The sequence below is a fragment of the Apteryx mantelli genome, chromosome 3 (genome assembly GCF_036417845.1).
Source record: "Apteryx mantelli isolate bAptMan1 chromosome 3, bAptMan1.hap1, whole genome shotgun sequence".
In the NCBI taxonomy this organism is placed as follows: Eukaryota; Metazoa; Chordata; class Aves; order Apterygiformes; family Apterygidae; genus Apteryx; species Apteryx mantelli.
This window is the reverse complement of record NC_089980.1, coordinates 122,249,305-122,478,773: the sequence shown is the minus strand read 5'-3', so window position 1 is coordinate 122,478,773 and position 229,469 is coordinate 122,249,305. Positions and strand designations below refer to the sequence as shown.

Genomic DNA, 229,469 nt, shown 5'->3' with positions numbered 1-229,469 from the left:
TTTTTGGTCCCCCGTCCCATCCTGTCCTCCCCCCCCCCCCCCCCCAACCTTGGCTTCAAATTAATGACTGCTGATCTTGTTATTGCTGAGCAGATGCTGGGTCTTTCAGAATTGTTGTAAATCTCTTGGAAACAATAAGAGGGGCTTGTTTTGGCCCTGTAAGAGAGGGAGAAAAGGGACGTTTGTTCCTATGCTGTAAATAGCTCTGTTTAAATGGCACCCTCCAAGGAGAACTCATGATGTGTTACAGCCAGAGAGGTATAAAGAATCCAGGGTTTGGTCTTGGCAGTGACAGCAGTAACAAATCTGAATACTGTAACATTCTTCACATAGCTCAGTCTTCCAGGAAGATTTCATACATGTATTAGAGATACTATAGCCTCTATGTGGGATGCAAAAATTAGCTCATTTAAGTTTAGATCAGGAAATACTTAAGTTTCTACTTGCAGAACAACTTATGCCAGTGGTGTTCTGAATGTATGAACTGGGAGACAATTAAATGCCTATGGGGAGTGGAATAATACCTATGTCAATACTGTTTAATAAAATGGCAGAATCAAGATCTTGCTATTCTGTCATCCCTTCTGGAAAATCTTGAGTGCAATAGAAACTATTTTTGTTCTATTAGTGTAGTTTCCATTGGTTTCAATGTATAGTTTAAGCAATCCGTTAAATTTATACAGCTAGTTTGATAAATTATATTCAGAATAACTGGTCTGAACCATAGATATTGCTGTCTATCTCAGGTTTCAGTAGTTGGTAAACTTTATTCATCACTTAACTCACCTTTAATGTTAGAGGGGAGAAGATACAGTTATGCATGGATATGCAGAGGCATGAAGGTTCTGCAGTCAAGGCTGAAAACATGTTTATAGCTATGTAATGGTGGCTTTTTTTTTTTTAAACAACAAGAGAATGCGTTTGCTGTTCTGTATCAGGAGGGCACAGTCACCTCTGGAGTTGTGGAACGTGATTCAAAAACAGGAAGCAGCTCTGGTAAATAACAAAAAATACAAATTTATGGAAATAATCATATAACTAGTTGCTATGGAAGAGAAAGCAAGTGTTCAGTGTGCCAGCCTAACCAAGTAGAGAATGTTGCCTCAAAGTGGGACAAAGTATGCCATGGTTTATATACTTAAAATGAGATTGGAGGAGACCCTCTGTATCATCACATCCCACTCAGTCCTATGACAGGCACTACGCAGCATGCTTATCAAGCCTTGTATTTAGATTCTTCTTTTCTTCCTTTACTGCTGGAAGCCTGTTCCAGATCCTCACTCTTCTGATAGCTAGAAATCCAAATAAAAATATATATTCTTGGTCCATTGCTTTTGTGTCAGTGCTGTCTGTTGGCTAAACTAGCTGTGCCTGGTAAGCATTCCCTTGTCAGGAGGGCTGCACGGAGAGAAATCTTGGTCTGAGAGGTTAAGAGTGCTCCAGGCACCTTCTACAGTGCTCAGGAATGATAGGAATTGCAGAGATTCAATATATCTAAGACAGTAATTGCTTTTCAAAGACAAGTCCTAATGCTGCACATCACTTTGCTCAAAGTTTTGTTGATTCTTAGTGGGGATTCTGTTTGTAGATGGTCTGTAACAGTTAGATTTGTATTTTGTCAATTTTTATTTGGCAGACAAGGAAGGTATTCTGTCTTGATGTGCGTATGTGCACAGAATCTCTATTTCAAAGACAAAAAGCAACAACTGAGGAAGGAGGAATCTTTGAATTCTCACTTTGGTTGCCTAATAGAATGCTCTTTAACAGTATGAGCATTTACCCTTTGAAAGAAATAGACATCACTATCTTTTTCCAAATTTGTCCTCTTTATTAAAGTGGCTTTCTTGCTATTTCATTGTCTTAAAAGGTAGAAGTTGTTAGTGGTTGGCAGGAAATTTTGAGGAAGTGTTGTTTATCTGTCTGTCTTGGTTAATGGGTCAACTGCAAAAAATACTATTTTTGCCCAACTAGAACCACAGAAAAAGATACCTCAATTTTTACTCAAGCCTTCTAAACATAATGTAGCTTCCCCCCTGCCCCCCCTTTCCTCCCTGGTATATACAAATGAGACTGATATCAGCATCCAGGAACTTCATATTTTCTTCCTTGACTCTCTAAATTTCCTTTGCAGAAACAACTAGGCAGGCATCATTACTGATTAATAAAGTAAGAGAGTTAATCAGTGCAATAGGAAAGAGAAGCTGACCATTCAATGGCTTTGTAATGCTGAAATGGCTTTTTTTTCCCTCTAAAAGTATGAAATTGTTGCACCCAAAGAAGCACTGTATGTTTTGTTAATAATCACATCTTGCCTCTTTAAGTGAATGCTAGAATCCTATTACTTCAAGAAAACCAATGAAAATGGTAATGTTAGTGTATCTAACTTATTTTTATTTCACTAAAGCTTCAAGACCAAGCTGTGGAGGGTATTACACATACAAGGATCTAGAAAAGTCCATATCCCAAATAATCGACACCTGAAATGCTAACCTTACATTCATGGTTGGTGACTTCCCTTGACAACCTTTGGTAACGAGCTGAGTATTTTAATAGCCACCTGAAAACATGGGGTAAAGCATATTTTAAATTAAAACAGGGTCAACATCCTTTACCTAATGGAATTAATCACAGAGTGCTTTCATAAACTTGAAAAGATCAAGTAGTACAGCAAGAACTCAGCAGTGACTTCTGGATCTTCTAGAAAAGATGAAATAACTTTGTCAGCTGTTTGGAATCTTGAGTCTAATTTGCTGGAGACAAAAGAAAAAGCTATATGAATTAATTAATTTATTAAGGCAACTAGAGAGGGTAACCTGTTTAATTCCTGAAGCCAGAAGCACCTGAGAACAGAAGCACTTCCTCTGTTGGAGAACTAGAAAAAGAGCTGTCTTTCAGCAAGAAAATCAACAATTCCTCTGGTGGGACTTAAAAAGCAACCACATGCACTTGTATTTGAGGTAGTGGTGGTTGTGGTCCTTTCAGAGATGTTCTAGCAAGGAAATTGCTCATTTTGCCATGATCTTGTTTCTGAACTGCTGGACTTCTGCTCAAGTTGCTAAATGCTCTTGGGTCCTCTCCAGTGAAAATGTTGCTGCAGGATACAGTGCAAACAAAATTCTCCAGTGAAGGATGCTGGTCTAAAAACATCAGTGCAAGAACTGATGTAGATAAACATGTGAAAAGCGGACAAGGCTGAGAATTTGGCAACAAAAGGGAATGCTATAGCAAAGCTGAGTAGGGTTTGGAGAATTTCTGCCTAACTTAAACTGAATCCTTAAACCAAGCTACACCGTGGCACATCTCAGTAAAACCAAGCAAACACATCATTTAGGAAAGGAGATAAACCTGTACGGAAACATTTGGACTATCACTCATTAATCCAAAACATTGCATCACTACATTCAAATAACTCCAATCAAGGGACTAAAAAATGGGGGTTAGTCTCATTTGTGGCTAGGATGGAAGTTAGTAATGCTAAAGCTGTCAGAAGGGAAGTAGTTTACCGTTTCCTTGTATATAAGTTCTGTCACTGTTTTTTCCCTTTTTGGTGGTTCATTTTTCCTTAATAAACCTGCTTTATACAGTCTGAGCTGCTTACAAACTGAGATGTTCTGCTGAAGGATAGGGATTCAAGCTTCTACAGAAATTTAACGAAGTAACCTGGAATACCTACAGCCACCTAGCAGAACTGTTGAATCTTCTGATTGGAGTCTGCTAAGGGCATCATGAGAGCTGGCTGCTTCCTAAGCTACTTACTGACCTATTTGCTTGATTCTTTAGCAGGAAACCTATTGTTTAATTTGTAGAATTAAGTCATAGAAACTATTTCCTGTCTGAATGAAAACAGTGTCCCTGATTTTTCCCAAATATTGCACAAAATTTTCTTTTAAAAAATTTTTACTAAATGAGAATCTTGCTGATACATTCTGAGATTTGCTTTTTTTCCCTTAATGTATTTAAAACTGTTAGCTCTGAGCCTCCAATTCTCATCAAACATCTTTGTCCAAATAATAAGACCTCAAAAGCTCTGGGAGTTATTGCATTTCCATCTTATGAAAGACAGTTGGAAAGATAACTGTGTGGGAAGTGATACACTGTAGGGAACAGTCATGCCCTGGCAGTGAGGATGGACCAGATGACCTAATTTGTCTTTTCCATTAGAGCTGTCTCTGATTCCGTAGCTAGTCATGCAAGCATATGACTGACAGTAAGGATTAAAAAAAAATATATGGAAAACTTATCTCCTGCTGTAACAAATAAAGCCTGCTGCACTTGAGTCCATCATTGTGCAAACTGATTAATTGAACACCATACAGTTTTCTATGCTTGTGTTGGTCTTTCAGATGAAACCTTTAAAACTGACTTGCCATCTGCTCTGCCTGGAATTCAGAATTGCTTTCTCAGCTGCGTGAGACATCTGCTTGATGCAGCTGATAGGTGAATATAAGCAAGACTTGAGAAGAAATAGCTTAAAGGAACAGTTTCAGGGATAATCTAGTCTATGCTCTGTTTTAACAATATCCCAGACAACTGATCTACAGCAATATCTTGAAAATGCAACACTGCACTGACTACTTCTATTTTATTATGCCTTGTATATGGGGCTTGCTGTGCAAACTCATGCTAAGGTGTGAAATCTCTACCTGCATAGTTGGTTAAACTCATGTTAAGGCCACTTTTTGCCATTGTTCATAAATTGGCCATGATCTGGCTATCATAATCTAAAGTTTTTTGTTTGCTTGGTTTTTTTTTTGGCAACAAAAATTCTCCCTGACCATTTGCCAGATTTTCCTTTCCTGTCGCTCTGCCCTTCTTGCTGACTAACTGCTCTCCCTCAGCCAGATAGCCTGTGGTCTTACCATGTCTTATCTTACTTGATATATTAAGAATTTTCAAATAAAACAGTCTAGATAATGTATATTATCATTGAACAACTCTTTGAAATGCATGCTATTAATATATCCTCACACCGCAGAGTTTGTACCTGAAATTCTATTCTCACCTCGTGCATCCCACTTCTATCACTTTCTGTTAACGTAATTCATATCATAGCTACAAACAAAGTCAACTTCCAAAGTCTAAAAAATCCTGAGTTTAGCATTAAAGTGAGAACGGATTACAAGAATGCACCTAGAAAGTCTTGCATCTCCATGAAGAGATGTGAGGGTGTACAAGATAAAGTACTTCTAAAAAGCAGAATACACTGACCAATAAAACAGCATTATTGTTTTGGTGGAAAACTATACAAAATCATCTGAAAGTGGATATTTACCCTTGAGACTTCTCACAACTCTGATCCATAAATACTAGATGGATGCTGATCTAGCCAGCTTAGACCCAGGAGGAATTTACCCCTCAGATCAATTTGGCAAGAACTGGCATAAGTTTTATTTCCTTTTCTGTTACCTGAAGCATAATGCTCCTTCCTGGAACTTTATTTAATATACTTTCTGCAGAAACCCAGGGTCTTGGCAATGCCCAATCTCTCATGACTCTTTTTTTGTGGCATTTTTTTTTTGTTGTGGCTTTCAGTCGTTTTTTGTGGACATTGTTTGTTATAAGATGTCAAAAATGTTTTGTAGCCAACATGCATGGAGTGTTTTGTGAAGCCTTTTGAAGTAGATGTCTACCACATGCTACTTGGGGTGGAGAAGATTAGGCTCGATGATCACCCCTGCGCTCCTTGAGAGATGGCAGTCACATGCTTTCTCCTCACATGGGCCAAAGGAAGAGCTCTCTCCAACCCACCACCTAGCAAGACAGAGACAAAGATAAAACATAGCAAAGTCCATTGGTTTTCATGCCCTGCATTTCTCTTCCTAAAGCATCTTGCTGTACCGTTCTATCCCTGTTTGTAACACACATACAATGAGAAAAAAACCCTTCAAGCTCTTAAGTGAAGAAATTAAAATTAATATACATGGGTTATAAAACCTTACTGGTTAATAAGAGAAGTACTCTAATGATGAAGAAAGTTGAACTGTAGAAATAAGGAATGTCTGTGGCTACTGAGGCCCCTTTGTGGAAGAAATGACCAAAAATTAAAATCCTACATTTAACAGCATATTTCCTGTCTGTTGCTACTTGTTTTTTCCTTTGACTTGTGAAGTTTTTCCATGTTTTCCTTTTCCAAATGGAACAGAGATTGTTGCTGTTCATGGAATTTGCCTCAGAGACCTAATTCACTGAGACAGAAGTAATAGTAGATGTAGTTCAACATATTTTTTTCTTACTTGTCAGTCAGCTTTCATATTCACTTGCATCCATCCATTCCCAAAACTCTTTATTTGCTATTAGTAATTTATTTGTTTTCTTATTTCAAAGACCTTTGTTCAGATCCTAAGCTTAGAAACACTAAGCATAGTTTTTAGAGAATGTTCCCTGAGCCTTACAAATTAGAGCAACCTGAAGGCTACTCTGATTTATACTTGCTGCCAGTGGTGTCTGAGGACTGTTTCATTAAGTGAGAATTGCTATGATAACACAGCTCCAGTGACAGTCTATTCTCCCTGACTATGCTTTCTCTGCTGACAACCATCCTCTGAGGCCATAGCTGTGTGGTCGATTTAATGCAACCTAAATCCCTACTGCCGCTGAAAGGGAAGGTTCTGCCTCCCTCAGGCTGACTTTAGACAGCCTGAATGCAAAACTGAATACTAACCGCATGACAAAAAACAGCCAGTGTTCAGTTATCATTTCCCTGATCTGTGTGGTCGCACAAAGGTTGGTTCTGGACCAAGAGAAATGTGTGGGAGGAGAGATAAAGAGGACTACCCCTTTCCGTGGCAATGCAAATTAGGCTGGACTGATGTGGCCATATAATGACAACCTGAGTATGAGAACCTTTTGAACACCCCTATCTGTCAGATTTAAGGCAGGTTTGTTTGTATGGTTTGCACTGGATTCTAGGACTGGTATTGTAATTTTTATGGTGATTTAAACTAAGTTATACCAGATTCATACTAATAGGGGCTGCACAATAAAAACATCTCTTTAGGAGTAATAATTTCTAGTAAGGAAAGTTCCTAAGATTCAAAAGTAAACTGCATAAAAAGAAGGATTGTATCTAAAAGATCAAAACAGTGATCTTCACCAAGTAAGGAGTCTGTCTTGGTGTCCTTAGCAGAACCATAAGTGACACCGAAACCATATGACACCCTAGGAGAACAGAGGCACAGTAAGCAAACAATTCTCCTCTTCTTATTCGTACAGTTCTCACATATTTTATACAATCCATATTTCTTCTTATATTTGCGTTTGGGTTTAGGGTTAAAAAACAATTTTAAATATCAAAAGACAAACCTCATCTTCAACTTTCCCATGCTTTATTGTGTGGGAGGCTGTAGTGTCCTAGAATGAAATGTCCTGGTACTGATACCCATAATCAAGGAAATGGGAAAATATGGGATTAATACAACAAACAAGCTGATCTGGTAATTATTCTACTGAAAATTAGTTAATTAAAAGAGTTTGACTATCTGAAATGAAATAGGGCAAGACTCCTACAAGCTTCAACTGGGAAGCCAAGAGTATGTGGAATCCTCGCCCTAAAACTGTAACCTAAAAGATGCGGCATATTTGTAGGAAGTAAAAGGCTGGGAAAACACTGAGTAATGTGCCAAATAGTTTCAGTTGTGCTGGTGTATATAGAATTATATACATATATATGTGTGTGTGTGTGTGTATGTATGTATGTTTGTTTGTATATGTATACATACACACATATACTTTTTATATATACTATATTACATGTTTTGGTATATATCATATAAAATATATAATAAATATCTATATGATATATATACAGTCTATTGTGTGTGTGTATATATTTTTTTTATGAGATGTGCTTGCAGAAGATTGACTCATTTCATTTTGGAAACCAGTTGTTGTCAGATGATAACAACTTTTGGTTACTAAGGACCTAGGCTGAATGCATGCCAGTAACCACACATCATCATCTGTGTGTTCAATCATCTGAGCCATTCAAGCCTTTGCATAACTCAGATTTTTGTTCTCAGTTTGAGAAAGAAAAATGTTAAAGTTTGAATTACACACCAAATGCATTACTTTGATGCTGATGTCTTAGATCAAGAATATTTAAAGCCCCTTTGACACAGTAATTACTGGTCATGTTGTCTGGAAAAAACAGAAATAAAAAAAAAATCTTAAAGACAGAGATGAACTCCTATTTACTATATGTTGCTGTAGACTGTTATGTAAGAACAGCCAGTGAAATAGTTCTTTAATTAAATTTAACTTTCCAAACAGCTCATATGAACATTATTAAAGACATTATAGGAAATATTAGAGGCTTGCATATTAAAAACAATAATGTAAAAGTCTGATAAACTCTTAAAACATAAGTGTAATAAACTGCTAAGGTTTACTTGGTATCATACATGCAATTTCTTTGCATTAATAGAAGTGAGATGAGTAACATTTAGAGAACTTACAAAACTGCCTCTTGAAACTAAGCTTTTTTCTCTACATCATATAACTTACACATGCATTTATAGACTGTACCCACTGTTTTTTTTTATACTTAACTGACTATACCCTTTCATAGTTTACATCACCCTTGCATTGTTCTTTAGCTTAACATCATACTCACATTGTTCTATCATTAGATAGGTTATGTTGTCAGCCACTAATGTTGCAAATATTCTAATGAAAGTAGCCTAGATTCACTAATACTTCAGAATCATAAAATCATTAAGGTTGGAAAGGAGCTCTGAAAGTCATCTGGTTCAAATCTCCTCTTAAAGCAGGTCCAACTTCAAAGTTACAGGTTGCTCACGGTTTTGTCTTTGAAACACACTTGAGGCTAAATAGTCTTACTACATTACATAGCATTTAAAGCATTAACACAGTCAGTTGTTCTTACTAATCCACTGACAGACACATTAGACATTTCCTGTATTAAAACTCAGCCACGATATTTATTTTATCTTATATAAACAGTATTTTAGCTGTTTTTCTCTCAAGATCTTAACTTTTATTTTTAGATTATCATATCTTATTTTAGACACTTTATTGCAAAGAGTTGTTAAGTACCAATATGTTTGTATAGTCAGTGTTGCTGTCTTTATTCCTGGTGACTATCATTGCATTCTGAAGGGCGGGGTTTGGCGAATCATACTTCAGATTGCTATTACTCAGATACTAATAAAAGCAAATAATCTTTATTCTTAAAGAGAAAAGACCTGGGTTTGTATCCACTGTGGTAAATGAGAAAGCATGTCTGATAACAACATACACACTTACATTAAACTGGTTTAATTTTATTGTAATCACTTTAGTGTTTGTAAAAGGTCTGTTTCAAAACCTGTGAAAAGTGACCTTCTCTTTAATTTCAGTATAATCACATTGAGAAAAGTAGCAACACATCCTTGCTTACGTTGGCTCCAGCAATGTTTCTCATCAAGAGACACAGAAGAACTCTCTTTTGGACCAAAGATATGGTTTAACTTTTATAGGACAAAGTCTGCTGATCTTATTAATTCCTACTGTGGAATGGCTACTACAGCAAGGCCTTATTTGCTGTAAGTACAGCTGGAAGACTCTGGCTCTATGTTCTTTCAGTCTCCAGTCACGCTGGAGATGCCCAGCAGGGATGACCATCATTATAAGGGTCTTGGGGCTTTGTGACACAGATGCTGCTGCACAAGAAGTTAAATCAGGATCATGAACTCCTATATAAAGGGCAAGTAAAGGGCCATGGTATTCTATCATAATGTTTTCACCTGTCTGATTTTTTGCAGTTACCAGTCTTTGGGGAGTCCTCCAGGTAACAAGTGCAGACCTTCTTGGTTCTGCATAATTATTTTCACCTTTCACTCTCCTCTCTGTTAGCTATACTTGTGAAGAACACAAGCAAATGATGAAAACAACCAATGAGGGACATACCCAATGGATGTACCTAAGAGTCCAACATAATTTAATCACAAGTACGGACAGGGACAAATCATACTCAGCACCATTTAACTGGTCAAACTGGCTTAGTTTTTGTGAAGCTCAAAGGGAAAGGGAAAGGCAGAGGAGAAGGAGGTATCAAGGTGACAACTGCAAGATCAAAAGCTCTGTAGACATTACAGGGCTTGATCTTTTTTCTTAAACTGTTTTTCTTGGTCACTTTATTGACCTCCTCATGTCTCAAGGCCTTTCATTATGTCCTGGTCCCACAGGGTCAGCTCTCCCTACTGCTCCAGAGAAAGCAGGAACAGTTACCCAATGCTGCTTTCAGAGTAAATTTGAATCAGCTGAAGTCAAGTATACAAGTAGCATAAGATCAGAATCAGGCTTTCTGTGTCTTAGAGATATGAAATGTATCCTTTGAACTGCATTCTTGATGATATTTGTCACACATTTCCTCAGCAACTTCAAAAGAGTGCGACTTCTTTGATTACAGTGCTGTTTACCTACTATCTTAACTAACAGGGGTTTGCTCAGAGCAGACATTCACTCAGATGTTACCTTTATTATTTTTCCCCTCCAGTGCAAAATACTTTCACTTACAAATAGCCATATGAACATCCCTGGCTAAGTATAAAGCAATATTCTTTCTGAGATCAAAAACTTTAAAGAGTGATAATAGCGTATGAGTTTCTGTCCTAGATTTGCAGTTAGCTCTGTGCTTGAGCTCCCTGCTTTAGGGACCTTAGAAACTTCCTACTACCAGTTCCCCACCATTAACAGGCTACAGTCACATGCAAGAAACAAGAGCTCTAGGTATTAATCTAACTTTTTGAAAGAAAATAGTCTTTTTATTGCAAAGACAATCGCTTACAAAATGGTTCTAGCACTGTGCTCATTTTCAGGATGTTTCCTAGTTCTTTGAAACTAGTGCTTTAGGTCAGCAGGTTTACAATAATTATGAATGTCTGACACTTACACAGCGTATTTAATATATATTATTATCTTCCTTCTACCATTGGAAAACTAAGTCACACACAGAAAGGTGAAGAGATGTAGCCAAAGGTCTCCCATTTTTGTAGAGGAGCCTTGAGTAGAATAACTATTTTGGATAGCCATCTCCTTACTTTGGCCCATGAGTCACTGGTATGGGGTCTACAGAACCATATAAAAAAGTGTTCCCAACACTGTTTTCACTTAGAAGTTTGACAACAGGCTATAATAAGTTTGCACAGTCCAGTGGTCCAACATATCTGGAAACTACTGATGTAGTTTGACATTTGTGGTTATAGAATCACCATAAACTTCTCCCAAATGCCTTACAATGGCATAGCTGCATTACCAGTGCAGCCTATGTTACAGCTCAATGAATAAGCTAGCTCAGTGACATATTTGCTGACCCAGAGGGCAGATCTCGAGATTTTTTACTACCACTGTGCAGACCATACTTCCAGCCAGACCTCCAGATGCACAGGCAGGTCAGGAGATGGGTGACAACCTGAGCAGGTGTAGCCCAGGAACGTGCCTTCTAGCAGCACACTTCAGAGACAGAAGTGTCACTTGGCAGCACACTTCTCTTCCTGCTGCATGACCTCCTATATCAGATCTAGCTGGTAAGCAAATCACAGATGAGTGTAATCACAGCAAATGGGTATCAGTTAATCAGATAAGGGCGAGGAGGGCCAATTGTATGAGTTACATTTTCAGCATATGGAACTGAAAGGCCTGCAGTGGGGATAGAAGTGAGGCACCATGAAAAAGAGAGATCAAAGGCATATATGAATATAAAGACATATAAATATAGTGGTTGAGATCCCAGCCAATAGACAGATGGCTCTTGAACTGCATGGACTTCTTAAGCAGCTCAAGTGCAGCTCCTATATCAAGTCTCCCTCATATGATGGGGAAGACGGCTGGGTTGGGTAATCTGAATCCCAGCTGTAAGATGCAGTGAGCCAGCTGGTGCTCCTGAGAGTTGTTGGATGGCCTGGAAGTCAAAGGTACACACAGGCCCATTTTGCAGTGGTGAACTGGTGTCCCTGATGCAGACTGCTCCCAGAGAGTTCCTTTTCTCTTTTGAAATAGATGGCACATAAGGATCCTGGTCACATGAAAATTTCCATATGGTGTTTGTAGACTCAAGGCATTTGATGACCTTTGCAAAGAACTGACTTAGAAATAAATCCTCTCAGTCTTGCTCACATGGCTTAGTCCACAAGTCAGCAGGACTGTTTTGTCCCAAAAGAACCATGAGGAGCTGGATCTAGATTTCCTGCTCAGTGCAGTCGCTTACACCCATTCAGAGGGAGAATGGAGCACTTCCCAGCCTGCAGCAGTAGTGCTTCATGCTTATGTTGCTCAGATACCAATGAACTGACAGAGTTAAAAATAAATAAGGAGAATCAACCCTCAGAACAGGTCAATCCCTGTACTGACACTAAGGAATGCACCAGCCCAGCAGAAAGCTGCCTGCATTCCTCCAGTTCTGGGGCAAATGGGCTCATTCACCCAGTGGTGCAAGTTAGGGTAATTCTGCCCTCCCTCTCCTGCAAAGACACCAGGCTGTTACAGGAAAGATCAGAATTTCTTCCTCCTCCTGTCCTGGTCTGCTCCCTCCATCAGGGCTTTTGAGATGGTAACCAGATGAGCATTAAGACAGCCATGCAACATCCCATTGTACATGAGGAGAAACACTGCAATGGCTGCTTATCCCACAGCAGCACAGCAGAATGTCTTTTCAAGAGCACCTGATTTTGCAGGAGGCTTTGGGCTCCTGCGTTCAGTGTGAAACCTGGCTGAGTTATGGCTGAGGCATTTGTCTCTTTTCAGGCAACTCTCTGATAACAGAGTAACAATTAAAGTCATGGCTTTTTGGCCCTCACTGTGAGCCAATCTTACTGTTTGCACACAGAGAACAAAATTGTGAGGAGGGAACACAATACTGTGTTCTCAGCAAGATTCTCCTTTGGCCAGACCTAAACCAGGAAGGAACTCTGGTCTCTCTTTTATCCATATAAACTTTCCATTTAAGATTATTTTGCACCTTTTCTTCCCAAGTTCTCTGCAATAAGCTGCAGTCATATGTCCCCTGTTATGCATTTTATTTGTGTTTTCTAAAAAAATACTACATAATTAAAAAAAAATCTACTCCAGTACAGTAGAATTTCAGTTAGGCAGAAAGACATCATAAAAACTGGAAAATAAAAGCTTATAAATTACTTAGAGAATTTCTCTTTAGCAATGCTACATTCACAAGCATGGTCTACTACAGCTCTAATGAGGAATACCAAAGTCTAATGCTATGTTCCATGTAGCCCATGAATTGCTCTCTCCTTGAGATCTTGCCAAAAGAAATATTTAGAGCTTCAACTTCCTTTTTTTTTTTTTCCCCCCCAAACAGGCACATTATGAAACTTCAACAATCTAGATGGCATTAATACATTCCAGCACAGCCTCTTTCTAGCCCAGTCCTTTTCTGTTTTTTGCAATGTAGTGCAAATGCAATGTAGATTGTATAGCATTCAATACATTAATTTTTCATAACATGTTTAAGTCTCCATTTACACTTAAATCCCATTTTGCCAGCGTAGCTTGTGGGAAAGAAAAAAATCAAGATTTCCACTTTGCAGTCCTCACTTGTGAGAATAAACACCACTTGTGAAGTCACTGAATACTCATTTCAGGTTTTGCCCCTGAGAGTTGCACTTCTCCCTTATAAAGCTTCCATTACAGTTCCAAGCTTCTACATTCTTACGTATATATAGATTTCAGATAATAGATATAGATACGTATGCACACACGTATATATGGTCAAAGCAGTCAGCGTACAGTAGATTCCTAGAGGTTCTTTCTATAACTTCATGTGTCCAAATATGGTCAGTTAAAATTTCTGCTTATTCTTTTTGCAGTTCAACAGATGTATGTTCAGCTGTCCAGCTGCCAGGTGTCACTTAGATTGCTGGAGTATACTGGCTATCAGTTAATTCCCTCTGTCCTTCATACATCAAAATAGTATAGCTGTAGTCTAGCCCATGTTTCTTTACTTTCCAAAAACTCCACATCATCAGTCTTCATATCAACAATATTTCCTGGAGATATATTAGCCTGACCAAAAGATAATGTCCATAAGAAGTACATTTTATCTTACCTAATACTTAGACTCTCCTTTCTTCCATTTTATTTCAAGTAAAAGTTACTTGCTTTCTTAGGAGAGAAAGGAGAACAAGTAAAAAAGTCTGATGACATCTGAAAGGCAGATTGGTGCCAAAGACCTAAACTTTTACCAGTGTCAGTGATGTCTGTTCTGTGGGTAAGAGAAATCATGAAGATATATTTTAAACCCAAAACATAACAAAACCTAACAAATTGAAATCAGCTGCATTTCTTTTTTCTTCCTTTTTTTTTTTGGAAAAAAATGTAGCCATACGAGTTACCAAACAGAATTGCACTGATGAAAACAAAAATTGGTGCCGAAAACAAAATCTAAAAAATGAGTCCTTTGAACTTAAAGGGGAGCATGTTGCTTTGCTAAATTTATACATATTTATAAATGTAAACCCAGTGATGACAGTAGATTAAAAAATATAAATAAAATATCACAGATTCAAAAAGATCAAGCAGAACAGAATGTGTCCCACCATTACACATTGCAAGGTCCTTTCATGCCAAACCTTGTGAGGCATGCACAGTGACATAGGTCACTGGGGCAGCAGGACCTGTTTACATCAGCGTTGACGCCAAGTGAATTGCCCGTTTCATACTGATTTAGGATAAGATTTAAACCCCCATCCTGCTTCTGGGTCCCGGTTCTTTGAAGAGGGCTGGGATACCTGTGAAAGCATGAACCACCTTACCAGGGTGCATCCAGAGATGTCTGTAAAGGTGTGAAAGGCAAGCATGGAAACTCCCAAGCAAATCGTAAAGATGAGTGTCATCACCCTGCCAGGGAACACTAGAAAACTCCAGAATGGCTTTGTCTTTGACATATGATGGATCTTAAATATATATGTCCAGCTCTAAAAGAACAGAAAGCTTTAAAAGGCTAAAAGGCTTTTTTTTTCTTTAAGATCCCTATTAGCACCAAAGTGCATCAGTCAGATGGCAGAGGTATCTTAGTTATTTATATATGTAATTGTAAACAAGCATGTGTCACCTTTCCTAACGATTGGAAAGGAACAGATGGAAGAATGGCAGCACCATCTCCTGGCTGATGTAAGAAATGGGGACCACTTTACGTCAAAAAATAGGGACAAGTAATTACTTTGTGGGTTTTCAAAAGACTGTAAGAGGAAATAACTTCACAAGAGTACACTCTCTCTCTGGGAAGATTAATTCTGATATGCTTTAAGGAGAAAAACATTATGTGTTATTATAATTATACAGTACATATCTATTTGAAAATTCAGGTTCTTTCTTCTTTTAAAACGTTCTGTCATGTTGGCCTCTCTGTTTTCCTTTACATATTGTAGTAACAGTAGATCTCAAAACTAGCACAGCAGGTGAGCTAGGCCTGTTGCAGGGTATTAGTGTAGACCTGGAAGACCAAAGAAGCTCTCTGCAGTCAGAAAATAATGGAATAGGTAGATTTCAGGAGTTGTAGCCAAGTTTTTGTCTTGCTGCATAGGTAGGGAAAATAGCGGGAAAAGACTATTAACACCATAAACTGCTGGATCATTAAAGTGGAATGCTATTATACTTATTTAGAAAGTGACAACAGGCTGAACAGCACTAAGGGAGGGTGAGGCCTTGCAAGTGATGAAAGGCTCAATGGGAAGAAAAACATCTATGAAGATAAAAGGAGAATAAGTCAGAGAACTTGGTGAAAGACATCTGTAGAAGAGAAGAGAAAACAAGAAAAAAAAATGTGAGGAAGAGAGAAATTCTAGAAACGTCTACATTTTTTTTTCAACAATACAGACCTGCTGCTGCTCTGGATTCCTGATTTCATTTATTGAAACCATCTCAATCAGTAAAAGGGGGAAACCTTAACCTCCACAATCAAGAGATGTGAGTCTACTGACCTTTCTGTCTGTTAACTCTTGTAGATCTGTTCTCAGTATTAGGTCTAAGTCTCCCTTGTATTAAAATCCTCCTTGTGTTACACAATCACAATGGTTTGTTGCTGTTTTGGGTTTTTTTTGTTTTGTTTTGTTTTTTGTTGTTGTTGTTTGGATGGTTATTTTTCTTTGAGAAACTCCCAAGTGCTTTTAAGGAAATTTTTTGCAAATTATCACAAAACTTATAATGGAAGAGACTTACAAACTCATTCATTGCATCATCGTCTCAAAGGAAGAACATACCTTATAAGACACCACACTTCCCAGGACTGCCCAACTTAGATTCAAAAGCCATAAGAAATAGGGGTTCCAGTAATTCCCATGGGAAAATAGGCAGCCTTATGCAGCCTGCAGTCTTGCACATGGGTGGGGTGGGGTTTTGCTTATCTCTCCAGATCGGAACCAAGATCAGGCCTTTTTCCTTGGGGCATCATTTACTATTCAAACATTCACAAAACAAAGGTAATCCTCAACCCTCCTCCAGGGCCTGCCACAAAATCTAGCTTCCTTTCTAAGCAAAGTTATTAAATTGTATATTTTAGGAATCACTCTGGTTAGTGTGATAACCTCTTTTACAAAATACTTTTTCTTAAAGGAGCTTTCCTTCTGAACTGAATTAGCTGTCTAGTCAGCTGTCTCCATAGTTCTCTAGCCTTTATTACTAGCACAGGAAAACACATTTTGCTTGCTATATATATTCAATTCTTTTGTTTCTTTTTCATTCTGTGTACTGGACTTGCGCCATTCCTCATCAGAACACACTAAATGGTGTTTCCCATTCATTTCTAATCAGATCCTTAAGCATTCATCATATCCGTGTTTCGGTCCTAATCATACTATTAGATGGCTCAAATTCCTTAATGGGGGAAGTGAAGAATGCATTCCTATGTATAGGGGTATCAAATACTCCCAAAGTGTTCTTATATTGGATATGTGTGTATAAATCTTAAAAAATCAGACCAGAACCCCAGACACGTGATCAAACTAACTAATTGATACAAAATAAATAATTGTTATTAACATGGAATAAAAATATTTTTAAATTAATTACACTTTTACTAATTACTATTTACTGTTTTACTATTACAGTGTTTAAATATCTTAATCTAGGACTCCAATGTGCTGAGCTCTGTCAAAACTCAAATCTCAGGCAGCCCACAACCCTAAAAACATTTACAAGCAAGCAACTTCTACTGTTAGGGTGTCCTTGCAAGATAAGAAGTAAACAGCAGAAAGAAACATTCAGTGGGAAAATTTAAGCGATAACAGAAAGGAACCTTTTACCTGGTTTTCTGTATCTGGCTTTGACAAGCTGCAAAATAGTAAGAGATAAGAAGGTCCACTCACAGATAAAAAAATGGGTGGGTGAAAGTAGAACCAAGAATAAATTTTGCAGTGGAGGGAAATTATCAGCAGGGTCCCCAAAGGATCTATACTGGGATCTTTGTTGTCCAATATATGTTCTGAAAATAGGGATAAGTAGTTTGCAGATAAAATAAAACCATTCAAAAAATCCCCACATAAAGTTGATTGTGAAGAGTTCCTGCAATATTAAATGACATCTGACAAAAGGGCAAATGTAAATCAATGTTGATTAATGCCAAGCTATAACCTTCACTCTATACTCATAATGATGAGCACTAGTTTAATCATAACTACTTTGGAAAGAGATCTTGAAATCACAGTGGCTAGCTCCCTAAAATCTCAACTCTGTTTAGTGGAGGTCAAAAAATAGGAATGTTACTAGAATTAAGATATGTACAGAGGAAAAGGATATACTATATACTTCAGAAAGTATATACTGTATCTAAAAAAGTACAGAGAGAGGCAATAGGTATGAGCACAAATATGAAATATCTTCCACACAAGGAAAGACTAAATGAAGAAAGACCTTTCATGTAGAAAAAAAAATCTCATAGGGTTACAATAGAAGTCATGAATGATATCTACGGAGAGTTATAGAAGGTATAGAACTCAACAATAAATCATTTTCAAGAGGATTTGAGATGATTTCAACAATCTTGGTCTACTGAGCACCAGAAGATTCTGTAACTCATTGACTGAACTAAGTATAAAAGCAACACTAAGAGATGATACAGCCATAGTGGAAAACGTGAAAGAACTTCTTGTGTTTGTATTCTTCTGCTAGCACCCATCATTATTGGATTCTCTTTGATCTGTTTCAAACTGAATGTTGGTTATAAAAAAGGCTTATGAATTAAGAGTAGACAAATGAACAGTAATAGGTTCTCAAGACTGGACGGTGTTCATCTGAAAACTCAAGGATCTAATGACTGAAATACCAACTGTGGTATAAATTCTTGCTTAAAATTTCTTGGCATCTAAGGAGTGGATTGTGTCAAATGTTGCATTATTTAAAAATATACTGTTTTTAGGGGAGTTCTGGAGAACTACTGACCACTAAAACTGGCATCTGTACTACACAGATTAGTAGCAACTAGAATTAGTGCATATTTGGACAAATATGATTGCCTAGGGAAAGGTCGACATGGCTTTGTCAACACTGTTTTTGTAAAGAGATGTCTTGCCTTACAAACTTGGTATGGAACTTTCTGAAGGTATCAGCAAGCATTTGGATAAGGGAGATTGAAGACAGAGAGTTTCCTTAGATTTCTGAAAGGCTTTCAACAGTTTCTTACCAAAGAATGCACAGATCCCTTAGGTGCAAAGTGACCCATGTGCAGAATGATGGTGCCTGAGCTGGCCATTACATCTCAGGAGTGAGATCTCAAAAATCTAATAGCTGTTTGTATGACAAAGCCAGCTCAGTAGCGACAAATAGCATATTGAATGTTAGAATTTTTTAGGAAAAATACTGAGAACAAAACAGACAATATTGTTATGCCACTTTATAAATCCACTGTATGCTCATATCTTGAGCATTATACACAGTTCCAGTCCCATCATCTCAAGCAGGATATAGTAGAACTGGAAAGGGTTCATAGTATAGCAATAACAATTTCTGTAGAAGCACAGAAAGAATGACTAAACTCAATTTGGACTTGTCAATCTGGAAAAGAAGCCTTGTGAGACTGAAAGGGGATCTAACGGTGGTCTATAAAATCATGACTGGCACAGAGGAAATGAAATTGTTCTTCCAAAACAAGAAGCAGGGGTCATCAAACAGTGTTGAGAAATGGCAGGTTCAAAGCAAAGAAAGTGATTCTTCATACATGTGGAACTCCTTGCACAGGATGTTGTGGATGCTACAAGTTTACATGGACTAAGGGACAACTGGACAAACTTATGGAAGAGAAACATTGAGGGCTGCTAAGCATGAAGGCACTACCTCTAATTTAGCTTCACTAGATGCAAATTGTTGGAAACCCAAGAGAGTATTCAGGGGAAGTTTCACCAACTGTTTGGCCTCTTGTGATCTCCCCATTGTTAGAGGCAAGACACTAGGAGAGACACATTCTTGGTTTAAAAAGTATGTCTGTCCTTATATTTTTTACAAAAAAAGTGAATAGGGAATAATTATTTGAGCTATTTAAGTGTTTCAGGTTAACCAATGAACACTGTGGCAAAAAGCAAGATGGGTGGTGGTGAGAGGTTTTCTTTATTTTTGCCTAGCACATCACTTGTAGTCATTACTGAGATGTCATAACATCTCAAAGCAGATACAAGCTCAAGCTGACTTCAGAAAACATTAACTGGCTCACCAGAACACATTCATAACCCAAGTAACACCTACATGTGTTTTTAATTGTAATAATGTGTGCCATTTGGGTACAGAGCTGATTGGCAGACCCACCATTAATTATTCTGTGCCACAAACAATCAATTGCGCTAGAAAAACTCCACAAAACCTAGTGAAGTCACTCCCCTGCATGCACCCCAGAGGAACAGCATCTTCTGCACGCTGCGAACACAACTGCATACGGAGACCCCCCCTGCACCTGTGAGGGTCCCCACACGGCAAGCCCAGAGCCTGAACTCGCGCCCTAGGGACGCACTGCCGAAATGCCGAGCCCGCTCCCTTCTCGGGGCAGGCAGGAGGCCTGAGGCCGCCTCAGGTCACCGTCAGCGGCCCCGTGGCAAGGACTCCCCAGCAAAGCGAGGGCCCTCGGCGGGGGAAGGGGACTGCCGCGCCCCGCGCCCTCCCACCACGGCCCCACCTGCCCTAGCGCGGCGGGCACGGCAACCGGGCCGCGGGGGCTGCCTCGCACAGCCGGAGCTGACGCTCCCGAGTAGCCGAGGCTAACACAGCCGCCCCCGCCGCCCGGCCGCGCTTCGCCTTCTCTCAGCGTCCTCTCCCCGCCCCCGGCCCCGCCGGCTAAGATGGCGGCCCCGCCCGCGCCCACAATGCTCCGCGGGCAGCCGCGCTTCCGGGTGCGGGCCCTGGAGGGCGGCGGGCCCGGCGCGGCGCGAGGGGGCCGCGGCGCAGGCGGGAGGGGAGCGGCGCGGCGCGGCGTCTCTCGGACCGGATGTGAGCGGCGGGCGAGCAGGAGGGAGCCGCGCTCGGACCATGAGGCTCCGACTGTGGCTGGTCTCTGCGCTGGTGTTGCTGTGGGGGCCGGGCGGGCTGGAGGCGCTCGGGCGCCCGCCGCTCCATCAGCGCTATGGTAAGGGCTAGGGCGAGACCATGCCAGCCGCGGGGGGAGGGGAGCGAGGGAGGGACCACTGTAGCGGGGCGGGGGTGGGAGGGGGGCGCGCTCGCCTCTGCGCGGGGGCAGCAACGGCTGATGGGGGCGAGACCACTGCGGGGGAGGGGGCGTCCCCGCCTCTGCCATGGCGGGGGTAGCAGCGGCTGGTGTGTGGGGCGGGAGAGGCCACTGCTGAGGGGCGGGGGGAGGGGATGGGGAGAGACCACTGCTGTGGGGGGCTGGGGCTGTGAGGGGAGGGCTGCTGGGGCAGGAGGAGGACGGGTGTGCTGGGGCAGGGGAAGGGCTGGGGATACCGGGGGGCAGGAGGGCCGCAGCCCCAGCGTGCGGGGAGAGCTGCCCCGGCTCGGGGACGCTGGGCCGGGGTCCGCTCGAGGCCCCCACGAGGTCCGTGTGAGACCATGGCATGGCGTCAGCCTGCCTTCGAGCTGGGTTTCTGCCCCTGGCCAGCGGGTACGGGCTTGGGAACGCCTGACCGGCGGGATACTGGCGCTGGAGACCACGTAGGCCCCATCCTATTCCCTTGTGGCAACGGTCCTGCTGGGCTTGAAGGCATTGCTGATGCCTAGTGCTGGGGGGACATTGCCCTCCGCAAGGAGGGCAAGGTAGGCGGCTTTATCTTCGCGCTCGAGATCTACTAAGGAATTTTCCTTGTGGCAGTTTGCATTATGTTAAGGCTGGATAATCATATAAATGACTTCCCTTCATAGCTCTGGTTGAAGAGTCACCGTTACAGAGAAAGCCTGAAGCTATTTGGTCTGAATATGACTTCTAGAAAGCTTAACCTGGAGGAAGGCTGTTGTTTTGCTTGACTTCCGTAAACTTAATTTTACATCTAAACATTTGCTTTGGAGTGGTGAAGTTGCAAACAAAACTACATTGTGTTAGTGTGAAAGAACTGAAAAGTGATGGGCTGAACTAGTCTCACTGTAAACTGAATGAAATGCACTGTATTAAATGTACAAAGCGCAAACATTAGTGTGGGCTTTTAAAGGTTATCACTGATCTGGCAGATGAGTTGTGAGAAGCAACGGCCATTTATTACCCAGTGCGACGTCTTGTCTCCAGTTGGTGCTGCCAGTGGAGGCTATTTCGAGTCCCCTGCCTTTGTGTAGGTCTCGGAGAGTTTTCCCAGCAGATAATCCAGTCTGCGCCTCTGTCTGCCTCTGCCGCGTGTCCGGTTAACTTTGTTCTGTGCAGGCCTCAGCAACTGGTGCCTGCGGGAAGCCAGTGAGGATAGGGTTCGGTAGTGGATCCTTTGGGAAGCATAACAGAAACAGAACAAATAAGGAACAATCTCTTTCCTGACACATTCTTTCTGCTTCAGCCGGGTTAGGGATTTCTTAAAACGGAGGTTGCATCTTGGTCTGTCATATTTTATACCTTTGGAAGGACCTACCTGCTATGAATTTGTGTGATCTTTGTCTAATGCCTTTTATACTCTTTGCCTTTATAACACCATGTCTGGACTGTGAGGTTTTTCAAGTAAATTAAGTACTGAGGGGAGGAAAAACTCCTTTCTTCTGTTTGTTTTTAAAATTGGATTATTTCTGTGGATGTTCTATCCTTTTTTTAATCAAAAATGATGGAACAATTATTCATTTTTATCACACCATCAGTGACTTACAGACCTCTATTTGTCTCTTCTGTCATCTCTGGTTTGAATTAAAAATATTAGTCTGTATAATAGTTCTTAGTATGGAAACAATTTCATGACTGTAATTATCTTTGTTACCTTTGTCTATACACTTTCTATTTGTACTGGACATTTTTTTGAGATGTATGACCAAGACTGCAGGCAATATTTGTGATATGAAGGTACCATGGATTTGTATAGGAGCATAGTGATGAATGCTTTTGGTTTTGTTTTCTGTTCTTCTTGAATAATTTTTTTGGTATTTTGTGTTGTTTAATAGTCCAATTTTTTTTTCTAGTGGTAATAACTGTGATGAAAACCTTTGCACATATATAGTGAGGCTTTTTTTCTTGTTATTTCACACTTAGCACAGAATTTCTTCAAACATTTTGTTGGTGTGGCATTCAGTAAACTAAATCTATAAAAGCATTTTCTGCGGGAGCTTGTCTAAATTTTTGAAAACCCAGGTATGCTCCATTAGCTGTGTTACATTTATTCATGCATTTGATCCTTTCAGAAAGCTGATAAATATTTGAGGCACTACTTCCTTGTGGAAGTAATGTAGATTGTTCCCTAGTATCTTATTTAGTCAGAGGTCTAATAATTAATACTTGATTATTATTGCTATTTATTTTACCAATTTGTTAGGTAGGAAAGTCGAGCATATTTGTTGACTGGTTCCCTAGGTCATACCTGGAGCGCTTCTGGAGATTGGTGCTGCACTTGCCGCCTTTTACTCCACTTGCAACGACACCAATTTCACGTATTTGCGTACCAGAACTAGTAGTTCACCAGTTTCATCTTCCAGTGCTTTATAACTCTTGGGTGGGTACGTTCAGACAAGACTGGTGACTTACTGCTCATTTTATTGGTTTCTTCTAAAGCCTCTTTTCTTGAGTCTTTAACTGGAGACAATTTTTGAGATTCATCCCATCAAGATAAGCTTTGCTGAGGGAACCTTAACCTCATCTGTAGTGAATGGTAATGTCAGTTATTCTTTTGCTTTTTGGTTTTGGCCTTTGACATCCTTGGATTCTTCTCTGCACCTTAGTTGTTTGACAAGACCCCTTGATTATTTAGCTGGGGTATTTTGATATGATAAAAACTATTTCAACCATTAGTTTTATGCCTTTCACAAGCTATCCTTCAAAATTATTTTGCCTACTTTACTGTGGTTTTATGTTGATCTTGCTGGAGTTCTGTGGTTTTTGTTTTGTTTTTTCCCCCCTCATTTTGCATGCAGCTTTGTTTTCTGAAATATCTTTTTTTCCAAAAGCTTCTTTTACTTTGTTGTTTGGAGAGTCCTGTTTAAGTCTGGAGCTTGAGTTCTGCAAACCCAAATAGTTCAGACTTCTGACAAGCAGTATCTTGAAACAGTAATCCTTGAATCTTCCTTAGTGATTTCTGTTAAAGACTTTCTTGCTCATCTCTTTTAAAGTGCATTTTCAGCAAGGGAAAAAAAAAAAAGATTATACAGTGAAAAATACGATTTGACAAAACATAGAATAAGTAAATGGAAAAACATGGATCACTTCCTAGGATTTTTCAGTTAGAGTAATCTTAGGGTGTGGTGCTTTAGGAGTTTAAACTGATCTAAATTGAGACTGCCATACACCTCTCTTCAGCTTTGTGAATCCCATCCCCGTTCTTGTGAGCACGTTCATGGAGCTAAATCACCTGAAAGTTATTACCCTTTTTTTTTTTTTTTTTTTTTGGTAGGGTGTAGGGTGTCTGTTTCTGTGTTTTGTTTTCTTTCTTTGTGTCAGCTTCTTCAGTTAGCACAGTGTGACTGTCCAAGTACCGGCCCTTCACAAGGGAGGAGGTAGGGAAGGTGCTCAAGGTGGGAGATGAAGGTAAGACAGTAGCAACCTCAGTTTGATTTGCCTTTAGCTGATCTGAAAGCAAGGTCTCTTTTATAAGATTAACAGCAAGAATTCACTTCTGGAAGAAATGTGACTGTACTAGTCATCATAATGATTGTTATTATAGTTTCACCTTTGAAAAATTAATGTCAACTTTCACTCTTAAAATTTTTCTCTCAGTTATCCTTTTCCTCTGAAGATAACCTTTTATAATTATTAAATATTAATGCTGTTTGTCTTGGAGCTTAGACATGCCTGAATGAAAACAGGACTTAATGTACTTGTAATGAATAGCAGTGCAAATACCGAGCTTCACTGTTGTTGAATATGACACTATATCTAAAGATACTTGCTTACTATACTTGAATCTGTTTTACAGCACAGTGATATTACTAGCGTGCTGCCACTAAGCAGCGTGTATCCAGAATTGTATTGCCCAGCATATAGTCTAGCTATATGTAAAATGTGTCTTATTCTAATACCACTTGCTTTGGAAGAGATCTCTTTATCACAAACCAGGTAGGGAACTGAAGGAAATAAATGACAGCTTTTCCTGTTCCTTGGGTAGCTGACATTCTTTGAATCACTTACTGGTAGTCATTCTCAACCTGCTGTGTTGCACCAATAAAATCTGAAGTAGACAACCTGGGCTTGAATTGTTTTTTCTCCAAACTGCTCATTTACCATGCACAACCCTGCATGAACTACATTGGCTAAAGAAAGGACCCACTATAAATGGTTCAGTACAAACCTATAATGCACATCAATAGACTAGAATTCACAAGTTGTTGGGTGAAAAAAATGGAAGTGGTGTTGATGAAGAAGCTGGGGGAGCTGAGTGAAACAGAAGGTAGCATGAAACAATTCACAGTCAGTTTTGAATTATGCTTCACACTTAATGTGACAAAACACAGGAAGTCTTTAAGGCCAAGAACTTAGCCAGCTGTAAAAGGGTTACGGGGTTGGAAGTTTATTTCAGTGTCAAGAGTGTGCAGTGAGGTAATTAGTAACAAAATCCTTATGGGAGATTAAACTTCATCCTTCTGGACTGAAGGATCTGTCTGAGACCAAGGCAGTACCTAGTTAAGAGGCAAATAATGCAAATAGTATTTCTTCCTGGATGTAGTTTTATCTGGATCTTTTTTGTACCTAATGACATTACAGACTGCATCTTTGATAGCCAATTTAGGCCTTATCTTCACAGGGAAGATTTAGTGTAACCAGTTTTCCTAGCATAGTCTGCCTTTTTTTGTTACTGTTTCTTGTCACTTTTTAATATCCTGTGAAGCACCGTGGCTGTTTCAGATTGTGCTAATTCTTCAGTTTGACTCCAAGTGCCAAAGTTTGGTCGTGTATCTCACAGTGCATCACATGGGGAAAATCCAAATCCAACAGTCTGATAGCAGAAAGTTGCACCATGTGCTGCCTGCCCAGGATGCTGGGCTGGGGGGGGGGGGCGCAGAATTGTTGCAAGGGTTTGCGGATGCAGTAATTTCCATAGAGAGTCTTACAAGCGAAGTGATAAAGACACACTCTTCTGTACTAGTTGTCTCCAGTGTAGCAAATGCTTCATGTAGACAAGGCCTTATTGAATGTAAATAAATTATCAATGTGTATTTTGTATTGTGCATGACCAATCTTTTCTACAGAGGTACTTTAATAAAGGTACTTTCTACAGAGGTATTAAAGTACCTTTCTCTGTTTTTTCTTTCTTATTCATGTGAATCTGTCAATAATGGGTCCAACTGAAAAAATAAGAAAATATGATAAAACTGAATTTCCTGATAGAAGTACTCAAAGTCAGCAAAATGCAGAGTGTCACCTGCCGCTACACTCAATTCCAATTATTAAGAATTACCTTTAGCTATTGCAAGATTTGTTTTAAATGAGAACATAATCATGTGCTTGATGTGAGTTTGTGTGTTGGCGCTACCACTCTGGTCTGACCTATAAGTAGCCGAAAAGTAAAATTCTTGTTTGCATTTGAGATTTGGTTGTGGAGGTGGTGTGAGTTTGGGAGTTTTTTTGGTTTTTTTTCTCCTCTCCTTCCCTCTCCCACGGTAAAAACTGACAGCTTCATTGCTGCTGTTCATCACTGATAGCAACAGTGATTCAACTCATTTTCACTGTTCTAATACTGTGAAATTTCCTCTGTGTGCAAAAACGCCAGCAGTGCCTTTCTGTTCTGTGGTTAGAAGGGCCGAGCAAGGAAGCGCAGAGAGCAAACTCTTTAGCCTAGAGTTCTCCTGACTGAATGCTAAAGTTACGCCAGGATTTAATTAGGCATTTATTAGTCAGTAGAGATTTATATTTGAGATAGAAGTTTATACTTAAGATCTGTTATAAATTGGTGGATTTTTTTTTCAGCTTTTTTATAAACTGCAGGAGTCTTGAGTCTGCCTATTTCCCAGATTGATCAAAAGTCCTTTGTTAAAAGGAGCATGGCGCTTGGTTAACCTTTTGCTTGAATGTAGTGTATCCTGCCGTTCTGTCCTACAAATCTCATACGCCGCTTTGCAGTATGCATGTTTGGGGCATTTCTTGCGGCCTTCTCAATACAAAGGTCTGGTCTTTCTCATGTCTTTCATCATCCCAGATGTATGTGACAATACTGCTTGTCAGCCCACAGCTTGTACAGTTTTTAGCCCATATTTAACTCTGTCACTCATGCCCTACATCTCTGTTTGCAGTATCCATTCTTGTCCTGTGCTGCTCTTACTGTGCATTAGTGGGGAGGGGAAGATGTATTATTATGCAGGGAGGCACCTATAGCTGCCACCCACCCATCAGCTGATGTGCTGAACAAGTGCTTGGTATCTGGGACATTGCCGAGTTTCCTTTCTCAGGTTGTTACTGAAATTGTAAAGTTCTGTCCCTCAGTACCTACAACGTTCCTTGAATTTTGGAAGGCCGCATCTGAACAAGTCCAAAATCATATCCAAAAGGGGAAGAAATGCAGTCAGATTTGGGGGGGGGGGGGGGGGGAGGGAGTTGTCTCACAAGTGTGGCCCAGTTAGTAATTAGTCTCTACCTACAATCTACTCCACTTAGACTTTTTTGTGAAACAGCACAATTTTGTGCTGTGGTATGTAAGCATAGTAGTCAGGCTGTCAGTTTTTTGGAAAGCCGGACAAATGACCTCTTCCAGAGAAGACTGCATCCTGTGACTTGGCTGTTCTTTTCTGCAGGATATGTGAAAGCATGTGATTTGTTTGTTTGTTTAATTATTTCTTTTTTTGGTTGATCATCAAGTCATATGATGCCATTCTAGGTTTTGATGAGACAGCTGTATTGCTCTGGTTTCACTTTGCATATGAGGTTGATAATTCATGTGGCTTCCCTTTTTTTTTTTTTTTTTAATTTCAATGTTTGAGCAACGTATTGCATTCTCTTTTTGAAAAGTACTGTCTACTTTCACTGATAAGGCCGAGACTGAGTTATTAAGCCAAGTAGATCAAACTGAATGAATGTTGTTTCTCTAATATCTGTTTAAGGCTGTATTTAGTGAAGGAGAAAATTTGCAAAGTTGTAAGTGTGTGAAGTAACGTATAAATAAGGAAGAGAAGCTATTGGGAATACTCAACCTAATTCAAAATAATCAAAAATAGCAGTTTAATGATCTGTACAGTCTCTGCTACATAGACTTTGCACACTTATGGACAGTATGAATATTTCCTTAAACAGGTGAGTGTTTTGCTATGTGGGATAACTTTGGAGTAGTGTAAGGGTATAGCTAGGCAAACAAGTTTTTCTGAGTTGAGTTAAAGGGCATTTTGTAGGTTATTAGCTTTTTCACGATATGCATCACTGGGCCCTTCTGAACCTGTGGTAAGTCTGAAGTAGCTTTTCTTGTGTCACCGTGCAGAAAGCGTGCGTGGTAGAGCAGCCGATATGTGGTAAATCGGCAGCTTACCTTACCTCCCAGGGAGATGGCTGTGTGCCTGTACCCTGAGGCTTCGTCTGCGCTGTGCTGGTGACTAACTGCATCCAGACACTTTGTTTTCTGATGGGGTTTAGCAAGTTTGCTGCTGTTGGGATCAATTCGGAAACATACTTTAAACATTCAGTAACGCCAATGTGGCTGGCCGATGTTACTAACAAGTTTGTCTAGAAATGTGTTTAAACAGAGTGTAAAACTTACTCTGTTATGTTTTATAAGCATCTGACGTATTGAGTCCTCGCTTTGAACCGGTTTCTCACACCAGTTCTTCTGTTCACATATGCTCGCTGAGCAAAACAGCATTAGACTCCTTGGTGGAAACACATACCCACAATGTATCCAGGCTGCTGGAAGCACGGGCTCTTGCGCGTGGGATAGGAGAGCTCCAGTTTGCTTTGTTTTCTGTCTTTGGCAATGGTTCAGTACCAGATGCACTGGAGGAAGATGTGGCAGCGCATGTAACAAACAGCTTTCCCCCAGATGGAGCTTCTCATCATGTCCTCTTCAGTAACAGTTTCCTAAAACCAGTGTAAACTGTTGAACAGAGGTATCCATAAACATTTGGGCCTGACTGCATCACCTCCTGACTTGCAAAGTCCTTTTGTATATCTGACTCAGGTGTGAATTGATTGGCCTTCACCGTTCCCGCGAGTGTTAATGGAGGAGATCTCAGTCAAATGATACTGCTATATTGCAAATAGTAACTTGCTGGTATCACAAACAAGTGCAGCTGTTTCATGTAGAATGATGGTGGCTTGCCTTAACTCTTATGATTAAGGTTAGATTCCAGTTTGTTTCCTGGTCTCAATTCTGACTTAAATTGTGAGTTGTATTTGAAGTGACTGTATTTGGACTTTTTTTAATTCAAACATTTTTATGTATGAAGAAGACTATCTTTTGAAACCTTAGTGAAGAATATGGAGCCCTTCAACCATTCAGTCACTCCCCAACTAAATTAGAATAAGTTGTTATTAATTAGCAGCTCACAAGTTTTTGATGTGTGTTTACTATCCATTGGAGATCAGCTGGAGATCAGTACCCAGGTTGTACTTGATGAGTGCTGCACAAAATGGGGACTAGAACCCCTTTTTCAGACTTGGAACACCAGTAGTGTTTGCTGTGCTTCTTCTTGGACTACTCTCTCCAGGCTTGTCATCCCAGGGCCTTTCCACACAAGACTTATTTCCATTTTTATTCTTTTCGGGATGGTGGGAGAAATAACCACAGTCATTCCTGCAAACTCCTCTGATACGCTTTTGGTCATTTTTAATTCCTGAAAGTAATATTTTTAAATATTATTAGATTTTTCTGGTTTTAAGTAGAGATGTTTTCTATCATCTGATAATCCTGAAGAGAGTTTAAAAAATGTTAGTTACATCTTCTGGGTTAAAATTTCATGCTTCTAGACAAGCTGAACCTTTATATAAGTAATGTAATTCAAAAGAATGTTGTTTATGAAATGGCTCACTTGCCACATCTTACTTGTTGCTTTCAGGACAATAGATAGGGTGTGAGACCATGGGAATTTATTGTTCTGCTTATGAAAGCTGAGGTGGTTGGAAAAAGATGCCGTTGGTATTTGAATTGGTAGCTGAATACTTGGAAAAGAACCTCCTCTATTAAAAATATGCAGTGGCCCCCAACTCTAGTGAACAGATCTGTTGCTCAGCACGTTCTTGAGTTCTTTGCTGATGGAGCAGTCTGACACAAAGCATGTTGGTGTGTAGCTTACTTAAAAGATACTTTCCTGTGCTAAAGTCAAATTGTGAAGTCTACTGACACTAAAAGTCTGGTTTCACTTTCAGCCTTGATAGGAGGTGAAAGAAAATGAGGAAGCAGTTGATGATCTCAGAGTTGTGAACAGATGAGAAGTCACTGCTGTGGGTCTGTTCTTGAGGACTTTGGAGTGTTGCCTTTGTCACCCATCTCCGTTCTCTGCTTCTCTTACAAACTTGAGTGTCTTGGTGAATATCTTGAAGTTTTGGGTCCCCCTCCCCCCCGGAAAAAAGATAAAATGAGGCAAAGACTGGCTATCATAGAAACAGGAACATATAATGAGGATAGTAGGATGAAACGAAGCTCTCCTTCTCCAAAAAGAGAAGAATGCAAAAATCTAGGAGGAGATGGAAGGGGAGGAGCCACAGGGAAGTGGTTTGGGAAGACCTGAATCAGCTCTGTGTTGTAGAAGCCCAGGGGAAATGACTCTTGGACCACAGTGAAGATAATGAAGAAGGTTATTAAATTTGAACAAAAAGTAGTATTTGATTCCTATGGCTTCCATCCATGCAGTGCTGTACTGTTGGGCTCTGTACAATTCTGTATTTTGTTTTAAAATAATGACTCTTCACCTTTTGTTTTGAAGAAACTATGAGCATGGGTTCATTTTCACAGTATGAATTTTTTACGGGAAAAAATTTGGCTTTAGTGTGTTACCAGTGTGGTTTTTTTCTACATCTGTCTGATACCTGGATTAGTTTACAGATTTGTGTCTAGTAGCAGCAAGTCTTAAAAGCTAATTATATGTCGCAAGTAAAATTAAAAACAAACAAATTTAGGAAGGGTAAGAGGAAATATTAGCAAGTGCATTCTTGTTTCAGTGTTACAGGAACTAGGAGTGTCCTGTGTTTCATTTGTTACTTTAGCAAAGTCCTCTTACTCATCTTCATCAACTCTGTAGGTCTTGTTATTATTTCCTGTGTCTCTATAAGGCAGTTCCAGAATGGTATTTGTGCGTGTTGAGGTGGGGTAGGACCTCTGAAGTTCTCTTTGCCTACCAAATAGCAAACTAATTTTGTTAGCAGACTTCTCGTGTCTCTTGCCATGAAACTGAGACACAAGTCATTTTGTCCTGCCATAGCGGCAGCTGCACCACGCTTTTTTAGCGTGGCTTCCCCCTGGTGCGGAGCTGCACTTTGCATATGGGGCTGGTGAGCGGCAGAAGTAGTATTTTTGCAGCTGGGGTTGTGCCCCTCGGGCAGACCTGGTGCTCAGCAAGTCCCCCGGCAGCATGGCCGTGGGACCGCACCTCTCTTGCTTCATGGCCCACATACCACACACCCGCGCCCTATCGTGAGCCAACACTTGGTATCCTGTATATCAGCATTCACACTAATTGAGGGTCTGCTTTAGCTGACTGTGTTGAAAGAATCTTGATTTAATTAAAAAAATGTAGGACTACACAGCTTAATGAGCTTTTGCATAACTCATTCTCCCTGCCTGTCCCTTCCTTCCCCCAAGTGGGTCTGGATAAGAGAAGATGCCATACCATAAGCAGTGAGTTATAATGGGCTTTTTTTTTTTTTTTTTTGAGGGGGGGTAGTTATTCTTTTAAGGTGTTTTTGCACCATGTGACTCCTGTGAACCAGCTCTGCAGTGTGCAGCAAGCTGATGCTCAAGGCACTGCCTGGAATGCAGCAATTTGCCACATCAGGGGGAAAACAGTGCGAGGAAGGTGGAGGAGGCTTGCTTTCTCATCTACCCTGAAATGCGCAGTGATCAATCGCAGGTGCTCTCAACCTGTGGGTTGTAAACAGAGATCAGGAAATTGCAACTGCACTGCCCTTCCTGTGTTGCTAAATGGCCGGGGAGGGGCAGCTTGCGAGGGAGCAGCCTGGGAACGGCTGCTTTGTGGCTTCTGGTGCAAGAAAGCGCACAGGTTTGGCACATTGGCTTTTGCACACGGTTGGTGCATTGATCAGGAAGCCGTCGGCTGGGGAGGATGCGGCGTTGCCAGTGTGCCAGCTGCAGCGCCGAGGCGTGCGAGGCGCTTGCTGCTTTGTTTCTTTGGCTTGCCCGCTTTCCGTGTGCACAAACACGTGTGTGCATGCACATGTGCACAGAGATAATTCTCCCCACCTGCCCCCATGCAAAAAAAAAAAAAAAAAAAGTCAGATGCTTGCCCTGCTCAGAATTATAGTGATACACTTCTTAAAGACTTTTGGGGGCCTAGAGACACCTATTTGGGGATAAGCAATGGTACTGAGTGTCAGGTTTCAAAATATATATTTAAAGTTATTTTGGGAGCTACCAATCTAGATTTCAGGTCAGCAATCCTGGCTTGTTGCACAAGAGCCAGTAAAACTCGGCTTACTCATGGTGGTGTTCATCCTGAAGCCCAGAAAAACGCGGGGGTTAGGTGGATGGGAGGTGGTGCTAGCTAGTGGTTTGGGGCCCTGAAGAGCTGCAGAAGGCCATCTTTATTAATAAAAGCCCCTTTCTGTAGCATGGTCACGTGTACTTTAGGTTGCTTGTGCCCTCAAAGCACAGCGAGGAGAGGAGGGAGCAGGCATCCCACGAAGGCGCTGAGCTGCGCGGCGGGGACTGGCCACCCCGGCACGCATGTCCCCGGCCGCGTGGCATGACGTGTGCGAGCTTGCTCGAGCTCTGGTTGCCGACAGCTTCTGCTTAAAGCTGTCCCTGTGATTAACCCTCTGAAAGGGAGGGGAAAAAATCTCTCTTCCTAAATAGCCAGCGCTCCTTGTTGCCACTCGCTGCTTGTAGAGGACTCGTCTGTACCGGAGGCCGTGGTTTCCCCTTGCCTTATCATACTTCTTGGCTGGCTTAACAATATAAAGGAAAGAAGACCGCCTATGCCTTACGCCAGGTTGCTTGTATATGGCTGGTAGGTCTGTTCCTGTCTGTTTATATAGCTCTCCCTCCCCCTGTTAGTACTTGGTGTGTTTTGTTGGACAACTTTTAATTCCTTGCATCTCTCCTTGGCGGAGAGCTGGAAATTGGCACTTGCAGTTGCAGCTGTCTTGTTGACAGGTTCATGGCTGATTAAGACAGTCATTAAAGCTAAATCCTTTCTGTTGTCCCTTGCTTAAGAGATGCATTGGAGGCTTTATCAGTGAGAGTGAAGGCAGGTTGGCAGAGGTGTTCGTGCAGTTGCTAACTGTGGCAGCATCTTCAAAATATTGACCCGAGTTTGTAATTTGTGTGCAACTCCCCCTAGGGTTTTCATGCTCCTGATCTCCCTCCTCTGAACAAGTTTTCATGTTCTGAGTAGGGAAATCAAGGGAGTTTTGTATGAAGGGAGGTACTGTCCCAGGAGATGGGGGCACTAGGACATGTCTCATATGAAGTGCCAGGCCAGTTATTTCTGATTGAGCCATGCAGCCATCTATTTTCTGGCTACTGTGGGATGGAAAGGTAATAAATTCAGTCTTGATCTGCACTGAATTTGGTAGAAGTTTCCAGAGTTTTTTTCACCCTCAGACTCGAATGAGAAACAGGTGAATAGGGAGAGTGATTTGTTCTGGAGAAATGGGAAATGTTCTCCCCTGTTTAGTTTCCAAGAGGTACCCAGGGAGGGTATATGCTCTGCACAGCTATAGCAATGGAAATGATGACTTGGTTGCTCTAAAATTGATACAGGGAGTGAACTAAATTGTTTGTTTTTCTCTCTCGGATCGTATGTTGTCTCATGCTGTGATTTTTTTTTTTTTTTTACTTGACTACATAAAATGCACCTTTACAGAAATGTACAATAGTTATTCTAAAATTAGAGCAAATTGTGATCTCCTTGCTATTGAAATGGCATGCTCTATTACTTTTGCTGTTTTGTGTGTACATTTGTGAGAGGCTTTTGAAACTATACAACTCTCCTTGCTGTTCTTTCAGATACAGTTGAATCCATGCTTTCAGACTATGACATCCTTTCTCAGTCTAGTATCCAGCAGCACTCACTGAAGAAGAGGGACCTCCAGCCTGAGACACATGTAGAGAGACTCTTAAGTTTTTCAGCCCTGAAAAGGTAATTAAATCATCAGCAAAAAAAATAACTTAATGTTTTCTTTCCTGTTGTGTGATGAATAATACACAGTTTCAAAAAACAGAAATAGTTATGCCTCTGCCATGACTGGCCAGTTCTTACAAGTTAGTGATTTGCATGTCTATATAACTTCAGAGAGGCTGGGGGGAGACAGAGCAGTATGTTGAGCCACATTTCTTTTTGTTGAAAAGGCAGTGATTTAAGATTTCTTTTGCTTTGTTCTTTCCTTTGTTTTCATGTAGAGTACTTCCACTAATTGGGTTGGATTTCACTTTTACTTCATCTTGGCTACATCATCTTACTTCTTGACTGCCCTCTGGTTCTTGCAAATCTGTACCTTCAGTTTGAGGAATGTGTGTTGTATTGTGTTGCCTGGGAGTTGTTTTCATGGAGGTTTAATCCTGTTCCCACTGAGTATAAACTTCCTATTTGACAAAACTTTTTTAACAAGAAGGGAATTATAAACACTGGTGGAAGGAGAAGGAGAGGTAGAAGAAAGCAGGCACAAATGTGCCAGGGATGCTACTCTGAGTGTCAGAAAAGTCCCTTACAGCTATTGTAGTGCTGAAATTGTGAACCTGAAATGGAGAGGGTGTGTGAAAATAACATTTGTCTTAAGAAGCGTAGGCTGATTTTTGTTCATCAGACATCTCGGTCTACTGTGTTCTCATGTGCCTTCCCTCATCTGCCCCCTCTGGAAATCTACAACTGTCATGCAAGTTGCTGTGCTTATTTTTTATGTCTATGTTTGGAGTTTTTTTTGTTTCGTTTTTAAGTAGCAAATATAAAAAGTTAATAGGATCAAATGTTGGCTGTCCCTGTCTTACACTGCTTTGTCTACGCTAGCTTCACAGTGAACTTGTGCTGCAACAAATAGTTTGCAATACTGCCAGCGATAACTACAGAGTAGTTGCTGGAGGGCACACCAAAATCTGACATGAAACCCACCCAGACCAAGAGTGCACATGGCTCCCTCCAGAGAAGATTCTATGCTTGCTTCTTGTGATAGCCTTTAGTTTTTGCGACACTCCATGTGCTGTGGATTTTTCTCTTTCATCAAATTCTACAGAGTTCAGATTTCTGTTTGGGGTCTTCTGGTTATTTTACTTCAGAAAATAAGAACTTTAAGATAACTTAACAAAATAGATTAACAAATTCCTTGGTTTGATTTTTTTTTTTTTTTGTTTTAAATCAGTGCATCATTAGCAGTAATTGTTTTTGCTTGAATGCATGTGGAAAAGGTGCGCCATGAGCAAATGTTGACTGTTGTGAATTTTGGTGTGGGGTTTTTTCTTTGTTTGTTTGTTTGTTTTTTATTAAACCTCGTTGGCACTTTACAAATGTTTTGTGGAGAACTAACAGTTTACAGTTATGAATTATATAGCATATATTCTTGTAGCCTGCTTATCAGACCTAATGCTTTCTACCTTTTCTGGGATCTTCAGTAAAATGGAGCCTGGATGTGTCTGATTCTCTTGTGTGTATAGTTTGCTTAAAAATAAATGGCAATAAATTCTTTTACAGGCACTTTAAATTATACTTAACTGCAACTGCTGAACACTTTTCAGAAAAATTTCAAGCATTAATTGTGGATGGCGAAGGCAAGGAGAAGGAGTATCGTGTTCAATGGCAAGACTTTTTTACTGGACATGTTGTTGGTTAGTATGGACTCTACCGTGTGTGTGTCAGTGCTGAGAAAGCACAGCTTTGCCCATGTCTCTTGGCCAATGGTATACCAAAATGGTATATTGCAGATATTTTCATCAAATACAGTTAGGATGAATAAGTAAACTTAATTCTTTTGCCCCTCTGATTTTGCGTTGTGTTTTGATTTTTGAGCTATTGCACCAAGGTTCAAAAATAGGACTCTTCCATTTAGTTTGGCTGAACATCAAGGTATAATTTACTCAAGCAACAGTTTGTGATCTTTTGAAACTGATGATGGTGGCTTTAATTCCAACTAGAATGTGAGATTTACCAATGTTTCTTGTCACAGGATGCAAAGCCCAGGTAGTGGTCATGCTGTGTTGCCCAGATGGTTTTATTAAAATGCTTCAACGCGAGTCTTTGTAGAGTACTTTGCTGGAAAAAAGGGTATCTTGCTCCATTTCTAGTCAAGCATGAATGCTTCCGCTAAGTTGTTTTGATTTTTATGTTGCCCATGTGATGCGGTAAAAGTCTGTTCCACTGGAATGCAGGCTGACGCCATGAAATTGCTGTCTGATAGTGGTAAGGTCCAAAGTGCTTTTGTTGGCAAAAAGTTCTGTGTCCTGTTACTAATCCCCAGAGGCATCACAACACCTTCTGCAAAAGTATCAGTTAAATAAATCAAAATCTTGATTCCTATGACAGTTGGGAGTTTAAGGCAGAGGGGATGGTTGTTGTTGGCTGCTTTTTTTTTTTTTTTTTTTTAAGTTGTCGGTATAGCGTTCTTTAGAGAGGAAAGGTTTTTGGCTTGAAGTTTAAATTGTTGGGAGGGGTGTTTTTGTTCTTTACACAAGCAATGTTTCTGTAGGAATGTGTGCAAATAGATATGAATTAAATAATTTAATTTTTTCTCACTTATGTTAAAGGAGAGCATAACTCCAAGGTCGTGGCACATATTGGGGATGAAGACTTTACTGTAAGAATCAATACTGATGGAGAAGAATACAATATAGAGGTATGCTTTTCTGTTGAAAGCAATGTTCTCTTTTCTCCGTGGGTGTTTTTCCTTCTAGCTAGTCAAATTGACACCTCTGTAGTTTAAAATAGACTTGGTGGTGGTGTTTGTTTTGGAGGAAGGAGGGAAATATGAAACTGATTGACTTTTGCAAGTATTAAATTTTATTAGTGAGTTTCATTCTGTGATTTTTGCATGTTTTGCATACAACTGGGATAAAATACATCTCAGACAGGAAAAGATTTTAGAAACTGAAATGAGTAACATTCGTAATTAGTGGCAATCGTGTCCTCTAGAACAACAAACTGTGCAGTCTTCTGAGCAGGGGGGAGGTTTGTTGAGCTTTTAAAGATTTTTAGCTTTGTTATATCTTGGAATTTTTTTCCATTTGTAGAACTTTGTTTGGAGATCTTCTTTCTCTGCTGTCTTGTTTCTGTTTTTCACTATTTTCATTGCTTGTGCTATTTTGAACTATTGGTTAAAAAAGAATATTCCACAAATATATAGTTAAACACTACCCTAAATGAGTTGTTCAGTGCAGTTATTCCCAGACGCAAACTGTGTTGGAATGGGTGAATAATAGTAACTATGGGTGAGTGTTATATGGATATTGTAATTGTATCGAACCCAAGGAAATTCAGAATTATGGGTAAACTTGAGAAATCCAAACACGTTAAAGTAGGAAAATATGTGATTAGCATACCCAAACCACTGTACTTGTCTTGCATTGAGAGCGTATAGTAGCTGCTTGATTATGACTAAGAACATTTGTGGTCCAAGAGTAATTTAAGCACATCTTTGTTCCCTCCCCCAGCACCGCCCCCCGGCTCTGTCTGTGCAGCTGGGTAGAGCTGGGCCATGGAGCTGAGGCTCTGGTTTGTCTACGCTGCCTCACGGTTTGCGTCCCCGGGCCAGCTTTGGCCCCTAGCCAGCCCTGTCTGAGATGGTGCATGTGCCAGAGAGAGTTCCCAGAGGGCTTTATGGCCAAAGGCTCTTGCCTGCCTTTTCTTTCATGGTTCTCCTACAGCATTCAGAAGGGTGGTGGACCTCCATGTGAACCCCCTCACCGTGCCCTCGCACGTGCAACAGGTGCCTTCAGTTTCATGCCGTGGACACATAGTTGCCAGGCTGGCGCAGCTGTCATGTTTCTGGACTATTTGGCTTTGAACCAAAACCACCACACACTAAAAAAATAAGTGTCTTTGTTATAGGTAAACGCGACAAATTGACAATCACTCGGGCCGGGTTGCATAAATTCCAATTTAATAGAATAATTGAGCAAGTCACAAGTAAGCAAAACAGCGCTGGGCGGCCGGGGAGTCTCCTGCTCCACCAACGGCGCGCGCGATCCCCCGCTCACAGTCCCCTTATATGCCTGTAACTTCTGTGGTTGCGCCGGCTGTTGCTGGGGGGGGTCGGGATGAAAGCTGGGGTCTTCCTCTGCGTTGTGCGTGGTGCCCTTCAGGTCGCGCGCATACATTTCACAATGCAATATCGCTCTGCTGGCTCAGTACAATCACTGTGGTGATAGCCCGTACTTAGCGCCTAGTTTCATGGTAAAATCACTTCACGAGTTGATCACCTATCACATCTTGAGTTCAGAAAGTCACTGCCTAAAGTCTGGAGGAAACAGAACCACGTGCTCTGTGGTGTGGACATGGACAATCTGTGTTGCTTGGCCTTGACCGGAGGACAGTTCCTGGCCCTGTTGTATTTGGTAGTGTAAAGCTGTAGCTGTTATGGCTGTAGTATAACAGGGATGTGTCAGTAAAAAATGATGATAAATATATATCTGCAAGGGCAATCAAGACTCCCTAGCTTGATATTGCTGTGGAGGGAACAGAGGAGCTTGAGATGCCTCCTCAGCTTGCACTTCTGGAGAGGAGGAAAAATTTTGTTTCTTCTACAGCCTTATCAGATGGTTGCTGCTGCTCTGTTGAGATAATCTTAGATCTTTTGATGCCTGCGTAGCGTGAAGGGTTGAATTCTACAAGCTTCTTTACAGAAGTAGTTTTGTCATTAGATTTATTTTTGTGGGTAAAATGATCAGTCCAGTGTATTTGTATGTATGTGTGTGCATACATAGAACTGTGGACATTTGACTATATATATGGCTTTTATTTATATAAACTTAGTGTTTGCATTCATGTGTTTCTAACCAGTTGCATTTCTGCCTTGCTTGTTGTGCTGTCAGCCACTCTGGAGATTTGTAGATAATGTGCAAGACGAAAGACTGCTTGTCTACAGATCTGAAGATATTAAAGATTTCTCACGACTGCAGTCCCCCAAAGTGTGTGGTTATTTAAAGCTGAATGAAGAAGAACTGTTGCCAAAAGGACTGGAAGATAGCAAGCAAAATGAAGGTGAGCGCCCGTACCCTGGGAGAGCAGAGCCTTGGAAATGAAAGCTGGAATTCTGTTTGTGTAGGCAAGTAAGATCAGAACCTGGGTGGTAATCTCTGCTGCTGCTTCTAGTTTAACTATTACCTCTTTGAAGTCATTGGTGGGGGGGGGGGGGAACAACAGTCCTTTTTACCCCCCCCCACCATCCCCCCAACAAAAAAAAAAGGCCCAACAACTGGTGAAAGGAAGAAACTGTCACTATTGGCAGCCTGTTCCTTCCGGTCTTGCTGAAAGGATGTTTGGCTCTACTAGTGTATAGACTAAATAGAGGAAGCTATTTGGTCAGGCCTAAGTAATGTGTGTCTGTGATGGCCAACAGCAGTACAAGTTTGCTTTTAAGGTGAAGATTAAAGCAACTTTGTCCTTCTATGCGCTGTGCAGCAGGACAGTGTTTGGCTTCTGTAGTCACTCAAAAAATCCATCTTGAGCTATGATAGATTGTGAAAACTATGTAGGTAAATCTATTTAATAACTCAGTTTCACCACTATACGTTCCTTATAACAGGTAAGGTAGAGGACTGTTATGAAGACAAAACTTTAGAAAGAGTTATTCTCTACCCTCCCTCCCCCTCCCCCCCAAAAAAGTTGTGTTCATGTCTCAAACAGGAATAATATGGACAACCCTGGACAGTTTTACTGATTGTTTTATTTAATTGTGTTTAAAACATTCACATTAGCAAGCATCCATCGGGAGAAAAGAGCCATTTCGGAGAGCTCAAAAAACACGTGCAAGATGTTGGTAGTAGCAGATCATCGCTTTTTCAAGTATATGGGCCGTGGGGAAGAGAGTACTACTATAAACTATTTGGTAAGTAAATATACTCTGTTATAATTTGCTAGAGTAAATGGGGAAATAAAAAAGTGATCCAGTAACTATAACACAACTTACAGCTTATGCTACTTCTCTAGAATATATATATATTTATTTCATGGCTGTGTGTGCTTTTTACTTGGGCAAGTGTTATATGATGCTTTTAAAAATGTTTTTATAATGGTGATAATGCTGTAGTTAAATGGTCTTCAAGTTTAGTTTATAAGCAGAACCCCTCATCTCACATGCTTTTTGTGGCTATGCTATTTTCTCCTAAAACTTACCTTTTAACAGGAAGAGTTTTAGAATCTCCTAATTCTTGGCATTTGGTGTAAACGATCCAAGCATGTTTAAAGTTGATAGGAGAGGCACAAGCAACTTGTATCATTCTTTTCAACTTCTTCCAGGATTCTCTGGCAGAACAATAGAATTAGAAGGGAGTGTGATTAGTTTGGTTGTAGGTGGGGTTGTTTTAGCTGCCTTTGCTGAAAGGCTGTTGCTAGGCGTTTCTCTGCCTCGTGAAAGTGGAGAGCGGGGGTTTTGGAACTAGAGACAAAGCCAAATAAAACCACCTTTGGAGGTCTGCTGTTTCTCAAGAGCCTCTTTCTGAGGCCGAATCTTTGAAATACTAATCGCTGTCTTTGCTGACTTCTCGACCTTTCTGTCCCCAGAAATGTTTACATTGGTGAGGTAGTGGAGCCTCAGTTCTTGGGTTTGCAGAGATGCTGTTATCTGAGCATCTGAGAGATGATTCTTTCAGGCTGACCTCCGGCTGTGTTTCCTGGGTAGATGTGTACTGTAAACAACACAGTGATTGGAAAACTAAAGTATAAGCTAGTATTGAATATTCCTCAATGTCACTTTTCATTCTGAGCAAGTTTGATGGTTCATATTTAGTAGAAGCTGATTTTTAAGATGAGAACAGCTTGAAAAAGGAGATAGTGATTGTGAGCATTGAAGAGAGGCTTTCTGGAACCTTACGCTCGAACATAATGAGGAAAATAATAGTTTATTGCCTGGGAGAGGGAAGCAGGCCTTAGAGTCAGTTAAACCGGTGAAGCATAGTGCTAAAACAGAACAGTAAAAACACCCCCCTCCTCTGCCCATCCCTTCAAAGAAACCTGGAAAACTAGTATATGAAAAAAAGCTTCCCAAGATGTCTTGTTCTTAATATTATCTCTCTTCTACTGCACAAATCAAAGTAATAAATGGCAAAGTTTGTACTGTTTTTATGATGGAAAATTTTCAGGGATACTTGATACTACACTTCTGAATCCAAGTACTGTTTTTGGAACAGTGAATAGTCTGTTATGTTTTATGAGATTCAGTTTTATTTTGAAATGAGTGTTTCTAGATAAGCATATTGCAGCTTCCCTGAGCATCTTGATCTTCATTACATGAGAACTTGAAACTAAATAAACTGTTTTTCTTTTCTACATAGATTGAATTGATAGACAGAGTAGATGACATCTACCGAAATACTTCCTGGGACAATGGGGCCTTCAATGGGTACGGCATACAGATAGAGCAGGTATTCACTGAACTGTGCAAGGGCTTTCAAATTTAAAGCACAAGAACATGTTTTAGATATTAGAGTTTCTGATTATTTTATCTGGATTAGAGCTAAAATAATCAAATCTTACATTATTAACTCCAGCCAGAAGTGCTCTGAACTAGTGTCTTACCGGAGGTGTTAATAATGATTTGACACAGCGTGCCCATTTTCAGCTCCTCGTAGCTTTGAGAGGGGAGTTTGCAGGGAGAGTCTTTCCATACTTGATCTCAATTCAGAGGTGCTTTCTTCCTGAATATGAAAAGTTATTGTTTTGGTCAAACATACTCTTATGCAAATATTTCATGTTTCTGTCTATGGCTGGTGCTAATCTTACAAAGCCTGAATGTGCTTCAGAGATAGAAGAAAAAGCACAAATCCCTGCCTGAGAAGCTTTAATGATTAATATTGACAGTAGACATCGTAATATGATAATAGGGTAGCAGGCTAGTACAGGATTGAAGATTGGCTCCTGGAAGTTTGTACACAGAAATCTGGAAAATGGCAATTAAATGATTAGGAATCTGTCTGCTCTGTGGAATGCAGAGTGTGTCATGGTACAAGGCTCTAGAGAAGTAATTTAATGAACACCTCCCTCTTGTTTGGTAGGAGAAAGGGTTAATTTGGGTTGGGGGAGTTGATTCTAGGCCACTGGGAAGATAGCAATCTTTAAAATTTGTTCTGGTTAAATAGAACCCCAAGTTTGGGGTTATTTGTACTAAATGTAAATCCCAATTGTATTTGCTTTTTGGTAGAGTAACATGCATCTCAAAGAAGAATGATACGGTGAAAACTGGTAATGTTACTCTATAATAAACAGCTGGTTTAGTCCCTTATGATGAGGTCAGCGTATCTTAGTTAGTAGCAGCTGAAAACTTACCATTGGGAGAATGCAGAGTCTGAGTTCTGCTTCTTGCAGATCTACTGAGGCATTTAGGATGACATTTTGAAGGGTGGAAACTTTTTTGTAGCTATAAAATTGATCAAAATTCCTCTATATTGTTGTTGCTGTTTTTTAAACATAGATTATCATCCACAATGAACCAAATCAGGTAAAACCTGGAGAAAAGCATTACAACATGGCAAAAAGTCATCCAGATGATAAGAAAGATGCCTGGGATGTGAAAATGCTGCTAGAGGTAGGCTGTAACCCTTGACAAATTGCGCCCTGTACAGAGAATTACTCACTTTACACAGCCATTCTTTAGTAACAGATGAAATTCTTGTACTTCCTGCGCATGATGTACACACGTTACACAAAGGAAAACTAGCTGACATGCACTGCAGCCCAAGGTAAGGGGCTTCACTGTAAGATTGTAGAGTACAAACCGACTAGCATTATTAATGTGTGGCTTATGTCAGAAAGACAGGCCTGTACAAGTGCAAGATCCACAAAGAGGTGAGTTTTGTCTGGCCCTGAGACTAATTGGCTTGTGACCTTCGTCAAATTATTGCACTTGGTTTCCTCTCCCTTTGAAAAGGGGAAATGAATAAACAGTTACATAAATGAATGTGTACAATGTACTTGAGTATCCATTTAATTTTCTGTAGCTTTGTAGGAGAGAAAAACAGCTGCTTGTTTACAGCTTAATCAGATCTAGAAAATGCCTGCCTCATTAGATAAATGTTCTTATCAATATATTTCTGATATGTACCATAAAATGTTTTACTAAGACTTGGGTTTTGTTTTTTTTCTTTCTTTAAAGCAATTTAGCTTTGATATTGCTGAAAAAGCAGCTCACGTGTGCCTTGCTCATCTCTTTACATATCAAGATTTTGATATGGGAACACTTGGATTGGCTTATGTTGGCTCTCCCAGGCCTAACAGCCATGGTGGCATTTGTCCAAAAGGCAAGACTTCTTCTTCTTTCTCCCCCCCCCCCCATCCCCCACATCGTGTGTTGAAAGCTAGTCTTTGTTATTTGTATTTAATCCTCTTATAACTTCCATGGGGCATGATATGTCACTTGCATAGTCTCTAGTGGTTGAGTTCAGGATAGAAGGGATGGCCTTTTTCTTGGCTGAAGTGAGGAGGAGGAGGCAGGGAAGGGTAAAAGTCATTAGGCTTTCCAAAGTGAACAAGCTGTGTGAAGGCCTGGCTAGACTGGGTGCCACTTTGCGTAGGTACATCTCGTAGCAGTTCTGAAATTGCAGATGCTGCTGTCTTGGATATTTCTTATATTCCCCTTTCCTGCAATATGTGAGCTGTTTATGCTGTGCTTGAAAGACTCCCTACTGAAAAAACTGGGAAAAGGCAGGGTCTCACTGTTGAGTCAGTGAGCATGGTAAAGCTGTTATTTTCCCAAACAAGGATTCCTCCTCTTTCCTTCCCCCCCCCCCCACCAAAAAAAGAAAAAAAACATTCCAAGAAGAATGTTTTAAAATTTGACTTGTTTCTCTCTCATTTCTATAGCTTATTTTAGTCAAATTGCCAAGAAGAACATCTATCTGAACAGTGGCTTAACCAGCACCAAGAACTATGGGAAAACTATCCTCACAAAGGTAGGAGATCACAATCTTCTGCAGAGGGTGAATGTGGGCATATGGGAAGTGTTTGGTGTACATACTTGCTTGTTGGTGCTGTGCTTTCTTGGAGCACGATAAATTTCCAGTATCTGTCTGAAACAAGCTGCTGGGTCTGAGTTTGAGTCAAATCCCCGGGGACAAGGATCCAGGTCACAAAACCCTCATCTTTGTTCTTGTCCCTGCTGCTGGGGGGAGTCAGGACTGAATGGAATTGAAGACTGAATACACTGGGGACCAGTAATGAGGAAATGTACCCAGTGTGTGATAGCAGCAGTCATCATCCAAATGTAAACAGGACTTTGAAATCTAACGATGAATTCAAATGTATGTTGCTTTGGGGCAAAGAGAAGAAAAACTTCAGAGTGAGCCATGTAATACAGCAAGTAGACTTGCAGTAAGAATAAAGTTAAGTCTTTCTTATTTCAGTCAGCAGACTATGTTTTTACTATTCTGTACATCTGCAACATGCAGATGGAAGATTGCTTGTGCCTGCTCTGTTTCCTACCTGCAAGGCAAAGTAGGAGGTTTAGTTCAGGTCTTTTAATAGAATTCCTCTATTTTTTCCTGAATAATAGAGAAGAGTGCTAACAAGCTCTGTCTCCTGGATTGTTCTGTTGTTAACCTTAATGTAAATTGATGCTGTCTAGAATTCTTTTTTTCGTAGTTGATGAGATAGTAAATACCTAAAGGCCCGAATGTGAATTTTTTCCCAACTTGTAAAGATACCAGAGCAGAGCCTGCCTTTGCAACTACCAGATCTTTGCAGTTGGACATATTTTTTCTTGTGCTGATTTCCCAGCTGTGCTTTGCTGTAGTCTGATTTTGAAAGGAATTCATAATTGATGTGTGGGCTAAAACTTGGCACAGAAGCTGTCAAGAAGCTAGAAAAAGACACTGAACCTTTGTGTTAGAGAGATGTTGACAAAGCGTTCTAGCTGTTGCCATGCCATTTGCGTTTGCTGTTCAACCTCCAAGCTGGAGTTCAGTCTTGGATTACAAAGGAAATTGAGTTTGACTTCTTCCTAGGAGCAGTCGCAAAAGCCCCAGAGAGCTTGGCATGACCGTTCACACAGCTCCGCTGTGCAGTGAGTCAGCGGGAACATTATGGATTACTTTCACAGGGAAAGTGTCACAGCGTCTGCTTGGGTTTCCAAAAAAACCTGCTTAAAATCCTTCCACAAAATGAATGCCACAAAGTACAGGAGTACACTCTCTGGGCAGCTCTCCTGTCCCTGGCTCATGTGTTATGTGCTCAGCGCTGGCTACCGCTGCTGCTTACTGCGGTGCTTAGTCCTTCCTGTGCCTGCCTGGCAGCAGGAGCGATGGTTGGCTTGTCCAACTTGCCGCACTCTCTCATGAGCCACTCGGTCTCCTTGTGGTTAACTTTTATTTCTGTGCTAGGTTTATTTGTGGTTGTTGCTTTGTGAGCCCGACACCATCTGCTGGTCAAGGCAACGCAGAGAGGTGCACAGTGCAACGAGGCAGAGCTGGTTTTGGATCCTCAGCAGAGGGAGTTCTGTCTTGCAAGACGATGTTGCAAATCCATCCCTGTTGGGCTGTTTGTAGATGGTTTTCCTAGCACTCGTGCAATAGGAGAGCTTATTCAGAGCTCTAAATGTCATCATCTGTTTAGGAGAAATAATTCCAGTGGCAAGATAAGTTAAACAAAAGATTGACTAATCATAGTTTGTTTGGATTTTTTTTGTTTGAACTTTTTTATGCCCTCCAGCTATTTAAAATCAAATTTTGACACTTTCAGTATCTGCACTTCATTGAAAACAAAATTGAGTTGGTATTCTAGGACAGTGTTTTGCCTCTAATAGTGGGTTTAGTATTCAAACCTAGTCCTGGAATTCACCTTTGGAAATGCACTGTAATTTTGCTTGTCTTTAGTTCCCTATTTTCAGTGGGTAAAATTGCTTTCTAACTAAGTGTATCTTGGAAATGCAAGTGACCTGGAAGTATTTGGGATCTCCTCTGCTGTCCTGCTCAGGCTAACTTTTTTTTAGCAGTTTTTTTTTTTTTTCCTTGCCTAAAATAGGAGGCAGACCTGGTTACAACTCATGAACTGGGACATAACTTTGGAGCAGAGCATGATCCTGACAGTCTGCCAGAATGTGCCCCGACTGAAGACCAGGGAGGAAAATACGTTATGTATCCAATTGCTGTCAGTGGAGATCATGAAAACAATAAGGTATCGTTGCATGGTTTGCTTTGAGGTATAAGTCTCTGCTACAGTCAGTGACCCGCTGCACTGAAAGTCTGTTTAGTTAATGATTTCTGTAGCTTAAAAAACAGTGAGAATTTAATGGACTCCCCATAAGAAGAAAACATGCTTGCATGCAGTTGTGTTCTCTGCAAGATAAGCTCCTCTTCAGTTTCTGAGCTCTGCTTGTAGCCTGCCCAGGTGCTGGTTTTGTTTTTAATTAGCTGTGACCACATGCTCTTACAGGTAAGTCAACAGCAAGGGTCAAATGTGGGACCTTCAGCACCAAGCAGAGACTTCTAAATATCGTTCGAGTGGTCTGTGGCTCTTCTGTCAGAGACCTGTCAGACAACGCAAACATGGTGCTTACCGATTTCAAACTTGCACGTGGCAATGTGGAGTTGGCATTGTGCCTGTTTTGCAGATGAGAAACCAGGATTATCAAGGCAATGATTAGTCCAACTGATTAGTCTAGTCTGACTTGCTGAGGTTTACACCTAACCCTGCTGCCAAGAGGCAGCACAGTCTCTCCCCATTGCAGCAACTTGGCAATTCCTCCTGGGGACTGTTGTGAGTACTCCCGAAGCAGTGGCAGAACTGGATTTGGCTCTGCAACCCAGAGCCAGACACTGCATGGGTGTTGTGCATTGGAATGCAGCAACATCCTTTGTAGACCCAGCCATTACTTTTCCGTCTTTAAATTCTCCCAAGTTATCAAGATGGCAATATAGAGAGAATAACCGTTTCCTAAGACACCAGAATTTGGAGGCCTGAGAAGGCTGACTCTGTCTGCCTTTGATGCAGCTTGTTAACAGAAAGGTGCATTCCTCCTCAGTGCTGCTCTTTCCCCTCATGACTCTCTAGATGTTCTCAAGCTGCAGCAAAAAATCCATCCATAGGACCATAGAGATCAAGGCCCAGGAGTGCTTCAAAGAGCGCAACAACAAAGTGTGTGGGAACTCCAGGGTGGATGAAGGGGAGGAATGCGATCCTGGCCTCTTGTACCAACAGGCTGATCCCTGCTGCTCCGCAGACTGCAAACTGAAAGGTGGTGCAAAGTGCAGGTAAGGGCAAAGAAGCTGCAATTGCTCATAGAGAGGGAAGAGAATGAATATGGGGCTGGGCTGAAAGCTCAGAAAGCCAACTACAGTATCACAGGCCTGTTTTCTCACTCTGAGGCTAAACAGATGAAGGCAATGAAGGATTCCAGGAAAGGGTGCTGTGTGCGTGTACTGCTCTTATACATTAATTTTTGGGGCATTCTGTTACTTTTCTGAGTAATGCCAGCAGCTGCATGTTTGGAAATTATTTCCTCTTTTTAAGATTGAACTCAAGTGTTCAAAAAAGCTAATATTAAAATTTCCTAGGCAGACTTCTGTTTCTTTTTGTGTGTGCATTGAAAGGCAGCTTTAAACTGGGATTGATTACTGTTACTTTCCCAAGACTGCTGCAAAATTTACTTGAGCAGGCAAAACAGTGAATGCACTGAATCAGCCCTCTTCCTGTTCTTCTTGTTCTTTCTCTGTGTTGTTATGGCTCTGTTGCAATGCAGTGTCGAGTCTGTTTTTTCAGAGTTCAGCTCTGCACTGTGTTACAGTGGAGAAAGCTCATGCAACTCCCGTTGTTTAGCAAGAAATTCTCTCAACTTTAATGAATGTGTTTCTTTAAGAACTTTCTTGCATTAGCTTGTAGGAAGAGCACAGAGTAAGGAGCAGTAAACCCTTCAGGGAAACAAAGTGTGGGGGGAAGAAAACAGTGAAGGATCTTGTCCTAAGTTGGATCAGTGGTCAGCAGGTCAGTGAGGGAGATGGGAAGAGGATCCAAGTGCCTTGAGTAAATATGAGGGTCCATATGTTGTGTTTTCTATGTGCTTACCTCCTCTGGTAAATGAAGAATGAGTGAGTGTGTAGAAGGTTGGTGGTGGGAGGACACAGAGAGGAGAAAGTTTTGAGTGAGTGAATCAGTCTCCAAGAAATAGCTTTGTTTCTAAACACTCTCTTTCCCTGGCTTTGTCATGCTCATACTCTTTTTGAAATGACTTAATATTTCTTCCTTTCATTTTGATCTTTCCACAGTGATCGAAACAGCCCCTGCTGCAAAGGCTGCCAATTTGAAAGTGCACGGAAAAAATGCCAAGAAGCCATAAATGCCACTTGTAAAGGAGAGTCTTTTTGTACTGGTAGGACATTGTTCTGTCTCCTTTACATCAGCCAGCCAAATGCTTCAGGCTCAGTGTCCTGTTCAGTCAGCTTTCAAACTAGTGCCCTTTATTCATCCGGTACATCTAATTTTAGAGACCAGTTAACCATCACTAAATTGCCCTATAACGAGTTTCATTGTAGTTCAGGAGCCATTTGGTGATTTACAGCCCAGGAGAACATGAAAAAAAATTTTTTTTTTATTTAAAAAAAAAAAAAGAAGGGGGAGGCTGGACATTGGGAGGGACAGGAATGAGCTGAATTTTGCTGTAGAAAGAGTGGAATTACTGTGACTCTGCTTCACTTCCCCACATGTTTGCTTCCTCCTTATAATCTTTACTGGAGGCGAGGAGTCAAGTCAGAGCTGCTTCTCCTTTACTGGTGGGTTGTCCAGTGCCTGTAACCTACTGCCTGGTCACTGCAGTGCCACAATGCCCAGGTTGCCAAAGCCTCCAGAGTTTCTGCTGCCTCTCAGAGGACTTGGCAGGCATCCTGCAGAGGAAAGCCAGAAACAAGCTATTGTGGTTCACCCCTGGGATGAGTCTGGATTTCGTTTTTCCTGTCCTGCACGCTTTAGGTGTTCTGCCCTTTCCTCTAACAGTCTTCCCACCCTCTTGACCCCCGTCTCTAGGGAACAGCAGCGAGTGCCCTCCTCCGGGGAATGCTCCGGATGATACAGTTTGTGTGGACATGGGGAAGTGCAAGGATGGGGAGTGTGTCCCTTTCTGCGAGAGGGAGAAGAACCTACGGTCATGTGCGTGTAATGGTGAGTGAAATGGGACTGACTATAAATGCCTTGTCTCAGCTCTGCTCCGCAGGGGCTCACCAGGGTTGCATGTTGAAGAGGGCTGAGTCTCTGGACCCCATCAGGTTTTTGAAAAAGTACAGAGTTTAAAGTGTTGGTCCTTCAGGGCTTGCTATAGTGTTTCCTGTTTGGAAAAGGGCTGTAAAAGCTCTCTGATGTCTGAATTGAAGACATCAAGACAAGACTGATGCTCTGGCACCCTAGTCAGAGAAGGTGAAAGGAGGGCAAGTGTCCTCTTTTTCTGCTGCAGGCAGGCGGGAGGGAAGTCTACCTGTTCTCTGGTGGCCTGGAGATCCCAAACAACCTCTGGGCCAGGATTCTGGCAGGATGCTTTCCAGCAAGTGGTTAAAGTGCCATGAGCACATAGAACCACTGAGTCTAGTCCCCTGCTACTGCAAACCTGCCTGTCTTATAATTTTGTCAATAGGCCTTACTGCTCTCCCTCTATCTTAGCTCTTCAGTATGGTTAAGGCACCTGGGAGGAGGAGGAAAGCCTCACGGGAAGAGTACAGGGAGCTGCTGTGATCTCCACCATTTGAGACAGAGGGTCTAGCCCAAGGAGGAGGGTGCCTGGAGGACTTGAAGTTTAATCATATTTGCTGATGGAAGGAGTTCCTTGCCAGAGGTTTCTAGGTGGTTAGAGACTCCTTCCTCCCATACTCAGTTTGGCTCAAGCCAGGGTCAAAGATTGCAGTGTCATTCCAGCTCTGCCCATTTCTGCCTTTTGAGGCTTTTGCTTCTTGGTTTCACAGAGGCCCCACAATACCGAGAAGTGTCAACTCTGCTTCTTGGATGCTTTTGGAACCTCTTCACCTGTCTGTTCACCGTGTAGCGTTGGGGTATCAGCTTGGAAAAAGGAGCTGCTCCCACTGTGTCCCTGAATCTGTTGCATGGGACAGGTGGCTGAGTTTCAGACTTGGTCATCTGAGTGCCCAAAACTGGGTGACTTGCATGGTTCTGCCTTCCCTTTGGGAAGGCTGGGTGGGAACACAGTCAGCCAGGGGACACTTGGGGCATACTGCATGGTTGTGGGATGCAGGTGACTCTCAGTGCTGCTGAGGAATCAGTTTATTGCTTTATTACAGAAACTGATAATTCCTGCAAGGTGTGCTGCCGGGACGAGCAGGATAGGTGTATACCGTATGTCGACGCTAACAACCAGTTCCTGTTCCTGCGCAAGGGGAAGCCCTGTACTGTGGGCTTCTGTGATACAAATGTAAGTTTTCCTGGACACCAGTGAGCTGTGTGCTCTGCTTCTACGGCTGGATATTTTGGAGTCCTCTGTGAACAGGGCTGTGCTGATACAGAGAAGCCAAAGCTCAATGTGCAGCTGAGCAGAGTGATACTGGTGCAGTGGGTCAGGCCTGGGCGCAATGAGGTGGCAGGAGAGGAGGGTATGGAGACAGCCTGCCTCCCTCATCTCCTGGATAATGTGAAGAAACTGTTCTGGAGGAGAAGTGGGAGGTGGTTGGTAAAAAGGTCAGGTTTTGGATAAAGAGAAGGTCAACACTTCATTTATCCCTCTACGGGGTAACTATTAAAGGCTGTCTGAGGCTGTAGATGGAAGTTAGTTCTGCAGAGAACTGTGCAAGGTGAAGATGCTGCCTTCTGCAATTGCTTGTTGCGCCCTTTTGCTGTTCCCCACAGCTCAGCCAGCCAGCAGCTTGTGTGGCAGAAGTGAATGAGCACTGCCACCAGCTCAGCTAGGTTAGCAGTGCTTGCTGTTCCAACTATTCACATTAGCCTGACTAATTTTTACTAAAATGAATCAGGTCAAGGAGCAATTGCCTGAACATCTAGCTGGTGGTATCCAAAGGGGGGCAGTAAGCCTGTGGCAGAGAGGTGGTGATGAATTGCTGGTGCTCCATGACCACTTCCATCAAGCAGCTGCACAGACAGTCTTGGAGCCTGCAGACCCTGACAGTCTAAGTCAAACTGGGTGTTGGCAGAAATGAATTTGGGAGGGCATACCCCAGCCCTTCTGCTGGCTGAACTGAGAGACCAATAATCTCCTGTGTTAAACCAGCCCAGCCAGATCTGGAAGTCTGTCTGTAACGCTGGGTTCCTGAGATATTTAGCCTTCTTGGTGGTTAATGGAAATGAAGGTTTCCACTGCTTAAGCCTTTCCGGAAAGTCCGGTTCTGTGTACCCTGTGGAAATTTTTTGTGAGTTTCAAATGTTAAAACTACATCTATTTCAGACCACAATCCACCCCCTCCCCCCCCCCCCCCCAAAAAAAAGGCCGCTGATCCTGGGAATGAGTGTATAATCTGTATTCAGAATGTGTGAAGTGCTGCTTTGTTCTGTGCAGGTTTCTTGCTTTGCAATCTTTGCATCCTTTTCCTTCCCCAAGACAAAAGTGGTTAAAGCTGAGATAGTATAACATTGTTTTGTAAATGTATGTTTACTTTTGCAGGGCAAATGCGAGAAGCAAGTACAAGATGTGATTGAACGATTCTGGGATTTCATAGACCAACTTAGCATCAATACTTTTGGTAAGATATATAACTATATCCTTTGATTTTTAGTCCATGACATGAGTACTTCTAAAGGCATGGGGGGAGGTAGCTGACTGTTTTTACTCGTCTGTAGACAAGGGTAGTTAGTAGCTGTGTTTCTGACACTTTTGCATCAGGTTCATCGGTACTGATTTTGCTTTCTAAAGCTGAAGGATTATTTGAGGGGAATTATTTTGCATGTTACCACTCCATTATTTTTAGCCACCTTTCAGGCTTGCAAGGGAGATGGTACCTATTCTAGAAAGCTTCCTCTCTGACTAACAAAAAGCAGGCTGCTTAGAGAAAAGGCAGCAATGGTCTCTAGAGACATCAGCTAGACGCAGCATAGTGTAGTTAAAGTAGACCTTTCAGTGGGATTTAAATGTCAACAGATCAGGAAATGAAAACTTCATTTCTTTCTTATTTAACAAAATCACGGAGGTAATCCAGCTCAGGCTGTGGGTCGGTATGAGTCACTGGCCGGTGACTGTAAATATGCTTCCTTGGTCTTGATCCCCACAATGCAATCCAAGCGTGTAGCTGCCTCTTGGTGTAACTACGTTTCAATGTAAGGGTAAAAAAGAGTGTTAATAAGTGCATGCTTTTGTAATGATAGGGTAACAATTAATAGGTTTGTAGTAATATTTTATATATATACACAAGGTAATTATGTGGGTTTGGGGCTTTCTAACTAAGGTTCTAAGTTCAAAAAATTATTTCTGAGGTAATTATTAAAGCTTTTCAGTCTGCTCAAGTAGAGGCGCTTTTTGTCTCTTGGTGTTTGAAAGTAGGCATGTTTGTGGAGGCATGTAGATGTCACATGCCTGTAAAATCAGAATCTGTTAATAGATATGCGGTGTGTCTTCTGTAACTGGCAGAGGTAGCTTAGCTGACTAAATATAGGCTGTTACTAATCCACTAATGTTAAATGCTATGGCCTGTCGGCATTTCTCATCAGAAGGAAACAGAGGAAAAACCTGTTACTGTTAGCATACGTGGTACAATTTTGTAAACAGATCTCGTATATTGGCCTCATCCTGCAGCCTGTGCCCCTCTGAGAAATTCTGTGACTGGGCTTGCAGGAGCAATGGCAGCAGAATGGGGATTTGTATACCGGATTTGGTAGATAACTAATTGATTTGGACTGGTTTCACAGGAAAGTTCCTAGCGGATAATATAGTGGGCTCCGTGCTCGTCTTCTCCTTACTTTTTTGGATTCCTCTCAGCATCCTTGTGCACTGCGTGGTGAGTAAGCTGTCCTGCGATGATTGCTCTGTTGGATTGAGCTGTAAGAGAACTCTTCATATATGAAATGGCAGATGTCTGTGGGAGAATGTGATGGGGAGCTTTTAGCAAATCCCAGGGAGAGAAGGCAGCATATGTAACACTGTCTGCTTGCAGACTTACGGCTCATTCAAGAGGCAAAACTCCTGCTGAACTCTGCAGGGCTCTAGTGAACCCAGCGCTCCCATGACTGTTCCCTGGAGCTACGTCTCTTCTTTCATAGACAGATTTTCTTCCTCTGCCTCCAGAATTTTGCCCAAGGAGACTTTTGGTAGCTTCCATTAGAGTCCATTTTTCTAAAGCCCTGCTAGGAAACAAGGCACTTAGATTTTTGTGGGGAGACCCAGGGCAGGAAGTGGCCTTGGTTGGGCTTGAGTGGATGGGTAAAGGGAAAGTTCACAGCAGTGAAGAGCATGGATGTGTGGCACAGTGCTGACAGCAGCGAGGGGTTGGAGCAGAGAGGATTGCTGCGCTCAGGAGTGCTCCTGGGATGGATGGGAATCCATGGGGTGTAGGTAAAGGGAAAAGAGCTCAACTCCTTGCTGTGTCCCTGTTGGGAAATTGGGACAGGGACCCTGCTTGCAACTGTGGAACTAACGCTATTGTTTTGTGTTCAGGGGGTTCTTTGCTTTACATTTGTTTGTTTGTTTTTTTTTGAATAGGACAAGAAATTGGACAGGCAGTATGAGGAGAACACAAAGTCTCTGTTTTGCCCCAGTGTAAGTTGCTGTCTGAATATAGATTGGCAGAAAGCTATCCAATGCATATTAAAAAATCTGAACCCAAGGTGTTTGCAGAGTATTCATCGAAGGAATAATAGATGAACCTGGAGCCCTGTGCCTAGAGCTGTGGACAGATTAATCAATTTGAGGGAAACGGTGTCTTCTTGAACAAGCTGGTGTTTGATATATCAAGCAGTACAGCTTGGTGGGTCTAGTTTTTCCTTCCTGTAAGAGCAGAATGGTCATTTGCAGGAGTCGACCTCCAGTGGCCAGATGTGCTGAGGCCTTGTAGTTGCTTCTGGGAAAGCTGGCTCCCAGGGTGTGAGGACCTGTCAGTTGTCAGACAGTGACACTTCTCTCTCCTTGTAGATGTTGGTTTGGGAGAGGGGCTGAGAAGAAAATTGCCTAAATAAATATTTGCAGCCCAACCCAAGGCATCCTCAAACATAGACATAGATTGGGTATCCTATCCAGTGCTTTGACAGCCCAATGCATTCATATAAGGAAACATCCCTTTGTGACAGAAGGGGAAAAAGAGGCCTTGCAGAACTCTTGTACAGTCACTGGGAAGTATGTTGGAGTCAAAGACTTCTGAGACAGATTGTCTTTGTAGTCTACCCTGAGGTAACCGAAGGGGATCTTAGCTTGAGCCCCCCCCCCCCCCCAGTTGGTCTCAGATGCTGTAAGAGTCACCTTAGATCTTTATATCTGTTCCCCCCCCCCCCCCCCCAAGAAACATCTCAGAAGCAGGTACAGCAGTAGAGCACAGGTGTGATGGGCTTCCTGCACCACCAACAGTTTAACAAACAAAGCCCATATCTTTTAAATCTTCTGCGGATTGAGCAGTTGGGAAATGCAGCACCAGTAGTAGCATGTGAACTCTAGTTCTGCTTTTTGTGTCATCTCCTTGTCTCTTCCCCTTCCCCTGCCCACTCTTAGCACTTGCTAAGGTTTATGGGGATTTTTCTTGCCCAGAAACCTTTGGGTATTTTCTAAAACATGCTCACATTGAAGCAGAAAACAATAGGATTTAACCTAATCTGGGTTGCAGAATTTAGGGGTGATCACAATGGTCCCTTCGTGTCTTTGACCCTGTGTTCAGTGCAGTTTCTTGAACATGCTGAAACAGGGAACTCATGTTGCAAATGTGGAATAAGTCATTCCTTTAATTGTTTTCCTGCAGTGAGCTCTCAGTGTTGCCTGAGTTGACCCCACGCTTCCAAGCCCCAATTTTGACAAAGCACTGTTAGGCATCTGGAGGCCCCTGGGGAAGTGCTGCTGAGTTGTCAGCTCTGTACCAGAGAAGCTGTCACCCATGTTGCTTTGTACGGAGTGGGAACCAGCAGAAATAAAAGGGCTTTTCAGCCTTTAATGCTTAGTGTAGCCAGATTTCTAAAAACAAAACAGTGCAAAAAACCACTTCTGTTGGATGTTCCCTTGCTCCTATGTAAGCATAAATCTACTGTAAAATGGGACTGTGTTGCATTTCTGTTTCGCCCATCAGCTCCTTCTGAGGCTAAAACCCCCAAGCTTTATGTGAATTGCTGTTCCTACCGCTTCTTCCTCCCAAGCGTCCAGGACCCTGAGATGAATGCATGGCTCGAGCAGAATCAGATGAGTGCTTGCAATCCTGTTTGAGCAGCTTTAGAAAAATTATTGCCTCCCTCCTGCCTGCCCTCAGAGGGCACATGTGGCTGGGCCCACACTCTACTCCAGTGCAAAACAGGGTGAGATCAAACCCCTTTTACCGCATGCTGCAGAGGGTTCAGCCTGGCTAACGCATTAGCCCATGGCACACACAGGGCGGTTACCACATCTCTGCTGGGAACGGAGAGGAGGAAGCAGCAGCCTTTAAAACTGCTCTAACTGAAGTGCACGTGCTCCTACAAAGGTGCCCTTGGCCTGTTCCCCTTGAAAACAGTGCAAAAATGAAATCTTGAGCAAGAACGTGGTTGCTGCTCCCTGCCTGACTTGACTGCTTGTGTCTTGCAGAACGTGGAGATGCTCAGCAGCCTGGACTCGGCGTCTGTGCGAATAGTCAAGCCCTTCCCTGCAGCGCAGACAACAAGCCGGCACCAGCCACTGCAGCCTGTCGTGGCAATGCCAGCAGTAGCTGCGGCACTGAAACAGGACCACCAAAGAATGGACACTATTCAGGAAGACCCGAGCACTGACTCTCATATTGATGAAGACGGGTTTGAGAAGGACCCTTTCCCAAATAGCAGCTCGGCTGCCAAATCTTTTGAGGACTTGACGGACCATCCTGTCACTAGGAGTGAGAAAGCTTCGTCTTTCAAACTCCAGCGCCAGAACCGAGTGGACAGCAAAGAAACAGAATGCTAGTGTCTTGCTGCCTTCTACATGTATGACTTGTGTGTGCAAAATAAGTTCATTTGGATCTAAAACCATTTCATTTATATAAATATAAATATATGTATATATATTTTTGTGAGGGAGTGGGAGAAATAAGGAAGTGACCTACTGCAGATGCTGGTCATGTGTATGACCTTCCTTAAATTACATTTATTAGAGCATTATATCTTTTAAAAATGAAAATCCAAACTAAAACTAGCTTGTTTTTGAAGCTTTTGGATTTGTTTTTTCTATCTTGACCTTTACCATTTCCTTCAACCTGTGGTGCAAAACGGAATATCCTTCTGGATATTGGATTATGTATATCAGCCTTTTTTATAATTTAATGTTTTGTAGTCTGACAGCACTGATAGACAAAATCATGGTCTTTTTAAACAAAATGAAACACTGCAGTATGTTCCACTTAGGTCATTTAGCAGTTTAAGGTACATGTAAGCAAAAATCTAAACATTACAGATATATTGAGAACAAAATGAGATTAATGAAACAGGTAGAAAAAAAATAGCATATAATGAAGATGCATAATCAGAATCAAGGAGTTTAAGATACAGCCTCTGTGTGACTCTTGACTTTAGAAGCTGTCTAAAACCTAATACAATGCCTGGAAATGCTCCTCTAGCTTGAGACCTTTTTGCCTCTAGCTGTGAGGTTGTCCTGATTTTGTGTTTTCCTTGCAGAGAAATGCTGCAGTTGGGAGTTTTCCCACTCTGCAATAAAAGGCTCGTGTGCTGCAAGAGTCTGGCAGGAGAAAGAGAAGTGTAAGTTGAGAAAACATTTTTGTAGATGAGGACTGTTTTAACTAACTGTTTACAGTGGTTGTTTCAGTGCAGAAATGTTTCTTTCAATGTTATTTTTAAGTAGGTAATACTTTTGTTGAGATGTTCAAAGAACAGAGCCTCAGTTTGCAGGGTCTCTGTGACCTTTGGAACCTCCTACTGCATTTAAATAATTGAAAAAATATTGCACTCCATTGCAGGGGGGCTTGTTATTTAAAAACAATGGTAAATTTAATTCAAAAAGAAATAAAGCTTTGCTAAACTTAGAGGGTAAGTACTAATGAGGATGCTTCTTGAATTCAAGTTTCTGCACAGTTAATACAATATAATGTTAAAAGTTTGTAACTTTAAGTGTCCTCTAATTTGATACAGCTGCATATAAATTTGGAGCTCTGTAAAGTATAATCTGTTGGCTGGGAATGGTACATGAAAGATATTTTAGCCTAGCAGCAGATGGACTGACACAGTAATCACAGAGCAACAGTTTTGATAGTAAAGATGGACCTTTATTCTGCATCTGTTTTCTCCCATAATCATGTATTAACAAAACTGACATAAAACTTAGAACAGTAGACCCATTTTAACTTTTAGAAACAAGTCTGTGCTCAGTCACCAAGGAACCCTATCTGTGGAAAACCTTTATTTTTAAATGTGAGAGAAAGTAACCAAACCTGTGACGAAAGAATTGTGCGAGAACCCCCCATCTCCCCACCCAAGGATATTTGTTACACTAATACTTGAACGTGTGCCTTACGGTATTCCTATCTAACTAGCTATTGTATTTTATATACTGGTTTGGGTTTGTTTGGGTTTTGTTTTGTTTTTTTTGTTTTGTTTTTTGATTCAGTGAAAAGTAAATGTGTGAGAAGAGTTAATTTAATTCCCAATACAATAAAAGCTTTTTATATTTAAAAAAAAAAGTGACTTTCAGTTAAACAAGAGCTGTTTCTGTGCAGTTCTTTCAAGGGAGATCTAAATTCTTCTTTTAGTCTTTTTATCCATAATGCAGCTGCTTTGTAACTCGTGGTTTTAAAGTATCTCATGGTTTTTAAGTGCCTTAAGGCACGTGCCAAAGGGATGGATCAGTGTTCAAGGTGATCCTGCGTCTGTGCTGCTGCAGGAGCGCACTTCTGAAGGGCATGTGCCTGTCGCCACCCCCCCCCTCCCCCCGGCATCACTCTGCAGCCCAAGCAGGATCTTGGAGCACAGGCACCGGCTTCCTTGGGGACAAAGCGAAACTGGGAGGTAGGTCGACGAGTGTCTCGGGCCCCCTGTGCGTGTGGCTGCAGGGACACACTAGGGCCAGTGTGAAGTACCTTCTGAAATCCAACTCCTGTGGCAGCCGGCTCCTGAGAAGCCATGGATTTGCTCTGCAGAGCTGCACCTACAGGGCCTTCCTGTGTGCTAATGGAGACATAGTCAGTGGTCTCGCCATGTGTGTCATATGGAGTGTGTTTATGACTTTGGTTCTGAAGGGAAATTCCTATCTAAGGTATTAGTGCTTGCTCAAATGCCTTTTTATGTAGCAAAACTATAATGACCTTAATACTGATAATATGTACTTACCTCCCAGATTAGAATCGGCTATTGGCACTCGGGAGCATGAAAATACAGGTTTGGAGCAGGCCTTAAGAGATCATGTAATCCATCCTCTAGGGTGATCTGTATTCCAGAAATTGTCAAACGGATACTTACATAGTTTGTTCTTAAACATCGAAAGCAGGAAGTTCCACAGCTTTCAAAGGCAGCCATTTTGCTACCATTCTTTATGGTAAGAAGTCATTACAGAAAGGACACTCCAGTTTAATATTTATAAATAAAGCAAACTAGCTTTTGGCCTGGCTCCAGGGACATGGTGAATAACTAGTTACTGTTCAGTTTGTAACAATATTATAGTGGATGACAGGTCCTGGGCCCATCTGTCTTATTTCTTTAATGAAGCAAAGGCAATTGGTCTCTTGGTGCTGCACAAAGCATGAAATCACGAAATCTTGATCTCGCATCACTCTCCATTTCACCCAATATGTAATGTATCACCTAAGGCCTTATTAGTGGCCTCAGCTGTTTTTCTCCAATGTTAATTGTTAATTCTGTGATGTTAATACATCCCAGAATAATTTTTTTTTTTCTTCAGTGATATCCTATTCATTTCTCTTTAATCCATGTTCGAATAGTAGCCCCATTTCTTCTGCTATATGGCTGGCTAGACAATTATTTCCTAAACATGCTTCTTCTATGTTTGCTGAATTTCATCTAGGTTTCAGGCAATTTTTGCAGTTTGTTAACATAGTTTTATATTCTAATTGCATTCTCTTGGCTGAAAATTCTAGCAGTAAGCATGTCCTCTTCTGTGTTAAATCAGTTGTTAAACTATGGATGAACATATGGGCTAATTATTTATGAGAAAACTTTCAGCAGTGATGCAGACCCCTTTCTGGGAGTTTCATCAATAGCCATGAGTGAGCACAAGCATCACCACTTGTGTGTTAGGAATGCCATAAATATTGTGCAAATACATGTACTGCTTTGAACACTGTCTATATGCAAGAGCCAGGCATACAGTCAGAAGGTGCTGCTGGTGCCCAAGTAAGTTTAACTTAAGGACCCCTGCTCAAAATTACAATATAGCACTATCCAAATCCTCACAAAAGTTCAGATAACTCCTTTTACTGGTTGTCAGTAATACAATCAAAGGCTGGATTGACATTAATTGCACTTGATATTGCTACTACTTATCAACTCCTAGGTGTTTAAAGATAGTGGAATATATTAATCAAATTCTAGTCACCAAAGCTCAACTAGGCCAGTAACTCCTTGGGGCAGCCTCTTTCCCCTGTTTAAAGACCAGCAGAGACTCTACCTTCCAAGTCTTCTAAAGAAAGTGGAGTTCATCACCAGACACATTAAACTTAGCACAAGAAGTATGCAGAGAAACCACCCAGAGGAAGCACTCTGAACCATCTTAATCTTTATTTTCTCACAGACCAAATAAAAAGACTATGGAAGTCTTTTTTGCATTTGAGAGGGGACTCATTGCTACCCTGCCTTGCCCAAGTATGAAGTGCTTCCAGTATGTTGCTGGATACAAGTTGATGGAAACAGACTTGCTCTGTCAGGCAGCCTTGGCTTCTTCAGCTCGTTACTGAGGGGCATCTCATAGAAGACTAACTTCAGGGTTCATATGGTCCACATCACGCCAGTAGGGAAGCAGCGAAGGAAGAGCAGCTACTTTTTTTTCCAGGCATGACCAAAGTTGTGCTGCTAGAAAGTTGCTTCCTTTTGTTGATAAATGAAGCCCATCAGATAAATAGGAAGAGAAATCCTAAGGGGGGGGGGGGGGGTTAGAACATGTATGAATGTATTTGCTATTTATAAATAGAAGAGCCTGACTAATTTTTAAATTCTTCAAAACTAACTGGTAAATATACTATTTTTATTTTTTGCCCTTTGTATTAAAATGTTAAGAGAATGTTCCAATGACCACAGTCACTGCTAATCATTGCAAAACTACTGTGTGATTAAGTGGTACAATCAAAATACTGAGTCTACTGTGCAGTAGACAGCAAAGATTCATAGTGCCCTAACTGGAGTTATCTGCTTAAGGACAAGGTGTGATATCTCTTTGTCATATAGAAGATTTTGGATATTCAGTCAAAAGCATTAGAAAGACAGCCTCATGCATCCTGATCTGACTTTGAAGTGAGCCCAACTTTGTGCAGGAGGTTGGACTAGATGTCTCCGGAGGGCCCTTCCAACCTAAACTATTCCATGATTCAAAGTCCAAGCAAAAGATTATTTACATGTAATGCAGCCAGGAGACATTTGCTAACCAAATCTAATAGTCAGGTTATATTAAGATATGTTTCTCCTAGTGCTGTATGAAGCATTCTGGATTATTTTTTTTCCTTCCCCAAAAGGTAATTTGGATATATTTTGTATTGTTTCAGTGGTAATGCAGGACTACCAGTTCCTCCACACTAAATCATGCATTTTGACAGTTTCTAAGTCTCTCTCAGGACATCATACCTGATTTTTTTGCATCAGTGTCCACAGGTCCACTACATCAGTTCCACAGTCCCTAGCTACTTGAACACAGGCCTTGGCATATTCTCCAGTGGTGGAATTGCGACGATTTAATTTGTCACCTATCAGACACAAAATATTTTGTGATCAAGATGTGACTGATTTCAGTCTTCTGTGGCATACATGATGCTTATTAACTTGTTAAACCAGCAGACATAAACAATTACAAACTAAGTCTGAACCATTTCAATTTAAGTGGCTGGAGGCATTTAGTCTCTTTCAAGGTACCTTTTATTTCTGAGGCATTTGAAAATGTTTCTCATCAGGTGAGGCATTCAGAGGCAACAGCAATAAGAACACAGGGTAATGCTGATTTCTGTGCCACTCAGCCTTCTGTTAAGCTTTAGGTGAAGTCTTTACATACCTGCTACTGCCACATAGAATAAAATTAAGTAAATCTAAGTTGATTTCACAGCCTTGCCTTCCACTTCCTGAATGACATCAGACATTTGCCATCTCCTTGCATTAGTCTCCCCATTGTAAAATGCTAGTGACAACATCAAACCACAGTACGTATAGGCGCAAAGCATTATTAGAAATCAGGAATGCAACGTTTGTGAGCTCAGTTATACTGGGAGCTGAGTGTTCAGTATGTGTTCAACACTAGCTACTGTAAATCAGCACTTTTGCACAGAGTGCAGTGAAACATTGGGGCAGAATATTATTAAGCTATGACTTTTTTTTTTTTTTTTAAATGAGACCTACACATACAATTCATCAGCTCCTACTCTGCTCTTTCCTTAGGAACTCATTGCATTTGATGATTTTCACGTCTTCACACTGCCACCTCTCCCCCACCATCAGCATTCTTTTCATCATAAAAATATTCTCTGTAGCCTTACTGAGCCTTCCTCTCCCATTCCCCACTGTGGTATGTTTCCTAACTCTTGCTTTCTTCAACTTACTACCTGGTAGATTGAGAGGCCCTTTAGTTCATTTAAACTCCACCAAGCAGTGCTCCCACTGCTGTGAAGTTCCTTGCATTTGATCGCAATCTCACCGCTCCCAGTATTGTGCAGCACTCCTGCCATCTTCCCTCTATGACTTTTAGTCTATCAATCAGAGTTGGTAATGTCTTATTCTCCCGTTACCTCTTCTTTCATTGTTTGTTAGGATTGTTTCTTTCCTGGGCCCATTTTGGAAGCTCACCAATAGGCTCCTGCTCTTAATTTGCAATGCTGCAGGAGTACATGCTGGGTCTATGAGCTAAGAGCAGGGACAAATAGCGTTTTCTCATCCAAGAACGCCCTCTGCTCCTAAAAGGTCCAAAACAGGAAAAGTTTCTGATAGGAGGGGCATGGAGAATTTGAAACAAGCACCCTCTATTTAATGTTTTTTTAAATTAAAAAATAAAATTGAGGTGTTTTATATTCGGGGCTTGCTTTGAAACAGCAGAACATAGTATTTCCTCAGCTTGATTAGACTTCTTTTCTCTGTCAGACTTGTCTAATTTTGGCAAATCAACTTTCAACCCATCTCTGACATCCTTCCTGGATGAACAAAATGGAACCTATGATAGCTCCTTACCCCAGCCACTCTCCCTTCTTTACTGCTGCAAACACTACCACTTTGCTTGGCTTTGCCTGCTGAACCTCCCTGAACATTTACTTCCAGGCTGTTCTTCATGACATTTGCTTCAACCCTTCCTCATCCATCAATGCAGCTGAAGCTCCCATTCTGCTGTAATCTGTTTTTCTGACCTTGACAAACAAACTTGCCCAGCTCTCATCTGCTTAAAATGCTGATGCAAAGGTCAATCTCCTGCCCCTTCACTCTGACCAGAGCACGCACTTACTCATTTTGCATCTCTCCTCTATACATCAAACCTAAGCTCCTTGTCTTCACTTTGAAAATCCTCCCCAGTCTATCATTACTCAATAGGCACAAAAAAAAGGCATAATAAAAACAACAATGACTAGGAGGGCCACAGCCGAGATGGAGCTAACGTGAACCTACAATATAAACTGTAACAGTACCAGTACGGTGGCAGCCAAAGGAAATTCAGGGAAAATGTGGGTCTGTTGATGGATTGGGGAGGTAACTTTGTGATGGGCTTGAGTACTCATGCCTGCTTCCAGACCTCTGCACATACCACAGTTTGGGAGGGAGGACAGCAAACAGTGGGGGAGCAACAGGTTAGGGAATAGTCAGAGAAGCTAGCTGCATTCAAATGCATGGGGGATGGGACTCACCTGAAAGAGCTGCCTGATGTGACTGTGAGGCCAATGACTATCAATCATCATCTACAAAAAAACTATGGCAAAACAGACGAGATCCGTGATGACTGGAAGAAGGTTAATGTTATACCCATTTTTAAGAAAGGCAAGAAGAAGGACCTGGGGAATTACAGGCTGGCTCAGCCTCACCTCAGTCCTTGAAAAAATAATGGAGTATCTCCTCATGGAATTCATCTCCAAACACATGAAGGACAAGAAGATGATTGTCAGAAACAGTCAACACAGATTTACCAAAGGCAGATCATGCCTGGCCACCCTGACTGAGTGCCTTCTATGGTGAAATGATGACCATACCATGCACATATATATATGTATACACACACACACACGAATATACATACACATACATTTATGTATATACATCTATATATATGTATACATACTATACTTACATATATACAGACCATACTAAATTAAGAGGGGCAGTTCATATGCTAAATGGTGGAGCTTCAGTTCAGAGGAACTGAGAAATTTAAGGACTGGTCCACAAAAAGTTCAAGAGAGGGAAATACTATGTTCTGCAGCTGGGGTGGAAGACCCCAAGCATCAAAACAGGCTGGGAACAGACTGGCAGGGTAGCAGCCTTGATGAGAGCACTCTGATAAGAGAATGGAAACTGAGCATGAGACAACAGCATGCTCTCACTGCAAAAGAAAACCTAGGTTACGCTAGAAGTATGGTCAGCAGACGAAGAGAAATTACTATCTATCTCCCTCTGCTCAGCACTGCATCCAGTTTTGGTTGCCCAGTCAAGAAGGATGTGGAGAAACTGGAGAGGGTCCAGTGGAGGGCACCAAGATGGTCAGAGGCCTGGAGCACATGGCCTATAAGAGGTTGAGGGAGCTGGGCTTGTTCAGGCTGCTGAAGAGGAGGCTAAGGAGTGATCTAATAGCTGCCCACAACTGCTTAAAGGGGGGGGGGGGGCGCAAAGGCCAGTGGAGCCAAACTCTCCTTAGTGGCAGACAATATAACAAGGTGTAATAGCCATAAGTTGCTGCTTAGGAGGTTCAGACTGAACATTAGGAAACATTTCCTCACTAAGGGAGTAGTGCAACACTGAAACAGGTACCCAGACAGGAGTGGGATCTCTGTTCTTGGAGGTTTTCAAGAGTCAGCTGGATAAAGCCATGACTGACCTAATCTAGTGCTTGTGACAGCCCAGCTTTGAGTGGCAGGTGGGACTAGAGACCTCCAAATAGCTATGATTCTGCTCTAGCCACCATCACTCCCTACTGAGACAGTGACTTCCTTTCAGCTGGCACACAGGCCAGGTTAAATCTTCAGTCAAGCTCTTTTCACCAATCTCCCTTCACACCTGGATGAATGCTCCTGTGAACATCATCATCATCATCATCATCATCATCAATCATCTTCATGTTTCACATCCCTCCTTTGCTCTGGCATCTATCTGACAAAAACAAAAATAAACAGAAAACTTCTCCTGAATACTGGTTGACATCTGATGACCTGATATTACTGCTTACTGTGCCCACAATATTTTAATTATTTGTAGTCCACTGTCTAAAAGTGGCCATGTCTTTTGCTCCATCCCTAGACAGCAATCTCTTCCAGACAGACCCTGGAAGACTCCAACATTGTAAATGCCAGTTTCCTCCTTCCCTTTGCAATAAATATGATAATTTTAAGACTAAAATGATGTAATAACATTTAAAAAGTAATATTTGATACCTAGAGGCCAGATAGATAGGCAACATTCATAGTATGCTTATGTGACAGATCTTCAAAAAGCCTATATGGGTACATGTTTTGCAAACTACAGCTACAATAGCTTTAGCAAAAGCTGGGAACACAGACCAGGAAAGACTGCTCTATGCCTGACCTACCTGTTAAGCTCTATCCAAGCATACTGTCACATATATAGTGCTGGATATAGCTGCTGTTTGATTTGACCTACTGCAGTTGTTATGGTCTTACAGTATTTATAAGTGAGTATTACTCTAGGACTTTCTCTCATTTTGCAACTCAAATACAAAAACTACCCTTCTGGATCAGACTGAAAGTCCATATAGTCCAATACCTATTTTGGACAATGATCACTGCAACACATTTCAAAGTGAGGTATAAAGCCTCAGAATGGAAAATCATGCAATAACATAATGGCAGGGATAGTTCCTTGATAGCAGGAAACAATGATTATTTTTTATTACAAGATTCTAAATCAAAAACTGTAAATATGGATACAAGATTTTACTCTCTTCCATTTATGCACACATATATGTAAAGCAAAATAACGCACCAGACATTTTTCCACAATGACACAGATACAGCTATATAAGTTTTATATCTGAACTACATGCATGAAGAGCTACAAATCTGCATGCAATGACAGAGCATTCAGAGTTACAAATTGAGCTTTGAAAGCCATCGAATGGTTAGCGACTAGAATGGAAGGTGTCCATTGCAGGGAACTGCTTTCCTTAATAATATGGAGAATCCATTTTAATGCAGTTTAAACATGTGGTCATGTTCCAAATGTTACTGCTTTGATTGAATACACAACTCAGGACATGCACTAAAATAGAGAAAACCTTGCAAATACTAAGGTGACACCTCTCTGTTTACCCAAATCTAACTCAAAAATCTTCTGTAAACATGCAAGAACTGAACAAACAGTTCAAATGGAAAAGAGGACACACTCTCAGAAGGTGTAATCTGTCCCTGCTGCAGTCAGTGAGATTATAGCATTTTCCACCACCTGAGTAACACAAAGTAAGCAGTGTTGTTATGTCTCTATTATAAGTTAGTTTGAACAATATAATGAGAAATTATTTAATCACCGTTTTCTTCTTTTTCAGGTGCTTTTCTTAGAATCCTTAGACTTTGATATTCCCTCTTTTGATTTTAATTTACAACAAAATCAGGTAGGATATTACTGCTTATCCAAGCAGACACGAGATATTCTGTAAGTATTAGAAAATTTTCTAAGATGATACACAATACCAAGATCTCTTCCATTATTCATGTTTGTTATTTTGGAAGCTGCTAGGACGTGATGTAGCCTGCTTAGGACATCTAGATTCCTTTCTGAGAGCCCTGAACTTATTTCCAAGACACCATTTTTTAAGATAAATCCTATGTTCTTCGCAGACAGCCGCTTCTATCAGTTTTATGCATGAACAGAACAATCAATACAGCACTTTCAAAAGGATATTATTAATTAATTGCTAGTTACTCCACAAGCATATCTGAAAGATGTTTAGCAAAACAGCTAGCAGTCATTTTCCATCAACTCAGAGAACACAAATGCAATCTTGCACAAGTACAAAGCTAGTCATCTGTCAGTCTGGGATCAGTAACTTACACTCTCTGGGGAAAAAAAGTAGAAATTTTGTCAAACTGGTATCATTCTTTTACCTTTGGCAAGACACTCCTTTTCCCAAGCTGACTCCTGAAGAGGGGGTGGTGTTATCAAAATAATCCTGTCTTCAGTAATGTCTACTGATTTCAGATACTGAATCATGCTCCTTAAGTTTGCAGCATATTCCTCCAAAGGAACGTGTTGCTTGGGGTTCAGATCTGTCGGGGATTGGGGCAAATGTATTATTCACATAAAACCATGCTGCTCACAGATTTATTACACAATGACTAAGATGCTTTTTACACAGGATACAAATGTGGGCACTCTTCTTATTCTCAGTAGTAAACAGTTCACCTCAACCACGAATTCAGAAGGTGTTATGGGAAAATGCATACCTCAACATCCAAAGCAGACAAACCATGACTTAAAATGCAGCTCTTGCAACTAATACAAATGAGGCAGAGGGGAAAAAAGCCACTTTTTTTTTTTTAAGATGCTTTTTCTGAGAACTCCACATCTTATCATTAGATCACGTAATCATCTCAAGCTTCATCTGAAACAAAAACTAAAATTTTTAACTCTCTTGGATGCAGGGAAAATTTTGGAAATTCAGACTCTACAAACAGTCAGTCCTTCATGCACTGATCTCATCATTTTGGTTAGACTAGCTCTGCATGTTGGTATGCATATCTTTAAGAGAATCCACATGCTATATTCCTTCGTTTCTTGGTCTATCTGCTCATAATCCATCAGACTATTTCAAAGGCAGAAAGAGCAGCCAGATGCCCAACTCCAATTTTAGGTGTTGGATACCTGACTAATTCTTTGGCTCCTTGAAATTTATATTTACCATTAAAACTTGGTCAGAGAGACAGAAGAAGGCAGCAGTGCATGATTAAAAAACAAACAAAAAAACAGATTAATAGAAAAGAATCAACTGTAAAAATGAAAAAAGAGCAGCTGAGAAGCAGCAAGAACCAGTCCATATAACATTCTATCTTTTCTGCTAAAATGTAAAACTTTCTTAGGAGAATAGATGACAGGAAAAAAAACAAAAATTATACCTTTCAAAGCACTGTCATTAGCTCCAAAGAAAATAGTGACTGCAACAGTACTCTCAGCACTAGTACTTTTACTGATCAGTTTCGGAAGGATCACTTTAGCCCATCTTGTATTGTACCCTGAGAATCCACGATTTACAACATCACATTTTCTGAAACAAACACACATATCAAAAAGAAAATCTCTCCCCATCAGAACAAAATTTTAGATGTTTTGAATCATTCAGCCAGGATACCTGCCTCTGCCCCTCTCAGAGCAATGAGATTTCACAGGAGAAGTCAGTGGGACCACAATTTTATGTTTTGAAAGTGTAAGCACAGAGGGCATGTATAGTATTAGTGTATCAGACTATGGAACCAGAACGATCATTTGATAATCAAGGAACTTTTCTTTCCATTCAATCTTTGCAGTAACCTCCAATAAGTATTTCCACCAGTGTCAGGTGGGACACCGCTTAGGCAGTCCATGCCAATAAGCAAATAAATAATTTAGTAATGTTAATAAATAAATCAATAGAATTAATATTTGTGCTGGTTTTCTTCAACTTTAAGAAAGTTGCATGGCTTCTCTCATGCTAAAAATTACTTTTAAAAATCTAAGCTCTTACCTGACCAGTCTCTGAGCAAGTGATGCTCCCCAGCCCTTGTCCTGAAAGGAGTACTGCATGCAAGGAACACAGTTAGACCCTCACCAGAACAAGCGCTCGCTCCTCAGCGGCCAGCCCTGCCACCTCTCGTCTTGCCGGCATCTTCCCTCCTCAACAGCTTTCTGTGTGCGAGGCCCCTCATGTTTTCCCCATAGCGCTTCCTCCCTCCCAGCCTGCCCTGTCCCTGCAGAGGTCCAACAGCCCGCTCTTCTTCACAAGATGAGCACAACTTGCATCAGAGGCAAAACGGGAGAATATTTACCGCGGGATGGACTCTGTGCTCCCTCCATAATCAAAGCTGCCTGGTTTCAGGCTATTGTTTCACTATGGCTGAAGGTAAGCTGGGGCAAAGGTGGTTTGGTTTTTTTCCCTCTGTTCTTTTCTAAGATCCTTTTGCTGTGACTTCATTGTGGAGAGCAGCTCTCAAAAATCCTCTTTACATGCTACTTTAGAGTGCAGTTTGACAATTTACCTGTTTTAGTCTGCTTATTCCCACTGCTACACCCTCCTTTCTGATACAGTGGGTCTTTGGAACTGCACACTGAGTTGGTTTAGACAACTAATCTTCCTTAAAATAACCTTTCTTTGGCTAAATCATTTTTCCTCAGATCAGCTCTCTGATCCAGTTCACTGTGCAGCAGCAGCTGTGCAACAGAAGGCAGACAGAGATTCAAAACGAACACCAGAGACTGCTTAAGCTGGTACCGCCATCAAAGGAAACGTTCATCAAACTAGGCTCTGGTCATGTCAATGCAGAAGGTGTCTCTGGGGTGGGGGGACCATGCTGCAGGGAGCTGCGAGGAGCAGGGCAGAAGAGCTGCAGCCAGATGCAGGAGATGAGAGAAAGGTGGAGAGTCAGGAAACGGGTGGTCAGTACGGACAACAGAGACAGGCCAGGAGGTTTGCTACCCCCTTTTAGCCAAGCTCCCGAGGGAAAAAACAAACATGGCCAGTTTCCCACCTGCAGCTCCTCAGTGCCACAGCAACTCTTCTCCCTGCCCCAGGGTCCCTCCCAGCGCAGAGGTCCTCTCCTGCTTGCTGCACTGCTGGTGCCCACAGCCACCCTGCTCTTTACAGCAGCTCACACCTCTGACACGTGAACCTTACGAATTTCTGCAAAGACCGTCTAAAGCCACCCACAAAATATCATCACGCACGCAAGCTCCTCAAATGCCTCCATGGGAGATTCAGTTGGGAAGTAAACACCAGGGGCTGCGTTCTCACCTAACACGCGTCACCTTCCCGCCTCCCAGGTCCGTCGCCCCATTAGGCAGACCCGGCTCCCGCAAGGCAGCTTTTCTCCAGAGCCCCGAACGGCCGGCTACGGCCTGGCCGCCTGACCACAGCTGCCGCCACGCAGCGAGACACCAGACCTGCCGGAGCCCCAGCACGCGGGGATTTATATTTATACAGGACAGCGACACCCCCCCTCAGCTCCTGACAAACCTCTGCCGCGCTCAGACGGGCGCAGGCCACCGAGCGAGGCGACGCTTGGCGCCGAGCAGCCTGCAGCCGGGGGGATCCCCCCTCCCGTGCTGGGTACTCGTTATTTCTCCTTAAAAAATACAAAAGCCTCGCGCTTGGCAGCAGGTGCTCAGTAACATCAGGCCTAGCACGAGCATTAACCGGCTCAACGTCCAGAGAAAATGAGACCAAAGTCAACAGCGACTGGCTCTAAGGACGGGTAAAACCTCTCCCGCGCGGTGAACAGAGAGGTGCAGCGAACAGCGATTTTTAGGGAGGTTCGGAGCTGCATATTGAACATTTAAAGCGCCTTATTCTCCCGGGCAGTAGCGCCGGGCCACCGCTCCCGCCCGCCGCGCGCCAACGGCCGCGCTCGCGAGCGCCGCGCAGGGCGCGAACCCCCCGCGGCGGCGGCGGCGGCGGCGGCGGCGGCGCGGGGGGCGCTGGGCGCGGGGGGGTGGGGGCTGCTGCCGGCGGCGGGCCCGGGCTGCCGCGGCCCCTGGCGCAGGGCGGGCGCGGAGGCGGCCGCCGAGCCGCTACCTCAGTGATGGAGTCTCCGAAGAGAACGACGCGGGGCCAGAGCAGGAGTCGCCCGCGGGCGCCCGCCTCCGCCAGCGCCATGGCCGCCGCCGGACGTCCGCCCGCGAGAGGGAGGGGGGAGGCTGGGAGACCGCGCCCGCCCTGCGCGGGCCGCGGCGGGGGGGACGGGCGCGCCCGGCCCGGCCGCCGCCTCCGCCCGTTGCTTTGCGGCGAGCGACGCTGGCGGCAGAAGGGCCCGGCTGCAGCTCCCTCCCGCCAAGCAGGAATTAAACCCGGCCTCGCTTAAGCGCCGTAACGCCCCGGGCAAGAAGGGAGCGGCCGGTGCTCGGCCGAACGGCGGCGTTCGCCAGCGAACGGCTGCGCCGACGCGTTTCGGCAGTGCGTAACCGGGGTTAGGGCAGATGCCCTAGCGCTTGTTGCCGCAGCGCCTTCACGCGGCACAGGGTGACCTGGAACAGACCAGGCCTGCAGAGAAGGGGCCTCGCGGGGCTCCTGCCTTCGGGAGCAGGGACGGGGGGGGGGCGCCCGGGCCCGTCGCGTCTTCGTGCCGCCTCGTGCTCGCACCCGCGGTGCCGCTGGGCGGCCGCTTGGCCCGAGCGCGGTAAGGGGCAGCAGCTATAAAACTTGGTATGACCAAAAATCCTGAGAAGCGGCTTAGTTACATTCTAACGTTTTAATGTTTTGTTACTTTTCTCCCTCTGTAGAAGAGGTACTAAGGGAAGTGAAGTACGTGCCCTCAGAAATCCCCCGGCTGTTCAGAGAGGATCCGCGCTGCCTGCAGGTTACGGCCTCTTCCACCACGGCGGCAGCAGCAGCAGCAGCTGTGTGCACGAGGAAGCAGCCCAGGAATCACTTTGAAAACAAATACGCCGAAGCGCTCAATTGGGAAAGATTAAATATGAAAAGACAGTTTTGGCGACCTACTCCCTTATTACTTTTAGAAAAAAGAAAACAGCATCACAGCATTTTACCTCAGAATGATTTTTCCCCTAGCTAGGTAAATTAGGGTGCTCTCAAATAAAAGATAAATCAGCATGACCTCAACATTTGTCCTAATGCCTTCAAGAAGCACAATTATTCATGACATTAGCAACAGCTACGGGGAACAGTTACCTTCTTGATCCCTTTGCAGCAATTGCAAAACAATACCGCAAGACAGGTTGTATAAAAGAAAGCAAGTCTAGGTAACTGATTCACAGAGAATAGAAAACTGATTGATTTGTGAAAAAACTTTTAAATCTGATTGTGTTAAAGGACTTAAAAGGAGATCGTTATCTCTTCTAAAGAGATTTTTTTAAAATCTCTTTGTAAAGTCTTTACATTCTTAATTAGCCAATGACATACATTCTGAGAAGAAAGCTGACACACACATGTATTGCACTAATACTTTTATAAAGACCACGTGCCAATTTAAGCAATTGAGAAAAGGAAAAAAGTTTGTTGTGTGTATGAGGCAAATACACCTTTATGCTCTTTTGTGGAAAACCCACTTTATGGGGGCATTTTTTTTCAGTGGTTTACTGTTTGACAATAACCCCAGCTAACTCAGACTATCATATTTCTATTTGAAATTCTTCTCCAAATACTGCAGTTTCTGATATCCCATATCATTTTGTTCAGAAACACCATTTCACTAGAACAGGAGCAGATGCATGCTTACTGTCAAAGAATTACTGACAGGGGCCATTTGCACTTAAGGCTGTTACAGGCGTAACCTACTGACTTCTCTTGAAGGTTGTCATTGACTATACTAGATGAACAAAACAATGACCCCATACATGGTCAGTCTGCAACTCAGTCTGCAAACACAGATTCCATTCTAAAGGTGTTCAAGGCCCTTTGATTTCAAGCAGATATAAGCATACAAGTTAAATGCTTTCCTGACAAGAACAAAATTATATACAAACTTGACTATTGGCATATGCAAACCCAAGGCATTCAGTTCATCCTCTAACTGTTCATTAAACTTCAAAAATGCAAAATTCGCTGCATTTAATTTCACTAATTCTATCTTTTAGATAGCATGTCAGTTCACACCAGGTTAAGAACTTTTTCTTATTTGTTGTATGTGCACATAAGAAAATATGCTAACTTTATTATGATGTATGTGTACAAATATAGTTGCTATAAGATTGCTCATCCATTATTTTGAAATAACTCAGCAGTTTTACAATCCGAAAGTTGGTACATCTGACTTACTGAAGAAAATTTTTATTTATTTATTTTATTAAAAAATAGTCCAAGTAAATTGAACATTAAAAAGATTTTTTTGATGTATCCCAGATATCTACAGAGGTCAGTGTACTGGACTGAGGGCATCATAGAGCCTCTGTGCAGCCAGTTCCACCATTTCCCGAAGGGATTCGTCATCTTCACTTCCTGGCTCGCATTCAACCGTCTGAGGAGGAGAAAAAAAAAAAAAGTATGTTAGAACAACTGGCACTTTGTATTCCTTAAAGGAAAAAAAAAAAGTGAGAAATGCTAATAAGGGGAAAGCAAAATAGATAATCTGTGAGTAGCATTAAACATTTCTACAGTTGTCATACAAATTAAAAGGAAAGTTATCATGAACTTTCAGCTGCACCATAGGTTTTTAGACAGTCCACCAACATGTAGAAGAATTAAGTAAAGACTTACAGAAGTCTTGCTGAGAAACAAGAAAATTAATACTGAATTTTATGTTTGATTAATTACTTGTTTCAAAAATACTAGGTAAAACACATTACATTTGATTCAAAACAAAATATATCAAATAAAAACACAAAGTTCAGTCCTTGGAGATTTCATTTTATCTGTGAATTCATCTACATTATATTATGTATAATATTATAAAATGTGTGGATTCATCACAGAGATGCAGGCACCTGCATTCAGGCAGTCTCCACAGTGATGTTCCCACACCTATAGGATAATATTTACTTCAGAATAAAACACAACAGAAGTAATTCTTTTATCATTAAAGCAATTAAAAATGTCTTCATAGAGAAAATAAAGATGGACACCCTAAATGCAAGTTCACTGACATTCAAACCAATCTAAAAAGCTCTATCTAAAAAGCAAAAGGCAGCAATTACATAATAATATTATTCTTGACCCTGTGTACTTTCTAAGCTCAAAGACAGTATCTTCTCTATTTCAGTATTAACTTGTTACTGTTCTGACCAAGTAGCTTCTTGCAACCAGGAAGATTTTGAAAAGAATACGTTTGAAATAGTTAGTAAACATGCATTTACATAATGTTTTCAGTGCTGTTTATGCATTGTTAAACACAACCTAGTGTACATACACATACAGACATCTGTGTTAAAAAATACATTAACTGTAAAAGCACTGTGTTAAGAGTTAACACTTGGAAAAAACACTCACACATCCCCACCATCTAGTCAGATCTGTACTAGACATTTTTTCATTTTATAGCTATGTAAGTTTTATAAGATATATATGAATGCATACAGAAGGACAGATCCTTCTAAGAAAGCCAATGGTATCCTGGGCTGCACTAGGAAGAGCATTGCCAGCAGGATGAGGGAGACGATCCTTCCTCTCTGCTCAGCCCTGGAGGGCTGGGTCCAGTTCTGGGTTCCCCAGTTCAAGAGAGATGCGGACATACTGCAGTGAGCCCAGCGAAGGGCTGTTAAGATCATTAAAGAACTGGAGCATCTGTCACATGAGGAAAGGCTGAGAGAGCCGGGACTCTTCAGCCTGGAAAGAGAAGTCTCAGGGGGGACTCAACAACGTGTATAAATATCTGAAGGGAGGGCATAAAGAAAATGGAGCCAGACACTTCTCAGGATGAGAGGCAACCGGCACAAACTGAAACACAGGCATTTCCATTTGTATACAAGGAAAAGCTTTTTTATGGTGAGGGAGCATGGGAACAGGTTGTCCAGAGGGGTTGTGGAGTCTCCAATCTTGAAGGTATTCAAAACCCAAGTGGACACAGTCTTGAGCAACTTGCTCTAAATGACCCTGCTGGAGCAAGGAGGTTGGACTAGATGATCTCCAGAGGTCCCTTCCAACCTCACCCACTGTGTCATTCTTTTTCAAATTTGGTTTACAATGGCACAAGCTTGCCATTGCCAACACAGTATGTAAAATAAGCATTACTAATACACACTGTTGTGGCTGAGCTGACTTTAGGGTTTCTGCCACTGAGGAAACCTTCAAAAAAATGGGGTATATCATAAGTTAGATGAAAATGAAACTCAATATTTTGATTAAGAAGTACATATTTTTTTCCCAGTCTTCTATTACTTTTCTGTCTATTGCAAGACCTTTCTTCATTGGTCCTGTATTTTTTCTGTACTGTGTATACCTTTAAATGTAGCTTTTTTTTATTATAAAACTGAAAAAAGGATGACACATTAATGTCTTTCCTCCTGTGTGATAGTTCTGTTATTAAGCCCAGAACCTATATATTTTAAGAGCACTAAAAGAATTACAGTCTGTGGCTTAGTTCAGTTTTTCCTTCACTATCCTATCTTTATTCATTTTAATACAAATACAGACCTGCTGAAAAGAAAAATACCGTTTTTCTTTCAAAATGAGAATGACAGAAGAAAAAACACGCCCAAAACCAAGAAATCTCTCTCTAGCTAATATTTATATAACCAAAACTCAGCAAATTCAATTTGCAGGTTGGATCAGTATTTCTCTAAGAAAGACTGGGTACTGATCAACGGATGAGAATGCCAATGACATTAATGGGATGAGAGTAGGTTTAAACTGCTTTGATACCAAGTATAAAAGCATTTCCTTAGTATATAAGTACACGATATTCTAGGCAGCACTGTTTATTAAACTAGGGACACATCTTTGCTCAAAATAATGTAGATAAACCAAAGTGCTTTGCTGTACATACCCGAGTGTCCAGTGAAATGTTTGCAGTCTTTCCATCTACTGTGACACATAGGACAGAGCCATCTTTTGAACTTACACAGTCTTCCCCAAACATGTCCCTAAAACAAAGACCTGTAAGTATAAAACATGGCCAAACAGCAATCTTCTGTTTTTATTTCTATGAATCTTAGGCTTCCAAAGGCATTTTGTCAGTACAGCATCTCCTTTCAGATACTATTATTTAACCCGCTCAAATTTAATTAACAAATACTGATCTATTTTTTTCTTTTTTTAATGAAAGCAGGTGTCATGTAACAGTAAGGATTTTACTGAAATAAATCTTATCATAAATAAAGGGAAGGATCCCTTTGACTTCAAAAGACATAAGAGTTCTGCCTAAATAATAGAACATACACCAGAACAAGTTTTAAAACAGACATGATTCAAATTATGGTATTTTCATAAGCAATCATAGCATGGTTTTGGAAGACAAACAGTTCACAGCTCTGTTTCTGGCCTCTGGATTCAAAATTTTAATGACAATGGGAATATTTTACTTACCCCTTAATTTCTGGCCTTCACAGAATTTAGACTGATGTCAATTTGTATAGAGTATTTTAAATAACTACATCTTTAAACTGTATTGTGCTAAAATTGCCATATTTATCTGATTAACAGCTACTGATCATTTTTATTTAGAGAAATATAAGTCAACTTACTGAAGCATGATCTCCATCCTCTTGCTATACACATCCATATCTACTTTTTTGGAAATTTTATGTACCACAGCTGAAAAAAAATCATTTTATTTTCAGACTTTGACTGGGGGGAAGATTAGTTAATTGATACAGTCTGGTTCCTAACTGATTTCTATGAAAAATAATCTAAAGCTATGTAAGATATATGTATAAAATGTTTAAACAAGAAGTCTACACATTTCAAATTTATGTTCCTTTTACTTACCACATTCTAAAATAGAAAACTTAAGTTTAATTCTCACTTATTTCTCTTTTTTATTGTTTATGCTTATTACTTCTCATATTTATTTTACTTAAAAGTGAAAATAATCTGTTTTCATTATTTGTTTATATTCCCTCCACTTTCTCTTGTTTATAGGATAATACTGCATCATGGAGGCTGGGAGCATGCAGAGAATACATAAAGTAAAACTGGACAACAAATGTGAATAGCAGTAATAGGCACAGATATTCCTGGAATGTGTTTCAGAGCATTATAGAGATTAAATTAAAACAATGATGCTCTTTTTAGACTTGGTTTAGAAATCAATAGATAGTTTAAATTTAAAACAAGTAATTTTCTTTTAAATATTTGATCTTTAATGGCTTTAGAAGTCTATAGGAAGAGCTAGTCATGAAAATCACTACCTTTTCCGATTAAAATTATCCTGATGACAGATCTGCAACTGAAGTACTATTTTAAAATAAGACTTTTTAAAACCTAGTTTTCAAGATTTCTAAGTCAGCTGAAGAGTTCAGACTGAACTGAACACAATGGTAGTAAGAATTTCTTAGCAATTCTTTGAAGAACTTCATGATTGCAAGAGACTGAGCAAGTACATCTTAAAAATTTAACATCCCTTAGAGAAGATGCAGAAGATGCAGTAGAGAATCTACTAAACAAAACAACTTTATACTGGGCACAGAGTAAGAGCAGGCATATGCTCAACTGAGCAACAACTAACTTAAGATATTTAAATTCAATCACTCATGATCCCATGAACATACTCTGAAACATATAAGTGCAATAGCTACTTTGAATGTGTTTTTTATCCCAAATGGGGGGGGGGGGGAGAGAGTAAGAAGAAGCTGGAGATTTAGTTGACAGAATTACCACCATGAAACAACATGAGAAATAATGCAAAAAGGCATATAAAAATAGAGAAATTAACTGATGGGGGGGGAAAGCTAGATATTGGCACTAGAAACTTGTACAGATAAAGTGGGAATTGCCAAAAGTCAAGCCAAGTCAGATATAATAATAATAATAATAAATCAGCAAAAAAATGTAAAAGTTTTTCCAGCCACATAAATATAAGAAACGAGGAGGTCAAAATACCACCCACAAATGAAATGTATATTTTGGTTTACTTTCAGCAGAGAACATGAGGGCAAGGCTAGAAGGATTGATAAGAATATGTATATTGAAAATGGTCACAACCAAGATAAGAAAATTACACTTGGATTTGCTTAGATGAGGGAAATGGATAACCTTTATCCCAAAACAGTGAAAGAACTGCTGTGTGCAAATGTAACTTAGGAGCAAGAATTTTTAAACAAATTTGTTGAGTCAAGTGTGGGACTAAGCAACTAAGAAACAGTAATTGCTATTTTACACATAAGTATATATATAAAAATAATAATAATAAAGAGACACAAGGAGTAACCCAGGGAAAATAAACACCTGTTTGTCCATATAGTTCTAACACCTTCCACGTTTGTTTGGAATGAAAACTTTATTATATACGGAATATGGAAGTGGAATAAAAAGCCACATGGATTCACAGGAGAGATCAAGCTAAACTCCTCATTATCAGTCTTTTTTAGCAACTTAAAATGATCAGTTATTTTAAGGAAACGTTGTAGACCTAGCCTACTGGCCTTCAGTAGAGGATCTGATACCTAAAATTTTTCATGTCGTTCTGTAAGATGAGAAGGTGTGGATTAGTACAGAATTTAAAGACCAGAACTAGCTAAAAGGAAGCTGATCACAGACTGGGTTAACAGGGAATTCAAGGGCTGAAGGGACGATATGTATGGCACAGGACCTGAAACCGTTTTGCAGGCTTCTGGGTTCAGGTGCACAGCTTGGCTGTGCCCTGGGTTCAGGTCAGAAGGGCTCCATCACCTCCACGCCAGTGCTCCAGTTTCCACACACAGAAAAACCAGGCACCAGGGTCAGAAGGGAGCCACAGCCTGTGCCAGTGGGGCCCTGGCGAGGGTCGGAGAGCATGGCTGCCTGGCAATACAGATGCAGCCCATGAGTTTAAATTAGATTAATCCCAAGGTCACATCTTAAATGTTGCCCTTTTGCCAGAAAAATAAATGGCATGATTACTTTTATATGACTCCTTGGGAACAGAATTTTGCGTTTGGCTTGCCTGACTACATCCAAATTGAAGACAAATAATGCTCTAAGGTGTATACCCAACTGCCACTGATTTCACTAGATAAGCAAGGGTAAATGAAGGCAGAATTTAATAAGATCTTTAGTAAGTGAAATAATTATGGATATTCCTAGCACAGATGCAGGTAGTGGTGAAAAAGTGATTTAAAACCCTACAAAATAGAACTTTTTTTTTTTGATAAATGGATTATCATTAAATTATCTGCAGTACTGCACTGCCAAGCTGCCAACATTTATCTTCAGTGTCACAGAAGAGATGCCAACCCAATATTCAATACTTCTTCTGGATTCTAAGCACAGTAAAATATATACTCAAAACCAAAGCAGTGGAACAAATAATAATATAAACTATCATCACTAGTAATCCCAATAAAATTGCTGTGATACTTGGACAGCAATGCCAAAACCAGTATCTGATAATGCTGTCAGTACCCAGTAACACTCCTTGTTCACAGGGTCTGCCTAAGTGAAACTGTGAAATTAGTCACTTTTTCCAGCATTACCTACTACTTTCTGTCATACAGTCGCAGGAATACCACGCATGAACAGTAATCATAACTTTCAAATGAGACACTAAACTGTTTAGATGAGGTACCATGAATTCATTACCTAAGTTAAATATTACTCCCTTTAGATTTTTGTATGTAAACTATTTCACGTATTTTATAATAAGGTTGTATTTTCTACAGTCAGCCATAAGTTGCCATATAAGAAAAAGTTAGTGTGTTATAAATAACAAAAATCAAGTTGCAGTCCTGTTTTTAAGTAGCAAATCCTATGCAAATCTTACTCACTAAGAAGTTTTGTAAAACAAGGAAACACAAAAACACGAAATCTATTGCAATATCTCCTTTAAGCTCTGTATCAAAAATTAAGAAGAAATGCCTCAGTTAAATAAACGTAACACTTAACTTATTACCTTTTTGTATTTTGGGATTTGATTGAACTTCCAGTATCACTGTTGTCACGGTGTCTGCATACATATCATTAGCAGGATTTGCCACCCACTGGAAGATAAAAAGTTCGGAATTTGGGCCCATAATTTGGGAATAATGCCACCGAAAACCAGCATAACATGCATGGAATTCTTTTCATTTTTTTTCTTCCGAATTCTAACTTCAAATGACTGTCATACATTTTACACTAAGTAATTTTTAAGCTACTTATAACTTGGTATATTCCTGTAACTTCTCATAAAAAATTCAAGTTGTTAAATGTTTCTGAACACATTTAAGAAATAATTACTAACTACTACAACTATTTAGATGGTGGGGGAAAGGGAGGGGAGGAGGAGAAGGAAGGAACATTTTGACATAATTTCCAATTACTATTTGCCAAAGAAAAATCAGCATTGAATCTATCAATTAATTTGACTTGCTGCAGGAAAGGAACTGGCAGAGGTTATCCTCAAATATCAGCATCAAGATGCTCAAAACATGACTGCGACTACAGTGAGGAATTCATACATCAGTGAAACAACATGCATCAATACAAGATGATAGCTCAAGAGAAAATTTGTTATAGCTTTCATTCTACTCATTATCCAACATATAAGTATTTAATAATTCCAACATGTAACTTGCCATGAACCTATAAAATGCTATTTTTCAGAAACTGGAGAGCAGAACAGTCCCCCCCCACCAAAAAAACCCACCTACCTCAAGCACTACCATGCCTGGTTCCTGGATCACAGTAATATTTTTGAAAACCTTCAAGGCTGGTTTTTGTTGGATTTCTACTTCTTCTACATCACCTTAAGAAGCAGCAACAAACAGTTAGCAACAGCAAAATTATACTGAAAACGAGAGTACCTTATTTGCATGAGAAAACAGCTCATTTTAAGGAAGCAGGCGGTTGTTTGTTATTATCATGACTACTCACAGCAGCTCACAAGCCATTTCTAAGACTGAAGTGCATACTCTCTTCCCTTACTTGATATTACTACTTTCTTTGTTTAGGTTTGTTTGGTTTTTTTAATATGTTGACCATTTTACTTGTTTTGGATTCTCATGGTTTGATAGCTTAGGGTGCTCAGTTAAGTGTACCAGTGGAAAAGAAAACAAACATGAAATTTAGTGCTCCATTCGCAGAATTAAGCGGCTCCGCCATTACCCCTAGAGGATAACCCAATGTTTACTTTACATAAGCACAGAACATAAAACAAAAGCATTTGCATGCCAGGTAGCATTCAGGCTATGAGACCTGAGCACCAGCCAAATATTGTTGTTCTATTCACTAGTGATGTGAATTAGATTCTGACATTAAAGAAGGAAAGAAAAAAAAAAATCCTGAGCTTTAAATCTGGGAAGGGATCCTGCAAAGTGTACATGCCTTTAATGAACCAGGACAGGAGTTGCTCCTATTCTGTAAGAAAGCTAGACAGAGACACTGGGGATCACCCTAGTGGCAGATTTAAATGACTTTTGTCTCAGAAAACAAAAAAACCCCAAAAACAGGAAGGCTAGATTCTTGCCCCTTGGGTAGTCACAGAAGAGGCTGCCTGTCACAGAGGAGGACAGAGCTTTTGCCTTTGTTAGCTGGATGGAACTACTTATTTTATTTTGGGGCTGGAGATAAAAGATAAATTAATAACTTTTGCATCAGACTGGCAGTAGCACTCACTTTTGGGGCTGAGACTCTGCATTTCCATATGCTCATGATTTTATATTACAACCACAGCAGCATCCCACAAAAAAGGATGAGTCACACTCATGAACTCGATCTGGCAGAAGCTGCATAAGCTATTAAAAGTTGCAAAATATGAAACAAATTACGGTACTTCGGTTACTGGCAAAGCAAAGCAGTGTCCACTCAAAAGTCCCCTGAAGACTGCGAGTTGCTTTAAAAGTTAATTGCTATAAGTCATGAACATTTCTTCCCAAATACACACCAGTAAGTTTTTGTAGCTGATAATAAAGCAGATTGAAAGGGCCCGTATATGGAATGGCTTGTGTCTGTGTTACAGTGCTCATCGCCAAGTCTGTGTAATCTGAAAAGAATTTTAAAAAGTATTAAGAATTATTCCTTTAAACTTACTTCCCCCCCTCCCCCCCCCCCGAAAAGGAATTGTCACTACAGAGAAATAATGGCACAAATACATTTAAGACGGAGGGTTGAAAAGGACAGTTTTTAAGGGCGGGGGAGGGTCTACTGTCTTTTGTAAGACAAATAATTTGTGGTTAAGACACCCACAAGAGCTTGTATTTTATCATAAGCATTAGAGACAAACAATGAACTAGAACAGAATTTCTTTCTCCCAGACTCTTCTCACCTTACCATCCCATTTAATTGTTCAGTTTCCTGTATTCTGAGAATACATCATTTTGTATAATAAATAATAAATAGCATAAGAGCAATATATATTTTCACTGTACTGCATCTTTTTACAGTAAAAACTACTGACATTTTAGAAACTGGCAGGACAATTGGTCAAGGCCCTCTTCTGTTCTCACTGGCATGTTTTATACGAAGGATTTTTAAGTAACCAGAAGGCGAATGCAATTTTGCTCCTTTTCTTTTAGAGGAAAAAATAGAAAACATTTTAAACTTCAGCAAACAATGAATTGAATGTCTTGTCTCTCACTCCAACAGTTGACAACTTTAGGCAAAATTGTACCAAAATAAAACTAAGAGGTTCACTAATTACTTGTCAAATAAAATTACAGAACCCCCTCATCTGGAATTGTTTAATGACAAAAGAAGGATACAATAAATTTCAATTACCTACTGAGCATATTACTATCTTTACTTACTGGAGAGGTCACAAGGAGAAAGGATATGATAGTTAAAATTTCTTTTAACCAGGATTCCAGAAATTCTCTGTCCTTGCTCTGGCTTCTTATCTGCTAAAGATCCCATCACCTGAAAATAAAAACATATATAGTGCAACAAGGCTATCTGAAGTTTTGATACCTTGAAGTTCAGTATGGAGATGAAATACAGGCTCCGTTGAAAATACAAACACAATAAAGAGATTACTCTGAAAATAAAGGAAACACAGAGTAACCCTGAACAGAAAGCATTTTGAGATGCAGCACACGCAAAAAGACTGGAAGAGTTAACATGTAAAAAGCCAATGAAGTTTTTGCACCAATGGCTGCCACAGAAAGCATATGTGCAGACTACATTTTACACACAATTTGGGAAGAAATTCCACTCTAATCCTGCTTTTCATACCTCTAGGAAAGACCTGAAATTTTTTCACCTTGAGGGTAATGACACACAGGAGCAGGTTGCCCAGACAGGTTGTGGAGTCTTCATCCTTGGAGACATTCAAAACTGGAGTGTGCAAGGCCCTGAGCAACCCGCTCTAGTTGGCCCTGCTCTGAGCAGAAACTAGATGCCATCTCAAGGTCCCCTCTAACAGAAATTGTTCTATGATTCTATATTATTGTAGAAGCTGAACAGATGAACTACAGATTTCTCTGTGGATTTTATTTTAAAGGGAGAGTAAATATACAATTAGAGCAAGTATATTACTACAGTAATGTAGTACTATTTCATCAACCTTTTCAGAAACACAATGGCTAAACTAAAGTTCTAATTCAGATTGAACCAATAAATAGTTTCAAATCAAAATCCATAATATACAGCTCATAAACAGAAAACATCTGAATCCAATATGAAACCAGTTAAAAAGAGAGACTTGGAAGAAAACATATAGTCTTTATCACAGAGAAAAATACTGTGGCACAGACAACGAAGTGTTAAATTTATACCTTAGCAAGTTTTTCTCCTCTGAAGTTCAATGTCACGGCTTCAGTATTCCTAGGATTATGAACTTCTATATGAACTTCATCATTATCCTCATATTCTCGTATCAATGCTGCTTTCAACCTGGCCATTTCATTCTGCTCTCCATGAACTAAAATCTATAGGAAAGATGGTTTCCCTGTTAATGTAACGTACCCTCTTTCAAAACAGAGTTGTCAACACATTATCCAAGAAAACTGCCTTCCTGTACCTCATCTTTTATAAAAACATATATTTCATGAGGTCACAACATATGAAACATTAGCTCAACTATACTATATGCAGTTCTGTTTGCTTTTAAATCCTATGCAATATTCAAAGACCTAGATAGATGTATTATATAGATTTCAATTCACTTATAATGCATGAACAAATTGTTATATTATGAAATGAAAATATAAATTTAAGTTCTACTATAAAAATCACAGTTAGCCTTAAGTTTTTGTTTGCATGTAGATATATCTGTCTATATAAAAAAACCTAAATGCATAATTCAGAAAGTACATTCATTAAGCCCACAAGTTTCTTTATCAAATTAAATCCTCTTTTCTTCTGCTACAATTTGCTTGCACACTGATTCTCCTCCAATCCCACTAAGTTTCAAATCCTAGTCCTCATTTTCAAATTCTGGTCCTTTACTGCTCCCAGACATCCTTTACTCATCCCCAGATATCGCACATGCAGACAGCAATGAGAGCAAGTTCATCTTTACTTTGCTAAGGCAACATCATGAAAAGAGTTACAACCTCCACCTGTTACTTTTCAAAGCATAGGGAAGCTGCCTCCTGCTAGACACCAATACCTGCCTTGACAACTCAAGGCTGTGAACTGGTTTCATGAATGCCACCCTTGAGAAATGAGTAGCATGTATACTAACCACATGTGGAGGTTTCAGGGCCCGAATAAACTCACTAGTTTGTTGATAATCTGTGTGAGCAGAGAAAGAAATGTAGTCTACAGACATCTTCAGTGGGAGTTTTTGCCCTGACATAGTTGTGATTTCTTCAGGTTCAGACATGATGTGCTAGAAGAAAAAGCACTTTAAGTAAAAAGATTTAAAAGCCTCTTACAGATGTAATACAACTAATGCTTTACATTAAAAAGAAAAAAAAAGAAATACTATTAAGAGCCAAGTAATGAAAACAAAACAAAACAAAAATAAATAAATCAAAACACGCACCCATGAATGAAAACAAACACACAACACACACCATTTCATCTTTTGCATCCCCAGCAGATTTGGCATTTCATTCTTCTTCCACATACACCTCTCTACAAGTTGCATTGAAATTGTAACAAGTGTGTGATTTGTGACTCTAAAGGCAAAAACTGGATGTTGTGGTTGCCCTTAGCTGTGGAAAGGTGTAAAGAAGGTTTTCGTTCTCTACAACCTGACAGTGGCACAACACATGCAAGGCAGTCTGATCCCTGACATGTCAGCAGTGTTAAATTTAATACCGACCCCTTTAGAATTAGGGTCAGGATTCCCCACCCAAAGAGTTAGATAATGGCAGGAGTATAAAGATGAATAAAAATATCAATCACTTTCTTGAGACAAGATAACTGCTCCTAGGAAAGATCATTCTGCATACCATTACTGGAAATAGTTATATGCAAGGGCTTTTTTTTGTATATATTTCATTTAGCATTGGCCAAATACATTGAGTACATAACTCTGCCTACCTGACAACAATATTCTTGTCTAGCAAGCTCAAACCAAGGCACTTGCTACTGGCCAATTCTTTTTAATGCAACACGCACACGACTTTGTATTAAAGAACACTGTGGTGCATTAGCAACTCACCTTAGCAAGTGTTCCTTCAACACAGTACCCTGCAATAATTACTCCGTTTCTCTTGTCTGTGCACCAGCTCTCAAACAACTCTCTAGACAAGCCACTCTGCATCATACCCGGCGAAGCCATCACAACACTTGGGCCGATATCATCAAAGTGATCCATACTCTAAGGTGACAAACGGTAAGAATATCAGTTATGACAGCTCACTTAAATGAAGGACAGCCTAGTCACACCGTTGAACAGGATATAAGCATAGCCCTACATTCACAGCTTATACCCCATCCTCATAAAAACAGCCCTTTCTAGGAAAGCTCCTCCTACTTATGCCCATAAGGGGCAGTCCATAAGTATAAGGATCTACAGTGGAAGCACTGTTGGGGCATAAGCTTTCCTCAACCAGCCCTCTAAATAGTGGCATAACAGATATAAAGCTGTAATTAATCTATCTGAACTATTAGGATAATAGAAATTCAAAATATTCAGACAAATAAGAGCTATTCTATCATTCTTTCTCTGTTGCAAAACAACCTTTCTCAAGCTTACCTTCAGATTACTAATATGCTTGAAAACAAACGGATTGTTGATGTTTATTTGCTTGCGGATTTTGTCGTTCATGGCATTGACATATGTCTGATAAACTGCCATGCATTTCTTTGCCAAAGAGGACGCATAGTATATAGGAATATCATGGAGTTCAGGATGATTCTGCCAGTATTCATCTAAAAACAAAACAAAACAAAAAAGATATAATAAATACAGCATTATCTCCAAAATGTCAGTATTTTTTGTACAATAAAATTCAGCAATTTTTCTATCATTCTTATTACAGAAAATCAAAACCACAGACTTTTTACCTGCCCTACCGAAGAAGAAAAGACAAATGCCAACTGAAAAGGCATACAGCTCTAATTAGAAGAAAAAACGAGATGAACCTCAGATGTTTTTGGCAGGTCAGACCAAACAATCACCAATTTCAACCACAAGGTATAAGTATGCATGCTACTACACAGTAATAAATCTACATTTATTACAATAAAGTTTTATAACACCATTGCAAGCAGGCTTAAATGTCTTTGTCAAATATTAATTATATAGTCTACAGCTAGGAACATCTGTACGTAGATATGTTAGTGAGAATTCGCTATATCAAAGTTCTGTAAAATAAATCTGCAGAGTTTAAGGCACAAAGCTTGGCTTCCTGTATATCACAGTTACATTTTACAAGCTTAGCTGAACCAAAATAGGAGAAAAGCCCCCACTAGCCACAACTTATTTTGCCACTGGTGACAGCAGCTATGTCCTTTATTAAACACAAAGAAGTGGTCTGAATGCAGCTATACAAATGTTACTTATTCCTTGCCCCACATGGATACAGCTCTGCCAGCACAAAGCACATTTATATTATGTATTTGGGGAACAATCATCAAAAGAGAGCGTTATGTTCTTGTGGCTATATTTGTACATTTATATGATACGGCTTTGATCTGCAGATAAAGCTTTTCAGAACGTATCAGAGAAGCTCGCTGTCATGAGTATTCTAATAAGCTCAAATATAAGATGAAAAACACCAATGAAAGGTAAGCAGTGGCAGGACTTAAAATAACATTAAAAGATCACACCCGTCATAATAATTTTCTGTATCATAATACAGTATTTTATTTTTTGTTGGATGCTTATGGAAGGAAGAAAAACAAGCACAGAAGCCTGCAGGGTTCAGTTGTGTAGGCATATGATGCAATTGCATTTTCTAACTAATTAAACATCTAATTATGTGTCTAGCTGTAGCAGACGTATTTTCAAGCCTATCTTTATGAAGTCAGTTAAATATCTACGCATAGGGAAAAAAGATTGATGAATTACAAACTAATGGTTACATGAAATTTAAAATGCTCAGTTTTTAACATCCTCTATCAAAAACAAACTTGATCAATGCCAATAAGATGTAAATAATCCTACTATACAATACTGAGTACTACCCCACATCTAGGTCCAAACTTATTAACATTTGAATAGATCAATAACACATTTTCAAAACAAACACCTGTTTTTGATGTTGATCTAAACTGAAATGGAAAATGCAAAGAATTTTAGGTATTTTAGGTAACATTTTAGATTCAACACCCCTTAAAGTAAGCATTTTGAGATAGTTACTTTTAGATCACACTAATATTTGCATGAGAAAAAAGACAAGTCAAAAATCAAGCAAATAGTACAAATAAGATGTGCCAAGAGGAAGAACAAAAGCCAGGAAATAATTTATTTAAAAACTGTTTTCTCTGAAGTACCTTGTAATAATTATTTATACTTTTTATGTGAAGATGGCTTGTTACAATCATTATAATTTTTTCCCCATTTGCCCCCTTCTTAACAAAGCCTAATTTGCTTTCCCCTTATCATGTTTACTTCAGAAATACCAGAAGTGTTTGTTAAGGTCTTCTCAACTTTCCCTAAAAAGATTTCTTCATACAGGTTTGTAAATTAAATGAAAAAGCTACTGAAACTTTTGAATAAAACATGCCTTTTTCTAGCAAAACAGTTTAAAAAAAAATTCATATTTTAATAACTTACTTTTCAGTCTGTAGTAACACTCCCTATTTGCTGAAATTCTTATTCAACAAGATTCAGAAGTCAAGCATGTATTACCCTGCAAATTAAAAACCATCCCCTTCCCTTTCTAGGTCTCTTCTATCTCACAAAGCAGAGCTGCCTTTCTTATATGGGCACTTTGAAAAGATTGTGTGTTTTGTTTTTTGTTTAAATATCTGGACAAACAATATTACATATTCTCAGGTAATTAACATGCTGGAAAAATTGGTAAAGGATTGTTTAAAAATTATTATACCTAAAGACTGCTCATGAAAACATTCTCATTTAACTTTACATACCTTTTATAAGAGGAACTGGGAAGATACATACCTAAAATTAAAAGCAGTTCTTGAGCTCGACCTAGGGCAAACACAGGAATAAGACCTCTACCTCCTCTATTTACAATGTCATGAACGGTATTACAGAATCTTGCCTCTCGCTCTTCCCTTTTTTCATGAATGTGAGTACCATAGGTGGATTCCTATGCATAGAGAAAACTAGTATTAAAAGTAGTGACACAGAGACCAATTCCTAATTTTCTCCTCTGAATTTGGTGAGAAAACGCAGACCAACATATTGTTACCACCATAGAGAAACCTAATTTCCATCCCACAGTTAAGGGCACCTGCTTGTATGCCGTTACCTTGTACACATGAAGCTTTCAGGGTTACAAAATCGGGGGGGGGGGGGGGGGGGGGAACGGACAGACAACCCTCGAAATTCTATAACCACCTATACCAAGACATACAACCAACATTTCCCTCCCCACAAGCCACTTCCAACACTTTGGAGAGACAGACCCTGCCAGCAAAAAGGGTAGAATTATTACTTTTGATTTTTTTTCTTTTTTTTAAAAAGAGCTTTCAATTTTAACACGCTTATTTTCCTAACTGGAAATGCTGCTGCTGCTTTGCTGAATGGGTTACCACTTTAACACAGATCACTCATGGTATGTGTACCATGGTTCAGAAACACCTAGTCTAAAGATAAAGGAATTACACAAAATATAATATTTTGAAGTGATTTAAAATGAAATAATTACCTACTACAGAAAGCACTTAGAAGAGCCATAATAAAGAAATAATTTTAAGCACTGCTCTAAAAGTTTCCATTACTTATTTCCAAATAAAACAATTTCTTTTAAAGTTTCCACTAAGCTCTTAATTTTCCAAACATGGCTTCAGTATAAAACAATTTCTCCCAGAAAACAAAAGAAAAAAATTTGGAATGGCTCTTACATCTTCACCCACGGCAAGTTTTCAACAAATATAGTTGGAAGTAGGTTAAGATCTGTTATAGAAAGGTATCTGGCTACACTGAACCTTGTACGCTACACCTAGTTAACACTAGTGGAAACCAGGTAAATGCCCAGTCTTGAAAAGGTTTGTGATGAAATTTCTCAAACCTCTAGACAAGTATTATAAATGACAATTAAGTTTTAAAAAATTTTTAATACAATGAAAAGAACTGTTAGAGTGAACACCCATGCTATCCAAGTGTTGGGATATGTAAAACAAGTTGCATATTACCATTAAACCGCCACTAGCTTTCTCATTGCGTTTTAGCTCTAATTAAAGTAATACTCCTATGCATACCTAATTACTGTTTTAAAGAAACAATTTTGTAAAACTTACAATTATAAGAATATCAGGTTTAATATTGGGAATCTCAGCTGCCATCAAATGCCTGTCTTCCTGTCTTGAGAAATCACCTGTATATAAAAGCTATGAGAGAGAGAAAGAAAAGCAGTTACTCTGATTACAGGTAATCAAGTCCACAGTCTTTAAAAAGGTGTTGTATAGGAATGATATTTTTCTTAGCAAAGATAACTTCGAAGAATTTATAATAAAAAGGTCAAGTGTACTTCAACTAAAGACTTTTCTGATGTGCTCAGCACTTACAATACTAGTTCATCAGTACCACTATACAGATATTTAAATCACAGTGAGTAAAGGGATTTCAAGCACTACCTTAATCACAACAAAACTAGATAAACAATTATTAAGGTTTTTGCAATTTTTCCTTCAGGATACAAAGGTGGCATTTTCAGCATTTTGCAGGTATACACTGGCCATTAAGAAGTAAAAATCAACATCAACAGAAAACACAACAGATACTATGCAGAAGTGCAAAGTAGGTAAGAGTTTGCATATCAGAATGCAAACATAATGAATAATCCAATAAAATTATTTTAAAAAATCCTTCTAAGATTTTCTGATATTTTCCCCCCCTCTCCCCCTGCCAAAAGCCTGTAATCTAGCAGATTTTCCAAACAGCATGATAATGTTCCCTTTATATCAGGAAAACCAGCAAATGCACTTGATTTTACTCCCATCAGTGATTTTTTTAATGGATTCTTAACTGCAGGGTGGAAGGCAGTTCTCTGAGCCCTAAATGATGGTTTCAGAACTGAAAATGTTTTACCCAACCCTTATTCCATTGACGAAACATGAACAAAACGTGTGGTGAGCAGCAGACGGTAAGCGGTCTACACGTAATTCACTATCTCATTCCTCATCTGCTTCACAGGAGGGCGAAGAAAATAATGGACATTAAAACCTAATCCTTTCGGGTTAGGCATAGTAATAGGGAAATTTCTTTCTCCATCAAGTCTTGATCAGCAAGAAAAGTAGTAAGATGCCTGTATTTTATTTTAATCATTGTAAATGCAGTTATATTCCTATGCTTTTTTACACTTACTAAATCTGGAATCTCAATCATTATATGCCATGGACAAAGTCCACTAGTCAGCAAGCCTCAGGACAACCATCTCTCTTCCCCTCTTCAAGGGTGTATGAAACATTTCCTTGGGTGGAGGGAAGAAATGCTGATTTTCCTACTAATGTATTGAACTCAATTCTTGAGATTTGTTTCAAATATCTGGCTTTGGCACAGCACTGTCTGTGATTATCTGATGACTTATTTCATTTCTCTGTGCCTAAAATTAGCAATAGTTCTATTTCTTTAGGTACTTTAGCATGAGGGTGTTATGAGAAAAATATAACTCACATACTTTGATGAAGGGCATTTAAGTACCCAGACAGGCAGACATGGTAAAGCAGAATTGGAAAAACAAGCACCTGTTTATATATTTTGCTAAAATGTAGCCTCAGTAAGGCTGCCTCAACTATCAGCTACCTCTGAGCAGACCAGCAAGAAAGACAAATATTAATCAATTCTGAGTCTGAGTCATAACTCACTTCCATAAAACCCAAACATGCCACCTGGTTCAATACACAGATGTTACTTATTCATTCTAATCAATCTCAAAATATATGCTCTCAGACAAGGCCTCCCTTCTGTTCGCCCAAGCCTGTTTGACACTTCCAATCACAGTGGCGGGCCTTAAAAGCTAGTAAGAAATAATTAGTGGCTATGTTAGAATTCAGGCCTGATTTCAACCATATACCAAAAAGAAAGTACCTTCACGCCAGCTATTTCAATCATAAACATGGCAGCTCCCAGGACATGGCCTGCATGGTAACACCAGAATTTGATTCCTGCCACCTCTTTCACTTCATGGAAGTTGATAGTTTCAATCTTGTCCATGCTTTCTTCCAGGTCCGTTTCTGTATATAGCATGTCATCCGCTGATATATTACTAGATATAAATGAAATGGCTAAATATCAGCTAATTTTACCAGCCTAGATTAGATAACCACTGGGGAAAAAAAAAAAGTTTCCAGGTATATTCTTCCCCACTGAGAATAAGACTCCCATTCAGAAATGTTAAGTCGTCCACATTAGAAGTCAGGCCCAGCGATTTTAATGCAGGTCCCCTAAGCAAAGTTAAAAGGTCTTTTGAACGGCCATACTACAATAGTCTTTAAAGTTCAGGATCTGCTCTGTATTTTTCTAACAAATACAAGCATTAATAGATTGCCAGGCCAGGATGGAGGTCTTTGGGGTGCATTTTTCAAGATGAGAAGTGTGATCAACAGCTGCTCTTACACATAGGTTATAACAGTGCCAACAAAGATGACGATCAAACAAAAAAAGGGGGGGAGGGGGGAAGGGACACTTTTTCTTTATTCCCATTGGCCCAGAACAAACAAGCTGAAAGAGCACCGTTTCAGGTTTCTGGCCCAAGCTGGAATCTGCTGAGTTCAGGTATGTTCAGGGCTGTTTCATTCATTTAGAAAAGATGTGCTCAAGGCACATAGCAGAAGGAAAAAAAAAAAAAGTAAGCAACAGAGCACTCTTTGTGCCCTTGCCTGCATTAACTTTAATTTGACCTTGTCCTAAAGAGTGAGTTGTACCTTTAGGGGCTTAAGATGGACTGCTTCTGTGAAGCTTAAGAAAAAATATAAATGGCAAGAAGTGTAAGAGCAGAAAAAGTGTGCTAAGAAAGGGGGGAGGGAAGGGTACATGATTAGATAAAAGGTCCATGAAGGGAAATGAAAATGAGAGGAAACAAAACAATTTCTTGAAATGAAAAAAAATATATGTCTTTAGAGACACAGTAAATCCATGAGATAGAAAGAGGTCTTGTTACTTCTAATCTTGTTCTAATCTTGCTACCTGCAGCAACATCCAGGTTCATCCAGCCACCTTCAGCTGCTTTGTCTTAAGCTAATTCTAGCAACAAGTAATAAATGCTAAAACTTGTTAGGCTGATAAATGATCATCTCAAGTAAGAGGCTGCATAAGGCCACTTTTGCTACAAACTTCTCTTCTATATAAACTGTGTGTATATACAAAGCACACCATATTTAGCATGAAGCACAGAAATACTTCACATTGACATTGTATTTCATAATACTAGTTAATTACTGTATGACTATCAGAGAGCAAACGCCTCCTGGAGAGAACAGAAACACAAAAGCCTTATTACTAAACTCACCTTACTAAGTGAAACACCTTTGAAGAAGGGATAATAAAAAGAAACTACATTTTTAAGCTGAGAATGGTCCTTTAGGATGTCTAACAAGCTCCACCCCAAATTGCCAATACATGGTACTGAATAGCTTTTCCTATTGGATATACAGAGGCAATTAATGCAGGAGTTAAAAAGACAACAAATGGGTCTACTTACCTGACTTTGACATAGTCTGAAAGAAGCCATCTGTAAATAGCTTTTGTGGCATGCGTCATGAATGTTCTTCCTTTGAAACTTGTTTTCTGCAAAAACCATGGTAAAGCCCCACAATGATCTAAATGGAAACTTAAAATAGACATACGAATCCAATTAATACATTAACATCACACAATACAGTGCCATATAATTCACCACTTTATTGAATTAACATAGTGCCATTAAAATCCAGAAACAGAGAATTTTCAACCTCATTGTTACCTATGCTGGTCTAGATCCTGTACATTAGTGACTAGAAATAAAACAAAGAAAAGGTAAGAGTAGTGCAGGAAATGGTCCATTAATTGCAAAGGTTTTACTCATACAGTCTCAGAATTACATTTTTTGCAATTTATATAAAAGCTGAGAGGGAGGAAAAATAAGGGAAACAAGGAACACAATAAATTTCTGAGAAGACAGAAGAAAGCTAACGAAGCTGATCTTAAGTTTGCAAGTTGGACACCATGGATTAAAACATGAACTACTAAAATGATTTTATTTGGTCTCACTTCTGACTTATTTTAATGAAGTACTTTTGAGATACAGGTGGAACACGCATATATCACCAAATCACGGTATTTTATAGAAAACTGGTTATGACTAGTTAAGGTATGTACAATTGACTGTCCTCTCAGCTGATAAGCCATATTTAAGCCTGATCCAAAACTTACCTAAGTCTATGAGAACCTTTTTCATTCATAGCCCAATAAAGCTAAAAATGCAACTAATACTTTTCAAAAGTTTTCAACAGTTTTATGTAGAAAACACATTTTAGAAGCTGTCATATGGCATTAAAACAGGCTAGGATATATGAAAGTCAGACGTCACAGTCAGCTCAGAGAGCTGTTAGTGTCTTAATAAAAAAAGGTGGAAACTACTGACCTAAATATTTTGCCATGCCATTAACATCTAGATAACAGCTACTTTCAACCTGTCTTTAATAAATCAGAGGTGAATACTGCTCAGAGCATCATAGTGCATTTGTTCTTCTTCTAGATGCCACTTACTGGCTAATTAGGAGAAGATCAATCTCAGCAGGATCGATCAAATCAATGTAAGGAAGAGCATCCATTCCTTCCAATCCAGGGTGGATTCCACAATCAAGCTGAAAAATGAAAGTTAAAGCTTCTAACAAAACGTATCAAAAAAAAAAAAAACCTCTTACATTTTGGTTTACAATATACTGACTAACAACCTTTAGTATCATATAGAAAAGTATATTTTCCTCAATCACTGCTTTTAGCATCAGATTTCACATTTAGGATGTCTGTCTAGATGACTTATCTCCATTGGGAAAACTGAATAATACCTTTTAAAAGGTATTTTCAGATCCCAGTCTTTATTTATAGTTTTGTACCTAAGCAAGCCTTCATTCACACTTCAACAATATGTGAGTATACAAGAACCAATATATATACAACACTTCAGTTACCACCTAAGAAAACAGCTGAAAAAGTGAAGAAGAACAAATATGTGTTTATCCATAACTTTAAGTAAAGATTAGGCTTAGGTTCCACCAAAACTGGATTTTAGAATCCACACTTAGACACGTCTTCTGTTTTAGAATCTGGATTTATTTTACATAAATGCACAAATACATTCATACAGTAATTACCATTATTTTTCTTCCTTTAAACTCCAGAATAATGCATGATCTTCCTACTTCTTGGCCAGCACCTCTGCAAAAAGAGGTCAAAGTCACCAAAATTAAAACAGCACATACCCTATGGATTGATCTGAACATTAAATGCCTTTATTGGGATTATTTTTCTGTGTACTTTTCAGCTCAGTTATTTAAAGTAACTGAACAGCTATATTTATTGCAATGCAAATGAGGTTCTATCCTACCCTGCAAGAAAAAGGATTCCAGTTTTAGAAAATGATTTTTGTCTCTTCTTGTTTCTGTTGTATGCTTGTACACTGGACTCCCAAAATACTTAGATGGAAGATAAATAGGAAGCTTATTTAAATAACAAATTCTCTTAGGCTAAACAAGCTTGAAGTAGCATCTTCAAGCTGTCCAGAAGACAACCGTTATGAAGCTACTAGGAAAGACCTTCAAATCGTACTAACATCTTTGAGAAAAAAATGCAAGTTAAAGTACTACTAAAACCACAGTGTTACCAAACTACATAAAAGCGACATATTTTTTTTCCCGTTAAGGAAAGCCTGTTGCCGGTATGGATTTGCATTTTTGCTCATACTACATTTCAAGACTGTATAAGGAGAAGACGCAGCTCTTCTAACATAAAGCCCTTCACAGGGGCGACCCCTGTCCCGGGAACTCCAGGCTCACCCGTCCCGGGAACAGACAGCGGCTAAAATTCGCGGGGGATGAAGGCAGCCACGGATCCGGCCACCTCGGTGCCCCTTTCCGCTCCCCTTGCCCGGGGCACCCCGCCGCGGGGTCCGTTGGCCTGGCAGAGCGCCGGCCGCCGCCTGCAGCCCCGCGGCGGCGGCCCCGAGCGCCCCGCACAGGCCGTGTCTCCGCTCCGCACCGCACCGCACCGCACCGCTCCGCACCGCCGGCTGCGGCCGGCTGCGGCCGGCTGCCGGGCCGCGGCGCCCCTCGGGCCCAGCCCCCCGCGGAGGCCGGAGCTCGGCCCCGCGCCCCGCAGCAGCCCCCCGCCCACCCCCGCCGGCGGCGGCAGGGCGCTCACAGCGGCCGGATAAGCAGCTGATCGCTCTCCTCCGCCGGGATCAGCGCCTCAGCCTTCCGCTTCGCCGACATGGCGGCGCGAAACGCGGCGGCGCCGGTCTAGTGTCCCTCGCCAGCACCCGTTCCCTTCTTCTTCTCCTCCTCCTCCTCCTCCTCCTCCTCCTCCTTCCCCCTGCGCGGCCGCACTTCCGCTTGGGGGGGCGGGCGCTTCCTCCCCCACCCCCGCCGCTGTGGTGCGCGTGCGCTGACCGAGGTGGAGTGGCGTCACCGAGCGCGTGGCGCCGGCGTGACCTGGAAGCGGAAAGGTCTCGGTGGGGCCGCGGTGAGGAGCCGGCCGGTGGCGGGGCCGCGCCCCGCCGCCCTGAGGAGGCGCCGTGGGGCCGGGCCGGGCCGCGGGGGCGCCCCGCCGCCGCCGGGGCAGCGGGAGCCGGGCGGGCGGGCCGGGAGCTCTGCGGGGCGGGCGGTGAGCCAAGCAAGCTGCGCCGGGGCCGGGACCGAGGGCCGCACCCGGGCCGGGCCGGGCCCGCGCGGTGGTGACAGCACGAGCGAAGGCCTCGGGCGGCGCCGCGTGGCGGCTCTGCTGAGGAGACCAACCGAGGGTGCCCCAGGTGTTCACGCAGGGACAGATAAGGTGTTGTTTGGGCTGCAGTGATGGTTTTCGGTTTTTAATTTAGGGCTAGAGATAAAAGAAGAAGAAAGCAAGATCAGGTGCCGTCCTGTGTCTCCTCTGTGCGCCTCAGCCCCAAAGCAGAGCGTGGATGCAGGAGTCACTGCTTCCTGCGTCATCCCTAGTAGGAAAGATGCATCTCAGAAAATGTGTGTGCTCACTAGGGAGCTGCTAAGAAGTGGCAATAGGAAATGCAAAAAAGGCAGCATGTATTATGTTGTGCCTCTGCGGACCTTAAGTGCATTCCTCAAAGACTTCAGGCAGAAGCTGCAAATTTGACCATGCTCTGGCAGCTGCTGCTCTGAAGGGGAGTCTGCTAGATCCTTGGCGGTGGTTAAAAGGAGCAAAGAAGGACAAGGGTGTCCTGCATACCAGAATGCTTTGCCATATTTCTTGTCACCGAGGTGGCTTTGGTTTGTTAATGATCTAGTGATTGCTTAATGTAAAACACAGGGACAGTCTTGGGACTGTAATCCAGGAGCTTCTCAGCACTGTCACTGATCCAAGCCCCTCCTTGTGAATCTTGCATTATTGCAAGCTTGCAGAACAGTGTGAGCTATCTTCAGTGGGATGTCTTTCTCCTTTGTGCTCTCTCTTCCTCCTGCTCAGCTTTTATGAAGCCTTGTAATTAAGATGTTCTTCCCTGAAGCTGGGAAGTACAGGTTCCAGCACCCTCTGGTTGGGAGACTTGGGGTTTTCTGTTTTAGCTAGCCACTAATACTCACTAAACTGCTATGTCTCCACTCTGTTGTTAAAATAGAGCTCCTACTGTGACTGACTTGGTTTTTATAGTTTAAAAAAAAACTTTACTAATACAAAAGACAATTTAAAGGCTCTCCAGCTGGCATCTTGTCTCTGATACTGGCCAGTTATATGTTAGTGATAGAGTATAATCAGGACAGATGCAGGAAAATGGCTTCCTCTGATATATTCTCTGAGCTCCCAGTAACTCAGTTCCAAGGCAGTAAATGTAACATGGTTCTTGCTTTAATCTTCAGGACCTTTGTTAAGTAGTAATAGTTGCCCCTGGTAGTAGGGGTTACAATCACTTGTTCTTCAGAAGTAGGTGTTTTTTAATGGGAGCATAATCTTTGGACTACAGAATGTATTGGGTGCACTTCATAGAACGTTTAAACCTTAGTTTAAAGCACATTAATATCATCTAATGCTTTTAAGTGGGTATATCCATTTTTAATTTGTTCCTAAATGTGTATTTTTGTATGCATTAGAAACTGACCTTTATGACATTCTCAGAGTCACTAGCTTACTAGTTTTCAGTTTTTGTCCACTTTGAACGCATTCAATCACCCTGGTGTTTGCTGGGACCTCCCTTCTTGATGATATGATGGATTTAATTTTTATTTTTCCTACCTAGAGTATCTTCCTTGATCCCATTATGAAAAAATGTTTAGAAAAGGAAAAAAACGACACAGCAGCAGCAGCTCACAAAGCAGTGAAATCAGTACTAAAAGCAAGGTAAGCTGAATTTGGTATATACCCTCAGTTTATGGAAGGACTTCCATTTGCAATGAGCTGACAGTTCAGTGGTTCACTTACACTGATATTAGGATGTGATTTCCATAACATGCCATGTTCCGCAAGGGAGAGCTTTCTATTTCACTTATTCCTCAGATTGTATTATAAAATTTAAAACACTATTCAAATATAAGCCCTCTGATTCTGAGAAGTCTGCTTGATTACTTCCATAGTGAAGCCCACAAACACGAGAGCTTCTGGCAGCACATGGTAAGGTTTGCAGGAAAAAGTAGTACATTTGTTTTCTCTAGTGCTAAATATTGCCTTTAAGAAGGTGTCTGGTGCTTGGTACCAAGAATGACTTCAGTTCTTTAAGTTGGCTATTCAGTATCTCTGAAAAGTATTCTTCGTTTTGAATTGTGTGTCCATTTTATCTGATCAGTTTTGGAATGATCAGTTGAATATTCTGGATATTCTGAGGTGCTGTTTCACTTCTCTGGCGCTGACATAGCACATGTTATTTCAAACATTGGTGACAAGCGTGTAGTTGCCAATTTCTTCAAGATTAAGATGCAGTACTAGAAAAGTGTACATAACCTTAAGGTCCATTTTCTCTCTTTTTTTTTTTTTTTTTGCCCCTTCCTTCTTTCAAAATATTTATGGACTTCTCAGGGGCTCCTGCTGAATTTATATCAAATCTAAGTTACAATGAGGCAGAAAGATAACTTCAGAAAAAGCATATTTCCCACCCCGCTCCATTGCAGTGCTCTTTAAATAGTTCAAAAAGGGCAACTAAAAGTGAATCGTTAACAATCCTTAGTTCTTAATAACTTTCTGTTGCTATTGTTTTTTTCTTTTAGTCTGTAGATTCCAGTCTTGGGGGACTCTCCAGGTCTAGTACTGTGGCTAGTTTAGATACAGACTCCACAAAAAGTTCAGGTATGTAATCAGAGTTTGAGTAGATGTGTACAGAACAGGATTAATTTTATGCATGTTCATATAAAAGCGCGGAAAATGGAAAAAGTTAAAGTATTTTTAACAATTGCAAGTGAATCTATTAGATGGTTTGTTGACTAACGCATGTATAACTCTAGTCCCATGAAGTATTATTAATGATTCATGTAGTATTAAGTGTTTTTTTTTTTTTTTTTTTTTTTAAGATAAAGTGTCTGAACAAGAAAAATTCAATTAGTTGTGTTACTAGCTTGTTACACAGCATAAATCAGATAAACTTTTTGGAAGCTATGTTTCATGCTTTTATGAATTTAATTTTGCACTTAGATCTAGTAACTGAAATAAGAGTTGATTTTACTTCTCTTGTTCACAGATCACAGTGCAACCAAACTTTTTTTTTAAAATAAACTATAGCAAAGTAGAATCAGCTTTTGAATTCATATGAAATTACTGCCTTTGCCAAGGGCTGTTCTGGCTGCATAATAAAGAATCAACTCATGAGAGTTCATTAAAGGGAGAAGTTAATATATTGTGGAAGGTTAAGTATTTGATAAAAGTCAGCAAAAATTGCATGGAATTTAATACATTTGCTTCACTAACACAAAAGAAGAATAGAATTCCTGTTCTTTAGAATTGCTTCGTTTTATTCTGTTGCAGGACAAAGCAATAGTAATTCTGATACATGCGCAGAATTCAGAGTTAAATATGTTGGTGCCATTGAAAAACTGAAATATAATGAGAGCAAAAATCTAGAAGGGCCATTGGACTTGATAAATTACATAGATGTTGCACAGGTAAGCATGTTACAAAAGACAATACCAACAATGTCAGAACATCTTAAGCTGAGGTATATTTCTTCTTGTAAATTTTAGACTTACTAGAATAAAGTAACTTACTGAAAAAATCTACTCAAGTCATTAAGTTACGATCTTGAAAGCTGTCATACCTGCTTCCATCCTATTGCTCTATCTAGAGCAGCTGGAGAAGATGCACCCAAAAAGCAATTCTGAAGAAGGAGACTCACAATGAAGGCCCTTTTCATAAATCATTAATGACTATCCTAACTGAAAGCTGTTATATTCTCTTCAGCACTGTTAGGAATAGTAACTGGGGAAAGAATATCTGCTCAGTACTATAGAAGAAGTTTTCCTACAGAGGAAAAGAACAGTTTCCACTTAAAACCACTTATGAACCTGTGACCAAAGAACCTGAATAATATTTGGGTTGTCATGCCAAGTTGTGTTAGCTTTTAGTATAAAAATAATATACGAGCCATAAGTGTCTGTTCTTGTTAGGTAGCTGGTTACTTGTCCCATTAAAAGCACAGAATGTCTGTTTATCTTAAAGCAACATGACACTTTCAGTATCTGAATATATGCTAAAGCTATTTTTACAGCTAAGTACAAAAGTGCTGCTGTTGTTGAACATACATCACCCAGGGTCAGTGCAGCATGACAGAGCATATTTTTCTGCCCATTTGATTTGCCTGCAACATCCTACTGGAGCACGGGGCAAAATCCCCCAGAGATTATAAATTGCTTTCTGGAATCATGTAGTATTTCATGTAAGATAAAGAGATTTGAAGAGTGCAGGAATGGGAGACCCCATGCAGTAAGATGTGGGCAGAAATAGTGATGTTGGTGATTCACTGGACTGAAGTACACTTATACATAGTTGAAAACATGTGTTTCTTCATTGTTTATGCTCTTCTTTGTACACTAAAGGCTTTTGTTTGTTTCCCTCCAAAGCAAGATGGAAAGTTACCTTTTGTTCCAGGTGAAGAGGAGTTTATTATGGGAGTTTCCAAATATGGCATTAAAATTTCAACATCTGATCAATATGTAAGTGATTCATAACAAAATATTTTGGGGGGGGAGAGCTGAAAAGTGTTTTCATTTATTTCTCTGATAGATAATCTGTGTGACAAAGATGTGTCACTTCTGGCTTTAAGTAAAAGTAAGGAAATTGTAACAAGCTCTTACAGCAGCACTGCCTCAGTTCATATCTCCTGAAAACTGTCTGTATTTTCCTTGGTGGATTGGTTGGATTCATGACAAGAATCCATGCCTTTTGGGATAAATAGAGTACCAGGCAAAAGTCAAACATGTCTGTATACTCTTGGGTCCAGTCGTCTTTTCTCTATGGCTGTTCTGCCATCCTCTCAGGTGGAATAATAGCATGACCGTGATGGCCAAGCCCACAGATTCCTCAGCCTTTTCTGAGTTAATGATTCAATTCCTGGTGATGTTGTTGTGGAGAGAAAAAAAAGGTTTTTTTTTCAAAAGTTCTTGAGTTGTCTTCCTTTCTAAAGTTCCAGCCTTGAGCTCCTAATCCAAGACTGTGGGTTCACTCCAGCATTAAAGCATCATGTTTCCACTTTATTTTTCAAGCCTGTTTTTTATGTTTGCATTATTTCCTATAGATAGTTTATTTTCCTTTAGCACACATCAAATAGCTGTTTTGCTAAAAATAAAAATCCGGGTCCAATCCCCAGGGCCTGTCTGTTGCTTTTGTATAGCTTTATACAGCAGTCATGTGGCTTCCTTTTGGTTGCCCTCAGAGCCCCAGATACCATAAATACTTGGCCTTACAAAGTCATGACCTATCAACAACCCACCAATGCCTGCTCATAAAAGCCTCCATGAACTGTGAGGACAGTGAATAGTATTGCTCAATATCTGAATGCTCCAAAGAGAGTCAAAAAGTTTCCTTTGGTCCCTTCAGAAAATAAAATACTTGTTTCTAATGCCTGAGGGGAAATGTAGTATTTGTTACTCAAACTTTTAATTCCTTTGGATTTTGTTCTTGCTGTCCTGAATTCTTAATTCTCATTGAGAACATAGGCTATATTATTTAAATTCCTCTGTGCTTTGACAAAGGTAGAATGGATAATTTTAAGTCTTTTATTCATCACTTTTCTGGCTTCAAGCTGAAAGCATGAACAAGCTGATAAAGCCTTCTGTGATTAAGCTAGCTTGCACTGGCTTTTTTATTGCATTGCATTCCATATTCAAAATTCTGGCTTTTTTGCATCTTGTGTCACTGTTGGTGTTTAATTTCTACCTTAACACGTTACTACTCCTAACTCTCTCATAGATATCCAAGATGGAAAGGTTACTTTCCCTGCATTCAGGCAAAGAATTTAGTCTCTTGTGCCTTGGAAGGAAAGGTGATTAATAGAGTTCAGTGATTTGCAGATAACTTTGTAGATGCACAGGCTACACAGGATTTCAGATGCTAAAAAGAGAATTGACTGAAGGATACAAAATTTTTTTTTAAATGGATTAAAGTCAACATTTAAATTTTTTATTAGTGACTGAAATACTTACAGATATGTAATTCACTGATGCATTTCCATTGTTTGTGGGTGCAATCACTAGAAACCGAAGACACAAATATTTATAGAAGGAACACTTAGACTTTGGCCTTCTTCTCATTCTGTTTGCGTGTATTTGTTCATTATATATATATATATATACATACATGTATGGCACAGTTTGTCCATTGCCATCTCATTTCTCTCTCAACTGCAGAATCCCCTCATAACCAAATACTGGAAGGAGGGGAGGAAATGAATTTACAGGGGGACTATGCACTTTAAAGAATTCTGGTTACCTGTAAGTAGCCTCCCTCTTTTAGTGATAATCCACATATATAAGCACTGTAGCGAGTCCCAAGCAGCAACTCTTAAAAAGTTAACGTAATTTGGAAGCAAATCTTGGAATCTTTCATAGAGAGAGTGGATGGCTGATCCAATAAGTTCCACATCATTTCTAACTGCCTTCAGCATGGTTTGATGGTTGGTGAAGGTATGATTAGAGCTGTGAGTCATTGCTCAGTGGGTGTCAGGGATGGAGATGTTCTTCAGCAAGGTGGTCTTACATAGTTTGAGCTCTGGCAGAGGGCTCTGCCTTGACAGTTTCATAGTAGACACCAGTAACTGTCCATTTTTACAGCCTCTATATGGAAATGACCTTTCAGCTACTGATAGGAACAAGGGAGTGCTTTGATGCCATCAACATAGGAAAAAAAGCTGTCTTCAGGTCACAGAGTGGCTTTAACTATAGAGGTGATAGGACTGGGAATAAAACAGGTGAATACAATCAGTAGGACAGGATGGCTTGAGAAGGAAGGCTTTGTAAGGTAGGTCTGCAGAGACCTTTTTGTACCAAAGAACACTTACCAGTCCTTTTTGAATGGCCAAGATCAGAACTGGAACAGTGACATAACTCGCTGATAAAGCTTTTCAAGTACAGCTTTCTTAAATACAAGATGTGTTATATCAGAAAGATACATTTTATAAAATTCTCTTCTTGATCATGCTACATGCAGGATCCTTTCTTAGTTTCATTTCTCAGTATAGTTTACTTCCTGCATTTTCAAGGAAAGGAATCCTTAAAAAGAGGTGGCATGAGGCACTGGAGCCAGGCAGCCAGGCACCCTCCGGCTACTAAGTCAAGTGTTAGAAGTGAAATCTTGCTGTGATGATGTAGAACTGACGTATCCAGAGAAGAGGGAGTGTGTAGGAGAAGAGGGAGCAGAGGAAAAAGGTGGCCCTGGCAACCAGTTTGCTTTGGAATTTTCTCTGTTGCTTGTTACAAGAGTGGAGAAGAAGGGGATCATATTTACAAACTTGTAGTAAACAAGTACCCAATAGTTGGAGGAGTGGAACTGGAAAGGCTATACCTGTTACTTAGCTATCAGGATGCTCTTAATTCCTTTTATCATAGTAGTTTAGATTTCTCTGAGCGCATCATGACAGCCAAAGATGAAAACTGCTTGTCCTCTGGAGAAGGGTTACTGCCTGTCTTTCTGGCCATAGGGCAGTAGAAGAATCACAGTGCTGATTCAAAGCCATAAGTAATGTCAGTGATGGATCTCCCTGTCCAAGACACCAAAGCAGACACCATATTGCTAAGGTTGGGGGAAGGTTGTCTTGGCTGTAATGGATTTAAATGGGCCTTGTCAGTCTTGCAGCCACCTTCTGAAAGTGACAGGGGTCATGGTACTATAAAGGGGCTGAGCCCTTCCTGAGGTTTGTGGAGAAACTCCAAAGGCTGAAAATGCTTGCTGAAAGTGCTAACGCTTAACCAATAGAAACAGTCTTATGCCAAAGCATGAGCTTTTAGTCTTTTTTTAATTTTATTAATACAGATGTAGCCCTAGTAGTTGGGAGGTCTTGGGGTGCTTGGGATGCTGAAAGGGACCAGGATTTAATGGGAGTGGTGTTGACTACAGCAATGGGGTTTGGTGCCAGTGTTTTGGCTGGTACTAAGGATAAAGTCACTTGGGCAGGCTCTGATGACCCTGAGAGCTGACACCCAAGGGAAGTGGTGCGTTTCAGTCGTTTAGACTCCCTCCCTTTTCAGCTCAGGGGCAACTAAAACAGTTTTCAACTTTTGTCCACATTAAATCATACAGATGTCTGGCATGCGGGTGCACAAACAATTTAATGGATGTGATGCAGGGCCAACAAGGACCTTCAGGAAAGACTGAGAGACTGTTGTTTAAATAGGAATGACCAGTAGAGTGTGCAGATTCTAATAGACAAAAAAAACAACAACAAAAAAAAAACCCAAAGAAACAAAAAAGCCCAGACAGTTAGGGAAACAATAAGGAGCGAAGTGCTTCCTCAAACCAGGCCCACTGTCAGGAAATAAGATGGCATTAGGGAGGTTAAGCACAGAAGGTGAGTGGGAGTAGGTGAGGAAATAAATGTATGCTTTAGAATATAGTCAACATTTGAATGCAGCTCTAAAACAGAAGCAAAAATCAAAGCTAAAATTGTTAAACCACAATTTTTTTTAAATCTTGGTGAACTCCTAATGAAAAGTTTATATTTCTAATTTTAGCAAAGGTTACTTTTCTCCTGTAGAAATCTGAAGTATTCTTTTTTAAGAGACCGGAATCAGAACATGCAGAAAACTGAAATAGTTGTTGCACTGTTCCAGAGTAACTTTTATTTGCTGGATGGTTTCAGGATGTGTTACATAGGCATGCTCTTTATTTAATTGTACGGATGGTCTGCTATGATGATGGTCTGGGTGCAGGAAAAAGTTTACTGGCTTTGAAGACAACAGATGCAGCCTCTGAAGAATGCAGCCTCTGGGTATATCAGTGCAATAGTTTGGTAAGAGTTTGTTTATAGTATTTAATTTAGGTATCAATATTTTGATCTTAAAAAGAGATTGTAAAACCCAAAGGCCTTGTTCTGCCTTTTGGCAGAAGGGGGGTGAGTTGGTTACTAAGAACGTAAATGTGCTCTGGGCAAGGAGGGGGAAAAAGCCCCACAGATTGCCTTTGATCAGTGTTGAGGAAAACAAGAATCTACATTCCCTAAAATTACAGATGCGTGCACAGGCCTGAGAAAGCTTTTTGCACCCTAAGGAGTGCTAAAGCCAATCCTCCGTTTGTATTTTCAAAGACAAAAACCTCTTAAGATCTGACAGAGCAGGGAGGGATTGAGTAACAATTCTGGTAATAGAGAACATATTCAATATTTATAAGCAAGGGAAGTGATCTCCTCAAAGCAGGAGAGTTCATTGTCAAGATATCATGATATGACATCCACACTTAGCAGCACTGGGGAAACAAATAAACTGACTTTCTGAATGCCAGTGGCATGCTCTGATGAAAGCTAACAAATCTGACTTGTTTCAAAAGAGCTTATTTAAAACAGCTTCCAACATGTCATTGCAGATCACAGAATTCAAATTAAATCTCACTTGTGCTATTCCATTCTGCATGTCTCTACCAAAAGAATGATAAAGGTCACGTTTTGCTTTAAATGAGTTTTGAGAAATTCAGAAGTTCTTCAGAAAGTGTTAATGTGTATGTTTTTATTTGATTCAGGAACAAGCACAAGCTATTTGCAAAGTGTTATCTACAGCCTTTGATTCAGTTTTAATGTCAGAGAAGTCCTGATTTTCTTCAGCAGCATGTGACTGTGTAGTACAAGAGGCCTTTGTGTGTGTGTGGAGGAAATGGGGCTCCTTTGTGATACTGCAGACTGGCCACTTAGGCACACACAAACTCAGAAAAGACTTACTGTGCAAAGAAGAGCCATGCAACCCTCTACATGGTACTTTGTCACTCCCCAAACATGACTTGAAGAAATCATTCCACCTTCAGTTTCCAGGACAATACAGAGTTTTATATTTAACATGGATGTTTTTTCCTAAATCATTATTTTGTATATTAATGTCACTATTGTAGAAGTGTAAAATAAAACTGACACTTGCTTCTAACCCCTTGTCTGTAAAATAATTTCTTTATGTAGATTTCAGGTTTGCTTAAGTCAAATCTTAGAACAACCCCACAAGAGCAAAGTGTTAACATGTAGTGAGTTGGACCTTCATACCTCTAATTTAATCTTAGGCGTGCTGTCTACACAGTTTCTATGTTCAACTGAAAACCCACAAGATGTATATTTGTGCTGCTTGTTTGTGTTTATCATTTTACACAGTGGAAAGAACAACTTTGCCTAAGCAATACAAAGTTAGATAAGAGAAGTAGCCAAAGTGATTTTAAAAGTAGTTTTATTTTTCCAGCCATTTGACTGGTTAGCAAGAGTAAAATTTATTAATCATGCTCTAATTATAAATCACTGCATCCAGGACATTGAAAATAAGAGTTGATTTTAGGTTATACAATATATACAGTTGCTCTGCAACTAAACAAAATAAAAACAACTGAATTGAATATTATACATCTCATAGCATTCTAAGCTGCATTTTTAAATGTCATCTGCTCCTTTTTAAACAGTTAACACAGCAACCTAATAGTCTGTCTTAACAGATTTTTTTTGAATCATGATTCCAATCAGGTTTGAAAAGTTGTATGAAATATGCCAAGACTTTGGACTTAAAATTCTTCATTTTATATTATAAATAGATATCTACAGGCACTAGAATTTCTTCTGCCAGAGGAGCAAACCTTGAGAGAACATTACTGAAAACCTAGGGAAAAATTTTGCTTAGATGCTCTTTACTGGTCCCTAAGATTTTATCTATCTGCACAGTTAGTACTAGTACATTGTATCTAAAAGTTTCCTAGTTTGAGTGACTAGCTAACAGGGTTGTGACATTTGAAAGTGTGTACGTCTTCTAGCAGAACTGAAATTCAATTTGCATCATCGTTTAACTTGACGAGTTGTTACATACACTATAAGATTCTGTGTTAAAAATACTGTACATTAGGAGATCTGTGCAAAATAATATGTCCATTTACTCTCTAGACTCTATCAGGGATAGAAACATACAAAATAGTGTTGCAAACTGAACATACCAGTAAGTGAATAAAACTGTAGTGCTAAACTATTACTCTATTATTTTACTGGGAACTTTGAAAATACAGACTAATTTGCTTCAACTTGCAACAAAAATATCTTGAAACATTCCAGTTTGTTCCCCATTTATACTGCAGCAACAGCATCTAGAAAATGAAAGTTATGTGTATACTTGGCTGTACCCACACATTTCAGAGGCTATCAACCAACTGTACCATTTAAGAAAGGGGATGTAAGATCAGTGTTGCTCTTCCAGCATTAACACAATGTGATTTTTCTCCAAATAAGCATGGGTGTTGGCCTATTTTCCATTCTGTTACACACAAGATGGCCAATTTAAACACCATTTGTCAGAAATTCAAAGTTCTCTTGATAAATCTAGAGATACACTATTCACAAAATGTGATCAAAGCCAATGCGACCTACACATGGATTTTTCTTATCCTCAGCCATCAGTTGTTTCCTGTAGCATAAGCAATCTCACAATATACAAACATCAAAATGATGTCAGATTTCTATTGATGTTTTGCATTCCATCAACCAACTGGGAATTATCATTGGCCTAGCCTTTGTTCACAAATTAGAAAAACAAATTCAACAACAGTGTAGCTACCATATATGTGGGTATATTATATAAATACAGAGTGAGTTAGCAAACTATTGTTTGCAAGGTAGTGGCACACAAATTTTATAGAATAGAACATAATGTAGTGTACTCGTGAGGTGTCGGATACCTTACTGACCAAGGATAATTACCTAAGTGTTCCACCAAATATGTTCGCTGGGTGAACACATTGCTGGATGAGTAAGAAAATTCAAGAATTAAAAAAAAAAAAGTCTAAACATTATAATGATACAACTGTAAGAAATGTTCTGCAATCCATCATCATAGCTAAGTACATTTCAGGAAGTGCAGTTTTCATATCCTTGAGTTAATTTAGTAACTCAGTAATATTGCCATAGTTTAGTTAACCAGCAGTAGTCACATTAAATGACTAAAATGGATGTAACATATATAAAGAACATTTAAAAAACAGGTTACACACACATGCAGCATAGAAAATGAAACAGTCTCAAGCTCACAAAATTAGAACTAGAAAGTTCAACGACTAACACAGATTTCAGATAACTTTAAGCAAATATCTACATCCATTCAGAAAAAGAAGTTTCTCCTGTGGTAAACTGAAACACTTTTTTACCTGGCCAAAGACACCCAGTTAAAATAGTTTCTGCAATAGTTGACATCCTGGATGAAAGCCAGTATGACAAGATGCTGAATTAGTCCAATTTAGAACTACTCAGCAGCTAGCAAGTTTGGTTCCAACACTTCAAATGGTATTGAGAACTGGATAAACTCACTGCCCTGTTACAGATGCACACAATTTCTTTGACTGGGGAAGCAACACTGAACTATGTATTGTCATGTTACAAAAGGCAGAATAAAATTGCAGTGAATCCACTGAAAAGAATATTCATAATATTTTGATGTTCACACATTTATATGGATTTTCATTGTTAAAGCTTTTCAGTTCACTTTGAAAAATACAGGAAGAGGGTTTTTTAAAGTGTAAACTGCTCATGAGAAGTTTTCACATAGAAAAAAGTTTTAGAAGTCCCAAAATCAGAATGATGGTAATAAAAAAGTTAGCTACAGTACCTAGAACTTGGGCAGTGCTCTGGCAAGGTGTTTGCAGATAGGTAGATGAAATGAAATAGAGGAAAACTTATTTCTGTGACCGCTGGAAATGAGAAATGTTTCCATTTATCAGTAGCAATTTAGTCAACAATAAAGTGCACAAACGATACAGGGAAAGCTCCTTTCCGACTGGGATCCCCATCAATGTGACCAATCTGAAAGAGTCAGGATATTTTTCAAGTTAGTCTCAAAAAAGCATTACAACATCACCAAAATGAATACCAGCGACCTTCCTGCCTGTAATATGACAAGCCTCCCCATCTGTCTGCAGTGGTGTTTTTTATTTTGCCAAAAGGAAAGGAACATTAACAGAAAATTCAGGGCCTCGGGGTGCATTTGCTATTCAGCTCTAGACATTTTTCAAATTCTTCTTTATCCAGTTCTTTGAAAGTAACACCTCGTAATGCAATACCACAGCTGCATCATTTCAGCACATTTTGGCAGCCCACGTTCTGCCTGTGTTAAGCTGCTTCTGCTTCCCCCCTCTCAACAAGCACTGAAAGGTAAAAGGATGGATCAAACTTCAACAGATCTTAAGAGTTTGGGGGTTTACAGGAATCATTTTGGGTTTATACGGCATTGTTGTCATTTCAGGTGCAATTTGGAGCTCTATTCTTTGCTAGTTAACAGTTAGAATAAGGCAAGTGTTTGCATGCATAACAATTTTCCAAGACTTTGCTTTAGTTAATGAGACTCTGGAGCGTTAAATAGTTGAGATCGTTTCCCAGCTGACAGAACAGAACATGTCTCAATCTTAGTCAGCTAAAAAAATTAGGACAATATAAAGCTGTCTGCTGAGGACCCTTGCATATCTTCAAAGCAGCTTCTTAACCAGCTGACACTCCCCCCAAGAATTTCCTAATTCACACAATGTCCCCTGTGTACTCTGAACCCCACTAATCAGATTTCTTTTCTGAATGAGGAAAGCTAAAAACTGACCTGAAGTTTTATTTTTTAACAAAATGAATCTCTGGAATAGGTTTTCTATAAGATGAAACTTATACTGTTATTTGGAAACCCAAAGCAGAACCTCTGAAGTCAGTGTCCACCTCTAGATTTCATTTATTTCTTTCAAACTATGTTGATGGAAAAAGCAAAATACTCACCCACCACTCCTGATCTTCTTCACCATCAACTACAATGATATCTCCCTCTGAAAAAGTTAGCTCATCTGGGTTATCTGCTACACAGTTGTAAATTGCTTTTACCCTCTTGGGTTTTGTTTTTGACTGAAATATAAAAATATGTAAATGTAAATAATACAGCAAGGCAAAGACAAAACAGACTGAGAGTTGAACTAAAAAAAGCAGCAGAACTGCTTCCAACTGTTATTTTTCATAAGTTACAGTTCAGCTAGATCCTTTATGCTGAATGCTCATGCTTCAGGCTGAGTTTAGCAGCATCCAAGGCCCTTCAGAACTGTTAAGCCACCAAGGTAGGCCAGGTTTCCCTTAGTGATCTTCCACTTTGGCTCACCCGACCCTGCCTTCAGAGCTTTACACCACTGCAGGATGTACGTTTTTATTCAGAAGACGGGCAGATCAAGACCAAGTGCTACAGAGCAAGTGTAACAGCAGCATTGTGAGGAAGAGGCCTGAGCCACCTGCAAATATACCCCTCCTTGATTTACCAAACCCATCTCAGCAACATACAAAATATCCAAAATGTCCCCTGCCTCCTTGCAGTGTTTTGAAGACTGCAAGCCACAGGAGTGGTCTGTCACCTCTTCCAACGTGAGAGTTCATGCTACTGCTCAGTAAAGAGCAGCAATATTCCAATATCACAGTGGGACAGCAAGCCTAGTTTTATTCTATTTGAAATGATGCCAAAATCACTTTGCTCTATCGCACTATCCACGATCCTAGTCTCATGCCTCTCCCTGTGCAATCTGGCCTACTTCCATTCTGTGCTATGTACCGCTGCTGCATGTGTTTCCAGCCTCCTTGTTCTCTGTTGCAGACGAGCAACTTGCATAGTCTTTCCACGCAAGGAGCAGGGAGGCAGAGCATAAGCTTCCTCCCATGAATCCACCCTTTTCCCCAGTTTCCCCAGCCTTAGCTAGCAAAAATCTCTCCTTTCTAGCATAAGATGCCAGAGCAGAGCTGCAAGTGCCATTCAGGTCATGAGACATTTGTTAATGCAGGGGGACATGGGACAGAGACTCCAGATGGGGTAAGGAAAAAAAATTCTCGACACCATCCTGGAGTTGCCTAGGGATAGGTCTAGTTCAGTTAGCCATCAAACAGAAAGCCTGGGAGGGGAGAAGAGACCCTGCCCACAACTCCACTTCTCCCCACTAGGAAAATGCTCTGTTGTGGATAGTACTACCCCACAGCCCCCTAATGTACCATTTTAATGTTAGAGCTGAGTGCTGTGCAGAAAAGGGGGTAAGTGGATGGGAAAGGAGAGAGGCAGCATGATCCTCCTCCTCCTCCTCTGCAAGTGTCTATTTGCATTTTAGTATAAAAATGCTGACCTGCCCAGGCCAGGCATCCTCTTAGGCTCTATCTGAGGGGCACAACCCAGTGAGTTGGCAGCCTTGTACTGTATCACAGCGATTCTGCTATATGCTCCATCTCAGCCAAGTTACAATTTGAAACACAACCATCTTTTAGCCCAAGAGGGAAGAGCTTCTCACTGGCAAACAGTGACATAATTACCAACTTCAAAGGGCAGTAACTACAGGTATTTCTCATTCTTTAGAAGGCAAGGAAATTGCAATAGATCCCATTCTTGGAAGATTAAAATCCTCCAGGAAAGTTCTCCATATATCTACAATATGTATTCAAAAATATAAAATAGACATAGAAAAAAAAGACACATCAGGAATTTCACACTTGAAAAATATGCTGTTGGGCAAATGCAAAACGCAATCCTATCTTTATAGGAGAAAAGTCACTGGCTGCATGCATGTGTACAGCTGAACCTCTTTTTTCTTTACTCAGGAGCACTTTTGCAATCATTTTCTAAGTCTGGGCTGCCTTTTGATCCTCTGACATGGGAAAGACATAGCAGAGAAAGCTGGAGTATAAGGCTAAATGGAGTGACTTAGCCAAAGTGCTTTAGCTAGACTGATCTAGCTAAAGCTGTTTAGCTGAGGGGCCCTTGACTAAAACCTCAGTAAGATGCTTTAGCTAGACTGATTTAGCTAAAGCACCTTAGCTAGCTCACGCTCCTTGTGCTGGGTTCCCCTTCCTTCTCTGTTCTGTGTCATAAGAAAATTATCCAGCTGATATTCTATGTCACACAAAACTCACCCTACTGAAGCCCTAGAGATAACTGTAGACTCAGATTCATTCGTCATATTACATACAATTAACATTAAGCAGTGGAGACGCAGACTGTTCCTAAATACTAGTCAGGATAGCCTGTTCACTCATAACTAAAGCTATTTGTTCATAAACACAAAAAGGAGGGAGCAAAACAGAAAACTACTACAGCTCTAATTCATACAGAAAGTCAGGTAAGCAACTGATTCAGAGCTGATAGATGTGTTGAATGGATGTCTCCAGTGCTCCCACCCGAATCCCAGAACACACAACAGAAATTGTGATCAGGGTCCAACAGCTTCACAGAGTAAATGTGGCAATTCCCTCAGTGCACAGAAGCAAAAAGGATCATTATTGCATTTGACACTAACCAGGACATTACATTTTATTGTGGTCTAAAACATGAAAAGGCTATTTTGATGAAAGACAGACAAGTAACTTGTTTAATCAAGAGTGGTGAAGGCGAGAAAAAAAAAAAGATTTTATATTCACTATATTCTCTGCTTTATGTCTTTGGTTATTGCTCGTTTTTCATTGATGGTTTTGTGGGTTTTGTTTGTTTTTTTTAAAATTCAAAATCAGATACAAAAATATAGGAAATGCAAGAAAAACAAAGTTTTCAGAAACATCTATTACAAGTCATGCACATATTTAACAGAGGGGACAGGCTTTCTATTTTTCACACTTACACAAGAATAGACTGTTACATCAAAATTGTTTTTGATAGAAGGGGGAAGATTTAATAAGATCCTAACCCAGAGTGTCTACTTACTATCTGTGATTTCCTTGGCATTGGTGCTGGTGGTTGGATCTGTGCCAAAGTGTTTGTTGTAGAACCAGTTTGTGTTACTGGAATTTCACATACAGAGGAAGATTCTCCCACTGTTAAAATAAGTAAAACAATTTACATTTAGACATTTTAAAAAAATTTAACTGACCATATGAATTGAAACCAAATTCACTATTCTTAATTAGAGGATACAAAGCAATTTTATACCCCCTCGAGTAATTCAATCTTTAGCGGTTCCTTCTAAATAACTGAATGGAATTTTTCTATCCTTTTCCATACCATAAAGCCTTTTTTCCCAAAGACTGTTACCTAAGATCTTCGGTATTGCAGTAATGCTAAAAAAGAAAAAAGTCTCTAAAATATAAGCAGAGCAGAACCAAATACTATCCCATTTCCTCATCAAATTCACTACAGCTGTGTTCTTGTAGAACCTTTCTTTTACTAGTAAAGACCATCTCTATCAAGATGCTGTACCCTCCCTGGGACTCCAGACCTCACTCCAGGGTCAAGAGAAGAACAGCCACCTGCCTCTGTCAGACTCCTGACAACGCCAACAGATAGGCATTAGCAAACTCCCTGCTCTGTGGATAGGTCAAATGGAAATAAAGAAGAATCATAGTGAGAACCAAAGAAAATAACTATATTCATATACACATACATGCATGTGCACACACACACACACACACAGACACTGAAAGGGGTGACTGGGTAGGAGAAATTCCACTACAACCAGTCTAGACTCCATGCAAACTTTACTTTGGACATCTTACTGAGATGAAATATCTGTAATGTCCTAAGACAGTAAACCATTGCTAGAAGAACAGTATCAGTTTGCAATTTAGTTCATTTTAAGCAAAATTAGAAATGATATTATATTAGTTTTAGGCTTTAAAACTATAATCACTGTTTTCTATTCTAAAATGTCTTTTGTCCTTGCCTGTCACCTTGCAGATGACTCATGCAAACCAGAGAGTAAACTAACTAAAATTTTCATACTGTATCCTTTGTTTGGGTGGGGTTTCTTATTAAATGGCCCTATTGACATTAATTGGCCCATAGCTCTGTTCATGCAGAAGAGGTTGAAGCATCAGGACCTACACAATTAAGAGGAGAAACAACAAGAATGCTGGTGCTCACCGTCTGGTTAAATGCACAGGGCAAACAACAAAAAAAATCCATCTCCCTTAGGTTGTTATAATAATGGCTTAGTTATGATACAGTAAATCTCTAAACCAATTACCAGGCTGCTGTAGAGACCCAAGTCCTCTAGACTGCCCTTTGTTCGTTAAGCCAGATGACTTGTCAGTCCTGTGCAGAAAAAGTTCAAAATTCATCAACTTAAGAAACAAACAAGAATTCCAACTGCAACAGTTCAAACTATTTTCCAAATTATAAAATTATTGTAATGTCTTTAATATGTTCTTAGAAACACGGTAACAGCTATTTTGCTTTTAAAATACTCCTTTGCTTCCTTATTTTTGAGTAGGCCAATCATAAGTTGCACTTATAAAAATGTAAGGTAGAAGAATAATATAGGTTCAATTACTGCAATTTCTATAGAGCAGTTTTTATTTTCTTAAGTTCTGAAGTTCCTTCCATTGCTATTTTAAAATTCTTTGATGTGCTTTTTTAAAAATATGGATACATATTAGCCTGTACATTACAACATCTCCCTTTTACCCACAGTATGTATTGTACATGCAATAAAGGAGCTAGAGAGAGAGCTCAAAAGGTTGTTTACCCCTTTCATTCCCCCAAAGCATCAAACATATATATTACTTATCTCACATATATGCATGCATGTCCCTGTGTTGTGTAACTTCTAAGTTTGTCTAGGCTGTACTTAAAAATTTTCAAAGGTAGAGAACCCAAAACCTTCCCAGACAATTTACTGTGGTATTTCATTACCTTTAGTTTTGGAAAAGTTTACCTAGTGTCTGACTAAATCATTCTTGCTACAGCTTAAACCAATAGGGTTTTTTTAAGTTGTCATGAGATGTAAAGAGGAACGGAATAATCCAACATTTTGTATAGCTTTGAAAACCTGCACCTTTGCTACAATTTTTTTTTTCCAAGATGAGAGAATCTTATTTCTTCCAATCTTTTCTCATGGGTTGTGTTTTCTACACTTCTCATTACCCTTATTGATCTCACCTGTTTTCTGCTTCACTGTTTTGTATCTTCATTTTACTGCAACACTCAAAACTGAACACAGTATTCCAGCTGATGCATTACTGATATTGAGTCAAGTGGAAGGATTAATTCATATATCTTGCAGGTTATGATCAAACAATACTTTTTATCTTTGCCTCCTCCACAACAGCACAAGTCTTCTGACTTGCTCGTATTTATGATTCACAATGTCCTCGCAGATCCTTCTCTTAAGGACTTTGGCCTAACTGTACTTTGCTATTCTCCATATTTCATTTTTGTAGTTGATTGTTCTTAAGTACCAAGCGTTGCCTACTGAATGACATCGTTCTTCTCCCCGACTACTATTCCAGTTTGTCAAGGATACTTTGGATCTAATCCTGTCCTCCAGTATATCTGTCCCTCCTCGCTTTGTTTCCTGCAAATTTAAAAAACATACTCTCTATTCCAGGTCTCTCTATTCCTGCCATTAATGAAAATATTGAATGGAACTGAACCTAGGACAACCTTGTGAACAATAAATAGCACAATCAGATATAAGATCACATTATCTCTTCTTTCTTATTAGATTAGAATTAGAAATGAATAATTCTCTGTAACTTCCTATTTCCATCACGGCTAAGCATTCTGTAGATATTATGCAAATGATACAATCTTAAATCAATATGCTGTCTTGTTTTTACTGCTGAAATTCTTGTAAACTGTTCCCTAAGTATCTGGCCTCTGTTCATTCATATATTCCATAATGCATCATTGGCAAAAGCCTGAATGCTTTCTGGAGGACATGCATGTTACATACCATAAAGTCAATAACAATTACGAAGTATATGCATTAAATACTAAAATGACATCGGTTACCCAGGAGTAGGCTTTCTCTGAGAGATTCTACTAGGAGGTTGTGGGGGCAGTGGTGGTGGGGTTGGCTTAGCTTGTGGAGGAGCTGGTTGCTGTTTAGATTGCTGGTTCAAAGCTTCTATAACGCTGGCTGTCTTTGCAACTGGAGGGGGTGGTGCTGGAGAAAGCACATCTATAGAAAAAAGTTAGATAGTGAAATGGAGTTAAAATTCTGTTTACCACTTTGTTTCTTATATTCTCATCCACAGATCTTCCTGTTATGGGATTTATTTCCATCAAATAAAAGTTTTTTTACTAATTGCAATCAACAACTTAAAATGAAAGCCTTCCATTGGAAGAAGGACCTCTTTGAAAAGAGATTTCCCTTTTCTTTCAAATAGTAAGTATCAGAGAGCTCACAAGTACTTCAATTCATCAAAGCATTAAAGTACGAACAAAGAAAATTCTCAAGTCCCACCAAAATCAGTCATATTCTTAAAAATATTAGCTCACAATATATTTAATAAAGTGCTAATATTGTTTGCTCTATCAAGGCCTTCAGTTTGTGTTTTATGGAAAAGTAGTTGAGTGAATGATATCTGAGAAATTTTATGAAAAGGAACTTTTTTGAAAATCCTGTTTTGATTAATATTTATTCAAAGAAACTCCACATTAGGTCTAGTAATTAAAATTTCAATTGAATCCTTGAAACTACAACAAACAACAAGCTGGCAATGCATTAAAACATCTTTTTGCAATCCTACGATCTGCAAAAATAAAGCATAATGTGGAGATTTAGCCCCAGACCTACATGTACCACTTATTTTTACAACTCACTAGTGAGAAATGCATCATTAAAACTATATATAAAAGTGGAAAATGCTTTAGTAATAGATAGCATTTCCTGTGGACCCTGCACTACACCACACAGTCCTCACTGGAACATCAGAGAAGACAGTTCATACAAAGTCACTGGATGGGGACGATAGGCCAAAGCTACAGTCACCAAAAGAGAAAGTATGAGTTGTGAAAATGGAAAAATAAGCCAACCATGATTAGATACAGCAGAAGGGAAAACAGGGGAAGTGGAAACATACTTGTAGATGTTACACGCAATGGCGGCACAGGGGGATGAATAGCTGGTGGATCTGATGAAGATCTCTGCCTGCTTATACTTTCCACTCCTAAAGAATTTGTCCTCCACATTGCATTAGATGAAGAAATTGTCTGAATACCACTGCCAAGAACTGAAGGCTGAACTAAAAAGAGAGGAAAATACTGTATTATTATATTGCTTACTCTAAGCACAAAGTGTTAATATTTCACACCTGTGCTTTTAAAAATGGTGCATGCGCACACTATATTCACCAATAGGAACCACTGTCACCCTGCTGGAATGCCAGAACAGAAACCAGAGACTGCTGTAAACAATTATACAGAAGTTTCTGGTTGAAGTCTTATTAACTCTTTACCTATGTAAAGAATTGTCTCCAAACATTACTTTAAAATATGTCAATACTCGAAAAGGCAGACATTTCTCAATGTGAAGACAGAAGGCAAGTCCTGTTACCTCCTTTAATCCCTGCCTGGTAACTCTAGTTGTCTCAGGAGCTCCAAGGAAAGGACCTGACTCTTGCAGGAGCATTAGCAGACATTGCTGACTCAAAGTACAACATCAGTTTTGACTTGAAATTGTAACTCTGAATTTCACCCTAACAAGGAGCAACTATACCTGAAACTAGCCGATTACCCAGTATTGCTTCTTCAGAGCCTCCTATACATGTTCTCCAGCTAAAGAGCTGCCTCCCCGTTTCATAAAAACACCCTATAGGTTTTCTCCATAAAGCCAGTATTTTGCACATATCATATCACATCACTTCTCCCTACTCAGAGCATGATCATCTCATTAAGAAAAGATGAAACAGAGTAAAGTATGAATATCAGGTTGCATGAAAAAAGCACAAAAGGTTCAGAAGATTTGGAGAACAGCCTAAACCTAAGAGGATAAAGGAATAATAAGTACAACATAAGCATAACAACAACAACATCAGCAATCAACAATAAGCCAAGATCAGCAATGCTAGCATAGTTTTCAACTGAGAAGATAAAATATTAGGGTAATACACTGTTAGAGTGAAGAATATCAGCTAATCATCTCTCTAAATCAGGCATCATGCTTTCCTGGCATGAGCTGCCCTGTACTGGTGCCAACAAGTCTGGGGTTGGGAATGAAATTAAAGTGACACTCTTTGAAAAGCGTCATTTAATCATGGGCAAATGGTGGGTAAAATAGTATGGTTGGCCATAGGTAAAATAATATCAAAGGGTAAAATAGTCATTTTAACTATCCAATTATATTACTAATTTAGGGATAGTATCTAACAGTTCAAAAGATTGTGTAAACCCCTTCACAGCCAAGGGAAAGATTTCACCAAGAGGTGAATTTTCCTGTTTAGGGGGAGGGCATTGCTTTCCATCAGGTAAAAATAGAGTCTGGATATTTAGCTTAGACTTGGTGTAAAAATGTTAGATGAAAAGAATTGGTTAAGGAGCATAGTTTTAAGTGCTGCTAAACTTTCCTGAGCCTTACGTTATCCTTTCAAAGTAAGAGAATACCATGCTGTTCTATGTTCTCAGTTCTTCTGCCCACAGAATAACATATTTCAATCTGACTTTCATGCTGCAGCCATTCCTGTGAGACCAATAACTGACTTTTCATATGATACAGATGTGCAATTTGCCTCTCATTCTATTCTATATTCTAACCTCTGTCCAGTGCTTCCAAAGGCAGAAGGCATTCACACGTGCCCATAACATTACCCACTCATATCTCCTCTTATTGGAGTCTGAATTACAGCAGCATTGAAAACCATGTGTTTACATGGTTTTCATTTCATTTTCACTACATTTTCATTTTTCTTCAACTTAATTTTACATAAATTTAGCATTCATGAGAGATACTGGATTAATACAAGCATTAAAACAATGAAACACACCAAAAATGTACTGCATAAAGATGACCTACACAAATTTCTCTGCCCTTCTTCTCCGATTTAATCTGAAGAGATTATATGTGAAGACAAGAACAAAAGTTTACACTGTTAACTATAATGGTAGATTCTGCAAGCACACAGCCTTTCTGAACTGGGATGTTCACTTTTACATTGGCCTGCTGATCAGGGCATAATCAGTACAGTTACAGGCAGTTACATTTTCAGTCAGCTGCCAATTCCCTAAATCATCCAGTTCTCCATGTTACGACACTTATACTTTGCTCTGTTAAATTTCAGCGACCTCCTAGCACATATTTAAGAGGAGTCTTTGAAAGGTTAAAATCTCTCCTGTTCTGTATATGATTTCCACTCTCCCAGATTTTAAAAAATATTCTGCAGCAACCAAATACAATGGAAATTTTACATATTAATATTTTAACTGTGACAATGACATCTTCAAGAAACAGAAGTATGAAAAGATGGAATACAAGCAAAAAGTGCTTGCTGAACTAAGTCAACTGCAGCCCTTCCTCCCTCTTTTTTAATGAGCTGTCTTTATTGAGGTTACTTGGACATAATTTTCCCATACAGTATTCTGTACTTTCCTTTCTTGCAGATATACTGAAAACCAAACTCAGAATAGGTTGTGCAGATTCACTTCAAGTATATAAAAAAAGTCATCAGTAAATTGTACCAGTACTTACTCATGTAAAATAACTGTACCAAAAAACCCTTGAAAATGTGAGAAAACAATGTTACTATCCCATTCTTCTAACATGCAATGATATTTCCCAGCGTTAGTACCTTTTCCAATATTCCTTGGAGGTAGAGGAGGTGCACTACTTGTGACAGGTACTGCAGGCGGAATGGGAGGTGGACTGCCACTGAGGATTGCTCCGTATGTTTCATTCTGCAATATACTTGGCATAAATCCTCTCTGCTTATCCTTAGCAATGTTTGCTGCATCTCTTGCCAAAGAAGCTACATTAGGCTGAAGTTGGTTTGATCCCAGCTGATAGAAGCTGACAGGCCTGTCCTCTCTCCGATTAGGGCTGGGTTGCTGAAATACAATAACTCACTGATATCACATCAATTATATTCATTTTACTTAGAAGAACAGTTACCAGAAAAAAAAATTACTTCTAAAATGCATCTTTGTTGTTTTTAGTATGTATCCTAAAACCTATATTCCTCTTTCTTCAAGACAAAGTAACTGTAAACATTAATTTTTTAAATGCGAACTGAATTTCAGAAAAAAATATTTTTTCATTTTCACCTCCTATATCCCTGTAGGATATATAGCATATCCTATATATATAGGATATGCATGCATACACACACACACACACACACACACACTTCTATTGATAGTAAAGTAATATAGACAGTCAGACTGGTTAAGTAAAGTTTTCCGCATTAGAATATCAGGTAATATTTTCAAAAGAAAATAAGCAACTGAAGCTTCATTTTGTGATTGTTAGATCCCACACGGATGGCCATCACCTCAAAAACAGGACAGAGTTGCATCTAAGAATTTTACCTGTAGCTCAACCCTACCACAGATTAGGAGCTCAAACTTCTCAGGAACTCTCTTTAGCCCCCTAACAAATAAGCAGGACCAGTTAGGGGGATTACTTTAACTGGCAGCTGGGACAGAACATTGCTCTTCCCATGCACATTATCAAATGAGCTCTAATTAGTTGTCTTTGAGATTTATAGCAAGTCATCAGCTTGCTAGGCACATTTAGCATTATTTTTCCTGTTTCAACAGTAATCATGATAATTATTGTTATCAAATGATAATTAAGATAGATAGAGTTATAAATACATATGGCCAGTGCAGGAGTGGGTTGTAACATTCCACAGCTCAGAGAGCATAAATATGCCTTCAGAAGGTGTTAGATAAACACATCGCTGATGTATTGTGGGTGTGAAATAAAAAGAACCATTTCTAGTAATAGTATTTAGGCCAAATAAACATTTACACAAACAATACTGTGAATAAGCAATCAATTTTCCTGTGAATATTTTTAATGCTTACTCTGGATTGATCATTTAGGACCTTTAGTGAGGTTATAGCACAGCATAATATTTCAAAGAATCATCAGAATGATGTGCATGACAACCAGTTGTGTTAATCCCTGCCTTTGGTTTGGTTTAGCAGTCTAACTCCTCAGTCGCTCACTCTCCTTTCGCTGACCTCTCCTGTCCTAATTCTGGTATTCATCTCAGCTCACACTTAACTTCGGCTTTCTAAACCAGCAGAAAATTATTTTTGTTTGTTGAATTAGCTTTTTACTGGTTTAGCAAACTGAAATCAAATGTGTGCCATAATGGAGACAAAAGATGAGATGAGACCAGGCAGCTGGGGACAGCAGCAGAGAGCAGCTGGATTATTTTAGCCTTCTATTAGGTAAGGCTCCCTTTTATATGATAAAATTCTGGGCTAAAAGAGCAGCAATTTCAGAAATGACCTTTTCTGACAAAGTATTACAAAATCTATTCAATTGCTTTACCAGTAAGACAGAGAAGCCCTCTAGCCAATAGCTTGACATCTATAAACAGAACTTTGATGTGATACTAAGCAAAAGCAATATTCACCAGAGCATTCAAAGTACTCACAGACACTAGTCTGTGATTAATAGTTCTTAATCTCCTTTCAAAGGTCCCTGTGGTATAAGCCTATTAATAGTGGGCAGTGAAGTACCAGTTTCATTTCTTTAGCCTCATTGCTGACTAGCAGATAACTTCTTTTAAGAGGTGGAGCTCAGGGACTGGCCAAAAAAAAGAACACTGAACTGCCAAAGGCAACCGGCAACAATGAAGGAAATGCAGAAAACCCAAATCTAGTAAAAGTCAAGCATCAGAGGCAAAATAGCGCTCTTGGACTAAGGAGGCAAGACATGGGGAGAAGAATGCTATGCAGATTGAATCTTGCAGAAGTGACACTTTGCAACAAAGGAAATGTATTGATTTCAGAATTAGTCTTCAAAACATTAAGCCAATCCAGTAATCTGATGGCCTTATATTTTTAAAAATGGCCTGTAAAGACAAAGAATATAAACCTGTGACTGTCAGTTTTTAATGTTTCTGAAAACAGAGAAAAATCAACACAAAAGGTTTGGGTTTAGATTATGAATTATTTAAGTGTTAGAAATTCACGTCCTATCTGAGATGGCAGACTTTGCAGAAAACATAAGAAAACAATAAAATTTGTAGAATAAGAAAAGCTGAATTTCATTATGTAGAGGAGAGAGGATTTTCCATTAGCTACTTCCATAGGACAAAAGGTTGTGCTAACGTCAAAAGATAAACAAATACGAAGTCTCCTATGTGTTCCTTGCACTTTCTAAAGAAAGCAGAAAAGCAATTATAATATTATAAAAAAAAACACAAAGAACAAAAACATTTGCTCAATACCTCTATATAAAATTTCAAACTAAAGAAGTTTCAGAATGTCTTTAGTATTTAGGAGCCTTCATGTAATTTCAAATTACTTGGCACCTGGAAATTCAAGCCATTTTTCAATGTTATTCTGGTATCAAAACATGTAGTTTGCTCCCTACCTGTATGTTTACATGCTTAAATACTTTTTAAAGTTGGTCCCAAACTGGCAAATTTAACTTTGAAAAATGGAATGAAGCTCCTAAGCCACTGGAATACCTTGTAGTACTACCCCATAGCATCACACCAATACCAGAGACTTAAGAAAAAACAGAAAAAGGGGGAAAAAAAAAACCTGGAAGATTTTTACAGGAAGATTCAGAAATAAGACCCTAACCTGCTACTAACGAACAAGCCTAATTTAATGCACAGGATTAGTGCCACTGAAGACAAGTCAATGCATAAACTGTTCCAAATTCAGACCTACTGACTGGAGATGCTTTACAGAAACGGGGAGATACTATAAGATACCTCTCCTTGTAAAGGCAATTTTCCTGTCTCATACTGGTTCTGCTTCAAGTTCAGCAGATTTAAATATTCCTGATATATTGAAACAAACTATACTGCGTACATGCTGACTTCACTATGAAAAAAAAAAAAATCACATCTGGGTAGTCACAATCTGGTCCTTACAGCAGGAAAAAGTAGATAAACTGTAATTTAAGAAACAAAAATTTGAACTACTGTATTTTATAATAAAATTTAATTTTGCAGTGTCTTCATACCTGTAGTAAAATGTAATGTGTTATTGAAATCAGAATGAACATCACGCTCACACAGATCCACGTACAAAAAATTAGCAATGCACAGATACAACCTGTAGCTTTTCATCCACATCATCATCACTTTCATCCAGATCTTCATGGAGTAACCGCCATTCATATTCTACATGAACATGAGAATTAAATCTTCCAGATAGTGCTTGAGTAAGCTAAAGAAAAAAAAAGATGACTGTTGACATCTATGGTACAGCCAGTATTTGCATATAGTTTAAAACAAACAAAAAACACACGCAGAAGTAATCTTGATTTCTAAGTACAAATATTATTTTTTGTTTTAAATACAGATTTCAGTAATTTGGAAAGTTACTGCATTGGGGTAAGGTAAAAGAATGAAGCTCTGTGATCAAACACAACACAAATAAACCAAAAGCAACTGGGCTTTTCATTACCCATTGTAGTTCCATTTTCTATTTCCTTCCTGACAAGAAGCATCACACTCTATTTGCTTTGATTTAGAAACTGCAAGATGGAGAAATTAACTGCAATGGAAGTTTTTCTGATACAGACTCACTTCCCAGGAGCCTCGACCTCACCAAATCATTTTCCTTGCTTATTAAAAGTAGTGATGGTAGCAAACTTCACTTCCATGGTTTTCATCCATGAAAAGTACTCTAGTGATTAGATTTCAATGGGATGTCAGACACACAATTTTTGAGGATCTGGGACTAACATCCAAACTGCATTCTCCAGAACTTTAACATTTCCAAAATATCTAAGAAGAAATATAGTTTTCTTCTTAAGCATATATAACTTGCTTGTTTTTCTGAGCAGAATACTACCCTGTCTTGAATATAGTCATTGAATATTCAACTGTAGACTGTTAAATATTCAGACATGAGTCTCCTTATAAATACACAAACATATTGAAGGATGCAACACTTACCAACTCTTCACAGTGAGTATGTTTTAAGCGTTTAGCTATATCAAGTGGTGTCTCTCCAGATTCATTGGCTACATTGCAACAAGAAAAGAAAGTTATGATGCTGTGAGTCATTAGTTACATGTCTATTATTAAACATAAAGATAAATCTCCAGTTACACGGTGAATTAACTAGATCAAGACATTCTAAAGTTGATCTCTTTCCTTCATATTCAGGCCCATCTCGTACCAAACCTCTGAACATGATAAGCAGTAGCAACTCAGTATGCCACCCATATGGAATGATAGCCATGAAATGCCAATATATAACTAGACAACAAGACATCATAAGTACTTATGTACCTGAAATTGTTTAAAAACAAGTCTAATGCACACAATTTTAAACTTGAAATAACAAATATTTTAATTTTTTTAAACGAAGATATTATTCACAGAATTACATTAAACAATTACATTAAACAATTGACGGGGAAATGCACTTATTCCAGCTTCAATTTTTCTTATCTGTGACAAATATGAAATCAAAGTACACATTTCCTTTGTACCTATTTCAATAGAAGCCTTCCCTCTCAGAAGCAGTTTGAGGCATTCAACGTTGTCCGTCAGACAGCAGTAGTGCAGAGCTGTACTACCTTTGCACGTTTGCTTGTCTAGATTGCCACTGTAGGAGTAAAAGAAAGAAGAAAGGTGATTAGAATTAGTTTTCTACCCCATGCTAATAAACTTCACTTGTTACAAGATTTTCAATGAAGAAAATTACATTTGCAAATAACAGACTTCATTTAAAGTATAACTTGACGTAAATCAATAATATTTTAATTAGTTCATAATACACTTACCTATTCTGCACTAAAAAGTCAACTATATGAAGGGATGTTCGATCAACTGATCTAACAGCAAGGTGAAGTGCTGTTTCATCTTGCTCCTAATAATAATAAAAAAACAAAACAAATTTGTTTCTTTTAATTTATAGAGAAGCAGAAATTCTACGATGACATATGATCAATTCAAATATTTAATTTCAAAATATTCAGATGTGCACTGAAGTATCTTTTGTAAAACCTTTGCTCCTTTCCTTCCCTTCCTTTATAGTAAGTAAACAAATGGGTTAAAAGCAATTAGATTATTGAATCATTTAATGTTTAATTTTAATATTTTTAAAATATGATAATATTTGGAAACAATTTTAGTTTAAATTATTTAATATCATCTTTCGTTACTGTTAAATTCCATCATTAGAAGAACAAATATTCAAAACAATATTTCAAATCTTATCCTCCAATAAGAAAAAGCAGTACCTTTTGAATAATAAAACCATACTGCACTTCCTATAACAACTTGCCTAATAAAATTTACCACACTTACATGGCCATTGGCTAGTGGAATTTTTTCTGTGAGGTCCACACCATCAGCATATACTTGGACTAAACCAAGAATGTCTCTTGATTTGACTGCTTCACAAAGAGCATGCAATTTAACTGCATTGTCAGCATGCTTTTTCCTTGCATATTTTCTCTCAATATACTTGGCAGTAATATAATCTTTTCTTGCATTCCTGAAATCGAATATAATTTACTTTTACAATTCTGGCAGATGATACATAGTCAAAATTTCCATATATACATGCAAGTCATTTGGAATAAAATCTGGGAAAGATTGTATTTCTCAGTCATTATGGTAATCTTTCTTTTTAAATATACACAAAAGACATGCAGTCTCATATTTTCAGTCTGAAATATAACTACAGAAGATGAATCAAAACTCCAATATCCTTATGAAGACAGACCCCAAATTCTCCACTCTCAACTGCGGTGTGAAGTTGATCTCAAGACTATACAGTTTTATGTACAGATAATAAATCAAAGCTTCATAATCCTGTTTTGCTAATATCAGCCTTACAGATTTATATTTACCTGACTTGCACACATGCTGAAAAGGGAGAGGCATGGGATATAAAAATCTGCCTTACACCTCTGTGCAGACTATGCAGGGCTTGCATCTGTATTCACAGCAGTATGTTCTGTGAAGCAACTATTCACCACAACTGTAACAGGTGGGGAGGATGCAGTTTTTAGTTTCACCTTGAAACTGAGGTGAAAACTATCACTTAGCACATCTGAATTAGGATATGAGTTATCACTTTGCTGTTAATATCCACAAGTAACTAATTAACTAATGACTATTCCTCTTTCCGTCACAGCAAGACAGGAGCTTGCATGCTTCTCAAAGGCATTACTCCTTACACGCTCTTTAGATTTACACAGCACTGCACGAAGGACATGCAACAAAGCTATACTTTATCATCTGGATACAGTAATAAAGGGCAATAATAGATCATAGACTATAAGAGATTGAACAACAATAATAGAATGAATCAGTGGATAGTTCTTGTTCCTAAAACAGAGGACAATTTCCTCTATAGTTTTTGAAAAGCATCGGCATTTAGGTTCTCATTTCATAGAGAACAACAAATGTGATAAACAGACACATACCAAAGTAGATGACTTAAAAAAAAATTTTTGTTTAAAGTCTTTATGCTATTGATTTGGCATCCTGTATGATTATTATTGATGTTAATATTAATATTAATATTCCACAGTAGTAGTAGTAAAATAATTATTTATACTGAACAGTTTAACATTGGCTCTGTCAGAATGGTGAGAGTCTGGACAACGTAAAACCAGCTTCATCTAAAGCCAATTCTTCTGGTTTTGTTTCTGCATTATATACTAGCTCTTATATGAGGAAAATAGGACAGGGCCAAGATGGAAGCTGTCCTTGCTACAGCTCTGCCATCACAGTTCAGAGATCTCGGGGAACACACTCCATCAAAAGTTCTCTGTTTACTCCATGTAATTATGGACTGAAGTCCTAGGTGGAGTCTCTAGACAGTAGGAGTGTTCAGTATCTCTCAGATAAACTGTGTATCTTATTCTGGTATCTATTTAGTGTTTAAATAGAACAAAGAAATAGCTTTAGTTTTAATCCCCATGTTTGCGCCCACAGGTCTTTAAAATTCTCAACAAGGCAGCCTTAATTTGTTCTTGTCTTGCAATTTATGAGATACAGAACTGGTAATATAATCCTGACTATAAGGAAAGTTACCATCAGATAAAGTTCAATAAAACAGACATGCAAAGCATCAGAAAAAAGGTTAATTCCTTGGCTATAAGGCTATGTATAAGGCATTATATGTCTTCCACGGCATGTTGGTGCAAGCCATGATGGCACAAGCCATTAATAACGACAAATTAAATGCCTGTTTTCTCAGAAGTTGTGGCTCTTTACTTACATATCACTGCTTGGATTAGGTTTGACCATCTCATCAACTGGCAGACAGAATTCCATAATCTCATTGAACCCAGCATTCCCAATATTCTTTGCAAGCTGTTAAAAAAAAAAAAATCCACAACTCACTCAAACAAATATGTTCAGTTACTGGCCACAAACGCATAGCGAGAAGACAAGGGAAAAGGGGTGCTGGGACTTCTGGATTCTAATTCCTAGTTTTGCTCCTCTGTTATTGATCCCAACCATATTAGGCACCTTTTTGTACCTCAGTTTTCAGATGGGATTTGGTATACAAACAAGTAACTGCAAGATAATCCACAAGATACCAGTTTATAAAATAAATGCAAGATACTTTGTGTTGGATAAGAACACACACATGAACTGTCACAGAGCAGCTGATATGTCATAATTTCTTTGTGTATCAAAGCCTAATACATTTTCTTCTTTTGTGGATTAAAGTTCTCTTCTGAAAAATGCTGAATAATATATGGGATAAATAGTTGTGAAATTCTTCACTTTTTAATCTAAAAAGGCACCTTTATATGTCAAGCAGCTGTGTTCTTTTAAAAAGCAACCTAGAGTAAAAGGCTTGTAAACTTAAAAAATATAAAGCACTTACTAATTTGAATTCTAAGATCAGGCAAAATTTACAGTAAGACACTATGTTCCAGGAGATTCCCTAAAGCTTAAGGAGTGAAGCTTTCTTAATTATGTTTATCCAGAGGCAACTTTCAACATTGGAATAACTTATAATTAAAGTGACAAAAATATATTTGTGGTGGAAATATTTTATGGTAACATTTTAAATTAATGAAAGTAATTTGATTACCAAAAGTTCAGATGTTCCCAGCACATCTAACGTAAGTGATTGCATTCTGGAATAGTGAACACCAAGTTCTCTATGGATTCCTGAGCATTCAATACAAGTTAGAATTCCCAAATTTGTTGAAAGCCAGGTAGGATCTGAAACAGAAAGCACCCACAATTACAATTTATTCAAATAAGATTTCATTCTAGAAAATATATTCATACTAAAAAGAAATTCTGTAGAAATAAGATTTCTGCACATAAATTATCAGGATTTTAGTACTTCTGCCTTTACATTTACTCTCTGGGAAACACAAAACAGAATCTTTTTATGGTGAAAGAAGTCAAAATACTTTTTTTTTTTTTTTTTTTTTTAATAAATGAGCATCTACCCCAAAGGGTGCTTCTCATTTGAGGTCGAGTTTGTCATTTGTTCTATTGCTTTCAAGAACTGCTTTCAAACACCAATATAATAGTGTTACTTTCTCAGTCAGGGCATATAGGCGCAATATAAACTGAAACAACAATGCCTACAGTTTTTTATTTTATATTCCAGCTATAGACTTTAGACTAAGGGAAGCAACACTGATTATGAAGTATATATACAGAATCACACTATAATGGATTCTTATTCAACTATCCCTCATCTTCCAGTCAATTAATTCACTTCTGAAGTTTCAGACAGCTTAAAAATTTGTTTGTTTGATAAAAGTTTGGTGCCAGCTATTTAGAATGTTCTCTTTCAAAGGCAGTAGGATTGACTCTTCTCACAGTTTTATACAATATTTATTGCTTGAAGTTACTATTAATTTACAAAATACATACAGTTTCAGATCTAATGTTTTCAGCTACAGTGTCAGATCAAAAAAAGTTCTGCATTGACTATGTAATATAAAAGAACATAGGAAACAGCAGAAATTAAAAAATAATTAAATAGGATTAAAGTAGAACTTCACTGACCAACAATCAACTCTATTGATTGAACAAACCAGCCCTGCAAACCACAGTCAGCAGATGCATCCTTTTCCAAATAACCACAGCCTTAGACCTATTCCCTGGCTAGATATCAAACTCAAAGATAAAAGGTGAAAACAAAATATAAAATGTACCAGGAAAACGTTGAACTATCTTACTGATGCCCAGTTTAACCTAAGTCTTATGTAAACTCAGTAAAATGTGGGCTTGCTAATAAAAGTTTAATTGATTTACGTCAGCAAAAGTTTCAATTAGCAAAATACACGGGAGAAAAAACTAGCAAGAGCTAGTAACTTTTCTCTCCACTGACAGTATGTATAGAGCAAATCAATCTTACTAAAGTAGTGCAATTAAATTGGTAGCATATTCTATTATGTGTATAATCCTTATGAGATAAGGAGTAAAAGTGAAAGCATAAAATATCAGCTTAGACACTCTCATGAGACACAGAATTTTTACCAATTAGAAATACACTTAATTGAATCACCTTGTGCTCCACAGTCACAACACACATCATTTCCAGTCATCCTCTGGACTTCAGATATAATTTCTTTTGTCAGTTCCTGGACAATATTATTTTCTCCTGTGTTATCATCTCCTTTGAATGCATTATTTAAAGCTTCCTCTTTGCTGTTTTGTAGCACAGAAGTCCATCTAAAATGGCAGTAATATTTTGCTATTAAAAGTTTAGGCACTTCTAAAGTTTAAGGTATGTCTTAGTAGAGCACCAATATCAGAAATAAAGTTAGCAAAGTAACTCACATTTGACATTCCTGTTCATCTTCTGCTTGAAAGTGGTAAGTTCTGTCATCTGCACGATAAATTCATACAAAGGTTAAAAATTTGATTATACACAAATGACTCATAAAAATATAAAATTTATTGACATGCGAGTCCTGAGGTCTCTAGCCTCATCACTGGAAAGCTGACAGGCAAAGAAAATCTATTTAGAGAGTTTCGCTCATACTACATACGTTTCATCTGTGTTTACACCTCACACTCACAAAGCCACAGCTCCCTCATTTTGCACGGGTGGCTTACTGGTTTTTAAACAGATACTGTTTTCCTTTCAGTGCTGTGCCTGCCTATTACCGAAGCAGCAGGAGAGCTCAGAAATTTTTTTCATGTTCTAGATATATCTGCAGTAATCACAAGTCTAAAGATCTGCTTTTTCTTTCTTTGGGTGGGGGCATATTTGAAACATAGAGTTCATATTTGAGTTATCTGTGTACATAAGAAAGATTTCAAATTTCCAGATGAACTCTTATACCACAGTAATTAAAAAATGGCAAAATGGACTTGTCAGATACAAAGTCAACATTACAACCAAGATAAACCCTGGCTGTTTCAACTAAATCAAGTACAAAAACCCCTCAACTTACTACTACTTTCATAATTACAAGCACTGTTATCATAGTGTCATAATTAAAGAAAAAAGCATAATACATTTTAAGTCTTTGAATGAAACAATATATGATACAGTTTGGTGACTTTTTTGGAGTTAAAACGAGGATAGTTGATGAGAAGAACAGAGGTAAAGCTAGAGGCAGAAAGATATACTAGTATGAAATTTCCTAAAGTCTGAAAATTATTACTGCAAAAAGGTATTAAATGACAGTTTCAAACACGAAAAAGTTAAGAGAGTGAGAATACAGGAAAGGACAGAAAGGAAAGCGCTAGATAAGGAACAAGAGAATATACCTTGCCAAGATACAGCAGTTTGCAGAGTTTTTAAAAACAAAGAATGTTTTAAAACTCTGTTGTAAAATAAATTGAAAGAATGATCTGGAGGCCATCAGGCTGATTATTCTTTTTCAGATGCATGATGGGATGAATGGCAATGCTGTGATAAGCTGCTATTGGGCAAAATATAACTCGGAAATCAACAGAGAAAGAAAGCGCAAAAGTAAACAGGGGTCACAGCTTGCTTGAGAATGCCTGTGGCTGAGTCAAAGCAGTGACACGAACAGGCAAAATCGAGTAAGTAAGGATACACAGGTTTCAAACAAATGAGATGAGACAGGGGAAAAGTTTTGGATCAAAACTATGGTAAACACACATCTATTTCACGGACAGGAGAGGAAAACAGACTGTGTCTAAAGCCGAGTTTCCTTCCTCAAAATAAAAATATTTTTCCATCTCTTTTCTATACTAAAAAAGACAAAACAAGGAGAAATGATTTAAAAAGACAATTCTTCAGTTTCTTTCCCACTGAAGCATTAATAAGTCAGGATTATGTTCAGCAAATGCTTTGAAATTCAGGAAAATATTGCATTAAGTTTTGGAAAGGAAAGAGAATGTATGTAACTTAAGAAGCAGAAAAGTAAGACATAGAATGAAAGAAATGATTTGAGAGAGGGCAAATTTATCTCAAGAGTCAAGAAAATTATTATTCTACTTCATAAACTTTATTCTTATATAATAAGATATTGGTGGAGTTTAATAGTGAGAGTAGGCTAAATCAGAACAAATAGGTATGATTCTCAAATTCTTACCATGTTAAGATCCAGCAATTTTCTCTGAATTTTGGGATAAAATTTATAGCATGAAGTTCCTAATCTTGTGATCAAATCTGAATGGACATAAAATTTGGTTTACCCACATTACAGTAATCAGGGCTTAACTTGCATCTTGAAATTTCAGGGCAAATGGCTCTATAAAATCTACTATATTAAAGACTATCATAAAATAGCCCAGCATTGTCACGTTCTAGAGACAGGACTAGCAGATACAGAGTAGTGTAAGATAATGAAAGGGTATTCAAAGGAAAAAATATGACTTAATGATTAGCAATTAGATAGTAATAAAAAAGAAACACTTTAGGAAGACAATAACATACTTGCTCTCAGTTTATTTTTAATTCATTGTCCAACCCTCTCTGAAGTAAAAGAGATTCTCACAAATCTATGTCAGTTATCTGTAAACGTATGTTTGCCTTCACCTCCCCCTCTCCAACATTCTCTCAAAAAGTGTTTTATGACAACGTTTGCATTATTTGTGCTATTTATAATAAAACCAAAGCAAAATAATCACATTAATTTGGCACAGAGTAGAAATGGAAAGGTTGTACCGGGCATATACGAGTACTAGTCTATTAACATCAGTAACATATCTTTTACTTTCAAATAGGAAAGTACTTTATGTACTGACAAATGAACAAATGAGGAATAGCATTATACTCTTCTCCTCAAATAATTTATTATACGCATATAGTAGCACTGCATTTCTATTGAGTCCATAAATACAATATTAAAATGTCCCAGCACGAAAACAAAATAAACATTTCACCATACAATCTCATATTATCCTATTCGGTTTCAAAGCAAAATCTTAAATTATTCAATTTTGATCTTTTAAATTTGTAGGCTCCTTATCTCCCCTTTACATTTATTCTTAGACAGCAAAGCTAAAAATGCTTTTAGTATTTTCTTCAAAATTAAATAGCAACCAACATGCTTTAATTTTGAGAAATTTTATCATGGTTTAATTCCTACTTTTGGTCCTGTATGAAAGCCATAATTTTCCAAGATGATCAGCTATGACATCCATAAGATAAAGAGCAGTATCACAGCAAAAGGATTGTTACTGCATTGTAAGATGGCATAAAATGAAATAGAATGAAACAGTAAACACAGCTTTAAAAAAAGTAGTTTTCTAAACAAAACAGGTAAAATAAATTGCATTATGTTAAAAAAAAAAAAGGAAAGGAAAGGCAATTTGCCCTAAGAAGGACGTTTTATAAAGGTAAACATTCTATAAATGATAAAGTGTTTAACTGGATTATTGACACATCTTCAGAAATAATACAAAAACCTCAGATATTAACTGCATGTAAAAAGATCTGAACAAACCTACGTGATATGAGGTCAAAACACTTTTTCTCCTCTGGGTTTGTTTTTACTTGGCAGGTTAACAGATTCAGCTTTGCTGGAGGCCGGTTAGCCTATTTGAAGATAAAAAATACAAATTTTAGTATACTGCACACTGACTGAGCCCTCCAGTCCAAGACAAGGTAGCATCTGCCTATGGCCACTAAGATTTTAAAATGGCTGATACTTCAATTTTTAAGGTAGCCAGACTTGAATTTATATTCTCTTCTGGACCCTTGGTTTGTAAACTTTATTTTCTTACATTAGGCTATTTTGTTCACACACCAATAACTGGATAAACACTAAAATTTTGAAAGTGGCAAGGGGCTAGCATCACTTCAATTTTCACCACTTGGATCAACTTACCAGTAACACTTATCTGAAGGAATCAGGTATAACAAAGAAACAGATTTCTTTTACCTAAGTTTAGCCCTGTAAAATTTAGACATTTAGTTTAGTTGTTAGTTACCTAGGTTTTCAACAATCAGTTAAGAGAGAGAGAAAGACTCTCAGCAAATGTTTGATACCACCAAGCTTAGAATGGAATAAACTGACTTTTGCTGATGCCTTTAAAGAGAGCCTAGATAACCAGTTTAGAATAAATTCTATTTTTTTAAAATCAGTGAAGTAACACACTGAAGAAAAATAAGTTTGCAGAGAAGTCTTGCAACAAACCTATGCAAAACTAAACTGATACAGTTCATTATCAAAAATGTAGCTACACTAAATATTATATTCTATAATGATATACACTTTCTAGTCAAGTTCCTCTCACCTATTTCAGTTTCTTATTGAATAAAAAGTGGCAATGTTTTATTAAAAGTAAAATGCACGTGCAAAATTACATTTTAAAAAGTCCCATAAAGTCTACAAAGACTGTTTAATTAGCAACTCTGCACTAATTAACCTGCCTGTCCTCCAGATGTGGGGTAGGGCCTACAAAGATGTTATACTTGCTACCTTGACTTGAGGAATTGCTTGCACTTGCTACAGTGGAAAACTAGCTTCACTCTTTTTTTAGAATAATTAAATCAGAAAGCAGATTTAACTAGGGAGACCCTGTTCTCAATGATAACATCTGGAAAATAGTAATTTGTTTAAATAATTGGGAAAGTGTTGTTATAAAGATAGAAATACACAAAAACACATTACCATGCTTATTGCTGTGATCCTAATCATTTTAATATATGAAGCTATTAAAATAAGATTTAATCATGTTATAGCATGTTATCAACTTGCAATGAATCATAAGAAATGTAGATCTCTTTTTTTTTTCTTAAATCAATCGATGAACATATTTCACTTAAAAAAAAAAAAAAAAAAGAAGGAAGAACAAGTCTATTAAGGAAGAGTACAGATTTCTTTGCAATCATCTGAATAAAAAGATGAGCCAGCCAAAAAAGAATAATGACCTCATTATATTTGAAGGCCAGGAAAGGATCAAAACCATGTAGAAATGGAAGAAGGGAAGCAACTACATATTATTTCCTGTGTTAAAAAAGAAGCCTGGCATCCCTGAAAAACAGTATGCTCATGCTTCACCCAACAAAACCAGCAAACATAATGTAATGTCATGCATGCTTTGAAACAGCAAACCTGCAGAACACTGGCTGGGCCACGTCAAACAAACCACACCCAAGAGAGGTTTTGCAGGCAGGAGGTTGACAATTGACAGCCACATTGCGTTCTCTGCCTAGTAAACAGCTTTCCAAATTCCAGACATAGATCCTTTTAGTAGTGAAAAGGAATACAGTTTTCATTATTATAGCCTACCAACAACAAGAGTTCTTTGAAACTAGAAGTATGCAAGAAAACATCTTGAAAATGCCAGCTTGAGCCCATTTTCTTGGTTATATTTAAATACACATCGTATTCATAGCCCTAAAATTTCCAGTGTTTATGTTTTTAACAAATCTGTTGCCAAAGAACTGTGCAGAGGCTGCCTATAATGAAAAACAAAATAAAGCAAACAAAATTAAATATAAACTATTCGGTAAATAAGCCCCTGGACAACTAATGTATACCTTTCTCAGAGGTTCTACGAGAAAGAAAAAATTCAAGTAAAATTCAGTTTAAAAAAGAATCCACCTGCTGGAACTACAAAAAGTCTCCAGGACTTCAGAGCTTAAGTACATTCCAGGACTTAACCCATTTTCTATAACATATGAAATGTGGAGCTGTAAGTGGACCCACCAAAATGTTTCAAAGATCTAAAGGATCAATATACACAGACCTCTTCTCTGAACTGGAGAATGTGGTACAAGAATTCTGTGTCATGATTTAAGAACCGAAGGAAATGGCTCCTACAACTTAAAACACATCCTGGGCCAATCTGCTGATTTTGGAATCAACTGTATCACAGAAGGGTTGAGGTTGGAATGGACCTCTGGAGATCATCTAGTCCAACCGCCTGCTCAAGCAGGGTCACCTAGAGCACATTGCACAGGACCATGTCCAGACAGCTTCTGAATATCTCCAAGGAAGAAGACTCCACAACCTCTCTGGGCAACCTGTGTCAGTGCTCTGTCACCCTCACAGTAAAGAATTATTTCCTTATGTTCAGACGGAGCTGCCTGTGTTTCAGTTCATGCCTGTATATCTCAAAGCTTTTAACTGAGGACTTTCTAACCCCCTAAGAAAGTCAACATTAACATGGGTGTTTAAAACAACAACAACAAAAACTTAGTATTTGGGTGATATCACCACATTCGTGTTTCTGTCCTGTGGCCAAACAACATCCATCCCCGAGACGTGCTGTTACATGGTGGACAACATTTCCATCACATGGTGGATGCTGTTCAGGGCAGAAGTTATTAGCATCAAGACAAAGGCAGATGAGGAGTAGGCTACATGAATGAATTCTTTAGGCATGCTAGGCTGCAGGTTGATCCAGACTTATGCAGGATTAGGTGACACTGGAAGTAGAAAATGATAAGAAACATTTAACTGCCACTAAACTATTTGTTTGAGATTTCTGGGTTTCGTTCTCCTGCCCAATTCTCTCATCAGATAATTAAACACCAGACTACCACTGAGTATGTGGGCATTCACTTTAACACACCAGTGTCCTGGAAAAATGTGCTGCCACCTCTCCTGCCTCAGCATCAACTCCTGTTCCTTCCTGGAAAATTGTAGCTTGCTATCCCCCAAAACGTTCTGGCAACAAGGAATAACTGCAAGAATCGAAAAGTTAGGCTTCTTAGACAATACTGAGGAGTTACATGCTATAAAACCGATTTTCACATGAGGCATGAGCAAATATGTTCACTTATTTAAACACACTGGTTTGCTGATTTCATCATTCAGGGTTGGGGGGGGTTTTTTTGTTTTTTTTTGATATTTCAGTGATTTATTAAGAATCAAAAGATTAAATCTTATTCTTTTGCCTTCAGATTTTGCTGTTAATCCTGATGGTAGAATAAAGTTTCCAGCAGTAAAGAAAGAACAAAAAAACACGACTCCCTGATAAGAGATATTCATTATGCTCCCTTTTGCAGACAACCTGCAAATTCCATTTAAGCTTTTTAAACACAAATTAACTTTAAGGAATATAAGGCCCTCAAATAAAAGTTTCTCATTCATGATTTCTTGACACAGAAACCACTTATGAATTCCTATTTACATGGTTCAATCAGCTTCTATCATTGTTTTTTCATCCATGTACATTAAACTGCAGTCAGGTAGGTGTCAGACAATTTCCAGTTGCTAATAATTACACAAAGGATCAGTGTCTGTTTTTCAGTCAATCACTATCTTGCACATTGCTCTATGAATGCTAATTTCTTTGAAGCTTTTAGATATCTGAAAATCTAGCATCTGCACATATGCCAATACAGACAAATGTATTCAGCCTTACAGCTAAGTGACTGACAGAAAACAAACCCTATTCTCTCCATCAGTATCAGGAGAGCACTTGGCAGGCAAACTTAAGTCAGAACACAGCATCTGCAACTGATAGAAGATGGCTGTACAAGAAATTAACTGAAAAAATAGTCCCTTATAAAAATCTGAGAGGCTACAGACATCCATGAAGAATACTCAGCCTTTAAAGGAAAGACACTTATAAATTTGTATTTGGTAAGGCAAACAAAACCGACTACTGAACTTCTGAGAAATGGCTCATTTTGATAAGTAGCTGAGAACAGAAAATGACACATCAAATTTTAGAGGTCAAGAGATATCAACCCTAAGAACACCTGGAAATCAATACTGTTGCTTCAAAAGTCTGGAAAGACATTCAGAGCAGCCCAAAAAAATCTTAAGAAATGTATAACCATTCTTAAGAAATTAATATCCATTGCACTGTCAATAAAATAAGCATTAATTACTGCATAAAACTGCCATTAAAGCACAGGGAGAAAGTTAGGAAAAAAAGTATAAGAAATACTTTTTAAGACATTTATTTTTAAATGAGAAGATTTTAATTCTGTAATATAAAAAGATGAAGACCAAACTCTGAAGCTCACATACCTAAATCCACATGTAAGCATCTATCTTAGCAACTGATTTCTGTCTAAAACTCCATTGATTTCAGTGGGAACTTACTGCTTCTAAAAACGTCAGACCATCTGGTAGACCACTTATAAAACCAGCAGAACAACGGTATCTTGACAGAACTGAGTAAGTGTACTTGTACAGACAAGTTTTAAAATTCTGCTCCACAAGTGGATTTTGTAGCCTCTGCCAAGCTCTGGGTTGCCCTCGCCAGACTCCTACTGATACCACCGCAGCATGTCCAATGCCAAGTGCCTTTACAGAACACGGTGACACTAATAGACTTTTCTCCGACAAAGACATACTCATATACACTCAAATGAGTATCAGGCATAAACCGGTTGACAATTCCAAAGTCATAGCAGGTACTCTATTTTGTAGGCCTGTTTTTACACTCCTCCTAAACTCCTGGTTGTCAATTCAGAAAGCAACAGCTTGTGATTAGATGCACAAATGAGAGATTGATTCATTTTTGCTGCCAGGGTCAACTTGTAGTCATAGCAACATAACAGGATGAAGAACAGATCGGTTCATAACAGAATCAAGAAACAAGACTGCTTACTAGACAAAGAATGGGAATACTGTCACTGAGTTGATTTCTGACTTAAGAAACTTAAGAAAGTTTTGAGAAAGAAAAATAGAAAGAGCAAGGGTAAGGGAAAGGAAAAATCGCTGGGTTGGAAGGCAAGTATGGAACGTTACCTGGCCATGCTGGCACGTTTCAAATACCTGTACAAAGAAAGAGGGGCTTCTAATTCCCCATCTCTTCGGTTTCTGGTAGAAGCTGCTTTCAGAGTTCATTTCCCCCCCCACAGCTGTTCCCCAAGAAACCTATTGTCATAACAGATTATCATATAGCAGCACATTTTGCAGAGGGAAGAGTTTCGGTATTCTTTTGGCTTGCCTTCTAAATATAAAAAGTTGTTTGAAGCCATCTGTAAAAAGAACCCCCTACCAAATCTTTTCACAAACTGAAGTTAGTATTTGTATTTTTAGCCAGTCTGGTAAAATATGAACAGCTTACATGAACAAAATGACTCATTAAAAAAGCCATTTTTTCCATTAACAATCATCAGCATTAAAAAAAAAAAAGACATTTTTAGATATTGTGTATGTCTTAATACATTTCTGAAAGACTACCTTAAAAAGATGTATCCACCATATTCAAAATGCTGCATCAGGAATCTAGCTAATTCCAAATTATAAATATAGAACAGCATAGCTTGTCTTTTTGTATTAGCAACCATGTACATAAAATACTGTAAACAAATACTTACTGTACCATGGGAAATCGTAAGAAAACCATTTTTAACTGAGCACTTCCTTTTCTGCCACACTTTTCTGATTCTGGTTTAAAGGGGAAAAAAAAAAAAGTGACTTAGTTTTTAATATATTTAATATTACTTTATTTCAGCTCTTGGGAGCTCAGTTTTTTCCAGTAGAATCCAGCAGTACTTACCCATCACTTTTCTTGTACAGACTACCACTTCGTTCAGTGCCATGTTCCTTGTTTCCCTGAGGCTGATGTAAACTGTAAGCAGTACTCTGACGGATCTGAGAATCCTGAAATATAAGGAACAGCAATTTGTAATGCATTCCACATTCTTGACCAAAATATCTCTCCTATTTATGAGCTTCAGAGCTTTTCTTATTGCCCTGTAACTAATCTGAGGGGCCAAATTAAGCACATTTTTCCTCCTCAGAGGATAAGATTCACTTCTTCCTTCATAAGGCACAAAAAATATTTATGAAGTAGCTATCATCAGCACCTGCCCAAATCCTCTACTTTTATTTAGCTTTACTACTGGCATTTATATATTTTTTAACCTGAATAGTAATTGAGCAATGCGTTTTCCAACTCATGCAAACACCGCAGTGTATAAATACTAAAGGTTATTTTTACCTGTAATTCCAAGTGTACCCTTCCATTGTAAAAAAAAAAAAAAAAAAAAAAAAAAAAAAAAATCACATAAATAAATTAGAAGTGGTTTTCCTTGTGGAACCTGAGTCAAGTTATTTCTTTTTGGAAAGCAACACAGACCTACTGGAAACAGTTCAGGAGGCATACAGGAATTAGCAGAAAATTGGAAAAGTTATTTCCATAAGAAGAATAAGTTAAATGAAACCAAAGTGAGTTTTCCTGGGTCCAATGTTTTGAACAAAGTTGAATATTGAATAATTCTGGGACAAGAAGCAACAAGTATTAAACTAAACTATTCTCACTGCTCTCGGAACTACCCAGATGCAATACCCACTGCCACAAGAGTTCAACTTCTTAAAAAATAAGAATCTAGTAATGAGGAACCTCATATGCCATGCTGTATTAGCATCAGCTACCTGATAGGATGGACTTTTCAATGCATAGAGTAACAATGACTAATATTTATAATATTTATTTTCTTTTCTACTATTTTAGTTACGCCGAACTAATATACCCCAGTGATATAAGGCAGGTAATACTAGTAAGAAAAAAACCCAGCTCATTTAAATGAATATCTGAGAATATCTAAGCTTGAACTTAAGAACTACTAAGAAAAAAAACTTACTAAGTTGATAAAAATCCTCTTTTGATTGAAAAATGAAATAGTAAGTCTCAAACACTAGCAGTATGAACACAGGACATATTCATTTGGATTTCCTGAGTGTACGAATGATAAAATAAAATATTCAGTGCTCCAAAAATAATGAATTTAGAAGATCATTTCTCTCTATTTACAATTAGCTTCCTACATAGCCTATGTATAAGACAGCTTTGGATACAAGGAGGGGAAAACCCAGAACACACCCGGACTGTGCTCTTCCCCAGGGAATGCCTGCTTAGATGGAGTGCAGCTCTTTTATAAGCTCCAGCAGCATGTTCTGCTACCAAAGTCAGGGTCCTCCTGAACTGTAGTGACAGCACACGAGAGGTCAGAAGCACGATGGCAAGGACAGAGCTACCATCTACAGCCCCGTTCAGTGGGCTTAAGACTCCACAACTCCAGGCTGCAGGGTGTCAGGCTCATCCTGAGGACAATGCTGGAGCTCAGAGGTCCTGAGAACCCTGAAACGAGCTCAAGACAGGCACTACCAAGGTGCTCCTGTTTTGGCAGAAGCAACTTGTGCCCACTCCCTCATCTCTCAGCAGGTGATCTAGGAAGCTATACCAGGTAGCTAGGATGTCCATCTGAGGCCTTTTAAGACACTACAAAACCACTATTTAAATGTCCATTTCTGACAAAACATCCCTTCAGATTTAAACCAGTATGTTCATCAGTCTCCCCAGTTATCTTATACAGACTTGTTTGTTTTTGTATATTCTGGCTGCCAAGCACAAAAATAGAACATGCAGAAATAATTCTCATCACTGATCAAGAATCACTGCATGCATATGTTTACTGGCTTCTGAAGAAAATCTTCTCTGACACTGCCTATTATGTCCTACCAATGCCTTATACTTTGCCTCCCATTATTCTGTGTTGTTTGCGCAAAGGACCTCACAGAATCACACAGAATCACAGAATCGCTGAGGTTGGAAGGGACCTCTGGAGATCATCTAGTCCAATCCCCCTGCTCAAGCAGGGTCACCTAGAGCACATTGCACAGGATCGCGTCCAGGCGCGTTTTGAATATCTCCAGAGAAGGAGACTCCACCACCTCTCGGGGCAACCTGTTCCAGTGCTCTGTCACCCTCACAGTGAAAAAGTTTTTCCTCATGTTCAGATGGAAGCGTCTGTGTTTCAGTTTGTGCCCGTTGCCTCGCGTCCTGTCGCTTGGCACCACTGAAAAGAGTCTGGTCCCATCCTCTCGACACCCTCCCTTCAGATACTTGTACACATTGATAAGATCTCCTCTCAGCCTTCTCTTCTCCAGGCTAAACAGGCCCAGCTCTCTCAGCCTTTCCTCATAAGAGAGATGATCCAGTCCCCTAATCGTCTTTGTAGCCCTTCGCTGGACTTGCTCCAGTAGTGCCACATCCCTCTTGTACTGGGGAGCCCAGAACTGGACGCAGTACTCCAGATGTGGCCTCCCCAGGGCTGAGTAGAGGGGGAGGATCACCTCCCTCGACCTGCTGGCAACACTCTTCCTGATGCACCCCAGCATACCATTGGCCTTCTTGGCCACAAGGGCACATTGCTGCCTCATGCTTAAACCTCCATTCCCAAAAGGTTAGAGCCCTTACATGAAATTGATTTCTGTTCTCCACATCCTCAATTATGCAAAGATTTCAGATGACCTCTAATACATGCCCATTGTATAATTCCCATTACTTAAGATTTTGCTGCTACTTTTTGTGGAATATTTTCTGTTGCTTTTCAACTACCTTCCTTCAGCTGTTGTTTATGTTCAGTTGCTATGCTTGGCTAAATTGGTAAGTCAATAATACAAGCTTCCTGCTTTACTCCAGCTAGAGAGGAAGCTACTGTAGATGACGTGTATTTCCACACATTCATTACCACAAACAGTACTTTTAAAAAGTTTTATACTATTTCATGAAAGGGAGTTAAGGACAGGACAAGGAGGTTTTCACTTCTAAACCACTGGCTCAGGCTTTGTGCAAATCAGTACTGTCCAATGTAATTTCCAGATGATATTTTTTCATACCCTTTGAAAAGCCAGTTCATCATTTTGACCTAGCTCCTAACAGACATGATGCCATACCACAAATCTCTATCACAATTAACATCCTTCCGGGCAATCTTAGCATGCCTTTTCCATATGCAGGCTCCCCAAAGGATCTTCCCTTATTTCTGGTTTGCATATTCTCCAAACGGGAGTACAAATCACAGATAACAGGGTCAGACCCAATGACCTCATCAGAAGAGCAGGAACAATGTACATTACCTATGGGAGGAAATGGATCACTGCAGGATACAGGACATATCTAGTGCAGAGGATTGTCATTCGAAATATGTCTTAATCATAAAAAGATCAGAAGTACACAAGCCTAAGAAACTGAACTTTGGCCACTTTATCAGCTTTGAAATGCAGATAGGCATGTACAAGAAGGTGAGTCATTTCATTGCAGCATGTTTACAGTGAATCACTTCTGTGACCACAAACCTACTTAAAATGATTTCTTTCAAAGTCTTTTAAAGACTTGCTTCTAAATCAGGCTGAATAACATTGCTAACAACAGAACTGAGAAAACATTATTTTGTAAAGAGGACCTGTGACTACTGGTAAGAGGGTTCCTGAAAACCTGGTTATCAGTCCCAGTATTTGAACACAACAAAACTTTCCACACAAGGTGCTTTAATCTATTCAAGGCAAATTTCAGCCAGTTCCACAGCTGCTATGTATCAGACAGTCCAGACCATCCTAATCACTCCTGAGCATAAAGCTGTCAGAAAGCCCTTACAGCTTTACAACAGCTCAAGCCTCTCCTGCATTTTACAGTATCATGGCCACAAGGATTTTTCAGATCCACACCTTACCTATCCAAAGCCCCACAGAGTCTCCAGCAGATGTGTCTGCCAGAACCCCCTGGAGGCAGCTTCTCCTTCGGCATAGCTACCACAATTTTTGTCAAGAAAGACAAAGTTTATTCTACTTTGCAGTGGAGTAAATAGACTGCAGGCTCCACCAATGCTGCAGAGGAAGCAGAAGCAAATCTAAATACTAGATTAAGGCTACCTTCAATCCTAACTTTTCAGAGCTGTGCACTAGCATAGGCAATTGTTCCCACTGGCTGAGAGGCAGTCACTGCATAGCTGTCTTGCTTTTGACTAAGCTGGTAGCTAAGTCTTCAACAAACAGAGAGGACACAAGAAAGAGAGAAATAAAGACAATATGACTCTAAAGTTGACCCCCAAACTTGTAGGAGCTCTACAAATTGGAAAAAAAAAGTTTAAAAATTAATAACAACTAAGGTAGACACACAAACATTTTTCAATGACCACTGAAAAAGAAGTTTCAATACAAAGCAGGTTCGAGAAAGAAGTTTTGTACAGGAGGAAATAATGTATACAGTCACAACAAAAAAAAGTTCACTATGGATATTTATGTCATTTTTAAGCATAACAGAAACAATAAACAACTGCATTCTATTTTTCAGACATGAAGCCCATTTTAATTAAAAATACATACATCTTTAGGATCAAGCAAATATCAAATCAAATCAAGCAACTGGATTTAATTCCCAGCAGGGAGATAACAGGCATTACCAATTTGTCCTGCAATAATTTTCCTTCTCAAGAACAAGCTGACAACCTTTTTTTCCCCCCAATACAGTGAACAGAATAGGAGGAAAAAAAAAAAAGAACCTTTTTCATACTAACAGAAAAAAGCTCAGAGGAAAAATCCAGTTTCTTGAAATCTGAATGGAAATCATGCCAACTATTTTCATTAAAACATAGTAACACTTACTCTCCTAGACTTCGGTCACAAAATGTAAATGCATTTCAGGAAGGAAAAAGAAATCAGTTATAGTAAAAGAAATTACAGTGCAACAAAAATAATATCAGTGGGTTGCATAGTAAATTACACCAGGATTGTTTGGCATCCCACTGATTAATTGATGTTTTCAAAAACTTTAAAAATAATTATATTACTTCTCATGCTCTGCAAGTAAGTGCTTATATCTAATCCTGCAAATTAATATATAATGAATATAGTATAAAATATTGCACTTGTGTTTTTAATTGTAACAAAACAACATGAGTGATAAATTTATTGGTTGTTGTATTTATTATTCCATTTTTCAGTCTGTGAAAAGCAGATGTGTGCTCACCACATCTTTTGTATACATTCATATCAATATCACAGATTATTACAAGTAAACTCAGAGGAGCCACATTCCCAGCAACAATGAAAGCCAACTGCTTCCATTATTTCTTTTAACAAAAAAGGCCTGAGTAACATAAAAAACCTTGCAACACACCCTAAAAGGCAAAGACTTCTTTAGCAAATGAGAGAAGGCAACCAGTGGTGAAGCCAAAGTAGTCACCATTTCCTCTAGAATCATTAGTCTTTCAATCTACAGAGCTCAAATTTGAAATTTTTTAGCAAATGCACACCTCAGTGAGTCCTAAATGCCCAGCAGAACCGAAAATGCTGTCTCCAAACCGTAGAGGACTTTGTACACAATGGTTATCACCACAAACTTTACATGGTGACAACAGCACCTCAAAGTTAAGGGCAGTTAAGACTGTTTAAATGTCTATCTGGCCACCTGTTAGAGCTAGGCAGAATGGCATAACCTTTATGGGACAATGAAAGCAAGACTGAGAAAGATTGAGGAAGTCTGAGATCTGTAGACTAAACTACTTCATTGCAATGCCTCTCAGAAAGAGAATCTGAAAAATTAATTTATCACTTGTTCGTGTCCCAGCAGCCACACAAAGGAAGCTGGCATTTATTTACATGAAGATGAAGCACAAGCCATTTTAAACAAAAGCAGACCCAATGTTTAGGGTTTGATTATAAACAAGATGCTTGATTCTAGATCAGAGCTTGCAAAATATAATTTCTCCAGAAAATTTTAAATCTAACAGCAATCATAGCTGAAGCTCAAAAAAATACTATTTTGCCAGATTGCTGAACTGACCTAACCCTTGCACCTTTGAAAACTGGTGTCTTGCAGTAGAATATCAATCCTCATTGTCATTTTTGCCAATGATGATTGAAGTGTTTTGGGATTTGGAATTATGTTAATTTTACATATTTTTTTGACAATATAGAATATTTTAATGAGATAACTTTTGTACTGTTTGGGTCTTTCTGATATTGTCAAAGTTCTTCCATTCTCACTTTGAGCTACAAAGAACCCATTGCTTGCAGTTAGTTCACAGACAGCCCACCAGCTTTAGCCCTTTGCAATATTAGAAAGAATAACAAAAGAAATTCTTTTGCAGTAAGTCCCATGTGCATCTTTAGTGAGGATTCCTTAAAAAATACTCAAAACTTTGTCAGAAACATACGATATGAATGTCAAAATAAAAATGAATAAATTAACCAAAAGAGACTTACATGGCTAGTGAAAGTTAAAATAATTCTATTTCAAAAACTAATATTACATTGGAAGATATTGTAATGGGTATTCTATAGTTAAATCACCTTATATGCTCACCTCTTTCTGATCAACCTGGAGTGCTGATTTTAAAATATCTCTAAGCTGTGTTAGTTGTCTTCTTTCCTCATCTTGTGCTTGTTTTATCTTGAATGAAGAAAAATACCAGTTAAAAATGAAGAAGTGGTTCTTTTCAACATATTTCTTCGGAATTTGTTATTTAATTTGTTCATTTTTCTGACAAATATTCAGCAAGAATGAAAACATAAAAAGAAAAGTTAATTTGCAATCAGTTTCTTTTCCTTCATATCTTCAAAAGACTTGATAATGGCTAGGATGTTGCTGCGTTGAGACCACTGCCTTTAATATTGCCTTATACTGTTCAAGTTTCCTTGTGTTCAGTTTGAAACCATATGTTGTTTTACACTGAGTTAGTAAGCTTTTTGGATACAGCTTTTTAGAGAAAAGGCTGCTTTACTACCATTTTACATAGTGCGGTCCTTGCCTGAAACTAAGGTTTCTGGACATGACACTAAAATAAAATTTTACAATCTACTCAAAACCTTAAAATGCTGAATGTTAAAGTAGTCAACTGATCTGAAACAAAACAATTACAGTGCTATAGTAAAAAATAAATTTATAACACACATTTGAAAGGTTGCTACTCACTGTATAAAGATCTGTCGAGAGCATCTCAATTGAAGGCTTGAGACTTTCAACTGCTTTTAATCCATCCTGAAAGAAACTTTAAAAGAAAAATAAAAAACTTCAGTATTAAACTTTATTTTGTATTTTTTGTTAAAAAAAATTGCCAAAGACAGACATGCATAGTATTATGCTATGCCAAAAACTTCAAGACCTTAAAATTTATTTTTCAGGGATCTTTGACCAATCCACCTCTTTATTTCCCTCTCAGCTCATTCTAATATGCAAAATCCCCAGGAAGATTCAGAAGTGCCACAATCAATTGCCACAGGTTTTCTTCATTCTCACCTCACATATGGGTTCTCATTCCACTTTTTGAAGGTCCAGAACAAGCAAATTTCACTTCTAGAACAGCAGAAACTCTACTACCTATAAAATCATTGTAACTTTTGGAGCACAATAATATCACATCTAATGGAAGCTCCTCACAAAAGGAAAACCTCTTTGTTTCCAAGCATTACTTCTGGCCTATGTGCAGCCTCAATATGCTAAATTGTATGTATTTGTGTGTTGGAAGAGTTGGTTTTCTACACTGACTATTCTGGCTCATTAAAAAAAAAAAAAAAAAAAAAGTGAAATTTTTGGAATAAATTTTAAAGAAACCATAACTACAACATCGTTAGATTAAAAAATTTCTGCTGCACCATTTGCAATAGAAATATTTTCAGCCTTGGAAGCACACATGAAAGTGACAACACAAGACAACATTCATGTTGTGGAAATTCTGTTAAATGAAAAGACAAGATGAATGACAAACTACAATTGAAATGGATTTTAGAGAAACACAGTAATATAGGGAAAGAAACTCACACTGATTCAGACTGGTCTTTCAAGATAAAAACATACTGATTTCAAAAGGTTCATAGTGGTACTTTCTAGTTTATAGCTTCTTCTTTATTGCTATATTATAGATCTGTAAGACTACAGTAAAATAAGTCCAGCAGTCTAATGACAGCTTTATGGTTTATTACCGAGTCCTCCAATGAATTAGAAAGAAAATAAAGTCACTTTGTCAATATAGTTTTAGACTACTGTTTATGCAATTTATTTTTCTTGAGCAGAGTTATTTCAGACCACTGCTAGATACACTCAACCCCCCCCCCCTTCAAAACTAACAGACCAGTCTGTCTGTCTTTATTTCATGAACAGTTTTTGGAATGTGTCAAATTACTGTGTGGCACTCCTTTGGCACAGACAGTTTCATGATATGGGACTAGCTCAACCTCATATGCTTCAGAATAAAGTAAGAAAAGCAGTGGCTGAACTATTCCACCAAAGCGATTTGTCAAAAGAAGTCAATGAGAAAAGTTGAATCTTAGATTTATTTTGAAAATCTAGGAAAGTGTTATAATGGTGTCAGCAGTTTAAAACAAGATGTTGCTCCAATTATTGTATAAGAATAAAAAAAGGTAAAACATACTTGCACTGTGCGTGAAAATACTTGATCAAGTTCTGAAGCAAGTCCACTCCTTTTTTAATCTTGATTTCATTGACTTTCAGCAGGTACTGTTAAAAGAGAAATTCACAAAAGAAAGTAAAGATTACCAATTACTGCTACAGCAATTTTTTTATATTTTATTTTCAACTATATTTCAACAAGCTTTAACAGTTGCAGATTTAGTGGACGTAAAAGAGAACATGTCAAACCATGGCTTCAAGGGTTAATCACTCAAAAGCAACTGTTGTCATTGCTGCTTTTTGATACCCTGTGGGAATACTTTACTATGATTAATTCAAATTACTACTGCCTTCTTTATGACTCCTAGTGGAAGCCTGTGTTACATGAAGCTTAAAAGAGTTTATACAGTGAATTTAGGAACCAACTCTGAAACCTAGCAGCCCATCTAGAAACTTATCTCACTGGTGCTGAAGTCCATTGCCAGATAGATGTCATTAAGGAAGAAAGCAATTTACTCAAAAAAAAAAAAAAAAAAAGTGAGATATTATTTTAACCATTTCTAATAGATTTTTTTTTTTAAATCTGCCCTCTGATTTTATCATTTTCTCTATCAATTTCTTATACACGTTAATGACAACGGCAAATAATAGTTTAGCAAGAGCTTAAAAAAAAAAAAAATCCTTCTGTGGACCTTAAAAAAAAGTCCAAATAGTGTCCCTTTGCACTAAGCACAAACAAATTCCACATTAAGTGACAGCTCCTCCCCAAATGGCTTAGCACAAAAGATGGCAGCCACGTAAGCAGAAGTATGACTGGCCAAATATTAACAGGAGTCCTTAATTGTCCATTAAATGAGGTAAATGTTTAATCCCTGCTTAGATACTGACCTACAGGCAAAGGGGTAAATGTCTTCTTAACAATGCTCCAATCCATCTGGTTTTCCCTTACCCACTTGGGATAAATATTTCATCTTGGATTTTTTAAAACCTCTAAAATGTAGCAGTATCCAAGTGCCAACTTTCAATATTGCAGCTTTTTATGCTGGTTCAGGTAAAGTAACAGATGACTAGCTCAATGGTAGACGTCTGCACTGGACAACATTTGGCTGGAAGAATCACCTCTCTAATTCCTGTTAAATTAAAAAGGGAACTCAAGGCATCTGGTATTAAGTTCACTTTTGCAATTTATGGAAAACTATCCTGTATTTATGATACATCAGCAATATACCTCGCTTCTGGTTTAAAAACAAAAACAAAATGAAAACTCCTTTTATGACTACTCAGAGGTATCCAAGCATAATTTTCTTTTTCCAAAAAAGCACAAAAAAATACAGCTATTCTTCAGCTATTCTACATTAAAGGTAATTCCATCAAATTTTACAGATTTCACCCAGCATTTTATCATTGTTGCAACCAACTGAAGTGAACTCCTTCACTATGACAAAGGAAGATTAGAAGCATCTGTTTCTGGTTATTTTTTAGGAAGAATACAGACAGGCAATTATTTGGCAACAGCCATAAGTTTACCAGGAGCTCAAATCCTTTCATCGGTTTTGAATACCTTAGTCTGACTCCATAGAGAAGTATGAGTTCTATTAAATATCAGCACATGCAGTTACTAAAACTGATATTCAGGGCACCTGTTGTTAAGCTATGTTGGCATATGGGTCAAATTAGCCCTAATCATCATATTGAAAACAAAAGAAAACACCCATGGGTTATTTTTCTGTTAGAGCATAGAAAGAACAAGCACAACAATTTGGATTCCCAACCATGGAGCCTGACATGCCTTTATATGAATCTAAACAAAAAAAAAGTTCATCAGATATAAAATACTGCAAAATCACAAACATTTTAAAGTGGCAGCATTCTGCAACATCTTGAAAGATAACTAGATTCCATCCTTAGCATTTTTTTTCCCAGCACCAGCCCAACAGTGTGCTAGATTGAAGTTTTTCCTACCATAATACTGCAACAGCTGGCAGTGTAGAGAACAATGTAGAGAATGATCTAGAGCTTAAAATAACTTAGACTGAAGCAGTAGTGCAAAGGCTTATTTATTACCATCTATGAATGTTTAACTGAGCTTTGCATTGTTTAGTACAATTTATTTCTAAGGGAAATTAGAAAAGATCAGCACATCAGCATAGAAAATTGTATTTTAACAACCTGAGTCCACTAATAACTGTATTTCACCACAGTTGCTTTTCAAAAATTTTCCTATAAAATTTTAGTAGAACAGTACAAATTTCATGTTGAAGCTTACCTCACACATCTGTAACTGGAAGAACCGTCTTTCTTTTTCCATCTCTTCTGCAATTTCAGCTCCACTTATTTCTGTACGGATCATCCCATGCAGCTTAGCATGCTCTTTTTTCTCCTTCTCTATTTTTGTACTATAAGGCAAAGAACCAGTCAATGAAGTGAGAAATCCAAAGCCTCTCAGCAAATCTGATTATTCATAAAGTCTACTGACAGATGCAGAGCCAAACTCTTGTAGCTTTCCATATTGCTCACTTCCAGATGCTATTTCACTTGAAATTTGAAGATGACTAGAGATCAACAATGACACACAGTAGCAGAAATCTAATTCAATCATCTGTTAAAATAATTTCCTGATAGATATTATAAAAGAAGGTACTAAATGGGAGGAAGATACTAAGTTCTTGTGCAGAAGAAAAACAAATCTAGAAACAAAACAATCCCCCCACTTTTTCCATTAAAATTAATGCATTAACCCAACTGACCAAACACTGGTTAACAGAGTTCAATTATGTCACCAGATTTATCAAGTCTTGCCTGTCATCAAGTCATCTTCTATATATACAGGGTTTCCTAAGCCAAAATCACAGTTGCCATCTCTACTTGCTACTGAGCCAGTTGGCATTGGGAATGCCGGCCAGCCGGCTGTGTTGCAGACTTCAAAGTCTGCTAGACCAGCTGTCCTAATTCCCTGAAAGTTTCCATTAACATTTTCCAAGAGCTCTGAATGAAACAGGTTCTCCTGCAGAATATAAATGAATAACCAAAGCCTACCATGCAGTATATCTCCCCTGCACACAGTCATGCATTTGTTTGAGATACTTTTCATGTTAGTCCTAAAGGGAGTATATTACTTACTTGAGTAATTATATTACTCAAATAGCAAGCCTAATATGAAATAAGATACTAATAAGAGAAAATAAATGAGGGTGTCTCTGTGCGTTTACTTTTTGGAGAAAGACTTCTAATTTGTCATTTGTACAGCTTAGAAGCAAAAGTTGTAACAAGGGCTTCTTGAGGAAACGGGATACCACTCTGGAGCAAGAGGAAGCATTACGATGGAATACAGGAAGCGGAGTGAAAGGAACAAATAACACACTGTGCTGTACCTCCTTGCGGGCAGTCAAGTGTCTCTTGGCTATCTCTGTGAAGAGATGACATATCTCAAGTGCTCTCTTAATCTGATGTTAACATTACCCTAACGGCGCATGGGAAAATGTCTTGCATGTTCTGAGGACTTGCAGTCAGCAATATATTCTGTACTTATATATCTCAAGAATGAGGAAATGTCTACTCTTACGCCTCAAGCAGCAAAGGGAAAACTAGAATTAATCCCATTAATCCCCTTCCCATTTTCACAGAGAAGCATTTTCAATAGCATAGTCTTCCCTCTTGCCCCCATTACTAGCAGACACAACAGAGCCAAACTCTTGCAATATTCCCGCAGTCAGCACAGCCGGCTGACATCAGACACATTCTCAGCCCATCAGGTCCTGCAGGAAAGAGTCCTTCTAAGGAAGCTTCTCTCCTTTGAAATGAATATTCTGAAAACTTTCAGTCACCTGAATAAAAAAATGTATTCCAGAACGTTCTCAGTGTTTTCATAAAAGGGAATCAAAAAACCTCTGTATTCTCATCCTCTTACTGCCACCTATGCCATTTGGTAGCCCCAGAGAACAGAGTCCAAACAAAGGAATTAACCAGACATCAGCTGTGAATGAGGAAGCTATACCAATACAAAAAGATTCACAGAGAATACCAAATATACAGCTCTTTTTTGGCACACCAGGTAGAGAATTTATGAGATACTTAATAGCTCTAAAAACCTCAAACCTCAAAGCAAAGATCCAGGATGGGTTTAGTTTCCACATTAATCTAACAAGAATTCATGAGGCCAAAGAATTCACTGAAATGTGATTCAAGGCTAATAATTATCAACTACTAGTATTTTTATTGTTTACAGGGAACAATATTTGAATATAGCATGACATAACCACCTCTAAAATTAAAAGAGCTTATTAACATGCCATTAGGTGTCTCTAAATGCTAGTTAAACTAAAAGATAACTAACACTGCCAAAGAGTCGGACAGTTTATGATATAGAATGATAAGCACAATATTAAAATAGATGTTGCTTTCAGAAACTGAATTCCTTTTAAAGAAAAAGCTAAATTTGGGTGGAAGAGGCCTTTCTACTCTTTAAAGGGAATTCGTATTCCCACAGGTGTCAGGTAGTCAAACCAAGACCAAAGCATACTGACATGCACCCAATAATTAGAGAAATAAGACACCTTGAAGCCATTTGTTGGAGCTTCATTTGCATTTTGTAGCAGCTAGAAATTCCACAAAGTAAAAAAGGGAAGCTTCAATTTGGAAATAAACTCAGAGATAAGGCAGTGCCTAAAAGGTAGCACTTTGGAAGCAGAGTATTTTGCAATTGGCCCTGTGGCTTCAACAGTTCCAGAAATGCTTTAAAAAAATTCTCAGTGACAAGCACCAGAGGTAGATGTTGCCGTATTTCAAGTCTGCATTTTCTTACTTTTATACTTCTGTCTCTAAATATTTTTTCACCTTTGTAATCCACAATTTAATCTTTTGTTTCACTACAACAACATGCTACCTCCTATCTCACCAATACTACAAGGCACTTTGTTCCTAGGGAAACAAAGAATCCATGTAAAGCAGTGCTGCTTGCAAATCTTTGGGGTGCCAAAATATGGATATGTTTCCTATCAAATCAAAAGGGTCAAGTCAGGGTTGGCGGCATCAAGCACCAAGGTGCAGAGAGAATTTCCACTATGACATTGAGCAAGTCCTTCTGGCAAAGACAGCTCTGAGATGCGCCACTGTGGGATTTCCAAACATTGTAGGGTATTCAGGTTTTCTAGGCAGATCAATTAAAACAGAACTAACTAGAAAATAAAGAAAATTCTTAAGAAACATCTTCTATATGCAATGAGTAAAACAAGGAAGCACGTGTTTTGTAAAGCTGCTGTTCTTGAAGCTCATGCAGCACACATTGCATATACAGACATTGCTGACTAAGATTAAAATCTAAGCACGCTTCAATCCATTTACAATGCAGCTGCCTATGACTAATGTACAGCGAGTTCAGATCTACGTAACAGATAAGGAAAAGCTGAAATACAGGATGAAAATGATAACAAAAAGTAGGTTAGATACAAAATAGACCGCCTTGCCCATTCAGTTTTCTCTATATCGCTATTTTTACAGGTCCAATTTGAGCAGCAACAGGTCATTACTGATTTTCAGTGTACATTTTAATTTATATTTCAAATAAATCAATTCTGTCATTCAGATTACGGTATAAATAAAGTACTTTGTTTTTTTACTTTAAACAGGGCAGGACCTATGTTATTATTTAACACAACTACAACTGGTATTTATTTTCAGCCAGTGAAACAACTGGAATACCCTGGGTACATGTGGCAGTAGTAAGCTTGTTGGGCAGCAACAACGTCTCTTTTCCTCGCCTTTCCCACACAACAGTAAGCCAGGCTAGTCAGGATACACATGTGACAAGGTAGAGAGACTGGGATTAGGACCAGGAAGGCACAGACCTGAAGCAGGGAAAACTCTGGAAAATGGAGTGCTTCCACAGGCTATTTTGTTTGATAAAACAGTATTACACATTTTCATTCCAAGTTTCATCTGGTCTTCCTTTTCCATCTGACTCTCCAATGTCAGCTCTGACACACCAGTCTTTTTGGTGAAAGAGTTTATGATCCTTCATCTTCTATCTGTCAAGGCTAATAGTAGATCACTACTCTCTCTCCTGTCATGCAAGTCCTGAACAGAGAAATCATCTTCACCTTTCACTCATCCTACACTGGGGGTGGGGGAGAAGAGGGAAACGAGAGGAAAACTTGTCTAAATATTTCCAGTATTTCACCCATAATATCCACAGATTCATTCAAAGCTTTTACATTTAAATCACAGGTAATCTCTTTCAAAACAAAAATATTTAGTATGAAATCACAGGATCAAAGGAGTATATTTAAGCTACCTCGTTTAGCATTTTCATTCTATGTCACTATTTTCAAGATTATTTGACCTCCACTTTGAGTTACTGTACATGCTCTAAAAGGAAATATGGCAGAATTATCCAATGGTCTACTGAGCAAGGTTAAAGCTCCGAGGAAGTAATTTGAGAAAAGCCTGCAAAATTTTCAGATATAATCTTTAAATATTAGTTTAAAAAATTTAGTTTACCAAATTGGAAACATCATTGTTTAATCACATACCTATGTGGGTATCTTTACAGAAGAGCATACTAACAATTTGTTCATTTTCCCATAGACTTCCAATGGTTCAGAAATGACTCATTAATGATAGGAGGTTATATCCAGCTATGAGTACTTGTGTTTCTGCACAGTGGTATAACGCAGCTCAGTCTACTTCTTGGTCTTATAAACCCATAAGCACACTCAAACAACTCGTTCTCTTCACTCGAGCGTGCATAACAGACCTCATGCCTAGCTTTCACAAGGCGAATGGCGCAGGAGGAGAGGGAGCCATCCTTCCCAGCAAAAGCTGGTCAGTTCTCATGAAGTACTTAGTCTTCACAGCATTAGCATAACACTTATTAGGACAGGGCTTCTGGAGATAATATATATTCACAGGCCTAAAAATAAAAGGCATCTTTATTTAAAAAAAATAAAAATAATAAAGTTTTATTTTCAGGAAAGACAGATTTGGGTCTAGAACACAGACCCTACTTAAACAGCTAATAAATGAGTAAATAATATGCTTCAGTAAGCTTATACTGTTTTTTTCCCATGCAAAATTGATACAATATCTTTACCCTGAAATCTACTACAACAGGACTGCTCAAACTAAAGAATGTGGGTGAAATCTGGCTCGCTGCCTTGTTAAATACAGTCTGCCTGCTGGAAGTATGAGCAGTTTCTCTGACGTGTCTTCTTCCCCATATGCTCTCATGGCATGTCTGCCATGAGTGTTTAAGTACACGGGGGGAAAAGTAACTGCCTCATTACAAAAACAGCCCACAGCCTGCACCAGTTCCAGTCCAAGGACACAGACGGACTAGTCCCACTGCTGTGCCAGAGTGGTAGATAGCATCGCCCAGCTCTTGCAGAGGAAACGGAGGCTCTAACTGAGGTCCTAAGAGAAATGCACTGGTTTTAACTAGTCCAAAGCTTTTGCAACATTTTACAATCTTCAAAGCCATAACTGAAGCATGACTGATGGGGAGGAAAGATGAATTAGTCACGAATTCACAGGATAGTCCCAATTTTTGATTGAGGTGGGTTGCTATAAAGGTCTTACTCCCTTATTTCAGAACAGTCCCAAGCTATAAAGAAAAAACGACCCAACCTCCCTCAGTTACTTTAGCTGAAGTGACGAAAAGAAGTGCAGAAGGAAGGCAGAGGCACAGCTCTGTACAACAGCATTCTTGAAGAATAAGCAACTGGGAACAGACCTCTTCTCTAAGAACCCTCTGCAGATTCCCATTATAGGATATTAGTGACTAACATTGTGTTTGGAAGAAAACATCCTGAGGAGTTATGGCAACTTTTTCTTCCTGTAGGTATATAACAATCAGCATCTATGGATGGTGGTCCAAGAATATAAGAATGGATCTCAACTTTACTCTCCCAAATAACACTGGAGATGCACATATTTAAACACACTTAATTACATACAGAGCTTACATACAGAGAGGACAGCAATCCAGCTGAAGACACCATCACTCCTCCAGAGACTACAAAAATACCACTTGGGTATTTGGCGCTTAGCTTCACAGATGACTAGGAAATGCAGACAAACGGCATGATTTGAGCATACAATACAGATGGATACGCTGATAAATAGCAGACTAGAAGACTTGAACTGTTTGTTAACCCAAAGCAAAAAAGAAAGAGGAAAGAGGAAAAAACAAAACAAACAAACAAACAAAAAGATTCACATATTTGAAGAGGTATCACTAGAAAAGACAGATAACTAAGCATACCTGCCTGGGACTGGTTTTAGCCACAGTCTGAGTAGGGAGTCATCTAAGGTAACAGACTGAGGAACGCAATGTGATCACCAAACAAGTGTGGCAGCAGAGCCACTAGAGAAGATTGGTCTTCTCTTTGGTAGAAGAAAGGCAGACTGCATTGAAAAAGAATACGTCCCAACTGTCAGACTTAAACCACAGTAAGTAATTTCTACTTTTTTTTTTTTTTGGGGGGGGGGGGGGCCTTTGTTTTAAAGAATTTGCCTGTACATGGTATTCCCCGGCTCCTTATCTCAAGCCTCAAGCAGATGATCCTTTGGTCTTGATCAAAGTGAAGGAGTCTAGCAGGCTAGACAAAGAGCTTTAAACTCTAGAATACTGATGAGGAGCTTTCATCTATCTGCTTGAAAAGACTAGAGCACATAGCAACTATCCCACCTCACCACCTGGAAACATTACAGAAAAGAAAGAATTTCCTGGTGAATATGTGTTACTTTCAGTTTTTACATGCTGAATAGCCTGAGAAATAAGTGGTTTACAAATAAGCATTGTCAAGGAGGTGTGCTTCATTCATTAAACAATCCTACAGAGACTACAGAGGTAACACGGTAAGAGGTATCTCCTTACAATGGAAAAAGGAACCTGTCCTATTTGAAAGCAAAGTCAGAAAGCAGGTTTTTAAAAGAGTGTTGCTTGAAGGGAAAAAAAAGTCATGATCTCATACAAGCAGCATTGGATTCAGTCCCACAGAGAGAAAAAAATACAATACCAATATCACATTTTCATGTGCTGAACGTACACACCAACTTTTCCAGTTTTCTACTGCCCATAAACTCAGTTGAGAATCCTAAAATATACAGATTCAAATATATTTCCTCTGGGCATGTTTACTTCTCACATGTTTAGGTAAGTTTTAAAAAAATGAAAAATTTTCAGGACTATCTGTCTCTGAAACAGACCACCTGCTATGGCCAAATTGAGGATCAAAGCACAGATCTACATCACTCCAACTGACTAATCCTGGTGAATATTCTATCAAAATTCCAAAAGCATCAGAAAATTCAGTCCAGCTGGAACAGAGTGTTTCTGGTATATGTCCCAGCGGTGCCCTGCAAATGTATTTATTTTAAATTCTGCACATAAACTTTGTGAGATATCACTATGGAATGTGTTATACATAAGTAAACAGGCTTTCAGATCCAGTAATCAAGCATAGGTAGACAACAGCAGGCTAAATTATAGTCCTGGTCTTTATGGCCTGTCCTCAGAGACTAACTACTGGCATCGGCAAGGTTTAGAAACCATAATTACTTCAACAGTTGATACCTGGCATGACCCCAAATGGGATTGTTCACTGGCATTAAGAACACTAAACACATCAAAATCTTGATGTAGGTAGTCTTCCAAGGATTCAGACTGGAGGTTATATCTTAATATTTCAGACTGTCACAATACAAAAACTGAGTTCTAGCTAGGCATCTTCTAAAACCTAAAGCCACTGAGGTCCTCAATAAGAAACTGAGCCTGGAAAGCAGTAATTATACTGTTTTCATTACTATTCACAAAAGGAATAATGAGATTTAGCTACTTGCTAAACTTGCTGCTTTTGGAAGTAAACCACATATAGGAATCACTTCTGAGCAGTGTTTGCACATGACTTCATAACTGGAAAGTGAAGAAATAGTAAGACAGTAACCAGGTTTATGTGGACCAACTCAGGGGACACCAGACAATCATTAGGCCTTTGTGCTACCAATCAAAAAAGAAAAAAAATATAGTGCTAGATTCTTAGCCAATCTAGATAGCTGGGGATCTGTAAGCTATTTATGTTAAACAGAGTGTCATAGTATGTGATTTTTCCGGATCTGTATCATCAAAAATGGTCTGATATATGTGATGATCTCAGAAGATCAAAGATGCTGGATATTTGAGACAAAACTTAACTGACTGTCACAATCCTGGTAACACTGGAATAAAGAATAAAACCTACTACTAAATTCTACTTCAGAGACTATTGGCTGTGCTAATACAACTGACTAGTCAACCCAAGAAACATAACTTCTAATGTAGAGCACTAAACCACTTGAAGACTTAAGAGGTACCAAAATTAATTATGCTTGATCTTAAGGGCCAAACTTTGCTGACTTATTTGATTCATTTAGCTGGATATAAAACTCTGCAGATTAAAACTAATTTTAAGGTTGTTTATGCCATGCATCAGGCATGTTCAAACAAGCAACTTAAATTGGGCTGGACACACAACATGAGACATGGTTGACAAGAATTATATAGGTATCCACCCATTTTTAGTACAAAATACATCATCTAAGTGCATCCAACCTTCGCATAAAATGTAGAAAGCATTTGTATCTTTAAACAGGAGACAAACTATTCTATTAAGTGTGGTTCACTAAGGTTCTTGGTACTGAACTGATCTGGAATCACATACAGTTTTGGAACCACAGCACTGAACAAACTCACCCCAATGGCCTTACCACCATGTTGGTAAGTGTCAAAGGCTCAGCATCAAATAAGGTCTTCCGAAAGACCACAGCATTGGGCACAATCTCATAAAACTTCACTAGAAGTAGAGCTTTACGGAGTTACTACAAGTGTTTTAGGCTAACAAAACTAAATCTTGACTTGTATATTCCTGATAATGTTTGTTAAGACTCTTGAAAACACTCAGGCATAAAGCATATAATTTCTTCTGTGCTCTTCTGACTAAAGAAACTTGCCTTTGTTTACTAAACTAGCTAATTACAATGAAATAGTCCCTGAAGAGGAAAAGGCAAAAAAGAAAACCCAGTGACAAAAAGAAGCGTAGGACATCAAGTACATTACATGTTGCTGCACTTTTGGTAGCTAAGGACTAAAACAGAGAGTGGATAACTTTTCCTTTTATACATCAGTGTCCTCCAAAAGTAGAGGAAGACAGAGAAAGAAGTGGACTTTCACACAGATTAGTCTCTAGAGAGTTCCACAGACACTACAGTGTGGTAATATGGCTATTAAAAATGAAAAATATTTCTTTCCAATTAAAGCACACCTTCCCCAACTAAAATGGAAGAATAAGCAGATTATGCTCACTTCTTGGAACTTTTTTAAGCAAACAGATCTACCAGAGATGCTAACCGTCATTGCCATGGCACAAAAATGAATATTTACTCAGGAAATAAGTCATATATTATGAAATACAGAATTTGAAATGATTGTGTCTATCCACCTGTATTTTATGCAGCCCTGATTAAAAACAAAAAAAAAACACCAAAGAACAAAAACAACTCATCATCCCAGGCAAGAACTCCCTCTGGGATCTTAAAATTAAATAATGACCATCTTTAGATTTCAAATTACACTTTACTTTTAAATAAATGTTAAAAAGATACATACACTTTTGTTTCATAGTCCTTCCAAGCTTTATCAAAGGGTTTTTTAAGGTCCTGTCAAGATAGAAAAAAATTAAATACAGTTACTTATTTACATGAAAAACACAGTAGCTCTAAATAGCAAGGTGAACCTTGGCCATTTGCAGCGCCTAGCAGAACAAAGAACGCCACTTGTTCTTGCACAGGTCACCTAACAACTGTGTAAAAGCAATCTTGCACATAGGAAAAGCAATCTTGCAAATAGAAGTAATGCACTCATATTCTAAAAAGCATTTCTAGGAGCGCGCAGCTCCATTTCACTGCTTGCACGACACAAGGTATAATCATGTGTCATCCCAAGTGTACACTATGCAGTTAATAAAATCATCATTTCAACATTGTTAAAAAAAATCCAATGCTTATTCAGTCTAATGTGTCTTTCCTAATAATCTGTAAAGTTCCCCATAAATTTAGAATGCTATATAAATATAATAATAATAATCCTTTAAATAAAATAAAGCAGTAGCCCCCTTAAACTAGTAAATATTTGTAAATTAACAATTCTTAAAGCTCTTTTTTTGGATATGTTCTACACCTCAGGATTGCTTTTTAACCTTCCAAATGTTGTTTTGTATAAGTAGCCAAAAGCACACTGCATTTAAAACTACAAAGAGAAACGATGACTCAGTTCTCACACACACACACACGGAACTTTTTTGTTTATTAAGCTAATATATTACTTTACTAGCCAATGCTTTCCCTCAAATAAAATTAAATTAATACATTAGCTAAATGCATTTATGGCACCAACAATAATTTTATATAAAAATAAGATAACCATACCCCTTTTACTCCTTTCAGATCTCCTTTCAGCAAACTGTCCAATGGAAAAGTGATTATGTTGTTCATATTCTGAATCTATAACCAAAAAAATTGCATCAAAATATTTAATACATTTTAATGCAGAATGAGCAGTCTCAATTCACACATTTCAAAAAGTTTCAGAAGAAATATTGTGTATTATTTTCCTAATACTACTTTATGAAGATATTTCTCAGTACAGCCTGTAATCAAAGATGGAGGTAATATGAGTTAATTAAACTTCCTTGGGAAACATTATAACCCATACCAGCAGGAAAACAGCAGAATTATTGACGGTATCTCATCCAACAGTGACTGCAAAATAAGACTGTTAATTTTTACATTGTCTGATTTCACTCTGTTTATGAAAGCAATGATACAGTTTGTCTGCATTTATGTATTTTAAGTTCATTAGCATAGTTTAAATTAATCTTGTTTATTTTCCAGTCTCTTCAGACCTATTCGATAAAACCTATCTGTTGTTCTCATACTACATAGCATCTTACTCTGAAAGAAGTTCTATTAACAATCATTAGGAATACTAATTGAATAAATTACAATCCATTATAAAGAGGAAGATCTCTGGCTTGTAAAAAGCTAGATAGTGGCCAGATTGTTTAGATATTCTGCATGTATTAGAAAGAAATATATCTGTCTTAATTTATCTTTCCGTACAAACTTTGAAATAAGTGTTTTATGACACCTTGGAATTTAAGAGGTAGCAAGTCAAGAAGAAAAAGGCTTCATTCAAAAGAAGGCAACAGTAAAATAATCATAGTTCTAGATAGAGTATCTGTACCATAATATTTTGATAGGAAGGTGACTGAAGAAAGACAGTAGGAATAAGACATTAAGCAGTATATACCAGCAAATGAAAGGCTTCATTTCCATTCTTTATGATTCAGGCCATGATGTCTAGGCACAGAGTTTAAACTACAACAATCCAAATAGATTGCACTGGAGAGTAATAAACAAAGTATTATAGAACCACTCTATGGAAGAAAATCAGAATAACTTTTGTAGTAGTATGGTGAAGGTTGCTTTTGAGTGGGTTTCTTTTTTATTATTATTGTTAGATGTTTTATTAAAATGTGATTTTTTTCAAGAAGCCAGGCACTGCACAGAAATACTTATTTTGAAGATGGACTTTCAGAATTGTGCAAAGTACAAAAAGAACTTTGCATCATGTAACAAATTGCTTCGGTTTCTTAAGGAACAATTTCGAGAATGTCCAAGTCCTTTTCAGCATAAGCTAGCCAGAAAAGGAATGATGCTCACAGGAACTTCAAGAAAAACATATTTCCCAATTGTAATGCTTCAATTTCTCCAGATTGGAGAAATACAAATCACAGTTACCACCCTATAGTTACTGAGTGGCCTCACTAGAACAAGCTCAGGGGTTCTATCCTCAGTGGTCTTCACACTCAGCAGCGCTCCACATTTAAAAAAAATAAAATAAATTCTTCCTCTTCCCAAGTACTAACTTACTACAATTTCTTGAAATTTCAGCATGGAGACCAAAGAGCAAGTGAACCTATGCAAATTTTAAAGCTTAGATTGCCTCTGTATGGGAAGGTGTACAAAATACAGAAGATCTGTTCTATTAAACCATTACCACAAATCACATTTCCTCTCCTACCCTCCTCCGCTCTACTTTGCCTCCTCCCAAAAAAGCTGCAGGACTCAATCAAGGTCCTTTAGAATCAAGAAGTTAAGTTAAACTGTCTGTGTTTGTTTTTAAAATAATCCTCATAAAAATTGAATGAGCAACATTAGACATGGTTAGTCAGCAGTGCTGGAAACCATCTACCTAGTAAATTCTCAGCAGTACTGCAGTATCTGCATACCAGCATAACCATGTTTAAAGTTAATAGAATTCTATCTTGTAGATATAGGAGGTAAGTGCAAAGGCCTAAATCACACAAAACTTAGGTAAAAAATAACAATTTCAGAAAAAGACAGATGAAAGCATAGTATCCTCCCACACTATGGACATGCTCATCTAGAGAGGCTAACCAAGAGGAAAAGGAGAAGCAGGAAAGATCTCATTTAAGATCTCATCCTATGCAAGATTTTCCTTCTATTTTATTATTATTATTAAAAGGTCTAACCTAAAGATCAATGCTTTCATAGCCTCTGTTTAATTATTCTTCAAATTTAGATGATTTGGCACAAACTGAGAGTAAGGCATTTCTCAACAGCAGGCTGAAGAGAACTGTTTTTTCCATTAGGTCAGAAAAGAAAAAATGCAGCACCCTCAACTATTAACACAGACATATTTATATAGACATCAACCAGCCTTCAAAACAGCTCTGGATATTTCCTATAATTTCAAGTCATTGTAGCTAAACACATGCCCCTAGGTACAATTAGTTAATCCTGAAGAGACTTTGAAAAAAGATTAGGACAAAAAAGTAGGTTCTTTTAAAAAGCATGGAGAATGTTTGGAGAATAATTCAAATTAATTCCTTCTGTGTGCTGCTACCTGTATATCATTTTCAGTCTACTGCATTCTCTATGCTCCTACTTTACTTGCAACAAATGCAAACATATATAATGCATGAACTTGTCATTATTAACCTAGTTAGACAAAGCATACTTGCTCGTATTTATAAATCAGCAAGTAGGATACAGAAGATCGATCTTACATTTTTCTTCCTCTTTTTTGAGAGGCTTAAGCTAAACTATCTAAAAATATAAACTCATTTTTGGCACACAAAGCAGCATTAATATGCTGCTGCTCCAACTGCATGTGCACACAGGGAGCTAAAATGTATATGACTGAATCAAAGATGCCTCTACATTTTGACTATTTGATTTTTAAAAACATATTAAAAAAAGAGACATGCACAAACATGCAGGAATGCTTCTGAGGAATTAAAGGCATCCTATGGCAGAGGAACACTAGCAACTTCCACATGTTTAGGAAGAAAAAAATAATTTGACCTGGATTCCACTTCCAACACTGCTGCTTTGACAAACTCACAGGCTTCCTCTGACAGCTTCCAACAAGGTAAGATGACAGAGACAGGATAATAAATTAAAACTTCGTAAGTTGGAGAAGACTCAGAGGTGGAGAAAAAGAAATGTCAGGAGGGAGAATGTAAAAATAAACAAACACACAGTTGCCAGAAGCGATGGTAGAGGCTACAGGCAAGGCAACATTTGCAAAGGGGAAAGAAGATTTCAAACAGTTTAAGAGCATATGGCCAAATGTTGACGTTCTTAGTTTGCTAAACTTCCTATTTATTTTAATGAGTCTTTTTCAGAACAGTTTGGAATACTGATGCTTGCAGTACTTCAATAGGTGGTTTGCTAAATCCAAAATGAAAAAAAAAAAAAACACAAAAAAACCCCACACTTTTTCACTCCTTCAGAAGTTAAATACTTTTTAAACAGAGATAAACAGAGTGGACCTTAAAACCTTTTTATATTAAACAAAAAGTAAGATGTTTTGTATTTGCATTCAAACACTCTAACAGTGTTTAATATCTATGTTCATATCTAACAGATATGACTCCTATAGCTATTACTAAATTCTAGATGTATGTCATGTATTCAGCTATGGGCTTTTCAACCACTAATGAACTTGGCTGTTTATGAGTGCCGCTAGTCTGGCCTGCTGGTAAGTAATTTCCTTTTTTTTTTTTTTTATTGCAGGTACTATTGGATCGAATATTTTCCAGTAGTTTTCCCACTGATGCAAGCTTTAGCACAATGTGGCCAATTAACATCAGCAGGGAGTGAGTGAAAATCAGAACATACACTGCAATTCGCCTGAACTTTAACTTTTTAAGCATCTAACCACAAGATTATTAAGAAAATCATACAAGATAAAGGTTTGTAACTTAAACTTCCAGCTGTGCAGCATGCCTCATTCCTGCACCCTAGCCCCCTCCTCCCCCCCAAAAAAGGGTCACAGCACTACCTCTCTCCATCCTTCCCCCTGCCCAGCCTGCTGCTGTGTTGTGTCCTGTCACACAAACAGTGACAGATGTGCATAGACATGCCCGCGGGACGCAGTGCAGGACATTCGGTACGGTCACCAGCGACCAGGCACTGCCTGCACCATGTGGGTGCCTGTATGCAGAATCACAGAAAGGTCGAGGCTGGGAGGGACGTGCAGAGATCATCTAGTCTGACCCCTATACGCCATAGGGTAACTGACTCCAGTGGAGGAGGAACTGAATAGCACTAACTGCCCGCATGGAGCTGCTCACTCAGCTGCCCAAGAAAATGCCTTCACCCAAGATATTGAGAGCCTCTGCCATGCGCTGCTTGGAAGCGGTCCACGTACCACCACCAATACATAGACTACAGGCTGAGAACTTCTCTATTAGAAAATGCACAGAGACACACCACTTACTAAACAAGCATAAAATGGCAGAAGATGTATTTTTTAATGTATTCTTAAAAGCATGAAGTGTAGAATTGTAAAAGCAAAGGAGGTTATCCAAGCCCATCCTCCTTGCAAATGGAGGAGAATTCCCAATTGCATGTTTTCTAATGTAGGTTAAAACATCTAAGTGATAGGTTTTCATTGCCTTCTCCGGGACTCTTCATCTAAAACTTTTCACAGTTAGATCCCATTTATATGCAATTTATTATTTTCCTCTTCCACAATCATGTAGTTATCTTTGAGCCAAACCATACACTTCCATTTCTTTTAAACTTTCTTCATAAATCAACCTATTCAAACCCTGATCATCTTAGTTGCTGTCCTCTGAATTTCTTCCAGTTGGATCAATATCTTTTTGGCAAAGAAATAAACATAACATTCCAGATGGAGCTGAACTTATGCCATCTAAAGAGGAATTATTACGTCTTGCTTTTCCAAGCACCTAGGAAAAGGCCCTTAAATTTCCTTAAATTGTCCTTAAATTTCTCCTGGCTAAAAATCCAAGGATTATTAACAGAATAATTTCTCACATGGAATCTCTTCCTCCCAGCTCCTAGATTCCACTCCTCTTAATCCAGCATTTTTTATTAGCATTGACTTTAAATAAATGAAGGACAAGAATATGTAGAAGAATGACAGCTAAAGAAAATGGAATGTGTTAAATAGCTACTTCATTTTCACAAATCAAACTTCTTTTCAGGAAGTATTGACGAAGATGACAGGCAATTACAGATTTTGTTTCTTCTCTGCAGAACAGTCTAAGAACAGGATTTAAACGAAAAAATATTTGAAGTGCAAACATGTTGTGATGAACCTTTCCTTGTCCTAATATTTCTCATATAAAGACTCACACCTATTACCACTTGACACTAAATCTGTTAGAAAGACAAAGTATTTAAAATTATAAGCAAGTGCCATATAAACTACCTGAAAATTGTTGATTTATTTCTCCTCTTGAATGGTTACTTTATAAATCATTTCAAATTTGAAGAATCTGAGTTCTTCAGAAATTGTTTTTAGTTTTATGTTGCGTTAGTTATGCTATTTAGAAGTGCACGCATAAAAGAAGCGTAGCAAAGCACACATAAAAATCCAAGCAGCTCCAAGACTTGAACTTTAACTTGAAAAGTTTACAGTTGAATAACTGGATTCCAAGAAAATGAAATATTTTAAAACTCTGATGCCTTGAAAAGTCCATGAAAAGATCAAAGTCTTCAGGAAACCTTTAAAATGATAGGGGGAAAAAGAATTTAAAGCTTTGTTAAAGTAGAACAGCTCTATAATGGCTTTCCTTTACCTTACTGAAGACAAGACTAAGGAAAATCTTTTTGCAGAAACACCTTAGACCTACAGCTCTAAATGCCACCCAAGCCAAGCGCTGACAGAACATATCAGCTTCTAGAAACAAAATCAAAATATATGACAAAGCAAAACCTGACAGTAGCCCTAAAGCTTTGCCAGTGCTAATAGCTTTGGCATCTGTTCCAGCCTGAACATGTCCTCTCACCTCCTTGCACATTCCCCACTCATTTCAGCTAAAATCTTTTGTGGAAATTAAGTGCCCTATGAAACTTAAGGGATAGATCTACTTAAAAAGAACATCTTTCAGAATGGTTTTTAACAGCAGCAGGTTGTAATGTCCCTGGCTACACTTCTGATGAAACTATTTCTAACCGAAGCAGGTTGGGTGCTATAAAGAAAGATGGGAGGAGAACAATGGTTTTTTAGCACCAACATGCTTAAAGCATTCAGAGTTGCATATTTCACAACACCATAAGAATGCATGGGGCTTGCTTCATGTAAGACTATGATCATAACAAAAAGGAATCCCAAATTATTTCCAACTACTGTATAGTATTTTTTACGCTAGGCAACTCCCTTGTAATCTCTTAGAAAAATAGACTTAAATCAGTGAACTTTTGAACTGATTTTCAAAATGACCAGAGTTACAAACAATTTATTCCATTAGTATTAATTTCTAATAGGTAAAGTTAAATAAAATCATAATTTGGTTAGTAATCTTTTATAAGTTTATAAACCTTGTTTATAAATATGTTATTTTCAAGCAATAGAGAAGTTTACTCGTTCTTTTTATACATATTTCTTTTTAAACAGAACTATTTTCCTAAAAAGACACCAAATTCAGGGAGTATTAGGTTCTTCTATTTCTTCAGTTTTCCCTTGCTAGTCAGGAGAAAATAAAAATCTTCAAATCTCAACAATATGAAGCAAATTAGGAAAAAGTGGAACGTTACAGAGACCTTTCCTTCACCAGCCAGTATTACGGAGAAGAGAAAGTGCCTTTGCTATTGAAACGTACGAAAAAACATCACATTCATGACTATATGAAATTATTTTACACTTTAAAAATAGAGAAAATCAGAACCACAACCTGAGAAAAACAGGAGACAGCTACTATCTCATGACATATCCATTTCTTATATACGTAAAATGAAGCAAAAACACATTGTTGACAGTGAGAAGGCAGAACACAGCAAAAAGATTTAGAAATATTTCTTTGATAAGACACACAAAAAACTATGTCATGGATAAGACAAAAATAATAAATAGCTTTGCATAAAAAGATGCAACTGATGAAACATAATTCTCACTAGTCTAATTGGTCCAAGTACATCACACTTCCTGTGGACAAGTACTTTGTCCTTAATTTGCTTTCCAATTTGTGGAAGAAAGTTACTCTTTTCAGAAATATCTTGCAAAGATAGCAATTACTATTTTTAAGAGAACAAATAGTTTTTGGTAAAACTGTAGTTTTTTTTAGCTTTTACATATCTTCTTAAAAATACAATACATTAAAAGGGTTTTCTGGGGAGAGGGTGCAGATTTTAGCGGATTGCTTTTTAAAACTACTAGACATCGCATTTTACAGATCCACTTCTCTAATGAAGTCACCATTTGGCAATTAAATATGATAGAGAGTTGTTTTAGTCAACAGAAGGTATTAATTAGAAGACCCATTCTATTTCCCTTTCCATACGAGCAGCCTACCCCTGCAAGGTAGACTACTCAGGATAAGTGACTGACTCACACAGAGTAAGGATGCCTCTTACGATACAGAATCTCAGATACTATTTGTATATCTGCAGTTGTACGAATCAGTAAGACCAATATGAAACACATTTCACTGCTGATAAATACATTTAGGGCTAGATTCTCTCTCACCAATATCATGATTGGGAAAAAGGAGAGGACAGCATCAGGGAGTGAGTGGGACTGCCCTAAATCACATCAGCTGGAAACATTCCCCAAAGAACGGATTATGACCAGCTGGCTGCAAACTACAGACATTTGGTCTAGATTCACAAAAGCATTTAATGTGTCTACATCCCATTGACTTCAGCAGACAGAGACTTTTAAATGCTTGTAGGAATCTGGGTCATCTCCACTCCCTCACCCCTAGTTTAAAAGTTCTGTGGCTCCAAGTAAATTTGGGACTTACTCAAACATGGGAAATGTCAGGATGCAGTCAGAATCTTTTCTATTTACGCCCTCTGATTAATGTGAAATTGAGGCCAAAAATTCTCCACCCGTAATTAAAATTACTGTTCTTCCATTTGGCTCCATCCCATTTGGCTCACTGAAGAATGCTTTTAAGTCTTACTGGCTTCAGTTGCAGGATTGGTCCCTAGTGGACACTATTGTCATTATAGCATTACATTTGATTTCTTTTTCCTGACTCTCTTCCCTGAGAAGCAAGAAATTCTCTCTTCTGGGGACACTAAAATTCCTCTTGACAAATACAAGCAGCAAGTGTGAAAAGTAAAGTAAAAGAAACATGAACACAGAGTAAACCAAGCTGTGATTTTACAATTTTAAAGCAACTTTGCATGTGTGTTTTATAATATATGTTATAAATGCTTTGTTGGGGGAAGCATAAAGCTGTGGGAATTGCAAGAAGGCTTTTTTTTTTTTTTTTTGGAGTTTTGAAAGGGGAAAAGGCCAAGGCATGACACATTTCCTTAAGCCAAGATTTTCTTTTTAAAAAACAGTGGCCACCAAAACACAAATTGTCCTCAACATGAAGAGTTCCTGTAGTTCAGCAAGTTAATCAAATGTATGGGAGCAGTCTGTATGCATTATCCTTTCTAATAGCATTACAATTTTAACATTTTTTTTCTCTAGGTAATTCTTACCAAATTTTTGAAGAGTGCAGTTAATTCCTTTGTAAACACAGAAAATTTTAAAAATGCTGTTCCCAAATCTGGGTCATCCCTGCAAACACAGTTGCCTCCAAATTTCTCCAGTGCTTGCGTGTACTGTTCTTCATTTTCCACATGAGCTTCAAAAAGAGCAAAACATGAAAATATTGTCAGTAGATAAGGGATTGCAAAAGTTATGACTGAATTAAAAAAATAATTCACATAATTTCTTGCTAACAATGTTCACTTGTCAATAGAAATTATTATTTAGATTTTGACACTGTCATGCTACAAGTATGAATTATCTCACTAAGTCTGGCTGGCATATATCCACCTACATACTGCACACAGAACAATCTGTGTCATCAGAACAAGACAATCATCTGAGAAGTACCCAGTTTAGAAAGAGCCACAATATTTCAGCACCATACTGGGGACCACATAACAATTCCCAACTCCTATAATGAACTTCTAGTCTTTTATAAACTCTCAAGCTGCAAATGCTGTGTGCTGAGCAAAGAAAAAGAAGAGATCAAGTGTATTGCTGGAGTCCTGAATCTCTACAGCAGCAGGAAATACATCAAAGACAACACTCAGGTCATCCTAGGAAACAGACTACACGCAACATTACAGAAGAGGACAAAAGCTGTATTCGTGTTAGCCCTCTGATTCAGTAGTGAGGATCTGAAGCAAATCCAACCAGTCTCCGTTTACCACTGGTAAGTGGTTTTGGTTCATGAAAGCTTGATTGCTTTCTGAGACAACTAATGCAGAAGCTCTATCACTGAAGTGCTGCAGTGCTTAATGGAGACTGTAGCTTCTGAATCACTGTGTAGGCTGCACTGCCACAAGTCATCCAGCGCACACCTAACAGTTTTGCTCTTCAGAAAGCTTTGAACTACATGTGTTGTGTGGATATGCAGCTCAGGGGATGAGATGAAATGTAGGCTCCCTTTATTCAAATATAATGGAGATCTGAGGGACCTCAGCCTTATGATTCACTCCCAGTACACCGAGTTACTTGCTAGTGTAGACGGACAAAAAAAAGTCTCTATCAGTTTGATCTGGGGAAGAAAAAAAATTCTTCCTGAACCCAAGCTAGTGACTAAGTTAAGCCTGAGCACATGGGCAAGGTACACCAACCTGGCACCTGAGAAAATCAACACCAAATTATGCATTATGCTACCTAGTTCTCCTTCTAGCTGTGCCCAATTTCTAAAGCTTCAAAGGAAGTCAGAAAAAAGCACACCCTAGAAACCAAAATACGTACGCCTGAGAACGAAGAATCTTTCTTGGCCTCTGCCTGAGGCTGGTAGAAGCCCTGAAGACTATTTAGAGAGGATTAATTTGTTAGTTCAAACAAGCAACGATCCAATTTCATTTTAAGTCCATTTGTATACACCAACACATTTGATATCCAAAGGATTCATGCTGCCATGTCCTTTTTCAGTATTTCTGTGTATTTAGTTATACAACCCATTTGATAAACCTACTGAATGCCAACTTCCAAACAAGCCTGTCTGTTCACATCCCCCATCAATTTTATTTAGAAAGACATTCAGGAACTTTACTTCTCAAGTAGCTACAAATTCTCCTTAATTTGCAGCAAATGAGACTAAAATCCTGTGGAGTAGTAGTATAACATCATGTAATTAAAGATTTTTATAATGTATGTGCAGAATTGAAGTTACACAAACAGCATTCATTTTAGAGGTTTCTACCTTGGGTGCTTGCATTTGGAGCCTAAAGAAGATCGAATAACTACATGCAAACTATCTAAAAACTAAGCAGTAGCATAACTAACTGTATGTTAGCATAACTATTACTCTTCAACATCAACAGCTGAGCACTTAATGAACCTTCTACTGTTTGAGCTATAGGATGAAGTAAGGACGCACATCTAATACTATTGTGTGACATACATAAAACTGAACAAGCTTTGAATGAACTGGCACAGACAGCACAGAACAGGCTTTGGCAGGACACAACTCCACTCCAGCTACTCATTAAGGTAAATTATTTCCATACTGCTTTCTGCATCCAGCTGAGCTTATTTAATCATATGTCAGGGTGGAGGTTAGGGCATAATTCATATAAGAACAAAAGAAGGTTGCTACTGCGAGAAAAGAAGGTGAACAGGCTGCTACTGTTAATTGTAGCCAGAGGGGCAATCAGCAGTTGAACCACACTTTTTCCTCCAGGAAACAAGAGCTTTCTATTCTGCACAGTATCCCCCAAAACTGGGACTTTGCTTCTGGATCTATGTACCAGATAACAAAACAGCAGTTCAGCAGCAGCTCTGAGATATTCCCTATGCAGAACATTTATGGCAGTTATTACAGCAATATTATTAATTGAACTGGTGCTCCAGAAGTCCTTCTGAAGGAGAGAAAATAGTGTTTTTTCATACTTTCTAACAAACCTGAATGGACCCCCCCCCCTCCATGTTCTTCTCACCCTTCCTGATGGATTTTGGAAGTTTTCCTACAAACAGAAGGTTTGGAATCTATCCAAATCAAATCTGAGCAAGGTTTGTTTGGGGAGGTTGAGGGGTTTTTGGGGGGGTCAATTAAGAAACTAAATTATGTACAAATTGGGGTCATTATCCAATCCTCCATAATGGTTTCTAAATTCACACACACAAAACCCCAGAACAGGTACACTTAGCACACACAGAACCCATACTAAAGAAAACAATAACTGTCTTCTTGTGAGTGCAGAGCACACAATTTTGTTTTGTGGAAATAAACCTGAAGTTCTGGGAAGTGGCTAGGTTAACGATATTTCTGCTGGTGGAAGAGATGCCTTCAAACCTTTATTGTCAAGACTGCGCATCATGAAATTTAAAAATTACACAAGGTAGTGATTTTAATGAGAAAAACGTAGTGAATTTCTACAACGTTTTAACAAGAACACTGATTAAGAGTCATAGTCAAGCACCCAAAAATTAGAAAATGCCAGAATAAAGAGTGCCAAACAAATATGTAAAAGATGGCACAGCTCCAGCTGAATCTTAAACTGGGCCCTGCACAACCCAAAGATAACAGCTTCATTAGTTTAGGCAAGCAGGAACCTCCTTTCAATAAAGCTGGTGAGAATTAGACCACAACAGGACTTCTTGTTACAATTTTTTATCTGAACACCAACATGCCCACAAGTTCTGTCAGATATTGGTGGCTTTCCAAGATTTTGTCAGCCCTATCTACTTTGCATATACTATAGGTTTTGTTAGCACTAATTGCTATGAACTACAAAGTGAGAACAAAAGCCAATGAAATGCTGTTTCTTATTGCTGCTGATCCACAAAAACAAAAGCTTCATTTATTTTGTCAAAGAACATAAACATACAAAACTCCATGAGATTGGAGCACATACAAAAATGCACACAGTAATGGTTCTTTGTATTTTTATACTCCTTGTCAGAGAAATATCTGATTTTGTGTGTCATGACAATAAAAAATTGCACCTCATCAACTTTCTCTTGTCATGAAGTTCTCAACATACATAACTGGAAGTCACCAGTAAGGCTGAGGTTTCACAAGGCAGCAGAGCCAATGTAACTTCTAATTGCTGCCAGAAAGGGTAATTTCACACCTCCCATGTCCCCAGCTCTAAATCATATGCCTTCCCATTTCAGGTGCTCACCTAACTTCATGTAAATTGACTGATGTATAGCTTTATGTGAGCTAAAAATCTCATCTAGGGATCTGTCGACCACCAGGGGTGGCAGAAGGAGCACATAGCCCAGACCTGAGCAGAACATGACTTCCCCACCTGGTAGCAGTAAGCTAGTTAGCTATGTTCAGCTGCCTCACAAAATTTCACCCTTACTGAGCTCACTGTAATGCAGCTGGTTCAAGACTGGTATTTAAAATGCAAATTTTTCTTTTCTCAGAGTTAACCATATAACCATTTCTGATTCACTAAAATGATTCACTCCAGTTTCACTGACATAGGCTACCAGGAATTATGATCTACTTACCCAGACCAGATATGTTTATAGCTTTGACAGATTTCTTCATTTTATAGAGAACAGTTCGGTCAACATCCAGAGCCTAAAACAAAAGAGAAAGATTAATGTGAAATACTGGTTCACCCTCTGGTGAGTCTGTGCTCTGGAAACTTTCTGCAATTATAACACTATAATCTTAATTAATTTTATATCTGTAATTAATAAATTACTTGCCTGTCACTCCCACTCCCATCCATATAACCTATCCCAACCACTAGACCACAAAGATACATCTTCCCTCTTTCGCTGATGATCAGCATCCCTTACACCCAGCACCATCTAGTTTTATTAATAGCTTAATATTCCAAAATGAAAGCAGTTACACAATCCTTTTCCTACGTTAAATTATTAAAGAAGCTTAAAACAGTTTCAACCCATCATATGTTTTGACATTGCTGAAGAAACAAGCAATGTCACTTCCCCAGGCAGAATATTAAAAAAGGAATTTAATTTTGGTTTTCGTGGATAATTTAATTAATTGCACTCCTAGCCATATGAATTTTCTGACTGCTGTACTGAACAAAATAGATTGCACATCTCTCAAAAATAAAACTTGGTCTTTCACATTTTATTGCTATGAAAACTTTCACCAACACAATATAAAATTCAAGTTTAAGTCCTGTCCAGAATATTCAAGCGCTTATAACCAATTCCTTTCAAACAAAAAAGTGGAAGCAAGCAACCATTACTAAATATAAGTGAAATATGAGCAGACCAAAATTCAGTAACAGAGAAGCAGACTTATGGTTATCCAAATGAAGTTTTTTTTTTTTTTTTTTAAGAAATGAAATTGCAAGAAAATTTAAATACGAGTTTCAGAGGTGGCGATGTCTTTAGACCTTACTGAAGAACAATACTGAAAACTACAGATTATATTACATCAAGAGCTGCTTAGTATGATACATGCTAAAAAATAAAACAAAAAGCACCAAATTCATTCCAGCTTTCATTCAAAAGATTTCAGTAAATTGCACCAGCAATGAATCCTACTGTTGTTTTATTGTTAATCATTTGTATCAGTGAAGCAATACATAAAAGTTAGTTCCTAGGACTCTTTCTGATTATTTTAACATACTGAACGTAAAAACAAAGAATATCAATCATATTTAAGACAGTGTTCTTAAACTGAATTCATTCAGACCACAAATAGCTGGGAAAAATCTTTGCAGCATTCCATGGAAATCAGAGTTAGATGCCACCTTAACATTAACATTACAGCCTCAAGGTACTACTACACCCAGTGCAAGTTTTACCTTCCATGTCTTAAGAGTTCACATCGGAATTATATTAGCAGAAGTGCAGAGCCCTTCTTACCTGGGGTTCTGAAGTACAGAGCAAGGGAAAAATCCCTAAGAAAGCCTATAAAAGTCACATAGAGCTTTATTCATCCAGTTCAGTAATTTGAACTGCACCCATTAAAACAAACTCATAGACAGTGCAATCTCAAAGGTTAAGAATAATGACCTATCTGAATGGAAGTACGCTAAGCAAACTACTTCACTGTGTCTAAAGGTGAGCTCTAAGAATAACGTCAGAAAAGCACTCATCTCATCAGCTGACTACAAAGGAACGATAATTTCATCAAAGCCTGCATCAGAGGGCTATTACCCTCTTGGAGACCAAGAGAAAGGAACATCTCCAATTACAAACATTACAAATAACGTTTCAAAAGAGAAGGATGATGGCCAGAGACTTAAAAGTTATAGATTCAGTTCCCAGCCACGTCTTAGATTTGTGTTGATAAATTATTTAATCTCTGCAACTCAGTTCTGGAAAAAAGACACAGTACCTCTTCAAAAAAAAGACAGTATTTCTTCCAAAAAGAAAACTGTTGGAAGGATGAATGTATGAGATGAATTAGGAACTCCTCATACTCCTGAGGGAAGGGTTCTAGCTAGATACCTTCAAAAAGTCTGCCTGTAACTGCCTCAATCAGAAAGCACAGACTGTCAAGCAAGGGAACAGCTTTTTCCTCTCCCCCAACCAAAGTCGTCATTTTGGTTTGCCAAAATCTCTCAACCATCTCCTGCTTTCACTGGGATTAGGGAGTAGAAAAGCAAAAGCATAAGCCAGGGTCCAGCAAGAACAACAGCTAGTGTCACTAACATACTGGCGACTGCAAATCCAGTCTCTAGCTATCCCAGCCAGCTGCTTCACATAGAAATAAAAAACAAGGATGACAGGAAAAAAAACCCCACAGACAGTACTGAGGACAACAGAGCAACCAAACCGTAAGGCCATAATTTGATGAATATTTTTGGGGGCAGCCAGGGTAGGCTTACTTGGGTCCTCCCTTCTTCCCCTTCCTGCCTTTGAGTTGTGCCAGTACAAGTGTTTGTGGGGCTGCGGGGTAAACCACAGCAGAGAAGCAATCTGTGTTTAAAATGATGCAAGAAAAAGTTATTTTTCAGCTGGGTCAACTTTCCAACTCTGGCTACCAGAAAGCCCCTTAATACAACACAACATGACCGAAAGGACAATGGAAAAGCAGGAATGAACAAGAGGAGCAGCGGACATGAGTGCTCCTGCTGAAGAACATTTCTGAACAAGAATCAGACAAATGGCTGCATGAGTGAAGCAACCACTTTTATTATCCTGTTAGCTCCACCAGCTTTTTTTTTTTCTTTCTTTCTTTTTTTTTTTTACTACATTAGTCTCAATTTTTTTTCACATATCCATCAGCCACAATAAAAACAGGCTTTGTAAGTTCAGTTTGTCTGGAAACTGGTACCACCTTTTTGTGGTGACAGCCGAGCACAGAGGTTGCAGAATGCTGCTGATCTGAAACATCCAGGGAGCCAACATGACTGAAACAGGCTAAGTATCACTTTGAGAAGACACTGGCTTTGTTGCTGAGGACTTGGCTCAGCTTCTGTTTAGGTATATGATCCTGCTCAAATCCATGGAAAACACAGAAAAATTCTCCCATTAGCAAACTGTCCTGCTTTTGTGTCAAGCCAACATGGATTCAACATGTTATTTCTTCCCTCTCCCACTCAAAAAAAAAAAAAAAAAAAAAAGGAGTGAGGATTTGAAGTAATTTATGACTTACAGTACTCCATGCATTTGTACTTGCTCATGAAACTTAAAAGAATATTGAAATTAACAAAATGAACAAATTGTCACAAAAATAAATTATGCTTCATTCTAGAAGAATATGGGGGATTTATTGCTATTAGTTGGTATGATTAATGATAATGGGAAGAAACAGTGAAGACTGCAAGGTCATCTGTCCAAGGACAAAATACATACATGAACTGGGAGATCAGTCAGAAAAAAATATGGAGGATAGGGATTTTGATTTACCAGATGACTACAGAATGACCACAAACAAGGTGCCAAGGTGATATAGCTAAGAAAAACAAAAATATGACCCTATAAGAGATCTCATTCACAAGGAAACAAAAAAAGTTACTGAATGTTACATACTCTTTGCAATGCTCTCACTCTATTAAAAAATAGAACAAGTGCAAAAAAAGGGGTGGGTCCAAAGCCTTGGTCTTACCAGCTTACATGGTTGTCTCTGAATCACTGGATATTTGATGCTGATAAATGCTTACAGAAAGATTACAGTCGGAAAATGGGGAGGCAATATAGGTGATGTTTTCATCTATCAATATGTGAAATAAGGAATGGAATAAAGAGTTCTTCTTGCATTGCTACAGTTTTGAAATTAGACTACTCAGAATAAGCTGTGGCAAATTTTAAATCAGCTAGAGCATCCAGAGAGCTAAAGGGAATCAGCACGTCTGTTACACAATAAGGATTATATGTAAAGAAGATTTATCTGAAATGTAGGCAGAACGAGCCACCTTCCTGAAAATAATCTCATGATCCCCAGTAACCCAAGGATGTGTGGGCCAAATCTCACCTAGGAAACTAATGATCCATAGGATAAGTCTGGACAACATGATGCTGCCTGCCCACATCCCATGCTTGCTTAGTTAAATAAACCTCTGTCCTGGCAGACAGGTTGTAGCCTGGTCTCTCCTGAACTGAAAGGGTCATACCTGAACTCCTTACTGGTGGTAACAAAGAGATACAAAGAAAAAGCTGTAAACACCAAGAAAGATTTAAGCTGAAACTAATGTTAGCATAAGAAAAGATAATTAAAAGCTGTATATGAACAAACTGTAGCTAGAAATTGGGAAAAACAAGTCTGATTCTGGAAAGCCTTCCAAATAAAGGGTAAAAAAAAAGATTTAGCCATTTTTAAGAGGAACTCAAACACATTTTTTGAAAAATAATATGATGGTGCCTATGGTGGTAAGGAATCAGATTTGCTCCCGTAGGAAGTTTCTTCTAATAATTGTGTTTCTTTGTAAAATATTTTGATAATGCTGCATGGAAGAGTGACAGATAAAATACTGAAAAAATATGCATCTCTGATGATGTATTTTAGCCTTGCTTGGAGACCAAAAATGGGGAAGGAGGCTTTGCATTGCTTGCTTTCTGCTTAAATGAAAGACATTGGACTCCATTCACAACTAGTGATTCAAAAGAGTCGTTCCAGCATAAAATTAAAAAATGCTACTCTCTGTCTTTAGTACTATTCTTAATATTTTCTTTCTTTTCTTTGTCCAATTCTTAGCACTTAGAAATCAGTTTAAATACAGCTTTATCATACTTCTGATTTTAATCTTGTATGTCAATGCCATAAATATGTACACACTACATCTATGCACAAACAGATATGCCAAAATGCTAATTCAGCCGTTCTGCGCACTCTCAGTGTAGTGTCAGAAGCAGAGAAATTTAAAATGGCTTCTGATGTTGCACATTCTAGTATTTCTTTTTACTCATCTAAAATGCCCAGTAAACCTCTGAACCAGAAGAAAAGTAATGACGTAATTCATATGGTGGGATCATTTTGTCCTCTCATTTAACGTTTCCAGTTTTGACTCAAAAAAAACCCCTCTCTATTGTGAGACTTTATTTTGGCAACTGTTTATTTCAGCACAATATACTCAAAGAGGCCACATAAATTAGTTTCACACTCCCACTCAATTCATGCTGGTGAGTGCTCAGACTTCCCTCTTGTTAAAAATAGTCTCTGTAAATACCTTGAAAAAAACAAATTCTGTACATATAGTACATTAGAAGTTACGTTATTGTAGAATTGATGATATGCACCATGAACTAAATCACAAACTCAAGGTTAACATGACCTTCTTGACCATTCCCTTGTCAGTCCACTATTGCTCTGAACACAGTATTTCTTATGCCTTCTATTAAATTTTCTTTTATGTGAGAAACAACAGATTTTCTAATGCTAATCCTGGGGACCATTTTTCAGGTAAATTTATTTTTATATCAAAATCTATGTGGTGTTGCTGTTGCATATCTAGAGATCATAGTGTTTGAGAAACAAATTTCTAAGTCTAAGACAAACATGATATGATCAACCTGGTGTTGTTTTTGTTCTCTTGACATTAATTTCAAGACTTCTAAATAAATGGCAGTATTGGATTATAATACATGAACACTAGGAAATTAATTATCAAACTTGGTGCTCATATCAGTATTCTTCAAAGTGAATATCTAATTTCCGTCAAAAAGGCATAGCAACATGATTTAGTTTGAAAACTGCTTTATGTTACAACCTACAAGGAACATACAGTGGAAAAGATTACAAAAGACATCCAAGTTTATTTGCTACAATTGAAAAATCTGATGTTTATATGTAATTTTTCATTTTTCTTGCTGTATACTCAGTTTCTCCCTCTCTTCAGCTACCATACATGATCATATAAACCACAAAAACAACTAAAATTACACACGTGTCAATTTTTTTAAAACTAGAATTCATAGTTTGTTCTAGCTAGTTATTGTTAAAATTATGGCACCCATTCCAACTATAGTTTGGACACACTGCTAACGTATTTTTGACATTTTGTATTCATTAATACAAGCGTTAGGTATATGGAGTGCTACAGGCTCTGAGAATTGCAAAATAACAGTAATGAAGTAAAGGCACTTCTGAGGTCCATATATATTGACTGTAAAAGAAGCAATTCAAATCACTACACAAAGTTTAAAGAAGTTCTGCATGCCTCACTAGAAATTAGCAACAGACATTTCAGTAATAAGTATATTAGAGAGGGGGAAAAACATACTGAAATAAACAGAAAACAGCTTCTTTCAGAAATGAACACTACAGTAGGGAGAGAAGGACTCACTGAACTACCACAGATCAGTAGCAAAGCTTTTATCCTCATGTAGGAACAAGGTCCATTTTCACTTGCCAAAGGCCAAATTTCATTTTAACTGCTTCAAAGCTTTCTAGTCTGAACAATAAAACGTACTGACTAACTAGAACCAAACATATCTTACCAGAAAGAAATCAGACCTAGGTTACTGAAACTTCCTGAAATGCTCTTATACATCCTAGACCATAAGCCACAATCTGCCAGAATACTTAAAACACTGTTCAGGCCCATTTCACATTGCCTAGAAGGATTCAAGCCCAGTGGGAAATAAAATATTCAAACACTTGATTGTTGCTTCACAAAAAGAGAATCTCACAACTAGTATCAACCCCAAAATCTACACTGTCCAAATAGCTCTGCGCAATTAACTGGGGGGGGGGGGGGGGGGAAGGGTTAGAAATAGGGTGGTGCAAATTAATAAATATATTTAATAAATCTCAGGCAGGCCTGAAAAACCAAATGTATTATTTGCTCCTTCCAGTGGAGTGGGGAGAAAATAAACTGTTCTATTTTTATTGTATTTACTTTGAGGAGAACAAAGCAAAAAGACAGAAATGGAGTAATTAAACATCCTGAAGAAGATTTTGGCACCTTTTACAGAGCCAAGGGGTATTGGGAAAAACAGGGCAGTAGTAGCATAAATTGACAATACCTGTGCTCCACTGGTTACAGATTCACATGGAAATGAAGAAACACGTAAACATCTTTTATGTCCAACTTACAGCAGAAGTCTGGATTTCTCTCTATCTCTCTCTCTCTATATGTATATTATGCAAGTGCCCTTATAACAGTGCCTTATTCCTTTGCAGCCCAGAAAATAATTAGACAAACAGAAACAGAAAAACAGCCATACTGGATCAGACCAACAATCCTTTTAGCCCGATATCCTATCTCAGTAATGGCCAACAACAGATGTTTAGGGTAGCAACAAAAGAAAAAAAAAAAAATACACTGAGTGATCCTTCCCTCGGCTAATCTCCCAGCTTCAAGCAATCAGTCTCAAAAGGAAAGACTGAGAAACCCTCAAGCAGAAAATACCAAATAGCCCAGTGGACTATTCCCCAGGGAGACAGGAGATCCAAGTTTGCTGACTCCAGACAAGGGAAAGATAAAACGAAACTCAACTTCTCCCAACGCCATAAGAGTGTGTTCACGACGGCACTGCAGGGTATTGGGCGAAGTAGTGAGGGAAGAGGGGGAAGGAAGAGGCCGTCATCATCGCTCTATTTTTTTTTTTTATTATTTAAAACACTTAAAAGTCTCTTATACATTCCTCTCTTCTCATCCACAAGAGTTTCATTTTAGAAAGCTAAAATTAATTGTTTCCACATTTCTGTTCATTTGGATGGGGTTTTTGCTGAAAGTGTTTGCAGAACTGGATCTGAATTTGTGAACAGTCTCAGGGTAGCTGGATTTTTTTTCCCCCCAAAATAAAGGGCTCACTGGAACACACACAGTCACTTGGATCTATTGCAAAAAGAATAACTGCATTTTGGCAAATAAATCCTCAAGCCATTTGAAATAATCCTCAAGACAGAATCCCGTGTGTTGTTTTTTTTCCATACTGTACATCTATTGACAAAGACACAAATCAAATTTAACATAGTAACTCTAGATCCAATAGAAACAATGATCTTAACCATTATACCTTTAAAATGAAACCTACTCTCTCTCAATTTTAGTAATTTGCATTAAAATATCAGGTCAATATTCAATAACCATAAATTCTTTCCTATTTTACACATTCCAGTATTTCAGCGTAAGTAATAGTGCCAGTGGCTGCTGCAAAGGCTGAACACAAATAGCAACAGTCTTTGCAAAGACAAAAGGATGCAGGAAGAAACTTGGTCAGTTAGTAAGGAAAAGAGAAGTGATCAAATAATTACTGGGAAGAGGCAGAGCAAGAACTGGGTCTTGTGCCTAACTGGACTCGTCTTTCTTACACAGTAACAATAGCAAGTACTGAATACCGTATCAGCAAGCACAATCTTCTGGCCTCTCTGGTGTCTCTTCACAGCTTATCTCATACCTGGTGTAATTACTCCTCTGTGACTCAAAAGACCAGAGATATCCACAGACATTCTGTCTTAGTTTGTTATTTTTCTATCAGAAACGAACTACTGGCTTCAATTTACTTTTCTCTTGTAGAAGGAGGTTAAAAAAAAAAAATCTTCCTAAATTTTGTCATCCCACTCCAAAAATCTTTTTCTTATGTCTTCATTTCTTCCCTCCATGTATTAGCTTCTTTTCCTTTCCTACAAACCTCTCCAACTTCTGTCCACCGATCACCTGGCACATTCAAAGAGATTGATAGAAATGGTGAAACAAAACTGATGGGCATAGCCTGGGGCAAGGCATTCTAGATTGTGAACACACTCTTGCAGAATAAAAAAAAAAAACACCATACTTTATTTTTGACTAATTACTTCAGTTAGAGTGTACATGTGAAGAAACGTTCCAGAATATTATATTCTACAATAGCTATTGACAGTTAATTTATATAAATTAGCTCTTAGGCTTGAGACCTGTCTACTTAAGAGACTGTGAAAGTACAGAGACAGACATGCAATAAAAAGGATGGAGTTTATGGCAGAACTGTCTCTGCAAAGTCCCCTTCCACAAAAGCATTATTTCTCCAGCATCTGGGTTTGTGGTTCTTGTGGGCACAATGCCAACGCAATCTGTTTGAACAAGCAGTGGTCCATCTGGCAGAAAAATGTAGCAAACATTTACGCTCTAAACTATCGTGCACCTAGCTAAGGGTATGCATAGCAGAAAGAACTAATACCACTGATTTGGGAAATTAGTATTTGTAGGAAAAAGGTAATTCCATTGCAAAGGTAAAAGATGGGAGAATTTGAAACTGTATGTGGTATACACAAACACACCTGAGCACAAGCACAATGACTTTTCTATTTAAAAAAAAAGCCTAAAAATCAGAATTCTGAAAAAAACAGTGCATCAGTGAAGAGAAATCTCAAATCAGAGTTTCAGAGTTTACAAAATGTCAGCCATTAATACAAGTCACTACATGATACTGTTGGCACACTGAACGAAATAAGGTACCGTGTCTGTATGTTAATCATTCAATTTCCGCATGCTTCCCTCCCTACATAAAGTTGGAAATGCAACATATACTTAAGCAGGAGGGAACATCAAGCATTTCTTTTTTATAAGAAAACCTTTTTACTAAGAGAAGAGAATGGAGATCATTTACATCAACTATTTCTGCAAAACACATATCCACCTCCTACAGTCATCTATTTTTATAGAGAGAAATATAATCCCAATTTTCCCTCTTTTCATAACTTCAGCACCAAAATTGCAGCTATCTACTTTCAAGGACAAAATGGGTGGATTTTAAATACAGTTCTCATGAGCAAAGTAACAGACAATGCACTTATTCTTTACAGTGGATCATTTTTAAACGAAGGGTGTGTAAATAAAACTCCCTTACTGGTTATTTAATTCTTGTTTCATTTCCAGTTGTGCTAATTCCCGATATCAGTATCCATGCATTTGCTATTGTATGCTTCAACATCCTAACATACATCATTATGTAAAATAAAGTAACATTTATCCCAGAAGACACCTTCTCACTTTTGAAGATAAAGTTCCAATGACAACTGGCTCAAATAGCCAAGTAAACTTTATCACCCCTTTACCCATGTAGACAGTCTCTGTTCCTCAATCTGCAGAGACCTTTCTCTAGAAGCCCTTTATGGTTTGGAGCTCAGCTGCTGGAGAGGCTGATCCTCCACCCATATCACACAGCAGCACTCAGGTTGAGTGAGGCTGCTGGGATTTCCCTCAGTTCGGTACTCTTTTCCCAGTATTAAATCCTTTTATACACCATCAGAGCCAACAAGAAGTAATCTTTGCAGAACATAATGCCCTTTTATTCAGCATATGACAAGCTTTTTGAAGAGAGAATTTTTGGTTATTTATGGAAATAATCAACAAAGGAAACACTTTCCAGATACTCAAAAATCCCCATATCATTGATCTAATTTGGTTTTAGTGGCTTTTTAATCCCTCTACTTGAAGCAGACAGATACCCCAGTTACAATCTCTATAAAACAATGAAAAGCCAAGTAATTTAGTAAGTTTTTCCTATATATGATGCACTTTCTTTACCTTAACAATGAAAACGTGTGTGTTGTGTGTACATAGATCAGCTGGGTGCCATAAATTGTCCTATCCCTCCCCATACAGCATTTCTTTGAAGTATATCAAATAATTCCAGAGAACAAAAATTAACCAAGAAAAAAGCCTATAGCAATCTAGCACAATCAAACCTCAGTCCTAACAAGCCTCTGAAAGCTTCTCAACAGAAATAAATAATAAAAATATGTTTTTAAGAAGCATATTGAGCACACACATATGAGATGGCCCTTCTGAAAGGGAACAAAAGGCACAAACTCTGTCTGGTTTATGACAGCCATGGAACTTCTAGGATATATCACACGCCCACAAGAAGGAGTCACAGGTAACCAGACCCACTTGTGGGATCCTGGAAGAAGCAGAGAGAAGGATGACATTCTACCAGACAGACCAGCTCACACACACATGTATTCCCACAGGAACACTGAATCAGCTGCTAAAATTAGGGTAAGCAGAGGTGAATCAATACATCAGGTATCACCTCTCCTCTGAAAGAAATACTATTAGAGTAAGATTTATGAAAGACATGTCTACCTATAATAGTGAAAGCATATTAGATTACTACAGCTTAGTTTTCTTCACTGATGAGTTGTTTCCTTTGTCAACAATTTAATTCATTCTGCACAGTTAACCTTTCAGTTTCATTTGCCAGTTCTCACATGCAAGCACAGTGCCTAATGATAACATTCATTTTCTCTTGAAATACTATAAAATTATCTCTATATAGAGGCTGCCAGACTATACCCGGTGGTTTCCACTCTATGCTCTCTATCATGTAGCATATCACCTTTGAAATTCTCTGCATGGTCTTTCAGTATTAATATGATTTTTTTTTCCAGTGCAAAAGTAACTGCATGACAGCATAATTAACAGCAGCTAATGCCAATAGAAGATTAGCGCACTTACGGCAAACAAACATTTGATAACATTAGTATCTTCCTATTTTGGTTAGAAGAAAGAAAGAAATTGCACTAATTTCATCTTATTGATGCTTGGCCATGCTGTAACTATCGGTAAAAAGCTTGAGTTCTTGTCGTATAAATCCATAAATACAATATTCTATTACTTCCCATTTGGGAATTTGTTGCATCCAAGTTGTCGCATATTATCATTTGTTTTAGGTGCCCAAGAGCAGGCATCTCAAAACACCTTTATAAACTTGAAAACACCAATCTTAAATTCTACTGGAATTTCAACAGATTTAACTATAGCTAAAATTAACAGTTCAGGCACTCACATCTCTAAGGTCAGCTTCCTGGAAGCAGGGTATAAGTGAATTTTAAATCATGCAATTATTAGTGTATGCAATAGTAGATATAAAATATCCATTTGTCATTACATCATACTTGATGTAAAAATAAGAGCTTTCCCCACAGGGTGACCTTTGCCAAAACACTTAGGGGGCTCAAGTATACAGAAGATGTATATAAAATGGAGTAAATATTACTTCCTTATACCACAGGAGCATTAGGAAGATAAATTCATACACAACATGACAACTGAACAGTGAAAACCACTCAACCACCTCTGCATTTAAAATTGAAGAATTTAGAGGAGCAGAACTGACTGACCAGATCCAAGCCTATCTGCGTTTTTATTTGTGTTCTCAAAAGAAACAGGGAAGAGGGCCAGTGTCCAAAGCTCAAGAGTTGAATGCCTACTGCTGCATCTGTATGTGACTGAGTAGCTTGTGTCCTTGCACCATCACTACATCCACATGGCTTGGGGGACAGGGGAGGCAGTGGTCAACACCATCACTCTATCCCTAGCACACAGAAAAAAAAACTGACTGAGAATACGGATGAGAAAAGCATGTCATCCACAACTACAGCCGTTAAGCAAAAGAATGAATGGAACCAAACAGAAAGCAGCTTACAAAAGATTTACTACTTCATTGCTTCTTTAATGTTACTCCCTTCAGTACAGCTAGTGTCTAGTCTACACAGAGCTCAGGGTGTGGGAGGACTCTGCTGTTATTTTGTTGTTGTTGTTGTTGTGTAACATACACCTACAGTACTGTAAAACAAACAAACGATTAAAAACCACGTGCTTTGCAAGACTCTACTGCATGTTTTGCATGTGACAACAGAGCAGGGGCTCTGTGTTTGCATGTGCTAAGGAAATTTCCACTCTTACTCCTTTAGTCAAGTAGTAATCCTGTTTGATTGAAGGGGCTTAAAATGATTAGTAAATGCATTTGTTTCTAAGTTGCCTTCTCTAAAATATAATTAATTTCCTTTAAATTGCATATCCTAGGAAAGAAATCTTTCACTATCATATTGCTTCAGTACTTCTTTCTTTTTTCAACATGACTTCTAAATGTAGAAAAAAGCTTTCAGGAATGTAAAAGTAATTTGTTCAGCTCTAATCACTTCAGCTGTTTTGATGTATCTACATGCATACTTAACATAATGCCTAGACAGAATTATAGATTTCAGACTAGCACTACATTGATAATCTGATCTTTAATCATGGATAGCAGAGTGGCCTACAAACAGGAGGTGGTTCTATACATCACATTGTTCCCAGAAAATAAGGAGTAGAGTTTCAGCCTTCCCCCTCAATTCTTGAGGCTTTTTTTTCGTTTAAAAAGTCAAATGCTAGAATTTATAGTATAAATTCTTTCATGTTAATTTTTACAGCTGCCTATTAAAGAATACACTTCAAAGAAATACACTTTACTGCACAAATATGTCGCTTCCATAGTAAATATTTTGGGGAAACAGAGTTAATATATACAAAGAAGCAAATTTTTCAAATTCTGTCCAACACCTACTCACTTGAAAACAAAGCCTATTACTCTAGATTAAAAGTACTAAATGACACTGCCCAAGCTTTTTTCCTGCAAAGCAGCATTACTTATAAGAACAAAGCTATTCAGTTACAGTGCTGTATCTCAGTTCCTCCATCAACAAATTCTCACCCATAAAGTAAATCTAGTTTCTCTCTCCAAACAAAATTAATTTTGATATACGTACAACAGTTACTAAAGTCTGCATAACACTTAGTCCTACATCCCACTTTCTGGATATAATATGCAGAACTCTTCTTCCTCTCACTTCAACTATAGGCTGGGATGTAGCCATAGTATCACTATCTATTTTCCTCTATCACTATATCCCTTCTCTACACTCCCTGTCTGTCTCCTTACTGTACTGATCCTCTTCACCCATCAGTCCTCTCTCCGTGCCACCTGCATCCTATTTCCTGCATAAACACTGCCTCATTTTCCCTTCCCTTGCAGTTCCTGACAACTCTTAGTCCCCTGAACTTCCTTAGACTTCTGATACATACCCTAACGCCCTTCTTAATGGTTCTCCCTACCTGTCAAATGCTGACTCTCACTTCCTCATGCACCATCGCAGTACTTCTGCCTCCGGGTGACTCCCTGTCTACTCCCAGTTTGTCTTTAACCCAGACTCCATTTTGTTGCTCTTCACTTCTAACCGAACCTCATATTACCTCTCATACGTCTCAGTTTTCTATTACTGTTCGAGTCTTCTTTTTTCTTTTCCCCTTCTTTTGTTTCCTAGACAAATTTACTCCCCTGCTTAATCCCTAGATTATCAAGCAATCATGAATGAAGTCTGGATTCAGGATAAATAAAAGAAGCCAGCAGTCATCTTAATAACAGGAAAATCTCATATCTAACAGCAAAAACTATTCCAGCTTATGCCTCTGTCCCCACCAAGAGCAACAGCATACAGTGATCATTTTGCATGTAGAACAGTTTGAGCTCACTGTTAACAAATGTGAGACTGTGGGGGAAAAAGGACAGGAAAAAAATGAAACAACCCAACCATCGGCTTGTAATAAAATCAATAGTTATGAAAACCAGACTTCTGTTTGTCCCATAGCTTGATCCACATTTTTCAGCTGTATTAAAAAATAAAATAAAATAAAAATAAATCTGTCTCAGCTAAAATGCACTGAACCACCTATTTTAACTTTACATAAAATCCAGGTATAATCATCCACTACAGCTTTACCAGTATGACTCTCAACAATTCTGTTTTTCGTTAGAAATTGCCAGCATCAGTGAAAGAGTAAACAAAGAGCCACAATATTGTATCTAGAAGGCCAGAAATACCAAAGTATTAAAGAAAGGAAAATAACCTTAAGATTAGACATTACTTCAAACTTTTCTTTAGATCTTTTTAAAAAGCCATTTATACACTAAACAATTACTTTCACCAGTTCTCTGATGGTCTATCAGCACCAACGTTGTTCACCTCTTTGCTGTATTCTTCTGGAGAGTACCAAAGGCATAAAAACACTTCCTTCACAATTTCTCCCTATGTGAAGTTCCTTCACACCTGATTCCACTACAACTTCAAAAATCAAAGCAAACATGAAAGTACTTGGGCGGATCTGCTATCAGAGAGGGCACTCATTCCCATTTTCTCAGTACTCTGCATTTCTTTGGTAAGATTTTTCAAGCAGAAAAGATGGAGCTTTATCAATATCAGCTTCAGCTGTCGTTTCTAGGAACCAGAATTTTTAAAATACATTTTAGAAAAAAGTCGCACACATCCTATTTCTTGAACTAGCCAAGTTTACATTCCCATCTTTAACACATAGTACACAAATACAATAAAGTTAAATGGCTCTACCTTAGATTTTCACATCTTTCTAATCTGAATCTAAAAACCCACTAGTTAGATACTTTTCACCTCTGTCTCTCCAACAACACAAAACAACCAAAGTAGAAATAATTCTATTGATGCCTAACCTGATGTACATTAAACTAGCATGGAATATGTAATTTTTTTTAAATTACATGAACACAACTAACAAAACCTATATCTACAGGAAACGTCAGGCTATTTTAAGACTCTGTTTTCAGTTACTTACAACTTTGTTGGAATGACTCAGGTATGGAAAATTGTCTGTGCTGAGTGCTTTCTTCAGTGAGAAGGAAAAATGTTTTATTTCTGAGAATGTTTTTTTACCATAGCTCATTCTTTAGCATGTGTTAAAAAAATAAATATAACAAAACATAACAAAATATGGAGCAGCCTACACAAACCACGCTAAGTCTAAACCTTAAGGATCTGTGTTTGTTATTGTCAGTCTTTTAATGATTTTTCTTGCCACTGCTTAAGCGCTAAAAATACAGCCATTACAATCATAGATTATTTAAAATGTGGCATTTTCCATAATGCTACCATGAATCAATTCTAAACTAATGCTGCATGATTTGTACTTTTTTTTTTCCATCAGAAAATACGTTGAGTTGTCTCCAGACAGATTAGTACAGGCAGTATTCAACATCAGTCCCCTGACAATTAATGCTTTAAGTTTCTAGAACTTGACTACAGCAGCAGACTTAAAACACATGCAACACTGCATCAAGTTTGGCTCTTTGTATCTTCCACTACAAAAATCAAATAATAGAAAAATAACAAAAGAAGACCATCTATCTTTTCAGCAAGGAATCAGCTGTAAGCAGCTGATCCTGCCCAATTTCCCGTCCAAATTCTGCCAAATTTGTCCAAAGACAAAAACTATACACCAGTTTCTCCAGCAGTAAGGCAATACAATCTTCTTGTATAGCAATGACAGTTGCTGCAAATACATGTTTGCAACTTTTCTCAAACATTTGTGTAAGCAAGAAGAGGAGTTGGTTTCTTTGCTTGCCTGCCACTCATCCAGGGATATTTGCAATTCTTGGATAAGAACATCTCTCACTCTCAGTTTAGCAGTCTGCAATTTAGCTCTGCCTTTTTGCACGTTACAATCATTTCTATTAGCTCTAATTACTTCTCTTCTTCTCTTCATCCTAACTTTCTTATCCCTCTCTGCTTGAGTCAGATATTGTCCTATCCTTCGGAGGATTTATTAGGAGTATTTGCTAGCTAACATCCTAGTTCTTTCAGAATGCTGGGAAATAAGTTAACCAGTCCCAACAAACTGAGTGCTTTATGTGCAGTTTTGCTGACAGTTTTGCTTACTTCTATTTCTACGCCCAGTATCCATTGTGTCTTCTTCCCCACTTTGAGCTCAAAAACTGCAGCAAAGCACTCATTTAGATTTGGTAATGCTTACGTCACCTTTAATACTACTACATTCTAACTGCCTATTAACCTCTCTTTTTCTCCTCACAACTCTTATGTCGCTAAAGAATGTTTTCGTTTTCCTCAATACCTGTTGCCACATCTAATTCAACTTGACTTTCACAAATTTGCCCTTCATCTTTACACACCCTCTTTAAGACAAAACTTTCTTATGGTGACCTGGATTTTTTCTTCCAATTTCTAATAGATTCTGTTAATTTGTGATAACCTTTTTTGGGTGTTTCTCATTCACTCAAGTCTGTAGTTTTTCCCCATAATTTTCCCCTTCCTTGGAATATTGATTGCTAAACATTCTTCACACTCATGTCCATTAACTCTTCAGTTCTACTGACTTCATCACTTCTCAGTTTAATGACTTTTTCTCTAAGTATAACCTTATCTTAAAATTGCTTTGTTTTGCTTCTATTTAATACACAATGACTCAAGCCCAAACCATTCAACAGTTCACTCATTTCTAGTCCCATCCATTTGATTACTGCCTTTAAACCAATGACTATCACATTACTGTCTCCTGCTCCTACATGCTTCCTTCTGTAAGAACGAAAATCTTGGCCTGTCATCACAGGTGGCTAACCACAAAGTGGCTGAAACCCAGCTCTTATTTTTCCCCCCACACACTCTTCCTCCATGCTCGTAGAGTTAGCAGCCAGCTCACTTTACCAGACTATAACCAACAGCTTCTTTTAGATTGAAATCTGTTTGTCACTGAAAAGGCAGACTCCTTCTGCATCCTATCTCTAAAATATACACTTTCTATCTGTCTACAAAGATGAAGTTTTTATCCATGATCTCATCATCTAACTTGGATTACTGCAACACTCTGGCCTTGATAAACAGTATTGCTCACTCACATCCATTCATGATACTACTGAAAAAACTTCCTCTGTTTGTCTTCTGTGCAATGCAACCCTCTGCATACTTGTAATATCACTTTCTCTTTTGCATCAAATATAGGACAATGGCCTTTGATTTTAATTCTTATAAACAGGCCAATACCCGTCATCTCTTGTTCACTCATGACTTCTGCTCCCTCTGATCAGAGTCTTACTCCAGCTACCAACTCCCACTGACTTGGTTTTTTAGTTTCAAACCTTCATGTTTGCTTACCGACACTTAGAAGGATTTTTTTACAGTAACCACAAACTTTCCTGTGCTATAGTGATCACCAAGCATGGAATTGGAAGGGGAGTGGGGGTGGAAGACATCCCCACAGCAGGAGAAGCTGCAGAAAGATTTCATCCAGATACCGCCTCCCCACTTTGTTCTTTCACTCTTCTTTTTTCTTCCTACCAACAGAAGAAAGAACTTTCTCCTCTAGCAACTCCATGCAGAACACAGCATTTATTTGGAGCCAGTGAGGACAGAAGGCAAGTGAGGGCTCCTGCCTCTAGTCCCCCCCGGAGAGGTAGCCCAGCTCACATGAAGCCCTGCTGAGCCATGGCCATGCAGAGGCTCTAGTACCATGGACAGGGCTGTGCGGCCTCTGCTGGGGCCTGCCTTGGCAGCTGGGGCACGGGGCGCAGCAGGGGCAAGGCTGGGGAGCCCCGCAGAAGCAGGGCAAAGCAGCACCAAGGAAGTCGGAGCAGTAAGCAGGTTGCTAAAGAGTGACAAAGTACAGGGAAGCCCTGCTGAGACCCAAGACAACAGATGGAAGAGCTAACCCAAATGGGGCTAGGCCCAACTTTTCTGGAGCTTCAGGTGCAAGAGTTGCATGTTTCTGGGGAATGGGGGCAGGCAGATAGCGTGGGTTCTTATAGTGAGGCTCAGAAGCTGGAGTGCAGGAGCCGAGTTGGGGAATGGCTGTATATATGTACACACAAGGTGCAAATTATAAATGAAAATAAGATGTAGAAGTTGATCTGTAATGTTTAAGAACCACTATTATAATGCATATGAATAAACAGAAACCACTTCACAGTGGTTAAGCTATTAACACACTACACCACTCGTGCACCAGGCTTCCTTATATTCCTCCATCTGTAGTCATCAGTTACATTTTGCTTGTTATCTGGCTATGAAGGCTTTGGAGAAGGGCGTATGCTTTTGTCCTGTGACTGTGCACACAACAAGGGCCTCACCTTTATCTAGCATTGCTGCATATTACGGTACACAGAGAACAAGAAGAGAATGAGAAAGAGGAAGGAAATTTAGGTTAAACTTAGGCAGAAAAAGTTAGCCACTTTCTACACCTACTCTTATTTAGCATCAGCAAGAAGTACACTAAATCCAGACCTGCTCGTTCTGAGAAATGCCACAATGCTAGGAAAAAAAAAAAAAATCAAAAGATAAAAGCCAGAATTAGTAAAATACTTTGGATATATATATTTTCCACTGATCCTCTATTGGGAATGGAAGTATTTGGTATTAGGAAAAGAATGCATCATTTGATGAACCAAGGCAGGTTGCACAACAGTCTACTTATATGACTTGAAATTGTTTTAACTGACTGTACATTATCTGTACCTTAAATGTTCAAGGTTTAAATTCTATGTTTTACGTGGGCATATAGCTCCATCTGAAGAACTACAATTTAGTTCCGGCACTTCTACAGCTTCCATCCGCTATACTCCTCTCAAAAAGAAAAAAAATCACACGTTGCACTTTGAAATCATAATCCCACTTGTGTCATGATGACTTTTCCAGACACCTCTCTGGATGCTGATGACAGAGAATCATGACTTCAAAAAGGAAGCAGAACATGAAAATTTTTTTAAAAAACACTGTATTTATGAAACTGTATTTAGTAATGAGGGAAGAAAAGTGTGCAAATATGTTCTAGAAAGGATATCTTATAGTGGGCACAAAGACACATTTTATTAAAAGGAAATAAATATACCAATAATAGTAGTAAATTTTCTAAAATGCACTATAATACATGTCATTTCCTTCTATTTCTGTAAGTAGAAGAAAACATTTTCTTTACTTAGCTTTCCAGAGCAAGTCACAGTCATGAAAGAAATGTAAGACAGAATCCAGTCTTGAAGACCTAACAAACCAAAAACACATAATGGGGAAAGTATAAGGTTTGAAAACATGCAGTGTATGCACGTATTCAATTCCACATTTTCTGATCCTACCAAGTTTATATTACCTCTTATCCCCATTAGCTTTGCAGAACTGAAATGAACCAGAGAGAGTTAAAGAATTCTAATGTATAAAAAGGAATGGAATTCAACAAGCATCAATCCCATATGCCTTTCCAAGCCTGCTGAGAGCAGTGGGATTACCTTAGATTGTAAGATCTTGTTATCAGTTCCTGATACAAAAACCTATCCTATAAGTGACAAGGAAAGAACTTGATACTTGAATGATATGTTGCGTTCCTAGGAGGAGAAATTCCAGAAGAAATGTTTTTAACTGTAAGGTGACAGAAACATTGAGATGCAGTAATCATGGAATAGGACTTACAGAGGATATGCAACTAGTGACCTTAAATTACAAGTTATGGGTTTAACATTAATTTCTCAGATTTTACAGAAATTCCTGGAGAGTGGATTTTAAATAAACCTCAAATAATTAAAATACATTTAAATACAGAGAACTAACACAATCTTTGCTTCCACCATACGGCTTTTTTTGCTTATGTTATACATCTTTCCACCACACACTTGTCCTGCCTGCTTCCTCTAACATACTCATCATAGCAGCAAGTGCTATTACACTGTTTTGTTTTTTTTCCAGTAATCTATTAAACTTCTCTCCGTTTTTCTAATCACTTCTCCTTATAGGGAAATCCGTGCATGCAGTGACATTTTAGTAGGTGGGGGTAAGCTTTGGATCTTGAGTATTGACTTAGATTGAAAAAGTCTTCAGAGCATGGATTGTCTGCTACTCTGTTTATATAGTAGCATGCACAACAGCTCCCATCCCTCTCCTTTCTTAATCCAGAAGCACTGCACCATGACAAACAGGTAGAATTGAGATAAATATTTAAGATTTTTAAAGGCTTCAACACCAGTTTTTACTGTAAAACTTAACTCATGCTTCAGAAAAACATGGCACACTTGGATTCTGATCATTAAATCTCTCTATAAAATAATGATTTCCAAAAATCTTTAACGATCATAGCTGTTAAGACCATTTGCAGGCTTCATTACAGTTCAGGGGCCATTTTATTTAACTTACAGCACATAAATAAGAGAGAAGAATATGTTCTAATAGTAGTAGTAAAACCAAATTTTTACATGTATATAGCTTAAGAACAGTCACTACACATTATTAGATCACATAATAATAAAGGACCTTTAATAGAAATAGCAAGCTGAAAAAGACTGCATTTGTAAAACTAGATTACTGATTTCAAGCAACTCCTCCCCCAGTCATATGACCATGCTCTGGACTCAATCAATTAAAACTTGTTTAATCTTAGTCACTATCATGCATGCAAAGATTAAACAGTAACCTGTAAGGGCTTGAGATATAATGCTCGCTTATAATTTGATTTTAGTAAAAGCTAAAGAGTCCCAACATTTTGCTATGCAACATCCTAATCTGACAAGAGTACAGAAATTATATTATTACTTCTCTTCTGAAATCATTTTCTGTTCCAAGAGCACACCCTTCCTAATCCCTTTTCCACTACCAAGAGCAAAGGATCAGATTCTCTTTCTCCAAGTGTTTGAATAGACACCAGTTCCCAAACTGCAAACCATGCACCTCTGATGATCCCAAAGGCCATGATAAGTGGTCTGTAATTTGTCTATACAATCACATAAAACAGTAAAACTCATAGTGTTTTCAACTGATGCTAAAATCAATCGTATCCTGCAACTGACAGAGGCCAGTAAATCCAAATTCAGGAAACACTGATTTAAGGCAATTCCATTGCCTTCAGAGACAAAACTGGTAAATTATACATACATAATTGTTCAACATCTTATTGATTTACTCACTTAACAAGCCTTTTCCACTCCATTACTGAAAGCAAGGCCTCATTAACTAAACTTTTAAGAGGCTATTAGATACCTGCTAATTTACTAAGACAGAATTACAAAACTGGTAGTCAGCAGTATTAACGGTAAGTGTAACACACTTCCCATTAGGATCTGGAAAGAGATACCCGTGTTTGCACAGAGCTGAGCTCAAGCTACCAAGTCACACTAACCCTCAACTCCTGTGTCTTTGCACTGCCTCCTCCGGGCCTCTGCTTCCAAAGGAGCGCAAGGCTTGGGTGACTCAGGCTAACTTCATGTGATCACTGTGCACTGCAGGCAACTGCACAGTCCATTGCAGAACCAGTTTTCCTGGGAAAAGCAGTTAAGAGACACCCACAAAGAAGTAATATTAACCAGATTTTTTGTTTATTTACAAACAGCTTTTTAATCAAACGATCACATTTAACCTGAAAAAACAGGCAGGTCATGCTAGAAGACCCGAGTATTTCCAAACTGAAGTAGTGTAAGTCTGAAAGATTTCACAGTTTTGAAATCATGGAAAATTGTTGTTGTTCTTGATAACACCAAAAGAAAAGTCAGTTGTTATTTTAATAAACTCTTTAGGACAGCAGCATAAACAGGCAGTGACTGCTGATGTTTTGCCAGAAGTGCTAGAAAGATCAATAATATTAAGAACAACTGTAGCCAGTGCAATCTCCCATCTGCTGCCTTGCAAATTTTACTTAGATCTGTAAGACACTAGGCACATTCATTATGGTCATTATCATAAAAGATAAATTTTGCATCTAAGCTAGCAGACAGTGTCTAATATCTGAAATATGCAGAGGTACAAATTGAGATTTAACACACTGATTGAGTCGCTTTAAAAATCAAACAGCAGTATATCAGTGATCTGACATAAAAGCAAATACCAAGGAGACATATTAAATAAGAAAGGAATCCACTGTATTCAAACTTTTAAATGCACATCATTCTCATAATGTGAAAAAAAGTTTTCAAAAATGCAATTCACTGACTTAAACCCTAAGAAAACTTAAAATACATATTGCATTATATATATATAAATTTATTTTACAAAAATATATATAGTGGATCATTTTAGGTTTTTTTTTTAGCAGACATGAAAATGAAAAACAATTAAAAACTTTTTGCACATTTTTCCTGAAAAATGGCCTGAGATGCTTGCAATCATATAGGTTTAGAAACTGAATCTTAGAGAAACACCAAATTTTGTAAGACTTGTTTAAAAAAAAAATCTAAATTAGCAAAATTGTTTTTTACCCAAATATTTATACCAACTTTAATTTTGTTTCAATCAACTTTAGGTGGCTTTATCTTACAACTAGAATGATTCAGTGTTATAAATATTCTTTAAGAAAAGGTTACCTTTGATACAGAATTGTTGATCTTAAGACTATTAGGTTAATAAGGTATAATTAAATCCAGGCATTTATGTGCAAGCTTGCATGGAAGAAAATTACCTCAGGAATAAAACAGTAATTCCTTCTCTGCAGATTATTTTGAATCCAACCCCTTGCTTCAGTGGTTTGGTGAACCAGCAAAACAGGAAAATCTTGAAAAGGGTGTTTAAACACCTAACTTTGGTTTTGTTCACTTAAGAATCATTAATAATCCATTGCTAGTGGCATTTCTTTTGTAAGAAGGGACACTAACTACTGGCAAGATTCTTTTTGCTGAAGAGGCTCTAAAATATATACTCACTGCAAAACGAATCAGCTAAAGGCACACTGAAAGAACTGATGTAACAGGTAGATGGAGCAAATTGCTCTCCATCACGAATAAGATCCCCCCCCTCCCACAAGTTACTTCAGAGAAGCTGCCAAAGGAATCAGGATACACAGACGCTTTTCATTTTACCGTGCGTATATGCCTGGGATGCGGAATGTGCTCTAACTGTGTTCAGACCTGTCCCACATTTCCGTCTGATCTGAAACAGGAGGGAAAAGACTCTCCCTCCTCTCCCCAGCGCCGGCAGGCACCCTCCTCGGCGGGCACGGCTATTGCTAGCTCAGTTTCAACGGCACATTGCAAACAGCTTTAAAGAAAAGAAAGAAAAATAAACAGCTCTCTTCCTGAGACAAAAGCAGCTCACACAAAGTAGTTGCAGGTTGCCTGAGAGGAGGCAAAAATGAGGGGGCTCAAACTCCAGCGAGCCGAGCGGAGGATGCAGCCACCCTGCTCCAGGGGTCGCATGTTCCCGCCCACCTGGGAAGGGCGGGCAGAGCCTTATTACCCACAAAAAGGGGCTCCGGAGAGAAGATTACCTTAAAACACACGGGGGGGGGAGGGGGGAGGAGGAGGAGGGTGTTTAAATTTCAATGTGCGGGGAGGAGAAGGGAGATTAAATCCCCTTGTGCCGGGGGGAGGCAGACACATACGCAAACACACACGCATGGGGGACGAGGAGAAAAGGACACGGAAGCCCCCGGCGGGAGGCCAGCGCCCCCGCCCGCGGGGCGGCCGGGCGCGGCGCGGCGCGGGCTCGAGGCGCCTCAGGTGTCGCCGTGCAGGGCGGCGCGGAGGGGGGAGGTGGCAGAGCTCAACCCCCCCCCAACAGGCAGGAGGACGGGCGGAACCGACCCCCTCCGAGCTCCTCGGGGGCCAACGGGAGGGAAAACGGGGGGCGCAGGCTCCCCCGGCCCCGAGAGAAGAGGGGGCTGCGGGGGGCGCTGGGGCGGAGCGGGGAGGCGGGCGGGCAAGCGGCGAGCCCGAGCGCCGCGGGCTGGGGGCCGCCGCGCTGTAGCCCTTCCCCCCTCCCTTTCTTTCCCTTCTCCAGCCGGGCGAGCCCCACTTCCTCTCGGCGGCAGCCGAGGGCGCTGCTCGGGGCCGGGCGGGGAGAGGCAGCGGCGGGAGCCAGCGACGGTAGCGCCTTGTTCTCTGCGGCGGCGGCGGGCGGGCAGCACGGGCGGCCAGGCCGGAGGGGGCTGCGCAACCCGCTCCCCGCCCTGCCGCGCCTCCCCTCCCGGGCTCACCTCCTCGATGGCCGCCACCGTGTTCCTGCACTGGGCCATCCGGGTGGTGAAGTTGGAGGCGGTGGGTGACTTGTAATCCTCATTGGTCTCGGACACGAATTCCGACACGGAGATCTGGTCCGGCATGGCGGGGCGGGGATGTGTGGGGCGAGGGGAGGGGAGAGGGGAGGGGGGGGGGAGAGCGGGCGGCTCCGGGGGGAGGGGAGGGCCCAGGGGGGCTCCCCCCTCACATCGCTCGGCAACCGGCGGCGGCGGCGGCAGCCCCCTCTTGGCAGCCCCGCCGTCTGGAGCGGCGCTGCGCCTCCGCCGCCGCACAAGGAAACTCCCCGCACCCACACTCCTCCTCCCCGCGCTCACGCAGCACCGGGGCCGGGCACACGCCCAGCGGCGAGCGGGGGGAGGCGGCGGCGGGGAGCTGCCTCCGCACCCCGCCCTCGCCCCCACACACGCACAGAGACGCGGGGGCGGGCCCAGGCGCGGCAGCGCGACCCCTCCGCCACCTCCGCGGGGACGGCGGCCGGGGCGACCTGCCGCCGCCACGCGCCGCCCCCGGCGCCCGCCCCGAGAAGATGGCGGCCCCCGCCCCGGCAGGTCGCGCTGCTCCCGTGGAAGAGCGGCGCGGCCGCGGCGCCAGGCACCGGCCGGGCAATCCCAGGGACAGGCCGACTGGGATTAAGTTCAAAAACAACAAAAAAAAACATACTAAAAACTCCCAGGGCGGGGCAGGGGAAGGCGAGGGGCGATCCCCACCTGAGGCGGGGGGGGGGGGGGGGGTAGGAAAGGGCGCGCCGCAGGTGTCCGCAGGAGGTTACGGGGATCTGCTGTTCATTCGCAGTTCTTAACCTATTCTGACAGTTAAAAGTCAACGTTTTCACCAGCTTGTTGCACGGTTTCAAGGGAGCCGAAGGAAAGTTTAAGAAATGCTGCAGTTCCTCAGAGGTCCACGCAAAAATACTTCGCGGCCAAGCGAGGTTTCTATCCGAGTTCTTAGAAAGCGGCTTCCGTGCTCGAGGAGGAGGTGGCGTTACCCGCGGAGGAGACGCTTTGTTCTCTGCAGAAAGCCGCAAGGGTGAACCGAGGCCGGAGGTGCGCAGCAGCCCCAGCGGTGGCCCGCGCCCGCCACTGAGGCCGCGGCGGGGCCGGGGGTGCGGGGCCGCGCCGCGCCGCCGCTCGCTTGGGAGACGCGGGGATGTGACGGCGGCCGGGCTTTCTCTTGGCCGCAAAGCCCGGGCTCCCGGGCCGTTCCTGCAGAAGGCGTCACAAGTCTGTGTTTTGGCCCAGAAACTCTCCAGTGGCTTCTCACTCTCCTCTGGTGATGCAGTTATTTGTTAGCTTCCTATAAGTGATTCTTTATTAATGTGATTTAAAACTCTGCAGGGAATTCAGATGAGTAAGCAGGTACTCTTTTGCTGCAGTTTGTAAAATGTCCGACTAAATAATTACAGGCCTAACCAAATGTTACTACCCCTTGCAATCCTTGCTAGTGTTAGTTATACTAAGTTCTCCTTTAATATAAATGATGAAGCTCGTCAACCGTATTTCTTTTAGTGATTGTAGCAAAGCAGATAATGAACAATGACTGTCTGCAAGTTCCTTTTTTTTTAACTTTTACTAGTTTTTCCTAAATTTCCTAATTCTAAACATTATTTATTTGCTCTCAAAAAAATCACCATTATTTTGCTTTTAACTATCTCCATATAATTTTGTATTATAACCCCCACCTCCTTGCTAAGACTTTCATACACGCTTAGCTTTATGTGCATGTTTCAATTAATGGTGCATGTACATGTATAATATGTTTCAGTGTTTATGCATTAAACTCCTTACCTGTATTTGTATGTCACTCGGTAAGTGAGTATATTGGTGCTGTGGTTTAGTATAAGTGTTCACTCTTGCTAAAAATATGTATGTTGTTACATCTTCATTTTTGTATCAGCTGATGGTGATGCAGTTGGAGCAATATTTAGAATCATGCCATTACCAAAACTGAGTAAACACTAGCATTCTTAATCTACCATATCATATCGTCCAATGTGGCATATTTATTTAGAAAATATGAGGGGATGGAAAAACTTGGGCTTTGAGAGGCAAGTAGTACTAGGTTTTAACTTTTTGCGACCGCTCTTCTATCAGACATAGTCTGAATCTGTAAGCTGTCAATGAAATGTCTAGCAGCTACATCTTCTGTCTTATACTGGGGTATATGCAACCAAGACAGTAATCATCATGCAAGGCGTCCTTAAATTCTATAGACTATACTACCCAGCAGATTAGGTTAGATGACTGCGGTGGTATCTTCTGATATTAAAATTAATAGAGTCATAAATTTGCAATCCCAATGAAACTGCTATGTACTTTGGTCTTGTTTTTTGCATGACAGACTACATTTCATACAGCTCTCCTTTTCTTCTGAGGCTAATGATCTGTGTCGGTTGAACCTCCCAGAAGACATCTAGTTTTGGCATCAAGACTCAACAGTCTGGAGAATCTACTACTTCTTATAGTATTTTGTTGCAATGGTTAATCACACTGTGCGTTCCCGCTATTGCTTGTTATTATGACTTTTTTTCAGTAGGTTAAGGAGCTATTTATTACTCAGTATTTTCTCTCTATAAGCATTCTTATACACTGTAATGAAATCTCTTCTTAATTCTGTTTCTTGATAAGCCAAGCTGATTGAGTCCTCTTTTTAAAAGAGGACAAAGCTAATCTGAATTGCTTTGCATTTGCCACAAACTAAGATTGTGTACGCACATGGTGACTGTGGGTCAGCTGTCGTGCAGTGAATTGTCTGCAGTAACACTTTTATTAGCGTGCAAGTCCTGCATCTCTCTGAAAGACTTTTTTTTTCCAACCCTTCAATCCTTTTTATAGTCCTAACACCTCAGTAAGTTATTATTCCAGTTTACTGCTCCCTTACTGGTATGTTCAAGAATTTCATTAGACTTTTTGGTCTCAGTGTCATGCTGGAAGTTCACATTCAGATACTTGTCCACTGTGATCTCTAGGTATTTATGAGAGACACTATTTTCAGCATCCAGCCCCATTCTTTGAATCTGTGAGTAAGCAGTACAGTGGAATGTCTCAATAATCAGAGAGCTGTGAAGAAGGCTTGCTTTTGCTGGATCTGGTCCTATTATTTTATCTCCAGGTTCTTCCTGCTTCCTTGCTTACCCTTGTTCCTTCTCCTCTAGTTTTGAACATTCCTTTCTTTCTTTTTTAATCTGTGTTAGTATAAGATAAAACACCACTATCTTTGACCTAGTCACAGAGTTAGAGATCTACTAAAGAGAAATAAATAAAACATTTTTCAAAGATCCAAACTCTGCAAATTGCTCTGCTGAAAAGCCCCTAATCTTGTGGGTATGTATAGAATATATTTCTACAGAGCAGTGTAGAGTATCAGGGTTTAGGTCTCTTTCCCTACAACCTGTAGCCTGCAGAGGATACAAAAATGAGAAAACTCAGTTTGTACAAACATTTCTTCCTGCATTGATGTTAAACTAGTATTAATGACTTCATTAATCAGTATTGTTAGAAACATGAGTGAGACCTTCACAATCATAAGATAGATTTTAAAATAAAAAACAAAAAAACCCAGAAATTTGCTTGAACCTTTAGAAATCATATCTGTATGCCAGAATATTTATTTGTATCACTGCCAGTATGTAAGAACCCAAATCATGGACCAGGTGCTATACAAACACAGACCAGTAAAGCAGGCTCTGTTTGGAGATCTGATGATCTAAAATTAGCTAATGAAAAGACAGTCCAGTGAATATAAGGAAATATTGGACCAGTGTTGGTCAGTACAACAGTCTGTGGTCTGGGCACAGTATTGCCTGAACCTTTCTTAAGACAGGTTCTTTTTTAAGATTTTTCAAGAAGGATTTTCAGATAGAACTAGGATGTTTAAGGGGTATCGTTACAAGAACTCAGGTAGGTGTGAGAGAAAACACACAGGGCCTTGTGTACTTGAAATTTAACAGTTTAGAGTTGGAGGTTAACATCATGGATCAAATAGGCAGAAGTTAATTTCTGTTGAATGAAAGGACATGCTGAAGGATTTGTAAGAATAGCTGTGAGAGAACATGATGAGCTGGTTAGCCTGTTCCATGATCCCTCAAGCAGCTGCCTGGAATGGCACTCAAAATGTGTAAGAGAATTTTTTTTTCCACACTAGTGATTTCTCATTATTGTCCGGTACTGACTGGCTCAATAACAGATTGTTTCATGGTATTTGTTCTCTCTGTTGCGTCTTTCTTTGATATCAAAGTTTTGCACAGGATTTCTTTCTTTGATAATTTTGGATAGTTTGAGGAAATACTTTTTTTTCTGGCTTTCTCTGTGTGTATTCAGTATTTATAGGGATTCTGATGTGTATTTAGTAATTCTATTAAAGGTGTGATCTAAAGGAATGCAACAAGTAAATGGTTCATAGAAAATCTCATTAGCCTCATTGATTATCTTTAAACTTTCATTTCACATACTTTGCTCTCACAGACTTTAGTGGAAAACTTACATAGAACTTTTTTTCCCAAGTATTAATAGTAACAACAACATCTGCAACTGAAGTGGTAGCAAATAAACATAGACAAGGAAGAAAACATGGAGAAGTGTTTTGGTGTTTTGTATTGCTGCTCTCACAACTCGCAAAGATAAGCTTTTAACTGATAGCAGGGGAGTATGCTACTTAAAGGGTGAAACTGAACGGGAATGATTTTGAAGGCCTTTCAGTTTAATGGGAATTTTCCTTCCTGAGGTGTGGCAGAACTGCACCATAGTTTTGTTTAATTCTGGTAATGTCTTATTGTCACAATATTTATAGTGTATCCACTGGAAGAATGTGTACATTCCAGTGTATTATGAAAGAATGTTTCAGGTTGTTTGACTCCAGTGTTCACTTCTGCTGTGTCTTTGGAACATTTTAGTGGGTCAGACTGCATATGTCTACACTGCTCTTTCAGGATGCCTCCAAGAGCTGCCCTTCTCAAGGTGCCTCAGGCTGGATTGTGTTTTGTGCTTCAACTGCAGGCCCCCGGGCCATCACTAGAATATGCATCTGAGGGGAAGTCCTCAGGGATATCAACTGCTGAAGAGTTATCTTGCTACAGTCCCAGAAAGGCTGTTCTAATATTCATGCAGCGCAGGTTGTGTTTCCTCTCCCTGACATGCCGCTTCACCCTTTGTCATTATCCATAACCACTGTGGCCTCTCAGTCTCTGCACTGGTCTCACGAACAAGTCTGAACACAAGGGGAGGACAGCAGTAGCAGGAGATGGAAACTCAATCTTTCTGATACCTAGGCAACCTCAGAAGCCACTGCAATTGCAACAAGAACAAGCAGGTCATGGCACGTCACCTCTCAAGCCTCATGTCACCCTTACCACCAGTGCCACATCCTTCCTGTTGGCAGCCAGTGGTGCCCTGAGAAGATAACTTAATGGATGTAGACTGCCTTTCCGTAGACATGCCTTTTGATCTTATGCTGATCCTGCAGCTCCAGATCACCAATGAGACCAGGCAAGATCAGCCATCTGTGGGCCACTTTTGCACTTATTAGACCATATTCAGTACATTGTGCACAAGCAGATCCCGCCTGTAGAATGCCATTTCCTTCCTGACTCACACAATGATGCAGAACCCTAGCACACACACACGTTAGATACGCACTAGATCTCTGTGACTATGATCATTATGAAGGCAACTGTCTTCTCCTCTGTGTCTGCTCAGCCCTACCTGTCTGGGTTTCTTTTTGTCTTCTTCAAAATCATCTTTCTTGTGCTTGTTGTGCAGGCCACAAACTCAGGACTTAACTGCACCAATACTTGACAGCCTGCTTTGGCCGGCTAGCTTATCCTGAAGTGCCCTAAATGCTCTTGTCTACTAGTTCCATCTATTAAATATGATTGCTGTATCTTGGCCTCTTTTTCTGGTAAACTCTAGTAAGGAGAGCAGTTCCTCCAAATTCAGTGCTCTCAGATGCCTTCCCCAGCATGCTTTCTCAATTGCAGGCACAGTAATAGGCCATCCTTGGGTTGAGATCAATAACGTGAGGGCCTGTGGTGGGGAATGTGATCAGTTGTATGAGCTCCTTCATATGTAACTTGGGATAATGGGATTTCTTTTCTGAGGGAGACTACCATTCAGTCCCAGGATCAGCAAAGTTCACTGCATTCAGATGGCAGGACTTACATGCAGGACAACTGAATCATCTTTAGGGAATAAAGAGCCGTTAGTTCCAATGGGCTCAAAGTGAAGAGACAAGAGGCATGTTCTCAGATTCAAGAAATTTTATTCTTATCAAGTGTAGAAAACCTGTGTTGTTGTAAATTATCAAGCACCTTTAGTTCTCTCACAGAGTTGTTGTCAAGGGGAGACTTCTGAAAGGTAGTTCAGGAAACAACAGTGCCCTGTTGCCCCAGTGGAATGTGAAAACTAGATAAACTTTGAAGGTGGTCTCTCTTCAAAGAGACAACTTAGAATACTATCAAGCCCTAAGAAATTAAATGCAGTTTCAGCTGGCTAGGGCCTGAGCAGGACAGAGAAAGAAGGACTGTCAAAAAAGACAGGGAACTAAAACTGAAGTTTACCTGGTCTTAACTTCTAAAATAAGCATGCGAATTCAAAGTTTCTCCATTGCAGCACAGCTTGGCTCAAAATAAAAAAACAAAACGTAAGAACATAACTCCACCTGGTCCCCTGGAGTCAGGCTTCCAATCAAGAGTGAAGCATATGTGCCCGTGTGCTTTGTGAATGTCTGTTAAATAAAATACGGTGACCTTTAAAGTGGAGAATACATTAATAAACAAAACTGTAAGTCTATAGCCTAAAGTCTTATAGTCTTGTAGGGTGTACAAGGGTCCCAGCCTCACCTATTCTAACTTCTGTCAGGTTGCCTGCCTTGGACAGGAATGAACTAGCAATGATGAACCAGCTGTCTTGGATACCTTTCTAGGGTCATCCTTTGCTGCTTTGGTTGCTTGGCTAAGTTGATAATCTCAAACCACAGAAAGTGATGGGAAGCATTGATTTACTATGCAGGGCAACTGCTTGATGGTGGGAAGCATGGCAGGCACTAGGCATCACGGAAAAGAACTCCTTTCAGAGGTTGTGGTCCAGCTCTTGAATTCTGCCAGAGCAAGGTCCTGCCCTGCAGGGGCTCCTGACACTTGTACTGGGCTAGTTTGGCAGTTCAGACCTAGAAAGGGTCTACATCCTCCTAGGGGAAGTGCTTATAGCAGCTCTGAGTAGTAGTGGACAGAGCCTACAGAAGCTGTGCAACTTGGGCCAACTCGTACTTTGGGAGGCTCTCAGTCAAAGGATTCTGTGGAGAAGGTCATTCCCTCAAGTTATATAGATAAGACAATTCATGTAGGACAGAAACATGAAATCTATGACTATATGAATAGTGAGAGATAAAATGAGTTTATAGTCAAAAACTAAAATTTTCCATGGAAATCACTAAGATGAGGCCAGGCTATTGGGGAAGAAATCTTTCATAATTTTTACAAATTTGAAAGAAAGTACTAAGACAGCTGCAGCTGAGAACTTCTGCAGGGTATGAGTCCAGTGCAAGAGGAGTACTGTCTCAGAGCAGAGCTCTTCTTTTTATAGTGAGTGAGAAAAAAATTCTTATCTCTGTAAGTTATCTTAGGCAAGCAACATAACAGAAGCATCTGTTGGTTATGCATAGCCAGACTGGCTTGCTGACCTCTGTCAATGGAAAGCCCCAAATCCTTTCTCACTCTGAGTCGTCGTCTTCTCACCACAAACATGTTCTGACTATCTCTTAAGGTTATTCAAACTTTTAATATATTTCCATCCGTATTTGTTTTTTACTAATGTTATCTTCTACTGCTTGACATACTGAATTGCTGAATAAGATAGTGTCAGGTATCTTAGTGGCCTACAAACTTCAGCCCAAGAATACTGCTGGAGAAAAGGGAACTGAGAGTGAAAGCTGGGAGTGGACAAAGGTTAGGATTAGACTGTCCTTATGGATTAATGCTGTCTGCTCATAGCCTACTGTCTGTGCTGCTAAGGTATCCTAGCAAGGAAATGCTTTACCAGACAGCCTGATCATTACCGTGTCAGAAGGGAGATGACATCTGGTTTATTATACCATGAATTTGTGGAGTGTGAAACATTAGCCTGAGGCAAATACCAAGCTTGCCTCTGCCGCTTCAGCCAATTTCCCAAGGGCTACCTGGCAGCCCAAGCCCCAGGCTCCCATAGAGATTTGCAGCTTGGCTGTCCAGCTCCTCCTTGGATATGGACCTGTGTGATCTGAGACACCTGGCAGAACTTGGACAGGATGTGGGCTGATGTGTACCAGAGTTTGAGGGGTAATAGGACAATGGCATTGAAAGGTGTGATGGCAGGGAAGTGGTCTTTCAGAAAGGTCAGAAAGTAAAAAAAGAAAAAGAAGTGATGAGAAAGGTAGAAAGAGGATGAAGATGAAGGTATCTTGTCCATCCTACATGACCAACCATGCCAATGCAGGACTACCTGATGCTATGAACTGCATTTCCAACATCTGCTTAAAACTTGGAGCTGAGCTATCCTTAGAGTTTTGGCAGCTCTTGGAGGGACAAAGGAAAACTTCATGCCATCTTTACAGCATATTGCCAGTCCACCTCTGTGCTGGAGCGCAGCAGACTGGAGAAGATTCAGAAGGTAGATCTAGGCCAGTGCAGTGCATTTCTCTTGCAGTATGCAAGAGAAGTATGACGTGGTGGAAGGGTATTTTCTCATTGGATTAGTGAGTGTTGGTTGATATGACCTCGATGCTGTCATTGAGGTGATTTTACAGGGTAGTATTGGTGCAGCCATTCTATTTTCCATTTCAGACTGTGGAAGAATAGAGCGCTTTGTATATCTGGATTTTATTTACAGAACTTTAATTCAGTTGTGGATTTGATTTTGTGAAGTTAGCAGATAGGAAGCTCTTCCATTCTGATAGGCAGTGGATTTACAAATGTGGATACCTGTGTCTTCATTTTCCATTAATAGCTAGTCAACATCTAGAGAGTTGGAAGGTTTTTCTGTACCTCAGGAAATTTGTCTTGAGACACAGAAGTCAATAATTCAAGTCTATTCCTTATGCGAGTTATCTGCCCTCCAGTCTTGAGACATTGTCCCCCACTTTTTCAGGGAATGTTTAAGTGATTGATGCAGCTGAACGGTAAGACTGAGAACATCACCACTCAAAAAAAGCACAGTGCACCTCCTTTGAGAGGGACAGCATGCCACATCTCTAGTGTAACCTAAATGGTGCAAAAGCACAGCATGGGCCCTGGAGTGCAACCAGCCGTACTGCTTAGTTGTTAGAACAGTCCCTGGCATAGTTTTTGCACTGAGACCAACTTCAAGCTTTCAAAAAATGTGTGGGCATGCTTTAGGAGATAGCACAGGCCAGGAACCATATCCATTAGACAGTCTGGATGTGGCCACCCTTTATAGGAGAGAAAGAGACTTTAGTAGATTGGATATGTCTTAATTTGTCAGTTGGCTTCAGGGTCAGAGAATGGGCCCTGGTGATGTACAGTATACTAATATAGATGCAGCCTGTGTTTTAAAATCCCCTAAAACAGATGGGAAGTTTGAACCTGACAATGAGAATATTCCAGTCACTGGACTTTAAAGACAGCAGTGTCTTCTGCGCAAGCTCTATGAATCTACCCTCTTCCTTTCTTGGATTTTAGTAAAAGCTCCTGACAATGAAACATTCTGATGCTAATTTAATCTAGATGCTAATTTATCTAGAAATATTTTTTTAATTTCCTGGGAGAAAAATGAAATAAAAATTGGTCGATACAGTCCCTGCTCTAGTATAGTTCAGTTTACCTATTGACATGCTTACTGATCTCATGTCGAGTACTCAGCAAAGGGAGAGGCTGATTTACAGAGGTTAGTTCTTCATCCTTCTTCTCTTGCTATTGTGTTTAAGAGCCTGTTTTTGAATGTGGATCTTTCATGAACTGACAGGCTCCTCCTAAATATGTTAATCAATGCTAAGGGAGGTGCCTCATTTTGCTAAACCTACATGCTTCACTCACAGTGGCCTTGCACTCTGTAGGTTGTGGGTTTTAAGTACACCACTGTATTTCCTATCTTGTCATCTAAATAATTCTGCAGTCGACTCTCATTGCACTTATCTTAGCTCTGCAGTTGTGACTTTGCTTGCATCTTATCTGTTCATACACAACCTATTACCAAGTCAGTACTCCCCATGCTAGTAGCTCTTTGTTTTAAAATCCAGCCCTAAGTATGGAATTGCTGCCACGCACTTTCAGAATTCATGGAAGGGTCTGGTGGTCTTCCGGCAGTCACAGGACAACAGATGCAGGGACTATACTTGGATAATGCTGTTCAATGTTAAGTCAGATTTGATATGATAATGCTGTTTCCTAGACAGAGTACAGTTATAATTATTTGAAGTATAAATTATGTAAAATTATGTGGGAAATGGTAAACAGCTGAAAAAGCAAAGCAAAAGGATTTAAATCACGAAATCATCTCTGAGGCTGTTTCAAGAATATCAGAGGCGCTTAGGCCCTAGAGAGATATGCACGTCAGAAATGAATAGATTAGATAGGACCTGAAGGCTTATAGACTTCAGAGAGAAAACAGAATGAACTAAAACTAAATCAATATAGCAAGATGCTTATTAATTTTCCAGTCTCCCTTACTACTTATTAAACACAATTTAAGGAAACAAAATAATTTGATTAAATGGGGAGGGTTGGGATAACTAACTAACTGCAACTCTTTCAAGATAACACTTAAAATGATAATAAAAAATCCACTACAGGCAAAATGTTCTAGCTTTGAACTTATCATCAATTCAATCATTATTTTACCACTAAAGGGAAGACAAAAACATTCAATTGTTTATTTATTTGATATTTACTGATGATAGAGAATTATATCATAAGCATGAATCATGAATAAAAACATTTTTGATGAATGGATATAATAGGAAGAAGCAAAGAGAAGAATACAGATTTGTCTGAAGCACTAAATTATAGACACTATTAATGTTTGGTCAGTAACAGACAGTCTGAATAAGGCCTACAAGGTCTTCAATATGTAAAAAAAGGCAAGAGTGTTATAACAAAGACCCTCTTTCACTGATGTTATCAGCAGCTGATCCCTACCAAGCTTTGTAAGATTAGTGGACAGACAGTTACAGACACTGGTAGAAATGTATAGTGTTACGGATGCCGCAGAGTTTGGTCCTTTTACATCAGCTGCATTTGTGTTTGAGCAGAGCTGCACTAACTCTCCTGAGGGATCTGCCAGTCTTTCTTCTGGGGTCACCATCTAATGACTAGAAGGTAGTGAAAGGCAGTAAACTAATCAGTACCCAGCTCTCAGTGGCTAAAAAATGTATTGTCAGCACCCATAGGAAAAAGAGGAAAAGAGAAACAATCCATTGTTACAGTCTAGATAGGAGGAAAAAGGGACAAAATCATATGCTTTAAAGTGACAAAAAGAGAGATGCTACATCAAAAATTGTTTTAAAAAGTCAAGCAAGAAAATACCAACTTTTAGAATCCAAAGAAATGCAATACCCTGTCCTTTAAGTAATGGGTATTTTGTGCCTTGGCACAGAAAAATACGAGTACATTACCAATGAAGAGAAAGAAAATGCATGCCAATGGCTTGCTTGATGAGTAGTAGCTAGTAAGTTTATCCAATTAAAAAAAAAACCAAAACACTTTAGTTAGTTAGTTTTAATGTTAACATTTACTGTATTGTGTGGAGGAAATAAAAAATAAACATTAACAATTGAATTACCATTAAGAATATGAATGTGGTAGTGCTTGCATGCAGTGCAGTTGCTTACTGTGATGCAGATAAGGAGCCTAAGGCAGCCCCTTAACTCCTCTGCATTAGCATCGCAAGTGTACGTGAAGACAGTCTTGCTCCACAGAACCAGTCTGTCCGTATGGATCAGAGTAAGCTGTGCATGAGAATTTGCCCCATACTTGCTACATACGCAAATGATGTGTCATGGATTGAAAGCTGGTGCAATGCGCTCCCACCTGGGGCCAACAGGAAGGCCGACCAGGAGATTCAGGCTATCTGAGCTCAGCTTATTAACTGACTGTTAGCTTTCCCTATCTTAAATTTAAAAATACCTGAACAGTGTTCTTATTAAACTTATAGATCCAAGTCCAAATCCTTCTCACTTTGTCATCCACATGACCAGTCTCACTCACCTGATTTAGATTATCTGCATGAACAAGAAAAGCAAGATTTGATCATTATTTCTGTGTGATCCATTACAGCTTAGGTTAACAATATCTATAAATAATGTAACACAGTCTGAATTTCAGAAGAACAGAGTTACCACAGTTTCCAGAGTTGTAAATGGGGTATGTCGATTCTGAACACCTCTGAAGTGAGGCCACATAGGTATAAACTGCAGGCAAGGTAATTTGACATTTATGGCTTTACAATGTAATTTTCTCCAGTAAGAGAATAATAGATACTGAAGAAAACTTATAATGAATTCCAATATGTGCTTCAAACAACTTATGCCATTTTGGAAACAGTTCAGACTTATAAAGCATTTATAAGTGTTTTAAGTGTTGGGAAACAAGTTGAGTAAATACTGCATTGTTTCATATTTAATCAAAGAAAAAGATTCAGTGCAGTAATTCAGAAGTAATTTATGAGAGTCAATCAAGAGATTTAATATAACATCCCAAGGAAATGGGATTTCACATGATTTCTATTCACATATTTTTGTTATCTTTACACTAGCAGAGAATAAGGCACTTTATTTACAAAGCTACCCTCTATGATAACTCTCATAAGAGAGATATTACAGGGGACAATTATTTTTTGGCCAAAGATAGACATGGTTCACTTTATGATACAAATCTTTTTGGAAAGAAAATTGGAGGAAATTCTTTTATGCAGGATGTTAGATTATTTAATCACAGTGGTCCTTCTTTGTATTTGCTTTTCCACATCTTCAACTGCAAAATGAGAACAAGGTAGATGCACTTTACCAAATCAAAATCCTTCATTTCCTGACGCTCCTATAGTTAATCAAAAAAACAGGCTAGATAGTGTCAGCTCCTTTTAAAAAAAATGGGTAAATACCACTTTCCCCAAGTGTAAAAGGACAAACATAGCTGCAAACTATTTTTCAGCTTCTATAAATATCCTCCAAAAAAAAGGAAATGAAGAAAAAAATACTTACCCCATTTTATTAAACCAGTTGTGTACAACAGCTTGTGGAAACCCAGAAAGTGGAGTTAATGTTCACATACAAGTATAATGAAATTTAAAGTGCATGTATGTTAAATATGCACCATACCAATGGATTCTTTATAAATGCAAAAGATAGATATTTATTATATATATCGCTCCAGTACTGCACTAGATTCTTTTCAGTAAAAAGCAGGATGTTGTTTCCTTCCTCAAAGCATATAAAATGCCGCTTAAACAAATAGATTGGATTCTGTACCTTTAAGTTTGAAACAAGCATTTTTATGGGGATGGGACGGCATGCAAAATGAAATGTAGCCATAATTGTTAAGGTTTGTGACATACTGAGTATGGCTCAAGCTCTTATACCTATTCTTATATGCATTCAATTAAAGGACTCATCTCCAGTGATGTATTCTAGCACACTCCTGGGAACTAATACAATGTCTTTAGCTATCTGTTTTACATGAAACCAATTATTGTAATATCTCTAAGTGGTAGTGTCGTGAGTGCCATTTTAGCATGGTCCAAAGTATTTATTTCTATGAGATTATCTATCTACTGTTCAAATTTATTATGCTTTCAAGAATATCCACAGAGTCACATTAGCATTTTTTTATCCCACAGCCAAATGTTCAAGCAAAATTTAATATGAGATTAATAATCAGCTGACTAAATTCAGTGCTGTCCACTTGTATTTACATAAAATGACCTCTTGCTGGTGCTTAACCTTTCTCTATCCTCATTCAAGTTCCCTGTGACAATCTACGTGAATTATTTTTTATAATCCTCTGTTTTTTCCTTGTGCTGTGTGATGCCAGCTCAGCACTGCTGTAGACTACAACCCCTGTCTGGAAAACTCTGAGAATGAGCAATCAAAGTAATGTCATAGAGGTCATAAGAAGAAAGGTTCTGTCTCATGTACTGTGAATTACCATTATTTTACAGCAATAATAAAATGTGCCAACAAGCACTGAGCTCTCGGTTCTGCTGCTATTTGACCATGTGTCTTGGCTAGTCCAGTTCTTCTCTGTAAACCTCTGCTTTTCCAGAAGTACAGTGGGTATATTTATCTATTCCAAAAGAGTATTTAGACTTTGTGCTTTAATATAATGTTGGCTTGTCTGAAAACAGTAAGTCATTTTTCTAAATTAGTATTAGCAAGATTCTGACTTTTTTTTTGTATGGAACATGCTATTTTTGAGTAAAATTCCAAACAATTGCGAGAAAACTAAGCATCGTTATCATTACCGTTGTCATTGTCATGGATTGACACTGGTGGCTCATTTCTACTAGTTGAGATTATGTAACAAGCTCTATGAGCCCTTTAATGACTTCATAAAACAGTCCTTTAATGCCGTCATTTTATTAGAACACTTAAATTTATGCCAAGTAGTTATAAAACTTACTATCAGAGCAAGCTTTGATTTGGTGATGCTTTGGACTTACTCTACAAAAGGAAAATAGCTAGAGTGGCAAAACACAGCACAGGCATCTGCACCACAGGAACAGGAGGTATGCAATGATTTGGTGGCAAGGTATAGGGGGATGCCCTGCTTTTTAATCTCAGGGAATCTCAGTTACTGTATGTCTCATAAGGAATTTGCCAGGAAGGAATAAAGCAAGATTATGTGTTGGGGTCTGTCTTGTGAAGGATGTCCTAGAATGGTTGAAAGTTTTTCAGATGAGAAGTGTACATACAGCAAAGTATGCTGTTTCAAAGTACCTGCTGGTATGAATGTGGCGAGGCAGTGTATTGATGGATTGATTCCTCTATGAGTAGCATATTAAGGACTGACTATAGCAAGACTGTGAACTTCTGGCTGGCAGCTCATCTTCTGAGCTGCTCTTGCCGCCTGCTAGCCCAGACATTGCATGCCACAGGCACCATAGTGTAAAATCTCTCAATACGCTTTTATTTTCAATCTGGCAGAAGAACAATTCTACCCAATGAATACATACAAATACTCTGTCTTCAGGTCAGGCAGCACATACTAGTTTTTTGAAGATCTCTAAAATCCAGAGATCTTGTCTGTTTTTTCTGAGGAGTATCCCGCCTGAAAAGCATGCAGGTAATGCTGCTTCCTCTGGGCCTGGAGGTCCTCTTGAAGTCTGCAAACTGGAAATCGGCCTCTTGAGCTGAATCAGACCTACTAACTCAATATCAATGGAAAATACGCTTCTGTTGTCTCCTGTTATCTGCTTATCAACAATGCTATAACATTAAGGATATTCTGATTCTGTATGCAATATAAATAATATAAATAATAAATTCTTTAATTTTATTCAAGATTGTGCCTACTACATAGCTGAACTGTAGCTGCGTTTGCTTTCATTTTCCTAATTTCTGAGAGTTAAATTCTCAATCACTAGTCTGCACTAAAAACTTTGTGCATTAAACTTCCTAAGGCTCGTGGTGATGGTGTTTCTCAGCTAAAATGATAGTAAATATACACTGGAATAAACATATTATACAATGGGAGATTTTAACAGAAAGGAAATGATTATTTATTGAGTGTTGCTGGAGGGGCTATAATAGTATACATAAACAGAAGGGAAGACAAAGACTAGTGGAAATACAGTCTACAAAGCTGGTTTAAGCATATTTGAAGTCTCTGCAACATTTGGATGAAAAGTGAAAGGATTGATCTGTGATATTATTCTCCACTTGTCCCAAAGTTCTGTACTGCAGTAAAAAAAAAGGGGGGGGGGAATTTATCAGCATATTCAACAAGGGTGAGTATGTTTTTATGGATAGAGCATTATAGCATTCCTCATTTAAGACTAACTCTAAAAAATTATTATAGACTTTTGTAGAAAAAAACAGCTGAAACAACAGCGAACTCTACCCAAAATAAAGCTCATATCAGCATATTGTTCTGTTCAAGTTTGCATTTCTTTAAAAAAGGAGGCAGAAATATGGCACTGATAAATAAATATGGAATAGGGAAGTATTGGGCACAGCCAGGGAAGTCTGGTACTGTGACCTGAGAAGAAGCTGAGAAAAGAAAAAGATTTTGAATCAAGTTTGGATGGGAGAGATTTGGAGGTGGGAGCTGTGAAACTATGTACTATTATTTTGATTTTTCTAATATTTAGAGAAAGAGGACTTGTTTGTAAATAAAGCAAAGAAATGCAGTAATTGCCCCATCATACGTTTCTCCTCACTAAAACAATTCACTAAAGCTCAGGAATTTGGTTAACCTTTTGAATAAAAAGGCAATACGAGTTTGTGCTTGGACCCAGGGGTTAGGAAATGTTAATAGGACCCAGAAGAAATGTGCAGTGTGCCAGGATGTCGGCTCTCCCAGGGTTCTGAGCCAGCTGAACATAGCTTGTTCAGTGTCATTCAGCACTGGATTCAAGCAATAGCAAAGCACTAACTACCTTTTAGCCTGTTCTTTTGGAGGCAACCCTGACTGCTTTAGGGCTTCCTCCTCCTCCTAGCACTGTCTGAGCACACCCTCACAGTTGAAACGAAACAGACAGTGAGATTCAGGCACACAAATACACAGTGAAAGGACCAGATTTCTGCTAACGGACAGCAAAAAGGGGAACAACTTAGCAAAATGAACATTTCCAAAGAGGTATTATAGTGAGGAGTCGGAGACTGTTGAAGCAGTTCCTGTGCTGATGTTTTATTTGATTGTTACCATATTGTGCATAGTCAAATCAGATCTTGCAGGTAGTACAGTAAAGTGGGTTTGATGATTGGCGGAATAATTGCTAGAACCATTCTGATGATATCTTAAAAGGCATTGGGTGCCTCCAGAAGCATTTCTCCAGAGGTTACTTGTTAGTGCAATGTACTGTAGCACTTAAGACCAACATTAGGATGATGAACATAATGTATTTTGGTGATATTAAATCCACAGAATAGGGCCCAAATAAGTGGGAATGTATTCTATTTAAACAAATACAAAATTCTACCTTAACTCAGTGAGAGTAATTATTTTGTATTTGAGTAATTAAAGCAGAATTAATAAATTATATTAAAAGTACTTAAAAGAGTAATTGAGTAGTAACTCAAAGACAGAAGAGGAATGGCATTGGTAGTATGGCTTGCAGACTTGCAGAATCACAGAATCACAGAATCGCTGAGGTTGGAAGGGACCTCTGGAGATCATCTAGTCCAACCCCCCTGCTCAAGCAGGGTCACCTAGAGCACATTGCACAGGATTGCATCCAGGCGCGTTTTGAATATCTCCAGAGAAGGAGACTCCACAACCTCTCGGGGCAACCTGTTCCAGTGCTCTGTCACCCTCACAGTGAAAAAGTTTTTCCTTGTGTTCAGGTGGAAGTGTCTGTGTTTCAGTTTGTGCCCGTTGCCTCCCATCCTGTCACTGGGCACCACTGAAAAGAGTCTGGTCCCATCCTCTCGACACCCTCCCTTCAGATACTTGTACACATTGATAAGATCTCCTCTCAGCCTTCTCTTCTCCAAGCTAAACAGGCCCACATCTCTCAGTCTTTCCTCATAAGAGAGATGCTCCAGTCCCCTAATCATCTTTGTGGCCCTTCGCTGGACTTGCTCCAGTAGTGCCACATCCCTCTTGTACTGGGGAGCCCAGAACTGGACGCAGTACTGCAGATGTGGCCTCACCAGGGCTGAGTAGAGGGGGAGGATCACCTCCCTCCACCTGCTGGCAACACTCTTCCTGATGCACCCCAGCATACCATTGGCCTTCTTGGCCACAAGGGCACATTGCTGCCTCATGCTTAACTTGGTGTCCACCAGCACTCCCAGGTCCTTCTCCGCAGAGCTGCTTTCCAGCAGGTCAACCCCCAACCTGTACTGCTGCATGGGGTTATTCCTCCCCAGGTGCAGGACCCTGCACTTGCCTTTGTTGAACTTCATGAGGTTCCTCTCTGCCCACCTCTCCAGCCTGTCCAAGTCTCTTTGAATGGCAGCACAGCCCTCTGGCATATCAGCCACTCCTCCCAGTTTTGTATCGTCAGCAAACTTGGAGGCTGAGGGTGCACTCTGTGCCTTCATCCAGGTCATTGATGAAGAAGTTGAACAAGACTGGACCCAGTACTGACCCCTGGGGGACACCGCTAGCTACAGGCCTCCAACTAGACTCTGCACCACTGATCACAACTCTGAGCTCTGCCATTCAGCCAGGTCTCAATCCACCTCACTGTCCACTCATCTAACCCACACTTCCTGAGCTTGCCTATGAGGATGCTATGGGAGACAGTGTCAAAAGCCTTGCTGAAGTCTAGGTAGACAACATCCACTGCTCTCCACTCATCTACCCAGCCAGTCATTCCATCAGAGAAGGCTATCAGATTGGTTAGGCATGATTTCCCCTTGGTGAAGCCATGCTGACTACTCCTGATCACCTTCTTTTCCTCCACATGCGTGGAGATGGCTTCCAGGATGAGCTGCTCCATCACCTTTCCAGGGATGGAGGTGAGGCTGACTGGCCTGTAGTTCCCTGGGTCCTCCTTCTTGCCCTTTTTGAAGACTGGGGTGACATTGGCTTTCTTCCAGTCCTCGGGCACCTCTCCTGTTCTCCATGACCTTTCAAAGATGATGGAGAGTGGCTTAGCAAGAATGTCTGCCAGCTCCCTCAGCACTCGTGGGTGCATCCCATCAGGGCCCATGGATTTGTGGGTGTCAAGTTTGCTTAAATGATCTCTAACCCACTCCTCCCCCACCAAGGGAAAGTCTTCCTCTCTCCAGACTTTCTCTCTTGCCTCCAGGATCTGGGGTTCTTGAGGGCTGGCCTGAGCAGTAAAGACTGAAGCAAAGAAGGCATTCAGTAACTCTGCCTTCTCTGCATCCTTCGTCACCAGGGCACCCACCCCATTCAGCAAAGGGCCCACATTTTCCCTAGTCTTCCTCTTGCTGCTGATGTATTTGAAGAAGCCCTTCTTGCTGTCCTTGACATCTCTCGCCAGATTTAATTCCAAACGGGCCTTAGCCTTCCTCGTTGCATCCCTGCATACTCTGACAACATTCCTATATTCCTCCCAAGTGGCCTGTCCCCCTTTCCACTTTCTGTATACTTCCTTCTTCTGGTTGAGTTTTGCCAGGAGCTCCTTGCTCATCCATGCAGGTCTCCTGCCTCCTTTGCTTGACTTCCTACTCATAGGGATGCACTGCTCTTGAGCCTGGAGGAAGTGATGTTTGAATATTAACCAGCTCTCTTGAACACTCCTTCCTTCTAGGGCCCTCACCCATGGGATTCCTCCAAGTAGGTCCCTGAAGAGGCCAAAGTTTGCTCTCCTGAAGTCCAGGGTTGCGATCCTACTTGGTGCCCTGCTGCCTCCTCGCAGGATCCTGAACTCCACCATCTCATGGTCACTGCAGCCAAGGCAGCCCCCAACCTTCACATCTTCCACCAGTCCTTCTTTGTTTCTGATTTCTGGGCAAGAATCCTTTCAGTGCAATCACAGGGGACTCTGATTACAGCAATGTTCCTAACTAAATCTCTGTATTCTTCTTCCATATCTACTGAATCTCTACATTGGTTTGTTGCTGTAGGACACAAATACAATGACATGTATGAATTCTATAAACATAAAAAAGGCAGACATGTCACAGCCCAGGACTGCACCAACATCATTCCTGACAGTGCTTTGTCTAATGAGTTGTTTAAGACTTAGAGTGAGGGAGACTAATCCCTGCAGACAGTTTATTCCAGTGCTCCACTCTCCTCACTGTTAGGAAGTTTTGAAGACTACTGTGAGGCTTTCCTTGGTCTTTCTTCCACAGGCTAAACAGCCCTAATTATTCTGATCTTTCCTTATGTTTCTAGACCTCTGATTGTTCTTACTGTTCTCTTATGGATTCTGTTCAGATGATCGTATCTTGTATGCTTTTGCTGAAATGAGAGCAGATGATGGCGAGTTAGTGTCAGTGGCTGAGAGACCTCTGCATTGTCTGCCACATTCTGCGCATCTGGAGCTTCCTCCACATTTGTCGCCCTCAGCATTTGCAGCCCAAATATAGCAGTCTATACTTTCCCAGAAGAAGAAGATTCCTTCCAGTGCTGAAAAATACCTCCTGTGGAAGAACAGCAGATTGTAAGGGTCACAGGGATGGATGCAGCAGGACACGTGATGCAACACAGTAAGTGAAATTTAAGCTATACCCTCCATCTTTAAGAACCACAATTGTCTTTGTGTATCTCAAGATTTTGTCACACTTAAAAAAAACCCTTACATTTTGATAACTTTGGTTTGTGTTTGCACTTTTCTTTCGTCAAGTAGAAAAGTTACAATGATAATTTTTAGGGCTTTTAAGACAGTGTTGGGAATAATCAATGAAATAAAAGCCTCTGGGATATAGGCCTGGGCTGGCATAGGCTGGGCGTCTGGGATGTAAAGCAGGGCAAGCTTCATTAAAACAAGACTGGGAGCAAGATTTGCAGAAAACAATTGTTTATTGCTTTCACTCCAGCATATGCCTAATTTCACAGCACAGCAAGCAGCAGTCAGGGATTTTGCATAAAATAGTCAGTCAGGGCATTCTGCACAATTTGCCCCTCCCGTTTATCCCGGGTGAGTGAGCAGTCTGCAGCAGGCACAGGTGGTGACCGTGGCTCCATTTGGGCTTCTCACTCTCAGCCTTGTGCCATCTGCTCCTCTTTGCTCCTGCAAATACTCTGCAGAGGACAGCAGAGAGACAGAATCCTGATAAGGTCAGTCCTAAACCTGTCTCTTTTCCTTAAGGGCTATTCCTTTGGCCTTCAGGTGATCAAACATATTTTCTGCAGCCAATCTCCCAGTGTATGCAGCTCAACTCATAGCCATCCGACATCTCTTTTCTCATGGGGCAACATGCTGTTGGAGAGGGAGTCTCTTTATCTTCCCTGATACAATGAATTTCTCATGGGAAAATCATGCCATGACATTTGGAGCTGATCTACATCTGGGCTCCTGTGGTCCTGCTCTCTCCCTCATCCCCAGATGCATGTTCCTATGCTTTCCATTGCACAAGCTCATACAGTTTTGTGGTGAGCTGGCTATGGGAGCTGCTCTGGCTGAAAAGCAATCATTTTATTAGTGGAGCCAGCTGTCAGCCCCCTGAACTAGCTCCACATGTTATTACATTAGAACCAGTGCTAGCACAAAGAAAAGGTTGGGAATGCAGTTGGGAAGTGAGGAATGGCAGGGCCACAGCAGCCCAGATTTATTACCATAGACTGCCATACAATTGTACTGTCCCTTTCTGCATGTACTCACCTTGATGTGATGTATTTTGAATAGGTTTGTGTCTCTTGACATAGCTCTCTGACCCCTTCTGGGTAGGTATTTGGCCTGCTGCTGCTGCTTCTACTGCTGCTCAATGTAGAGGTGAAAGTAGTGTGTTGCTCATGCAGTACTGAACTGCAAATGGTGACATTAAAGCACTGTAATGTCCTTTTGCTCATTTGGTGTTGCCACTTGGAATGTGACATATATCTGCTTCTGAGCATGGTGGTATTGCTAGGTGACTGAGCAACGCACAGATCTGATACATACAACTGTGGGAACATGGCCTAAGTGTACTACTTTGCATCACTCCCTCTGAATTCCCTCTCATATCTTTTTTTGATTATTTTTCCAATGTGTCAAAATCATTTTGAATTGTAATCTTCTCAGTCAATATCCTTTCAGTCCCTCAGAAATCTGCAAATCTAATAGAAATATTCTCTAGTCCATCATCCAGGTTGCAAATGAAACTTTGAATGGAACTGGACCTGGGCCAGATCCTACATGCCCAAACTTAATAGAAAAAATTCACTTGATCGATCCTTCAGTTTTAACAATAATCCATTAATAATTACTCAGTATATTGTAATCCAGTTAGGTTTGGTACCTACCTTCCATTAGTTTCAACTACACATCTTAAAATACGTCACTGCCAACTGCTCCCCACCTTTACCAAATGTTAGTACACTCTTGATCTCATATACCAAGATGATGGGCATACTCTGGGGCAGTTTAACTGACCTCTGAAAGCATCTTACTTCTACATTCGAGACCATTTGAACACATTATTCCACATCCTGATGGTGGGAAATTAATATGGTGATATCACAACAGAACAAAAAGAAATAAATCAGCTGCCACTGGACTACATTTTCTCTTACAATTTGTACAGTCTGGAACTGAGCGTCTTCTCCTATCCTTTCTTTCATGCCCATGAATGAAAAAGATCAGCTAACTTTTTTTCACAGAAAAGCAAAAAGGCAAAACCTCCTTGCTGTGCCTGTTCTCTGTAGCTTTACAGCCAGCAAGGCTGTTTGTGCTTCTCCGCATGGAAGTGGAGTGCACATGTGGCCTCCCCAAGGCAGTGGAGCTCACACACTGTCTAAAGCGATAGCTCCCTTGCACACATCAGTGAGCAGCTGGGGCTGCAAACCCAACCACTCCCAAAATAAGCCTGCAGATCGACGTCCGATATTCTACATGATCTAACATCAAACATGAGCTTCAGTGTTGTTCTTTAAAATGGTGTGTTTGTTCTCTGTCTCATTGTTTTACTCTTCCCTACTCAGTGCATGTAATTGTCACTAAACTGAAGGAGATGGCAGGGGATTACTGCCTCATGGGTGCTCTGGGTTTGGCCATTCTTCTTTTGTTGGTCAACTGAAAGTCAAGAAGAAAGGTGCAAAGGAGTGGAACTGTAGAAATCTTAATTAATAACAAGAAAAGAAAGACAAATGACCACTCAATAATCTGTTGTTCCACAATTTTCAGAGGAAAGCTTAGCTGAAGGCTTAAGAGCAGTGCAGTTCAGTTCCATTCACGAAACAGTTGCCGCCTCCCCTTTTGCCCAGAGGTCAATGCTTGCAGTCTGGCTGCAATCATTTGTGTCTGGAGGCGGCTTTGGGTTTGCTCAGTGAGAAGCTATTATCTGAAGCGTGCACATGTGCTGCCAACCTTGAATACACTAGATCTCCTTTACACATAAGCAGACAATCATCTAACAGTATAAAATACTTTATTAGCTTATCACAGTCACTTTAAGGTGAGTGAGGAAATGTTTTATAGCACTGGATAGCATTTGTATGGTGATCTTTTCATGATCTGAGTTCACTGCAGTGGTTGTAGTAAGCTCAGATGTTATTTTGTCTTATACAAGGGAGAAATTATAGAAATCACCAGATTCTTCCATTGTAACTGAATTATTTTGCTGGTTGCGATAAAGAAGTCTCTGTAGTAAGTTGGATAGAATTAGATCATGGCAACACGCAGTTGGTCTCTGAGTTTGCCAGATATTTCAGTTTTGACCTTTACTGTCCACAGTACTGGAGTTAATTGTGACTGGAGAGTACTTACCATTTTTAGTCTTCACAGAAGTCTTTTGGCCAAACTGTTGGTTCATTACATATGATAACCTAGTGTCTGTTGGTTACTTGTATTTTTTTTAAGACTAGTGATACTATGTAGAGGTTTACTGCATGAAATAAGATATTTTAAAATTCTTGCTTTCATCATTGCTGGGAAATAATCTTTTATTTTTTTGCAATTTAGTTATAACAATAAACTATAATTAACCAGTGCTATTAGCAGACCTTTAGTACAGCTTCTCATACCGATGTCCCTAGAAATAATTTCTCTAGACCTGTGTGGCATCTACCACCATTGTTGCAGACTATGATAATGACCTTTCAAATTGCATTATGTTCAGATATTACATCTGGAAATCACATAGCACAATGATACTACTTCCATACAGTATAGGGGACATAAATTCCCTTTGTCCTGCACCTTGCTAGGTAGTATTATTACAGGTAATGTATTGCTACAAAATTTGATGTAAATATGATGCCACTCTGATCCCTTTCTGGGATATAAATTAGTACCTGGTCCAGGGCAGTGATGAAAAATCTTCAGACAGAAAAACTAATTCTGTAGCTGTCCCTATGACTGGCAGAAAATCTGTGTTGTGGATGGTACCGTATGTCTAGTTGTGACTTAGCACTTTGGGAAACTGTAAGAGAACTTCCTGAAAGATGTTGATCCTGTCCCACTGCTTGGTAGTAATAGAAAAAGCTAACAGGAAAAGCAGGAAAGTCCCAGTTGCCCACAGAAAACTACTACCTTGAAATAGAGACGCATAGCCTGACAGCACCAAATAGGTCTTTCAGAAAAAGGTTCACAGTCTCTTTGAAGGAAATGTCTACGGAGAAGCATCGGATTATTCCCACTGCAACTAGAAAAAGACCACGGTAACAGTATTAGCTATGTGGGAGGTCCATCACAGTATACATTGATTAAAGAAGAATGAGTGTGTGTTTAATTCTAATTTTACTGTCTGAAGGAAGAAATAAAACAATTAAGGAAAAATCTATTCCTAAACTAAATCAAATCAACAACAATCCAATAGCTTTAATGCTAAGATATCTGCCCATAGTCTAATCTAAAGAGAGGTTTTGTGAAGCAAACACCTTCTGACAGTACTATGACAGTGTCAACTCTTGCTTGAATAAAACAACTAAAAAAGCTATGCAACATATAATTAAAGATTTTTTTCTAAGGTACAGATTTCACAGCTATGGAGATATTCCTCCTTAAAGCAAAGGAACTAGGAATATTAGTAACTGCTATTGTAGGTTACTACCCTCCAGACTTTTTATGAATAAGATCTAATGTTTCAAGCTTTAAGTACTCATTTAGCTCCCAGGAACTACAGTATCCATTTTATTAAAACCCTTTTAAGCTTCTCAGCAAGTTTCCTCATGCAATCCTGCTAGTTAATTCTCGTACAATTAACTGTAATATTCTTTTTCCTTAAAGATTTGCCCTTCTTTATCAGTTCAGATAAAAATATAATTGACAGTAAGTATCACAATACAGCAATCATGCATCCTGGATAAAGAGACAAAGTATGGAAAAGGACTTCTGTAAGGGAGAGGTTCATTTTCACAGTCACATTTTTTTTCCAAACAATTTTTTTTCTGTTTGTCTAAACATTTAAGGCATTCTTCATTTTTAAAAAGAAATTTTCCCTTGAAATTCAGTCCTCGGAATAATAAATCTACAAACTATGTCAGGTAGCAAACATGCTTCAATTACAAGTTTCCAAAGATATATTATAAACAGTTATCTGTAGAAATGTTGTGTTTTAGTGTTCTTTTAAAACCTCTTCCTCCTAGACATCCTGAAGGCTAATGTCACATATTTATTGTCAACAAATGTTTGCAACAGTTTGCAAAAAGATTTGGACATTTGTCCAAAGCCTAAATTCATTGCAAGCAAGATATAAATATCACTGGTTTAAACCTTCACAATATATTAGAGAGAGCAAGTAGTTTTTGTCATTTGTTTTTTTATGGTTTCCTACCAGGGCTGAAGAGTCTAATTTCTTTCCCCAAGCACAGGAATAACAGATGGTGTGAGTCAGGCAGGCCTGCCAGGGTGCATATGATCAGACAATCAAGAGAGGAGAAGATTTGCTTTGGAAACACAGTAGGGAACACCAGCCAAACATCCCTTTCAATAATTGCTTGGGCAAGGAACTTTTTCATACCTCTTCCTTTCCTGAGCCCAGGACAGAAGTAAGGGAATCAGCTCAGATGAATTCAGCTGCAACTTGAAATAAAAACCAGAGGTTGGAGCAGACTGGGAGGCCTGATGGACAGGCTGAAGACTCTTGTAGGAGGGATTTGAATTCTGAATTATTGAGCAAAAGAGGCTCTCACAAGCTATGTAAACTTTGCTTTTCCATTTAAAGGCTTGTGATAGATAGATAGTCAGAATAGCAGCATAAGGGACTTTCTGTCTGTAAAATCTAAGAATTTATGAATACCAGCTTGCAAAAAGACTTCTCTGTGTTGCAGCAAGCTTCTCCTGCTTGTAGAGTTCATAGTAGTTATGTGTGTCCAAATGGGATCTGCAACCCACCAAAAAAATCTCCCTGGCAGTTTCTAGTCAGTGAGAAGCTGCTTATGAAGCCAGTCATCTGTTTCCAGGACAGGTCGGCTATGGGGCTTCCTCTTGTACGAAGCAGAGGGCCTGGGTCTAGTGTTGAGAAAGAGTAATTCCAGGAAATATGTAAAAAGCTTAGAAGAGCGGACCATCTCTGGAACTGTGGCAGCGTCCCCCAACATCAGAGGTTTTCTCACATTTACGTTTCATTTTTCAAAGAATTCTTGACAGAAGAAATTATGTGAAAAAATACATATTTCCAAAAGCATTGGTTCATATAAAACCATAAAGATTTGGAATACACAGATCATATGCATAGATTTTTCATGATGAAAAATTTGGTACCTCTCCAGTCATAGAGCTTTTTGAGTTAGAGAGAGGCTGTGCTGCTTAACTCTGCCTGGCCAAGCCCCTTCAGGTCTCGGTCATAGCTCTGCCCATTTTGTATCAATATGACCCATTCTCGATGGACAAAAAGGTGTGTTTTTCAGTCACGGTAGCTCAAGTTAGGGCATATCTATTTGTGCAGATGAAGCCACAGTGCTTCAAGATGTCTGAACAGAGAGTACAGCAAGTGAGGTGTCTGCATGGTGATGGTGTTTTAGTACATAAAGTTTAATACAATCTTCTGTTCAGCAAAAAGTCACTTGACAGCTCTGTTTCACCCCATCTCTGGGGTGAAATCAGGTAAAAGAAAAATCTCACACAGGGACTGAGGAAGAGTTCGTTTGTAAAGCGTCTTGATGGCATATATTGCTATATAATTGTTTTTACTATTATTCTCCCTTCATCCACATCAATACAACTTAAAACATCACCTGCTAAGGCAGTTAAATATTCTGTTACAGAATGATTTCCCTTGTAAAGTGGCAAGTCTGTAAAATCAAAATGTTTTGTTAGTCTTACATCCATTTTATTAACATTTTCAATGGAAAATTAAAAATTATAAAAGACAATTAAAAATAAATAGCAGGTGAAAATCCTTTTGTTCTGCCTTCTTGAAAGGTTTATGTGATAAGGAAATGTTTCATTTCATATAATGTGATGCTTTGCTACAACGTTTATATGAGTTCCAGTATAAAGCTCATTATAAAAACACAGAAAATTAAAATATTTTCAAAAATGTCATTTTACAAAAATGTCTACTTTTTGTTCTGATTTAGGGCAAAATATAAAAAAAACCTTGGTGTTTTTGTTTTTGATCAGCTGTAATTATTTATGGTATTATCAGCATCTATGTACTGGCAAAACTGCTTCCTTGTCAAGCAGTCTTGTCAGCTCAAGGAAATTGCCAAATGAGCGAGGAAGGCATAAGAGGTATATATTTAGAGCCCGTTTCCAAACTGTCTTGAGCCTGGGGCAGCAATGCGTGAGTCTGGCTCTGAAATGATTATATGGGACAGCTGATTTGTTGTCCATCTGGAGCCCTATATTCTGGCAGTTGAGATAATGGAGTAGTGAAAACATAATTTGTTGGATGTGAATCTGAATGATATATGTGACAACATTCCTCTTAACAGATCTGTAGTCTCTGCCTCTCCCCTCCCATAAATACCTTCCCTCCCCAAAAAAGAACGAAGGCCCAGCTTGGGCCTTTTTGCATTCGAAGGCCCACGTATGTATTCATATGGGTTCAGTGTATTTGAAGGCATTTATTGAACAAGGGTCCTGGTTTGATAGCCTGGATAACTGTTAGGATGCAGGGAAAAGAGAGGATGTGAGGCAAAAAAGCAGGTAATAAATAGGCTCTATGCTGGACGTGCCATTGGAATTTGTCTAACGCTATTTGCTAGAGGGATTCCAAGAGCGTTACAAGTAGATTAACGAAGACTATTAGCTGTAGCGTGGCTTCCCACCACCCTGCCTGCTGTTACCATTGGCTGCTAGGGGAAGGATGTAGCTCTTTGCAGACTGCTGTTCTAAAGCCCCTTACGGTTCTTGCCAGAGACCAAAGCATCCTGTTTGCTATTTTGTTAAATTATATTCTGGTGTGTGCAGGCACATGTGCACAAGTGTAACTGCTTTGCAGGTAAATGTGAGAAAGACCATTCCCTCCCTTCCATTCACAAATGTTCCTCTCCTTCTCTGAGGTTTCGTTTGTTCCAGCAGACCCAGAAAATGTATTTAAACTCCCGAGTCAGCAAGTGTGAATAACTACAGGGAAGCAAACTGGTATAGATCAATCATCTCACTTCAGTCAGCTTACACTTTGATATTAAGTGGTGCTGTTCAGGAAGCAGGAGCTGGAGGCTTTTCAGGAAGTTATGCCCACACATACCTGGTCTCTGCTTCTTTTGCTTCCTGAGGACTCTGGCACTCATGTGGACACAGATTTGCACAGCCCTTGAAAAAGTCTGATGCTGTGGGGCAACATGAGCCGTGGTGCCCTAAGTCAGTCCCAGGGAACCTGAAACGCAGAACTCGCCAGAGTGCCTAAAAGGTATTAAAATGCTTGTTCCTTAAGAATACAAAAATAATTTTTTAGACCTAACCCTTTATTGGCATAGTGATTTATAGCTCTGTCTTTAGTAGTAGTCGCAATGTTTTGGAAGTATTTATTTCAGTAACTGTTAAGAGCTCCGCTTTCAGATACAAAGTGCAGCTGAAAACCACACTAATGCAAAAGAATGGTTTTAGTGCTGGGTAGGAAGAGCGGAGATTACCAGGGATACTGGAAAAACTTGTTCCATCCTGCAAATTCCTCGTGCAGTCAAAGCAGAAAGCAGAAGCTTTTAGTGAGTATAAATTAGCCTGGCAACAATAGCTTTAATTATGGTACAACCACAAGAAAATTGTAAATCCACTTCATCCTTACTCTCCACAAGTCAATTAAACAGCAACATATACTAAAAATTTTCAGAACAATTCTGTGTCACTTTTCCTGTGTAGGATCTCAGTCAGGTCCAATGACTCAAAACTGGTCACTGCACTCAAAGGTTTTTTCTATCTTGTTTTGATGCTGGGGATTCAAAGAGTGAGATCATTTCTATTGGATGTCCAGCTGTTAAAGAATCTATATCTCTTTTTAAGATGTGCAAGAGGAAAACACAGTGTCTTTGCCAAAACAACAATTAGATAATAAAATTGCATTTTTTTTAACAGGGAAAAAAGAATCAGACATTATGTGATATGTGGATGAATCAGCATAGGCAAGAATGCCTGTGGCCCAAAAAGTGTTTAATCTTGAACCGACTGCCATATTGTGTGTGGAATTACTTTTACATCTTGCACTGTAGTTTTCCATCTTCACTACATAATATTCCTAATACGTTGCATTGCCATGCTGTGCTAACTCTGATGATTTTATCACAAGTCCTATGATAGTTGTTTATTTTCTCAAGGCCTAGTTCTAGAAGTGATAGAGGAGGCATCTTGGGAATCATTTTATTTAAATGTTAGTTTCTGAACTTCCTGGTTACAAGAAAAATTTATTAACCTAACAAAGATGTACTCTAGAGTTTCTGCAATATTTCTCTGCTGTCTATCACTTGATTTTTTTGAAGCTGGGGGCTGGCAGAAGTGCTTACGTGTCCTTGCACAACGAAAATCACCAGTGGAAGTCAGTTAGGAGTTGGGACTTTCATCTTTGCAGCAAAATTATTGCTCCATATTTTACACCTGAAGAAGTTGAAGTAGAAAGGCTATGTGGTTTGCTTAATAGTTAACATATAGTCACTACCTTGCTGTTGTTATAAATACCGGGTGGAAAACAATATGTTCACTATGTTTCCAGACAAGTTTTCTTTTTTGCTCCCTTTATCATTCCTTTAGATTATTTCTTATTTAACCATTGGTTTATTTGCCTTGAATTTAAAGAACATTTTCAGAGTTTAGGATAAAAGAACTATAGTCATTTGAACTATTTCAGAATGTTGGTTTATTTATTATGATGGTTGCAGCAAAGAGTGTTTAATTATAGCAGAAGGCATTATTTTTCCTTTACATGGAATTGTTTAATTATATAGTCTGTGGTAGCTCTAGAAATGGAAAGAATGACTGAACTCGAACAATAAAGCAGAAGACAGACACTGCTGATGTTATGCTGGGATGCAGTTAAAGGCGGAGCTCATGGGAAAGCAAAGTACTTGCACAAATACAATCATTGTGTCATCAATTAATTATTATTCAGAATGCTTTCCACTGAACTCTTAATCTTGATGAATGAAAATAAATTCTAAAGCCATCCATGCCAGTAAGATACTCTTATCCTTACCCTTAGCTGTTTTTTTCTGTCCAACTGTTCTCTAAATGAACTGAATTTTCCATCCTGATTTGGCCTTTTTGCAAAACCAATCTGAATCGAACCCTCTTCTACCTACAATCTGTCACCAGTGAGCTATCATTCTTTAACTGATAAAAGATTTTTTTTTCACAACGTAAAATAACCTCAGGAACTTTCAGCCACTTGAGGCCAAAGGAGTAGCGGGCTTTAAAAAGCAAAGCAAAACCCTCCCTCATAGGCATAATTGGAACTTTCACAGGCATAATAAACCACCCTGCATCTTATCCTCATACCCCAAACACTTAAAGAGCATGCGACATGCTGAAGTGCTTTTCAGTTCCTTGTTATCACGTACTGCTGTATCATTACCATGTTAAAGTCATATCTCATGTCTTCTTGACCTCTGGTCATGATGCCCTTTGTTTCTTTCATAACTCTTCTTCTGAAAAGCAGATATCTTGGCAGAGGACAGGTAGTCTTTCTTAGGAACCTAAGCATGTCTCGCTGGTCAGACCCACACTCCATGTAGCCCCGTCCCTCCAGCACTGTCTCCAGCAGTGGCAACAGGAGATGGGGTTGACATCTGGGCGGCATATTTTGGTAATCTGTTTTACAAATCTGAAGAGTAGGTGGAGAAAGTAACTAGGAAGTCCAAACAGTATCTGCTCTTGATCATTTGTGTGATGCTGATGAAGCAAAAGATGTATATAAAAAAATCTCAAAGTCCTTCAGTTGGAGCTGTTTTTTTCTTAAAGTTAGGAAAAAAATGAATTAAAAACAATGCTAATCTGCCAACTGAAGACAGCTGAGTACAGCCAGATGTTATAATAGTAAATGTCTGCCTCATTTTGTTGGTATTTCGAAGACATTCATTTTCCCAAAGGAAAGATTATAAATAAAATGTGATAAGAAGAAAGAACTATGACATAAATATTTTAAAGACATTTGGGAGATGTTTTTGGAGAGTTTATTAATTAGCCAGAAAGTTATGATTCCTCACTCAAGAGAAAAGACAACCTTGATTAAAATCCCATCCTGGTTCAGAGGAATGAAGATAGAATTTAAAAATAGAGAAAATATATATAAGAAATGTAAAGAAATGGCTAGCAATATTACAAATTAGAAGTGTGCAGAGCTGATGAAGGAAGCCAAAGGCATTAAAGAAAATCTATGGTCTGCAAGGCTCAAAACAATACTTAGTTTTACCTGGGAAAAGGTGGCTTGGGCTGACAGAAGAGGACCTTAATCATGAGACAAACCTTAAAAGACTCATAATCCACCAGAGAAAGACAATCCAAAAATCAGTCACTGATGGTGATTGAAGCCAGAAAGGGGTAGGTTTCAACTGGATGATCCAGGTAAGCTGAGGTAACACTTAACTGCTGCCAAAAGGGACGATCCTACTTGCCCTCCCTTGCATCAGTGCTTGTCTGACTGTAGTGAATGAACTAAGGGAGCTAAACTAGCAAAAATGTGTTGACTCGTATTTAATTTAATTCAGATTGTCATATTTTTATACAAGTCAGACACTTTTTTGAAGAGCTGAATGGTTTCTTGCTTAAATCAGTGTTTATAGCCATAAAATTTCCTCCCCAGTTCTTCGATGGAGGTGAAGTACTATTTGTCTCTGTGTTTCCCTTCTTCTTCCTAAAGAAGCTCTTGGAAGAGCCATAAGGCTCTTCTGTAAGGACCACTTGCATAGCTTGCATTATCTCTTGGATTTTCCAAGTGTCGACAGCAAGCATGGACAGAGCAAAAATATATCAAGTTGTACTAAGCCTGACCTGCACTTTCTAGAAAATAGAAGGGCTCTTGCACATTGGAACTATGTAATGATTCCAACATTTTTTGAAAAGTATCTGAATGCATGATGGCACCTGTGCGATAGACACTCATAAAGAATACACCATGGATGTACTATCTATTCATGGAGTGCATATGAAGTAGTGCCAGCGTTTTGAACAAGAATAAAGCTATTATACCTCCAGAAATCCCAGAGAAGAACATGGGGAAAAAAAAGGCAGGTAGCATGTTAGTACTAGTAAGGCCACTTGCACCTGCTGTGTCTTTTAGTTTGGGATCTCCTGTAGCAATGAGCAGCCTCAGAAACACTAAGGTCCATTTATGATCAGACGGTTCTCTTGATCAGATCTTTTAATTGACCAAACAACATCTTTGCAGAAACTGGGGATTTTTTTAATTCAAAAAAGTAGTTTGGGAATGTTATGTTCTAATGATGTTAATCCCAGCTGGAAAAAAGGAGTAAAATACAGTAAAAAACCTGTTTTCTTCACTGACAGTCTTTTGAAACTACTGACTTAAGCTGTGTATCCTCTGCAGTATTTGCACACTTCACCCTGTTATGTAAAGTCAGTGATGATTAGGATTCTTTCCTATTTCCTAAAGTAACAAACTTTTAAAGATTATGTCCCTCCTCTTCTTTTCAGAAGCAATGGCTGGCCTGCTAAAAGCAGATTGAAGAGATGTGTCTTGAAACTGAGTGAAAAGGCAATAAACTTATGGTCATTCTCATCTGCTACTGAAAATGAGTTTTATAGGTGCATTCACCCTCTTCACCTGCAAACCCTCTCCTAGATTCCCACCTTGCTCTAAAAATTTTTAATTTGTTTTTTGTTGGTCTGCATCTAGGTTACTATGAACACTACTGAGCTGTTGCCAAATTAGAACAAGTTGCACCAACTGGAACAGTTACCTTAAGGGTATACACAATTCTAACAGTGTTTATGTGTTTTTCTAGCTAAGCTATGTCCCCTTCCACAACTCCACCTTTACAAATGCAGGAGCAAAATATTGCTTAACATGCTACTCTCTATGTACTATAGTTTAAGCACTGTGTACCATTCCTTAGATAACCCTGAGACAAGAAAATTGAGTTGACTATATAGGTCTAAAATTCCTTTTAATATAAATTATTAATGTTATAACTTAAACAGCCTCACACACAAAGAATTTGCTGTCCATATCACAGTAACTTTTAGAATTATTTCTGAGATCACAAGTTCAGCACGTAGCCTTCCGTAACCAAATGAAAATTGAGGCCATTTCTGAAAGAAGGTACAGCAGCTCCTCAATAAAATATTGTTCTTAAGCTGAAAGACTTTTCTTTGTTGAAAGAAAAATGTTAATTCAGACATATGCATATGGATAATATGTATGCTTGCCAACATAA

The 229,469-nt window shown here is 39.1% G+C and overlaps 5 protein-coding genes and 1 long non-coding RNA gene across 17 annotated transcripts; 3 read left to right on the top strand and 3 right to left on the bottom strand.

Moving 5' to 3' along the window:
- Positions 1–20,325: 20,325 nt before the first annotated feature.
- ADAM17 (ADAM metallopeptidase domain 17) lies at positions 20,326–57,733 on the top strand. Of its 2 annotated transcripts, XM_067294281.1 has the most exons (19): positions 20,326–20,554; positions 33,654–33,786; positions 35,329–35,462; positions 36,378–36,466; positions 38,661–38,829; positions 39,546–39,676; positions 41,121–41,210; positions 42,257–42,370; positions 42,938–43,082; positions 43,645–43,733; positions 45,799–45,951; positions 46,828–47,027; positions 48,039–48,142; positions 48,793–48,927; positions 50,052–50,182; positions 51,383–51,461; positions 52,621–52,709; positions 53,411–53,467; positions 55,463–57,733. In XM_067294281.1, the coding sequence occupies exons 1-19, from the start codon at positions 20,458–20,460 to the stop codon at positions 55,811–55,813; spliced, it is 2,490 nt and encodes an 829-aa protein (XP_067150382.1). In that variant the 5' UTR covers positions 20,326–20,457; the 3' UTR covers positions 55,814–57,733. The 2 variants fall into 2 exon arrangements, with proteins under 2 accessions (XP_067150382.1, XP_067150383.1); XM_067294282.1 differs by lacking the exon at positions 52,621–52,709 and having other exon boundaries at positions 55,463–55,546.
- A 1,839-nt stretch (positions 57,734–59,572) lies between these two features.
- Positions 59,573–70,060, bottom strand: IAH1 (isoamyl acetate hydrolyzing esterase 1 (putative)). 3 transcript variants are annotated; one of them, XM_067294278.1, is made up of 6 exons: positions 69,971–70,060; positions 67,928–67,980; positions 67,323–67,471; positions 66,315–66,476; positions 60,646–60,764; positions 59,573–59,941 (listed from the first exon to the last, which is right to left on the bottom strand). In XM_067294278.1, the coding sequence occupies exons 1-6, from the start codon at positions 70,049–70,051 to the stop codon at positions 59,774–59,776; spliced, it is 732 nt and encodes a 243-aa protein (XP_067150379.1). In that variant the 5' UTR covers positions 70,052–70,060; the 3' UTR covers positions 59,573–59,773. The 3 variants fall into 3 exon arrangements, with proteins under 3 accessions (XP_067150379.1, XP_067150380.1, XP_067150381.1); XM_067294279.1 differs by having other exon boundaries at positions 67,928–68,783; positions 69,971–70,056; XM_067294280.1 differs by lacking the exon at positions 69,971–70,060 and adding an exon at positions 68,928–69,728 and having other exon boundaries at positions 67,928–68,783.
- A 68-nt stretch (positions 70,061–70,128) lies between these two features.
- LOC136991605 (uncharacterized) lies at positions 70,129–71,008 on the top strand. The gene is made up of 2 exons (XR_010883838.1): positions 70,129–70,348; positions 70,675–71,008. It is a non-coding gene; the product is annotated as an uncharacterized lncRNA (long non-coding RNA).
- A 1,157-nt stretch (positions 71,009–72,165) lies between these two features.
- CPSF3 (cleavage and polyadenylation specific factor 3) lies at positions 72,166–94,956 on the bottom strand. Of its 3 annotated transcripts, none has more exons than XM_013955068.2 (18): positions 94,824–94,956; positions 93,779–93,842; positions 93,171–93,268; positions 92,125–92,253; positions 90,513–90,690; positions 88,724–88,813; positions 87,420–87,570; positions 85,047–85,222; positions 84,510–84,668; positions 83,583–83,729; positions 82,672–82,824; positions 81,706–81,814; positions 80,844–80,942; positions 79,612–79,706; positions 78,873–78,960; positions 75,529–75,598; positions 74,832–74,928; positions 72,166–72,368 (listed from the first exon to the last, which is right to left on the bottom strand). In XM_013955068.2, the coding sequence occupies exons 1-18, from the start codon at positions 94,892–94,894 to the stop codon at positions 72,267–72,269; spliced, it is 2,076 nt and encodes a 691-aa protein (XP_013810522.1). In that variant the 5' UTR covers positions 94,895–94,956; the 3' UTR covers positions 72,166–72,266. The 3 variants fall into 3 exon arrangements, with proteins under 3 accessions (XP_013810522.1, XP_067150378.1, XP_013810523.1); XM_067294277.1 differs by lacking the exon at positions 94,824–94,956 and adding an exon at positions 94,460–94,474; XM_013955069.2 differs by lacking the exons at positions 93,779–93,842; positions 94,824–94,956 and having other exon boundaries at positions 92,125–92,210; positions 93,171–93,249.
- A 102-nt stretch (positions 94,957–95,058) lies between these two features.
- ITGB1BP1 (integrin subunit beta 1 binding protein 1) lies at positions 95,059–105,166 on the top strand. 6 transcript variants are annotated; one of them, XM_067294273.1, is made up of 7 exons: positions 95,059–95,144; positions 96,865–96,965; positions 97,826–97,904; positions 98,577–98,713; positions 99,668–99,760; positions 103,900–104,049; positions 104,772–105,166. In XM_067294273.1, the coding sequence occupies exons 2-7, from the start codon at positions 96,894–96,896 to the stop codon at positions 104,841–104,843; spliced, it is 603 nt and encodes a 200-aa protein (XP_067150374.1). In that variant the 5' UTR covers positions 95,059–95,144; positions 96,865–96,893; the 3' UTR covers positions 104,844–105,166. The 6 variants fall into 6 exon arrangements, with proteins under 6 accessions (XP_067150374.1, XP_067150375.1, XP_067150373.1 ...); XM_067294274.1 differs by lacking the exon at positions 95,059–95,144 and adding an exon at positions 95,273–95,430; XM_067294272.1 differs by lacking the exon at positions 95,059–95,144 and adding an exon at positions 95,273–95,453.
- Positions 105,167–105,440: 274 nt separating this feature from the next.
- ASAP2 (ArfGAP with SH3 domain, ankyrin repeat and PH domain 2) lies at positions 105,441–196,083 on the bottom strand. Of its 2 annotated transcripts, XM_067294270.1 has the most exons (28): positions 195,958–196,083; positions 171,590–171,662; positions 167,602–167,747; positions 159,031–159,105; positions 158,213–158,262; positions 148,841–148,970; positions 146,597–146,682; positions 145,141–145,216; positions 144,532–144,618; positions 137,941–138,044; positions 137,759–137,828; positions 131,974–132,061; positions 128,881–128,929; positions 128,606–128,772; positions 127,166–127,299; positions 126,338–126,432; positions 124,411–124,600; positions 123,885–123,970; positions 123,591–123,706; positions 123,049–123,116; positions 122,201–122,314; positions 118,744–118,999; positions 116,044–116,205; positions 114,971–115,139; positions 113,202–113,269; positions 111,944–112,053; positions 109,009–109,131; positions 105,441–108,057 (listed from the first exon to the last, which is right to left on the bottom strand). In XM_067294270.1, exons 1-28 carry the CDS (start codon positions 196,081–196,083, stop codon positions 107,983–107,985), a joined length of 3,093 nt encoding a protein of 1,030 aa, XP_067150371.1. In that variant the 3' UTR covers positions 105,441–107,982. The 2 variants fall into 2 exon arrangements, with proteins under 2 accessions (XP_067150371.1, XP_067150372.1); XM_067294271.1 differs by lacking the exons at positions 167,602–167,747; positions 171,590–171,662; positions 195,958–196,083 and adding an exon at positions 164,375–164,389.
- Between the last annotated feature and the right edge of the window lie 33,386 nt (positions 196,084–229,469).

Coding starts and splice junctions, on each gene's coding strand:
- ASAP2 (XM_067294270.1), bottom strand. CDS start 196,083: ATGCCGGACCAGATCTCCGTGTCGGAATTCGTGTCCGAGACCAATGAG. Junction 132,062..137,758: donor TTACGATTTCCCATGGTACA/GTAAGTATTTGT, acceptor ATCTTCAAATAG/GCTAACCGGCCTCCAGCAAA. Junction 122,315..123,048: donor ATACTCACTGTGAAGAGTTG/GTAAGTGTTGCA, acceptor TTTTTTCTTTAG/CTTACTCAAGCACTATCTGG.
- IAH1 (XM_067294278.1), bottom strand. CDS start 70,051: ATGGCGCTGGCGGAGGCGGGCGCCCGCGGGCGACTCCTGCTCTGGCCC. Junction 67,472..67,927: donor CTTGCTCAGAGACTGGTCAG/GTAAGAGCTTAG, acceptor TGTTTGTTTCAG/AAAATGTGATGTTGTAAATC. Junction 60,765..66,314: donor AAAGGAGTGTCTTGCCAAAG/GTAAAAGAATGA, acceptor TGTGTCTGATAG/GTGACAAATTAAATCGTCGC.
- ITGB1BP1 (XM_067294273.1), top strand. CDS start 96,894: ATGTTTAGAAAAGGAAAAAAACGACACAGCAGCAGCAGCTCACAAAGC. Junction 97,905..98,576: donor AGACTCCACAAAAAGTTCAG/GTATGTAATCAG, acceptor ATTCTGTTGCAG/GACAAAGCAATAGTAATTCT. Junction 99,761..103,899: donor TTTCAACATCTGATCAATAT/GTAAGTGATTCA, acceptor GGATGGTTTCAG/GATGTGTTACATAGGCATGC.
- CPSF3 (XM_013955068.2), bottom strand. CDS start 94,894: ATGTCGGCGAAGCGGAAGGCTGAGGCGCTGATCCCGGCGGAGGAGAGC. Junction 93,269..93,778: donor TTAAAGGAAGAAAAATAATG/GTAATTACTGTA, acceptor TTCATTTTTCAG/CTTGATTGTGGAATCCACCC. Junction 92,254..93,170: donor GATCTTCTCCTAATTAGCCA/GTAAGTGGCATC, acceptor GTCTATTTTAAG/TTTCCATTTAGATCATTGTG.
- ADAM17 (XM_067294281.1), top strand. CDS start 20,458: ATGAGGCTCCGACTGTGGCTGGTCTCTGCGCTGGTGTTGCTGTGGGGG. Junction 20,555..33,653: donor GCCGCTCCATCAGCGCTATG/GTAAGGGCTAGG, acceptor CTGTTCTTTCAG/ATACAGTTGAATCCATGCTT. Junction 39,677..41,120: donor GTACTACTATAAACTATTTG/GTAAGTAAATAT, acceptor TTTTCTACATAG/ATTGAATTGATAGACAGAGT.